We start from the raw sequence: 288358 nt of genomic DNA on the forward strand, positions 1-288358 counted from the left end.
TCTGTAACAGAAAACTAGAAATGTAACTTATAAACTTACTTTCCTTAATAAATAAGAACAACAATGATATAAACTTACCTTCCTTAGCAATAACAACAACAAAAGGCAACGAAAGTGAAACTGTGCACTTCAGATTGGGACTTGAACCCATGAGACCTGGACTCAAACCTGGCCAAAACCCAAGGTCTTCCAACTGAGATCACACATCTGGTTTCAGGACTTAATGAAGCTCAGGTTCTTGATGTCTCACCACAGAAAGAATTCAGTGAGAGACAAAGGGATAGGTAAGAAGTTTATTTAGAGATTTATTTAGAAACACACTCCACAGAGTCTGCACCATCTCAGAAGGTGAGAAATGCACCAGAGTATGGGGGTTGTCAGTTTTTGTAAGGGTGGGTAATTTCATAGGCTAATGAGTGGGCGGAGTATTCCAGAATTGGGCCACCTCCTGCTTTTTGACCCTCGTGGTCAGCCTTGGAACTGTCACGGCACCTGGAAGTTGACTTGTCCGCCATCTTGGACCCATTTGGTTCTAATCAGTTTATGTTATGTCCTCGGGCTATGTCATTCTTTCAAAGGTTGTGCCCTGCCCCCTTCCCTCCTGTTTCAGAAGAACAACAACAACAACAAAGAAAAAGAGAGATCCTGAAAATGGATAGAAGACAGGTAGAAGGGGAGGCAGCTATTGCAATGGTGTGAGAAGTGGAGAGACAGCAGTGAAAGTCCTGAAGAGAGATCTTAGTTCCCTGCCCAGGAATTGGACCTGGGTAGCCTGGATGAAAACCAGGAATCCTAACCGCTAGTCCACCAGGGGCTGGAGGCTGGAAGGAAAGTGGCCCTTTCCCTCCTTTGAAAGGAAGAATGTTTCAAAGAGGCAAAAACTGTAAAAACAGGTACAAAGCTTATTATTAAAAACACAGCACAACGAACGTATGGGAGAGCACACACAGAGAAACAGTTTATTCATTTAAGTCAAAAACTAGGCAGAAATATACACCCAGAGAGAAAGGGTACGGGCATCTTGAAGGAGGAGTGCAGTAACGAGGTGATTTAAATTAATACTTATATAGGACAGTCCTTTCGGGTCTTTCCTTACCTTTGGCCAATTATCTTATTTTTTCACACCTGACTGGTCCTAGGACCCTCCCCAAGATTCGTGTGCAACTTTTTACTACGATGGATCTCATTGCAGAGGTCTGTGGGTGCATGTTCACATTTTCGGTGTGGCACTCCCCTCCCTTTTTGACCCCCAAGGAGCCTTCCTGTGCATGTGCAGACAGAGGTTTTCCTTGACCTCAGCAGTGGTCATCTTATCTCTTTACTTCAGCAGAGCTCAGCTTCTGCCACTAGCTTTGACCTTGGAGTGTCTCAGTGGGAAGAAAGCTTCAATTTTACTCCAGCTGTACAGTTCAGGTGCCCATCTATCTCCTACCTCAAAAGGGACCCCCCACTTGGGCCCTGGCCTGGCCAAAGCCCCCTGCCTTAGCGGGGAGGGCTCCTTTTCCTTCAGATTGGCACAGGCAATAACAAAATGATTGCTGAGACTGCAACAGCACAAGCTTTAATCAATGGCCTGAGAATGGAGAAGCAGAAACTTAGTCTCAAAATCAACTTCTCAACCTGCTTGAGACACTATGTATATAGGAGGGTCCAGGTAAAAGGAGGGAACTGAGTAAAAAGAGGGAGGAGGACTTCTCTGGTAGTCCACTGGTTAAGACTCCGCCCTTCCACTGCAGCAGGGCATGGATTCCATCCCGCAAGCTGCCCGGTGAGGCCAAAAAAAAAAAAAAAAAGAGGCACTTATCTGAGAACAGGGGTTTGGTATGCTGGGAACTGGGACAACACCCATTTTACAACACCTGTTTTCAGTCCTTCTGTGGGCTCTTCCGGCTCTTGCCATGGCAATTGTCAGCTGTCAGGTGAATTATTTACCATGCAAATGTATTACAATGATCATATAAGGAGGTCTACTGGAGGTCAGGTTTTCTGCCACCTTGAACCTAGTTGGTTCTAACCGGTTTGGTGGGCTCTTGTTTTTCTCTTCTGGTGGTTTCCTGTAAGACTAGGATAATACTTCCCTGCAGCTTAGTTGCCTCAGTGAAGGGGGAAGATTAGAGCTCAAAGCTAACAGCCTTGGTAACATTTGTAGAGGGGAAGGGGCAGATCTGTAGAAAATGTAGCATGCAGAACTTGCAAGTTAAGTGACTTATTAGATGTGAGAAGGAAAGAGAGGGAAGAGAAACATTAAGCACTTAGCTATGCTAGGCATTGAAGTAGCCCCTTCATAAATATCAACACATTTAGTGCACCCACAAACCTGAGAGACAGGTTTGGTGAACTCTTATTTTACAGATCAGGAAAAGGACTTAGGTAGGGCCTGGTGCTTGTTATTTCTCCCCATGAGGCCGGCCAAGCCATTTGTAGCTGATGTGAGCAAATTTTGTAATAAAATCTAGGACACAAAAACTGTACTTGCTTTTGGCATAAGGCCAAAGTTATTAGACAGATTAAATAAGATCAAAGTCACATTATTAGAAGGGCACGTTTTTCTTGAGTACCAGAGGAGTTGGTTCCCAGAAGGAAATCAATTTTCATGGTGGTGAATTGTGTTAGATTTTAGGCACAATTGGCCCAAATCTAACACCTCATTTATGGGCTCCTACCCCGCTTCAATCAAATGGCCCAGATCTCCCCACAGGGTCAGCAGAAACAGAGTTGGGAGGAAATCTTTTAACACCTCGGGAATGCTGACAAAGGGAAAATTTGCAAGACTAAAGAATGGATTGGAGGGCTGGGTCTTCAATGTTCTGTGGAGGGAAGGTAGGTTTTGAGGAAGATGGGGGAGGGGCCGTGGAAAGGCTCGAAGGAGGCAATCTCCAAAGGAGAAGGAGGAGGAGGAGGAAGTCTTTTTGGAGAACTAGGGTAACCAGTTAGGATACCCTACAAAACCTGAAGCAATGAGGTTGTGTTCCTCTGGCAGCACATGGGTGCAGATTATCCAAACCAAGGGCAGAAATCTCAATATCCTCGTTACTCCATGTGATTTTGGGATTCTCCTCTGGGCCTCTGATGAAGAGGGAATGGCTCCGGCAGCAGTGGATTTGGGGTTAAGGATAATCCCACTTCTTGGGCAGTGTATGGGCAGTGGTCTATGCGTCTACTGTGGACGACAAGACATGGAAGGCACCAACTGGCAGACGAGACCCAGGCGGAAGCGACTGTAAGGCTGAATCCCCTTTCTCCGTTTCAGAGGGTGACTAGAGAACTAGGAGGACACAAAGGGGGTGTGTGTGCAGAGGGGCTGGCAGAGTTATTGTTTGCCGATGAGGTCCAGAGATTCGGACTGAACTCTGTAATTCCAAAGCCCTCCCACTTTTCATGGCGGGTGACCGACATTTCAGTAATGGGTGTGTGAGGGTGCTCTTAATGAGGCAGGAAAAGAAAAAAAATTCTGTTGTGGTGTTGTACTAGTCTGCTCTGAGACTCGATGCCAATGTTTCTTAAATCTTGGTGGCCAGAACCTGGGAGAAGCTGCTATTCTAAAGCAGCTTGCAGTTTCCTGATTCATGTTTCAGTGAAGACCACTCTTGTTTTGGAGAATTCCTTCCCAATACTTGAGTGGTCTTCTTGGTTTGGCAAAAACAAAGACCTACTTCTATAGTGGAATGGACAGTTGGCACATGACTGAACTGCCCTGCCTAATAATACCACTGGTAATCTCCTTTTAAGTTAACTTGGGAGTCCAGCCTGAAATGGGTTGGGGTAAATGTGGAGGGGAAATTATCTTGTTTGTGACATGTAGAAGTTGTTTAGAAGAGTGGAGAGATGACCTTGAGAGGCTGAGAATCCTTTTGGGAGGCAATGGGCTATAGATGCTATACTTGTAATAGCCACTTCTAAATCTTATCAGTTTTATATTAATAATTCTATTATTCCCAAACTATCTGTAACAGTCTGGTGTTAGCTATATTTTAGGGAATTGAGGGAGGAGCCCTTGTTCACATTTAGGATTTGCTTCTATCCTCTAGGAACTGCCTCCATCCCCCCAGGCCAGTGTGATGGTAGCTGATGGTTCTGGGGCTCTAGGGGGTGGCTTGCAGCAGAAATAATCTAGGAATAATGTTTATTGAGCAAATGATGAGGCTGTACTGGGGAGTGCCTGTGTTGAAATGCAAGCAAATCTGCAAGTCTGACCTTAACTGAATCACAGATCAAGAATCGGGCATTCAGGAATGGATTTGTGGGGCATGAAAATATTTGAGGATTCCCAGGAGTGTTCGGGGAGGGGTCTGGATTTTCTATTAGTAAGAAGGGTGGGTCTTTTTCTGTTGTGGATAACTAACCTGAAGTAGGACCTCTGGATAAGAGAGGAAGAGTAATTAGCAGCACTCCTTGTCAGCTCGGGGGGTACTAGAAGGTACTAGTAGGCCACAGGTAGCTTTTCATCCTGAAGTTTCTGTGAAATCATTCTTGCCTTCTGCCCTTCCCTTAACTTCCCTAGCCGACGGTTTTCCTTTCTCTGGCTCCTACTGCACTTTGTACCCACCTTTATCACAGCAGTCAGTTATCTTTTTTAAAATTTACGTATAGTTTACTTACAGCCAATTATCTTGTAATTTGTAATCATGTCTCGCCCAGCTGACTAACTTCAAGGGCGAGGGACTGCGGCGCTGGTACACGGACCGCGGTTCACATTCCAGCTGGGCCACTAGCTAGCTTTTTGACTTTAGGCAGTTACTTAATCGCTCTATGCCTCGATTTCCTTATTAAAAATGGGCACAGGCTCCTCATCGCCTGCGGTCGCTGGGAGAAACGAAGGCGACTGCGTGTAAAACACCAGCGTAAAGTATGTGAAAAGTAAAGGGCGCCTAGCAGGGTAAACATCTGTTAATGAACCTAGCCTTTACTTTGTGCACGCAAACATTTCCTGACCACCGACAGTGCTTCAGGCCCGGGAGCGCTCCCGGGCGGGTGGGGAAGCCTCGCGCGCCGCCCGTGGGCCTTGTCCCGCGGGCAGTCTCGGGACTGGCTCCGCCGGAGCAAGCCCCGCCCACAGCCCTGGCGATCTGGTCAGCGATTGGGCCGGGGCCCGCAGGCGTTCTGGTTGCTAGGCTCGGGAGGCGTGACCTAGGTTGCGCGTGCGCAGATTGAGGGCGAAGATGCTTTCCGGTCGGGCGTGAGGAGGTGACGTCAGGAGCGGTGGCGAGCGGGGGCTTCCTGAAGCGCGGGGGACGTTGTCTCTGTGGGCCCTACTCCGCGTCACAAGTCGGCGACTGAGCCTTGGCGGTGGTGGCCGAGGCGGCGAAGGCGGCAGCGGCGGCGACAGCTCTGGGGTCTGCGTCTCGGGGTGTGTCGGCCGCCGCTGCTGCTTGGGCCTGGTATGTACAAATGGCTGGTTAGGATTCTCGGCACCATTTTCCGTTTCTGTGACCGGCCGGTGCCCCCTGCCCGGGCCCCCCTGAAGAGGCGGCGCTCGAACAGGTGAGAGGAGAGGGGGCCGAGCGCCGGCCTGGTGTCCCCCTTCCCCATCCCGGGCTCGGCCGGCATAGCGCTGACCCAGCCAGGCAGGCCCCGCCCGGCAGAAACAGGTAGCTGGTGGGAGGCGGTAGAGCTGCGGGTCGCGGGTGTCCTGGTGACGTAGTCGCTCCTCCGTCCTGTGCAGATGCGACTCCTCATGGTGGAAGGAGCTAGTGATCGGTGATGGTTAGGATCTTTCTTGTCAGAGTCCACGCTGCTTGCTGTCAACAGATGGGGCTTTATCGTATTTTGTTGCTGTTAGGTTGAAAACTGAAAATTGAAGGAATACTGTCTTTGTGTAGCTGTTCACAGAGCACACTCCCAAGTGTCATCTGTGCGCAGTAAGTGCAGTTAAGGGAAGTAAGATTCATAGCTTGACCAAAGCCCTTTTGACTGCACTTACTGTTATCTTAGCACCAAGAGACAGCAGCTGTCTTGTTCTGAAACAGCTGTCAAACTGTGTGTGTGTGTGTGTGTGTGTGTGTGTGTGTGTGTGTGTGTGTTTTGCTGGGGAGGGAGGGAGAGTGATTCTGTGCTTTATAATTAGTGTATAAGAAAAAAAAATAGATACTTCATGCCTTTATAAAGATCCTTAGTTATACTCTAAAATTCAGTTAAAACTTTGGGGAAAGTAAAAGTTATTCTTAGCATTTACCTGTTGGTTTGTCCCATTTCATAGTGTCTACCGCCTTCCCTAAGAATTAATCTAGAGAATAAAGTACCATACCAATTCTATACATAACCCCTAACTCTTAATGATCAAGTGTTAATTTCATTTTTTTTTATTAAGCCTCAAGATCATTGGAGAGTAGTTTCTTGGAGCTTGAGAGAACAAGATGATTACTTAATATATGATTCTAAGAATGCAGGTCATTGATGAATTGGCTGTGAGCTAAAATTCCATCATATGTTCCAGAGAGGGCAAAGTTTCAACATCCTCTTTCTCCCTTTCTGTATGGTTGATGTAAGGATCATTTGAAAACAAGTTGTAAAGTACTTAAAATGATGCTTAGCGTGTATAAAGGTAGTGTTTGTATATTCTGCTCCAAGGGCTTTGTGCAGTATATGATAGGCACTTGGTATATATTTATTGAATAAGGGAATGTTAATTTCCTCTCCCAGGTCCTTTATTTTTTACTGCAAATCTGCTGGTCAGGGAAACAGTGGCTTATAGATCAAAATCCTGTTCTTTACCACACATGCTTTGTCTAAAACAACTCTTTTAAGTGTAAGCCATTTTTCAGTCCAAATGAAGCCAGGAAGCCTTGCTGGGATGTTTAAAATTATGAACTGAATGGTATTCTCCTGGGATTTATTCTGTTTTTTTTTTTTTTTGTAAATATGATCATTTATAATCACCTTTAGAAAGATGATTATACTATGAACTTTTTTAAAAACAGATTTACTTATTGCTGCATTGGGTCTTCGTTGCTGTGCATGGGCTTTCTCTACTTGTGGAGAGCGGGGGCTACTCTTCATTGCAGTGCGCGGGCTTATTGCAGTGGCTTCTCTTATTTCGGAGTGTGGGCTCTAGGCAAGCAGGCTTCAGTGGTTGTGGCACGTGGGCTCAATAGTCGTGGCTTACAGGCTCTAGAGCACAGGTGCAGTAGTTGTGGCACACGGGCTTAGTTGCTCTGAGGCATGTGGGATTCTCCTGGCCCAGGGATGGAACCTGTGTCCCCTGCATTGGCAGGTGGACTCCCAACTGCACCACCAGGGGAGTCCCTACTATGAACTTTTAATTAACATTCTTGAGGTATAGGCCCAAAAGTTTCCTGAATTTCCACATTCTTTGTTATCCATGATAAAAATGCAGTTAAATATAACACTTTTTTCTGGCTGAGAACTATCTTTTAAGGCTTCTTGTGTTGTCTGCTTCTATCTGAAGTAGAAAATGACTTTCTTTGGGGAGGGTGTCATCTTTCAAAATGAAATTATTTGTTCTTAAATCATTTCTAGAGAGAAAAGAAATAACATAGTCCTAAGCTTTTACCTATGTTCATTTACTAGTTAAGTGATTTCTGACCAGTTTCATGTTTGTGCTTTAGCCAGACTACAGATTATTATATAATAAGGAGTTTTGGATATAGTTGAAATTGTAGTGTTACATCCTCAAATGGTAAAGGCCTACTATAGCATAAACATTAGAGTGTGTTGTATGAATAGTAAGCTTACTTATAGAAATGCATATGTGTATATATGAATATATGCATATATATATCTTTCTCTCTTTTTTCTTTTTTCAGCACTCTGTTTTCTACAGTGGATACTGATGAAATACCAGCCAAAAGACCGAGATTAGGTATTAAATATTAATTTTAAAAGTTAGTTTTTTAAATAAGAAAAACTTATGTATGGACAAAATTCAAAAGATAAAAAGTGCATACAGTGAAAAGTAAGTCTCTTTCTTGTCCCTCTTCTACTCAGTTATCTTTAGAGGTAACCAGTGTTACAGAGACTTCATTATCTTTCCAGATAAATAAGCCTGTATATTGAAAGTGCATTTCAAAATTTCTAATCTTCCTGTAAAGAAAGGTACTTTTTAAACTTGGGGAGAAAACATTGTAAAAACTCCTTCAAACTGAGTCATCTAGTTCAGATAGCTGAGTGAACCAATGTAATCTGTTGCCTCAAATTGTTCACTTCCCTATATCTGACGGGCTAGACATCGCTTGGTAGAAGAAAATAAAACTTGATTACAGTAAAAGGAAAAGGCACAGTAGAATACTATGATTATATTTTCCTCTTTCTCAAAAATGCCTGTGAATCTGAATCTACCTCCAGATGAGATTAAGAGTGGACATGTCTGTGTTAAGGTTTCGTTTAAATTCAACGAGTGGTTGTTGAGCCTGTCTTACTGTTAAGCAATGTGTCAGGTTCCACAGGAAATACAAAAATGAGTATGACAGGGTCTCTGTTTTTAAGGACCTTAAAAATGTAGGGGGTGTGTGATTATATAGTAGGCGTTTTAAGACAAGTACATAAATAATACTAATGTCCATGAGGATATGGTATATGATATACGAAAGGTAGTAACAGAAACATTTGAGGTTACTTTATGTTAACAGTAGCAATATAAAGTTACCTTTCACAAATACATTTGTCTAGCAAAAAAAAAAAGTCAATTTTATAGAAAAATATAAATAAACAACTGTATGTGATTAAAAAGAACAACGACAACCAAAAAAAAAAAACCACAAAAAAACTTTGATGGTGGTATTAGAGAAGTTGCCCGAATAATTCTGGTGATCATCTCTTTGGACTTCTATGTTAAGGTTCTCTCCGTCCATGATTTCCACGAAATATATATTAAGATTTTCTGAGTAGAAACTAGAAGGGAACCTAAGCCAAGGGGGAAGAGTGGGTAGCAGAGATAATAGAGTTCATAAAGGTGTCTAGCAGTGCTGGCCAGTAGAACTCTCTGTGATGATGGCCATTGAGCACCTGAAGTGGGGCTATACAACTGAGGAACTGAATTTAATTTTAATTAAATTTAAACTTAGGTAACTACCTGTAGATGCTGGCTACTATATTGGAAAGTATGAGTCTGTTGGTTGTTTTGGAGAGAAAAAAGGGTGAAAAGGAGGAGGAGCTTAGAATCGCAGACTCACAGTCTTACAGATGGAAGGGATTTGAAGAGATCTACTTAGTCTAGTCTCAGCAAAATAAGATGGTCTTATCTTCATTTTATGGATGAGATGGGCCTTCCTGCCTGCCTTTTTTTCTTTTTTTAATCAGTGAGATCTTCTGACACAATTTTGGGACATACTCAGATTTTGATAAAATTTGTAGGAAAATAAATATCACAATACTCTTTGTGCCTGTTATTTATGTTATTAAGAGCACTTCCTGCCCTCTGGGGTCTGGATGACAATCTGGATAATAAGCACCAATTCCTAAAGTTCTTTTTCTCCCACTTGCAGCACAGTAGAATGTAAGTGATATCCCTCAACATTATTAGAGGGATAACTGGAATTCTCTCCAATTCCTAGAATGAGAAACAAGGCATTTGCAAATTTTGGTACTTCTAACTATAGTGACAAATTACTTCAAATTGGATTCTGCTTTACCCATCTAGCACATCTTTACCGTTGTTTAAGTTATTCCCCTATCTTTCTGTAAAGTATTTTATGTCTTATATGTTCCAGAGTGCTTGATTTTTAGAAGCCACCATTTCACTTTCAGACTGTTTTTCTCTAAAACAGAATATGGTTAAAATGATGGTCCCTTTCTCTGAAACTAGTGCTTTAGGATACCCTTAATTAGGAAATTTGAAAGAAATTGTAGAAAACAAACCAGCAGTGTAGGAAGTGAGAAAGGGGTAGTGTGATAAAAGGAGGAAGTGGGGAAAGCATTGAAATCTACCCCTCCCCCTTATTTGTTTACTTACTTATTTTGTAATCTTTATTTTTGGTGGCAGGGAGGGGTAAGTCTGAGATCTCCAGCACACTACTCCAGTAGAGGCATAGCCTTGTTTCATCATATATGTTTAGGAGCCACATATCTTATACTTCACTAACTTCCATCCTGGATGTAGCCAAGATAATAAATAGTTTTTTTTTAGGAGAACTGTGTTGTTAACCTGCCTGAGAAGTAAGGACAAACCAGTGAGTAAATGGTAATGCTTCCTAGGGACTTCCCTAGTGGCGCAGTGGTTAAGAATCCGCCTGTCAATGCAGGGGGCCTGGGTTCGATCCCTGGTCTGGGAGGATCCCACATGCCACAGAGCAGCTAAGCCCTGTGCTACAACTACTGAGCTTGCGCTCTAGAGCCCAAAAGCCACAACTATTGAGCCCGAGTACCACAGCTACTGAAGCCCGCATGCCTGGAGCCCATGCTTTGCAACAAGAGAAGCCACTGCAGTAAGAAGCCCACGTACCGCAACGAAGAGTAGACCCTGCTCTCTGCAACTAGAGAAAGCCCACGTGCAGCAATGAAGACCTAACACAGCCAATAAATAAATAATTTAAAAATAAGTAAATTTTTAAAAAATGGTAATGCTTCTTAGAATTCTGCCATACCTAGTAACTATATGCTCCAGGTTGTCTAAGTTATGCCCTTATCTCTCTGGAAAAGATTTATTTTATGGTATATATTCTGGGGGAACTCATTGCTTGAAAGCTTTCATTTCATTACTTTTTTGGTGAATCAGTATGTGACTTGCTAAAGTGATGGCTTCATGCTTTTTGTAGCCTCTTAGATATTTTACTTAAAAAACCCCAAAATCACAATGCTGGAATTGCAGTTACTCAGAGAGAAAAACCTTTTTCTCTCAGTGGTTGAAGATAGGACTGCTAACAAAAATTGAGACAGGCCTTTTCTAAGGTATAATCTTTTTTTTTCCCTGAAAGTTTAATTGCTCTATATGTATTCTATGTTACACTTTCTAGATTGCTTTATTCACCAAGTGAAAAACAGTCTCTACAATGCTGCCAGCTTATTTGGATTCCCATTCCAGCTAACCACAAAGTCCATGGTAACTTCTGCTTGTAATGGAACACGGAATGTGGTCCCTTCAGGAGAGGTCAGTGGGGATAAGGTTTCATTGGGGCAACTGGTCTTTGTACTTAATCATTAAAGTTAAATTTTAGAAATATTCTCTTTTTTCGGAGTTAATGTGCAGAAATGTCCATGTCTTAATTAGCCTTGATATAGAGACCAAAAAATTAAAGATTAAGTAATTACACATTTAAAAAATATTTTTAAAGAGCCTAATTAATACAGTTGACCCCCGAACAGTGCTTGGGTTATGGGCCCCAGCTCTCTACACAGTCAGAAATTCACATAGCTGGCCCTCTGGATCTGTGGTTCTGCTGTAACTGAGGTTCCCCATGCGTGGATTCCCAGCTGGTCATCATGTAATACTCTAGTATTTACTATTGAAGAAAAATCCGCATTTAATTGGATCCACGCATTTCAGACCATTGTTGTTCAAGTGCTGCTTTTCTTATTTAAGTATGTGTGAAGAATCTGGAATTGTTACATTTTACATCATTTTGTGAGTCTTCACAAATTAAACCTTTTGTATTATTGATGAAATTTCTTTGGTGAGCTAACTAAATCATCACTAATAGAGTGATTTTTTTTTTCATATTAAGACATTTAAATTCTAAGAGTTATTGCAGTGGTGATTCTTTTTAATTTTAAGGTATTTTCGAACTCTTCGTCTTCTGAACTGACCAGTTCTGGATCCTGGAACAACATGCTGAAACTGGGTGAGGTGGTCAAAAATATTTCTGCTTCCCCTACCTCCTCCTGCCTCTTTTCTCCAAGTTTTGGGAATGTGAAAGGAAAACAATGATGTGGCTTTGGATGAGAACACAGATATATTCTCCCTACCATTCTAAAAACCAAATAGCTTTCCTTTAGTGTTGTCTTTGAATTTATTGTTATGTTTCCTATTTGCTTTATCAGGATCCTTAATGGGACTTAGATCAGGGCTTATTCATTAAAAAGAAAAAAAAAATGTTACCTGAGAGCTTACCCTGTCAGGCTCTGTGCTAAGTTATCAGGAATAACAAAATGATAAAACCTTTAATAACAAAATAACAAAACAACAATGTAATAATATAACAAACTAATAAAACCCTGCCTTTAAGAGACATCATCTGGTGGGGGAGCAACCTTAGGTTCCCAGTTTTCATGGTTTTGTGGATTAGGAACCTCCATATCATCCTTAGACCCCATAATTGAATTGTAATTATTATATATGCTGTACAGAATGCTCTGGTGAGGAAAAATAGGAAGAAGCCAGAGCCCTGAAAATGATTGTGATCTCTGCCACACAGATAGGCTTGTAAAGTTTGAGAAGAAGTGGGGAAAAGAGATTTTAGAGAAGTTGTGGGTTCAGGAAATTGACATATAGAGAGGATGGTAGATTTATCTTGTGCCTGAAATACCAGCACTATATTTCTGTAGGTTTGTGTAGCCTAGTCAGAGAAGCACAGGTACTCCTAGGGCAGATTTCTTATAAAAAGAAATCCACAGTCTCTAATCTGAAATGCTTAGAGATGTGTTTGGGAATTCTGAATTTTTCATTGTTTATTCAACATTATTTAAAAAACCCCAACAGGATTGAACATTGATTCAGGTCAAGTTTTACACACAAATGAATGCAGGTCAGTTTAGGTTTTGCTGCTACTGACTTAAGAAAAAACTTTCAGCTTTCGACCTCTTTGCATTTTGGAATCCTCAGGGACTTCAAACCCCTGTAGTAGCTCTAGCAGAAAATGTGGCTGATGAAAATTTTGTTACCCTTTTTTGCCTTTTTTGAAGTACAGTAACCATCTCACAGGTATTAGAAGCTTCCAGTGAAATGTAACATAGCAGATTTTCATTTAAAAATACTTCTGTTTTCTTCTTGAAGAAACAACTTGAAAAACTTTACTCAATTTGATTAGATTACAAAGAGTTTATAATCATTGAGTTCTTCATGCCTCTTGTTGGCCCCTGCAAGCAAAGCTGGTATAGCTTTCCTGTGAATTGTTACTACCTACTTGAGAGCAAAGATGGAGTAAATAAGCACTATTGCTTTTCCTTTAACTTTTAGAAAATTTGTGCTAGACAGTAATAGAATTTGAAAAAATAAGATATTTAGTTCTATACTATAGACTGCTCACAGATTTTCTTTTTTAACACACACTGTTCACAGGTTTTTTTGTGTGTGTGTTTTGTTTTTGTTTTACAATTACAAATGGTTTTTAAAAATAGGTAATAAATCTCCTAATGGAATAAGTGACTATCCAAAGATCAGAGTGACAGTAACTCGAGATCAGCCACGCAAAGTCCTGCCTTCATTTGGGTAAGTGTTAAATTCTGCCTTACTGTAAATGGAAACTTAGTAATTTTTAGGTGCTCACTCTTGCTAGGCCTTCTCACTTTTGTTCTGTTGTGTTATCTTGTTAAGTGAGTACTCTGAGGTTAATAACTTGCCAAATATTGTGAGAGACTTGTACTTAAGTGTATGTTACTTTTTCTACCATATCATATGCATATATAATCTGATTTTGAAAACCTTTAACTTTTTAAATTATGTTCTTATTTTTATTTTTTGGCTTCACCACGTGGCTTGTGAGATCTTAGTTCCCTGACCAGGGATTGACAGTGAAAGCACAGAGTCCTAACCACTGGACCGCCGGGGAATGTCCTTGAAAACCTTTTAAAAAAGAATTGTCACTCAATTCTAAACGTTTTTTGAAGTATAATATACATACAGAACAGAGCAGAAATCATGTATACAATGAACTATTCTTATTATTTTTATTAGTAATTTTCTTCTCTGTGTTTTCACTTTCTAGAACTTCTGTTGCTTGGATATTGGACCTTAGGGATTGATCTAATTAAAAAAATTTTTTTTTAATTTCTGTATTTTTAATTTTTTAATTAATTAATTAATTAATTTATGGCTGTGTTGGGTCTTCTTTGCTGTGCATGGGCTTTCTCTGGTTGCAGCAAGCAGGGGCTACTCTTTGTTGTGGTGCTTGGGCTCTTGTTGTGGAGCATGGCCTCTAGGCATGTGGGCTTCAGTATTTGTGGTGCACAGGCGTAGTTGCTGTGCAGCATGTGGGATCTTCCTGGACCAGGGATCGAACCCATGTCCCCTGCATTGGCAGGCATATTCTTAACCACTGCGCCACCAGGGAAGTCCTGAGCAAATTTAAATTTCCTGTATATTCTCTTTTGTTTTTGTCCTTGCCCTTTTTAAAAAAAAAAAAAAAATTTACCACTAAATCTATACAGACACACACACACGTATATTTTTTGGCTTCATAGTTTAAATTGTAAGCATCCTCATCCTCCCTACTCCCCATGGCTTTTTCTTTCTCTAAGTATTGGATTCTTTTTATAAAGATGCAATATCTTTTCTTATCTCTCTAAAGCTGTTAATTATTATAAAATTTCTTGTCCTCCTTGCTTTGTCTGGTTCATTTGAATTCCTCCTCCCTGTTTGGTTTATTTTGATCTTATCTTTCTTATAAATTCTTATTCAAATACCTGGTTAACGCTTGGCTATCCACTCATGTTTGAAAATGAGACACTAACTATAAAAAGTAAGGCTCCCTGGAGGTGCATAAATGGCTGATTGTAGGATTAGGAGAGATAAAGTAAAAAATGATTGTGGAACATCTTCTGCCAGCAGTTAAAGGAGCCTGAAAACCTTAGAGGAAACTTGAAGGGGCTTTTTCACTGACCAATTGGGGACAATTTAAGCATCAAATGAATAAAGACAGGACTATAGGTATTAATAAATACCTGATGTGGGAGGAAAAGATCTTTATAGTAGAAAGCCAACTAGTAAGTGTAGAAGGAATGATGGAATTAGAAAATCATCATCTTGTAACTATCACAGTAATAACTGATACATACAGGAATTGTCAGTTGAGCTTAAACTAGTAAGTGAAAGTTTGATGAAGTATGGAATATTTACATAAGCTCAGAATTTTCCTCCACAAATTACTTACTAATTATAAAGGGAAAAATAGTAACTTTAGAGTGGAGAAACCTGCCTGACATCACTTAACCAAAGGATCAAAGTTTAAATCATCCACAGCGGGCAAACTGACATCCTGGCCTCCATATACATTGCACTGAGCAGGGCATCATCACCTAATGTAGTATTCCTAAAAAGATCAGTAATCTGATTATAATTATGAGAAAACTGATTAAGCTGAAATTAAAGGTTAATTCTACAAAACAGCAGGCCTGTACTCTTCATTTTGTTCTTCAGTCATACTCTTCCTCTTTAAACTGTGATTATTTACAAGTGTAGAATTAGATTAATTTCCAAATATTTGGGGCTTTCCAGATATCTTTCTGTTATTGATTTCTAGTTTAATTTCAGTATGATCAGAGAATATATTTAGTACGATTTCAGTTCTTTTAAATTTGTTAACATTTGTTTATGTCCTAGAATATGTTCAATCTGGGTGATATTCAATGTGCATTGAAAAGAATGTGTATTCTGCTGTTGTTGGGTAGGGTGTCAGTTATTAATAGTTTGCTGATAATGTTTTACAGATCTTACTAATTTTCTGTCTACTTTTTTATTGATGGATGAGTATAGAGTGTTGACGTTCTCTCCTGTAGTTGTGGACTGGACTGTTTCTCCCATCCAGTTATTTCAGTTTTGCTTCATGTACAGTATCTTGAAACTCTGTGGGTGAATACATTTGACCTAGATTTACCAGTTGTTATCATTTGCCAGTTTGCTTTATCATTCTCTGTTATATGTACATAATATTTTTTTATGAATCATTTGAGAGTAAATCTTGGACTCATGCCCCTTTAATCATAAGTATTTGAGTGTGTTTATTTCTAAGAATGAGGACATTCACTTACATAATCATAGATTACCAAAATCAGAAAATTTAACACTGATATAATACTATTATATAATCTTATTTAAATTTCTCTATTACAGAGATTATCTTTTGGGGCCCACAGTTCAGGGCAGGATCATGCATTACATTTAATTTTCATGTCTCTTTGATCTCCTTTAATCTGGAACAACTCCTGAGCCTCTTTTTGTCCGTAATAGCATGAATATTTTTAAAGACTACAAAGCATTGCTTTTGTAGAATGTCCCTGAATTTTGTCTGACATTTACTTATGATTTTTTAGATTATGCAAATTTTTTTGGTAAAAATACTGGAAATGTGATGTTATGTCCTTTTTTTTTAAAGAACTTTTATTGAGATACAGTTGACATACAATAAACTGCATATATTTAAAGTGTACAACTTGATATTTTTTTTTCTTATTAGTAATGTATATATGGCAATCCCAATCTCCCAATTCATTCCGCCCCAACCCTGCCCACTTTCCCTACTTGGTGTCCATATGTTTGTTCTCTATATGTCCTTTCTTAAACATCACATTAAGAGAAGTATGATGTCATGTTGTTCCATGATTGGTAATGGCAAGAGAGGCAGGCTCTGTCAACCAGCAGCAATGACTAGGTGAGGGCTTCATGGCTTCCTGTTCTTTGGCATTTATTAATTTAGTATTCGTTAACTTAGTATTCAGCAGATGTTTTGTTGAGTGCGTTTTGGCTTAGACCATGTACCAGGATACAGTGGTGAAAGGATGAAATCTTTGTCTTCATGGAGTTTAAAGTTTAGTGTGGGATGCAAGCGTTAAACAATCACACCGATAATTCCAGTGATGCCAAGTGATTAAAGGAAAAATACAGTACCAGAGGAGGTTGTGTAGTGTAAGAGGGGAGCTAAAGCCAGAGTTGGAGTTGGAGTTGGGCATGAGGAAGAAGGCAAAGGCTTTCATGTGGCAGCCCTGGTGACTGGAAAAAGACATTCCATAGCAGAATTCCGGGGCGCCCTCTGCCCTAGAGATCTAATTTTCGTGAATGGTAGTTGTCTGATTTGCCAGGAGCAAGGTTAATCTGAGACAGCTTAATTACAGGATGGTCTGGAGCTTAAATTCCAGCAATTTAAGCAGTTTGGGAATAACTTTTTCTCTTTTTTTTTCCTGTCAGTTTCACTTTGAGCTCAGAAGGCTATAATAGAAGACCAGGTGGCCGTCGCCATAGCAGAGGCAATTCAGAGAGCTCCTTAACATGGAAACCTCAGGAACAGGTTGTAACGGAGATGATTTCTGAAGAGGGTGGCAAGGGTCTGAGGCGTCCGCATTGTACTGTGGAGGAGGTAAGCCCTTTTAGCCTGATCTCTTTTAAAAGCAATTTTGGGAAGGGGAGGAATAAATAATATATGTTCTGTGGTACAAAATTCAGAAGGTGTAAAAGGGTGTACAGGGATTGTACATTTATTTCCCAGTCTCCCTTCTATATCTGGCCTCTGTTTGACTCTGATGCTTATATGTATCCTTCTAAAAAATATTCTATACATACGTAGTCAATTTTCAGATATAAGAAAGAAAAAGGAATGATATTAGGAAAAGATACGATTATAGATTCTTTCTTTTTGAGTGTCTGAATTACTGTAACTTGTTTCTTGTATAAGCTGTAATAACTGTGACTACGTAAGGGAAGTAAATGGTGTATATGTCTGCTTTTTCCTTCCGTTTTCAGGGCATCTATCATGATGTCTTCATCAACAATCTTCCCTACCCTCTTGAAGTCTTCACTTATTCCAGGAAAATTTAGAACTGTTCCTGCCTCTGGCATTTCCCCTGGACCATCACCTATTGCAATTTGCTAGATTGTTTTCTGAGCCACTTAGTTTAGTTCATCAAAGAAAGGTTTATTTGGGTCCCAGGTGCTGTGCCAGTTTTCAGCAATTCAAAATTGAATAAAATATGGTCCCTCTTCTCTAGGAGCTTATACATTAATTGTTGTAATCAGCAAACAAGTAGGCAAAAAAAGGAATGGACCACAGCCCTGGAGGGGATTTTAAGGAGAGGTATTAAAGTAGGCTTCAATACCTCCTAGATGAGAAATCAGGGATGGGACTGAGCAGATATATGTGGGGTATACACAGGCTGTATTCTAGAAATATTAGAAGGTAATATTAGCAAGGACATATTTATTGGTTAAGTGTGATATAAGGTTAGATGGAAGAGCCTGAGTCCCAGATTTTAATCTTAGGTAAATATGTGCCACTGACCAAGATACCCTATGTGTTTAGGGGAAAGTGGTGACTTCAGTTACAAACATTGTTTAAAGTGCCTGTGAAATACGCAAGACCTGTCCCGTAGACTGTTGGATTTAGGTGATGGGAGCTTTTGAGAAGAAGGAAGGGTTAGGGACACATTTCTGAATCTTCTGCATATTGGTGTTAGATAAACCAAGGGAGCTGAAGGGATTACTCAGGGAGAGAATGTAGTGTGAGAAGAGGTAATGGGCAGAACCATCGACATTTAAAGGCAAGCAGAAGAAATAATCTTCATTGGCGACTGAGACGATAAGAAGAAATCAGGAGAGTGTATTGTCCAGGAAGGAAAGGCGAGGTTAGCAGGGTGAGATGCGGAGAGAGAGGTCAAGTGACACAAGGGCTGAAAATGCGTCCATTGGATCTGGCCATAAAGGGTCATTGGTGACTTAGGTGAGACCAGTTCCATTTTGGAAGCTGAATGTTCTGAAAATGCAAGTGGGTTATTTCTGCTGAGTTTTTTGTGGTTAACCCAGTTCCACTGTCAGATGTTATCAAGGTCTAGCAGGTAATGTAAATGAGTGAAATGGGCTGGAGTGAATAGTTGACCAAAGGAAATAGTCTTACATAGCTCCAGATTGTTGATACAGTGTTTCAAAAGAGGTCAGATTTTTTTAGATTTTTATTTTCAATTTATAAAGTTGGTAATTAAAATTAAAGGAATTAAAAGAACACTAAAATTAAAACACTGCTGGCGATTGAAACATCTGTGAGCTGCATTTGATCTCAAAGTCTTTGGGGGTTTTTTTAGTTTTTCATAATTTAAAATTTTTTAAAATAAATTTATTTATTTATTTATTGGCTGTGTTGGGTCTTCGTTGCTGCACACGTGCTTTGTCTAGTTGCAGCAAGCAGGGGCTGCTCTTTGTTGTGGTGCATGGGCTCCTCATTGCCGTGGCTTCTCTTGTTGCAGAGCACGGGCTCTAGGCATGTGGGCTTCAGTAGTTGCAGCACATGGGCTCAATAGCTGTGGCTCATGGGCTCTAAAGCGCGGGCTCAATAGTTGTGGCGCACGGGCTTAGTTGCTCCGTGGCATGTGGGAATCTTCCCAGAACAGGGCTCGAACCTGTTTCCCCTGCATTTGCAGGCAGATTCTTAACCACTGCGCCACCTAGAGAGTCCTTTATTCTTATTAGTAATGTATAAATGGCAATCCCAATCTCTCAGTTCATCCCGCTGCCCCCCGCTGCTTTTCTCACTTGGTGTTCGTATGCTTGTTCTCTATATCTGTGTCTCTTATTTCTGCCTTGCAAACCATTTGATTTGTCCCATTTTTCTGTATTCCGCATATGTGTGTTAATGTACGATATTTGTTTTTCTCTTTCTGACTCACTTCACTCTGTATGACAGTCTCTAGGTCCATCCATATCTCTACAAATGTCCCAATTTCGTTCCTTTTTACAGCTGAGTAATATTCCATTGTATATATGTACCACATCTTCTTTATCCATTCATCTGTTGTTGGACATTTAGGTTGCTTCCATGTCCTGGCTATTGTAAACAGTGCTTCAATGAATATCGGAGTGCATGTGTCTTTTTGAATTATGGTTTTCTCTGGGTATATGTCCAGTAGTGAGATTGCTGGGTCATATGGTAACTCTATTTTTAGTTTTTCAAGGAACCTCCATACTGTTCTCCATAGTGGCTGTATCAGTTTACATTCCCACCAGCAGTGCAAGAGAGTTCCCTTTTCTCCACACCCTCTCCAGCACTTACTGTTTGTAGATTTTCTGATGATGCCCATTCTAACTGGTGTGAGGTGATACCTCATTGTAGTTTTGATTTGCATTTTTCTAATAATTAGTGATGTTGAGCAGCTTTTCATGTACCTCTTGGGCAGGCAGATTCTTAACTACTGTGCCACCTAGGAAGTCCCTCATAGTCTTTATGATTTAATTGTAAGTTTGATGTGCTAGTAGTTATCTCAGTGCTTTTTTTATTTAGGGTGTTCAAAAAGAGGAAAGAGAGAAATACCGAAGGTTATTGGAGCGACTTAAAGAAGGTGGTCATGGAAACTCTCTTCCTCCTGTGACTTCAGCTTATCATAGGTAAAGATGCGTTAACAAGATAAATGCTTTGCCAGACATCTTTTCCCGTGTTTTTGGCGAAGGGATTGGTGGGAAGGGCTTTGTTGGTAAAAGAGGTTAACATTGAGAGAATGAGCCCCGTAATTTGTCTGAACATTGTATCTAGTGATGGATTATATAAAACAGTGGTTTTATAAAAATAGCATTTTCTGTTAGCTTTAGAGTCCTTTGTTCAAGTGATCTCTTACATAAAACTCTGATACAAAAACATGGAATCACTGATTGAAGTTGGGTTTCCAGGGAGCAGAGAGTTTTTTCAACCTCCCCAACACACATTTCTCACGCTCTCCGTCTTCCTCTCTCTTTCCCCCTCTTCTCCCCTGCCCTTCCCTCCCTTTCTCCCCCCACCCTCCCGCTCCACCCTCCATGTACACATAGTCTCTGAGGCATCTTAGTGAATGCATCTTAGCACAGCTGGAAACCCTCCACTCTAGAGACAAGATTAAAGTTACCCCAGGTCATAAAAAGTTTTCCTTATAAGACTGCTTGTTAATTAAATGTACTGAGTCGACCAAGTAGATGAGAATGGCAGAAGGAATTGATGTCTGACCTTTCATTTCCCTGTTAAAAGGGGACAAAAAATATATGAGCTCAGGATTGAGATCTACTTAATAATTCTAACAAGTGGTGTGAGAATACACAGAGGGGAATCGTAGAAATTATGTAACAGTAAGTTGAAGGTGAAAAAGTCACAAGTCTGTCTAGCTTGTTGAATGCAGAAATAACAAGAGTTTTAACTTTGGGAATTTTTACTTTGGTTGTAAACTTTAAAAAGAAATTCTCTCAGTTTAGTCAGTCAGAATGTTCATATTTTTGTCCATTATGACTAGCCACTGTTGGAAGCAGCAGTATGCTTCATGAACTATTGGTTTTGTCATGTCAGCAAAATCTTCAAACTCTTCTGCTTCTTATGTTGTTTTGTTTTGTTGTTTTTTTTTTCTTTTTCTTCTTATGTTCTTTTAATGTGTTGTTTTGGGATCCATTTCAGTATATCGTTTAAAATTTTTTGTCTTTTAACTTGGGTGTTAGTGTGCTGAGATTTTTCAGTCAAGGTGGTACTGAGGATTGAGAGCATCTACTTTTGTAATGGAGAAACTGGATGTTAGGTAACTTGACTGGAATATTAGAATCAGGATTAGACTCCTTTTATCCTAATCCCAGATGATGCTATGTTGCATCCTTTCTCTTGCAGTTTGATATTTCTGGATTATCAGTAACTCCTGTTTGGAGAAGCTTGCCAGACAGAGATAATGAATACTTACGATAGATTTTCCTTTTGTATCTGATCTTCTTCACTTTTTGTGTTTCTAAGTTCTCAAAGAAGTCAGATGGACACATTAAAGACCAAAGTCTGGGGGGAAGAGCAAAGTCATGGAGTCAGAACAACTCAGTTTGTTCCAAAACAATGTGAGTTCCCAGATTTAGCTGTATCTTGATACTCTTAATATATTAACTTAGTTCAGGTGCATATAAAATTGAAAAATGACATACTAGTGAAAGATGGTGTACCAAACTTTAAAACATTATCAGACCCCAGGGCATTGATGGGGGCTTATCCAGTACCAGTAGTTAAGTTTAAAAAGCTATTTTGAGACAAAGCCAATTTGTAAAATACCTCTTGAGTATTATTCCTAGCTTCTATATTGTTGTGTGTATTTTGTGAGCCTAAAATTAATTTCTTTGTGTTCCTTATATTAATTTCCTTGTATTTCTCCACTTGCTGTTCACTAAATGACATTAAATGATAGCTTACCAGATGATCAGATATTAGTCAGTTTATACTAAAGATTATATTTAAAGGAGAAGGAGATTTATTCATTTTTAAGCAGCTTAATTTATATAGAGGCTCATGTCCTTGGAACCCATTTCAGTATTTCAGTGTAAATTAATATCTTGATACTTTTGAAACCGTAAGTTGAAATTCTAGCTATATGATTGATTAATAAAGGAAATACTTTTTTTTTTTTAACCATCCTCACAGATAAAGTTGTTGAAACAAGGGGACCTCTATGTTCAGTGAGAAGTGAAAAGAGGTACATGGTTCAGTTTATTCAAAGTTTTCTTTTGACATTTTATTACTTTATGAACTATATGTATGAGTAACCATATCTGAGGAATTGTGAACTCTCAGCTCTGGTAGTTGGTCAGCATATGTGGGTACATAGGTAGCTCTTGTGTCAGATGTCCACCCTAGCTTGGGAGTGTGCCCTTCTCCCCTAGGCATTAGAGGTTGGGAAGCACAGGTGCTGCCTACATAAGAGTGCGGGTTTGGTGGGCTTCTGTGGTGATCACCATCTCTAGTAGATGAACAGTGAAGGCAGTTCTATGTGCCATAAGATTTTGAATGCTGGTTCCTTTATAGCAGGGTTTGGTAAACTATGGCCCATGGGCCAAATCTGGTCCACTTCCCTGTTTTTGTAAGTAAAGTTTTATTGGACACAGTCATGCTCATTCATTTACATACTACTTATGGCTGCTTTTAACCTACAAATGAAAGTTGAGAAGATGTGACAAAAACCATAAGACCTGCAAAGCTAAGGTATTTACTGTCTGATCCTTTTTAGAAAACTTTTGCTAACCTTTGGTTTAGAGGACTATATAAAGTCAAGGCAATATTTGTTTACAATTATTAAATCTTATTTCTAAAACTAGTTTAGTATGTATCAGATTACAATCATCCAGTCTGTAATCTCTTAGTTTTTTTCCTCAGGTGTTCAAAGGGGAAAATTTCTGATACAGAGAAGACAATTGGAATCAGACTAGAAAATGAAGGTGTAAGTAGAAACCCTAGTTAAATTTTATGTCCTTTACTCTTTCACCTGACTTACGTTAAAATTTTGATGCCCATGAAAAATAAGAAAGATGCTATGTGTTACTTTGATTTTTTTTTTCTTTTTTTTTCTTTTTGGCTGCCTTGGGTCTTCGTTTCTGCGCGAGAGCTTTCTCTAGTTGCGGTGAGCGGGGGCTACTCTTTGTTGCAGTGCAAGGGCTTCTCATTGCAGTGGCTTCTTTTGTTGCTTAGTTGCTCTAGCCACTTTTGTAAGAGAGATCAACTTACCTCCACCGTAACCCTTATTTGTGTTGCCTGAGTTCTTTTGGAGAACTTTTTAAATCCATACGTCTTTAGGGAAAATATTTGTTCGGGACTTTCTTTTCAGATTCAAGATTTTATGTTTACTTGAAAATATTACCAATCTTCTGCATAATTAGATTTTACATTTTCTATATAAGTATCAGAGTAAGAAGTGTTGCAATGAACAGTACGAACATTTTTAATACTAGTGAAAAAGTGTTTTACTAAGTACTGCATATCCAAAAGAATTATATTCCTAAACTAAATGCAAACTTGAAGTTTTAGATTATTTCATATTTTAGGTAATTGAAACACCAAAGTTTGGGGAACTGCTTTGTTTGATCAAGATTCTCTTTTCCCATTTGATCTCTTCATAAGAACTAGTCTTAAGGTTAAGTCATAGTCTTAAGTCATGATCTTAAGTCCTAAGTCTTAGAATGTTCCCTTCTCTAATGTTCCCCATTTCCAGTGATTCAGGAAGAAGCCTTTTTGTGGAACAAAAACTGAAAGAAGAGGGGAGCTTAGCCTGAGAGGGGACCGGGGTGGGGTGGAGTGTATTTGTTACCTGGCTAAAGACTACATCCTGCCTTTATCCTTGCTGAATCTGAAGGCATTGCTGTCTGGGACCATGGGGAAGGGCCAGCAGCTACTGCTTTCCTAGGACCAGTATGCCTGGCAGTTAGCTAGAGTAAAGAGCAATGGCTAAATGTGTTGAGACTGTAGTTCTAGTCCAGTGCTATATTTCTAAATAAATTTCCTAATTTTAAATGTTTGCTTACCAGATGACTTAAGATCAGTATTAATGGTTACATAGGGTCATGATAAGGAAAGATTCTTATCAGAGTTTCTGGGATGCTGGCAAAATTCTATGTGTTGACCTGAATGGTGGTTACATAGGTGTTAATTTTACAAAAATTAGGTGGTACATTAATGTTTTGTGTGTTTTTCTATAATATATAATTACGTTTTTAAAAGAATGAAATAGGACAAGTTTACTGAGTATAAGGATAGCAGTGGTTTATTTTGAGTGATGGGATTGTGGGTCATATTTTTTGCTTTTTTAAAGCTTTTCAAAATGTCTTTTATTATTTTTTGTTTTCATTTATTTTTTTAATAACTCCTTATTGGAGTATAATGACTTTACAGTGTTGTGTTGGTTTTTGCTATACAACAGAGTGCATCTGCTGCTACATGTATACATATATCCCCATATCCTCTCCCGCTTGAGCCTTCCTGCCACCCTCCCTATCCCACTGTTCCAAGTCGTCACAAAGCACCGAGCTGATCTCCATGTACTATGTACTATGCAGCAGCTTCCCACTAGCTATCTATTTTACATTTGGTTATTATTTTTATTCATTTATTTATTTGTTTAGTTATTTATTGGCTATATTGGGTCTCCGTTGCTGCATGCGGGCTTTCTCTAGTTGCAGTGAGCGGGGGCTACTCTTGGTTGTGGTGCACGGGCTTCTCATTGCGGTGGCTTCTATTGCTGCAGAGCACAGGCTCTAGGTGTGCAGGCTTCAGTAGTTGTGGCACATGGGCTCAATAGTTATGGCTCACAGGCTCTATAGTTGTGGCGTAGGCTCAATAGTTGTGGCACAGGCTCAATAGCTGTGGCGCAGACTCAACAGCTGTGGCGCATGGGCTTAGTCTCTCCATGGCATGTGGGAGCTTCCTGGAGCAGGAATTGAACCTGTGTCCCCTGCATTGGCAGGCAGATTCTCAACCACTGCGCCACCTAGGAAGTCCCAAATATATTATTTTTAATTGAGATAAGAGAACTGAAAATACTTTTCTTGCTACCTGCAGGGAAAATAGTGAATGTTCTGTTTCATGGTTTATAATTGCGGTGTCCTGTTGCGAACCTTAGGTCTTGAACAGTTTTTGTTCCCTCTTGCAGGGACAGGCAGATATGCTTAATCTACTTTACTCATTTGGGGATTTACTAATTCTCTTTTCTTTCAAGATAATGGCGCTGCTTTATATTTCATGTGTTATGTATGTTTATATGTGCAAGTATCAAACATGTCAGTAGAATATGGGAACTTTTTTGATCAGAGGAGGGGACTCCAGCTGGAACCTGACCTATCTGAAGAAGTGTCAGCCCGACTCCGCCTGGGCAGTGGAAGCAATGGCTTACTCAGGAGGAAGATGTCAGTACTTGAGACAAAGGAAAGAAATTGCTCAAGCAAAGAGAGGGATAAAAGGACGGATGATCTCCTTGAACTTACAGAGGTATTGTTTCTTGTGTTGATAAGAATAAGAGGCATGTTTTTACATAACCTCAGTTATTTACGACTTGAGTGAATGTTTTGTTTTGAGGCATTTCACCAGGCTAGGGAATGTATGTATGAAGGAAATCAGGCCCAAGGGCTGGTCAGTCACTGGCTACGCTGATCATTAGTGATCTGTGAAAGTGGCCTAAGGGATTAGATTAATTACAGCAAATGTGAGTAGACAGAATTGCACATATCTTGGAATATAATGGGTTCTTTTTGTAGATTCTTTTTCTAACCTTAAAATATTTTGAGTTGCTACATAGTATGGGTTTGACATTAGGAAGGAGTTATTGCAGTTTGTGTGTGTGTGTGTGTGTGTGTGTGTTTAAACATTTTATTTTATTTATTTATTTTTGGCCATGCTGCACAGCTTGCGGGGTCCCAGTTCCCCAATCAGGGATCGACCCCAGGCCCCGGCAGTGAAAGCACTGAGTCCCAACCACTGGACTGCCAGGGAACTCCCCTTCATTGAAGTTTTTGTTAAGTGATTATGGTTCACTAAAATGTACTCTTCATTGATTATTGTATTTGAAACATTTCTATAAGTAAAACCTCATAGAAAATGAGGAAATGAAGGGAGTTAAAACTTCTCATTTTAAAGGTGAGCTCACATCTTGACAACTCCTCCATTGTTGTCTTAGTAGATGGTAGTCAGTCCTATTCAGTGAGTATCTATTGAACATTTACTGTATGCTGGGCAGGCAGGTGGAGAGAGACCCATAAAATTGCAAAATTGTGTATAGTGGGGGGGGGGGCAGAGTTGAAAATATTTGGATGAGAAGAATTTCTATTTGGTTTATAGAGTCAGGCTTGTAGTTTAAATATACATTTATCTGTGTAATTCTTTAGAATAATGATGCCATCTATTCAGTAAGGACTCAGTTGCTAGACTGCTGCCTAGTTTTCTAGTTTCTGTTTACTCTCTTCATGTCAAAAATGGAAAGAATGAACACTTTGATGCCTAATTTTATTACTTTGATCTTTTAAAATAAAAGTTCAGGAGATAAGGAAAGTACGGAAAAGCTTTTATAGTATTATAAAAGTTAGACACTCTTGGGTTCAGTTCTTGGCTCTGTCTTTTAATCATTATATGACTTTGAGCATGTAACCAAAATTCTCTGAGCTTTACCTCTTCTATAAAACGGTGATAATACTTTCCCCACAAGCAGGGATTAATGATGTGTTTCAAGCATCTGGTACATGTTTGGTTCATAGTACTCAATAAATGGTAGTGAGATAATTGAGACTATACTTTAAATATTGTGACCAAATTATTGTTTCCAGAAGCTGATAATTGAACTAGCATTTTTTATAATCATTAGTAAAACTGCTTTGTGCTTCTAAATTGAAATCTTTTCATACTTCAATTTAGTAGGTCTTTGATAGCATATTTTTCTTAAGGGTCAGGTATGATAGAGATGAAAAACTTTCTTCAGTCTCAGACTTTCAGTATCTGATAGTGGTTCTATATTAAAGTAGCAACCTCTGGACTTTGTAATTCAGGACATGGAAAAGGAAATCAGTAATGCTCTAGGCCATGGCCCACAGGATGAAATCCTAAGTAGCGCTTTCAAATTACGAATCACTCGAGGAGATATCCAGACCTTGAAGAACTATCACTGGCTCAATGATGAAGTAAGTTGTCTTTTTTCCCCCTTTACTATCTGCTATAGTTAACGATTTTCTGTCTGTAACCATAGTGGTTTCTACACAATTCCAAGGGGTTGGTAAAGCAGCTTTAGTTTATCTAAAACAAAAACATCTTAAACCTTAAAAAGATGATTAATTCTGGTTGTTTGCTGCCTGTAATTAGCAATGTTTCCCTCTTCTGCATCTGTCCTCTGTTTCAGTTACTGGTATTCAGTGACATTTTTATAAACCCTGGGTGCAAGTGATAAATGGAAGGAAGTGATACTTTATATTTGAGTTGAATTCTTATATAGGAGCCATTTTATTTTTTCAATAATAAAGGAACATATTGAACACTGTTTGTACACTATGTGTTTTTTTCTTTATTTCATTTGAGTGATGACTGTAAAACTTGCCTAATTGTCACCTTGTATCCTTGTGTATTTAGCTAAAGCTGGCTCTGTTCTTGCCAATTTTCTAGCTGGTCCTTTACCCAACTGCTCACCCCTTGCATTTTCTCCCTTTGCCTTCCTTCCTCCCCTCTGTGACTAGTGACATATACACACATTCTTGTAAAATTACAATGTTTGTTTCACATTATAAATGTAATATGTTTATTATAGAAAATTTAGGAAATACAGGAAAAGTGAGGGAACAACATTATCATGCAAAAGTGGCACAACTCAAAAATAAACAAAATACTAATGTTTTGGTGTCTTTCTTTGCAATTAATATCTCAGTTTTTTGAGGTATAATTTATATATAGTAAAATTCACTTCCAGTTAATGTTTCTGCATATTTCGTGTGTGATATAGTTACATACACCTTTTCATTGTTGCAGACTTTCTCCTTGAGTTCTTTCTCTTGGCTCTCTTTACTTATATGCGTCAAAAGTACAGTCTCATTCCTTTTTAATCCCTCCCATTTTGCACTGATAATTTTTTGTTTTCCATCTTCTGTCATGGACAGCCCTTTTATCCCCTTCCTTAGTACCTTCCCTTCCCTTGGTTTCTTATTTTCTAATTCATCCTAATTCAGTTAGGTAGAGAATCTAGTTTTGGTAATGTACTTGCCATATCCCAATGTTCACTCTCTTGGTATTACAGGTCATTAATTTTTACATGAATCTCCTGGTGGAAAGAAATAAAAAACAAGGTTATCCAGCACTTTACGCATTCAGTACTTTCTTTTATCCAAAACTAAAGTCTGGGGGTTACCAAGCAGTGAAAAGATGGACCAAAGGGGTCAATCTCTTTGAACAGGAACTTATTCTGGTGCCTATTCATCGGAAGGTACATTGGAGCCTGGTGGTAAGTTGAGAGTTTTAATTGTCGGAGTTTGGCTAATGACTCTTTTGTTAAATGCAGGCATGCCTCAGAGATACTGCAGGTTCAGTTACAGACCACCCCTGTAAAGCAAATATCGCAATAAAGCGAGTCACATCAATTTCTTTGTTTCCCAGTGCACATAAAAGTTATGTTACACTACACTGTAGTCTGATAAGTCTGCAATAGCATTATATCTAAGAAACAATGTACATACCTTAATTAAAAAATACTTTATTGCTAAATACTTTTTATGCTAACCATCATCTGAAGCTTCAGTGAGTTCTAATCTTCTCGAAATGGTAGCATCAACAATCACTGATTACAGATCACTGTAACAAGTATACAAATAATGAAAAAGTTTGAAATGTTCTGAAGAATTACCAAGATATGACACAGAGACATGAAGTGAGCAAACACTGTTTGAAAAATGACACTGATAGACTCGCTCAATGCAGGGTTGCCACAAACCTTCAATTTGTGAAAAGTGCAGTGTCAGCAAAGTGCTATAAAATGAAATGGGCCTGTAATGAAGGCAACCCTTTTCTGTCTAGTGAGAGTCCAGTAGTATATGTTAAAGGCATACTCTGCAGAGTCCCTTTTTAGTTCTTGAGTTGAACAGCTTGAAAGCTACTTAGAAAGTCTGTGTAGTGGAGGAGCTTTGATTTTTAATAGAAAAGAGTTTTAATACACGTGGGTTATTTTATTACTTTTGTTTACAAGATGATAACAGGTTTATTGTGGTAAAGTAAAGGCAAAGGCCAAAAATCTCTCATCACTGAGAGGACCATTAATGTTTTAAGTAATAAGTTTCTATGCCTTGCTCTAGGAATAGAAAAATATAATTTTATAGACATGGAGCTCATATCATCTGTGATGTTTTATGAAAAATGTCTTAGAAATCCATTCATGTTGGTACATATATTGATTTTTTTTTAAAGATGCTTGTCTTTTTAGAAATAAAATTCTCGTTTTTGTTATGGTTGTTTCTGGATGTTGCATTTTTTCATTATAGGTGATAGACCTGAGAAAAAAGTATCTTAAATATCTGGATTCTATGGGACAAAAGGGCCACAGGATCTGTGAGATTCTTCTGTAAGTAAAGGCTGAAAAACTTCACTGTTGCCTCAGTGTGCCCTTTGTTAAGTGGTCTTTCTTCTTTCTCATCCTAGGAAACTTTGGGATGGTAATCTAATCTGTAGTGAGGGCTGTCTTCCCAGTTCTCGACTTGACTTGAATCCATCTTTTTGTCTAAAAATAACCCCCAGATCTGATCTTAACTGAGAAATATTATTTAAAAGCATCATTGAAAACAAGTTTGTCATATGTCATAATGTAAAATATATTTTATTAGAATCCTGTGGTTTGAATTAGATTTCTCTGAAATTGATAAATTATCCTGAATGTTGTAAAGAACTGTTAGCTGGGAGAATTAGTTCTCTCAGTTCTTAAGCCCACTCACTCCTGTGTCTGTGCTTTCCGTGATGGTTGGGTTCATCTCATAGAACCTGGAGGTAATTTTTAAATTAAAACATATGGTTTGTAGGCAATTATTTCAACAGTAATTGCTAGAAACCTTGTCTTTGAAGCGTAGCCACCTATTAGCTATGCAAAGTGATGACAAGAATTTCACGGTAAGGAAGCATATCAGTGAAACGAGTCTATTTTGAACGCCTTATGCTCACTGGAAGCATATGCAGGTTCCAGTTTTTAATTTTAGTAAGGATGCTTGGATAATTTGTACAAGGAAATTTTTTTTTTTTTAATTCATTTTTGGCTGTGTTGACTTTGTTGCCTGGGGGCTTTCTCTGCTTGTAGCGAGTAGGGGCTACTTTTCGTTGTGGTGCACGGGCTTCTCATTGCTGTGGCTTCTCTTGCTGTGGAGCTCGGGCTCTAGACGTGTGGGCTTCAGTAGTTGAGGCTTGCAGGCTCTAGAGTGCAGGCTCAGTAGTTGTGGCACACAGGCTTAGTTGCTCTGCGGCATGTGGGATCTTCCCAGACCAGGGATCAAACCCTTTCTCCCTGCATTGGCAAGTGGATTCTTAACCACTGCACCACCAGGGAAGTCCCTAATAAGGATACTCTAGTAAGGAACTTGTTAAATGAATGATGTGAAGAAAAGTTGTTAATAATAATGCCATTCTTTCTTTTTTGACATTTTAGTGTGAAAGATCCTTTTTATTTATAGGTATTTATCTTGAATAAAAAACGTAGAGAAGAAATTGTTAAAAATCATAAGATACACCACATTGTTTATAAAGTAGTTATTTCCTTCTCGTTTTTTCTGCTTAAGATGTGTGTAAAATGTGTATTATACATATGTACGTGTGCACATACACACACATATGTTTTATCACATACTTATACATGTTCCCATTGGAATCATACAGCAAAATTTTGTATGTTGCTTATAACAGGATACCAAAAATCCATACTTTTATAACATCCATACTCCCCCCCCTTTTTGAATATATGAAGAGTTCAGCTTCTTTGGGTGTCTGAGGCCCCCTCCCTTCCTGATGCCCCTAGTCCAGCTTTTCTCAATTCTTTTTCATTATCACCTCTCCACTCCAAATTTTTTTTAAATTTAATTTCTCCATGACAAGAGAAAATAGTATTAAGGAATAGGGTTTGTTGGGTTGAGCTTTATAGGGCTACAAACCATTGAAATTTCCAAGATTTTTGCCTTCCAGGAACCAGTTTTCACCTCTTCGGAGGCGATATTGCTGCTCTTGTTGAGAGGTTTACCTTATATGCAGGTTAGGGTGAGCACTGAGATCCCTGGGTTAAATCTGATAACCCTCTGGAAATTTGGATAAAATTAAATCACTCTTAGTACTTAAGTATTTATCACCTAGGAATGAGGAAATTCTCTTACCACAATGCCATTATCACACTTAAGAAAATTGACAGCCACTGATGTGTAATATATGATTCATGTTCTCATATCTTCAGGTACCTTTTATAGCTTTTTTCCCTAATCCAGGAAGTCAGTCAGGGTTCATGCATGTACTTGATGTCTCTCTAGTCTCTTTTAGTTTAGAATAGTCTTCCTATTAAGTGAGAAAAAGTAAGTTATAAAATGAAGTACTTTTAAAAAATAGAATAAAATATGTGTTTTAAAATGGGATGGAGTAGAGAACTAGAAGAGCAAACAGCAAACCATTAATAGTAAATATTTCTGGAGTGGTTGTTACGGGGTCTTTTGCATTTTACATATTATGTTCTAATGTTTAAAATATAACCGTGTGTAATTTTTGTAATCAGAAAAAACACAAAATGTAAAAAACCAAAAACAGTCCTATTTTTAAAAATCTAACAGAGTTGGGTTTGAGAACGGCAGGCCTGGTGAACATCACAGTGTCTTTGCAGTCATAATGCTCAGTCTCCACAGGGATTCATCAATATGTTCCTTCTTTGCTGTTTTTTCAGTCAGTATTTACAGGATGAAAGTAAGACCAAAAGAAATATTGAGCTGAGTGTTTTAGAGTGGACCCACTACAGCATGAAGCCACATGTAAGTGATGGTCATCTATATTTCACATCCTTTGTTGCATTTCCTGTCCCTAGCATGTTGGCTTCCTTCCTCCCCTTACTCACTCATCCTTAGGCATGCATTCTCCTGAGGTGTACATCTTTAGAATGATCTACTTCTAAATCTTTAGAAATTCAAGCCAAGATGTTTGCTTTTAAGCCTTTACCTTATTTCTTAAAGTATAAATGTTAAATATCTGCTAGCATGTCTCAAAAACTTGAGGAAAAAACATAACACAGTGAATTCAGGTCAGCTGCTTTTCTCAGTTGGCATTAATGGAAATTTAAAGTTCCTGTTCAAAACTTATCTGAGAAATTTGTATGTTTAGATCTTAAGGGTCCCATGCTATGAGTCCTCAACAGTCAGGTGTGCTATTTGTGAATGTGCTTTGGATCTTGCCAGATTCGAATCTCATTCAGGGTTTAAAAATGCATACATCTTTCAGTCCTAATGGCGCCTTTAAAAAATTTTTTTTATTTATTTATTTGGCTGCATCAGGTCTTAGTTGCAGCATGCAGGATCTTTAGTTGCGGCATGTGAGCCCTTAGTTGTGACTTGTGTGATCTAGTTCCCTGACCAGGGTTTGAACCTGGGACCCCTGCATTGGGAGCATGGAGTCTTAGCCACTGGACCACCAGGGAAGTCCCCAATGGCTTCTTTTAAAAGTAAGCTACATGAGTTCAATTTTAGCCCTAATCTATATACAATGGCTCAACTATCTTTATCCAAAAGCATTTTCATTTCTAAGTTGAATAATTAGAAGAATAAGTGTTGAAATTTCCTGAGGAGAGCTCAGATAAAAGAAGAGTTTGTTAGGATGACTAGCTGTGTTCTGGAATGGGAAATGTAATAAAGAAGACAAATTCTCTTCGTTTGTATAGTGGAGTCTGTAGTTCTCTCCACCCTGTGAGAGGTGCTGGGCTCAGGAAGAAAGTTCAAGGTACCTACCATATGTATGGGTGATGTACATTTTCTATCTTTTCCTTTTTACAGTAATCATCTGTATTTTTTTGAATAAAAATTGAGCTATTGTCATCTCGTATGTTTTCCAGCAGTGGAATTAGACTCTTTTATACTCTTATTCTCCATGTAACCAACAGCTAAAGTGTGTAAGGGGCTGGCCAAGATTAGTGCAGCACGGGCTTGGGAAATGTATGAGCTGACTTCACCTGGGCTTGGAATGCACTGCCTTTGGTTTATGATGTACTTAAGTGCTGCTTGCAAGCAGTAAGCTCTGTTTTTTTTTCAGGATAGAACTGAGCAATCACGGCAAGATTTCCTAATTGATTACACCCTATCACGAGGCTTTTTTTTCCCCCTGCTTGCAGCTGTGGGGGTCCAAAGCGGTAGTCTTAATTTTATGGCTAGGGAAGACAAGTCAAACTCTGCAGTGTTGAAATAGGTTAGTTGTATTGTAAGCATATTTCTGATTGAGCCACACTTAGCCCTTTTCAAAATTTATAAATGCCTCTGAAACAGTTCCGACTAGAGTTCCTGTTCCTGGTAATAATCCCTCTTTCAGTTTGGTTTATATGAGAGCTGAGAGATGGAACTTTCACTTTACTTTTCTCTTTCCTTCTAAAAAACATTTTCTATGAGGGTTACATACTCCATGTTATGGGTCAGGTTTTCATACCACATAAAGACTGATTGTGTGTGTGTGTGTGTTTATGTAATACCAGATTTAGCATTACCTTTATAATACTGTTTATCCACAGTAATATTTAGAAAAAGTCAAAGGAGTCTGATGAAATTTCTTACCCGTTACTCTCTTCTTTTTTTGTAATTTTAGGAGATTCCTCAACAGTTGAATGGGAGTGACTGTGGAATGTTTACTTGTAAATATGCAGATTATATCTCTAGGGAGAAACCTATCACTTTTACTCAGGTAAGTGAAGACCCTTCCTCATTCATTTACTTGTTACTCTACACGATAAACTCAGAGCATATTACCAATGCCCGGCACACGTTAAGCTCTTAATGGTACCTGTGCTACTGTTACTGCTGTAAACCTTGGCTGTAGCCCTATTCTTGCTAGCATCAGGGTTCGTCACTGTATCTGCTCTCACGTTTATCCTAGTCTTTGGTGACCACTGGGACAATTTGCACATCTCTGAACTCCAGTGTTCCCTGGTTCTTGAGTAATACTGATATTTTTAGCCAAAGAAGGAGGCATGTCAGAATATGTGACAGCATGGGGAAATCAGGCCTTGTGAGAACTGAAGCTGCAGGGCTAAAATGTAACTATGAATGCTGATTTTCCCTTCTGTTCTGATTATTTTTGGTTCTCCATAGCTCTGCATTTGAGTGAAAATTCAAATATGTTGGAATCTTGAGTATTTACGTTTTTAATAGTAGATTCTCAGTCGTTTTACAACCAAGGACAACCTCCTTTAAAAAATAGCTTGCTTTAACAGATTTCATTTTGATAGCTACCAAATTGTACATATTGAGTAGTAGGACTAATAATAACCCCCTTTGAAGCTTTTGAACAACATGAACTAACTAGAGCTCCCATGCTGAATTAATACAATTGGTTAGCTTCAGCAGTTTTACTAAGAATAAATATGTAATTTTTTTACTACATTTTGAGCTATTTAAAATAATTTACGAATCCATGTGTTAAGACTTCTTAGGCCTCTTCACACTAGTTTATAATAAAATGGTATATGCAGCTATTTATAATGAAACGCCAGGAGTACCTCAAGGGTATAGACTTCTGATTTCATCAAAAAAGAGTTACAGGTGATTTTAGTTTTGTCTTGCAAGTTGTTGCTTTGAAAATTGGACCATGTAGTGATTATCAGTTAAAGCAGAATAGTATATTAAGGCAAGCATCTCATTCTTTGATGCTTCTAAGTAACAAGGAGTTATTTGTTCTCTGAACCTTATGACATGAGATTTGAGAGGGAGAAGTTGCTATTTGAACAGAATTGGCAATGGACAACATTTGGTATAGCAGAAAGAAATTTGCAGATTTGTTTTTTTCTTTAATTAGAGCTCATGTTTTTCTCATAAGAAAGCAGAATATGTTCATTTTAGAATGTTTTGAAATACAGATAAGTAAAAAAGTTACTTTTTGTGCCACTACTTAGCTATTTCCCTTTTTGGTACACATTTTTTTATGGAGTTGTTGTTGGACTCTATTGTGTAATTCTGCATCCTGCTTTGATTTTCCTTAATATGTAAAAATGCTTATGGTACATATAATAATACACATAAACGTCCTTTTTTTTATGGCTTTATAAGTCTGTACCATGATGTGGAAAAGTCAAGGCTTACATAAAGGACATGGACATCCTACTTTATTTACATGCTCCATGTAAAAACGTTGTTCACGATGGGCATTTTCACATGTGATGTATCGTTTACTTGTGGATTCTCTGCAGCACCAGATGCCTCTGTTCCGGAAGAAGATGGTGTGGGAAATCCTTCATCAGCAGTTGCTGTGAAAACGCCCTGCCCAGTCCCTCCAGCTGCTGGTGGTTCTTTCATGAATGGACGTTTCCATATACCTCATGCATTGTGGGTTAAAAAGTCCCTGCATCACCTCTGTTCTCTCACAGGTACTGAGCTGTCAGAAATGCATGAAGGCCCCTCTCTGCACCCTAGTTCTGACTTGGTGTGTGGAGGGCTGCTTACAACCCTGTTTATAAGGCTGTGCCTGCTCAGAGCCCTGGACTGTCAACCCACACAAGAACAAACACTAATTAATACTTTTTTTTTTAAGATTTTTTTTTTCCCTATGAATGTGGGAAATGCAGGATTTATTCTATGATTTGTTTTTTCTGTGTGTTTGTTCACATGTATTCATTCGCTCACTCGTTTGCAAACATAATGGGCAGTGGCTGTTTTCTGCTGCTCTTTTAAAGTTAACTTTGAATTACACATTTGAACTATTTATTTCTGAAAGGAATGTTAAGTTGCCACTCCCTGCTGAAGATCAGGAGGGAAATCAGTGGGGGGAGGAAGAAAGTGTTACCTTTTCTAGCCGGCAGCAGTAACTGCGGACTTGAAGCAGGAGGTCTTCTTTCTTTTGAGGCTTGAAAATGCCAGGAGAAGCGCTGTGGTGTAGGGCTCTGGTTGCCTTTCAGAGGAAGTCCCATGCTACAGCACTGGCATGGTGTCGTGGAAAAGTGGAACTGTGGCCGAGGAACTCTGGCTATCCAAGTGTCTTCAGAAGAGTGTTGTGGTCATCCTGAAAAGATTTCCCTTTCTGGAAATGAGGTGACTTGGCTACTCTTGAAACTGGATTTGAAGTAACTGTAAACCCTAAGTCTTCATTTTCATCCCAGATCTGGTTGAGTATAAACCTCAGATATGTAAGGGCTGGCCTGAGCTGTTTATTTCAAAAGATACTATTCAATTTAAAGCTATTTTTCCTCAAAGTTTTTTTTTTTTCTATGTATAAAGCCAAAAGTAAGTTTTGTACTCATTAGAATTTACATCTCCCCATTCCACCCGCACTGAAATCTGTGCAAGAAAATTTAGTACTTGGCTCTGAGGTTGCCAGTTATACAGTGATCTATTTTGCATATGAAAGTTTGTATTTAACTGTTTTGTTCATTAAAAACCTTCCAGTGGTTATGCATATTTAATTTCAGAAAGTTTAGAGTTGGTCAGAACATATTTTGCAAGATCTAGTGCCTAGTGTTGCTTTTCCGATGTAATAAAAGGTTGTCTGGCAGAACCTGAAAAGTATATGCTGATTTCTAATCCTTTCCCTACTTAAACCTCCTACACTTGTCCTTTTTCACAAAAGCAAGAGGTCAAACCAGAAAAATTAGGCATGTGTTAGCTGTGAGTCAACATGTCTGTCATCTGGAGGGCCCTGGCTGCTGGTTGCAGGGGCACGCTCTTGCAGGAAGTTTTCCCTGAGATGTGTGAAAGTCTTGGTGTAGGACGTGGGGCCTGTGGTGTGGATCGAAACTGCTGTGCCTACTTGATGGTCAGGCCAGAGGACGTGTGCTTAGGTGACGCTTAAAAGAGTGAGCCAGTTGGGCTGAGTCTCCCCCAAGTGAAGGCTGTACAGAGAACCCTGCCTGCAGCCTCCGTTCCTTTCCTGAGGCTGCTGGAGCTGTGCCAGTGAGTATTGGGATCAGGCAGCTGGCACAGCCAAAAAAGGTCAGAGATTTACTGGGTGAGCAGTACACTGAACACCTGGTTCCCACTTGGCACTAGTAGGGTTCACCTGAGAATTTAGAACCTTGGTTAAGATTTGTTCCATGTGGGGTAAATCTTTTTAGGAACGGCAGCCCAAGTGAATGATGCTGGGGGTTAATGCGTTTGTATTACAAATATTTGGAGGGGCTTTTTAATATCTAAACAGTTTATGAGAAAAGCAAATTATTAACATTAAAGCCAGTGCGAAGGAGAGATATATATATATATATTTATTTATTTATTGCAGTAGTTTGGTGGTCTGAAAAAAAGATGGAGTGAACCATTGTTCTTTTTTTAGTAGGCAGTCTCTCCTAAAGGTTGATAAAGAAGGGAAAAAAACGCCACAACTGTTGGTGAGCAAGTGTCTTTCTCACTTTTGACCTATGAACCAGGGGGAGGGTAGGAGGGAAACAGGGCATATGGAAGATGTTTTGGAGAGCCCCGTGTTCTACCTCAGTTACCTAAGGCTGTTAGAACTTCTGATCTTTTCCTCCTCTCAGCTCCTAAGCACAGCCTGGGGAATGCCATGTTGAATGGTAGATGTTTGCCTGCGCCGTGAGGTGTTGCTTGTTGCTGGGACGACGGTGTGGGTGTTGGGAGACTGTGTCTTTGAAGATAATATTGAAGTTCAGATATAAATAAGTAAATGTGGTGGGAAAATTTGTTTGTAATAACCTTAGTACTATAGTTAAGCTACACTGTTTAAATTGGCTTTTGTGAGGGAATTCCCTGGCGATCCAGTGGTTAGAACTCTTCACTTTCACTGCTGAGGGCGTGGGTTCTGTCCCTCGTTGGGGAAATAAGATCCCGCAAGCTACACTGCACAGCCAAAAAAATAAACAATTTTTTTTAATTGGCTTTTGTGAACTAATTGGGGACCTAATCTCTTTTTTAAAATTAATTAATTTTTATCGACTGCATTGGGTTGCTGCGCAGGGGCTTTCTCTAGTTGCGGGGAGCAGGAGCTACTCTTCATTGCAGTACGTGGGCTTATTGCAGTGGCTTCTCTTGTGGAACACAGGCTCTAGGTGCATGGGCTTCAGTAGTTGTGGCACGAGGGCTCAGTAGCTGTGGCACACGGGCTTCGTTGCTCTGCGGCCTGTGGGGTCTTCCCGGACCAGGGCTTGATCCCATGTCCCCTGCGTTGGCAGGTGGATTTTTAACCACTGCGCCACCAAGGAAGTCCGGGAACCCAATCTCTTTATGATAGCTTCTCCAGGAAAAGCTCTAGGCGCCCAGTATTCAAACAAATTTTTGGTAATTTGTAAGTTGGAGATCTAGGTGGCTGTATTGCTTTGATGATTTTTTTTTTTTTAATTTACCTAATATATACGAGAAAGGGTTTGGGTGTTTGAAATAGGAGTTGATTTTATCTATTTACCAATAAATTCATCTCTTTAATTCAGTGACTTTCAAATATTTTTTATTGCAACTCAGTAAGAAATGTGTCTTATATTGTGACCAATACACACATCCATATATATTATGTGATTATATATGGACACAAAAGTTTTACAAAAAATATTACTTATCCTTACTTCACTGATAGTTTTCTTTAGAAAGAAATTTATTTTTTTAATGTGAGTTGTGACCACTAAATTGATTTCTCAACCCACTTATGGATAGAAATCCAGTTTGAAAAACACTGCTGTAAATAAACTGACAGCAAGATGCAAATTGTGTTTAAAACTATAAAGCTTGAGACCACAAAAATATGATAAACATGGGATTGTTTTGAGATGAATCAACTTAAATCTAGGAAAACAGGCCAGAAGTTTTCAGACCCTCAGTGGATATGTGGTTAAACAATCCATGTTCTTCAGGTTTTTACATTGGAATTTCATAAAAGATGTTCAGTAGAAGTCCTATTACTTCTATGTAAGATGTTAAACAAAGAGTTCCATGGCCCAATGAATGTGGGTACCATGTCTCTTCCTCCTGGGGATGCATAGCAAACGTAACAAATTAATGTCTTAACCTAGTGTGTCTGAAAACTTGGACATTGAACCCTTCTCTGTGTGACACCTGTGGATCTGTTTTGTGGAATACAGTTTGGCAAGTGCCAGGAGAAACAACATAGAGTTCTTAGAAGCATATGCCTCAGGTATATATTGGGGAAGTATCCCCTCTCCCCGTTGCAGGCCCCCTCCCCGCCAAACACACACACTGCCTCCTTAAGGGCATGTGGTGATCATAGTCTGTGGTGCCACTTATATTTTTCTTTACTTGTATCAGTAATAGGTATTCCTAGTAGAAAAATAAAATAAAATAAAGAATAAGAGTTCTGCAAACTCACCAGCTGGGGTTAGTAACTCTTAACATTAACATTCTGGTATATATCCTGGCCTTTGGTAAATACTCCTTCATGTGTGTATTAATAAGTGTGTTTGTTGTGCATGCTTGTGCAAGTATATATATATCTATTTGTTATTAACACAAATATGGAATCATACTATATATGTGGCTATATAACCCCCTTCCCATTTAAGTTATGTTGAACATATTTTCATGTCAGTAAATACTGACATTTTAATTGCTGTGTAGTGTTCCAGCATATGGTTATAACAATTTATTTAATCAGTATTGTTAGACATACTGTCTTGCAGTGTTTTGGTTATTCTCTTAGGAGAGATTCTTAGAATTAAAATTTCTAAGTTAAAGTTACATATATTTTTTTAAAAATCAGAGATAAAAATCACCCGTTGGTATTTTGATTTTTCTTCTGGCACAGGCTGATGACTTGTATTTCCATTGATTTAAGTTTTATAATATTTTGCATGTGTAGGTCTTCTGGATAAGTTCATTCTGAAGAATTTAATGCCTCATTTTAGTGGACAAGTTTATCTTTTTTCAACTAGTTTACAAAAAACTTTCTATTATGGAAATTTTAAGATATAAACAATCATCACCACCTTTCAGCAATTACTAAAATGTGGTTAATCTTGATTCACCTATTTTTTCCATGGGGGGGGGAGGGTCTGGAGGATATTAAAGCAAAACCCTGGTATGTCTTTCTACCTAAATACTTAAGAATGTCTCCCTAACATATAATAACTTAAAAAAAAAAAAGTCTTTATCATTTTCACACATAACAAAATTAGTAAGAATTTGCTAATACCATCAAATAGTTCCTATTCAAGCTTTCCTGATTAAGACATTTTATTATATTCTTCTAATCAAGATATATAGTGTGCTGAACTTTGGCCCCGAAAAATATAAATCCATATCCTTATCCTTGGAACCTGTGAATGTGACCTTCTGTGGCAAAAGATGTGATTAAAGATGTTGAGAAGAGGAATTTATCCTGGACTGTCTGGGTGCGCCCTAAGTGCAATCACATGCTATGTAAGAAAGACACAGTTTTGAGATGGATAAGGCAGAGGCATTGAAATGGGCCTAGGCAGGGTTTATTTTTATACCCATTTTTAGGTATAAACAAAATCTGGAATAAGACACCAAGTGTTAATAATGATTGGCTGGACAGGCTCTGTTGCTTTCTAATTTATAAACTTGCGTTTGGAGTTTTAAAAACAAAACAAAACAAAACAACAACAACAAAAAAAGAAGAGGCAATGAGACTGCAGAAGCAGAGACGGAGTGATGCTACCACAAGCCAAGAAGCCTGGAGCCACCAGAGCTGGAAGAGCCTTCAGAGGGAACCTGGTCCTGATGACACCTTGATTTCAGACTTCTGGCTCCAAAACTGAGATTAAATTTCTGCTGTTTAAGTCCATCAAATCTGTGGTAGTTACAGCAGTCTCAGAACACTAATATGGAATCCAGTAAAATGTACACATTGCCATTGGTTATTATATCTCTTGAGTCTTTTATTCAACAAGTCTCCTTCCCTGTACTATTATTTATTAGAGAACCTGGGTGTTCCTGTGGAAAATCCCACTTCTAAATTTGGCTTATAGCTTCTTGGTGGTGTTTAACTATTTCCTCTATCACTTGTATTTCATGTAAACTGGTAAGCTTGATCTAGAGGCTTGATCAGATTCAGGTTGATCAGGTTAGGCAAGTATACTTCATTAGTGGTCCTATTGTATTGTATCACATGACACATAATGTCTGCTTGTTCTACTTACTGATGCTAAGACTGATGTGTAATTCAGGCTATAAGAGTTCCTATTCATCTTTCCTCTTGGTTTTAAATTTAATTGATGAACCATTATTAAGAGGTATAAAATGGTCATTTTCTAATTCAATCATTCCTCTATATTAATTACCTTGAATTCTTCTATAAAAAACTTCTTATCAACTAATTTGGTTACCCTGAAATGCACTTCATCTAGGAAAAAATATGATTTTTAAAAATTTATTTTATTGAAATGTAGTTGATTTACAATATTATATTAGTTTCAAGTGTATGACGTAGTGATTCAAAATTTTTATAGATTATACTCCATTTAAAATTATTATATAAAATATTGGTTATATTTCCTGTGCTGTACAATATATCATTGTAGCTTATGTATTTTATACATAGTAGTTTGTAAGTCTTAATCCCCTACCCCTATCTTGTCCCTCCCCTATTCTCTCCCCACTGGTTTGTTCTCTATATCTGAGTCGGTATTTCTTTTGTTATATTCACTTGTTTTATTTTTTAGATACCACATATAAGTAATAACATACAGTATTTGTCTTTCTCTGACTTATTTCACTAAGCATAATACCCTCCAGGTCCATCCATGTTGTTGCAAATGGCAAAATTTCATACTTTTTTTTTAATGGCTGAGTACTGTTCCTCTCTCTCTCTCTCTCTCTCTCTGTGTATCACATCTTCTTTATCCCTTTATCTGTTTTTTTTTTTTTTAATAAATTTTTTAATCTTTGGCTGCATTGGGTCTTTGTTGCTGCACGCGGGCTTTCTCTGGTTGTGGAGAGTGGGGGCTACTCTTCGTTGTGGTCCTCGTGCTTCTCATTGCTGTGGCTTCTCGCGTTGTGGAGCTCGCGCTCTAGGCAAACAGGCTTCTGTGGTTGTAGCACGTGGGCTCAATAGTTGTGGCTCACAGGCTCTAGAGCACAGGCTCAGTAGTTGTGGCACACGGGCTTAGTTGCTTCTCGGCATGTGGGATCTTCCCGGACCAGGGATTGAACCCGTGTCCCCTGCATTGGCAGGAGCATTTTTAACTGCTGCACCACCAGGGAAGCCCTCTCCCTTTATCAGTTGATGGACTTAGGTTGCTTCCATGTCTTGGCTATTGTAAACAGTGCTGCTATGAACATTGGGGTGTATGTATCTTTTTGAATTAGTATTCTAATTTTTTCCAGAGTGGAATTGCTGGGTTCATATGGCAGTTCTATTTTCAGTTCTTTTAGGAACCTCCATTCTGTTTTCCACAGTGGTTGCACCAATTTACATTCCTAGCAGCAGTGTACAAGGGTTTGCTTTTCTTCACATCCTCACCCACATTTGTTATCTGTGTTCTTTTTGATGTTAGCCATTCTGACAGGTGTGAGGTGATATCTCATTATGGTTCTTATTCACATTTCTCTGAGCTTTTCATGTGCTTGTTGGCCATCTGTATGCCTTCTTTGCAAAAGTGTCTATTCAGGTCTTCTGCCCATTTTTTAATTGGCTTGTTTTGATGTGAGTTGTAGAAGTTGTTTATATATTTTGGGTATTAGCTCCTTATCAGTCATATTATTAGCAAATATTTTCTCCCATTATGTAGGTTGTCTTTTTTTGTTTTGTTGATGGTTTCCTTTGCTGTGCAAGAGCTTTTAAGTTTAATTAGGTCCTATTTGTTTATTTTTGCTTTTGTTTCCTTTGCCTTAGGAGGCAGATCCAAAATAACACTGCTGTGATTTATGTCAAAGAGTGCTCTGCCTGTGTTTTCTTTTAGCCGTTTTATGGTTTCCAGTCTTACATGTAGGTCTTTAATCAATTTTAAGTTTGTTTTTATATGTAGTGTGAGAAAATGTTGTAATTTCGTTCTTTTACATTTAGCTGTCCAGTTTTTCCAGCACCACTTATTGAATAGAGTAATTGACCATAGGTGTGTGGGTTTATTTCTGGGCTCTCTTTTCTGTTCCACTAATCTGTATGTCTGTTTTTGTGCCAGTACCGTACCATGCTTTGATTACTGTAGCTTTGTGTATAGCTGAAGTCAGAGAAAGATACTTCCAGCTCTGTCCTTCTTTCTCAAGATTGCTTTACCTATTTGGGGGTCTTTTTTGTTTCCGTATAAATTTAAAATTATTTGTTCTAGTTCTGTGAACAATGCTGTGAGTGTTTTGATAGGGACTGCATCGATTCTGTAGATTGCCTTGGGTAGTGTAGTCATTTTGACAATATTGATTCTTCCAATTCAAAGACTATGGTATATCTTTCCATCTGTGTTGTCTTTGATTTCTTTCATCAGTGTCAAGTTTTCTGAGTGCAGGTCTTTTACCTCCTCAGTTAGAATTATCCCTAGGTATTTTATTCTTTTTGATGTGATTGTAAATGGGAATCGTTTTCTTAATTTCTGTTTCTGATAGTTCATTGTTAGTGCATACAAATGCATCAGATTTCTGTATATTAATTTTGTATCCTGCAACTTTACTGAATTCACTGATGAGCTCTAGTGGTTTTTTAGTGGCATCTTTAGGATTTTCTATGTATAGTGTTACATCATCGTTAAACAGTGACAGTTTTATTTCTTCCTTTCTAGTTTAGACTCCTTTATTTCTTTCTCTTGTCTTGATTGCTGTGGCTAAAACTTCCAGTATTATATTGAATAACAGTGATGAGAGTGGACATCCTTGTCTTAAAGGAAATGCTTTCAGCTTTTCACTGTTGAGGATGATGTTAATGGTAGGTTTGTCATATGTGGCCTTTGTTATGTCGAGGTATATTCCCTCTGTACCCACTTACTGGAGAGTTTTTATCATAAATCAGTGTTGAATTTTTGTCAAAAGCTTTTCCTGCATATGGTGAGATGATCATATGACTTTTATTCTTCAGTTTGTTAATGTGGTATATCACATTTTGATTGATTTGCAGATATTGAACTATTCCTGCATCTCTGGGATAAATCCCACTTGATCATGTTATATGATCCTTTTAATGAATTGTTGGATTTAGCTTTTTTTTGAGGGGGGGGCATTGGGTCTTTATTGCTGCACGCAGGCTCTCTCTAGTTGTGGTGAGCAGGGGCTACTCTTCATTGTGGTGTGTAGCCTTCTCAGTGCAGTGCCTCTTGTAGAGCATAGGCTCTAGGCATGCAGCTTCAGCAGTGGGCTCAGTAGTTGCGGTACACAGGCCCTAGAGCATGTGGGCTTCAGTAGTTGCTGCACATGGGCTCAGTAGCTGTGGCACATGGGCTTTAGGGTGCACAGGCTTCAGCAGTTGTGGTGTGTAGGCTGAACAGTTGTGGCCTGCAGGCTATAGAGTGCAGGCTTAGTAGTTGTGGTGCATGGACTTAGCTGCTCTGCAGCATGTGGGATCTTCCCAGACCAGGGATGGAACCTGTGTCCCCTGCATTGGCAGGTGGATTCTTAATCACTGCACCATCACGGAAGTCCCAGTTAGGTAATATTTTGTTGAGGATTATTGCATCTATGTTCATCAGTGATATTTGCCTGTAATTTTCTTTTTTGTGATATCTTTGTCTGGTTTTGGTATCATGGTAATACTAGGCTTGTAGAATGAATTTGGAAGTGTTCTTTCCTGTGCAATTTTTTGGAATAGTTTCAGAAGGAAAGGTGTTAATGCTCCTCTAAATGCTTGGTAGAATTCACCTGTGATGCTATCTGGTCCTGGACTTTTGTTTGTTGGGGTTTTTTAAATTACTGATTCAATTTTAGCACTGGTAATTGGTTTGTTCATATTTTCTATTTCTTCCTGGTTCAGTTTTGGGAGATTTACATTTCTAGGTTGTCTATCTTATTGACATACAATTGTTTGCAGTAATCTCTTATGGTCCTTTGTATTTCTGTGGTGTTAGTTGTAACTTCTTTTTCATTTCTGATTTTGTTGATTTTCGCTCTCTTTTCAAAGAACCAGCTCTTAGTTTCATTGATCTTTTTTATTGTTTTTGTATTGTTGTTGGTTTGTTTTGTTTTCAACTTTATTTATTTATGCTCTGATCTTTATGATTTTTTTCCTTCCGTTAACTTTGGGTTTTGTTTGTTCTTTTTCTGGTTCCATTAGGTATAAGGTTAGGTTGTTTGAGAGTTTTCTTGTTTCCTGAGGTAGGTTCATATCACTATAAACTTCTTTCTTAGAATTGCTCTTGCTCTGTCCTATCGATTTTGGAGCATTGTGTTTTCATTTTAATTTATCTCCAGGTATTTTTTGGTTCCTTAGATTTCTTCAGTGATCCATTGGTAGTTTAGTTGTATATTGCTTAGCCTCCATGTGTCTGTTTTTTTGCAGTTTTTCCCTTGTATTTAACTTCTAGTCTCATACTGTTCTGTTGGAAAAGATGCCTGATGTGATTACTGAGGCTTGTTTTGTGGCCTAGCATGTGATCTATCCTGGGGAATGTTCTTTGTTGCACTTGAAAAGAATGTGTACTCTGCTGCTTTTGGATAGAATGTTCTATACATATCTATTAAGTCCATTTGATCTAACATGTCATTTAAGGCCAGATTTTCTGTCTGGATGATCTGTCCGTTGATGTAAATGGGGTATTAAAATCACCTACTGTTCTTGTTACTATCAGTTTCTCACTTTATATCTGTTAATATTTGCTTTATGTTTTTAAGTGTTCCTATGTTGGGTGCATACATATTTACAATTGTATCTTCTTCTTAGATTGATCCCTTGATCATTACTTAGTGTCCTTTGTCTATTGTTACAGTCTTTGTTTTAAAGTCTATTTTGTCTGATTTCCATTTGCATGAAATACCTTTTTTTCATCCCTTTACTTTCAGTCTGTATGTGCCTCTAGATCTGAAGTGAGTCTCTCTTTTTTTAAAAAAATAAATTTATTTATTTATTGGCTACATTGGGTCTTCATTGCTGTGCATGGGCTTTCTCTAGTTGCAGTGAGCAGGGGCTACTCTTCATTGTGGTGCACAGACATCTCATTGCAGTGGCTTCTCTTGCTGCACAGTACAGGCTCTAGGCACGTGGGCTTCAGTAGTTGTGGCACCTGGGCACAATAGTTGTGGCTCGTGGGATTAGTTGCTCTGCAGCATGTGTGATCCTCCTGGACCAGGGTTTGAACCCACGTCCCCTGCATTGGCAGGCAGATTCTTAACCACTGCACCACCAGGGAAGCCCTTGAATGAGTCTCTTATGACAGCATATATATGGGTCTTGTTTCTGTATCCGTTCAGCCACGCTATGTCTTTTGATTGGAGCATTTAGTCCGTTTACATTTAAGGTAAGTATTGATAGGTATATACTTATTGCCACTTTGTTAATTATTTTGTGGTTTTTGTAGTTTATTTTTTGTTCCTTTCTTCTTTTGTTCTCTTCCCTTGTGATTTGATGACTGTCTTTAGTTTTTGTTTGTTTGTTTGTTTGCCACACCAGATGGCGTGTGGGATCTTAGTTTCACGACCAGCGGTCAAACCCACATCCTCTGCAGTGGAAGTGTGGAGTCTTAACCTCACCAGGGAATCCCTATCTTTAGTATTATGTTTGGATTCCTTTCTCTTTTGTGTATGTATACCTATTATAGATTTTTCATTTGTAGTTACCATGAGATTTATGTATAACCATCTATATATGTGTGATTATTTTAAGTTGCTGATCTCCTAACTTCAAATGAATTTTGACAACCCTGCATTTTTACTCCTCTCACCTCATGATTACTGTTTTTGACATCATATTTTACATCTTTTTGTTTTGTGTATCCCTTAGCTTCTTACTGTAGATATAGATGATTTTATTACTTTTGTATTTTAACCTTCCTACTAGCTTTTTACATGGTTGGTTTACTCCCTTTACTGTATATTTGTCTTTACCAATGAGTTTTTTATTTTCTATTTTCTTCCCCCCATATTTTCATGTTGCTAGTTGTGGTCTTTTCTTTTTCACTTAGAGAGTCCCTTTCATATATCTTGTAAAGTTGATCTGGTGGTGCTGAGCTCTTTTAGCTTTTGCTAAAACTTTTGCTCTCTCCATCAAATCTGAACGAAAGCCTTGCTGGGTAAAGGATTTTTGGTTGTAGAGTTTTCTCTTTCATTACTTTAAATATATCATGACACTCCCTTCTGGCCTGCAGAGTTTCTGCTGAAAAGTCAGTCTTATGGGAGTTTCCAGGTATGTAACTTGTTGCTTTTCACTTGCTGCTTTTAATGTTCTCTCTTTATCTGTAATTTTTGCCATTTTAATTACAGTGTGTCTTGGTGTGGTCCGCTTTGGATTTATCCTGTTTGGGATTCTCTGTACTTCCTAGACATGGATGTCTGTTTCCTAGGTTAGGGAAGTATTCAGCTATTATGTCATCAAATGTTTTCTGCCCCTTTCTCTCTTCTCCTTCTGAGACACCTATAATGCTTTGATGTTATCTCAGAGGTCTCATAATATGATTTCATTTCCTTTTATTCTTTTTTATATTTTCTGTTCAGCATCAGTGATTTCCACTACTCTGCCTTCCAGCTTACTGATCCATTTCTCTGTATCATTTAATCTACTGTTGATTCCTTCTAGTGTCTTTTCCACTTCAGTTATTGTATTCTTCATCTCTGCTTGGTTCTTTGTATTTTCCAACTCTTTGTTTAAAACTTTATTTATTTATTTATTTTTGACTGTGCTGCATAGCTTGTGGGATCTTAGTTCCCTGACCAGGGATTGAACCTGGGCCCCAACAGTGAAAGTGCTAAGTCCTAACCACTAGACCACCAGGGAATTCCTAAAAACTTCCAACTTCTTATTCTGTTCATCCATTCTTCCCCTGAGTTCTTTGGTCATCTTTATAATGATTGTAAAAATTGAGCTCTTTATGTGATAGATTGCCTGCCTCCATTTCTCGTAGTTCTTGGGGCTTTAATCTTGTTCCTTCTTTTGGAACATGTTCCTCAGTCACCTAACTTTTCTGAATTTGCTGTTTTATTTTCTGTATGCCTGGCAGGTTGGTTACGTTTCCTGACCTTGGAGAAGTGGCCTTTTGTAGGAGACATCCTATGCATCCCAGCAGTTTACTCTCCTCCGGTCGGCAGTAGTATATGCTCTAGATGTGCTCCCTTTGTGGGCTGTGTGGGTCCTTTTGTTTATCAAGGGCTGGTTATTGTGGGCTCTCTGGTAGGAGGGGCTGACCCCTGGTCTGGTTGGTTGCCAGGGTCTGCATTGTGTGGAGGCTGCCAACCACTTTTTGGCAGGGCCAGGTCAGGTGGTTGAGTACAGAATCCTGGAGGGCCCTGGGGCTAGTGGTGGTTCACTCTTGGGCATAACTGCATTCTGGGGTGGGCGGTTGCAGAGCCAGTGTTCCTGAATATAGTGTTGGCCTGCTGGTGGGTGGGGCCAGTTCCTGAAATGGCTTGGTGTAGTTTCCAGGTTTTCTGAGAGCTGGTGCTGGCTTACTGTGTGTGGGGCTGGATCCCGGGGTGGCTGGTTGAGTAGTCCATGGTCTCTCAGAGGTGGTGTTGGCCTGCTGATGTGTGAGGCCACAGCCCAGGGGGTCCCAGAGCTACTGCCAGCTCACTGGTGGGTGGGGCTGGATCCAAAGACCTCTGGCTGATGTGCCCAAGGTGTCCCAAAGGTGATGTTGGCCTGCTGATGGAAAGGGCCGGAGCTTGGGGCTCCTGGGGGTGGCGCTGGCCTGCTGGTGTGTTGCCAGAGTCCTGATAAGGCAGGCTGTGGGGCCGTGGTGGTTCTGTTCCGGCTGTCCACCCACTTATGAGTGGGGTCAGTGTCCAGGAGACCCAGGGGCTGGTGCCCACCCACCAGTGCATGAAGCCAGGTTCTAGGGTTAGTGTTGGCCCTAGTGCAGAGTCTCTGGCAGCAGGGTCTTAGAGGTTCTGAGTCTAGTGCCTGTGTACTGGGTGTCTGGGTCCAGGTCCTGGGTTCTTTGGTGGACAGGGCTGTGTCCAGGGATGGCTGTGGGCTAAGGGGTCTTAAGGCAGCCTGGTTGCTCATGGGTGGGGCTGTGCGCCCACCTGGCTAGTTACTTGGCCTGAGGTGACCCAGTACATGGGCCTACAGGCTGGTGGACAGGGGTGGGGCTGGGCCCCGAGGCTAATAAGCTAGAGGGAGGATTCCAAAATGGCACTTGACAGCACCAGTGTCCCCACGGTAGAAGGAGCTCTCAAAAATGGCTTTTGTCAGTGTCTTTGTCCCCAGGGTGAGCTCTACTTGCTCCCTGCCTCTCCAGGAGACTCTCGAAGCTTAGCAGGTGGGTTTGACCCAGGCTCCTTTCAAATTACTGCTTTTGCACTGAGTCCTGAAGCATGTGAGATTTTGTGTGCACCCTGTCAGAGCAGAGTTTACAGCCCACTGGATCTCCCAAAAGTAAGCCCCACTAGCCTTCAAAGCCAAACGTTGTGGGGGCTCATCTTCCCAGTGCACCCCTGTGTTGGGGAGCCTGATGTGGGACTCAGACCCCTTGCTCCTCGGGAAGAAGCTCTGAATGGTAATCATCCTCCCATTTGTGGGTCCCCCACCCAGGGGTATGGGTCTTGACTGTATTGCAGCTCCACTCCTCCTGCCCGTCTTGTTGTGGTTCCTTCCTTATATCTTTAGTTGTAGATCTTTCCGGCTAGTCTTCTGGTTTTTCTCATCCATAGTCACTCTGTAAATGTTTGTAATTTTGCTGTGCCCAAGAGAGGGGGTGAGCTCAGGGTCTTCCTACTCCTTCTTGGCCAAGCCCTATGATGTTTTCGTTCATTTTTAATTATTCTTTTTGATGTCCAGATTGCCCCATTTTAGGTTCTAATGTCTTTTTGACAGAACCCTACAAGTCTGATTTTGAAGATTTCATGAGAATCCATTGTTTCAGGTGCTGTGGTTTATCACCAGTCCCCTCACGATGGATGTTTAGGCTCTCAATCATTTTCTGTTACAAATAATGCTGCTATGCACGTGCCTTGTTCATGTCACTTCCTGTTTCTGCCAACACATCATCTTTGGGGATAACTTCCTAGAAGTGGAACTGCTGGGTCAAATATCTAGCATTTGTAATTTGCCAAATTTCCCTCCACAGGAGTAACATCATTTATATCACCTCACAGTCTTACTTGCAAAGCCTAAAATACTTTTACTGTTTACAGTAAAGGGTTGTCAACCCCTGCCCTACAGCGTTGCACTCCTGACTGTGCAGCCATCCTCCGGAGAGGAGGGAGAGGGGAACGGGCCAGGCCTAGGAGTGGCACAGACCACTTCTGCTCCCACGCCTTTGGCGAGAACTCAGCCTCACGTCCACAGGGTCCTGCTTGGTAGACTAGGAAACAGTCTGCGTAGGGGCCTCGGAAAATGAGACCATGGATTTTTGTTCCGCCAGTAGCACAGTTACCAATTTTTGTCCTATTTATGACACTTTCATTGCCACCCCCCACCCCACACACACACACACAGTGTCCCCATATACCTCTCACATTCTTGGTCTTTGTTAACGTAGTATGTATTTTGGAACTTTACTATTCTGATAATTCTCTCTGCGTCCTCTACAAGGGTAATTTTTGGTATTTAAATTCAGTTTTAAATATAGTTATAATTCAGCTCTAAATTTGTATTTACAACAGTTTAAGTATTTCTTGTTTAACTGGTTGCATCAGCTTACATTTAGGTTTTTTTTAAAACATGAGTTTTATCTGGCCTCATTTTTAGTTAGCTGGAAATATTTTCATATACTTATTTACAAGGACATACAAGTAATCTGATCTGAATCCTTGCAAATAAGAATTCTGAAGTTTTCACATATGATGAGAACTTGACTGGGTATAGAAATTCTTAAGTCATTGCCCTTTTTTCCCTCAAAACTTGTTTTCCCTCAAAACTGGCTTTTAGTAGTGGAACAGAGATACCTGAAACTACCTTGATTTTTGTTTTTTTATTTTGTAAGTAAATGTGGGGTGGGGTGGGGTCTGTATCCAATTAGAATTTTAGTTCTGTCCAAAAAATATGCCAAATCTATCTAGATCTGAATCTATTTTTTGCCTGCTTATATTAAGATGCTAGTTTGTTGCTATAACAAAGGCTGTATTCACAATGGGTTAAGAAAGATTGAATTTGCTCTCTCAGGTACCAATTTGAACCTAAGCAGCCCAGCACTGCTGTAGCAGTGTCACAGTGACAGGCGCTTCCCTTGACACTTGGCTTTCATTCTGTGTTTTGAGATGGCTGTTCCGGTTCCAGCGTGGCTCTCACCTCCACATCTGCATTCCGTCCAGTGGTGGGTGCATCCTGGGGATGGGCAAGTATGAATTTTCCCATCGGTTTAAAAAGCAGTTCCGTGAAACTGGACCGTGCTGAACACTGAAGCTTTCCCATTCCAGTTGTGTAAAACTTATAATTACTGTTGATTTCCCTTGCTTTTTGGTGATGTTGTTGGTTTTTTTTTTTAGTCTGTTTTTATGCCCTTGTTTTCTTTCTTGAGTTTAATGAGAAATTGTAAGAAGGAACATTGAAGGCTGCTAACCAGAGCCATTTTTGACTTGAAAGTCCCTTCTTATACATTAGTTAGAATCAAAGGTTTTGTTGTGTTCAAACTTTTATTTTACAGACGAGGAGACAGGCCTCCAAGAGTCTGTGATGTGTACAGGCAACCAGGGAGAAAACATCTGGGTCTGGGCTTACTTGTTCTCCTGAAGAGAACGTGCAAGTGGCAGAGATCTGGTACAGGCAAGGGGCACCCACCCCTGCTTTCAGGCCTGCCTAGGGCAAAGGCGAGCTGCACCCCAGTAAGCTCCCTCCACAGCCCCTTGCTCTGTCTGTTGAGCAGGGCCTCCCATGCTGACCACTAGTTACTGTGGCTTCTAAGGTGTAGGATGCAGGAGGTGGGGGCTCTATTCCTTCATAATATGATTTTTCAGAGCTGAGAGAAAGCAAGTCCTAGAGGTGAGGGAAGACTGGAGGAACTGAGTGAAGGGAGGACAAGACAGCTGTCTGCAGACATTAGAGGAGTTGTCCTAAGTAATGTGTGGCAGATTTGGTGTGTGATGGTTGTAGGGTGAGCAGACTTCAGATCAGTGCAAGGAAGATCTATGAGGCTGGACTGTGTGACGACAGAACTGTCTGCCCTAGAAGCAGCGTTTGCCCTCACCGGTGGGTAGCCAAGCATTGGAGAGAGTTTCTAGAGGACATTTTTCCATATTAGGAAAGTAGACCAGATGACCTCAGACGTCCTTTCTCAATACTGCTGTTCTGTGAATTTAGACTCAAGAATAGGTTTTGCCAGGTTCAGTGAGGGTGACTGGATGTAGTTGGGTAGCTATTGGACAATGAGATGGAGGAGTCACAGAAGTCAGGGAATCTTTTATCCTGGGAATTGTTGAAATTACAAACTGAAACAAGAATCTGATCGAGTCTGGTATTTCATTCAGCGTTTGCCCTGATCACTGGAGGCTATTGGAGGCACATAGGAATATTCTTCACTCGTAACTGTCAACCACGTCTGAGAGATTAGATCCTAAAATGGGAATAAACTAAGTACCTTGGATCCCTACTTTTGCAAGAGAAGACAGGAGGATTGAGATCAATATATTTTTGTTCCGTGAGGTTTCTTCTCATGCCAGCTGTTTCTGTGAGAGCAAGAGATATTACAAGCACTCATAGCTTCTAGAGAGACAGTGACTTTATGTGTTTGATGTGAGCTAGAATAGAAAATTAACCTGCATTTGGGGTAAGTCTCAAGTTTTAATTCACCAGCATCTTAAGGGGAACGCAGAGAGGAAATAAAAGGCGGCAACAGTTGACAGTAAACGTCAGGGGCTTCGCCAGCAGTGTTATTAGGTGTTAGCAGTAGCACGTCAAGGCAATCTCCATCAGGCTTCGAGACAGTGAAAGATTGGGATGCAGGTATAGTTTAGGCTGGTCTCTAAATTTCTACAGTTGTGGGGCTTCTCTCATCATCCTTCACATGGGGATGCCTCTGTTGCCCACGTCTTCCCCAGAGATGCAGGAATAAGACTAGGCCAAATGCTTTTCATACTCCTGAAGTCCTTATCCCACCTCTGTCTACTCAGTCACCGAGTCATTCACATCCTAGCTGATGCCAGGCTGTCAGTTTTCCCCTGCTTCCCTTAGAAGTCCAGTGTTTTCTTCCACCCTTGCTTCCTGTACTGTCAAGATGCCTTCTGTCTAGGGCTCATCATTTCCTTTCTTTGATGAAACCCCTCCAAACCTCTATGGATCCTTTTTCTCATGTTTTTAAGTTCTCCCTCTCTGCCGGAATCCTCTTCTAATTTGCAAACAACCTCTTTCATCCTTCCTTTCCGTAGCGTCGTGTGGGAGGAAACAAGACTGTCTTCAGGCAAAGTTGGAGGGAAACTACCCGGGATAGAAGGGATGTTCAGGGCTACTCACCATGCCTCCTGAAATACAGCTGGGCTTCTGGGCGGGGTGAAGGCAGTACCTCTTCCCTTAAATTGTCAGGCATATTATCCGCTTCCTTTCCCCCACATAAAAATAAGCTCTTTCCCTGGCCAGGCTTAAAGTTTAAGATAGGGGCTGGCCTTCCCTAGTTACTATGCAGTCAGCATCCAGCCCTCTAGTTCTGTGGTTCTCAAACCTCAGCGCACACAGGAATCACCCAGAGGGCTCAGTGAAGCAGACCGCTAGGCCCCACCCTCCACCCGCAGAATTTCTGACTCAAGGTGGACCCCGAGAAGCTGCGTTTCTAACAAGTTCCCACGTGCTACTGATGCTGCGGGTCTGAGGAACACAGTCTGAGCGCCACTGACCTAGCTTAGCTTCTCTCAGAGACCTGTCTGGAGAAGCCGGCCTCAGGGTAGCATCCCAGTCCTGACAGTACATGCCACTCATTTCCCTACAGTCCCCTCAGGGTGGAACTCAGCTGAACTGCGGGATGGGTAATACTTAGGAAAATAAGAGACCAAGACACCAGGATCTTGTTAGCTGGATATATTTCTTTTTTGTTTGTTTTTGTTTTTGTCACAGAACACTGTTTGCAGTAGAGGAAACTGGCATTGCAGTCTGGTGGTAAAATGGCTTGTTCACATAAACCAGTACATGTTCATCCTTTAGCGCAAAAAGCCCTAATGGCGCGTACCCTATTGAAATTCAGAACATCTCCAATATTTTCTCTCTCTGTTTTTCTTTGTCATTTTTTTTTTTTTAAATAAACATTTTCAAGGTTTGTCCAAAAGAAGGCCATATAGGTTCTTGGCTAGCGGAAGACAATTCAGAACAGTTGTTGCACACTTGGACTGTCACCTTCTCCAGGCTGGCAGCTGATATTTTTTTCCAACTCATTTTTATTAAAAAAATAAAAAAATGCTCCAACTATCAGTTTTACAAAATCTCTAAGGGAAACACAAGAGCAAGGTGCTGAGGTAAAAAACACCTGAGGTAGCTTTTTTTTGTGTGTTTTTCTCGTTAAAAAAATCTGTAAATTTAACGCCCTGGGCCAACAACCTCGTGTAAATTGCTATTTTCCTCCGTATTCTTTTTTTTTTTTTTTTTTTTTAAAGAAAGAAATCATTTTGCGGAATATTGATGGCTTATACACCAAAATGTAAAAAGACAAAATACATTCTTTCTTTGTGGAATTTTTCTTTGTTTGGTTGGTTGGTTTGATGGGTTCCTGTTTTCCTCTTCCAAAATGCTAGGACAAGTACCATTGACTCTTGTTCTTTTGAGTAACCAAGTGTAAGTTGAGGCTGGTTTGTGTGTTTCGCTTTTGTTCCTTTTGTGTGATGTGATACTCAGAGCACTGCTTTGCCTGGGGGGTGCGTAGATATGGGAATTGAGACAGAGGGATGAGGGAATTAAAAAGAATGGGGATGGAGAAGATGGGGAGGGAGGGGGTGGGGAGGAGACAAACAGAGAGAGACAGAGAATTATATAGCAGTATGCAAAAACCAGTTAAAACCTGTGAAGCAAAGAGAAATGGGTGTGTGAGCTAGACAGGGATGAAGAGACAGTTTCCTCTTCAGAGAGACGGTATCCCTTCTGTTGACATACACAGGTGATCCAGAACTGCTGTGAGTGTCCTTTCAACAACATTTCCCTCCGGCTGAATTTTGTATGGGTGGCCTTGAAGCTCCTTACTAAACCATTAGACCTCCCAAAGAATGACTTTATTCTTTAAAGTCTAGAAAAGCCTGCTTTCTCTTTAAAAAGAAAAAGAATTAATAATTGATTAAAAATTGGAGTTAGTTGAGTTATTTGATATATTATTTCTAAAATATATTAATGCCGCAGGCACCCTGTGTAACCCACAGGCCACATATCTTCACATCTTTCCCTTCTAATATGTACACACATGTACAGAGACAATTTTCCACAAAAAGGGCGTGAATTTTGCTTTGATTTGAAGACGTTCACCTATGTTAGTTCAACTAAAAGGGATAGCGTGGTGGGAGTTAGGAGGGATCCGAGTGGATGGTGACGTGGATGGCTGGGAAGCCTGCAGAGGCCCTCGGGGCGGCGGGAGGCTGGGCGGAGACACGGCTGCCCTCCTGCCCCGCCCCCCACCGGCCCCCTGGATTCTCAGGGCCTCTGCAGAGCCCCTGGCGCCTCCGCAGACTTCTCATTCCTCAGGATGGTCTTTGGTTTGCTCCCGATCTGGCTGGCTGTGTTTGGTCTCATTCTGTCAGGTGTTGGAAGGGCTACATTCATCCGTTGTTTGCTGGTGCCTGTGGGAGCCTCACTTGCTGCGCTGTGAGGCGACTCCCTGAGGATATTTCTGCTCCTGCTGCTTCACCTGCTGTACAATTTCCCTGATCTTGCGCTGTGCAGTCTGCAGCAAGGGAGAGGAGGGGGACAGGGGGAGAAAAGGAACCCAGTTCTGAGGACACGCAGTGGGGGGGTGGGGAAGCAGGGTTGGGACTTGGGGGAGAAGGAGGTGGTAAACTCAGAAAAGTGTCATCTACCCACTGAGGCCTTTTCTGCCTGGACGTGATATGGCAGAGTTCCCCAGCCCTCCCCTGAGGCTGCTGGGTGGAAGGTAAGAGGGGAGGCCCCCAGAAGCTGAACCAGGGCATCCGTGACTAGGGAACCTGCAGAGGTCAGGTGGCATCCTCCCTTCGAGCTACACACGTGCCCGTGTCCAGTGCTTGCCCCCACCTCGCCCTGAGTTACTGCGAAGACAGTGGTGTATGGCGGGGAAAGATGGACAACGGGATGGGGAGAAAGTGAGAAACTGGCCCAGACACTCTACCCTGAACAAGTGGAGAAAATACAGCAGCCCAAACCTGCCACCTCACCCACCCTGCTGCTCCCACTGCAGGGAGAACCCTGCAGACTGAACTCCTGCAGGAGCCCGGCCTTTGAGACCGACACCCGGGGCACTGGAGGAGCTGGGATGGGAGAGCCGCAGGGGTGGCGTGGTCGGGCTCTGACTGTAGGAGTCTGAAAGGGTGCTGGTGGGGCGCAGAGGGCAACAGCGGGGCAGGTCCCAGCGAAGGCATGGCACTGAGAGGACAGGCTGACACTCAGACAAACCTGCAGCGTCAGCTTAGACCTCCTCTGCTCCTTTGGGACAAGGACTGGACTGCTCTACTCCAAAACCCAAAAAGCATCAACAAGAACCAGGTCACGTAATGCTGAGTCTCTGGCCCTTCTGACTGGAAGAGGAGCAGCTGTGTGGAGTCCTGAGTCCTAATGGGGGGGTGTCATAGTGAAGCAGAGGAGAGGAAAGCGAAATCAGGGTCTCCTGAGATGAGTCTTTAACCCGTAATAGTGGAATTTTGGCCCCCAGGCTGGTCCTCAGGGACCAGAGTGGCCCTTGCCTGGTATGTGGCTCCCAGCAAGGAAGGCTGTGACTGAGGCCTGGGCAGGAGGACAAGGAATAGGAGAGCCCAAAATTCAGCATTTCAGAGGCCTAAACTGTGCTGACTTGATGTCAAAGCTCTATACCCTTCCTCAGACTCCTCTAGCAGGCCTAGGAGAGCAGCGGTTAGCCAAGGAACAGTCACCCCTGCCGTGTTCCATCCGTGCGTGGGGGTCAGGGTTGGGGGCATGTATACTGCCTGGGGCTACCGGACAGGTCACCAAGAGCTTAGAGACTTGAGAAGAGATTACAGCAGGAGAGATGGCCCCTCACAGCACAGGTACCTGGCTAGCAAAGAAATGCCCAATGATTCTGACAATCACTTCCTCGTTTTCATCGGGCGTTTGGTCACGAGGCACGATGACTTCTGCACTGGTTAGGTTCTGCAGTTCGTTCACCTGTGAAGGGAGACATCGAAAACATTCCTGTGACTTGCTCCGCGGCAGTGGTCTGGAACCAGAACCCATACTATCTCCCAGGCATGTCCGTATACTCCGGGTGGGGTTCTGCTCCCTGTCACTTTCCTGCTGCTCTGTGTGCGGGTTTACAGGGACAGGAGGCACGCGTCCTGTCTTCACTTGCCAGCACGCAGCCTCGATCAGGCGTTCTGGACACCAGGACCCTGGTGTTCCAGCGTCTGGCTCAGCACCGTGATCTGGGGCCCTCCGCTCTGGATGATGCTGGTTACACTTCTGTCCTTTGAAGAGCCCGTGGGGGTCTGAGGGAAGTCAGGCCAGGAGATGAGGCCAGCTCAGAGCACACTTACGGTTTTGCCGCCCTTGCCAATCACACGGCCAGCTGTAGAGGAGGGCACTCGGATGTGGGCTTCCAGCTTCACCTCCTCTTTGGGGTTAAAGAAGTTTTCTTCTTTGAGTTTCCCAAAGATCCGTCCCTGGGCCTGAGAGAGCAAGACAGGTCAACCTGCTTTAGCAGTACTGCTGTAGGAACCAGTGAGTCCGGGCAATGGCACGGCCCCAGCCCCAAGCTCACCAGGGCCTGCTCAGCTGGCTCAGACCCGGCGGCTGCATGCCCGCCCCACCCACGGAGTGCACCTTGCAGACGTGCACAGACACTCCTGTGTCTTCAGGTTTACACACGATCACACAGGAAGCTTTCTGTGAGTAGGGACAGGGTGGAACTACATCTTATTTCCGTATCCTACGCATCTGTAAATGTTTGGTTGAATGAATCTGTTCAGAGAATTCTTAATTTCCTCCCACCATGATATGTTCAGACCTCTGGTTATTAAAGGATGGAGGCAAGGGTGGTGGTGATGGGATTTGCACTTTGATGACTAACTCCAGACCTAGTGTAGCCAAGAGATTATTGTTCTTGTTGAAAGAACCTAAAAAATGTATTCATTTATTTATTTGCTGACCGCACTGTGTGGCATGTGGGATCTTAGTTCCCAACCAGGGATGGAACACGTGCCCCGGGCAGTGGAAGTGCGGCGTCTTAACCACTGGACCACCAGGGAAGTTCCTAAAAGAACTTTTTAAAAAACTGAGATATAACTTACATAACCTAAAATTCAGCATTTTAAAGTGTATACTCCAGTGGTTTTTAGTATATTCACTATGTTATGCAGCTATCACCATTATCCAGAACATTTCCACCCCATTTCCCCAAATAAAAACCTGTACCAACTAGGAGATAGTCCCAATTCCTCCCTTCCCCTAGTCCCTGGCAACCACTAAACTACTTTCTGTCTCTGGATTTGCCTTTTCTGGATGTTTCACATAAATGGAATATAAAATATGTGGCCTAGTGTATCTGCCTTCTTTCACTTGGTGTAATGTTTTCTAGGTTCATCCATGATACAGTATGCATCAGAATTTTACTCTTCTCATGGCTGAATGATACCCTAGTATGTGGATATATACCACTAGGATATACACCTGGTATGTGGATGTACACCACTAGGATATATACCTGGTATGTGGATGTACACCACTAGGATATACACCTGGCATGCGGATGTACACCACTAGGATATACACCTGGCATGCGGATGTACACCACTAGGATATACACCTGGCATGCGGATGTACACCACTAGGATATACACCTGGCATGCGGATGTACACCACTAGGATATACACCTGGTATGCGGATGTACACCACTAGGATATACACCTGGCATGCGGATGTACACCACTAGGATATACACCTGGTATGTGGATGTACACCACTAGGATATATACCTGGTATGCGGATGTACACCACTAGGATATATACCTGGTATGTGGATGTATACCACATTTTGTTTATCCATTCATGAGTTGAAGGATTATTGTTCTTGAGCGTTCACACGTGTTAACTTTTTTCTCAGATACATCTTAAATATATACTTTTATAAATAAATATGCTTCTGACTTTTAGAAAACTCAAGTTATAATTCTCCTAGGGGTGAAAAGGCAAAAACAAAACAATGCAGGGGAAGGGAGACGAGCTGGTGGAATAGAAGGACTTGAGCTCGCCACCTCTCATGAGAACACTAAAATCACAACTGCTAAACCACCATCAACAGAAAAGACGAACCTATCAAAAAAGATATTCCACATCCAAAGAGAAAGAAGAAGCCACAACACGACAGTAGGAGGGGTGCTTTCCACAAACTGCAAACTATATCGCAGAGGTTCTCCCACAGAAGTGAGAGTTCTGAGTCCTACACCAGGCTCTGCAGCCTGGGGGTCTGCATCTGGAGGAGGAGCCTCCAGAGCATCTGGCTTTGAAGGCCCGTGGAGCTTGAGTGCAGGAGCTCCACAGCACTGGAGGAAACGGAGACTCTACTCCTGGAGGGTGCACACAAGGTTTCATGTGACGTGGGACCCAGGGCAAAGCAGTGACTCCACAGGAGCCTGGGGCAGATCTACCTGTGGCTCTTGGAAGGTCTCCTGGGGAGGTGGGGGTTGGCCGCGGCCCACTGCAGGGGCAAGGACACGGGTGGTGGAGGCCCCAGGGAATACTTCTTGGCGTGAGCTCTCCCAGAGGTTGCCACTTTGGTACCAAGACCTGGCCCCACCCAACAGCCTGCAGCCTCCAGTGCTGGGACACCTCAGGCCAAACAACCAAAAAGGGGGGAACACAGCCCACCCATCAACAGACACGCTGCCTAAGGTCATCCTGAGCCCACAGCCACCTCCAGACATGCCCCTTGACAAGGCCCTGCCCACCAGGGGGACAAGACCCAGCTCCACCCTCCAGTGGGGAGAGGCACCAGTCCCTCCCACCAGGAAGCCTGCACAAGCCCCTGAACCAGCCTCACCCACTAGGGGGCAGACAACAGAAGCAAGAAGAACTACAATCTGGCAGCCTGTAGAACGGAGGCCACAAACACAGAAAGTCAGACAAAATGAGATGGCACAGAAATAGGTTCCAGACGAAGGAGCAAGTTAAAACCCTACAAGAACAACTAAGTGAAACAGAGATAGGCAATATGCCTGAAAAAGAATTCAGAATAACGACAGTAAAGATGATCCAAGATCTTGGAAAAAGAATGGAGGCACAGACCGAGAAGATACAAGAAATGTTTAATAAAGAGCTAGGAGATTTAAAGAACAAAGATAAACAATACAATAACTGAAATGAAAAATACAGTAGAAGGAAGGAATCAATAGAATAAATGAGGCAGAAGAACAAATAAGTGAGCTGGGAAACAGGCTGCTGGAAATCACTGCTACAGAACAGAGTAAAGAAAAAAGAATGAAAAGAAATGAGGACAGTCTAAGAGACCTCTGGGGCACCAACAGTTGCATTACAGGGGTTCCAGAAGGAGAAGAGAGACAGAAATGGCCTGAGAAAACATGTGAAGTGATAATAGCTGAAAACTTCTCTAACACAGGAAAGGAAACACTCACTTGAGTCCAGGAAGCACAGAGAATCCCACACAGATAAACCCAAGGAGGAGCACGCTGAGACACATATTAATCAAACTGACAAAAATCAAAGCCAAAGGAAAAATTTTAAAAGCAATACGAGAAAAGCAACAAATAACATACAAGGGCATCTCAATAAGGTTATCAGCTGATTTTTCAGCAGAAACTCTGCAGGTCAGAAGGGAGTGGCAGGATATATTTAAAGTGATGAAAGGGAAAAAAAAACTACAACCAAGAATACTCTACCCAGCAAGGGTCTTGTTCAGATTCAATGGAGAATTCAAAACTTTACAGACAAGAAAAAGCTAAGAGAATTCAGCACCACGAAACCAGCTTTACAACAAACGCTAAAGGAACTTCTCTAGGTGGAAAAGAAAAGCCTACAACCAGAAACAAGAAAATTACAAATGGGTAAGCTCACTGGTAAAGGCAAACATACAGTAAAGGCAAGAAACCATCCACACACAAATATGATATCAAAACCAGCAGTCGTGAGGAGAGTACAAATGTAGGATGTTGGAAATGCATTTGAAATTAAGAGCTACTTTAAACAGTCTTGTGTGTGTGTTTATGATATGTATATATATATACATATATATACATATCATACACACTGCAATATCAAAACCTCATGGTAATTAACTACAAACCAAAAATCTACAGTAGGTACATACACAAAAAAGAAAAAGCATTTGAAACACAACACTACAGGTAGTCATCAAATCACAAGAGAACAAAAAAGAGGAAAGAAAGAAAAGACCTACAAAAAAAGAAATCCAAAGCAATTAACAAAATGGCCATAAGAACATATATATTGATAATTACCGTAAATGTAAGTGGATTAAGTGCTCCAACCAAAAGATATTATTTGTATACACACACACTGGAATATTATTACTCAGCCATAAAAAAGAATGAAATAATGCCATTTGCAGCAACATGGATGGACCCAGAGATTATCATACTAAGTGAAGTAAGTCAGACAGAGAAAGACAAATATATGATATCACTTATATGTGGAATCTAAAGAAATGATACAAGTGAACTTATTTACAAAACAGAAACAAACAGACTTCAAAAACAAACTTATGGTTACCAAAGTGGGGGAGGGATAAATTAGGAGTTTGGAGCTTACTTTTTCTTTTTTTTTTGGCTGTACTGTGCGCCATGCAGGATCTTAGTCCTTGACTGGGGATTGAACTCATGTCCCCTGCAGTGGAAACTCAGAGTCTTAACCACTGGACCACCAGGGAAGTCCCTGGAGTTTGGGATTAAGATATAGATACTACTATATATAAAATAGTCATCAAGGACCTACTGCATAACACAGAACTGTACTTAATATTCTGTAATAACCCACATGGGAAAAAATATGAAAAAGAATGGATATATGTATAACTGAATCACTGCGCTATACACCTAAAACTGACATTATAAATGAGCTATACTCCAATATAAAATAAAAACAATGGTGCAACCCCCTTGAACACTTCCAACAAACCATGCTATTTCCCCTCACACCCCATGTTTATACCCATCTTCAAAACCACGACCAAGGGATCAGAGATGTCCCTGAGGGGGTGCCATCTGAACTGGCTACCGACAGGTCCACTATTCCACGGGAAAGAAGGGAAGAGGGCTCCAGGCAGAGGGCGCAGCCTGGAGGTGGGGGAGACTGGGTGGGTGGGAGGCTACAGGAAGAAAGGAAATGGAAGTTGGCTTCCAAAGAAGAACCGAACCTGCCTCTGGGGTGGCTGCGCCTGCTGACGGTCCTCAGCCTCCCCTAAGAGGCTGCCCTGTATCCAGGGGTACAGCGCTGAAGGGGTTCTTGGCACTGACCTTGAACTGGGCTTCAGGTGGGCCGGTGATGATGACCATCCTTTCGCTGGCGTCTGGGCCTTCTGCCGGGGCAATCTGCAGTTCACAAAGCGAGAGGAAGGGGCTGCTGCGCGGCTCTGTTTCCCGAGCTCCTCTGTCTAAGAGGATGGCACACCCGCTAGCAAGAGATGTTAGGACTCACACCTTTGTACCTGGTGCTTTATCTGACCCTGCTGCTTCCGCTCTGGTCTTCGGAGATTATGACCACAGTGCCCAGTATCAAATTTGGGTCTCTGGCTACCCAGGCATAGTTGGAAACAGGCTAGTAGTTACTGCCTCTCCCTGCCCTGAGCACCAGCAGTGACCAGCCTCCTATCACCAAGTTGCTCCACTAGCCCACCCGCGGCCCAGAGGCGAGGAAGACCTGGTCCACAGCGGAGTTAAGCTGGAGTCAGCGTGCAAGAAAGGGCTGCTAGTGACAGCTGAACTAGAGCAGGTGTGACTAGGACCAGCTCCTCTGTAGCATACGAATCAACTGTGATGGCACCAGAGCAAGACTGAGGACACCCTCGTTCCCGTGATGGCTCTGCAAACCTCTCCTCTCCCCACGGACGAAACGTGGCAGTTGAACCTGGCAAGCTCAAAACCTCCTAGCTCTCACCCTGTGAATTTGATGTCTTTCGTAACACAACTCAGGATGGACCAACCAAACATTTTTTTGTTAGATCCTCTTTACATATTTTTTTCCTGGCATACCCTGCCTTAATTCAAAAACCTTTATGGTAGCTTTAAAAATAAATACAATGTAGCAAAATTAAAGTTACTTTTATTTATTTATTAGGCCGCAGCAGGATCTTAGTTCCCTGACCAGGGAACCTGTGCCCCCTGCAACGGAAGGGTGGAGTCCTAAAGTAGCTGGACCATCAGGGAATTCCTGTAAAGTTACTTTAAAATGAGTTAAAAGTGCACCAAGCATTTAGGGATGAGGCAGGAGTGAGGTCAGTATACAGATGCACCTCATAAGGTCCTACACACCGTCCAGAGACACCATCCCCGGGACTGAGCTGTTCAGCGTGAATGTGATTCACCACCAACGGGGGCGTGTCTGAAGTTAACATCTCCGAACCACTGCGTCGCAGAGTCTTGGGCTCCCCCAAGAAGACCCCCAGCCCCACAGGGTTTAATTTGGTTTTCTCTCAGTCATGTCCTAAGCCAGGCTGCATCTGCAGGCCTCAGGGTCCTGTGTCCCTGTCGCAGCATTACCGTGAAGACAGACCCAAGGCCTGCCCTGACCTGTGCCCACTCAGAGGAGAGACTCTTCTACGAGACCTTCAAAGAAGATCTGACCCCGAGTACGCAGTGGCACGAGGATGAACGTGAGACAGGTCACCGGCCACTAAGCGTCTTGGGGGTCTTCCCTTTGCTGCGGGCAGACCACCTGCCAGGCTTCAACTGCAGGGCAGCAGCCTCAGCCAAAAAATGGATGTGTCCGGGGGACGGAGACCCTCCAGCAGGCTGCACAAAGACGGGCCCTTCAGATCCCTGGTGGGAACCCCCGTCTCTACTTCTACAGCCACAGGTGGTATTAAATCTGCTCCTTACTTCCAAGAGTAAATGAGAGTGACAGGCGCGTGGACACGGTGGTTCCCAGATCTTCTCCACCCAAATCAAGGAGGGCTGAAAGGCTAATTCACGATTCCGCTGACCGAATCAGTTCTCACAGCCGCCCTGCTCCAATTCTGAAAGAACGCCCCCCAGCTCTCCACTGCCCGCTATTCACAGCCCAGCCGAGGACTCAGAGCGGCACAGGTGCTCCTGCAGTTCTGGAGCGGCACTTGACAGGCAAACTCCCTGAGAAGACCTGGAGTGAGGACCCCACTTTACGACTGAAGCAAATGGGATGCAGAAAGATGAAGTGACCACCAAGACGGTGGGTGAGCAGGGCTGCAGCGAGGATCGGGAATTTCGTGTGGCATTCTGAAGCCAGCCAGGCAGGTGCCCTGCAGCAAAGGCAGGCGACGGGGGCTCAGCTCTCACTTGTAACTGAAGCCTCTCTTGCACGCACCACGCGATCCCAGCTCAGCCCACCCGCCTCCAGCACTCTGCTCCCACGTATTACTGTAAAGTTCTCCCCCTTCCCCGGCAGCATCAAATGTGCCTCTAGTTGTGGCCCCTGAAGACTGGCAGAGCAGGACTGGGGGCTGGGTGTCTGGAGTTAGTGAAATCAATGTCTTTAGAGACAGATACTGTCAGAGACCCGTCAAGATAAAGGAAATCTAGCAGAAACCACATTGATTTTGAAAAGTAGGTAATGTCTCTTGCAAATGCCTGGCTTCCCTGGTTTCCTCTCCTCTCCTGCTCCTCATTCTGTCCCCTGCTGTCTTTGCCCATCACAGAAATCACACCACCACTCAACTCTGCTGGGACACAGCGGGACTATGGGGATGCTGTGGGAGAAGCCCAAGGGGTTGATCCTTCTCTACGTTCCCAAAGGCTTGCTGGAAGACTCTGGTATAGCACTCAGGTTGCTCGGGTGGAAAAACATTGGACCAAAAATAGGATAGCCTGGTCCAACCCCGGCTCTCACATTCTTGAGCTTTGTGGCCATCGACATGTCAGTGAAACGCTGGGCCCTGATTCCTTACGGGCAATGGTAAGTGGAGAGTTTTTGCTGCAATTAGCCCTGGAAGTGCCCCGTAGCCTGAAGTCAGCAGAACTGCTATCTAAGAGCCAGTCCTGCCCCCTGTGTGCCTTGGCTGTGTCCCGTTCCCTCTTTTTCTCAGGGGAAAACGGGAGGACGTGATGAGATGATCCCTCAAGTCCCTTTTACTTGAAATTGTCTCATTCTGTCCCTTGCACTGTACCTCAGACCCCAGGACTGGACACCAGAAACCGTCCTCGGGGTGCAGCCAGCCCTGTGGTGGCCCACACCTTACCTGTCCCACACGGAGGACGGGCCCAGCACGGCCTGGCAGCACCTGGGCTGGGGTCTCACCTGCAACAAGCCCGCTGGGTGCAAAGGCCCCGGTGCTCCGCCACCATCTGCACCCCCCCCCCTCAGGCTCACCTCCAGTCTGTGTGATTTGCAGGTGAGATAAATGAGGCCTGAGAGGGGAGATGATTTACTGACATAAAATTCTTTCATGGTCTCACTCCAATCCTTGTTCTGCGCTACTCGGAATGTCTTGTTTTTGTTTCTTCTCCAGCACACTTGCTGTGGGAGAAATTCCAGCGCTTCTTGATGAGAAAGTGTAAGCATTCTTTCTCTCCAAGTCACGAGGCTTCTTGTTCGGAATTCCGGGTTGTCCCATGGCAGCAAATTATTTTACGTAACAACGGAAACTCTGTTTCCGAAAGCGTTTCACGAGGCTTGGGACGTGCTCGGCATTGAGTCAGCGCTGATAGCTGGGCTTGGAGTAGGACCAGGGCTGAATAATCCTTCCTTTTCAGCTTCTCTGACGACTCTTCCCGTTGTGCTCCAGGAGGCAGGATGTGGGTGTGGAACTGCAGCTACGTGCGCACGCGGCCACCACAGGAATCAAGGGGCCTCCCTTCCTGACCTCTCTCCTCAATCCCAGGTGCTGCATCTCAGGTTGTGTCACTGGCTTTTGTTTATCTGTGGCTTCATCACTGCCTTTCAAAGAGTTTTTCATTCAAACTATTTGTTTCAGAGTTCAAGGGTTTCTGAAGTGGAGACTGATTAAAGCATTGAAGCTGCGTATAAATTATCGCTTCACTTGGGACAGTCCTCACTCAGCCTTTATCGTGAGGCGAGGAGGACGATGGAGCCCAAAGAGGACCAGGTTGGCTTCTGTGTTACTAGTATTTTTTCCTAATTCATTTGTTAGTTGAACAAAAAAGGAGTGAGAGAGGTAAAGATGAGTGCACATGGGAACAGTCCTGAAGGCAGGCTTTCCAGGTCCTGTGGGGTTTTGCGGATGGTGTAAGGAACACAAGGGACAAGGGACACGGGGTGGGAGATGGGGGTGGAAGAGGGTGGCATACGGGCTGCTGTCAGGAGCGGTTTTACCTTAATGGAGGCCCCGGCGAACCTGGCCAGCTGTTTAATGTGCGCTCCTTTCTTCCCGATGATGGCCCCCACGGCCTGGGTTGGGATGAAAAGATTCACGATCTCCTGCTCTGGATACTGGAAGGACAAGACAAGACAGACGACATCACTGCTGCTGGGGCTGCCCGTCCCGTCACAGAGCAGTGGCTGGATGCTGCGTGGGGTTCTCCTGTGGCCTGGGGTGCTGCGGGTGGGAGGCTGGAGGCATGAACCTGAGCAGGGGCTGCAGTGACTACACAACCTCCAGAGTGCAGACTGCTCCTGAGCAGCTCTGAATTTGCTGGACACAGCAAGCTGTCTGCTCACGGGCCTTCTGTCAAGTGCCAGTGTGATGTGTATATTCATCCAAGGAACTGGTGACTATTAAGCACACCTGGCCTGAGACACTGTTCGGGGGGATGGATAGCTGCCCTCCCACCTTGTGGGCAGCAGCGACACTTTCACTGGAGGGGCTTCAGGTCCGAAACGAGACTGTCATTAACCCTGCCCTGGCCAGGCTGCATGGGGACGGCCCAGAGAGACACGAGCAAGGCTGTCCGGGGCGCCGTAGGAACCGGTGGCAATGGCACGGCCCACTCGCTGGATGGTTAGAACTCTGGAGAGTCTGTTCTTTAGCCCAACACCTCCTCCTAGTTTGACCTGCCGACTGCCCCTCTGCACCAGCTCCCAGCCACCTGTGGGATCTGTGAGCACCAGCAAGATGCTGAAGGGCCTCTAGGGCACTCGCGTGTCGGGTGGTCGGGCGTGCTGGTGCCTGCGCTGTGTCACTCCCAGGACAGCCTGGAACCACAGGACCTGGCACGCACACTGTACGCACGCACGGGTCAGCCCGCCAGGGGCTGTGTGGCACCAGCCACGGGCAAGGGACGAGCGGCCGAGGGGGCTGAACGGTGGGCACTTACAGAGTGATGATGCGGGAACGGGCCGAACTGGTGAGGGGGGTACAAGCTGGAGAAGTATCCAGAGTGGGTCTGCAGCAGGAGAGAAACGGTTAGTCGGCAGGGCCCGCAGGGCTGCTCAGCAACTCAGGGAGGCAGGATTCCCGCACGCCACGCAGGCTCCCTGCACCGCCACTGCCTGCGCTGTCCTGAAGGCACACCTGTCCCTCCGCAGCTCAGATCTCTGCTCCCTTCCCTCACGGAGCACTGGCTGGGCTGTCACACTCTAGGCTTCCCAGGAACCCGCCAGGAGAGGAAGCCTGTGCACACACACTTTGCAACCTGCCGTCAGGCAGAGAGGCAGGGCCAGTGGCTTCTATTTTCTGAGGAATTACAAACCGTGGATTAAAGGAACAGAGAGTGTCAGGACCAATCCAAGAGTTATGCCAAACAGGCAAACTGTTCCTGGGAAGTCAGATCAGTGAGCGCCCACAGAATCTCAGAAGGAATGGAGACATTGAGAATAGAGAAATTAAAAATGAAATTTAGAGAAGAGAGAAAAAGAATGAGTAAATACATATTTGTGGGGGGGGAAGCAGGGGACAGGAAGGCAAATGTGGTAGACGAAACGAGAGCTGTTGCTTTTTTTTTTTTAAGTTTTATTTATTTTTGGCTATGTTGGGTCTTCGTTGCTGCACGTGGGCTTTCTTTAGTTGTGGCGAGTGGGGGCTACTCTTTGTTGTGGTGCTCGGGCTTCTTACTGTGGTGGCTTCTCCTCATGGTGGAGCACGGGCTCTAGGCGAGCACGGGCTTTAGTAGGTGCAGCACATGGGCTCAGCAGTTGTGGCGCACGGGCTTAGTTGCTCCGCGGCGTGTGGGATCTTCCCGGATCAGGAATTGAACCCATGTCCTCTGCACTGGCAGGCGGATTCTTAACCACTGCGCCACCAGGGAAGTCTGAGAGCTATTACTTTTTAAAGTAGCTGCTTTTTTAATGAATACCTACTGTGTCCTAGGCATTGTGGTAGATACTTTATTCATAAACTTAAAAAATATTCTTTTACTTTATTTTTGGCCACACCACGCGGTGTGCAGGATCCTTAGTTTCTTGACCAGGGATTGAACCTGTGCCCCCGGTAGTGGAAGCTCAGGGTCCTAACCACTGGACCACCAGGGAATCCCCCATAAACTATCTTAATCCTCACAATAGTCCTGCGAGACAGGAATACATCTGCTTTTATGTATTTTATGGGCAAGACATTAAGCAGAGTCAGCAATGTCTAGTTCACTGTGCTTTGCACATAAGGCCAAGTAAATGCTGACATGCCTATTACAGGAAGGGAGGTGGACAGCTCTGGGCACCACGGAACCAGTCCCCAAGGGCCTGCCTAGCAGGGGTCAGACGAGATGAGGCTTGGAGTCGGGGGACCGAGCTTTCATTGGAGGGTCCTTGAACAAATCTGGTGTCCTCTGTCTCCTGCGCATCCAGCTGGGTTCTGCGTTTCAGAGCACAACTGCCTTAGGACTCATTAGGGACAAAATGAAACTACTCCCTTTTTTGAGTTTGGACAGTGGACTTCGGGGGAAAAGAGATGTGAACACGGTGGGGAACTTCCTCCAAGGGTGCTCTGGGTGCCCACAGCACCTGCAGGGGATAGAGCTCCGCCAAAGGAAGGGGCCATGATGTAATGGAAGCCTCTGCCCCCATGACTTAGAAAGAGGCTGCAGTGATACCTCATGGCCACAAGAGGGGGCTATGAGATCGGCGTTCTGGCAACTTCCACTTCTGAAAGGAAGCTAAGTGAAGATGTCTGTCTCACTTGGTCCTGTCTCACTTGGTCCTGCCTCGTTCTTAAAGAGCATCGGCTCTAGACCCTTCTCAGTGCAGGTTCCTGTCCTGGGCCATGGAGGGTCGGGGGAGAATTTCTGCAGCTTTTCTGCTCAAAGCTCTACCTTGGGGAAAGGATGCTTCTGCCTTCCTTTCACCTGGAGAGCTTTTCCTTCAGCCCTCAGCAGAAATAATTCTTTTGAATTCTGATTTGGCCTCAAAATAGGCAAACCATAAGTGTAGCTCCATTCTGGGCTTAAATACTCCCAACTTTATAAACACTATCAAATTTAGGTCTACCACTTGGGTTAGGGGAGGGAATGGACTGTAAAAGGATAAAAAGAAATAATTCCCCAGTCCTCCTTTTATTCATGGGTTACAGCTGGAAAACTGTTGTGGAGAAAGAACTCCACACAATTGAACCCAGCAATCAGGAACTTGTTTCTAGCTGATGCTCTGTCATTAGCCTTTGTGTATATAAGCTGGTTTTCGGAGTCAGAAGACCCAGAAGACTTGAGTCTGAATCACTAGCTCTATACAACCTGGAATAATTTATTCAACTTTTCTGAACCTCATCCACAAATGGATTAAAATAATATCTACTGCTTACAATACTGTTGTGGGAGTTCATTCACTTATTTACTCATTCATGCAAAAGACATTTGAGCAAAAGCACTGCTCTAGGTGCTGGGGACACAGCTGTTAAGACAGAAAAGGTCACAGCCACCACGGAACTTGGGTTCTACTGGGGAGGCAGACAAGTATGTGAAAGAAATGAACAGGAGAACATGAGGAAGGGTAGCTGCCGAGACAAGGAGTGGGACGGTGACTTCAGCTGGAGGGGTCTGGGAAGGCTCTTAGAGGAGGTGGCCTCTGAGTTGGGACCCAGGGAGGAGATGGAGCCCCATGCCAAGCACTAGGGAAGACACATTCTAAGCAGGATTCTGAGAGGTGCAGAACTAGGAAAGGGGTTGGCCTGTTTAGAAAACAGAGAAGAAGCCAGTATGGTGAACGCAACTGAGAGAACAGCAGGCCACAAACGGGAGGCAGGCGGTGTGAGATCATGCAGGGCCCCGTGGGCCTCGATTTGGATGCGGATGTGACCCTAAGGACAACGGATACCCCTGAAGGATATAGTACGTGGCGCTCAATGAGGGCACAGGAATGGAGAACCCATCATCGGGCACCACACGGCTGAAGGACTGAGTGTTAAATGAGTACTTATTTATCACTTATCAGAGCACACTTTCCATTCCCTCCACCCCCATGCTTCAATGGAGTTCACAACCTCAACTGGAAAAGGTGCTTAGTCATAATGATCAACAAGTAACCTGCTGATGACTTGAATACATTTTCTCATTAATGGGAAAGCAGGGTGTGGCCATGTGACAATCCGGGGCCTCAACCCTAAAATGGCAATTGGGCTTCCTGTCTCAGTGGGAGGGTTCCCAGCTATTTTATGAGGGAGAAGCCACTTTACTTTTGAGTGTTTCAAAAGGATGATGATTTGGGGTATGGGGGGGACGAGGTCATGGTGAAGGTGCCCCTGCCAGGTGTGCTCCCCGAAAAAGAGAGGCAGCAAGGGTGGGGGGGGGTGTTACTATTATCCACTGGTTCATTTCAGATTCGCAGTTTGCGGGAAAGCAGCGTCGGCTTTTCTCCCATGCCTGACGACGCTGGGGCAGCAGAGGGGTATGTACCAAACACACTCGTGACTATTTAGAATGGGATGAAGTTACGTTTTAAGTTGGGCCTGCTTTGCCTGGAAGAACTGCAGGGTCCTCGGTTCCAAGCTGTTGTGTGTGACCCCCTGATGCATCATTTAGGTGGTATTCAGAATCATAAATCAGGGAGCAGGAAGAGAGAGGGGTGCGGAAGGGCAGTCATGAGGGCAAGGGCCAGGCATACAAATTATGTTCAAATATACAGACAGCTTTAGTGTGAAGACAGAGTGACGTCACAAAGACGGCAGGTGCTCTCCCGGGGAACCAGGGATATGGACGTGGGGGAAGGGGGCAGACTTGGTCAGTGAGGTCAGAGTCATGGGCAGAGCTGTTCAAGATTCAGAAGATGCACCATCCGACCCCAGGGTGTCCAATGCCTCCTTCCAGCCCTGCCTTCCACCCCTGTGTGCTCGCAGAGGACCATCTCAGGAGCTCACGGGGACCAGAAATTGGTAAGCTTGCAAGAGGCAGAGCCAAGATTTGAGCACAGGACACAAACAGAATCAGCAGCATGAAAGAGGGGAGCAAAGCTGAGCAAGGCAAGCAAACGATCTCAGTGAACTAACTCAGGAAAGAGGGAGAGCGTCTTTAAAAAGTCTGCTTTGATTTCTCAGTGAGATTCAAGAGGGCAGTGCTTTAATACAGGAGGAGACTGCTATGAGGAAAGCCAATCAGAGCACTAGATCAATCTTAGAAATTAAAAGCATGACTAGTGGAGTAAAAACTCATTAGAAGCCATCTAAGTAGCAGCATGGACACTCCTGAAAAGCCAGTCAGCACACAAGAAGATTAACTCACGCAAGACAAAAAGGAGGGACTCGGACAGGACAAGCAGAGTAAGATGACTCCCTCTTTCCATAAAGTGGAAACTCCGGAAGGAGGAAATGGAGTGAAGGGAAGAGAAGCAATACTAAACTTAATTACAGATGCAGAAGCTTTTCCTGAACTGATGAAAAACTTGAATGTTCAGATTAAAGGGCTCAGAGTCAGATCTCTGATTTCCAAGGGTGAAGGTAAAACACTACAAAAGGCAAAAAACTTACGAAAGAAAAAAAAAGTTACCTACTAAAGAAAGAATCAGGCTGGTAGCAGCAATGCTTTCAAAATTCTAATGGAACCGTGACCCTAGAATTTCTAGACGCCCACTTGAACTTTCATTCACTTTGGGGGGGGGGCATTTTCAGATATAGAAAAGCTTAGAAATTATACTACTTACGTACTATTCCTGAAAAAACAAAAACAAAAACAAAAAAAACCCGTTGTTTGAGGAAGTACTCCAGAAAAACAAAGAAACAAAAACAAATAACTCAAAAAAAATAAAAGGATCTGGAACACAAGAAACTATGTGTGGTAAGTAAGGAAACCAGTAAAAGTTTAGTTAATTCCGAACAATGTGGATTATGAGATTGAGTATTGACGAAAAAAGAAAATTTAATAATTTGGACTAAAATTCCAGATTATTTCTAGAGTAATATAATACAAACACATTAAACAAAAATCTGTTAGAAATAAAGAATTTGAAAAATCTAATGTCACAGAGATAAAAATAATTACATAGAGGATACGAGCAACCAATTAAAAGCTTGATGTTATAGCCATAAACACAACTCTGAGTCCATCAGAGAAGGTACATCTTTCCAAGTGCCCATGATTTCCAAAATCACGCATGAGCAAGACCACAAAAATTAGAGATGTTCAAATAACATTCTCTAAGTGCAAAATACAGGAAACGATAACAAAAAAGAAACCCTTAACTACTTAAAAATTAAAAGAAAAATCCCTAGTAAATTTGATAAACAAAAAAGAACATAAATATACACTGTTAGGAATAAAAACAGAGAGATTCACAAGTTTGCAGCTTTAAAAGGCAACAGTTTGCTTTGTACAACTTTGTGTCACTAAGTATGAAAAGAGAGATGAATACTTTTATAGGAAAATATAAAAAGCAACAAAACCAAGTCAAACACTTATAAGAAATTGAAAAGGTTATAAATCATCAATCTTTCTCCAAACAAAAGGTGCTAGGCCCAGAATTTTTATGGATGAATTCTATCAAATCTTCAAGGAACAGAAAATTCCTACATATTCTTAATTTTCCCAAGTATATATAAGTTGACCATCTTTCCAGTTCAACCTTTGAGAAAAAAATAACCCTGCTGTTGAAACTGTCAAAGACAGTATAAAACTATAGTAATTGTGGTGTAGACTAAAAGATGAATGGAACAGAATAGGGCCCAGGAATACGACTCAGTGGGAATTAAGTGAGGAACAAAGCTGGCATTTCAAATTGAGTGATGAAATGGTGCACTACTCAATAAGTGACTTTTGGAAAATTGGCTATTTGGGAAAAAAATAACATTGGATCCCTATTCAAAGAAGTACAAGTTAAGATAAATTCCCTATGAATTATAAACAATGATCCCCCAAAACCAACAACTAAAAATTACCATAAGAAAACTTGGGAGAATATTTTAGTCTTAGATGGCAGAAGGCCTTTTCTAGCATAACATCAAAGGCCAGAAGTCCATAAAGCAAAACATCACTGATTTATGTTAATTCTTAAAATTTTTGTATAAATTCTGTTGAAGGGAAATGTGAAAATTTAAAATGCATTCCCCTTTGATGCAATAATTGTAGTCTTAGAATTTACTTCTAGATATACTCACACACTTATGTATAAGGGTATTCATTTTGACACTATTCGTAGCAGAGAAAGTCTAGAGATAGCCCAAATGTCAAAAAATAGTATGCTCAGTAGAAAAATTATAGTAAATTTCATATAATGGAAAACTATGCGGCCATCAAAGAGAATTAGTTCTAAATATGGAAAGATACCCATAATAAGTAAAAAATGAAAACAAACAAAAAACATAGTAATTGACTGTATGTGGCACGATTCCATTTATGTTTTGGAATAATGATTATATGATTATATATATGCTCGTAAAACACATTTTAAAACATAATAGTGCTACACTTCTGGGGAGTGGCTGTTGGGTGCAATCTGGTAAGAGAAGGAAGGCTGAAGGGAAACATTTACCATTTACTTCACACAGGAGTTCGCTTGTTCAAAAAATACTACGTTAAATTACTTCGGCACAATTTGCAGAGATGTGGATGGACCTAGAGACTGTCATAGAGTGAAGTCAGTCAGAAAGAGAAAAGCAAATATCACTTTTATGTGGAATCTAGGAAAATGGTACCGATGAACTTATCTGCAAAGCAGCAATAGAGTCACAGACATAGAGAACAAACTTTTGCCTACCAGGCGGAAGGGGAGGTGCGATGGACTGGGAGATAGGGACTGGCATGTATACACTGCTATGTATAAAACAGATACCTAATGAGAACCTGCTTTATTTTATACCACAGGGAACTCTACTCAATGCTCTGTGGTGACCTAAATGGGAAGGAAATCTAAAAAAGAGTGGGTAGGGACTTCCCTGGTGATGCAGTGGTTAAGAAGCCGCCTGCCAATGCAGGGGACACGGGTTCGATCCCTGGTCCAGGAAGATCGCACATGCCATGGAGCAACTAAGCCCGTGCACCACAACTACTGAGCCTGTGCTCGAGTGCCCGTGAGCCACGACTGAAGCCCGCATGCCTAGAGCCCGTGCTCCAGAAGAGAAGCCACCACAATGAGAAGCCTGCACACCGCATCAAAGAGTAGCCCCCGCTCTTCGCAACTAGAGAAAGCCTGTGTGCAGCAATGAAGACCCAACGTAGCCAATAAATAAATAAATAAATAAATTTATTTAAAAAAAAGAGTGGATATATGTATATGTATAACTGATTCACTTTGCCACACAGCAGAAACTAACCGAACATTGTAAAGCAACTATATTCCAATAAAAATTAATTTAAAAAAAGGAAAAAGAAAAAAAAGGAAAAAAAATTAAATTAAAAAGCCCCTCCCCGCCAAATTACTATGGCATAAGACACCACAAATAGAGAGAAATGATAAGCTGGTGGAAGACATTTACAACATGACAAATGGTTAACAGCCTTAACATGTAACTAGCTGTTACAAATTATGAAGAAAAAGATGGGGGAAACGACAATAGCAGCTAAGAGTTATACAGCAATTACTATGTGCAGGTTTTTAGTTACTTAATTACCCTCACAACAACCCCATGATACGTGTACGATTACAACCCCCATCTTACAGATAGAGACATGAAGACACAAAGAGGTTCAGTCACTTGACCAAGTTTGTTAAAAAAAAAACAAGTGAGGGACTTCCCTGATGGCAAAGTGGTTAAGAATCCACCTGCCAATGCAGGGGACACAGGTTTGAGCCTTGATCTAGCAAGATCCCACACTCTGCGGAGCAACTAAGCCCGTGCACCACAACTACTGAGCCTGCGAGCCACAACTAGTGAAGCCTGGGTTCCTGAAGCCCGTGCTCCACAACAAGAGAAGCCACCACGAGAAGCCAGTACACTGCAATGAAGAGCAGCCGCTGTGCGCAGCAACAAAGACCCAACGCAGCCAAAAAAAAAAAAAAAAAAAAAAGTGATATAATGCAAAGATTCAAACACAGGCAGCCTAACTCCAGAATTTATACTGCCTCTTAATAGACTGATGGGCAAGGGGTACAAAAAGACGATTCATTAGAGAGGGAAAAAAATGGCCAATAAGCCCCAAAGTGTTAAATCTCATAATAGCGTCTTATGAAGAATCATGTTGCAAGGAATAATTACATTGCTAGTGAGAGCACAGGAGAAAAACATACCTCTCTGTTACACACCAGCTAGAAGGAAAACTAGTACATTCTTTATGTATCAAAATTCATGTACCATGTATGAACATTTGTATTTTTTATAGTTATATATAAAATTCACACAGTCTTTGGCTCAGCAATTCTGTTTCCAGGAATTTATTCTGAGAAAATACCTGGACAGGACTTCCCTGGTGGTGCAGTGGTTAAGAATCCACCTGCCAGTGCAAGGGACATGGGTTTGATCCCTGGTCTGGGGAAGATCCCACATGCTGAAAAGCAACTAAGCCCGTGTGCCACAACTACTGAGCCCACATGCTGCAACTACTGAAGCCTGCTCCGTGTGCCTAGAGCCCGTGCTCCACAACAAGAGAAGCCATCACAATGAAGAGCAGCCCCTGCTTACTGCAACTAGAGAAAAGTTCGTGCACAGCAACAAAGACTCAATGCAGCCAAAAAAGAAAAAAAAAAAGAAAAGAACTAGATAAAAGAACCAGGATATATATACAAGGATTTCCATTGTATAGTGAAAACTTAGAATACACACACACACACCACCTATATATTTAATATATATGCATATATAAATTGTATATACACCTACACACATATACATAGAAACACTGGTTATTTCTAGATTAAGAAAAAACTTGCATTATTTGCTTCTTAAATACTATGCACACATTACTTTTATAACCAGAAAATGATAATGGTAATTTTCATGCATACACACATGCACTGAAAAGCCTGCAGAGCTGAGAGAGAAATTCCTGCATGTGAGCCACCTATAAAAGAGGTATACAGACTTCCTGACCCTTGGATGTTAAGAGCAAAAGCACTAGAGTTTTGTGATGTATAAAAGCAACCAAGAAATACCCTAGTTCCTTGAAATCTGAATGCGTATGTGACAGGAAAGCAATAATAGAAGTATCTGAAGTACCCCCACCACCCCATCCTACCCTGTCCTTCTCAGGAGGCCTGGGCCCACCAAGGAAGCCCTCAGGCCTACAGTACAGGCTCTAGATCCTGCACAGCTGGGTGGCGATGGCCACCTCCATACCCAACCTGCATCCTGCAGCTGTCAGAGAGAGAGGTCTGCAGGAGCTGTACGGTTGCAGATCTGGGGCAAATGCGTGCGTTGGATTAGAATCTAATCTTGATCTATGGACTCAAGATCAGAACTTACATGGCCTTTAGCTTAAAGAACAAAACTTCTTGAAAATCTACTTTATAAAGAACAGGAACTATTTTAGTAATAAAATCATTATTCTACTGTTTTAGTAAAAAATCTCAGATGTAAAGGAAGCTTTCCAACTTGCAAAACCTATTTTCAAGTTTAGAAAATATTCTGCTATCATATGAAAAGTTCTCTTCTTGTTTTAGTTCAGGGGTCTGCAAATTCTGCTGTAAAGAGCCAAGTAAGTATTTGGGCTTTCATCTCTCAGGGTCTCTACAGCATCTACTCAACCCTGCCACCACAGCAGGAAAGCAGACAGACAGTACGTAAATAAACATTCATAGAAGTATTTATTTACAAAAATAAGTGGTGGGCTGGATTTGGCCCTCAGGCTGTCGTCTGCTGACCTCTCTTTTAGATTATCCATTTTAGAAGTGGTCTATTGTAGTATACCTTTTTTCTCCCACCATTTCTGTTACTTAGGTTGAGAGGGTGGCCTGGCTTTTGAAGTTATCTTCTGTGGAGCAGTATGTACAATCTTTCTCCCAAGAAATGAGATGTGTCTAAATGCCAGTTCACTGTACTGGGCTCGGTCATTCTCAAACCTCAGCAAAGACACGGGGACATGCACCTCTTATAGCTGTTCTCCCTCCTTAGAGCAGCTACATGACTGTAACAGCTGTCATTTCCCTCCTGCCATATTCCCAGCTCCCTCTAACACACACACACAGAGCTCAATATTGGGCCCTATCCCTTAGTTTAAGGGAAAATGTATATAACTAAAGAAATGGTATGGAGACATTTAAAAATGACTCAGAAGAGCTGTATGTAAACAAGATGACAGAATGAGTATGTTTTTGTGACTAAGGACGTGGGTGCCAATTCATGTCTGTATTTTGCTGGCAAAATAGTACAGTGAGTTCATCCTGTCTCTCTACAGATAACCCAAAGAGTTACTAGGAATTCTGACATTGCAAAGCCTGCTACACCAGAGACCACCTTTCAAAAGAAGTGGTTAACCTAATGTTCTCCAACCTGATTCTTCCTATTTAAACAGTATAAACATTGGGAGAAAATCAGTTTGCTTAAAAAATAAATAGCATGTGTGGAGAATTAGGAATGAAAAAAAAAAAAAAAGCTGTCAAGTATCCTGAGCCCTAATCTGGTAATTTGCTGATCTTGAATGATGCTTGTGAATGGGAACAAGCAGAAAGCACGTAAAGTTCACATTTCCTCTGCTGTTATTAATTATGATTCAAACAATAAATACTTACTGAGAATCTACTAAATGCCAGGCATTGTGCTAAGTGTTTAGAAACAAACACTGTGTGTTATTTTCTTTTAAAAACTGCCTATTAATAAAAAAAGACTGCATTTGAGATGTAGACATAGGTGGGAATTTTACATGAGTCATCTGCGTACCTCAATATTTTAGTAAGTGAACAACACTCACGAAGGTTCTTATTTGAGCTAACAAATCCTTTTTTACAATGAATAAGCTTCTAGCTAATGAATTTGCTAGTGGTCTCTTTCTTTCCCAGATATGATATATACTGCGTTAAGAGCACATATTTAGAGGATGGTTTAGTAACATTAATCTGTCCATTAGGAAGAAGTCCTAAGAACTGTTGAATTAATCCTACAATCTTTATGAGCATGGCCTCCAAATGAAGGCTCTGGCTCTGATTCAACACAGCAGAGAAATGCTGCCGCCTGCAGGAGATGAGCAAACCCCTGAAAGCTGAGCTACTTACAGCGAAAGGGTGGTAGGGGGGAGCGGGGGGAGCTCCTCGGGGCCCTGCTGGTGGAGGCAGCATGGACAGTCCTGTTGAAAAGATGCCAAGTGCGCTGAGGTTCAACCCCGGGATCAGATTGGCTTGTTGCTGGGAATAAAAATGGAGAAAAAGTTTGAGAGGAGGAGCCCAGAGAGGCCCAGCTTGCCTGGGTCAACCTCCATCTCTTGTCTGGGTGGCACCAGTGTCTCCTAATCAGCTCCCCCCAGGCCCCATGGACCCCTTCCTCATCCTGCTGCTGGGGTGGGCTCTCCGAACCTCAACCTATCTGTGGCATTCCATCGAAGCTTCTCTGCTGCCTCGAGAGTGTGTACACATCTTAACACAGCAAGTGAGGCTCTTCCTGGAGACCCAGGCCACCTCACCAGCCTCTCTCCTGCTAACCTTTTACCTCCACTCTGCCCAGTCCTGCGCCTCTCTCTCCTCTGGACCCCCGCACACACTGCCTACTTTGTAAGAAATGTGCTTCTCTCCCTCCTCACCTGGCTACATCCTACTTGTCATGTGGGTGTCACCTGAGCTTGGGCATTCCCCTCTTAGAGAAAGCTTTCTCTCACCCCAAAGCCCTCCGCTCCAGTGCCCTTTCTGTGCTCTCCTAACACGCCCACCTTTCCTTACATCAGCATGAATCACATGGTATTTGAGTGGCCTGTGTAGCTGCCTCTCCCCGTTTTAGACCACAATTTCCTTATGGACAGAGACTGTCTTATTTAGTGTTATGAGCTCAGTGCCTGGTACATAGTAAGTACTCAATAAATATTTGCTGAATGAATATATTTAAAACAGATTAGATTAATAGCTTTTCCTAACTCTATCCAGAGAAAGATCAGACCCCTCACTAAGACACCACTTATGTGAACTCCATCATTCACACGCAGAATGGGGCGCAACTTCGGCTTTTTTACCATTTAGTCGCCAGCTTCGTGATCACCTCACTTGCTTATTTCACATTTAAACATGGGGGTGGCTCACACAGGCTGCCCTTCAGAGGCAGAAGGATGATACAGCCGCCACCCTGGCCTGTATCCAACCTGTCCTACCACTGCCTCCCCAAACAGTAAGCAAATCTCTAACATTTTCTCTTTTCTTATCTGTGGCTCCAGGGTCACCTAGTAACTTGCCTTCTTTCAGAATGTCTGGAATAGGAGGCCTAGGGTCCTTAAGCTTGATCCCATTCATGTGTAAGATCTCGTAGTTCTGTTGTTCACCATCAGTGGGTAACTGGCACAGACAGGAATGTATCTAAGTGATTCCTGTGCTCAGGGGAAGACGTCTGAAGCACCCAGACCCTTTGCAACGTTTCCGGAAAGAGCTTTTTATCATAAAATATCAAGATCCCAAAAGAAGAAAATGAGATCAGTGGATGATACTTTCACAGACAAATGCACACAAACGGGGGAGAAGGTCACACTGCAGTCTTCTCCTCATCCTGTCCTGTAATTATCATGTGATGTGGGCTGCTAAGGTGAGATTTGGGGTGAGGTGGGAGATAAGAGTACTGACCTGAGTAAGAAGGTCCTGTGGAAAGTGCTGCCATGAAGAAGCTGGGGCTGCATTTAACCTACCTAATCCTTTATCAACATTTATTCCTCTGTGAAATGTTATATATAAAGTCTGGGATTTTCCTCAGAGCCATCCAAGGGGGTGGGGATGTGGATACAAGTTCAGATGAATCAAAACAGGCCATAAGCTGATAACTGTTGAAGCTGAATTATGGGCATATAAGAGCTTATCACAGCATCCTTTCCTGTTTCGTATATGTTAAAAAATCATTATCATAAAAAATGAAAAAATTTACTCCTCTGAGTTTATGCTTTGACTGATGGATAAATATTTTTAAGACTTCTGAATGAATTTCAGAATGGTGTCTCCCCATTAAAACGTTGGAACTAGTAGTAGTAACAGGAAGAACAAACCCCAATCAGTCTGCTAGAGCATCAGAGCTGAGGTGGATGACAACATTGACTGGGCAATCTAAAAGAATAGATCAGTAAGTGAGAGATGAAAATCAAAAGTTATTTTTAAAGTATGTATTTTTAAAACTGGAAAGTAGGGGGAAAAATTCCACTTTGCCAACATACCGGCTATTTTGATTTTTATATGTGGCCTTCCAGTCATTTTGACCCATATCATTTTACATAATTATAACCCTAGTTACATATACTTTCATATATTCTTTTCTTAGTTAACAACATATCATAGGCAATTTCTCATTTTAAAATCTTCCAAGTTGTGATTTTAATGACCTCACACTATTTTGTCCAGTTTTTGTAATTTCCTAGGTTGCTTCCTGAGTATTCTAATGCCCTTGCCCCAAGAAGACAGGAATAACTCTGCATACCTGCTCTAAGGCGCTTCTCACATTCTGAATGACAACTGTTCTCAGAGAGGCTTGGGTCCTGCCTGAAGATACACGTGAAAACCAGTGGACAAGAAAGCAGTAGGCACTTACGTTCACGGCCAGCATATCATTTTCAAAGGCCTCACGCAGCTTCTTCATAATCTCTACTTCAGCATGGGCACAGGCCTCAACTGTGCCCTTCACAGTGATGGTTCTTTCAGGGTTGTATATGCTCAAATCCTGCAAGCTGGCCACCAGGAAAAAGAGAGAAATCTCCTTTTTTCAAAAGGAAAAATAAAATCCCAGAAGGATCACAAACAAGTCTTGGTGGAGGAAGTGGGAAGAAGACGGGATTCCCTCGCCACGGGCTGTGGCCCAGCGTGTCTGCCACCCTACCTCACACAGCAGAGCGTGTGGCTGGTGACTATGTATGTATTTGTTTTGATGGTGCTGAACCTAAGCCTATCACTCATGATTACATTCCCAGTTTAAGGAAAAGCAGATGAATGAGTTGGACATAATCAAACTGCTCAAATTCTCCATTACTGGGCACAATTAATCTGAACCAGTGGCTTACGATGAGATCGTTATCTTGGTCCCTGTCTCATGTTCAATTTTCTTCAAATTTCTGCCTTCTTTCCCAATCAGTCTTCCAACCAAGCCATTGTGGGCCAAGATCTTCAGAGGAATCTCTTCAGCTCTAAAAGAAACAAGCAACAATTTAACATTTAAGGTGAACACAATGGCTGCCTCCCAGGAGCTATTACTCCTTTTTTCTTAGAAAAAAAATAGAAGTCATTTTTGTTCAGGTACCAAGTGTCCATGCGCTTTATGAGTTACTGGGTCCTTCACTAACTCCGGTGTGTGAATTCGGATTTTTTTTTTTAACTTCGTGAATAAGTTTTAATGCTCTGTTACAGTAGAAGCTTTAGTGAAAAAATGATTCAAAATACTATTAATTAACATGAACAATGTATATACAGTTTCCTTCTTGAGTGCTTGAGTTGGGTATCATTTGTATTTTTCTTAAATCTACTTTGTTACAAATCATCACAGTTTTGCCCTGGGATGGCTAGGTAGCATTGGGAGCTGACTGGTTGTCTACCACATGAGATTCCCTTTGCAAGGGAAAGAAAGACATGTTATAGCAGATAGTGTCTTCAACAAATACATAACTTATAGGTTTACAGCAACTCTTTTTTTAAAAATAAACATTTATTTATTGGCTGTGTTGCGTCTTTTTTGCTGCATGCGGGCTTTCTCTAGTTGCGGTGAGCAGGGGCTACGCTTCATTGTGGTGCGCGGGCTCACTGCCATGGCTTCTCTTGTGGCAGGACACAGGCTCTAGGCCCTCGGGCTTCAGCAGTTGTGGCACATGGGCTCAATAGTTGTGGTTCACGGGCTCTAAAGCGCAGGCTCAGTAGTTGTGGCACACAGGCTTAGTTGCTCCGTGGCATGTGGGATCTTCCTGGAGCAGGGATTGAACCCGTGTCCCCTGCATTGGCAGGCGGATTCTTAACCACTGCACCACCTAGGAAGCCCTACAGCAACTCTTTAAAGTGGGGTCTGTAAGCACTGAACAGTCTGCTTCAGCGGAAGGACCATGGTCCTTGGAGTCAGACTATTTCTGGCCCTGGAAAACCTGGGAAAGTTATTTGACTTCTTTGAGCTTCCCTCTCTCCAACGCAGACAATACAAACCCACCTCTCAGAGTTGTTGGGACGATTTTTTTTTTTTTTAGTGTACATCTTTTAAAAAAATGTCTTTTCAATTGGCATATAATTGCTTTACAATGTTGTGTTAGTTTCTGCTGTACCATGAAGTGAATCAGCTGTATGTACACATATATCCCCTTCCCTCTTGGACCTCTCTCCCACCACCACCCCCCGTCCTACCCATATAGGTGATCACAGAGCCCTGAGCTGAGCTTCCTGTGCTTTTTAGCAGGTTCTGACTTGCTATCTATTTTACACATGGTAGTGTATATATGTCAATCCTAATCTCCCAATTTGTCCCCCCTGCGTCCACATGTCCGTTCTCTACATTTGTGTCTCTATTCCTAACCTGGAAGTAGGTTCATCTGTACCATTCAATTCTCCATGTGAATTCTGATTAACACAAGCCAAATCATGGTAATTATACTCCCTTGTTGTGACTGGTTGGAAGTGGGTCCATGAGAGAGATCTGGCCAATTAGGTACAAGTCTGCTGGGTGGCTTTAGGAAGGTTTTCCTTGCTCTTAAAAAAAGGCACAAGGGATTATGACAGGCTCTCCTGCCCCCAAAGAGACACCAAGTTGACAACAAAAGATAAGCTAGACTATCTCTCTGAGAACTCTAGAGATCAGGTGAAAAGCTATAGCACCCAGGCTTTTATAAAACCAAAAAGGGATTCAAGTAAAAGGGGTAGGAAATTTTGTGGCATTTGGCATGCCCTTCACGCTCCTTCCCCTACACAGTATAGCAAGGGGAAACTGGAAGGAAATCCTCCATATCAGGGCCTCTCCCTTCGGACAGAAACAGAAGACTGGACCATGAGTCCACCACTCTGGCTTGCCTGGAGGCTGCCAGAGGGATTGGTTTCTGTCTTGCATGACTTAGAGCTGACAAGCCTGGTGCCAGTATCTGGAAGCTGCTGAAAACAGAGATGAACAGTATGTTAGAGCTGCAGTTTCACAGTCAGAAGTCAGAGGGTGAAAGAGATCAGAAATGGTTTGAGAGGTCCTAGAACCTCCAGCCAGGCTGATTAGTGAAGGTTTTCTCCTGAACAAAGCCAGTATGCAAAGACTGTGAGAGGTGGTTGTTTTTCAAATGCCCAAATCCCAGCACAAAATTATAAGGCATACAAATAAATGGAAACATGGCCTAATCAAAGGGTCAAAATAAAACTCCAGAAACCGACCCTAAAGAAATGCAGCTCTATGAGCTATCTGAAAAGACTTTTAAATAATGATCATAAAGATACTCAGTGACCTGAAGGAGAACACATACAATTAACTGAATTCAGGAAGATGATGCATGAACAAAGTGAGAATATCAGCAAAGAAAGAAACTATTAAAAAACAACCTAACAGGGGTGGGGTACGAAGGGGAAGCTGGGATGAAGTGAGAGAGTAGCACTGCTATATATACACTACCAAATGTAAAATAGATAGCGAGTGGGAAGCTGCTGCATAACACAGGGAGATCAACTTGATGATTGGTGATGACACAGAGGGGTGAGATAGGGAGGGTGGGAAGAGTCACGGGAGGGAGGGGATATGGGGATATATGTATAAATACAGCTGATTCACTTTGCTGTATAGTAGAAACTGGCACAACAGTGTAAAGCAATTATACTCCAATAAAGAGCTTAAAAAAACCCCAACGTAACAGAAATAATAGAGCTGAAAAATACAATATAAGAACTGAAGTATTCATTAAAGGGGTTCAAAAGCAGACATGATCAGGCAGAAGACAGACTTGGCAGACTTGAAGATCACTCATGTGAAATCATCAAATGAGAGGACAAAAAAGGAAAAAAGATTTCTTAAAAAGTGGAGAAAGGCTAAGGGACTTATGGATCCATATACACTTCATTGGAATCCCAGAAGGAGAAGAAAAAGATGGGGCAGAAAGCTTATTCAAAGAAAATAGGCAGAAAACTTTCTAAATCTGAGAAAAGAAATGGACATACAGATTCAAGAAACTCCAAGAACATTCAACTGGGATAAACCAAAAGAGCATCACATTGAGATACATTATAACCCAAGTGTCTACAGTCAAAGAGAAAGTCTTGAAAGCAGCAAGAGAAGAGTGAATAGTAACATATGAGGAAGTCTCCATAAGATTATAGGTGGATTTCTCGGCAGAAGTTTTGCAGGCCAGAAGGGAATGGGATGACATAGTCAAAGCACTGAAAGAAAAAAACTATCAGCCAAGAAGACTGTATCTAGCCAACTATCCTTGAAAATGATGAGGAAATTATAAGACTTTTCCAGATAAACAAAAACTGAAGGAGTTCATTACTATCAAACCAGCTCTACAAGAAATGCTAAAGGCAGTCCTTTAAGCTGAAATGAAAAGATGGTTCAACACGTGAAAATTAATACACCACATTAACCAAATAAAGGACAAAACTCACATGATCATCTCAATTGATACAGAAAAAGCATTTGACAAAATTTAACAACTTTTCATGATTAAAAACACCCAACAATTTAGGAACAGAAGGAAACTACCTCAATATAATAATGGCCATTTGTGAAAAGCCCACAGTGAACATCATGTTTAATGGTGAAAGACTGAAAGCTTTTCCTCTAAGATCAGGAAGAAGACAAAGATGCCTGCACTATTTCTATTTAACATACTATTAGAAGTCCTAGCCAGAGCAATCAGCTAAGGAAAAGAAATAAAAGACACCTAAATTGGAAAGGAAGAGATAAAATTATCTCTGCTCACAGATGATATGATCTTATATGTAGAAAACCTTACAGATTCCACAAAAAACTTTTGGAACTAATAAACTAATTCAGTAACACTGTAGGATATAAAATCAACACACAAAGAACAGTTGTGTTTCTATACACTAACAATGAACAATATGAAAAGGAAATTAAGAAAATAATTCCATTTATAATAGCATCATAAAGAATAAAATATTGAGAAATAAACCTAACCAAAGAAGTAAAAGACTTATACACTGAAAACTATAAAACACTGCTGAAAAAAAGTAGAGAAGATAGAAATCAATGGAAAGACATCCTGGATTCATGGATTGGAAAATCTAAGGTTGTTTAGATGTCCATACTACCCAAAGCAATCCACAGATTTGATGTAATCTCTATCAAAATCCCAATGGCAACTTTTGCAGAAACAGAAAAATTCATTCTAAAATTCATATGGAATCTCAAGGGACCCTGAATAGTCAAAACAATTTTGAAAAAGAACTGACATTTCCTGATTTCAAAACATATTGCAAAGCTATGGTAATCAAACCAATACGGTACTGGTGTCAAGACAGAAAAATAAACCAATGGGAAAGAATAGAGATCCCAGAAATAAATCCTTGCATATATGGTGAAATGATCATCAACAAAGGTGCCAAGGCTATACCACGGGAAGAGGACAGTGTCTTCAAAAACGGTCTTTGGAAAACTGGATACTTACTTGCAAAAGAATACTGCTAGACACTTATTTCATATACAAAAATTAACTCAAAATAGATTAAAGACCTAAATGTAAAACCTAAAAGTACAATTTTCCTAGAAGAAAACAAAGGGGCAAGGCTTCACAATACTGGACTTGGCTATGGTTTCTTGGATATGACACCACAACACAGTCAACAAAAGCAAAATTAACAAATGGGACTACACCAAACCTAAAAACTTTTGTGCATCAAAGCACATACTCAACAGAACAACCTATGAAATGGGAGTAAATACCTGCAAATCATATATCAGTTAAGGGATTAATATCCAGGATATACAAAGAACTCCTACAACTCAACAATAAATAAAATCAAATAACCCATTAAAAAAATGTGCAAAGGATCTAAATAGACATTTCTCCAAAGATGATACACAAATACCATCAAACATGTGAAAAGATGCTCCACATCTTTAATCATCTGAGAAATTCAAATAAAAACCACAATGAGATATTGTGAATACAAATAGTACCTTAAATTCATTAGTTTGCTACTATCAAAATAACAGAAAATAACAAGTGTTGATTAGGATGTGGAGGATATTTGTACTCTTGTGAAAGGTTGGTGGGATTGTAAAGTGGTGCAACTGTTATGGAAAACAGTATGGAGGTTCCTCAAAAAATTGGAAATAAAACAACTGTATGATGCAGCAACCTCACTTCTCAGTATCTATCCAAAAGAATTGAAAGTGGGGTCTCAAAAAGATATTTGCACACCCATATTCAAAACAGCACTATTCACATAGCCAAGAGGTAAAAGCAACCCGAATCTCCATCAATGGATAAATAAATAAACAAAATGTGGTGTACACACACAATAGAATATTATTCAGCCCTAAAAAAGGAAATCCTACAACATGGATACATTTTGAGGTCATTATGTTAACTGAAATAAGCCAGTCACAAAAAGACAAATACTGTATGATTCCACTTATCTGAGTTCTCTAAAGTTCTCTAAATTCATAGAACCAGAAAGTAAAATGGTAGTTACCAGAGGCTGGAGGAAGAGGGAAATGAGGAGTTGTTTAACTGGCAGTTTCAGTTTCATAAGACAAAAAGTTCTGGAGATCTGTTTCACAATAATGTGAATACACTTAACACTACTGAACTTTACCCTTAAAAATGGTTAAGATGGTAAATTTTATGTTAGGTGTTTTTTTTTTTTTTTAATCACAATAAAAAAAATGTTTTTTTTTTTAAAAAAGGAACAATGAAAGGATGCCTTCTCTTTCAACTTTTGAATAGTTTTCTGTGGGGAACCAAGGTCTGAAATCACTAGTCATCTTGTCATCATGAGGGGAGTATCAGACATCCTGAAGAAGGTAAAGCAGAAAGAAAAGTCACAGGTCTTTGAGTCTATGATTCAACTGACCTTTTAGTCACTCTCACATAAGAACTTCTAATTATGTGACATCATAACTGTTTCTTATTGCTTAAGCCACTTGTTATATTTTCTGTTACTTGAGACCAAAAGCATCTAACAGATGCATTAATACTGCCTCAAAATACATGGATTCTTGAAGAAGCTCCACTAGAATGTGACTTACAGAGGGCAGGGTTTTTTTTTGTCCGTTTTGTTCATGGGCACGTAGAACAGTGCCTGACATAGTAGGTACTCAGTAAATATTTGGTAAATGAATAAAAAGGAAGTTTAGGATCCTCTTCTCCTCCATCCTCCACCTCCTACTTATCTTCCTCAGGGCTCAGCTTAAATGTCACTTACACAGGGAGGCCTTCTCTGAAATCCCTAAATCTGCTTATCCCCCTAAAACCTTGATTAGGGCCTCCAGTTACCTGCAGTTGTTTTCCACTGTAGAACTTCTCATAGTTGTGCTTAATTACTTACTGGTGTAATTATTTGCTTAGCAGATGTCTCTCCCACTGGACCAAAAAGGAACTGGATCTTGTTTAGGGCTGTAGCCTCAGACCCCAGCACAGTGCTCAGCACGGTGCCGCACTCAAAAAAAAAAAAAAAAGTGTTTCAAAGACATTCAAACTCTATCTTGGCTATACACGAATACTTTAAAATTCCAATTTATACATCAGTCTTTTTCACCCTTTAGAATTGTAAGATGCTTACACCTAGGTCAAAGGACCAAGGAGGGTAACATTTATAAAGTTTTCAATAACTTAGATGAAGGAGGGGCTTCTTCAAATTAAGCCACAGCATTTGGGGGGTTTCAAAAGCCCCAAATAGTAATTAATTAGTTAAGTGAAAGGTTAGAGTCCCTTATGAAATCTAAGAATAGATTTGCAATGTTTTTCTTTTAAGAACTACTTTCATCTTCTTGGTTTTGGAACACTATTATTTGACATTGTTTGCTAAATTAGTTTTATATTCAATTCATCCCTCACTGCTTCTGTATAAAACTGCCACACATACCTATAAGTGGATCTTGCCAAACTTACACAAAGCCTTTTTTATTATGTCTACTCCATCACCATTAATTTGTTTATAATACGAATTAATAAATTTATATTACTAAATTCACAAGTTACTAAGAATTGTATTTGTCATTCAAATTGGTACAACATTCAAGAACCCTAAGAAGTATTTTGTAAAAGAAATGGACAGGGGGAGACAGAAAAAAGAAGAATAACGTAGCCACTCACTATGTAAGGAAACATAATCAAACTTTAAGAGTGCAGGTGGCTTAGGAGCATGGTAACAAAACCCTTTTCCAGCACAGTAAATGATGGTTTTGATGAAATGTACACTCTATATATACCCAGTCCAATATCATAGCCATTAGCCATACATGTGATTATTTAAGTCTGAACGGATCAAAATAAAATATTCAGGGACTTCCCTGGTGGTCCAGTGGCAAAGAATCCACCTTCCATTGCAGGGGATGCAGGTTTGATCCCTGGTCAGGGAACTAAGATCCAACATGCCGCGGGGCAACTACGCCCGCACGCCACAACTACAGAGCTCGTGCACCTCAACTAGAGAGCCTGTGTACCGCAAACTACAAAGCCCACGCACCCTGGAGCCTGCGCGCCACAACCAGGGAAGAGAAAACCCACGCGCCACAACTAAGACCCAACACAGCCAGTAAATAAATACAATACAATACAATATTCAGTTCTTCACTGCACTAGTCACATTTCAAGGACTCAACAGCAACACGTGGCTGGTGGCTATCGTGTTGGACAGTGTGGATACAGAACATTTCCATCACTGCATGGCACTGGACAGCACGGGTCTGTATGTTCCTACCCGTAACTATTACCAGTGAGTGATGGAAGAATTAGGATCACCAAGAGAAATATACAAGTAGAGAAACAGCCATATTATACATATAAAAGTACCATTTTCCACTGTATTCTCTTCGGGAATAAATTTCTGAAAAATAATCTTCCCACTGCTCCCTTTACTAAGAAACAGATTTACAGCTTTTTAAAACTTCCCTGGGCTAAATGAATATAAAAATGAATCTTTTTTTTTTTTCCTGCTGAGTGGTCTGTGCATTGTGTACAAACTTACAGTTTGGTCTCATCAGCCTCTTTCTGCATGATTTCAAGAATCATGCGGCATGCTTCAGAGGTTCCCTCTGGGGTGGCATGGATGGTGACAGGCTTCTCTGCGGCCCCAGAGTTCTCCTTTCTATGGATGTCTACCCTGCAGGAAAAGAACCGGGAGCCATAGCACAACGTCATCTGGGACTGGATCCTAGTACCAAGAATGCTTCGCACCGGCCAACATACAGCAAGGACACAGACAGACAAGGAAGTGTCACCAGCATGTTTGCAACCAATGCCATCCTCCAAGAAGGCAGCAAGCAGTGCAGGGGGTCTTGTACCAAACCTAAATTCTTTGCAGCTCCACTGAGAAGGGAATATTTCTTACAGGAGTGCTATTGGACAAAGGCACCAAGCCAACGTGGTAATGAAGCCAGTTTGGGTAAATGAAGTATTCTGTGTAGTCTTTCAAACGATCTTAGAAGTGAAGTGAGCAGGATAATACTGTACATTGGCACAGTGCCGGTCTCTGAACCGATTGCAGCTTTTAAAAGCCATATGTTAATCCAACTTTAAACACCAAATTCAAGCAAGCTTTCTATATCTGAGTGGGGATAGAAAGCAGAGGCATGCCCCTCTCTGCCTAAGTTTTTGGTTTCCTTGCCACTGGCAGCCTGCCTTCTTCCAGGCTCTTAAAACTAATGGCTCAAAAGCTTGATGACTTTATCAGACTTCTTTGGGTAGTTGTGGCTCTACTTGTTTTTGTTAACTTTCAAAATCACAAAATTGATTGTATCCCTTTTTACTTTGGCTGTTAGAAAGCCCAAATCCAAGTCTTTGGCCTATTTCTAAAAAAAAAATGGGCATACACTTTGAGAACTAACCTCACTTCTATTTAAACTTGCTGCATTTTTTAAAATGATTTTTTAAAAGTTACTTTATTTTATTTTTTTGACCAGGGATTGAATCCACGCCCCCTGCAATGGAAGCGCAGAGTCTTAACCACTGGACCGCCAGGGAAGTCCCTAAACTCGCTGCATTTTTAAAGCCACTTTAAATAATTTTTGGAACAAGAAGATATACAAATAAAAATCACTTTCTCAGAGAAGAGAAGAAAACTTAGAGGGAAAAGGGGGGCTGATTTTAAAATAAAGGAAACATCACATAGTACTCCCCCTCTCCACTATCTCATCATTTCACCCCTATGATTTTAAACTCTGGGACTCATAGAAGCATCCATTATTTGGAAGTAACTTAGAAACGTTGAAGAAAACAGTGTTTTCTCTTTCAGGTTGCAAGACACTCAATGATCTGAATAAAATGCATTAGGCATGTAAATAACTAATATTTATCAGTAATTTGGTGCTTTGTAATTTAAGTGCTTTCATAGTAATTATTTCATTCAATCTGCCTGACCATCCTAATTCGCACAATACTCCTGGCTTACAGAAGAAGCAACTGATGCTCAGAGAGCTTAACTTTTTTCCTAAGATCACATAGCTATTAAGTGGTAAAACTTGAACAAGGGTCTTTGTTTCCAACTCCTGTGCTTTGTTCATTACATCATGCTGTGGTCTCATGAACGTACAAAAATCAACAACCTCACAAATCACTTTATCCACTACAACTCCCTCTACCAATTCAGTCTCCTTAGACAGACAGAAAACTAAACGTAAGGCTAAGGCACTTTATTTCTTGTCCAATGGAACAGTGACTCACCTGTTTCCTTTATGTAGCTATTTGTGAGACTCCCTAGGTGGTCTCAAAGAATGACTACCACCCGGGGCTCTGACTCAGGAGAGGCGGCAAGCGCTAAGATAAGTGGGTTCTAAGACCCCATAAAACTCAGCCCCATAGCTCTGTCGTTTTAAAAATACATAGACGTATTCACAGGCATCAGATAGGTTATGAGAACAATTCTTGACTAGGAGGTCATTAGTACCTTTTTTTTATGAACTTATTAGTGTTTCAGGGTATGGCCTTTAGGTCACTGGCATGAAAGCTCCTGAAAGCCCCTGGGCTTTGCGTTAGTCTGTTAGCAGTTCTGTTTAAAGACGCCATCGCCCCATACACACAGCCCCCCACTGCTGATGCAAGCAAGAGCACCCCGGGAACGGCCGGGACCCGCCAGCACTCAGGGGACCCCTCAGAAGGAAGCAAAGGAAGCCCCGGAGGCACGTACCGGGACTGGGTCTGCTTAGTGATGTTCTTTATGGTCAAGCCCTCCTTTCCGATGACGGCACCGACAAACTGGGTGGGGACCAGGATCCGCAGCGGGAAATCAATCTGTCTGGCCTGAGAAGAGCCCCCGGGGGCATGGCCTTGCTCCCGGGAAGAGTGGTCCCCGCGCTGGGCTCGCTGAGGGGGCGAAGGGGAGCTCACCTCTTCATCCGGGATGTAGGAAATCTTGAAGGAGTAGTTCTCAAACTGATGCCCGCTGAGCTTCTCGATGGCTCTGAAAGGCAGCAGGGGCAAGTGAGCTTTGTTAGAGAGCAGTGTTGGAGAAGACCCCCCCAGGGTCAGGGGACCGGTTCATTCACTCTCCTTTACTAGTGTCCTGTGGGAGTGCACTGAGGATGCAGCGGTGAGCAAGACACACGCCATCTCTGCTCCCTCTGAGCTGGGAGTCAACAATTAAACCAGTAATTACAATGTACAGGCCTGGTCAGACTTGATATACAATGTGCCATTCTGCCTTTTTTTTTTTTTTTTTTTTAACCATTCAAGGCTGCATCCCTGTTATCAAAAAACTCTTTGTAAATATCGGCTTAAAGTTGTCTCTTTTTGAAAAAGTTTTAATCATAATACATGGTTATTATTGGAAATTCAGAAGCAGATAAGCACGAATAAGAAAAACATCCTAGTTCATCCTATATCTTTCTTAAATAGAAATATATTATTATTTATACAAATGGATTAATACCATACATAATACTTTATAACCTTTAAAAATAGTTAATACTGAAAATATTTTTCCAAGTGATTTAATATCCTGTAATTTAATTTTTACTGGCTGTTTAACATTCTATTGATTTGCAATCATTTTTGCATCTGATTCGCTAATGTTTTATATACATATATGTATGCTTCTAATCTTTTACCATCGCATACACTGTTTTTTCATGGGCATCTTTGCAACTATAACTTTGCACACAGGACAAATTCCTAATGGAGCTGCTGGGTCAGAGAGTAGGCAGAATTTTAACATCTTAAGTATCGATACACTCAGTGTCCTTCTGGAAAGGTTTCAACATTTACTATCCCACAGCAGTTAAGAGAGCATTTGTTTCCTTGAATCCTCAGAAGTACAAAGTATTATTATTTTAAAAGATTTATCAATTTGATAAATTCCACTACTGCATCTTAAAAACTACACATGAAATGAACAATTTTTTCACATGTTTTTGGCAGCATGTGAAAAAATTAACTCTCTCCTACAAGGTTTCTGTTTAGGGTCTGTAAATTTATTACAAAGCAGCACTTTTTGAATTCAATAAAAACAACAAAGTGACATCATGTACAGAGATCCTACCTAAGTAGCAACTGAACAAGAGCTATAAAGGTGAGTTGCTGGTATAGGTGTCCTGCTTACATATGTGTGCAAAAGTGAACAGCAAATGACTATTGCCTTTTTCAATGCAAAATTAACATTTTGAAAACTAGTGGTATGAGAATGAGTTAACTATATATGCATGGGTGTGGAGACCGTGAAAAAGAAATAAAACTATAATCTTGGGATGTATACCCAATATGGATGTTACGCCACATGCATAAAAGCATGAGCTCACGTGACCATTATTCTAGTTACGATGACTGACAGGCACTTCATGGACCTTCTACCAAAAGGAACTTGTTTTCGTTGTTTTTTAAAAAAATTCAGTCCCATGTGTATTAATGGCCAAGCTCACAATTAGCCATCACTGAAGCAATGTAGCCATGAGTGGGATTAGGAGGTGAATGTGAGTAGAAAAAAGAATCCGAGCCAGGCATTCTTTGATGAACCACTCCTAGATGACAATGCTCCCTTGGGCTGATGTCATTGAGGTGGATCCCCCTTTTAATGTTCATAGAGGGAAAATGAAGTTTCAGCATCCATTCAATGAGTATGGCTAGAAACAGGCTTGGGCTTCGTCCTCACGGTGCATGGAGGAAGCTCCAGGTGAAAGTGGCTCCCGGTGGTTGTCAAAGCAGACTCTAGGGCAACTGTGCCACAGATGTGGTGCCCTCTACTCCTGACTATATCAAGATATAGCTCCCACCTCGGTTTTGATGCCAAAGCTCAACACTTTTCAAGATAAAAAGCTCTGTACAATCAACAAACAGACACCCTGGTATAAATGCCATGGGGCTCCACTGCTGTGTCAAAGATCTGCATCTTTTCAGAGAAGGTTTATAAACACAGGACTCAATGGAATTGAGACAAGCTCCACCCACCTCCCATCCAAATTTAAAGGGAAATAAGCCCAAATCCACTTACGTTTTTGCTTCTTCTCTTGTTGCATATGTGACGTTGACAACGGCAGTTTCTGTGTCTGTGTTGACTAGGAAAGAAGCAAAAACTACACTGTCATAGAAAAAAAAAGCTGTCACACTCTGGCTAAATGTAAATAGACTTATTTAGAGAAAAATGCACAAAAGACCTCACTGCCCTACCTCTCAGAGTTATTTGAATCTCTATCTTTATTCAGGTGCATTCACAGTAATTTGTAGTCAATTGCATATACAACTCAAAGTTACATTTTCACTTATTTTATCAACACTTTTTGCATGTGTATATGTATATGCACATTTTCTTTGGATTTTTCATTTTTAATGCCTACATAAAATTGCAGCAAGTAAACATGCCATGATTTCTGCCTAATCATTCCTTAGCTGTTGACAAATGGGTTGTTCTCAGTATTTGCTATTCTGAATATTGTTGATAAAAATCACCATTGTTGCAAATATCACTTGATTTGTGTTCTTCTGAATTACTTTTTTTTAGGGTAATTTAGAAGAAAGATAATTGGGTCAAAGAACGTAATGCTTTTTAATGATTATTTTCAGATTACTCTCCTAGAAGTTTGTATCAATTTATTGTACCACTAACAGTTTTAACTGCTATAATTTGCATTTATTTTTAAATAATTGAACATATGTATAAAATAATTAGAAAGTATTTTAATTTTAATTCTTCATTCATGGATAAGGTTGAACTATCACAATTTCTGTTCCCCTCTGACCAAACTCCTTGACTGTGTGTGTGAGTTAAATCTAGCAACTGTGTACAATGAATAAAGAAAACTGACAACTCCAACCCATGTGGCTGAAGAGGAGAACACATAAACTCTAAGAGTGGCTATTAAGGGATCACTCTTGTGAGTTGGCTTATCTTGATTCACAATTGCTTGCCTCTTCTTCCAAAGTCAAACATTAGAAATGAATTCAAAAGGCAAGACAAAACCTTCTCAATCTAAGTCAGTAAACTTAAACCAAAAATACTGGTTTCCCCCAAACCAGTAAACATAACTAAATCAAACCCTCCCCCACTAAAGCATTTAAGCTATTGGGAGACTTGGAATTAACAACATTAAGCTGAGGATAATTCAAGAAAACCACAATAGATAGAGCTACTTTTCAAAGTAATCATAAAACCCTATAGTGCAGGGATTCTTTATCTATCTATCTATCTATCTATCTATCTATCTATCTATCTATCTATCTATCTATCTACCTACCTACCTACCTACCCACCCACCCACCCATTGACTGACTGATCGCTAGCTGCGCCAGATCTTAGTTGTAGCACGTGGGCTCTTCACTGTTGCATGCAGCATCTTTGTTGTGGAATGTAGGCTCTTTTAATTGCGGCATGTGGGCTCTTGTTGCATCATGTGGAATCTAGTTTCCTGACCACAGATCGAACCCGGGGCTCCCTGCATTGGGAGCGTGGAGTCTTATCCACTGGACCACCAGGGAAGTCCCAGGATTCGTAATCTTGAATCCATGTTAGAGCTCCAAGAATTCTATGCTCACCCTTCCCACTTCCCTGAAAATATTCAAGTTCATAAGTATGTGGATTTTTCTGGCTTATAATTTCCATACGATTCTCAAAAAGGTTAAAGATCACTGTTTTTTTTTTTAAATTAATTAATTAATTTTATTGGCTGTGTTGGGTCTTTTTTGCTCTGCGCAGGCTTTCTTTTTAGTTGCAGGGAGTGGGGGCTGCTCTTTGTTGTGGTGCACGGGCTCCTCATTGCCGTGGCTTCTCTTGTTGCGGAGCACAGGCTCTAGGCGCGTGGGCTTCAGCAGTTGCAGCACATGGGCTCCATAGTTGTGGCTCAGGGGCTCTAAAGCGCAGGCTCAATAGTTGTGGCGCACAGGCTTAGTTGCTCCTCGGCACGTGGGATCTTCCTGGAGCAGGGATCGAACCCGTGTCCCCTGCACTGGCAGGTGGATTCTCAACCACTGCGCCACCTAGGAAGCCCCTAAAGATCACTGTTATTCAATAACTACAAAATAGCTGCAGCCTTTATGGTGAGGGGATGCATAATCCTCAGGAAGGAACTGCCACTGAGATTTACATGCTGCCAGCGCTGAGCCCAGGCCTTGCCTTGGCCTTGCTCTCTAATACACAGAGTGGTCCTCACATTGCAAAACAGGGGATGTACAGCCCACAGCCATCCTCTCTCAGTGTTGACACACTGAATGCTACGAGGTCTCACATCTGTACTTTGTAGTGCTCCAGATGAGGCTGGAGACTCCCAAAAGAGGGAGAAAGGGCTAGGTTTGAACCTCCTGAATAAAGCTATCCACGAGAAGTCTCAGATTCTCAGGTTTGGTTCTCATTCCTTAGTCATACTCATTGTTCTTCAAAGATGTCTGTCTTCAGGAAATCAGACCTATGATTCTGGGAAGAACGGAGCTCCATTCAAATACTTTATTTCATTGGACATGAAAGCTCTATAAAGCTTCTTAAAATTCTACTGAAGATGTTTCCCTGCTGAATCAGGAATCACCTATGAAACAGAACAAAACAACAGCCCAGCACTTCTATCCTGTAGTTGTGAGGCAGCTAGAAACTGGGTGCTCTCAGGGCACAGGTGCCCTTGGAGCTGTGAACTGCTGCCTAGGACCTGGAGTACTTCTTCCTTGCGTGGCACCGTCCTCAGTTTATAACATGGTCTTAGTAACTTTTACAGGTTCATGTCTGGAAGGTCATCTTGCCTACTATATCCAATCCTTATTAGAATGTCTTCTTTTCCATTCGAGGGAAATATCAAGAACTGAGAAAACAGAATCCTTGTAAATCACGTCTTCTTTCTGAGCTCTTTCCCTTCACCTTTGGGCATAGGCAGTCAGCAGTATGAAATCGACTAACAGTATTTTTACTTTAATTTTTTTATTTTTATTTTTTTTTGGGGGGTACACCAGGTTCAATCATCTGTTTTTATACACATATCCCCGTATTCCCTCCCTTCCTTGACTCCCTCCACCTCGAGTCCCCCCCACCCTCCCCGCACTAACAGTATTTTTAACATTCAGGAGTGGAGAGCATCTGCATAATTACTGCTTTAAAACTATTATGTTAATTATACTAGCAGAACAGACTGCATATGAGAAAATGGATTCTCTGTGATTTTTCCTAAGTGAACTTTAACAATTATGTATGACTCCACTGTCTGTAAATATTTATTCAGGTTCTCTCTGGGTGCCCCTCTTCCCATTATATACCTGTGGAAACTGAGCCAGAAAGGTTAAATGACTTTTACAAGGGCTCTCAGTCAGTAAGTGACCTAATTCATGTTCTGCTCTTTAGGTCAACGCAAAAATAATCTTTATCACATCTTACTGTCTGTCCCATCAGGAGCTTGGAATCTACTTTTCAGGAACTCTTTAAACAGCTATATAAGATATTAACTCAGGTACCCCTTTTTTTTTTCTTTAAAAATCACAGCACTTCATATTTTAGAAGATAAAAATAAGGGCGGCAGGGAAAAGAATATGTATTTTCTGGGGATTTACAACATTGTTCCTAAGACAGAGGCTCTCAAATAACTATACACAAAAATCACTTGGGGGTGCTTGTTTAAAATACAGATTCATGACTTCTTCCCCCAGAAAGTCTTACTTTGTAGGTCTGACTATGGTGAGCCCTAGGAATCTGCATTTTCCTAGGCACTCCAGGTGATTCTAGTGTAGGAGTCCTACACCTTGAGAAACACTCAGTCCAAGACATAAGGGATATGTTGTTCTTAATGAGGAAGAGGAAAGTTGTAATTGTGTAAATCCAGTTAATTCCAAGTGAATTAAGTTTCCCCCACCCTGACATCTGTCCAGTGCTTAAGTACATTACAGAGTATAAGAAAAATAGCCTAAAAACCATTCTTTGAAAAAACTGATATAGATAGATGGATACAGACATCTCTCACATACAGATATACAAACATACACTCCAGGAAGCTTGCTTCAAAGGAATTTGGACCTATTATTTGCCCATGGTAATAGGTAATATCGCTCTCAAAATTCAGCAGGCTAATTTCGTCACTTATTACCTTGTTCCACATTCTCCACTGTCCCATACTGAGCCAAAAGTCCATCCAACACCTGAAAAAAGAAGCTTCACTGTCAGAATCTTCCATTAAAAACAGCTAGAACTGAACAAATGTACAGGACTTTCATTTGCTTACTGGCTCCCAAGTAATTTGTTCACTGAGGACACACAGCAGAGTTTCAGAGTGTTAGTAATTGCTAACAATCACATTCATCACGGTGGTTGAAACCTACTTGCTGCTTTTAAAATGAGAAGCAGAATAACATACAGAGATCGCTTCTCCTTCCTGGAAGACTTAACCATTTTTCCTTCAGTTTTCATTTAGGGATCCCCTTATTTTACAAAGCAATTAAATATAAATATGTTCAAAATTTTCCAAAACAAAAAGTTTTTTTCTTTTAAAGTAATAAAAATGTGAGACAAAAAATCCTGTTTCCCAGTTTGGAGGTTCCTTAGAAAACTAAAAATGGAACTACCATATGACCCAGTAATCCCACTACTGGGCGTATACCCAGAGAAAACCATAATCCGAAAAGAAACATGTACCACAATGTTCAGTGCAGCACTATTTACAATTGCCAGGACATGGAAGCAACCTAAATGCCCATCAACAGATGAATGGATAAAGAAGAGGTGGTACATATATATAATGGAATATTACTCAGCCATAAAAAGGAATGAAATTGAGCTATCTGTAATAAGGTGGATAGACCTAGAGACTGTCATACAGAGCGAAGTAAGCCAGAAAGAGAAAAACAAATACTGTATGCTAACTCATATATATGGAATCTAAAAAAATGGTACTGATGAACCCATTGACAGGGCAAGAATAAAGATGCAGATGTAGAGAACAGACTTGAGGACACGGGGTTGGGGGATGGGGGGCGAAGGGGAAGCTGGGATGAAGAGAGAGAGTAGCACTGACATATATACACTACCAAATGTAAAATAGATAGCTAGTGCGAAGTTGCTGTATAACAAAGGGAGATCAACTCCATGATGGGTGATGACTTAGAGGGCCAGGACAGGGAGGGTGGGAGGGAGTCACGGGAGGGAAGGGATATGGGGATATGTGTATAAATACAGCTGATTCACTTTGGTGTACCTCAAAAGCTGGTACAAGAGTGTAAAGCAATTATATTCCAATAAAGATCTTAAAAAAAAATCCTATTTCCTTTAAGGCTATTTTGATTTTGTTTGTGTTGGGGAACATGCAGCAGTACGTTTTTCAATAATGCAATAAGGCCACCCCTCATAGTCTATCTTATTTTGTTTCAAGGTAACAAACTTGTAAGAAGTGTTACAACTGAGAAAATATGTCTTAACTTATTCACAGCAACTAATTCAAAATAAACAAAAAAATTTGCTCAAACTAACGAAGAACCTTCTTTTCTTATTGGTTTTCCATTTATTTTCTGTTTCCCCAAATCATAATTTAGAAAGGTAAAAATCTTTTATAAAATCATGGGATAAAAACCACAAGCAAGGTATATATATTTTGCTTCACAGTCTGTCTGTTGGTGCTTGGTTCCCAAGAAGACAGAACATAAGGGATGGAAGTGTACACCCTACATGATGAGAGGGACAAATCCGACCCCGAACTCAGGGCAGATCATGCACTTTAGGGCACCGAAGAAGGGAAAGTCTGGGGACCTCTAATTCCCAAATGTGAAACAGAACTATGAAAAAGGGAGAAAACTGCTTATTAACCCACTAAAAAGTAAAACGAGGAAAGAGAGCAAGCTAGTAAACACAGAAATGACATTGGCCTACCTCCCACTGCAGGTGAGGAGGGATGTTTCGAATCTGAATTTTCCTGCTCCTGTAAAAAATAAAAGCACAGACACAACAAACAGGCTTAAGAGCACAGTTTGAGTTCACTTTCTCACCGTGTTCACCAAGACATCAGCAAGGGATTTTGATTGTGAATCAAGAACATTTTGTTTTACGCCAATCATCAATTTCAAACCCTTTATGTCTGTTAGTATTTGCTTCATATATTTAGGCGCTTCTATATTGGAAGTGTATATGTTAATGAGTGTAGCATCCTCTTCTTGTATTGATCCCTTTATCATTATATAATGCCCTACAGTATAGCACAGAGAATTACACCCAACATCTTGTAATAAGCTATAATGGAATATAATCTACAGAACAAACAAACAAACAAAAAACCAAACCCACAAAAAACTGAATCACTATGCTGTACACCTCAAACGAACATAATATTGTAAATTTACTTCAGTTAGAAAATTAAAAGAGGAAAAAAAAGGGCAGCTTGTTTTAAAACTTTCAATTACTTGGAGGAAAAAAATAAAGAACAAATCCAAGAAGACTGAACAAGCTAAAAAAACAGTTTAGATGCAAATCTGCATTTTCAATTTCCTAACAAAACAGTTAGGATTTAAATTGCCATACATGTTCTAATTATAGAATTATTCCCTTCCTCCTCAAAATATATAGTCTTGCAAGTGACCCTACCCCAAAAGGTACTCAGACTCAAACATGAGAGGTGGAGTCACATATACAGCAGGCTTAAACAGGATCTTGTCTTACCTAACAATGTAGAACTTCCTTTTAAAAAATTATTTTTATTTCTAGTAGGTAATACAGTCTTAATTCAAAACTTGGGACACTTTAAAGAGGTATTCCATAAAAAGTCTTACTCGTTGCTTGTGTAACCTTCAGTTTCTTCATGCAAATACTAGTAAATACAAATATACATTCCTATTTTCACCTTTTCTTACAGAAACATTTGCATATCCTACACACACTGAATCTTGTTTTTTTTTTTCACTTAACAGTAATATCCTGAAGATCTTTCTACATTGGTAGAGAGCATCCTCATTCTGTTTTACGCTACTTGGATGTACCAAAGTGCACCTAACCCATCCCCTATTGATGGATATTTGGGCCTCCTCCTGACTTTTTATCCAGAAGATTTTTCTCTTTTTCCAAGACATCTGATAACTTTGAGTGATTTAGAGCATTTTCTTTAAAAAAAAAAAAAAAAACTTAAAAAAAATTAATTTATTTATTGGCTATGTTGGGTCTTTGTTGCTGTGCACGGGCTTTCTCTAGTTGTGGTGAGCGGGCTTCTAACTTCGGTGGCTTCTCTTGCTGAGGAGCACCGGCTCTAGGAGTGTGGGCTTCAGTAGTTGTGGTGCACGGGCTTAGTTGCTCCGTGCCATGTGGGATCTTCCCGGACCAGGGCTCGAACCCATGTCCCCTGCATTGGCAGGTGTATTCTTAACCACTGCACCACCAGGGAAGCCCTAAGATCATTTCTTGTTTTTACTTACGTGTTAAAATTAGATAGAAAAATCAGAAATACGAAGATAAGAATTTTTCTATTTTTGGAGAACATGTTAGATCCCAGAAAGAAAATACAAATCAACATTTAAATATTAAAGAGGTCACTTCAATGTAAGAGCTTGGCACTGAAATCCCATAAATATCCCCTTTGCGGGTTGCTAGAGAAGAGCTGTGGCGGCCAGAATGTATCCCCATTACTTTTCCTTTCCTTCTTGTGCCAGAGATATCAAATAGTTGCTATATGCAGCCACACATTTCTCCATGGCAATAGCCACAGAAAGAAATGTTACAATTCATGCAGAGACAAAAAAGGAGAGAGACACAGAGAAAAGTACACAGAGGAAACAACAAACAAACAATAAAGGAATTGAGAGGCTCCTGTTCTCTCAGATCATTTTTATTAAATTAAGGGGGACCAATCCCTCTGTTCTAGATCCCATATACTACTTCTGTCTTGTCATTTTTAAAAAATGAGAATGCATTCATAATTTACCAGAGCTGCCTAAATGTCTATACAAGCCATTCTGTAGAACCTCTAATCTTGTCTCGGGATAGGAAGGAGAAAAAGGAACCAAGAACCAATTTCTACTTCTGTGCTACGAAGGCTCATTCCTGACACTGTCTTTGGCAAGAATTCATAATAAAACTGCTGACACCATCCCATACAGTGGCTACACAGAATGCTCCACAAAGGATGTCACAAGCTTAACTATTTATAGAAAAGGCATCACAATGTGCAAGAAAATCAAATATTTCTAAAGAAAAATATTTTTGTTATCTCCAAGTATAAATAAACATTGACTCCAACTGCTAACCAAGAATTTATTGATAGAAATCCTATGGGAAAAAATTTGTGCACAGACACTAAGATTTGAATAAAGACAGATACTGTTGCATTGTTATGACAAAGAATGCAAATGATCTAAATATCTACCAGCAGGGAGATGAATAAGTAAATCATAGTATAGCCATACTATGGAACATTACACAGTTGTCAAAAAGAATCAAGTAGACATATGTCCATGGTCATAGGACTCTCTTCAAGGCATAATGTTGTAAGATGAGCATTAATTACAAATTAGGTTGATCCTGTTTTGTGAGAGCACAAAACAAAGCTACATATAATTAAGTGTATATATATGTAAATACACAGAAAAAGGTAACTACAAACCTTTGGTTGGGACATTTACTTTTTACTTTAGCTGCTAATGTCTTGCTTGCTTTTTTAAAAAAGGACAATGTGTTCATGTCTTACTTGCTTTAAAAAATTAACAATGAAAACTCGTACTAGGGCTGCTTTCATGAAGAGAAAAGATTCATCTTTTTAAAGTATCCTGGAACCTGCTTTAAAAAAACAAAACAAAACTTTATTTTCTCCATAATTATCAATAGGTTAGATATCCCTCTTGAAATCTTATTTAACAGAGTATTTATTTATTTGGCAAACCCCTTTCTTCACAGTGTGTAAATCAAATTCAGGCTTCCCTGGTGGTCAAGAATCTGCCTGCCAATGCAGGGGACACGGGTTTGAGCCCTGGTCCAGGAAGATCCCACATGCCACGGCGCAACTAAGCCCGTGTGCCACAACTACTGAGTCCATGTGCCACAACTACTGAAGCCCGAGCACCTAGAGCCCATGCTCTGCAATAAGAGAAGCCACCACAGTGAGAAGCCCATGCTCCATAACAAAGAGTAGCCCCCGCTCACTGCAACTAGAGAAAGCCTGCGCAGCAGCAACGAAGACCCAATGCAGCCAATAAATAAATTAAAAAAATAAATAAAAATCAAACTCTGAACAGTCCAGATGATCCCAAATGCTAACTGAACAGATCTAAAATAATGATGCTCCCCTGTAATATCTCGTGCAAGGACTGCACATCAGGCAATCAGTTAAGGAAATGGATTCTAGAAGAAACCATATCTAAAAAGCTAGTGTGTCATATCTCTAAACTTAGACCAGGATGGAAAGGAAGAAAAAGAACTGAGAACTGAAAAGGGGAAATGGAGATCTCTGCACTAGAATCCATTCAGTTGGAGCTCAGTCAGGTCATCTGGGAGAACATCCTGAGGGACTGTCTGTCAGGATCAGGACTGACCAGGATCTCTGGGATCTGCTAACTCCCATGGCATCATTTGGACACTGTGCCTTCTTGTCAGGGAACCCAGGATGCCCGACCCCTTTTCTCCTGAGAGGGATGTCTGTGTGCACTTCAAAATCCAGCTCACACCTGCAGGCAACTCTACGACATCCCCAAAAAAGAGTGGTTTCTATGTACTCTTAGGTTTGGTTTTGTTTTGTTTTTAAAGGTTGTATTTTTTATTTTATTTTATTTTTTTAATTTATTTTATTGGCTGTGTTGGGTCTTTTTTGCTGTGTGTGGGCTTTCTTTTTAGTTGCGGTGAGTGGGGGCTACTCTTCGTTGTGGTGCGTGGGCTCCTCATTGCCGTGGCTTCTCTTGTTGTGGAGCACGGGCTCTAGGCGCATGGGCTCCCGTAGTTGCAGCACATGGGCTCCCGTAGTTGCAGCACATGGGCTCAACAGTTGTGGCTTGCGGATTCTAAAGCACAGGCTCAATAGTTGTGGTGCACTTAGCTACTGTGTGTGGCTTAGCTACTCTGCGGCACGTGGGATCTTCCTGGACCAGGGATCGAACCCGTGTCCCCTGCATCGGCAGGAAAATTCTCAACCACTGCACCACCTAGGAAGCCCTGTACTCGTAAGTTTTTATAACAGCTCCCTCTTTGCTATAATTACTTATCTGCTGGCGCTGGTCCCCTCGCTGGATTGAAAATTTCCTCAAGGACAGGCTTCTTGTTTACTAGTCTCCTGTCCAGCAAGGGGCCAAGAGCATAGCAGAAAAAGAGAACATGGAACTCGGGGGGCTGGGAAAAGCACTGCTATCGCTGGCTGTAGTCTGTTTATGACGCGGACCTTTTGGACCCTACCCGCGAGGGCACAGGCTGTCCTCTTCTCCTTTGCCAGGTAGTAAAGGGGAGAGGGAAGACTTCTTTCCCCTCTTTCCTTCAGAGAAGAAACCCAGCGTTCAGCTCAGTCTTGAACAACAAATGTGGGTCTTTCTCCCTTTGAAATCCATAAAAGTGTGCCTTGCTTGCAAACAAGCCAAATTTACACAATAACTTAGGAAAGTGATTGGTTTTAAGAAAATAGTTCTTTGTTCCTTTAAAAAAAGAAAAAAAGAAAAATCTCACAGTTCCTTTATTTTAGAAATCAAGCTTCTCTAAATATACATAATTGACATTTCTCGTCCTCACTGCCCAGAACCATTACATCCAGCTCCTAGCTGGCCAGCCGACGAGCTTCCATTTCCCTCCTCTCCCATGCATCCCACACTTAGCGACTTTCTGAAACACAAATACGACTGGTTGCTTCTGCCTTCTGTGAATGACTTCCTGTCACCACGTCTAAATTCCCATTCATGAGCCTGTTACTGCCCCATTCCTCATATCTTTATCTTTAAACTCTCTTGCCCCAGCAACTGTGCTAAACTTTGGGCTCTTACCCTTCCACCTAAAATAATTTGTCACACTTTAGTTTATATGCGTGCCAGGTCCGAGCCTTCAAAACACTCAATCCACTTTAAAAACAAGAGTAAGTAACATGACTTTGGTTTTTTTTTTTTTTAATTTTAACTGAAAACAGACTAAGACCTGCAGTCAAGCTATTAATATAGACACACAGACTCTTTCCCCAAGGCTTTGGGATTCAAGAGCTCAGAATTTCCCACTTTCATATTCAAGTAAGTTAAGTGTGTTCGGTGGAAAAGGGCAAGAAGCTTAGCCTCTACACATCCAGGAAAAGAATAATATAGCCCTACAGCTATTTTGCTTGGGTGAGGAACTGGCCACTTTGATGGATTCTATATTCTGGTTAATTAGTGACAACAGTATATACATGTAGACTATCAAATCTTAACTACAAACAACAACAAAAAAACTTAACTGTAGCTCACCTAAGGCTCTTCAACATATAAGTGCCTCAGGGTACTTTTTACGAATATGTTATTATCTTTGTACTGTAGATGCCCAGAGGAAATAGAAAGCTCTGAGTGAATTTCAGATAAAACTAGATATCCGGACTTCCTAGGTGGTGTAGTGGTTAAGAATCTGCCTGCCAATGCAGGGGACATGGGTTCAAGCCCAGCTCTGGGAAGATTTCACATGCCATGGAGCAACTAAGCCCATGTGCCACAACTACTGAGCCTGTGCTCTAGAGCCCGTGAGCCACAACTATTGAGCCCATGTGCTGCAACTACTGAAGCCCATGCACCTAGAGCCTGTGCTCCACAACAAGAGAAGCCACTACAACGAGGAGCCAGCAATGAAGAGTAGCCCCCACTTGCAGCAACTAGAGAAAGCCCATGTGCAGCAACGAAGACCCAACACAGATAATAAATAAAATAAATAAATAAATTTATATATAAAAAAAAACAACAACTAGATGTCCATTGTTATGAATTTCAAGGACCTGGCAGAAATTATTTCGTATGATAGAATTTGTTGCTTAAAATAGCTGGGCAATCAGCTGGGGAAGTAAAATCATATTTAATTGTCAAGGTATCTCTGTGATTTTGAAGAACCACCCCATACCTGTGTGTGTGTGTGTGTGTGTATGTGTGTGTGAGAGAGAGAGAGAGAGAAACGCCTGCTTGCGTGTGAGGTGGATATTGCCATAGTTTTTAGGCATACAGGTCAATTAACCACAAGTCTGATCAGTCACCTTGGGAACTCTAGTCCTTGACCACACTGGGGGCTTGAGTAGAGAAGACAATTAACATACAATGTGGACCCCCAGCTCAAAGGATCTCAGATCCCATTTGAAAAATTAGGTAAGCCAAGGATCAGAAGATCTCCAGAAAAACTGGGCAAGGGAAGCAACAAAGGAAGCAAAAGGATCCTATAAAACAGTCCTCTGGGATTCAATGAGAGATTCTACCCAACTAGGTCCCATCTGTTTCCACAGCAATTTTGAGCTCCATCAGATGACACATGGCTCTCATCTTGGAAGGAAATCAAAGCACCATGGAATGTGCATTATCTAGAGGCAGGTGGGCTAACTGACTCCAAGGACAGTGGCAAAGCCAAGGCTGAAACCACCAGAGCTGCCGGCCACACCCCCTCCTCTAGTGCTATGATCAGATTCCCCTGCAGCCCATGCCCTCATTAGTAAGTGTTTGAGGCACTTTATCTCCTTCCCATTCCTCATTAGTCCTTAAAGTTCCCCTTAAAACTTCTGGACATTCTGTACAAGGGACATCCTGTGCTAAATTGAACTAGGACCTAAGGCTAGCAATGAATCACGGAAGCAAATGAATCACTGGTGATAGTCACGGCCAATCTACTCAGCACTCAACTATCTTTTACAGTAATCCCTCCCCCCCACCCCCCCCAGCGGCATAGGGCATGATTTTAAAAAGTCAATAAACCTAACTGTTACAAATTTGTAACAAAAAGTAACAAAATTATTAAGAACAATTGCCTCTGCCTCTATGGAATCTAAAATAAACGTATGATTATAGTTATTAGAAAACCAAGTGCTTTCAACACAAAAACTGTTAAAAAGTGAAAAAGAGGTTTTAGGGTTTTTTTTAAGGAGAAAAAAACATGTGATCAGAGTAAAGTCCTTGTGAATACTAGCAGTGCTATGGGCCAAATCATAAAAGGATTAAATCAGATATTATTCTGGTGTCCTGCTACAAATGGTTTTGAGCCAGAAGAAGTGCACTCATGAACCCAGTAAATTCCCTTGCTCTATAAACTCATGTCCACAAAACCATAAACCCCCAAGTGGCCTGAACACACTCATGTTTCATGAGAATTTAGAGACAGGACCTCTTGAAAGTCCACTGCTGGAACGGCACAGAAAAGAAATCAGTGAATATGATAAGTGATAGTCTGAGAGTTTGTAACTTACTCATTTACCTCCGAGCCCCTCTCAAAGAGGCCTTGACTTTTTAAGAGGGTGCCAACACAATTCCAGACTTCCCTCTTGAGGAAAACATTAGGGATTCTTAATTGTTCTTGAAAGAGGTAGAAGCAGAAAAGAGAAGAGTCAATGAGATAATCAGATGATGATGAGATGTTTGTGAGAAGACAGGTCAGGCTGCTACTCCCGGGCAAGATGGTGAAAGAGTTTCCCTAACGGGTCAGGTACAATGAGTACAATTTGCATTAAATGGCCATTGAATTTCATTCCAACTGCAGGATTCTACAAACGTTTTAGAAAGGTTAAAATCATCTCCTGTTATAGGCAATCAGTATGCTTGACTGTAGATTGAAACCACCATACACTGTTCTAGTGAAGTAGATAATCAAATTCCTGAGATTCAATATTTTAGCTCTTTAAAAAAGGAAGTCAATATCTAAGACTTCTCTTTTTTGATTCAGATTCAGTTTTTCAGTGAAGGGGAATCCTTTTACTAAAGTAGCAGTAAACAGAAATATTTGAACTGAAGGGAGACTAAAAATCTAAATACTTATTCAGGGAAAATACTTATTTTTCTTTGTCAAGACATCTTTAGTATTTTCAAAAAAAGAAAACAAAACAAACACCTGACATAGGAAAACTGTGACCAGTCTTATTAAGGTTTGTACACAATTTCCTACAAATAATACCATCTTTCCCATCTACCATACCACCTTGTTAACTCATTTTGTGACAACAGAGAGAAAGAAATACAGTTTTAGCTCCAGCTTTACTAGGATTTCTCCATGGGCTTCCTTGAATGCTATCTCAAGTTAATTATTTGATGAGTTTGTTAAAGTTTCAGAGAGACACCCAACACATTTGTCACAGTGTTTTTAGCAAGAAGCTTTCCCCAAACCACATTTTTTACTTACATTAATGGTGCTAAGCATCCCATTTAAACTTTACCACTCCCCTACATACGAAGTAGGGACTGTTATCCTCACTTTCAGATAAGTAAACTGAGGTATTGATGAATCCCCTGTCCAGTCTCACAGCAGGGGAGCAGTGTTTTTGACTGTGGTCTATTAAGTTTAAATCTTTGCTTTTAAAATGTCACTCTGGGACTTCCCTGGTGGTGCAGTGGTTAAGAATCCACCTGCCAATGCGGGGGCAATTCCTGATCTGGGAAGATCCCACATGTCGTGGAGCAACTAAGTCTGTGTGCTGCAACTACTGAGCCTGCATGGCACAACTACTAAGCCCACGCGCCTAGAGGCTGTGCTCTGCAACCAGAGATGCCACCTCAATGAGAAGTCCGTGCACCGCAACGAAGTAGCCCCTGCTCACCGCAACTAGAGAAAGCCTGTGCGCAGCAACGAAGACCCAGTGCAGCCAAAAACAAACAAACAAATGAAATGTCACTCTGGAATTGTCAAGTCACCTATAACAAAATTTACATTTCATGTACATATTTCAGTTCAATGAATTTTGGACAAACTGTGCCACCTCAAGCAAATCCTAGGAAAATGAGTCTTAGGAATAGATTGGTAGGTTTTCCCTCTCACTGTCAACCTCATTGTAGACTCTGACCCAAAACCTCTCTCCCAGGAAGGGTTATTTTGGAAACTTCACTATAGTGGTTCACTCTTTGCTCCTCAGAAGAATTTACTTCATATAAATGCCCTTCAGAGAGGGCAATGACGGTATTAACTAGCGAACGCCTTCACCGGATCAGCTGACTCCTGGCTTGACAGCTCTCCCGGCCCAGGACGGCGAGCTTGCGCGCCTAACAGGCCTTCGCGCGTTACTGCGGGCCCCTGGCAGCACTGTGCTGAGCCTCACGGGGCAAGACGGAGTTGAGAAGCCTGCCTGAGAAATACGGATTACTGAACGGACAAGGGTGGGGGTGAATCCCAAACAGGTGACAAAGTTCTCGGAAGGAAAGGACATTCAGGTGCGCCCACGTACGAACATGCACTTGGATCGAGGAGAGCGAGGCCTTGAGAGGTCAGGCTGAGTCTTTGTGAGTGAAAGATCTCAAAGCCAGCTTCCAGCTTTTCAAGATCTGAACCATGTAAGAACGGAAAGCATTTTACTGTGTTGTGATGAAGACTGCAGTTAACAAAACCAAACTGTGTTTCTAATGAGGTGATTAGTTACCCTCATAGGCCCTCAATTCATTATCTGGAACTAAGACTAACCAGGGTAAAAACAAATATTTACATGTCATATTTTGAGCCCAGATAAAAAACATATATAAGCTTGGTACAACGTGAGTTACAATCTGAGTATATAAACGTTCTCCTTGTGTGGCGCAGGGTAAATACAAAACCATCTTTATCAAGGCAAAGGCAGCCACATGCCTAGTCACCAACAACTGCGCCATCCTTTCAGCATCTCTCCAACTCATTTTCAAAAAATTGTTTTCTTGAGTTCTCCAAACAGCACTCAAATCTGTCCTTTTCCTTCCTTTTTACTTGTGCCTTTTTCATTTTTTCCCTCCTCAGCTCAAGTAGCATCTGGAACAGAGCAGGTACTCAGCAGTCAGCAAATTCACCAGGAGCATGTATTGCTGACAGCTGGCTTCTTTTCCCTGGCCCACTCCACCCCATAGTCTGCGTTCCACCTATAAAAAGAACATGTGATTGGTGAAGACACTGACTGGTCGTCAACCAAGCCAATTTCTTTCACTTCAGCCTATGCTTATCAGCTCAAGGCAACAGGCTGTTGACTAGAAAATGCTGGGGAAGACATTTCCCAACACAGTAGCCACTGCAAACCCTTCCTGTGATTGGATGTAATGACTCATATGAAGGTGGTGTTTGTTCCCTGAAGACAACAAGTACAATGGCATGCCTTGACACACTGAAGAAACAGTTGCACAATTAACAAAAACTCAAGCCAGAAGCTGTGAGTCCTCAATGTCTGGAAATGAGTGATAAACCAACAGCCATTTTAATTCTGAAAAGGAGTTACTCCCAGCAGTTAAAAAAGACTTTGATCTTATTCATTATAGTTAGGATGATTAAAAAAAATTAAGTTCATCTCTAATGTAGCTCTAAATCCCAAGTAGGCAGAGAAAGGGAGGGGAGGGTCCTCCCTGGTAAAGGAACTCCTTCCCCAAGCTGTGTAAATCAAATAGCATTCACCATCTCACACAAAAGAACATCTCACCCACACTGAGGGTCAGGTGCTGTGAGCAACTCAAACCATCTAGACCTAAATGTTCTGACTGGAGGTTAAATACTGGACATTTTATCTGATTTGGGAATAAGATGATTTCTAGGATTAAACGAGAAGCTTTTCCAAATTCATGTAACAGATGTTCACTAAGCACCTATTACTAGCCAAGTACTTGTTTTAGGTTCTGGGGTATAGCAGTGAACAAAACAAAGATGTCCCCATACTGCTTGTATTCTAGGGAGTAAACGAACAAACAAACAAAAAATGACAACACTGACCTCAGCAATCCTAGAACTCTCTACTTTCAATAAAACATGTACTTTACATGCCTAATAAAATATGTATGTTTCAATAAAGACTGTACTTTAAGAGTTGGTCCCTGGATCCAATTAAATCCTCAAGGAAAAAGTCTATTCTTGACTTTTCCTAGTCATATTTTTAGGTTTTAGCTAGACATGAACCCAATATCCTTTAACACCTGTTTCTGCATGGTATCCTTACACTGTAATTGCTGCTACTAAAGAGCATCACACGAGTCCTTGTTTCCAACCACCGTGGGGAAGTTAAAGCAGAGGCAGGCGTTTCTGTGTATAACAGCCGTGGGACACCTGCACTGCCACAAAGGGGAAGCTTTCCTTCCCACCTGGGTCTGCCCCTTCGCACTTAACCCCTACGACTTCATCTGCTACACAAAGGGGAGCTCTGGAGAAAATAAGAAGATCAGAGGAAAAGTTATTTCTCAAAATTGGGAGGAGTCAGAAAAAACTCACACAACATCAATAAAAAAATAAAATCACAGCATACAAAAACACATCAGTGAATGTCTTCGATATTTCATAAAGTGCTGATGTAAAATGAAAGGAAAATCATTAGTTCCTAGAGCTAATGTTACATGATTTGAATACAATGAAACTTTTTAAAACCTTGAATTGTCAACTTTTTTTTTTTTTTTGGCCGCTCCACACAGCTTGTGGGATCTTAGTTCCTGGACCAGGGATTGAACCCAGGCCCCTGGCAGTGAAACCGAAGAGTCCTAACCACTGGTCCGCAAGGGAATTCCCCTTTTAAAATTTATTTTCTTTCTGAATAGCCAACTTCAAAAACAGATGAACTGGGGAAAGATAGCATATAAATTATTCTTATTTTTAAAAGGATTCATCATGCTAATGAGGATTCATCTTAAGATCTCTTTATATCAATTCTGAAATGAGACAAATTAGTAGGGAGATAACTGCAAATATACACATTTGATTTACAACCAATTTTGACAGACTAGACTTCTGCCTAGAGAAATTCCAGTAGTGCTGATAGAAATGCAAGATTCCTGAGCTGTATTCTTCCAGAATTATGCACATCCTATCCCTACCCTTGCATATCCACAGCTCTAATCTGGTGACATGGACACAGCAGTCACCCAGGAAACCTGAGGAACGAATGAATGTACATGACAGGGCTAACATCTCTGGCACTGAAACGTGGAATTCCTTCCAGCTGCTGATTCACACTCTCTTCTAAGTTCCCGACTTACAAAGACAGTAAACAGAGCATCTGTCTCAGTTGGTTCCTGACTTTTCATCACCTCCTCTCAAACCAGCACCATTAGCTGAGCGGGCCCCGGCAGGACCCATCAATGGGAAGTTGCCTATAGGAGTCAACACCTGATGTGAATAAAGGTGAACAACCTACCTGGCTCAGCAGGTGGCCATGGGAGGTCCTGCTACCACAGCTTCAAATTCCTTTTCCTCTCTTTTCTCGCTTCCCTGGAAGCAGCAGTGCATGGTTGCCCCCACTTCCAGAACCCTGTTCCTTTCTTTGCTGGGACCCGGGTCCTGAGCAGCATGGATGAGGGAGGGAAGTGAGTTTAGCCGGTGGCCTCCCCTTAGCTGTTCAGAGTCCCAGTCTCGTTAGCACTGTGATAAGCTCCTACCCTCTCCTCTCCTGTGTCCCTCACCAGACCCCAGAGGTGTTATGAGAAAGTGCTCCACAAATTGTAGTGCATCCCACCCAGGTAGGCATTAGGGTTATTTTGACAGAAGCACCTTCAAACTCCTTTTCCCAGCTTTGGTCTTGATGTGCCCAGGAGAGCTGATGCCTGCTTTTCCTACGAAATGTGAATGGATCTGACTTCACTTGATGAGTCACAATCAGATATCAATTAGAAGGCACTGCATGGAGCCAGCATTGAACTGGGAGAGAAGCTACTGAAGTGGTAAAGAATCACCTGTGGGTTCAGGCTTAAGAGGACCCACTTCAGGATAATTTCAGAAGCTAAGACGTACAATTGGCAAACTGATGGGTTATTCTTCTCCTTCATTTAAGAGCACCTTGATTATTGTGCTCAAGTGAGAGTACTTTTGTTCCTTGGTGGGAAATACAAAACTTGTAATAGTCAAGCATAGATACGTGTGGAAATGCAAACACTTTTATTTACTAAGGCCCATAAGGCCTTGATTTCTTAGAGGAGAATCATTATCCTGATTGACTTAAGAAAAAATACAAACTTAAATATAGTCCCTGGATTTTCTAACCTAATAATTCTCCCCATCCCTAATAAAACACTTTATTGTATTATTTCAGCACCACCAGAAGCAGAGTGGGAGATGTGCTGAGCCGGAAGCTGGAGACCACGGTTTGAATCCTGGCTCCGCCTCAGGCAAGCTGTCAGACAGACACTGGGCCAGTCATTTAACCTCTCTCGTTAATGCCTCAGATATGATGAGGCAGTTGAGACAAGAGGACAGGCAGTCAGACAAGCTTCTTTCCAAACCCAAGATTCACTCCATTTTGGCAGCAAAACAAAACTGTCACAAAGAGAAGGTAAGGATCAGAAAGAATAGGTGTCTCCATGGACCTTAGGCTACAGAGACCGAGTTTAAAAAAAAAAAAATCATCCCAACAAAGCCTGCATTTTGTTTGGGTCACAATTTTTAACAACCCAATAGATAAGCTAGCCAACAGAGTCCATAGCGTTTTTTTTTTTTTGTTTTTTTTGTTTTTTTTTTTTATTTTATTTTTTTGGGGGTACACCAGGTTCAATCAACTGTTTTTATACACATATCCCCATATTCCCTCCCTTCCTTGACGCCCCCCCCTCGAGTCCCCCCCACCCTCCCTTCCCCAGTCCTCTAAGGCATCTTCCATCCTCGAGTTGGACTCCCTTTGTTATACAACAACTTCCCACTGACTATTTTACAGTTGGTAGTATATATATGTCTGTGCGTTTTATAACTGAATGGCTTACCATCCAGAAACGGCGGCTTTGTGACTACCTGTATCACAACCCATCCCTACAGCCACAATTTATCCCACTGCTTCCCTTTTCTACCTTACGGCAGAAAGCGTTATGTTTACATTTTCACTAGTGCCAGGGTTACTCTTGTACAACCCCTGGTGTCCAGATTTTGAAGGTATAATGTTATTTCCTGAAATTTACTATGAATGGAGTGCATGGCACCGCTAAATAGCAGCTTGTCCATTTCCTATAGGTGTATGCAGGTCTTGGCATGGGACTGTGAATGAGACTATAATTGCCTCCAAGGAATTCTACTGATATCATAAACCACCGGATCAAAGCTTATGTCTCCACTACATAGAACCAGGGCTCTGGCCCATTATTCAGATGCTGGTTAATTAGTATTGCACTGATACCCTACTTGTTATTGCAGCTTTGATCTATGCAATTCTGTAAAGCCTACATTCATATTTTTAAAGTAACACTCTTTAACAACAGGTGAGAGAAACTTAAGACCCGGTACATTTATTGGAAAAGCGGCAGTGCTAGCCTGATTTAATGCACACACCACTAGATAATTGTCCAAGGCCCTTTCCAACTCCAATGGTCTAGGCAACAGGTGAGTAAGAGAGACTTCAAAGGCAAAGGGGACAGGAGGGACAGGGCTGTGGTGGGACATCAGGATGAAAAGAGTTTATATTACATGAGCTCTTCCTAGTGAATTTTATTAGTGATACTGCAGATCTCAGCAAATCTGGACACATATCTATCACTCAGCTGGTTTCTTAAAACAAATTAATTTTTTAGAAATAAATACTACATATTCTTTGCACAAAGTTCAAAAGGTACCGAAGTAGAAAAAAACACAGTATCAAAATTTGCTCTCTATATCTATCCTGCAGGCCTCCAGTCCTGATAACAGTTTTTAAAAATCATTTCAGAGTATTTTATCCAAAAGCATATATGTATCTATATAGTTGACCCTTGAACAGCGTGGGGTTAAGGGTACTTACCCCACCCCCACTGTGCAACTGAAAATCTGCCTATAACTTTTGACTCCCCCCGAACTTAACTACTATAGTCTACTGCTGAGCAGAAGCCTTACTAATAACATAAACACGTATTTCGTATGTTATATGTATATCTACATATATTTTATGCATTCATGACATACCTTTTTCTTAATCTTTTTGGTATTTCTTGGCTACATGGTTCACCTGTGAGGTTTTCTTTTCCACAGTCCCAAATTTCCAAAAAAATCTTCCAATATACTTATTGAAAAAAAATCCATGTACAGGTGGACCCATGAAGTTTAAACCTGTGTTGTTCAAGGGTCAACTGTGTATTCTTTCTTTCTTTCCCCCTCAAAAACAAACGTTAGTGCTCTGTATATGTTTTTTTCCCTTGGAGATTGTGTCATATCCATACACAGAGCTGTATTCTTTTTTTCTTAATATAAACTTATTTATTTCTTTATTGGTTGTGTTGGGTCTTTGTTGCTGCATGTGGGCTTTCTCTAGTTGTAGCTTCTCATTGCACTGGCTTCTCTTGTTGTGAAGCACAGGTTCTAGGCGCACGGGCTTCAGTAGTTGTTTGTTGCACGTGGGCTCAATAGTTGTGGCTTGTGGGCTCTGGAGTGCCGGCTCAGTAGCTGTGGTGCACAGGCCCAGTTGCTCCACGGCACATGGGATCTTCGAGATCCGGGCTTGAACCCATGTCCTCTGCGTTGGCAGGCAGATTCTTAACCACTTCACCACCAGGGAAGTCCCCAGAGCTGTATTATTCTTTTTGACAACTGTACAACATTCAACTTTATGAATATACCACAATTTATTTAACTGATCTCCTGTTGATGGACATACAATGTTTCTAACCTTTTGCTATTTCCAAAAAACCCAAAAATGTTGTAGCGAATAACTTGTCTACCTATCTAATATCACACATGTGAGTATATCCTGATAGATAAGCTCCTAGAGGTGGAATCACTGAGTCAGGGGACTGTGCATTTACAATGTCAACATACAAATGCAACGTTGTTTCTCCACACATGGAAACACAGCTACCCGATTTTTCATTTCTGTCCATTCATAGGTGCAAAAATACTATCTTTTTTTGCATTTTAATTATGAATGAAGTTGATTGTTTTTCATATACTAAAGAACCTACCCACCTCACCCACTCTGGGAAATGCCACAGAATTCTTCCCTGCTCTTCTTTGGTATTCGAGCAAGTGACTCCTGATTTGATTAACTTCACTCACTTCACTTATTCAACAAACCCTCACTGAGCATTTACTATGTTAGACACCAGAGAGACAGGTGAAAAGTCTGTTCCCCACCATGAGGAGCTCACAGCCTGGCAGGAAGTTAGCCACTGCACCCCTGCGTGCACTGCTGCTACGAGACAGGCCTGCATCACGTTGGAGGATGCCGAGTGGCTAGACAGACAGGGGGAGAAGCTGGCAGGGCCCCCGGGGAAGGTGATGCCTCAACTGAGTCCTGAGCAGTAGGTGGCAGAGTGAGCCAGGAGAGCAAGGGTGAGGCACAGTGCAGAGGAATCCAGAGGGCCTTTCAAATCAAGGGAATGAGGTGCACAAAGGCAGGGCACCAAGGGCACTTGGTTTGAGAGGCTCAGAGAACGTTTCCAGGCACCATGAAGGTGATAAACCTTTCACCAAGACTCAGAAACTGGGAGACAACATAAACACAGCCAGCAGCATTAACTTTCTTTTCAGAAGCTGTTTTCTTCTTAACTGACTCCCTTCCTCAGAGAAGTCAGCCTGTGACTCTGAGAACTTGGGTGCAAGCATAATTCTATCCTTTCCCGTGCATCCCACCACAGGGGCAGTCTACCGATAATCCCTCACTTCCCTTTGACATGGGGCTGCCAGGTACACTTAACCAACAAATTAAAGTGCCTCTAGCCGAAAATGAAAGCGTCTTGCCAAGTACCACTATGATACCCTTCTGTTCCCAGCAGGTATATACCACACCTCTTGAGAGCGTAACAAACAGACCTATTAAAAATATTAAGAGTGTTTTAGGTTAGTGGAAGGTATGATAAAATAACGCAATTGATTTTTTTAAATGAACGCACTAGAACTTTTATTTTTTTAATCCACATAAATAATGCCCCCATCAAAGTTATGCCCTTAGAAGACTTTACTTATTCTAATAATGATTCCTCTGCCCAACATATTTTTTGAATTCTTTTCTATTTTCCACAGCATCTATCCAATCAACTGATTGATTTAAGTGATTTGCCTTTGGTCTGTAGTGTAATCTTACAAATATACTGTGTTGAGTAAGAATCTCCCTCTTTGTCTTCCTTTTCCTCTCTATGTAATAGAAAACAAGACTCAGAGGCGTCTCCTCTGCCTTTTCTAACAGCAAAGAGCACAGATCTCTGCGGAGTGGGCTCCTTTGGTTTGAACGCCAGGACAGCTGGATTGGCCACCATACACACGTCATCAACACAATCCTCGTAAGGGTTCACCGCCCACATTTCCTTTTGGGGTGGGTGGTGGAGACGGGCAGTGCAGGGAGAATATCGCCCTTGGCTGCTCCAGCTCCCTGGTCTGGTTAAGGAGAGTATTTACTCAGGGGCATGGTGGTGCATGGGGAAGCCAACCCCATCTGTACTGGCTGATCATCAGAATGAGGACAAGGGGATAGTCTTCATTTCTAGGTCATGTCTGCTTAACATCAGGTGCCAGGATCAAAATTTCATCTTCACTGAGGGGCTGCTGCCCAGGTGGGCAAGGTCAGTGCTTCTGCGGCCCTTAACTAGTGTCTTCTTCACTGCATTTATCACACCCCGCGGTTCCATCTCTGCTGCCCAGCCAGATTCTGCCCCACCACTGTGATTTGTTCATCCCACCATCCAGCACTTTTCAAGGGATGATTATACACAAGTGAACACACAGCAGGCGTGGTTGCCCTTTAAGCCCGTGTAATCAGGCCTCTCATTTCAACTCACTTTGGTCAGGCCAGGTCATCTGAATGTAAAAGGGCTGCTCTGTCTCTGACCGGGATCCTTGCAGCCCTTTGATGGCCATGGAGCTCTAAGAGGGAGCTCATTCCTTGAGTGCTTGAGACCCCAGTCTATTGGGAGGTTGTAGGCAGAGAGTTAGACTAGGCATCAGGACTACTGGGCACGGGGCCACCACCCAGATATGTGACTATGGCAGGTTATTTCATTTCTCTGGGGCCAAATGGCCTCTTTCTACAATCCTCCTTAGTGTCAAGAGTTCTCTAGCCATGGGGCTTCCTAGGTGGCACAGTGGTTAAGAATCTGCCTGCTAATGCAAGGGACACAGGGTTCGATCCCTGCTCCAGGAAGATCCCACATGCTGCGGAGCAACTAAGCCCGTGCACCACAACTACTGAGCCTGCGCTTTAGAGCCCCTGAGCCACAACTATTGAGCCTGTGTGCTGCAACTACTGAAGCCCACGCGCCTAGATCCTGTGCTCTGCAATAAGAGAAGCCATGGCAATGAGGAGCCCGTGCACCACAAAGAAAAGTAGTCCCCACTCACTGCAACTAAAAGAAAGCCCGCGCACAGCAAAAAAAGACCCAACACAGCCAACAAAATAAATCAATAAATAAATTTATAAAAAAAAAAAAACCAGAGTTCTCCAGCCATGCCTGCTCTCTTCTCTCAAGGACAGTAAAGATGCCTCTTCCTCCCACAGAAATGTGTATAAGAACTAAGTTGTCCAGGCAAAAACAAACAAACAAACAAAAACCTTTGAGGGAAGAATTTCTGTGCTGTGAGTAGTTTACTATGAGAATAGGATTCAGAGAAGTCTTAGAAATCTTCACTCAATGACACAGATAGACAGACAGACTTTAATCTGTAAGCCAAGAAAAATGGTTTGTAAAGCCTAGAAGAAAAGAACCCCATGGCTAAGAATTTGTAAAAACATCTATAACAAACAAGAGTTCTAAGGGAAAGGCTATGAATCAGTAGGAGCACAAGAGGTGGAGAGTGAGCTCTGAAACGAAGAGAACTAACCAGCTAAAGGGCAGGTGGTGCAGGACGCCAATGCAGGAGGCGACACGCAGGAATCCAGGCAGCGCCTGCAGTCGACAGAGGACAAGCAGACGCATTTTCATCCCGGGCCTGAGCTGACGGGGACAGCCTAGCCTACCACACTAGTATTTTCTGGATGGGAAGGAGGCACCGCCGAGATTCCTTAGTTTATAAAGCCAAAAGCTCCACTCTTGGGAGGGACAGGAAAGAAGGAAATGAGAATGCACAGGAATGACATTTTCCATTCCCTTCATGGACAGTTTTGCACAAGCTGCAAATGCAAAAGGGGGATGTAGACAGAAGCCCACCACCACGGTCTCTGCCCTCCAGGGAACTCAGTCCAAAAGGCGAGGAGGACAGGTCAACAAAACCCACCAGCCAAGGTACTGCCAATGATAAAACTGGGGCAGACTGCACCATTACAAAGCGTTTTTACACACGTCATCTCATTTAATTCTCACACTGGTCAGTGGGCCAGAAGAGAATTTAAGTAATTTGCCCAAGGTCTCTCAGCTGGAATGCAACAGGACCAATTACAGAAATCTCATAGATACTATTGTAAGAACTGTAAGAGAGATTCTGGATTCACAGGGGTTCCAAGGACAGTGGTGCCCACGAGAGATGGCCAGTGTGTTGGGTGTTTACCAACACCAGCTCCAGTGCCTAAAGGAGCCCCACACTGGTGCCCAGCGGGGCCCACAAAGCCAATACTTGACTCCTACTTGCTCTAGGCATGGAGCTGGGATAAGTGCTGTTTTCTACTTTTCAGTGGAGGAATCCAAGGGGAAGCAGGAATGTGAATACAGGTCTGCCGGATGCCCAAGTCACTAATCCTTTCATTTTGGCAGTTTTTAGGTGTCACGTGAGACACAGAGTTCTGTGTAAAGTCTGCAGGAGGTGAGCAAATACAGCAATAAAAACAATGCACCACATTTCATTTATTTTCTAATATTTCTTTTCATATCAAGGAAAAACTCTCAGTCTGAGGCTAGAAATCTTCAACACCTCTCCAATACTAATCCTCCTCCCTCTAAAAAAATGTTAGGCTCAGAATCTTTCAACAAGCAACAGTAGCTAGAATTTAATAACAACACATTGTTTTCAGCATATTTCATTTTTATGGTTACTTTCTACTATTGTAAATGGTACTGGTTTCCCAATTATATAAATAAAGTTTCTTTAAAAAATAAGCTTAGGTTAAGTTTTTTAAAGGGGGACCCCTTTAAAAGACAACATTAAGTAGTTAACAACGCAGGTGGTAGAGATAAGGGCAGAAAACATGAAAGCAGTACACAGATGGCTGAAATTTGGGAAATGTTGCTCTATGTCATACTGGCCCTCGGAACACAAGTACTTCTGCCCCGTTTTGAATCAGTGCCCCTTTGTGGGTCTAGTAAACAGGACAAGTATGATCTCTGGAACCCTTAACTCTGAGGCTGCAGGATTCCCAGCGGGGCATGTCCCAGACATGACCTCTTGCACGAGCTAAGCTAATGAACATCACGTATTCAGGCTGGCAGACAGTTTTATGAACAGGTGTCAAGAGTGGATATTAACAGGTGTTTGACTAGGGCAGGGGTCAGCAAACTATGGCTGGTGGGCTATATCCAGCCCAAAGCCTGTTTTTGTAAGTAAAGTTTTATTGAAACTCCTGTTTGGTTATATATTGTCTACAGCTACTTTTCCACTAGAATGGCAGAGTTGAGAAGTTGTGACAGAGACCATTTGGGCCACAAAACAATATATTTACTATCCTGCTCTTTACCACCCCCCACCGCACCCCCTACACACACACACAGGCTGCCCTTTGGACTAGGGAAGCCAGACACTGAAATTGAGACGATCAGAACCAAGAGAGGGTATAAGAATATTTCAAGGGCCAGAGAAATGACTCTGCCAGAAATTGTCAGAAACTCCCTCCTGGAACTGGCAGACGCGTAGGAAGAAATCTGAGCGGAAAACTGAAGCAGGAAGAAGGGAAGAGCAAAGCCATGATCAAAACTAGAGATGAGGACTTCCTAGGTGGTGCAGTGGTAAAGAATCCACCTGCCAACGCAGGGGACACGGTTTTGAGCCCTGCCCTGGGAAGATTCCACATGCCACGGAGCAACTAAGCCCGTGCACCACAGCTATTGAGCCTGTGCTCTAGAGCCCGTGAGCCACAACTACTGAGCCCATGTGCCACAACTATTGATGCCCATGCGCCTAGGGCCCATGCTCCACAACAAGAGAAGCCACTACAAGAGGAGCCTGTGCACCACAATGAAGAGTAGCCCCCGCTTGCAGCAACTAGAGAAAGCCCATGTGCAGCAACGAAGACCCAATGCAGCCAATAAATAAATAAATAAATTTATATTAAAAAAAAAAAAAAAACTAGAGATGAACAAGGGGCAGGGTAACACCAGAGATAATGGTCTTGCATCTTCTGAAGTCAAGAACTCCCCCTATGGGGTGCTATTCTGGGCTTCCCAGTCCTTTGAAAGTTGCTGGCCCTTGCAGCTTAAGGGAGCCACGTTCTTGGGAAACCAGGGACCCAGTCATGCCTTGCAGGTGGTATCAACACAGACCATGAGACGATTGTGATGGTCAGAGATGAGCTTGGGGGCCGGTGGGTGGGGAGGAAATAACAGACTGTTTGGACAAGGGAAAACGGTACATCTACTGGGGAGACAGATGAATACTAAGTTGTGACAACTGCAGAGGTCTTATTTAATAGGGCGAGGAGTTTGTGCTAATATAGGAGGCTAAGGGAGATCACTGCAGGCATTTGAGCAGGGCAGCCATTCATAATTCCACTTATTAATGAGGCAGAGATAGTGGGGTATGACAAAGCTCTACAAAACTATAAGATACTACCTATCTTTGACTCACGATAGTATAAAAGACAAAGTAGATTGGGTTTACTAGAATAAAGGTATTAAAAAAAAATGGATATCACTAGTGGTGTGAAAATTTGCTGCAGCCAAAGCTCAACAACAACCTCTGTCAGCTCTTCTTACGTGTGCTTCACCTCATTTGCATGGACGTTTCTACAGGTTAAGCAGAAAGAAGGCAGCGATGACCCTGAAGTGACCAAGAGTGCTGACTGGGGAGTGAAGGCTGGAGTACAAAGAAGTCAGCTTTGACAGAGACAAACTCAAATGAGAGAAGTAAGTTGTACTGGATCCCAGGGCCCCTGATACACACTGAAACACAGGGGCGAGGGGGAGGCAATGTGTAGCTTTTGTTAATTTCCATAATGTAAATACTCTCACCACAGCTAACTTAAAGCTACTAATATGATGTCACCAACAAAAATTGCAAAGAGATGCACACAGTTGGCTCCTCCAGTAAACCGCTGGGAGTCCAGCATGTTGCTCCCAGCAGCTCTTACCTGGATGATGTGAGAGGGCGCTGACAGGTCACTCGGATGTCATGCTGCTGAAGCTACTCCTCCCACCCACTTATGGAGGGACTGAGACCTTACAGATGACATTCTCAAAAAGTTGTGGAAGAACCTCAGTTTCAGACTTCAGAACAACTTCATTCTGCAGATAAGGAAACTGAGGCTCAGAGCTTTAGAACTGTTCACCTTGGGCTACATGGTAGGGCTGGGATTATGCTTTGTATGACCAGAAACAAATTCTGAAATGAAACAGGGTGCAACTGTAGAGTGAAGAGGTAGTCCACAAACGGTCAAGCCACATCAAAGTGAAGCTGACACAGGGCTGGCAAATTATTCCAAGGGTAGTCTGGGCAAAGACGAGAAGAAAGGTCACCAGGAAAGACTCAAAGCTCTGTGTGTGTGTGTGTGTGTGTGTGTGTACATGACCATGCACACATGTGCACATGTGAATGGGCAGATGTCACAAAGCACTACCAATTGCCACCTCCTGGGTACTGTCAATAGGATGAGACAACCCCGGGCATCTTGTTTGAAATCACAGAATAATTAATGTGTGAATTTTAGCAGTTAATGTCACATATGAAAGGAAAAGTTCATACTCTTTTCTCCTTCCAAGCGAAGTTTTTTCCTCTCCCTGAATTTTAAACACACACGCACACACACATATACATTATATACGTATTTTATACACACACACATATACTTTATATATATATGTAATTATATATATAATATATATATATATCATATATATATTATGGCCACACCGTGTGGCTTGTGGACTCTTAGTTCCCCGACCAGGGATTGGAACCTGCACCCTTAGCAGGGAACCTGCGGAGTTTTAACCACGGGACCGCCAGGGAATTCCCCTGAATTTTATTTTTATAGTTAAATCTTTTAATTTTGCTACATGCTCACCCCAGCAAATTTTATTATAAATCAATTCCTTCTCTAAAAACTGCACTTTTGTGCTGGTTTCCTCCAGACTACGAAAACACTGTTTATCCACTGGAACCTGAAGCAAGTATCTCGTGCACCTGTCTTCCTCCTTTCTGTCCCCCACCCCCTCGCCTTCATCTGAAAAAACATGAACACTCACCTAGCAAGTTCCCTCTGTCATCAGGACCAAGAAACCCTGGGGGAAATTTGTCCATGTTAGCTTTTTCCTGACTCCTCCTGTTTACAGAGGATGCTCCTTTGGCAAGTCAGGGCAGCCTTGTGGTCGGTCTGGGAGGTGCTTTTCTTCTGGGTGGCAGATAATGCCTTCTACTTACCAACCGTTCACTCTGCCTCCTTGGCAGCCGTTGGAAACTTTCAGGTGGCAGTGTTTGTTTACCCCCATTTTGTAGGGGGTGAAACTGAGGCACAAGAAGACACTGTTAGGACACACTACAGGAGCAAGATACAAGATAAGAGCTTCACGGATTATTTTTAAAAACTAAAGCGACGGCAACAAGAACTGAATCACACCTTAAGACAGCAAGGCCTTTCTTCACCACTTTCTTCACACCTCCTTCACCAGCCAGCTGTGGAGCGAACCTCTACTGAGGGGCAACAATGGCCGATTTAAGTTTTCAATTTTGTGCCACTCTGTGCTCTCTGGAGGAGGTATGGCGAGCGTGGATACAGGAGATACAGTGGGGGGTGGAGACAGGGAAGTGAGAGGCCTGTATGATCCAGGCTGAGACAATCAAACTAAGAACAATCAACCTGGCCGAGGTGGCAGAGACTCCAGGAGATGCCCCTCAGCCGTGCTCACCCCTCACTGAAAAACTACAGGAATGGCCTCTTTACATCGGGCCTGTGGGTAGAGAACTCAGGCCTCATGCTGCATAGTTATGTAAATACACACAGATACATGAACACATATACATACGTATACGTACATACATATACACAAAACATATACACACTATTATACATAATTATGTAATTATAATCGAGTTATAAGAACCTACTATGTTAGGGTGTGTTCAAGACCAGACCTCATTATAAGGGAAAACTGTTAGCCATAAAAATTGTTTTGTCTTGTCTCCAAAGGGATATGTCATTCTGTCTTGCTTCTGCTAATTAAGAGTTGAAAATTGTTGAAATGTTTCTTGTTGGCTAAACTGGAGGGAAGACAATAAAATCCAGTGGAGACTGAGAATTAGGATCTCTTGAGGTTTATGTGGGAAGGAGAGAGGCTTCGTGGACTGTGGCCATGTTTAGATTCCATCAACTCTAGTCAGCCACAGCCTACCACCAGGGCACAGTCAAAACTGTGCAAATAACCAAATTTCTATCCTTTGGGAAGGATAACACTGGGTCATATTTTCAATAGATAGAACTCACTGCTCAGCTCCATGGCAGTCTACAGTCAAAAGCTTATCAGTTAAAATTATCTTCACAGGATATTAAGACTGGGAAGGTCCTTAAGAAAACCCCTTCATTTCATAAATAAAGGACACTGCATTCCAGAGAAGTGATTTGTCCAAAGTTTTTTCGATGAGAAGCCACATCTTCTGACTCTCAAGATCCCTGAATCTTCTTCCCCACCCCCATGTCTCTGTTGGCAGCATCCACCCCAGTCAATCCATTAACAGACATAAAAAGCACTGGTGCTCTAGGCACCACGCCAGCCTCCTCAGGAGGATCTGAGGGTCTTTGATATGCCCCGCTCTTAACAGGCACCAAGGGCTCCAAGATGAATGACGCACAGTTTCTTCCCTGCTAGAGCTCCTAGACAAGGGAGGGTCATGTGGAACTAAACAGCAGACAAGTACAAAATGGGACAAAAACCATTCTCAAAGAATATACAAGAAACTGTGGGGGCTCAGAGGACGGGCCATAACCAGCCTTGAGGAAGGTGGGGAGGAACCTGAGCTGAGTCTTGAAAAGAGAGTCAGCACCATCGGCTAGAGAAGGGGGACAGAAGACCTTAATCCTGCAGAGAAAACACCCACGAGTGAGGGTGGGAGGAAGCCCAGGGAAGCAGGTTCAGGCCAGGCAACCCCATGGGAACCAGCTGAGCTGAATTCAGAAAGAAGCCAAACTCCGTGGAGACAAATGTCTGCTACTCTGAGTTGGGCTGCAATGAGCCTGAGGTCAAAGCAAATGTGCTGGAGCTCAGGAGTCCTAACTGGGCACTAGGACCCGATAGGAACCAACAGATCAGGAGAGAACAGAAGAGGAAGGGAGCCTCCCAGAGAACCCAGCCCAGGCCTGCGGAGGCAGACACAGAGACAGTCACGAGATCACCCCCTAGGCCCTTCTGTCCATTGGGCCACGTGTGGTCCGAGCGCCAAGCCGGCCTGAGCCATCGGCCAACAGGAGTCTTGCTTCCTTGAGTTGTGAGCCCTCCAGGACTGCAACTGGAGGTCAGAGTCTAAACTAAACCTGATTCCTGGTAAATTTTTATAACTTCTATCTTTTCCCTCTCTCCCGGCAGCAGGGTGCCCTGACAGAAGCGGAGACAGGATAGCCTGGAGGTTACGACTGGCATCAAAGGTTCTGCATTCAAACCCCACTTAGCTACTTACTAACTGGGTGACCCTTGACAAAGCTGTGTTAAGCTTCCTCATTCAGTTCCCTCACCTAAACTCTTAGAATTATTAAGATTATATGAGAATGCATAGGAAGTCTTTCAACAATGCCTGCCACATAGGACGTGTTCTGCGAATGGTAGATACTCTCATATTCTATTTAAAAGGTAAGCTGGCAACTATACATAAAACGGGTAAGCAACAAGGATTTACCACATAGTACAGGGAATTACATTCAATATCTTGTAATAATCTATAATGGAATATAATCAAAAAAATTAACTGAATCACTTTGCTGTACACTTGAAACTAACAAAATATTGTACATCCACTATACTTCAATTTTTTTTTTTAAAAGGGTAAGCTGGGCCATATTTTAAAGGAACTCCCACATCAGGCTAGACTTTGTGATGGATTTTATTTTCCAAAGATGACACCAACAAAATCACCCACATGCTCTTCTTATGATGTGACTTTGACACTCCTCCCACAAGAGATGGGGTTCTACGTTCCCTTCCCTTGAATCCAGACAGGCTCGTGGCCAAGTGATAGTGTGTGGCTTCTGAAGCTAGATCACATCCTGCCTCTCTTAGGAATACTTGCTCTTGGAACCCAGCCACCATACTGTGAGGATGCACAAGCAACCACATGGAGAGACCACTGTTCCAGCTGACAGCTCCAGGTGAGGTCCCAGCCGACAGCCAGTATCAAGTCACTGAAGATGTAAGCAAGGAAGCCCTCTGATGTCTAGTCACTCCAGCCTTTGAATCTTCCCAGCAGAGGCCCCAGACATCACACAGCAGAGACAAAGCCAACCCATTGTGCCCTTTCCAAACTTCTGACCCAGGGAATCTATGAACCTAAAATAATGGTGGTTGTTTTATGCCACTCAGTTTGGGTTTGTTACACAGCAACGATGGTTGTTTTAAGGCAACAGCAGGCCATGGAAAAACCTGAGAGAGTGGTGAAAAGGCAAGACGAAGGTTTCTAGAAAATTAACCTGACTGTAGTGGGTTGAGACTGGTGGCTCGCAGCCCTTGCAGGAAAACTGATACAATATAGCAGGCTCTACATGATGCAAACCTGAAAACTGGGGCAGGGGGAGTGTTTACAGGGAAAAGATTAAATGTGGGGGTTCAAGAAAACAGAGTTCAAATGACTCCAAGGACGGGACTTCCCTGGTGGCACAGTGGTTAAGAATCTGCCTGCCAACGCAGGGGACATGGGTTCCATTCCTGATCCGGGAAGATCCCACATGTCTCGGAGCAACTAAGCCCTTGTGCCACAACCACTGAGCCTGTGTGCTGCAACTACTTAAGCCCTCGTGCCTAGAGCCCATGCTCCGCCACAAGAAAAGCCACTACAATGAGACGCCCACGCACCACAACAAAGAGTAGCCCCCACTCGCTGCAACTACAGAAAGCCTGAGCACAGCAACAAAGACCCAATGCAGCCGGAAAAAAAAAAAAAAAAAAAAGGACTCTAAGATTTGAACTAATGGTGGCACCCTAACATAAGTAGGTTCATCCAGAAAGGGGATGAACCTAAGGATAATCTAAGAGGAAGTATCAAGTGTGAAGTTAGAAATTTAGGACCAGGAGTTGAACACTGGTTTTGGTTAAAACCTTGAAAATGGATGAGATTACCTCTGAGATCATGCTGAGGAAAGGTCTTCACCTCAGCCTATATTTAGGGGAATAAGAGATGAGAGGGACCAGGTCTAGTCAGTCGCAGAGGCCGGGTCCCGGGAGTAGAACATCACAACCAAGTTTTGGAGAAGTGTGATCATTATTAATGCCCAATGCAGAGAGGTCAAAGGGACAAAATACTGAGGCAAAAAAAAGCCGGAACCAAAAAGGAGATCAGGAAGGGACCTAGGGTCAGAGGAGGGCATCTCTGCCCCAACCAGAAGTGGAATCAGATGCACACAGGCACGAAGGGTGAAGCAACACAAACTTGCTTAGCACACCAGAGAGATGATTTCCTGCGAGACTGGAAGGGAAGTGGATGGGAACTGTTAAAATGAGACGATGAAATGCACATTTCTAAGGGTATAAAGTGGGTACAGGAGCACCTCCACTTTACCAACCTCTCAAAGAAAAAGCACAGATTAGATTACCATAGCACTCTTTGAGCTCCCTGGCATTGCAGTAGCTCTGACACCTACCTTTGAGCCTTTCAGAGGAACCGTTCTTAGCATCTGTTGAACTCCACAACACTCCTGCGAGGTAGATATTATCGTTGGATGAGGAAACAAAGGCCACACAGCAAGTCAAAAGCCGAGGCAAGATTAGAACAGGACCTGCCTTCCAGGCGGGGAAGGCCAGTTGGCTGGATTCCTTTTGTGTCGGTAACAGGTTCTTTGATCTACAACACGGAAGAGGCTTGTTTCTGGGGAGGTTGTGAAAATAGATTCATTAATAACCATAAGGTTCTCTGAAACTCACAAAGCGGGATATGGAAAAAAAAAAAAGGCACGGCCACCCAGATTCTAGAAACAATAAACGCAATTGCAGGGAGAATGGGGATTCTAAGGACACTGAGGGCAATCAGGGCACTGAGGAGGGGTCAGCCTGGGTCGTAACCAGGAGGGAACAGGCGTCTGGGGAAGGACCTCGGAGCAGGGGCCGCGTTCCAGCTGTTCTCACACGTCTTCCTTCTGCCTCTTCACTTTGGGCAGACATAGCATAAACGTGGCTGGGTTGGGCTGAGACTCCTGGCCTCAAAGACAGAGGAACTGGGTGACTCCCAGACTGAGCTGTTGAACAAACGGGCAGGACCATGGAGCAGAGGGGTTCTGGGTCAGAGCACCTCAGGGTTCCACAGAAACAGCCAAGAGGAGGGGTTAGAGTTTTGTGAAATGTTACTTGAAACCTCTGGAGGAGAAGTAGCATCACAGCGCTTCCAGGACCACATCTAAACTTTTCCTAAAAACTTGAGTTCCTTAATAAAAGTAAAAAAGCAGTGATGACACGGTTTGAATAGTAGTTAAGCCCTTATTATAAATGTACAGTGATGGAGTTTAAGATAACTGAAGCCGGCATGGGGAAGGTAACATATTTATTGAGTGCCCACCATCAGGTATCTCATTTGATATTCACACCCCCACAAGAGGTACTGGCAGCCCCATTTTACAGAGACGAAACAGAGGCTTAGAAAGGTTCAATCCTTTGCCCAAGGCCATAAAGCTCGGTTATGACAGAGCCAGGATTTGAGCCCTGACACGCCTCCTTACAGAGCTCATGATCCTTTCTGTGCATGGCACTGTCTACTTCACAATAGTTACAAGTTCAACATTCGTCAGGTCTGAACTAATGAGATTTATCGTACGCCCCAGAGATGGCTGCACCTCAGAACTGGAGAATGCGTAGGGTGGGGCACTTACACAAGGTACGCCTGAACTACACTTGCAGTGCACATGAGAGGAGACCAGGACCAATTCCAGGGTACCAGAGCTTGTGTCATTCCTCTCTTCCCCAAAGAGCCCTCACTCAGCACTCTCCGGCTACATTCCAGCTGTCCAAGGGACCCCTCACTACCTCTGGACCTCCCCCACCACTGTCACTTCATCAAGCACTAACTATCCTTCTCCATTCCTTCGGAGCCTTGACTCAGTTGGCAAGAGGTGCCAATCTCTGCTAAGTTGTTAGCTAATACATTACCCCTTTTAGCATACAGGTTTTCACTCAGTTAATACGTACTTCACCACCACAAGGGTATAAAGGAGGAATTACAATGGTGGCCCTCTCAGGTATCCTGGAATACAGACAGAGGAGACAGCTTCTGAGCAAACACCTTGCCTTTATTTCCCCAGATACTCAAGCAATCAACTAGGTACTACATTTCACCAATAGCCGCCAATGGGTTAACTGTCAGGCAGATTAACTCATTTAATCAGGCAGGTACTATTATCACATCCATTTTATAGAGGGGAAACAGTCACAGAGAGGCTCAATATCCTCCCAAAGCCACACAGCTAACCAGCAGCAGAAGCAGGACTCAGACGCAGGCAATCTAGACCCTGCGTCACGCTCCTCACCACCAACCCACAGAGTTCTCAAAGTGTGACCTGCAGACCTTAGGGTCCCCAGCACTCTTCCAGGGGTTCCACGAGGCTAAAACTATTTTCCTAATAATACCAAGATGTCATTTGCCTTTTCACTGTGTTAATCTTTGCACACAGATGGTACAAACGCAACGGTGGGTGAAACTGCTGGAACCTTAACACGAATCAAGGCAATGGCACCAAACTGTGCTAATAATCATTATATTCTCACTGTTGCATATTCTCAGTAAAGGGGTCCTTGATAAGCAGTAAAAACCATTAATTTTTAATAATCTTGACCCTGGAGTACTAACCTTTTAAAATATCCTGTATGACAAAATGGCAAGTACACATAAAGCACTTCTGTATACTGAAGTAAGATGTTGTCTCAAGGCAAGGCATTTGTGTCGTTTGTGTTCTGAGCTGAAACAGCGGCCTTCTTCACAGAATAGCATTTTTATTTGAAAGAACCACTGATAGCTATGGCTATTCAGAACTGGGTATTTGACATATTCCTGAAAATGAATGAGGTGAGCCTGTCACTGCAAGGAAAACAGCTGACGGTATTTGTTGCTAATGATGAAATACGACCTCTCAAGCCAAAATAAGAATTTGGGGAAACTTGTGTTTATCATTACGAATTTTCAGCTTCCCAATATTTACAGACTTTAGAGGTAAGACTGGACATGGTAGTAATGACTGTGATTTTTTGATGCTGTAAAATGCAACTTAACATTTGGAAGATCTGAATAATCCAGTGAACCAATATTTTCCAAATAACTAACTTACGATGTTACAAAACTCTGCATTAGTAAGAGATTCTCATGTTACAGAATATTAAATTTCATTCACATGGCTTCAGGTACCATACAGCAACTAACCTTTAAGAAACCAGACTTCCTAGGTGGCGCAGTGGTTAAGAATCTGCCTGCTAATGCAGGGGACAGGGGTTCGATCCCTGCCCTAGGAAGATCCCACATGCCGCGGAGCAACTAAGCCCGTGCACCGCAACTACTGAGCCTGCGCTCTAGAGCCCGTGAGCCACAACTATTGAGCCCATGTGCCGCAACTACTGAAGCCCACACACCTAGAGCCCGTGCTCCGCAACAAGAGAAGCCACAATGAGGAGGCTTTGCACCACAATGAAGAGTAGCCCCCGCTCTCTGCAACTAGAGAAAGCCCGTGTGCAGCAACGAAGACCCAACACAGCCAATAAATAAATTAATTACTTAAAAAGAAATGACTGCTTGTCAAGTTTTGGTGTAGTATCAAAAAAGAATATCCATAATTTTCTGAAAAGTCTACTGAAATATTCTTCTTTTTTCCAACTGTATATCTGGTTGAGCCCAGATTTTCTTCATATACTTCAACCAAAATAACATTACAGCATACTGAACGCAGAAGCAGATATGTAAATCTAAATGCCTACTCTTAAGCAAAGCATTAAAGAGATGTGCAAAAACATAAAGGTAAAACACCACCACTACTCTCACTGAATTTTTTGGCTTTATAAAATACAGTTGACCCTTGAACAACATGGATTTGAACTGCGTGGGTCCACTTACATGTGAATTTTTTTCAGTGGTTAATACTACAGTACTACAAGATCTGCAGTTGGTTGGATCTGTAAATGCTGAACTGCAGTTATGGAAGAACTGAAAGGCACATATAGAGGGCTGACTATAAGTTATATGCAGATTTTCAACCGTGCAGAGACTCAGTGCCTCTAAAACTTGCGTTATCTGAGGGTCAACTGTTTAGTTATTTTATTTATTTATTTATTTATTTTTGTATATATATATTTATTTATTTATTATTTTTTGGGGGGTACACCAAGTTCAATCATCTGTTTTTATACACATATCCCCGAATTCCCTCCCTCCCTCGACTCCCCCCCCCTCGAGTCCCCCCCACCCTCCCCGTTCCAGTCCTCTAAGGCATCTTCCATCCTCGAGTTAAACTCCCTTTGCTATACAACAACTTCCCACTGGCTATCTATTTTACTGTTGGTAGTATACATATGTCTGTGCTACTCTCTCACTTCGTCTCAGCTTCCCCTTCACCCCCCGCCCCCCCAAACCTCGAGTTCTCCAGTCCACTCTCTGCCTCTGCGTCCTTGTTCTTGTCTTGTCACTGAGTTCATCAGTACCATTTTTAGATTCCGTATATGTGAGTTAGCATACAATATTTGTCTTTCTCTTTCTGACTTACTTCACTCTGTATGACAGACTCTAGGTCTATCCACCTCATTACATATAGCTCCATCTCACCCCTGTTTAGTTATCTTAAATAAAATGTTATTTATGTTGATGTGATTATTTTATTATTGTTATTTTAAAGTGAACTAATAAATACTGTACTTTCAAACTTTCTTAGTTTTAACTTCAGATATGGTAAATATCCGAAGCTCTTCAGCGTCCTCAGAAATTTTTCAGAGCATAAAAGGGGTCCAGAGACCAAAAGTTTGAAAATCACTGTTGTACATACAGCATGAGCTCTAGAAGAAGAGAAGCCAAAAGAATAGACTGTGCAGCTGCATCAGTTTCCAGTTGAGAGGACATCACAACCAGCCACCATGAATTTCACGGACTTCTCAGCAAATAATTTCAAGGATCCAATTTCTCATCAAGCTTTGTGGCTTAACGAGCATTAAAGACCCTTCTCAATTCCTTGCAGTTCCCAGAGTATACTTGTTCTCTCTCCTGTCCTGGGAAACTCCTACTCTCCTTGAAAGAGTCATACTGCAGTAGGTACTCACCTCTGCTCTCTGCCTCCAAGCACCCTATATACCCTCTTCTAAAGCACCAGGCTTGTGGTTCAGATATTTGCTTATGTGGCTCTCTGTTGGGAGTCTGAGGCTTTGAGAGCTAGACTTCTGACTTAATTCCAGCACTTTGCTCAGTACTTAGCACACAAGGGGAAACTCAAAAAAGATCTGTTCAATTAATGAAACCAACGAACTCCCCACTACGCACCAAGCAATCCTCCAAAGGCAACCTGACATCCCCAAGGGACGGCCGCCGCTGCCCAGCCAAAAGGAGTAGTGCAAAGTTTTTGAGTGCTCCTCAGAATGTTATTCAACTGACACTCTGACTCACCGTCAAATCTCCTATTAGTTACATCAGTGTGAACTGTAAAACTGAGACGAAATCCAAGGCAAGCTCCCCCTGCATCCTCCCCACACCGAAGGGCCCTTTCTTGGCAGACACAGGCCTCCCTCTGTGATACCAGTGACACAAGCTCTCTAAAACCAACAAAATGCTTTTAAGCAGCCAGGTTTGAAGAAGAGATTTTTAGTAAAATGAAAAACATATAAAGCCAATTAGAAAATCACTGCTGTAGCGTGAACTGCTACATGATCAGGGACTTCATAACTCAATTAGAGAAAAAGATTTTCCCCCAAATTTAATGTAAGCAATGTGTGGGAATAAAGGATGTTGAGTCAGATAATCCCCTGTGAGCATTACACACAATACAATGTGTATAAGTTATGAAAAATTTTCACATAGCTCAGGATGTTACAGCTTCTTTCTGGAATGCTGCTACTGTCCTGTTAACTCCTCTCACCTCCCCCTGTCAACACACAATGTTCTCTTATCCTGTTGTTCATTCTGCCTCTTCCCTTCCTTTTGCCTTTCCTTTCGTTCTACCTAGTTCTGCTGCTTCCTCCCTCTATTTACCTGGGAACTGAGGATATAATACAGCTGACAGACAAGAGGCATTTTACAGCCTTCTCAGGCTCTGCCAAATTAGGTGATCTCCTTAGTTCCTTATCCCTACAGGATCAGAACACCTTGGATATCAACTAATCTCACCCCCTCGTTTTACTTGAGAGGAAACTGAGAAGAATAATGTTAAAGGACTGAAATGCCATACTTCCTCAATTTATTTCTATATGTTTCAGGAAAACTGATGCCAAGGAAAAGGGGGTACCCGTGGGTAAAAGGAGGAAAGAAACTGAGGTGTGGTTAAGAAGACGGTCAGCATCCACTCAACACCACTTATTGAGCGTTTACTCTGTGCTGGGTGCCGGAGGCCTATGTTAGCACAGCCATCAGAGAGAGCTCTGTGTAGTTTAAGAATTTAACAGATATTAAATCAGAGGGAAAAAAGTAAATGCAAACAGCACAAAGGAAAACAAAATAAATACATTAATCTAGGAAAACAGAAAACCTAGCAAGGCTCTCTATGAATAGAACAAAAAAAGAAATGAAGGAAAAAACACATATATTCAGATTGGAGAAAAAAATGTTATCATCTTTCACTGCAAGGAAAACTGAGTAAAAACTCAGCAACTTAAGGATGTGTTGAGAAAGACTGCATACATTCACTACTGGGAAAGAATTTCTGGTGACAGTTTAAAAAACCGCACAATAACAATATTCAAGTACTTTTCAGAGAACTCCCTTAACCCCCTCACTTCACCACAAGAGGGTGCACAGTTCCTTATTCATACAGTAACCAAGGAAAACCCTCAAGTTCCTTTAGGCAGCTGCCCACCTCTGCTCGGGTACCTCTCTCCCCCACCCCTGAGCCTCTGGGGTAACGAGCATCTGCACAGACTCATGTAGGTTAAACCCCTTTCACCCACATTATCTCTCATAGTTCTAAAACTATCTCTATCAGGGTGGGTAAGGTGAAATTTACCCACCCCATTTTAAAGATGAGGAAATACACTCAGAGGCAAAGTGACTTGCCCAAGGGCAGAGGGATAATAATGCCAGAGCCCAAACTCAAATTAATGTCCTCTGATTCCCAAATCCTATATACATTTCCCTCCTCTCCCTATAAGAGCACAGTCAAAACCCATACCTCAGTCATTCAGTGTCTCCATCAGTCCATTCTACTTTTTCTGAGCAAAGAATCATACGCTGGGCAGACCAGGAGGCTGTGCTCACCTTTGCAGTATTAAAGCTCTTTTTTTCTTTAAGAAGTTTTATTGAGATACAACTGACACAAAACAAACTGCATATATTTAAAGTGTACAATTTGACTTTATTAGTAATGTATATATGGCAATCCCAATCTCTCAATTCATTCCCCCCCCCAGCCCCCCCCTCTACTTGGTGTCCATATGTTTGTTCTCTACATCTGTGTCTCTATTTCTGCCTTGCAAACCAGTTCATTTGTACCATTTTTCTATACTCCACATATATGTGTTAATATACGATATTTGTTTTTCTCTTTCTGACTCACTTCACTCTGTATGACAGTCTCTCGGTCCATCCACATCTCTACAAATGTTCCAATTTAAAGCTCTTTTTAAAAAGTGTATGTCAGGGACTTCCCTGGTTGTCCAGTGGTTAAGACTTCGCCTTCCAATGCAGGGGGTGCAGGTTTGATCCCTGGTCAGGGAGCTAAGATCCCACATGCCTCCTGGCCAAGAAACCAAAACATAAAACAGAAGCAATATTGTAACAAATTCAATAAAGACTTTAAAACTGGTTGACATCAAAAAATCTTTAAAAAAAAAAGAAAAAGAAAGAAAAGTATATGCTCACAGCTGGCAATTACTCTCACGGGTTTCCAGCGAGGTGAGAAGCGTGCTGACTCCTGTCTACAGTATTCCAGGCAGCATTAACGCGGACTAGAATACTTTTCAGTGCTGCTTACCGCAGGGAAATTAACTCTAATCTCAGATGTCTTCGGCCAGATCTTAAGAGATTCAGGCTAAATAATTCCAAAGGCTCTCTCTCATAAGAAACAGTACAGCACAGTGGTCAAGGATTTGGGCTTGGCAGCCAGAATGTGCGAGTTCAAGTCCAAGTCCTGCCACTTACCGTGTGACCTTGACCAATGATTCAAACCTGGTGTGTGTCCATCTCCTCTCCATTCTGCAGAACAGCACCCACTTCACAGTGTAATAGAGAAGATGCAGTCACCACACAGAAGAACACATAAAACAGTAAGCTCTCAAGCTACAAAAGGCAGTCCTTGTTTCAAAAGGACAGATAAAATTAATTACAGTAGTTATTAAAAAACATTAATTTTGTGTTTCATGTCACAATGCATTTTATGACATGTACAACTTGAAAATACATTTAAATCCCTTAATAATCTATATGCACAGCAAATTATACCTAAAAGAATTTAGAGCATAAATGTAAGTTGCTAAGGAGTATATAGTTCTCCTACTCCTGCTTTTATGACATCGTGTATCATATCTATGGTTAATTCAATGCCAAGTCCATGGTCAGGAAAGAAAAGGCAAATTACAGAATTCCTTTGAGAAAAGATGAAAATCTTTACATGGCAGAGGGGAAAGATTCCTGCCCTAGAAACCTTTAGACCCGGGTTGTAGTCACAGCTATGCCACAAACCAGCATTGTCCTAATCCCACATCCATAGCTCCTAAATACCTCTAAAAATCCTCCGTTTCCTCTTCATTCCTACTACCAAAATTCCTACCCTTACCATATGGGCTTCTAACTGGCCACAGGAGGGAGGCTCAACAAGTTAGTTAAATGAGTGAATAAAAGGGGCTGGGGGACTTCCTAGGTGGCGCAGTGGTTAAGAATCTGCCTGCCAATGTAGGGGACACAGGTTCGATCCCTGCTCCAGGAAGATTCCACATGCCACGGAGCAACTAAGCCTGTGTGCCAAAAAAAAAAAGGGGGGGGGCTGGGAAGAGTGACACTAAAGGAAAAGGCTGGGGCGGGGGAGGGGGCGGTGCCGGGATTAGTTCGCAGACTACATACCTCCAACTTTGTTAACGCAAGTCCTAGCTCAGCTGATGCAGTAGGACACTAGGCTATTCCAGCAAGGGTGGTGTATGAGAATCTTTCCTCCTTCTCAGAAGGTTTTCTCAGTGGTAGTGTCACAGGACTCTCAGGGATCTCAGACCACCTTTCCCAATTCTGTTCAGTTTGTCAGAACAAATTCACCAGAGCATGAAGGCTGGCTGCATTAAGGCTGGCTGCTCCTGCAGCTGGCTGAAGTCACTTTGGCACCTCTAGGCCTAAGAAGGCACTGGGCCCAGCCTCATTAGAGATCATGTGGGCTTGGAGGTGGGGTGGCCCAATCTTTCCAGCTCCTTTCAAGGCCCCCCACAGACCTCTGATTCCCCTCCCATTCTAAACATCACAATCCTCCTTTTAAGACTGACCTCTAAATTCCTGTTTAATTTGGACACCTCTCTTGCCTGACTCCTGTGGGCAGAGATTATTCCATGGCTACATCCCAATGAAAGGTGAATACCTTTCACGGCTTTGACCTGAGATTTTATTTGACATCCCATGGGCTCCGGCGCCCCTTCTGGGGACACAACTTCACACATATAATAGATGCAAGATCATTCCCCAGCTATGTCATGGCAACCTCTCACTGCATTGGAAGGACAAAGGACTACACTGCCTCCTAGGCTCCTTCAGGAATGTTCTCACTTGCTTACCCAAAATTAATGTGGCTATTAACTTTACAGTAAGGAGGCACCTCTGTGTCTTGCTCACAACCTGAAATTTCCAGCAGGGGGCACCATGGAGGAATCAATCGCCTTCTGATGGAGGAGTTAATCAGCTAGACCCTTAGGGCTTTACCTAAAGCTGCAGGGACAGTCTCTGCAGGGTTAAGACTGCGTGATGCTGGGGACGTGCCTGAGTTTGGCTTCTATGAGACTGTAACAAGACTCTTTCTTTTGACCCCGATATGCAAAACTGTGCAATCAGAACTGGGTGACAAATCCATGCGAGGAAGGGCCATGATCTCAGCCATCAAAATTAGAACTGGAAAAGCCCTCCCCAAATGTAGGCAGGATAGCTCAGTCATAAATGCTTCCTATATAGGGCTCTGAATACTTCTCTTGCGATTCTAATTCACAGGCTAACAAGTCTCTCCATGAAAACAGCTTTTTGTGATGTTTAGCATTATTTTTATTTCTTTTTATATACTGCTTTGATCGGTTCTAAATACATTTTCTCTTTCCATGATGTTTACATCCTTCACATTCTTAGGGACTGTTATCATATCCCCTTTAATCATCCTTTGGCCAAGCTATACATATTTAGCTCCTTTCATCTCTCCTATGTCCTTCCTTCCAGCAGTGTTGGCTCCTCTTTAAATTCCTTCTAATCTGTCAACATCTTTCTGGAACTGATGTACACTCTCCCTTAATAAACATTCTAGGTACTCCTTGTTTCCTAAGAGTTCTCCAAAACCTCCTATAATACAAAGAATATTGGAGCAGGAGTAAGTAGTGGTAGTTCTAATCCTGGCTCTCCTCCCAGCCTCAGTTGTCCCTTCTATAAAATAAAAGAGAGTGAGACCTCTTCTGATTAGATCAAGAGAACACAAAATATTAAAATCGCTTTGCAGATTTTAAAGACGTGTACACGAACGATATGTGCATGTATCACTTACATAATTTAAAAAGCACAAAGAAAAGTAAGCTTGGAGACAAGTATATCAAATAACAGTTGTTAAATTTGGTGGTGACAAAGCGTAAGGTCACATTATTCAATTTATTTTGTGCTTTTTGTTTCAATTTAAGAAACTCATTTATTCACTCTTTAAAGTACTTACTGAACACCTACTATATGCAAGACAACGGCCTGGATGATATGGGAGAACGTAAAACAAGGACTTTAAGAAATTATCATTACCATCCTAAGTTCTTAGGAACTCAGTACTTGGTTTGGATCACATAAAATCAGAAAGCGGTTGCTGCTGTACCTTTTTTCTTTTTTTAAGTATATTTGACATATAACTGCTGTAACTTTGTTTTTTGTTTTTTAAGAACTTTTATTGAGGTATAATTGACATACAATAAACTGCATATATTTAAAGCATACAATTTGATATTTTTTTCTTATTAGTAATGTATATATGGCAATCCCAATCTCTCAATTCATCCCACCCCTCCCAACCCCCCTGCTTTCCCCAGCTGGTGTCCATATGTTTGTTCTCTACATCTGTGTCTCTATTTCTGCCTTGCAAACCGGTTGATCTGTACCATTTTTCTAGACTCTGCATATATGCGTTAATATACGATATTTGTTTTTCTCTGACTTTCTGACTGCTGTAACTTTGATTATGCTTAATGTTATAACATTGGAATTATTTCTTTAGAATACGTTATAAGAAACAGAATGACTAGGTCAAAGTGTGTGCCCCTATGTAAGCCTCAAATTACCAAACAGTGTGCCAGAAAAGATGTGCCAATTTATACTCTCATCAGCAATGTATGAGTGTCTTTTACCACACCACTGCCAACACTGGGTGTTACCGTTTTCCCCCACCTAATGGACTGCTTCTATAAATCATAAACAAAAACATGAGAAAATCTAAAATTCATTTCTACCAACACAAAATATCTCCACTTGCACCTAGTTTGGTGTTGCCTTATGGTAGTTAAGTGTTCAGCAGAATCTCTGAGAGCTAATTACTTTCCAGGCAAGATAATGGGGGTTAGACAAAGGCGAAACAGACGTGGACCCTGCCCTTAAAGAACTCATCATCCAGTGAAAAAGATAAACACCAACAATTACAGACTCTGTGAGAAGTGCACGTTCCTTGCAAAGCATGTGTAAAGTACAAAAGCAACACAGAAGAGGAAGCCAGGAGCAGCAGAGAGGAATAAGGGAGGCTTCAAGGAAGTGGTGACATCTCAGTTGGGTTTTGAAGGATGAGGTCTGGACTAGAGAAGGAAAAATGAAGGAGAGTAATCCAGGCAGATGAACCGGTTGTTGGCTTTGAAGCCAGTATCATCTTCTCCCAGAAAATGTTTTATTATATAAAGTTTTAGCAATCCAGATTTAAGCCTCATGGGTAGTTTTATTATTTTTTTCATTTGCAGTTGTATTTCTGTCCATGGAAAAAGCAATCAGCAATCTTCCTGCTACTTCATCCAACAAAAGAAGGTGCAAGATTATTCCTGCTTCCTTCACAGAAGACTATTTTACAAAAACGGACAGGAAGCCATTTTGCTGAATACAAACTTTAAAAATTAGATTGTTGACTATAAGACGTTAATGAAAGAAACTGAAGACACAAATAAATGGAAAGATATTTCATGCCTATGGACTGGAACACTTAATATTGTTAAAATGTCCATACTACCCAAAGCAATATACAGATTCAATGCAATCTCTATCAAAATTCCAATGACATTTTTCACAGAAATAGAACAAACAACCCTGAAATTTGTATGGAACTGCAAAAGACCCTGAACAGCCAAAGTTATCTTGAGAAAGAACAAAGCTGGAGGCATCACAGTCCTGACTTCAAACTATACTACAAAGCTACAGTAATCAAAACAGTATGGTATTAGCATAAAAACAGACACATAGATCATGGGAACAGAATAGAGAGACCAGAAATAAACCCACACATATATGGTCAATTACTTTACAACAAAGGAGCCAAGATTATACAATAGGGAAAGGATGGTTTCTTCAATAAATCGTGTTGCAGAAACTGGACAATCAAATGCAAAAGAATGCAACTGGACATATCTCACACCAAACACAAAAATTAATTCAAAACAGATTAAAGACTTGAATGTAAGACCTGAAACCATAAAACTCCTAGAATAAAACATAGGCAGTATGCTCCCTGACATCGGTCTTATTGATGATTTTTAGATCTCACACCAAAAGTAAAAAGAACAAAAGCAAAAATTTACAAGTGGGGTTACACTGAACTAAAAAGCTTCTGCCCAGCAAAGGAATCCATCAACAAAATGAAAAGGCATCCAAATGAATTGGAGAAAATATGTGCAAATCATATATGTGAAGAGGGGTTAATATGCAAAATATATAAAGAACTCATACAACTCAATAACAACAATAACAAAAAACCCAAACAATTCTATTAAAAAACGGGCAGAGGATCCGAACAGATATTTTTCCAAAGAAGACATATAGATGACCAACAGGTAGCTAAAAAGATATTCAAACATCGTTATCATTAGGGAAATACAAACCCAAACCACAATGAGATATCACCTCATAGCTGTTCAAATGGCTACTATCAAAAAAGACAAGAAATAAATGTTGGAAAAAAAAACTCTTGTGCCCTGTTGGTGGGAATGTAAACTCGTGCAGCCACTATGGAATGCTGTATGGAGGTTCCTCAAAAACTTAAAAATATAAGTACATATGATCTAGCAATTCCATTTCTGGGTATTTATCCAAAGAAAATAAAAACACTAATTTGAAAAGTTACCCGCACCCCAATGTTCACTGCGCACAGTCAAGACATGGAAACAACCTAAGTGCCCATCAACAGATGAATAAAAAAAGATAATATGGTATATATGTGTGCGTGTGTGTTTACACATGTACACTCAATGGAATATTAGCCATAAAAAAGAACGAAATATTGCCATTTGCAACACTATGGATGGACCTTGAGGGCATAATGCCAACTAAAACAGACAATACCATGTGACTTCACTTATATGTGGCAAACATAAGTGAAAAACCAAGATCACAGATACAGAAAACAGACTGGAGGTTGCCAAAAGTGAGGAGTGAGCAAAATGGGTGAAGGGGATCCAATGGTGTGAATTTCCACTTGTAAAATAAGCAATCATGAGGATGTGATGTATAGCATGGTGGCTGTAAGTCACAACATTGTATTACATATTTGAAAGCTGTCAAGAAAGTAAATCTGAAAAGTTTTCATCACAAGACAAAAAATCTTGTTAACTATGCTTATTGTGGCAATCATTTCACAATATATACAAATATCGAATCATTATGCTGTGTAGCTGACACTAATACAATGTTATACGTCAGTTACACTGCAATTTGAAAAATTAAATTTAAGCTTTAAGACAGTATTTATCCTTAAAGGTCGTTAAATAGTTTCTCAAGTAAGGTGGGAGAGTATACAAATGAGATGAATAACTTTCCTTTCCATTCCTACAAAAATAAATCACTTGGATCTATACAATATCCAGCTTAAAATTAGTATAAAAAAGTATAAGAATTTATTAATGGCATCAGATCATTTTCAAATAATAAAAACACACCTAAAAGCTGCTCTCTTACGTGTTTTCACGTGTCAGTAGTAGCAGATATAAATACCCATGTCTGGGATTTAACTGTTCTGAAAAACAGACTCTTGCAGAATATGGATTTTAGCAGCACACTTAAAGGGGCTGGGGGGGCAAATGAAACTGTACTAGTTAAAAGCCTCTAACTTATCCCAGAATTTTGAAAGCCCAAAACAACTCTCTAGGTCACTAATCCTCTGGTGTTTAAATTATAGAGGATATAAATAAAATCGGCAGAAAATCACATACAAAGGGACCTCCGGTCCCTTACAAATTACTATAAAATGGCTTATGAATTACTTTATTTTTTTTTAAATTTAAGCCTTTCAAATTGTGCCTGTGGCTCAAATATCTTCCTAAATGCTCTATGTTATCAAAGGCAAACAGATCTTCCCCTGAATCTAAAATGACAGCCTGGCTTTCTCCACCACCTGCTGGAATGCACCTGAGCTTGGCTAGGGGCAGAGGCTTATCTCTGATGCTGTGCCGGTGCTGAGCACAGCTTCTCCAGCCAGGGAGCTGCAGGGGAAGGAAGGCTCTGACCCCTGAGCCCAGGTAAGCAACCACACAGAGCTTCAATTTCTGTCCAGCCTCATGACGCAGCCCAAATCCCAGCTGGGGCTCCAGGCCATCTGCCACTGAGCCCAGGATTCACAGGTCAAGCCCGTGTTCAGATATGAAAAATTACCAGTTGTCCAATCTTTATTAAAAATAAAGATATCACCTAAATTTGTCTGTTTGGCTTTTTCCTACTTTTTTTTTCCCCACTTGTCAAAAGCAAATGGGATCCTCACTCCAAAAAAACCATACATGCCCACACAAATTCTACTGACTTGAAAAACAGATCTCTTGGTTTGTTTGTAAATTAAGAAGGATGTCACATAAGGTGAAAAATAAAATATGTACCTATTTATAAGTTCATAGTTTAACCAACAAGCACCTACTATGTGCTGAGCTAAGGATTCAGAAATGACACAATTCCCATCTCAAAACAGTCTGGTACAGACCAGCACCATTTTCTTTTTTGTATTTAATTTCTATCTGCTGGGTTTCCAACAGAGCTAGATTAGGCTATTTATTATATTAATCTGATAATATATTTGTTATCAGATTTATTCATCTTCTAATTACAAGCATAGTCATTTGAAGTTTTTTTCAGTTTTATACTAATACGCATAACAGCTAAAATTGAACGCCTAGTCTGTGTCAAACATCAAACTAACCCATTTTCTGTATATTATCAAGCACACTCCTTTGAACTAGCTATTCTTATCGTTACCTCTTCACAGATGAGGACACCAAGTCCAGAGCCATAGGTCACTTGCCTAGTCTTATGCCTATCAAAGGTAGAGCCAGGATACAAACTCGGGTCTGCCCAATCAGAGCTTAGGCTCTTAACTACCAAGTTTTGTACCCTCTACTTACTCAAGGGTCTGTCAAGATTAGTTACAAATGGGAAGACTTTTTGGATATTTTCTGAGGAATTGCTCTATCATAGGCAAACAGGCAAAATACTCCAATAGCCTCTTGGAGATAAGTTCAGAAAACTATCGGTTTGCAAACATCTTACCAGCCCACGGATGAGTTTATAAAACCAATAGTAACATATGCCAACAGAAGTACAATTGTGAAGGTACTGATTATAAATTTTAGTAAACTTCTTAAATCCCAAGATTCTGGACTTTTTTTTTTTAATTGAAGTATAGTTACAATGTTGTGCCAATCTCTGCTCTACAGCAAGGTGACTCAGTTCCAAGATCCTGGACTTTTAGACTCAACTTCATTTCTTTTCTATTCAGGATGCATGGGCTAATGTGTCTGACTGATAAACACATAATGAAAGAATGAATTGGTACCAATAGCAAGTGGCACTTTGTACCATGAATAACTGTTATTTGTCATTGTCAAAAAACCTGGAATTCACCCTGGACAGAATCCTGGGCCCCGTGAGATTGCAGATAAGGAGGACTCATAACCCAGAATAGAAAACCATGGGAAGGTTTTCAAGATCCAATCATAAGGATTACAAAAATAACAATAGTTAGGTCTGGCTTTATCGGCCTGTGACCTGTACAGTCACACAGGTCCTGTGCTCAGAAGGGCCCCCAACACTTGGTTCAATGCTCTCCTGTCACCATGCAGAAATTCTTAATATTTTGTCTTTCAATTTGTAAGTAAAGTCCAAAGGAATGACAGAGCCTGTGTGAGCAGAAAAGACATACGTAATGTGCGTGTTACCATTCCTCGTACCCCTCGTTGCGTAGAGCATTTGTGATGTCCTTTAAGCAGAGATTTCTGGTGAACCCACCACATGAAGGGAGGAGTTCAGCAAGACTCAGAGCAAGTACAAGGCAAGCATGTAATGTCTTCACATCACAGTCAGTGGAGGTGAAGCCCCAAGAGGTCACTTTTTCCATTGGAACCAGAATTTGCTTGGAACACAGAAAGAAGGCAAAGGCATCCTAAGAAACATGAATGACCAGTGAACCCTACAGTATCCTTTCTTACACACATTACTTTCTCATGTAAACCAAGCACTCGCACTGAAAGAGTGACGTATTGAATATGATGTAAAAGGAAAGGAAAATATAGGGCAATCCATAGTCCCTTTTCCATTAATCCTTACTATTAGTAAGCCAAAGGTAGAGTATTGGTAGAATGTGCACATATTAAGTGAAATAAAACAGGTGAATTAGTTTGGTGCAGTATTTCCACTGTTCTAGTAAGAACAATGTATGAGCTACAAAATACAAATTGCATAATTTTGGTGATTTCACATATAAGTTAAATTCTCTTATACTTACATTTTAAACTGGCACTGAACAATATAAAAGTGTACAGTAAAATTCATAATAATGAAAATCTTTACTTTTCCTTTACTTAGAATGACATGAAGTAGCAAATAAAACACACCATGACAAGTCAAGATAGAGAAGATGGAAGAAAAGAAAAAGCTTTATATTTTAGTACTTTTAATGATACTTTTTCTGTTTTTTTGATCAAAAGACCCCACATTTTCATTCTGCACCTGACCCCACAAATTATACAGCAGGTTTGACAACAATAACAGGTGGAAGAATTAAATTATGATTAATTCACTGCCTGCTTCCAATCAAACTTCAAATCAAGCAGTGAAAGATTAGATAGTTCAATAATAAAGCAAAAAAAAAGTATTACTGCTTGGAATTCCGAGTTTAGTGAAATCAACCCATCAACATATACACATAACCTCCTTCCACCATGTGCAGCAACCCAGGTATTCAGCCTGAAATGGAGGAAAGAGGTTTTTATATTAAGTCAGTCACCAATTCTTCTCCCAGTGCCCAAGACTGTGCCTAAGTGCTTTCTTGCCTGGGAAGAACATGCAGATAGGACAAGTGGTATAAACAATACATTTTCAGTGCAAATCTCTGTATGACACAAGCAGCCTCAGACTTCAGCAATGACTTATTGCTCATGTGCACCTGTCATATTTGGCACCTTAGAGGAGAGAGATAACTCCTCATGCTCGATGGACATTTTAAGATTTAATAAGCACAAGCATTTTCATATACAGCCTTATTTTATTCCTACCATAAGCTATGTGAGGGACTTGGGAAAAGCAGATTTTAATAATATTTTTATTGTCAGTATTCCAATAGTAAAGCAATGTTGCTTTTAATGTTCCTGACCTGGGCAGTGGTGACATGGGTATTCACTTTAAACTCATTCTTTAAACTTCATACATGTGTTTTATATACTTTTGGGTATAGAGTCTGCAACAAAAAGCAAAAGGTAATAAATGTTCAGTATAGGAAATTACAAAAGAAGGCTAAAAAGCTCCCATAATCCCAAAGGAAACGATTAACAACTTGATGCTTTCCCTCCTCTGTTTTTGTAAAACTGGAATCCTGTTTTCCGTGATGTCTCTTTTTCTTCAACATACCATATTTTCATACAGCATTAAAAAGTCAACATAGTATTTCTTAGTAAAGATAAACCACAGTATATTTAACCAATTCCCTATTGTTGGATATTCAGGTTGTATCTAACTTATTTCCAAAATTATCAGAGGGGGAACTTCCCTGGTGGTGCAGTGGTTAAGAATCCGCCTGCCAACACAGGGGACACAGGTTCGATTCCTGGTCCAGGAAGATCCCACATGCTACGGAGCAACTAAGCCCGTGAGCCACAACTACTGAGCCCACATGCTGCAACTACTGAAGCCTGCTTGCCTTGAGCCCGTGCTCCGCAACAGGAGAAGCCACTGCAATGAGAAGCCTGCATACCGCAACGAAGAGTAGCCCTCTCTCTCCGCAACTAGAGGAAGCCCGTGCACAGCAATAAAGACCCAATGCAGCCAAAAATTAATTAATTAAAAAAATTTCCAGAGGCACCCTCTGTTGCAGGGAAAAGGAACGGCTTGTGGAGGTTGACAAGCTTTCTGCTGCTAGGGACAGAGCCAGGAGATGCGCCCTGGATCAGAGGCTTGTTCCTCTCCATATGCTGCTCTACACTTCCTCTGATCACAAGGGTTTAACTTGACAAATTAAAGCGGATGACAGGGAAAGACAATCCATCCTTGACCCTTTCCCATGAACTCTCTCCCCCTAAAATGGGGCACAGTCCACCAAGTTCAGGGTTAAGATCAGGAGGGATGTGTTTCTGCGGTGTCTGGTCTGAGATGAAGGGCCCTGTTCCTGTCCCTCTGAGGTGTACTGCCCAGGCCCAAACAGTTCCTTGGGAGGCCAGGCAGGGAGAATAAACTTTTCAAAGGTACAAGGTTGCAGGGTTCGAGGTTAGTCGGGAGGTTCTATAAATATTTACGGAACAAAACTCTGCCTGTTAACTGGTGACACAGAGCAAGGTGTGGTTTTCCTTCCCGCCCCCGGAGGCGGCTGGGAAAGTTGGTCTGACAAACTAGTGGGAAGTTCCGCCCGGCCAAGATGGAATCAAGAAACACAAAAATGCTGAACATGATTCAGGAAATAAAGTGAGTGCACCCATCTTCTGTCTGCCCTCTCCCCCGAGCCCCCACAACTCCCACCCCTAGTCACTGAAGCCGGAAACCACAGAGGAGAAGACACTCATAAACAAAACACTGGCCACAAAAATGAGAGCCTGGAGGAGCGGACCAAATAGCTCTGGTCACAGTACACAGTTCAGCTGTTTCTCAACAGGTTGAAACATCACTGGCACCCTTTAAGACTGCAAATGCCACTGGGTGGCAATAAAAATCATAATCTGTGGGAGGCTGTACACAGAAAAAAAGTCCCAGCCTACCTCTAGGTTTGGTGGGTGGTCTGAAAGCTTTCTTTCTGGCACGGCCACGTCCATTCCTCTACAATCCTTGCTAACTGAAGTAGCCAAGAACCTAGGTTTACGAAGATGACCTTCTTTCAGGTAGAACCACACCTATACCACTCTAGACTTAAGACAATCTATCCTATCATCTAGGGACTCCAGAGACAGTGATTCCAAAACCTACTTGAAAACACAAAAATGTTTAGCTACAGTGTACTAGGAAATCCACCTCCCATTCCCAGTCAATTCCAATCTAATCCCTAATTGTAAAAAAAAAAAAAAAAAAAAAGCCCATTTTTCATATAACTTAAAACATCGTCTACGTGGCAAGACAAATTTTGCTTGGAGATATCCTAGGGGCCTTCAAAGAGACAGGAAGCCACTTTCCAGAGATGCTGAAGCCGAAGTGCATCTGACGGCTCACAGCAACTGTGGACGTGAAACCTGCTGGCTCCAAACATCAGTGATCTCAAAGGCAGGTGCTCCCAGTGGCAGGTGCCGTTCTGTCCTGGAGCTGCTGCTCAAAAGAGCAGCTCCACGTCCTCCAAGGAGCAGCAGAGATTGATGATTCTTTATTGTCCTGAGCAGCACTGGGGAGTCCAGCTAGAGTAACATAATCCAGAAGGTTAGCCTTTCTAGCACTGGAACTCTAGCTCAAACTGAATGTCTCTCCCTTCTGGGTCAAAAAAAGCCAGCTCTTACGAATATGGGTATGAGACATAATCTGATTTGTAAGCTCTGTGGGCCTCTGTGAGGAAGACTGTATATGGCAGTGGAGTAGACGTGAGGATAAAGCCAGCAAGAAGCATATAACATATTATTCAAGCAAGATACCTACTTACTGATACCTTTTATTTATATTTTCATGTAAATGACATATTCTCAAGCTAGGGACTCCTGTAGAAATTACCCGAAATATTTTATAGGAGAGGAGAAAATACTCTGTTTGGAAGCAGGGCCAGAAAAGGATCTCTTTGATGCTTTAAGCTGAAAAGTTAGGTCTGTAAAGATCTTGGTATCCAAATGTGGCCATGCTAGATTTGAGTGTGGGCTTTTTTTCATCCCTGGCCTGCCTTCTTTTCAAAATGTGACTGGACAAAAAGCAAAATCAAAAATAAAAGCACAAACCAGGTGAAACACAGAAATAAGTCAAAGACCTAGAAAACGCCAACATTAATAATTCCAAATCACAAGGAGTTAGGGATAAATATCCAGCTATGTATCAATGAAATTACTTTGTTTTAACTAAGAGTCTCATGCTTCCAGTTTATAGGTACGCTTTTTCTGCTTTGAAGACATTTAGATTTTACGATGCTAACATTTATGTTTTGGTACTGTCATCATCCTTGGCCTGGGACATCTTTGGTATTTATGGTCTAGGTACTCTGTTTTTTCAGATTAAAACAAACAAAACAACAACAACAAAAGCTATGGACGACTAGTTTCTTTAATAGGTTGGAAGTGTCCCAAATGTAATCATAAAATTTCCTTCCTGTCACTGTTTTAGGGAGTCCTGCTCAGCCTCTTAGCAGCAGCAAAAAAGGCAGAGGAAGGAATAGTGGGTTGGCATAATGGACACACTGTCAGATATGTGATGGACTACCTGCCTGTCTCAGTGTGTCAGTGAACTAGAACTATTGTCCTTTAACACCAGAAGCAGCAACTGGCAAATAAAAAAACATACCACAAAGCCTACTGCTGTTACTATTGTGGGAAGTCAAACAGCAACCTTGTCAAATATCAGCCCCTCCTTTCCCCTGACAATAACAGGTTCTATAGAAGCTCTCTTCCAGGTTACAGAATTTGTTTTATTTCTAAAAATTCCCAACAAGCAGTAGGAACTGGTAAGGCATAATATGTAACAATCATTAGAGGCTGAATTCCACAACTTTTGATTTAGAATATATAACCATCACCCCACCCCAAGCACCCCACACAGCCTGCACTGTGACAACCCTGGCTGTCCCCATACTTCAAAACTCTGCCCAATAAGTCCCATCTGGCGAAATCTGTCCCCCAAGTTCTTGACACAAAGAACTCCAATGTCATGGATAACCTCAAAAATTCTATATGGTCCTCTTACCTCTCTTTAGCCATGAAAATTATTTTAAAATATCTATAGTAATTAAAGAACTTCTCCCTTTTCCTGCTTGACTGTACTCAGCATGGTATTTAACTTAAACACATACATGCCAAGGCTGTGTTGTAAAGGATAATCACCTATTAGTTTATTTATTAGACTCTTGGCCTTAAAAATAAATGTCAGAAGGGAAAAAAAACAAGAAATTGGGGTCAACGCTTGAAGATTCAACACAAAAATTAAGAAACAAAATCAATTACTGATCAGACATTAATGGCAATAACGTATGCTTCAGTCCACAGTTCAAACAAGCAATTAGGGTTGATATAAGAAGTGTAAGCAATTAATGAATGTGCTAATTGCTTTTCTGAATGGAGACTGGCCTCTATTCCTCACATAGACCCTGTGACAGTCTATCCTAGAAACTCTGTGGGTAACTCCTAGGCCACATCCTCCCTGGTGCATACTGAAAAGCTGTGAAAACGAGTAATACTCTGAATGCAGATTTCTCTCTTAGGACCATCACTTCTTCCTCTGGGTAACTGTGAGGAAAAACTTCAAGATGTTTCACTAACCAGTGTGAAAAAAAATCAGACTTACAACTGGACTTGGAATTAGCCAGGATATGATCTCTCATTGAAAGGCAAAGGCACTGTTACAATTAGCAAAGTTGCAGTGTGTTAAGAAGGTCCCTGACATCAAGCCAAGAACATGAATTAGCTTGGCTCAGAGAGAAAAGAGCCTGTTCCTGAGATACATCAGGCAAGCACACATCTTTAACAAAAATTAAAAGTACACCAAAACCACAATGGCATCTTGGCTTTTATCCCTTTTGCTGATTTAACAGGTGACTCTAAACTCTTCAAAAGTGGGGACGACACCTTAGCTCAGTTCCTGCATCAGAATCCCCAGGAGGACTTGTTAACACAGGACCCACCTCCAGAGTTTCTGATAGAATAGTTCTGGGGTGAGCTTGAGAATCTGCATTTCCAACAACGTTCCCAGCTGATGGTAAAGGGGCTATACTTTGAGAAGCACATCTTAGCTTATATATTACATGGGGTGTACAAAGGTGAGAGGATGCTTACCTTTCTGTGGGGAACAACCCCTCAAGAGCACTGGAGAGCTGCACTGTGAAAGGATCCTTCAGGAAATGCCCACATAGGCGCACACTTTGCCTTTGACACTGGGGATTTATTATCTGTTGATCTTTAATCTATGTACTATAAACCTCTTTGGACTTTGAGACCTTCCAAAGCAAAGCAGGGCAACTCCTGGAGCCTGGGAACCATCTCACCTGGGATGACATGCATCCCATCCCCTAGAAGTACAGATTCCAGAATAAGATGCACCTGGGTTCAGATCTTGGCTCTTTCACTTACTAAAGTGTGAGGCCTTGGGCAAGTTACTTAATCTCTGAGCCACTGTTTCCTCATCTATAAAATGGGAATCATAACAACAATATCTACAACTCATAGTTTGGTTGGAAGAATTCAATTAAATAATAATGTTTCTAAAGCTCTTAGCCCAAAGTCTAAGACAGAGAAAACTCAGTGTCAATGTTATCATGCCCAGTTTTTACTGAGGATGTCTAGAATTCTCCACCCAGATGTAATCCAGGAATTCTTCCTCCACAGACAACTTCCACCTACCCAGACTTTTCAACAAGATGCCAAGATGGGAGAGAGAGCTTTCTCCCAAGAAAACATCATTCACAGTCCTCTTGGATCCCTTGGTTCTCCTGCCAAACTTGTATCTCTGTTCCAATCCAGAAGCTCCGTAAATGTCAGCGTAAGACGTCTACCGGGAGTACTTTCACCTGAAGTCCTCCAAGCGCCCCAAATCCTTTCATCACTCTTCAAAAGACAGTCTTTTTGAATAAAGGGCAGAAAGGTGTGGGCGATCATTAATTTAGCCAAGCAGAGATAAGCACACCACCACAGCACCTGAACGCACGCACGTCCTTTAAAATTTACCCAATTCAGTGCACATTCTCTTTTTAAAAACTTAATTGTTTAAACATTTTTAGTATAAAAGTAATAAATATAGAAAAGAAATTAGAAAATCAAGACCACTAGTGATTCTATCACAAGATAACTACTGTTAATACTCTGATGCATGTTATTACAGTTGTATATGTATTTATGAAAATGGTATCCACTATTTGTACACACACACACACACATATATATATTTCTTTCTCTTTCAGATTCTTTTCCATTATAGGTTATTACAATATATTGAGTATAGTTCCCTGTGCTGTACAGTAGGACCCTGTTGCGTATCTGTTTTATATATAGTAGTTTGTATCTCTCAATCCCAAACTCCTAATTTATCCCTCTTCCCCTCCATCCTCTCCCCTCTGGTAACCAAATTCGTTTTCTAAGTCTGTGAATCTGTGTCTGTTTTGTACAAGTTTTTAAATATTCTTCTATAACATTAATGTTAATGGCTGCAAAGGGTTTCATGACATGGTTGGGCAATAACTTATTTAACCCCTTGAAGCCTTTTCTCTCAGATGCTGTGTATTTACAACTGCTGCTCCCCATCACTGGGCCATATGCAAGGACAGAACTGTTGGACTGATGAAGCTAAAGGAAGTATTACCTAATAAACCTGCAGACTGACTTAATCAAAGAAAAATATTTACATTAATTAAAAATACTTCTATTAGTTTTCTACACATTCTAATACTAGAGAGCAGGTGGCTCACAAATTCCTACCCTTTTGTACTCCAGTGTAACTGAAACATTTTTCTTTTAATGAGAAATTTAATTTTGTCAATGAAATTAAATCAGAATATACTTTATATATACTCCCCAGGGTCTGAGCAGTTGAACTTTTTTTTTTTTTTAAATAAAAAAGAGGGAAAATCAAGACATATAAGCTATTTACTATATGCTTCAATTCTGTATTCACTACAGGGAGAATGCAGGTGGCTGAGAGTGGTGCAAGGAGATAACCCTAAGTCTTACACTGTACATTCTAAGTAGCTAATGCTATTAAAGAATCAAAGCTCCTGGGTGAGGGAAGTCCAACTTTGCTTACACTGCCTCAAAAGGTTCCTGTAAAACTGATGATTGTTGAGTGCAGGGCTCACATAGCAGTCCCCTCAGGAGGCACCTACAGCCGTGGCCTCCATGGACATCCAGTACTGATGTCACTCCCGAAGACTGTCAAGTACCTGCAGAGGTGCACTCGGCTGCCCCACTACCCAGCCCCTCCAAGGCTGTGCCTCCTGCCTCTCATTTCTCACTGATTCCTTCAAAGAATACATCTTCCTTCACATTTGGGGAAGACCAATGTTACTAGGAAAGATGCAGAAAAGATTTTATATATGTACACACACATATATTATCTAGAAAGAATCAACTCACATATCCCTTATAAAAATTAAATTATTTATCAGTTCCCATAACAAGTCATGCCTGGGGGGACCTGTGGGTCCACCCCACGGTCATACGCAGATAAGGAAATTGCCTGATCAGAGGAGACAGCAGGGCACAGGCATCCTCTCCCATTGCTAAGCAGACATTTCCTCTTGATGTACCAGTGCCTCAGATTTAAAACTTTATCTCCTCAAACCCACCTCCCTCTTCTGACTTCCACATTACATTTAATAAAACAGCACTGCCCTTCTCCTAAGATCGCCGATTCAGGATCACTGGACCATCTCTGAGGACTCCTCTTCCTTACTTTCACTAGACTTGCACATCCAGTCACTAACTCATCAAGTTCTATTTCCTCTCTCTTCATAGTGTCTTCCATCTGCCTCCTTCTTTCAGCGTCCTCAGCCAATACCCTAGTTCAGGATTTATTACCCAAACACCTAAACAAATCTGTAGCCTCCTAACTGGCCTCCCCACCCATGACCACTTGTTTTGATCCTACGTCTCTCTGCCTAACAGACACTCAGCTACAGAACAGAATCTGAATGTCTTTGTCCAGCACTCAAGATTACTCTGTGATTCCAGCCACATCTCTGGCCTAGCAAAACTGGTCTGTTCTATTCCAGGGACACATTTATACATGCACTCTTACATTTCCAAACTATACTTGACACCTTTTTCCTGCATTTGGAACATCCTTCCCACTTTTCAACTCTTCTCCTTTTCCTTGAATTTTATTCATACTTGAGTGTCCAGCTCAAATTCAGCTTCTAAGAAGCCATCAAAAGTTACTAACCTCTCTCCTCTGCATTCTCATTCATTCAAAAAACATTTATCAAGTTCTAATGGTGTGCCAGGCATTAAGCTGGTTGCTGAGTATGAGGAAATGAAAAAAAAAAAAAAAAACCCCATCCACAGACACGATTCCTATTTTTATATTTCTCTCCCTCCATGAGTCATATTTGCACCAATTAGATGTAAATCTTTGAGATGCTGTATTTCACACATCTTTATTTTTTTTAATCCTTCAGCACTCCTAGCATAGTGTCAGGCATGTCACAAGTCTCAGTAACTCTTCGCTGATTGGTTTTTGATTAGTACTTATAGATCCAATCTATCTACACACACACACACCCCCTGACATGCTTGTGAGAGCAGCCATTTATGCATCCAAGCCAAGAGGCTCACATCTGGAGAGGCTAACCTTTGTTAACACTATGCTCCAAAACCAACAGGGCTAACTGGTCACTTGACCAAGAACAATAATTTTCTTTCCCATAGAGAACGTGAGCAGTTCGCCTTAGGCACTGAGTGCACTTTGTAAAACCCTGATGCAAAAGCAAAAAGCATACTTCTGAATGGAACAGGAGATGGTACAGGTGGTCTCTGTCTTTGTATGTCTAGACAACAAAACACAGGTTTGGTCAAAGATTCCCATTCATGTAATGCCTTTGATAGTCCTTACAGACTCATAACCATTTCATCTCATATAAATTTAGGATATATGCAAGAGATCTGTCGAGCATCCCAATAATGCATCAATTCAGCCAATATTTACCAAATACCAAGAAGAGGCAAAACACTTTACAGGGAGAAGGATGGGCTTTGGAACTAAGAAAACCTGGTTTAGGGACTCCCCGGGTAGTGCAGTGGTTAAAAATCTGCCTGCCAATGCAGGGGACATGGATTTGATCCCTGGTCCAGGAATATCCCACATGCTGTGGAGCAACTAAGCCTGTGCACCACAACTACTGAGCCTGCACTCTAGAGCCCGAGAGCCACAACTACTGAAGCCCATGCACCTAGAGCCCGTGCTCTGCAACAAGAAGAAGCCACTGCAATGAGAAGTCTGAGCACTGCAACGAACAGTAGCCCCTGCTCTCCACAGCTAGAGAAAGCCTGCGCACAGAAACAAAGACCCGATGCAGCCAAAAACAAACAAATAAACAAAACCGAAAAACAACACATTGGGAAAATTATTTTAAAGAACAAAACAAACAAAACAAACACACACATAAAAACCCAATCTGGTTATGATTCCTAGATTTACCACTAACTAGTTGTGTGGAAAGACATCTAACCTTGTTGAGCTTTGGTGTCCTTCTCCGTAAAACAAGCATAGGGCCACCTACCTCACAGGGTTGCTCTGAAGATTAAATGAGATAATGCATGCAAAGTACTTGGCAAAGATAGGTTCATAGGTGGAAAGTTGTTGCTAGGGTCAAAGGAGAAGAACAGAGCAGTAGGAGTATTCAAAGTGCTGGGCTTTGTGCTTAATGAGCACTGCTGCATATTCAAAATGACAAGCTCAAGAGAGACCCTGACTTAGAGACAGAAACAAGATGAATACACATAAAGCTGTCTTATGCCTTGAAAATCTGTGTCTGTCTTTACAGTCCTAAGTAACGTGGAGATTCAGGTGTTTCGTGGATATTACAAGGAACACTATGCTGAAATACTCATGAAGTAAAACACACCTCCAACCACTATCATGTCATAGTCACTTGGTGCTTTCGACAGTTCAAACTGTGTTGGGGGATACAGGTCAATGGTAGAACATTTGACTGCACTTTAAAGTTCTTTCACCTATTTTACCTTGAGCTAAATGGCTTGTAAACTCCTAGAAAGTCATTGTTGTTCCAAAAACCAAAGTTGGTTCTTTAGGGAAGACAATGCCAGGAATCCAAAACTAGCTGATAATTCAGCTCCCGGGCAGGCCACTGCAAAGAGGACCACACCTACCATACAGCAGACACACAAATGTGTGCTGAATATGAGTTTCAGTTACAATGAACCTGCACCTCCAGGGTAATGTAACACCTGAGATATCAATGTAATAAATGCTTCTATAAAAAAGAGCTCCAATTTTGAGACTCAGAGAAGGAAATACAAATGCCCAGTTTCAATCTCCCTTGAGAACAAAGAGTACCTGAAAAAAGTACCGAAAGAGAAGCTGGTATTCATTCACAAACATATGCCACTGTTAACATCACCCGCTTACACACCCATTTTCAGTCTTAGGGGTGTGTATGTGTGTGTACGTGGTTTCGTTCTGTGGGTTTCAAGTTCATACAGGAAGTCAAGAATAAATGGTATTTTTTAGCATTTTGCTAAAAAATTTAGTTCTCCACCTAAGAAGATATTACATTTAAGTACTTTAGCACTCAAATCCCAAATTAGGAGACAAAGAAATGTAAAAGGCAAAACTACCCTTACAAGAGAAGAGGTAAGAGTTCTCCTCTGCCTTTCTGAAGAGTGGCAGCTATCCCTCCCACAACCCCATGTCACAGTATCTGAGAAGCACAGGGAAGGCCGAAAAAGCTGTGGATGACCTTACTAGAATTTCATGCTTACTTATACGTGTGACTTCGAGCCAGTACCCAGGCTTCCAATCTCTCAGAAGTCACTCATAAATCAGCAAATGAGACAAGTGCTGCAAATAGCATAATTTCTCATGAGCAAGAACCCTGGCTATGTTGCTGGATTTTTTTTTTTTTTTTTTTTGTAGTTAACAGAGAATGGTAAAAACTGTGTGAACACTTTATCATGAAAATTTTCAAACTTACACAAAAGTAAAGAGATAGTGTAATGAACCCAGCTTTAACATACGGCCAATCTTGTTTTATCTATACCCTATCCACTGAATTATTTTCAAGCTAAATCCAGAAATCATGGCATTTTATTTAGAAATACTTCAGTATGTATCTCTAAAAGATAAAGACGTAAAAAAAAAATCACAATGCCATTACCATACATTAACAATGAAATGTAATTCTTTTTTTATACTACCAAATATGTTCAAATACGTCCCAATTATCTCATAACCTCATCATCTTTTTACAGCTGGCCAAAAATTGAATGTTCACAATGGAAAGAAACTTAGAAACTGTATAGTCTAATTTCTACCCAATATGACCCAATCTCCTTTAGTAGTACCTCAGCTATGACACTGCCCCTGAGATGTGCACATCTTGTGGTAGACAGGAATCTTAGACTCCTGAACTGATTTTTTTGGTATGTTTGGTATGTTTGGTATGTTTAACATCTTTCATAATTACAATTTAAAAAATTTACAGATAACTTTGTTGAGATATAATTCACACACCATAAAATTCACCCATTTAAACTATACGGTTCAATCGACGGTTTTTAATATATTCACAGGGTTATGCAAGCATTACAACTATCTAACTTCAGAACATTTCCACCACTCCAAAAAGAAACCTCATACCCATTAGCAGTCACTCCCCATCTCCCCTTCCCCGGTCCCTGGAAACCACCAGTCTGCTTTCCGTGTCTGTGGATTTTGCCTTTTCTGGACATTCTTACTCTACACTACGTTGTTTTAAAATTGCTTGGGGGTCCACCTGCCCCCCAACCAAGGGAGGAAGTGTCCTGGAAGGTACTAGGGGGGTACCTGACACTCAGGGAACAAGATTCCTTAACAGGAATCCTTCCCTCTTTCCCCTAATTTGGGAGAAGAGGATCAGCTGCTTCTTTTTGCTTTAGCTGTGAAAAAGCCCAGAGCTGAATCAGTGGCCCAACTTTTATGACCGTATAGCATATTATCATATACATTTCTCCGATCAAACTTTCCCTCTGACCTGAATTCTCCTTTTGTTTTGTTCGTTTGTTTTTGTTTATATTTTAACATTTTTTGTACTTTATCTCAAATACTTCTTTGGAACAAGGAAAGATTTAAATGTGTAACATTTCTTTTCAGACATTCTGGTAATAGTCTATCATATCTTAAAGCCTAGGAAAATCTTTCCCATTTGGCTATGATTACTTTCTTTGATAAGGGATAGTTAGGCTGGTATTTTCAACAATACTGTCCTAAGACTCCTAATAAAGGATACAAATGCATAAAAGGTGACATAAGTGAGGAAAGTTTACTCCCGTACAAACAAAAAAGAGGTGTATGTGTGGGGGCAGAATCTGTAAAGAAAAACTTGGTGATTCAATGGTTTAGAGAACTAAACGTAAGAGCATTAATGGTCAGGAGAAAGAAAGAGAAAGAAGAGAAGGGACATGGCAGGTATCACACTCTGGGATCCCGGGATCACAGCATTTACTAAGAGGTGCGTGTGTGTGAACTTGAGAGACCAAGAACTGCTGCTTTACTGCTAGAAATGTGAGGTGCTCATCCCCATTCCAAGTGCTGGCTATTCAGTACATTTTACTTGGTGGTATTGATTGTTTTGCTCAGAATATTTTTCCATACCGAGTGACATCAAAACCCAGGCTTTCCAAGGAAAAGTTGCTGAGAAGGACCTCACAGGTAGAAGACACTGATCCTTCTCTTGACAGAGTTCAGCAAAACTCTTCCTGCACCCAGGAATGCAATGATTAATCAACTAATTTTGACCCAAGTTTTGTTTACATGTTCCAGCCATAAACATTAATTGAAATATTTCCCTGGCAACACTGCTGTAGGACAACACGCAAGCATGTTTCAGAACATGAAAGTACAACTTGACAAAGTAACATTCCCCGCATTAAGTCCAAGAGGGCAGACAGTGGAAAGTGTGCTATTCTAGGGCGCACAGCTACTTGACAGCTAGAGCAAGGGACTGGGATTTCCTTTTCCAGGTGATACACTGCAGTAGGTATCTGACCTTGCTTTGTGGCTTTAGAATAGCTAGCATGAAGACAAATTTGCTCGCTGGTGTCTCTTTTGTTTTCCTGTGTTTTGGGGGAGGGGGCGGGATTTAGGTTTAACATGTGAAAAAGGGACACGGAGTGTGGGAAACACCATGTCTGAGAGTGAGCATGTTTTTGACAGTATCTGAATAGGGGTCAAATCCCTGGAAGAAGATTTGCTATAATAACAGAGGTGAATGTGATAACAGAGCAAGTACGGGCTGTATTCTATTTCAGTTACTGCTTTAGGAGAAAGCAGCCTTTGGGAGCAGGGGGAAAAAAGAGTCTGGGCAATTTGAGATGCACAAAGGCTATTTTTTAAATAAAAGCGAACAGATAAATTGTATCCAAATGTTTCAAAGTACACATAACATAGACTGATCTGCACCAGCTCTTCTCACCAACAGAACTCTCCCATCCTCATGATGACAACCTCCTGGTTTCTTCAACGTCACAGCAAGACCTTTAATATTTTTTTTAAAGGAAGATTTCTTTGCCTAGATTGTGGTTCTCAATCCTGGATACACCTTAAAATCACCTAGATGGCTTTTTCAAACAGCTAAGCCCTTGCCCCCACCACGCAAGATTCTAATTTAAATGGTCTGGGATTGAGCCCAGGCATTTGTATTTTTTAAAAGTTCCCCAGTGAGGGACTTCCCTGGTGGCACAGTGGTTAAGAATCCACCTGCCAGTGCAAGGGACATGGGTTCGATCCCTGGGCCAGGAAGATCCCACATGCCATGGAGTAGTTAAGCCCGTGCACCACAACTACTGAGCCTACACTCTAGAGCCTGCGTGCCACAACTGCTGAGCCTGCACTCTAGAGCCCATGTGCCACAACTGCTGAGCCCTCGTGCTGCAACTACTGAAGCCCTCACACCTAGAGTCCGTGCTCCACAACAAGGGAAGGCACCACAATGAGAAGCCTGCACACCACAAGGAAGAGTAGCCCCCACTCACCACAACTGGAGAAAGGCCACACGCAGCAACGAAGATTCAACACAGCCAAAAAAATATATATTAAAAAAAAAAAGTTCCCCAGTGATTCTAATGTGGGCCAGGGTTGAGAGTCAATGGTCTATACAGATGCCTCAAATAAGCTTTCCCTTCATTCAAAGCTGGATCTCCTCCATGCAATGTATCCAAATGGTCCCACCTTAGTAGGACCCTAGTCACTTAATCATTCCAAATACACCTTCAATCTTTTTTTTAAAATAAATTTGTTTATTTATTGGCTGAACAGGCTCTAGGCTCTTGGGCTTCAGCAGCCGCAGCATACAGGCTCAATAGTTGTGGCTCACAGGCTTAGTTGCTCCGCGGCATGTGGGATCTTCCTGGAGCAGGGCTCGAACCCGTGTTCCCTGCATTGGCAGGCGGATTCTACACCACTGAGCGACCTAGGAAGTCCTACATCTTCAGTCTTAAGGCTTTCATATCTTTCCTGCAACCTAGTATTTATGGATATATTCAGCATTATATTCTTAATGTAACCATCATGTTTGTGTTTGTCACTATGTCACATGCTGAAGCTACGTGCTTATATTTATCTGCCTCATTTGATTTATTAGGTGATTTTGGACTGTTGTCAGTCACTATGCTCAAAGCCTGTGGAAGCTGCAAAGATCAAAAGTCACTCTTGTAGCTATACCTGCAGTCAAGGAACTTAAAATCAAGAATGGAGGTAAGACAGGTGTGAATAACAACACAGAATATAAAGTTTAAAACAGACAGCCAAGATGTGCTAGGCCACGCTCAACTGCAGAACTCAAAAATATTTCTGAAAGATGCATATCAAAATGTTAACAGAAGTTATCTCCAGGAAGTGGCATTAAGGATTTTGTTGCTTGGGTTTTTCCAAGTCTTTTACAAGAGCTTGTGATGAAAAATACTCTCTAAAGAAGGTGAAATCAGTTTAAAGAATGGAAAATGGATAGGTAGAGGGGGGGCAAAAGCAAGACAAAGTCCCAGATGCACTTGGTAACGTGAGTGGCTCTGTTTGCTCTAACTTGAGAGTGCAGGGCAGAAAGAGGAGGCGGTAAGGTGGGAGAGATTGGAACAATATCGCAAAAGCCCTGAATGTCAAGGTGAGGGGATTTATAATCAGCAACTGGGAGCCACAAAAGGCTTTTTTATATGGTACGTATCATTATAAAAATAACATTTTCTCAAAAAACAAAAACAAAAACAAAACCCAGTATTATACCTTTATTGTAAAAATAACTGGCAAAGACCAAAAGCCCCAAAGTAAATAAAAATCACCAAAGAAGAAGCTCATCACCAGGAGAAAACCATTGTTAATATTTGGGCACATTTTCCTTTCAATCTTTCCACCATGTATATAGCTCTGGAAGAGTTTTGAGCAGGTATGTGACACCAGCAGGACTATGCTTTAGGGAGGCTGGGTTACAAGGTAGCCTAAGTACAAAGTGCACTTTCTGGGAATGGAAGTGACCAGCTGAGGCTTCCTTGCATACATTCACAGCTTCTCCTGCTTATGTTTCTGTATCCACACAAGTCAGAAGAGAGTCTGGCTATTCAGGACAGGCCCACAAACTTGTCCTATGGGGCAAGTGGCACCTGAGAGGGAAGCCCAAGGCGAAAGTCGAGGGTGAGCATCCCTAACAGGACGCAGCAAAGCCGAAAAGACCTCAGCGGGGGTGGAGAGAATGTTCTGAAAAGCACCAGCAAGTTTCCAGGAAGGGAGGTCTTAGGAAGAACAGAGAAATCTTTCCTAGAGACCATCCTCATCGTGCACGATTCCCAGCAGGGAAATGCCTAAAAATAGGCAATTACCACATCGAGTATGTGATAATCATATTACGATAAAACAGCTCATGCTTTGACAGCTACTGCCTATTAGTCAGAATTCATGTCAACTCTGAGATCACAGCTTCAAGAAGAGGTTGACCTGTGTCAAAACTCACTGACAGGCTTTACGTGCCAAGTCCGTTCTCACAGCTCTCAGCCTTGCCCCGCACTCAGAGACAATGGGGCTCTGTGCAGGAGCAGAGGCCAAACACGGGAAGGAAATGTGCATGCCTCTTCCACCCCCACGAGGTGTTTATTATTTTGCTTCCAAAGAGGCCGAGTCCAATGTTTCATTCCTCCCACTTCTTCTCTTCGCTAATTTTAACTCAATTTCAAATTAATATTTTTCAAGCGATAACTTATTTAATTCCCAGTCCCTCCCACCCCTGTTTATGACTTAGGAATGAACGTAAGCACAAAACATCTTGTGATGGCCTCAAAATAGAAAGCAGGTTTAAAGTTTTATTTTTCTGTCCCAAAGCTGCCAAAACTCTGGGTGTTTTAACTTCTGCTCTACACACTGTTTTCTCCCTTCCTCCCTCCCATCCAGCTATATTTAGTAAAGCCCAAATAAAAGGGATACAGGCAAAGCAAAATTAAATATAGTTTCTTTGAATCAGTAAACCCGAGTTAGTCTACATGGCAGCAGCTAAGAAAGAGAAGCTCACGTGAACACACATACACTCATGGCGTGCACTCTCCTCCAAAGGTGACCACTCGCCTGACTCACCAAGTGGCAGGTGCACCCAGGAAGGTAAGCACACCACCTCCCCGCCTCACTCTCCAACCACCCCCTTCCCTTCCTACCCCTTCATCTCCCCACCCCACAACCTTCACTGCCATCCCATCTCACTGCTCTCCATTTCTAGATATCAACGTGACTACACCACCCTCTACTCTCTGCCCACACCTGGAGGAAAAAGAGAGACGCTGAGAAGGGTAAATGTAAATGAAAGGAAGCATGGAGAAGTACTTGGATGACCAACGCTTCTAAACCAAGCTGGTTCAGAAGCACGCTGCTGTAACTGCTGTACAGCATACATTTTCACCTCAGCTGATTTACTTAAAAATGATCTTAGGCTTTTGTTGACTGAAGGAAATTCTATGGGAGTTGAGTACAAGGGAAGCACTCTATTTCTGGTTTTCCAACACAAATAATGAGTCTACAACGACAATAAGATTTTTTGGTGGGGGGGGAGGGGGGGTGGTAACTTCCTGTCCACAAGGCAGCAAACCTATAAACGTAAATACAGAGCACTCCATAGGAGGGAACGGGAAGGGTTTGAGGAGCATGGACTGTGGCATAGAAGGGGAATGGCACCAAAAGCAAACTTTAGCTTTCCCACAAAAGAAGTACTCAACTGCCCCCCTGCCTTTCCCCAAACCAAAGGCATAGGACAAGAGGGGAGAAATGTAGAGGTTTTAAGAACCTAATGTCTGGGTAACTAACTCATCCTTCACAATGTTCTCACCTACCAAGTCCAACCTGAAAAGCAATAAAGATAGTACGCTCTCTATTTAGACAATATCATCAAAGAAAGTCCATATTTATTTGCTACTACATTAAGGAAAAATCCGCCACAACTGTACATTTTAAAATATTTTAAGGGAATTCCCTGGGGGGGGCCAGTGCTTAGGACTCTGTGCTTCCACTGCAGGGGACATGGGTTTGATCCCTGATCGGGAAACCAAGATCCTGCATGCAGCATGGTGTGCCCCTCCCCCCAAATATACAAACACACACACACACACACACATATATACCCACACAAACATGTGTGTATATACACAAACACACACACACGTTTATTTATGTTAAGTATGATGTCCTAGAATAGGAGTTATCAAATTATGGCCCATAGGCCAAATCCAGCCTGCCACCTGTTTTTGTATAGCCTGTAAGCTAAGAATGTTTTCCATTTTTCAAATGGTTGAAAAAAAAATCAAAAGAATACTATTCTATGACATGTGAAAATTATATGAAATTCAAATTTCAGTCCATAAATAATGTTTCATTGGAAAAGGGCCATGTTCGTTCACTTACATATTGTCTGTGGCTGCTTTTGCAGAGTTAGGCAGATATGAAAGAGACTATATGGCCTACAAGCCAAAAATATTTACTATCTTGCCCTTTCCACAAAAAGTTTGCCAATCACTGGTCTAGAGACGTATCTGGGGTGTGAAAATACCTTTCACTTATTTCATACTTCATAGTTTTTCCTGGTACATTCACACTCATTACTCTTATTTTATCTTTACTCCAAGACTTTGAGTTGGATAGGCAGGAGTTATTATCTCCTTTCTAGAGATGGGAACACAGAAGTTTGAAAGTGAATTTACCCAAGGTCATGTTGCTGCTAACTGGTTAGGCCAGGGCTAGACTCCAATTTTCTGACACACGTCCAGAGGTGTTCACATTATACAACTCTGTCCTCTTGGACATCAGCCAACTGTGGCTAACCAAAGATTTTAAACATTCTCTCCATATTTGAGAGTTCACCATAGTGTAAAATCCTTCCTTCCTAAAATAGTATCCCAAACACTACACTTCTTAGTACCACTTCCTGCTAGGGCAGAGACACATGAACGTGGACTCAGCGATTTCCCATCTTGGCAGGGACAGCTCTGGCAGAAGCATCCCAATGGTGGCAGAGGCAGCAGTTCCCTTGGCAGATCAGTTCAGTGGAATTCCTGGAAGCTCAACCTGGAGTCTGTTTCTTCAGCTGCCCAACAATTCTGTGCTCTATTTACACACCTCAGTACATTCCTTTATGCTTAATCGAGCTCCTGTGGATTCTATTTTCCAGGACTAAGATCATGAACCAATACAACTTAGGTGAGAAGAAATCCTTACAATGCTATAGTGAATTCTAAAAACTTCTGGAACAGCTTCCATCTTCACCATCATCACTGTCTTCCAAAATACAATCCTATTTCCATAGGATATTGCCAAATGTAACTCTTAAAAAAGGATTCTGTAACTAAATAAATAAAATTGGAAAATACCAAGTTAAACAGATTTCTTCATTGTAGGAATTATCAGAGTCTTAATATACATGTATGCTTCATAAATCTCCAAGAAAGGGACAAGTAAGCAACATATGAAAAATTTACTGGACCACTGAACTATTTTTAAATATAATACCTCACCCAGAGAGTAATACATTTTGGGAAATACTGGTCAATTGATATCCTCTACTTAGAAAAAAATTTTTACAGTTCTAAAATATAAAAAAAATAAGATTGTTGAAAAGAGAAATCCAATTCTGGAGTGTGTTACAGTGAAAAAATACTTTCAGATACTGCTGCAGGGTGGCATCTATCAGTACAACCTTTTTTTTTTTTATTTTTTTAAAAAATTTATTATCAGTACAACCTTTTTTGAGAGCAATTTTACAGTAACTAGCAACAATCCCAATACTTATACTCTTTGACTCAGTGATTCCACTTCTAGGAATTTATCCTAAAAAAACAATCTGAAATGTAGGCAAATATCAGATTCTCAGTTTTTATGTATGCCTCTGATACTTTATGAAAAAGAAAAACAATTTGCTCTGATTTGAGAAAAACACAAAGAGGGGCTGCTTCATCTTTCTACTCAGGTGACAGAAAAAAGGACTCCCTCCTTATAATTGAGGGAAAAGAGACAAAAGTGCTTTTATATTCTTAGTGGCATTATGACACTATATAAACATTTATCTAGCTCTTAACCTTCTGCAGGAAAAGGAAGAAGTTGAAAGTTTAAAACTTTCCCAAGAATATCTCTATTGTTAATTAAAACATCCTAGGCCAGATGCACCGCATGTCCATAAATGAATCAGGGAGAAGAAACCTGGGTGACACAGATATTCAGTTAAGAGGTGCTATGATGCTGAGCTAACCTTAAGGTTGATGACAAACCATAACCTCTGGGATAGATTTTTTTACTCCAGGATTCAGGTTAACTTGGTAAAGATCAAGAAAATGATGATGAAAAACTGTACGTTAAATATTTATTTTTAAAGTTAATTTAAATACTTTAAAAAAGATTACTTAGCATTACTTAAATACAGTTATTAATTGTATTTTGTATAATTGTATATATTTAGCATATATAAAGAAACAGAGTACTAGAAATTTTAAGTGGAGGATTGAAGGCAGCGCAAATTCAGCAATTTGTAGGTTCAGATCATGTGACTAAAGCGGCAATGCCCCCTAGTGGTGGACATCACACTTTCACTTTGAGGCTTTTGAAAGATCAATAAGCATCTCTAAAAGATCGAAAATAAAGTTATGAGGAGACAGCAAACATTTCTAAGAACGGGTAACTCCTAATTGATGAATGCCATGACCAAACAAGGGGATATTCAGTTTTAAGGACATTTCTTGATTTGCTCTCAAGTCCATTTTACAGATGGAGAAACCACAGCCTCAAAAGATTAGGAATGATTTTGGTCTCAGTCACAAAACCACATGAACTAAGAGGGCTATATATCTGCCATGCTTACTGCCTATTAGGCAAAACCCACAAACTAAGGATGAATGAACCATCTTTTCGTATTTTATCTCTAACAAAGTGCCAACACCTATAGTGGCAGCCACGACATTTTTCTGTCAAAACTCAGCCCCTGTGGACTAAAGGCCTACACAAACTGCTTAAGGTCCCGCTACCCCCAGAAGGAAAATGCCCCCTTTCTCCATGTCCTTCAGTAAGTACAACAGGGAGACTGTCTCCTGGTTAGGAGACATTTAATGCCAAGAGAATCTGTGTCTCATAAGAGGGGACACAGTAGTGGGTATATAACTGATATAAGAAAATGAAGCCTGTATCTTTGTTCTGTAGGAGTACAACCACAGAGTTAGGAGTCAGGACTGGTTAAGTAGGGCCAGCCAACAGGGACATATCTGGTGATTTACAGGAAACTCTCTAGTTCTCTCAGGGAAAGTGGGATGTGGTAAGAGAGGCAAAACCAGGGAACAGAACATCATGCTGGTGTGAGCAGTAGCAGTGGTTTATACTTGCAGAGTATTTTATATATTGCAAAATATTTTCACAAATATTTCATTTGCTCCTTTAGGTATGACCCTGTAGAAAAAGTCCCATTTATTCCAAGGTTGCAGATTAAGAAGAGACGAGTCTGAGAAGTTGAGTAGCTTGTTTGTATAACCTGGGAAGTTAGCAGACTCAAGACTCACCCTGAGGTCTACTGTTTCCCACAGCACCTGTCATATTCAAGTGGGAGGTGGCTTAACCAGCAGTGAATATAAATTATGAGAAGAGGGGAGCTCCTACAGGCAGTCACCAAGCAGGAGAAAAAGACTGGTAACAGATGACATTGTGGAAACATTTTCAAAGTCCAAGAAACAGCCACAGAAATTAAAAAGCAAAGAAGCCTGAGACCATTTAGAATAGGGACAAACAGGCCTCCATAACTTGAAAAGAGACTAAGGTAATCACTATATTACAATTAAAATACATTCCTTATACTCTGTGTAAGCAGCAGGAAACTGAAAATCCATTTTAGAGACTGCTACCCAAAACTGCTAAGACATTTCCTTAAGGAGGTAAACTTTCCACTTTTCAAAAACCTTCTGGATAACCAAGGTTCTGGCTAAAGTCTCTTATCAATAATCTCAATCAGTCAGTCAATCTTCTTCTCTTCTTCCCATGTTCTTATTTTTCCTTCTGCTTACTTACAGTTTGAAGTAGTCTTGTATATGGAGTTTTTAAGATGGTGTATTTCAAATCTTATGAGCTTATCTGCACTGTAAAACTCATTCTTGGTAACGAAAGAAAACAATGGAACTGAAAAGGTAGAGAGCCTGTAACAGACACACGATAGCCTATAATAGTTTTTCGGCTCTCAGCAACTCACCCTGCACTCACACCCTCAGGAACTGCTTCTTCATCCCCAGGGTGGGCTCTTGGAGGCCATGATTATATCCTGGAACCCTGTCTCTCTGACCATATCTGACTGATTAGAACTAGACTTCCATTCCAAACAGAGCCAATCAGGAACATCCCCAAGAGCAATTCCTTTCGCTTAAGCGAGCTTGATTCTGTTTCTATTACTAGGAACCAAACAGTTCTAAATCACACATTTCATGTATTTATTTTCCGCTTCCCTACGTTGAACTGTTTGCTCTACGAGGGCAGAGGTTTGTGTGTTTTGTGTTTGTTATATCCTAAGTGCCTAAAATAATGCTTAGCCCATAGTAGATACTTAAAATGTTTGCTGAATATGCATATTGTGAGCCTTTCTTAGTTTCCTCCATTCTAAGTTTTATTCAGTGTACACACTCGATTTGCTTAAGAGAGAAGACTCAGTCCTGCAGAGTTCAGTCTTTACCACACTTCTACACAGTATCTGAAAGATTTTCAAATTCATCCTTTCCCCAACATCTATTCCCCCTGCCTCTGTTGCTCAGTCTCATCTTCCCTTCATACACTAGCACTTTAGTACTACATCTGTTGTATAGAGAGCGCTGCATCACTACATCATAAGGGATAATCCCTTCATGTCTCTTTCTTCCCTTCTCTTTTATCCTTCCAAATGTCTGCTCTCAATAATGTCACTGGTCAGGCTGTCTATCAATGAATGGTCAGAAGACCTCATTCCTGCTTCACCAGCTCCAGGATTTAAATGATGTCAGCAAGGAAATAAAGAGGTACTCGGGGAGGCCTGATGACTCCATTACAGACCATCACGTTCCCAAGAGAAGCAAAACATGTGATTGCTACCCAGGAGGCCAAACAATGTCATACACCTCCCAATCCCGTTACAGAAATTAAAAAATCAAAGACCAGCGCAGCATACAAACTGCAAAAGACAGCTGGCCAAATCTTTATTACCTCCTAGATACTGTTCCAGCTTCTATAACTAAGCCACTTAACTGCTCTGTGTGGTGATTAGTAAAACAGATCAGTCCTATTTCTCTATATTCTTGAGGGAGAACAATTAACTGCTGTAACACCTAGACTACAGAGCTTGAGCTTCTGGTTAAGATAAAATGATCAATTATTCTTATAAAAATTCAAACCCAGATTACACATTTAAATGGAGACATGATAAAGAAATACATTTTTTTTTTAAGTAGACCATTTCTCCAAATACACAGCATTAAATGTTTATGTCTAAAATCAGTTAGTTTAGGGCTTCCTAGGTGGCGCAGCGGTTGGTAATCCGCCTGCCAATGCAGGGGACATGGGTTCGATCCCTGCTCCAGTAGAATCCCACATGCCACAGAGCGACTAAGCCCATGTGCCACAACTACTGAAGCCCACGTGCCTAGAGCCTGTGCTCTGCAACAAGAGAAGCCACAGCAATGAGAAGCCCGTGCACCACAACAAAGAGCAGCCACCGCTCGCTGCAACTAGAGAAAGTCTGTGTGCAGCAATGAAGACCCAACGCAGTCAATAAATAAATAAATTTATTAAAAAAATAAATAAAATCACTTAGTTTAAACAAACAAACAAAAAACAAAATACATTTAAATTCCCAACATAAAAACCATGTTAGGAAAAACCAAGGAGAAGCTTAGTTATAAGGTGGAAAGAAATATCATCACAAGTAGATAAATGAGCAACTGGCCTTATTATCCCTATGGTTTCTTACAATTCTTTTTTATCACCTCATCTTCTCATGCAAACTTCCTTCTTGTTTTAATTCCTCAATGTAATTCCTTAGGCTTAAATACTTAAACTTTTTTTTTTCATATTATGAACTCATTAGCTTAATCTTACTTACTTGCGGTCTGAGTACACGAAAAACAATAAAAGCCCTTGTGCCACACTTTCAACGTGTTGAGCATACTCGCGTAAGAGATCTGACAGAGGCAGATACTTTCTCAGCTCTCATTTACCAGCTCAGAACTATTCTCCCTCCAGCCCTCCCTTCCAGGAAGCCCTGACTTTGCTGATTAAGGGGAGAAACAAATCTCTTTCGATGGGCTGGGGTGAGAGCTGCCTGCCACTCTCTACCTCTCCTTAACACAGTGCTAAACACAGTTTTCTAGAAGAGCTCCAGTCTGTGTGTTTTCTAGAAGAGTGAAGAACTGTGGCAGCACCTTTATTCTAGGTCTCACCGCTGGGAGAGTGTGGAGGGTCCAGAGCAGAGGGAGGGAAGCAGGGAGTTAGTGATATGAAGCCTACGTGCTGTCACTGACACTCACCAGGTTTCCAACGTCCTCTCGTTTTCCTCCACTTGTGCAAAATCACAGACTCAGAAAGTAAAAGTGGCTTCAAGAAATAACTACTGGGCAAAGCTCTGCCTCCCCACAGATAAACAAGTCCCACGGACAGTGTATGTGACAATGAAGAGAGGGTCTGGGTTTAAACCTTGGCTCCACCATGTATCGGCAAACTCTTGTACGTCACGTAAGCTCTGTGCCTCAGTTTCTTCATTTGTAAAATAAGGATAATAACAGTACTGACTGCATAGGATTATGCAGATGTTATGTGTTTACGCAGATAAACACGTAACGCATTTAGAACAGTACCTGGGATGTAAGAGCTCACGTAAATGACGGTAACAACAGCTGTTGATGTGATTACTATCACTAGTGTTGTTTTCTAAAAGAATTCCAAGAATTGCACTGCCTTCATGCAGGAAACATTTTAATGAGAACTTACCACATGGGCCATGTATATGGTGCTAAACACTGGAGATACAGACTCAAAAGGCACAGTCCAGACCTTCAAACAGCATCCAATCAAATATGACACTATATCACAGAGTGGTTTTAACAGAGGTCTGTACAGGATCTGTACAGAAGGAAGAAGCCTGGAGAGGCCCAAGAAAGGGAAAAGGAGCCAAGTCTCAAAAAGCAGGCTGGAGGGCACCAAAGGAAGAGGAGAGGGAAGGTCATCCTGGGCAATGGCAAACCGTAAGACTAACAAGCTCAGCAAAGGCAAGTGTACCAAAGGCTTAAGTAACTTGAACCTTAGCCTGAAGATAAATGTGGATCCCTGACTTTAGGACAAAGGATCGGCTGGAGTGTGGGAAATAAAAGGGAAAGGAGATGGAGTGCTGATTACTACAATAATAAAATCCCCTAAAGTGAGCAAGGATAGATTAAAAACCTCAAAGCATCTCACAGAAAAGAGGGAGCAGAGAGAATAAAGTCACCAAATATTTAGCACTTAAAGTGACTGGTTTTAGTTACTAATTAGATGTAGAGTATCCGAGGATGGAAAGAGTAAAAAACGAGCCAGCACAAGGTTACTGACTGGAGTAATGGGATGGTAGTGCAACTGGGATCCAGGCAAAAGGGTTTTGGGGAGATTATGCTGAGCTTAGTTTTTTGTTTTTGTTTTTTTAATTAATTTATTTATTTTTATTGGCTGCATTGGGTCTTCATTGCTGCATACGGGCCTTCTCCAGTTGCAGCGAGCGGGGGCTACTCTTCACTGTGGTATGTGGGCTTCTCACTGCAGTGGCTTCTCACTGAGGAGCATGGGCTCTAGGCACGTGGGCTTCAGTGGCTGTGGTTTGAGGGCTCTACAGCGCAGGCTCAGTAGTTGTGGCACATGGGCTTAGTTGCTCCGTGGCACGTGGGATCTTCCCGAACCAGGGATCGACTTCGTGTCCTTTGCAATGGCAGGCAGATTCTTAACCACCGTGCCACCAGGGAAGTCCCCTGAGCTTAGTTTTGAAGATGTTGAGTTGAGGTACTTGTGGGACACTCAGGTGGTACCATGTGGTAAGAGGGAAGTCAGAAGCATAGGCGTGTATCTATAAAACTGGGTGAGGCTGGAGGTAGAGATGAGCCATTACTGCTCAGGGTGCAGCCGAAGCCACAGAGAAAGAGAGGTGGAGGTGACCAAGATGGGTGGGTTGGGGAGATGAGAGGACCAGGGGGAAAGAAAGAGCAGATACAGACTCAAAAGATGCAATCCAGACCTTCAAACAGCATCCAATCAAGTGTCACAAGATATCACCAACATTTTCTCAGAACCGCTGCACTATTTTCATCCCCATCAGTCACGTCAATAACAACTTTTTCAAACATTCCAATGTTCTTTTTTTACATACCATCTGCTTCACAAATATTTGAGGCAGCTTATGGTAAAGACATACAATAAAACAGTAAAATAAAAATGAACCAAATACGGCATTAGAAGAAATACGAAGAAAGCATGTATTGGATTAGAAGATCATACAGAGGTGGGCTGCGGGAGAAAATGAGATTAGAATACAATTATGCTGGCCAAAGTGGACTACAGAGTTGTTACAGTAAAGCTGCAAGTTTGGCTCTGAGCTTCCTAGTGGCCAAAGTAAGAAAAGAGTTACCTCCATAAGAAAAAACTATACCCTTCCTCAGGGTTACCTGATTTGCCCAAGATTGCCCAGTTGAAAGGCAAATGGCTCCTACTCTCCCAAGCTGTTTCAACATGCAAATACTTTTCTGCCGAGTTAGATTCCCATTATTAGGGTGGAATGATAGAAAGGGAACCAGACTAGGAATCAGGATACCTAGTTATTACAGTACTAGCTCTTCTGCTAATCACAAACCCAAGGCAGATCATTTAAATTCATTTTCTCAACTATAAAATAGGTGCTTTCACTGAGCCAGGGTCAACCAACACATAGCTTTTGTGCTATCATTCTCCAAGCCAGCAAACCCTGACAGACATCGCTAGTTAATCACAGATCTTTTTTCTGCTGAAGCCTGAAAAGACCTCAAAATCCTGCTCAACGGTGTTCCAAGTAACCACCAATGAATCAACACGGGCATTCTGACCCTAGAGCTGCTCTAAAGTGCCTCTGGCACTATCACACCATCAGATACATATCATGCAACCGAGCGTGATCTCTATCATATTTTGTGGCAGTTCTCTCTGAATGGGAAAGGCTGAGGGGGGGTTTGACTGCAGCTGCTAAGGTAGGCAGATATGGAACAAAACTCTTTTCGGAGTTATTTTTAAACTTCTAAAAATACTTTGATATATTAAAATTAAAACTCATACAAGTCAAAATACACCACTGATTAAAATAAATACTTCCAAATGATCCACCACCAGAGGAAATCTAGGAAAGGCGTAGCAGCATGTACCAGACTGAAAATCTTTAGAAGCAACTCAAATTTCAAAGAATCTTCCTTTTGTTCTATTTTAGAATCTGTATTATGAGCATTTCTACAAAAATGCTCTATACAAAATCAGAAAGAATAGTACAACAAACCTGTATGCACCACCACTCAGTTTCTACAACCATCAACATTTTGCCACAGGATTTAACTTTAAAAGTCAAGCCATCTGGGACTAGAATTCACATTCTTATGGCAAAATACAGCTTCCTCCAGAAACACACTCATATCCATGCCGTAAAGCACGGACACACACACCCATTACAAACAATAACTTCCAGGCAGGACTTCCCTGGTGGCACAGTGGTTAAGAATCTGCCTACCAATGCAGGGGACATGGGTTTGATCCCTGGTCCATGAAGACTGCACATGCCGCGGAGCAATTAAGCCATGCGCCACAACTACTGAGCCTGCCAGCCACAACTACTGAAGCCCACGTGCCTAGAGCCTGTGCTCCACAACAAGAGAAGCCACTGCACTGAGAAGCTCACGCACCGAAGAGTAGCCCCTCCTTCACAACTAGAGAAAACCCCACATGCAACAATGAAGACCCAACACAGCCAAAAATTAAAAACAAAACAAAAACAAAACTTCCAGGCAATATGCGGAAACAAACTAGAGTGAGATCTGTTCCCTAGATCCCTGCTACTCTAAGTGTGGTCCCTAATCAGCAGCAGCAGTATTATCTCGGAGTTTGTTAGAAATGCAAAATCTCAGGCCCCATTTCACATTTACTGAGTCACAATTTGCATTTTAACAAAATCCCCAGGTAGTCTGTACATTATGGTTTAAGAAGCACTAGTCTATTCTACACCACCACTAAGGGTCCTCTGCAAAGCTTTTCTTAACTAAGTGACTTCAGAGGAGCTGGGCAAGAAACTGAAGTGTGAAAAATAGTATCCATTTCACTTGGGAGGGCAATTTGCCATTAACTACTCAAATTTAAAGGTATGTAATTTATGACGTAGCAATTCCACTTCTTAATACCTATGCTAGAGAAATATTCACCCATATGCTTAAACAGGATTATTACAAAGATGTCTATCACAGCATTTTGGGGGGAACTGGAAACAACCTAACTGCCCATCAATGGGTGAATGGTGAAACAAATCAGTACAGAACAGTCAGCAGAGGTTAAAGTAAATGAACCAGATCATGGAAAATTCTCCTGGACATGTTGTTGAGTGAAAAAAGCAAGTTGAAGAATGTTCCACCTAGTATAACAACATTTGTTTAAAACAAAAGAAATACAAATGCTTCATTATGTGTTTTCTCTGGATACATATATGCATGTGTAAAGGAAGAGAAAAGGTCTGGAAGGACACATACCAAAAGGAAATGGTGGTTATACCTGCAAAGAGATGAAAGGGACTGGGATTAGGGGTGGTGAGTTAAAGGAGGATTATAATGTTTTATTTATTTTCTTATTTACTAAAAGGAGAATGCATTCATATATCACTTGTGGGACAAATATTTTATATGCGGCTACGTGATTTCTTACACCAAATGTGTTTATGTAGAGAAAATATGGTCAGGGTCAGCGCACAGAAAGATGGATAGAACGTCTAAAGACCTTTGACAAACTGCAGGTTTTCAGAAATGAGTTTTGTCTGCATGGATCATTTTCTCTGTTTTCCTCAATACATACATACAGCTGGTACTGGGCATATTTTGCACTATTTAAAAATGTCTTCCAAAGTGGTATATGTTCATTTTTCTGTGTATTTTTATATTTCCTTCATTTGTCCATGATCTATTCGAGAACAAGTTATATATGTGATTGTTTCTATTGCTGCATATTCCAGGTTCCTAGTTCAACAGACGATGCACACTAGCGAAATGAATAACTCACGAACCTATGAAGAATAACAGCTTTAAAAATTCCCTAAGAAGTAGGCAGAGCGCGTATTGTCCTGATTTTATAGCTGAAGAAACAGGCTCAGAAAGGTTAGGTGATGTGCCCAAAGACCCTCTAGCTAGTAGGTGGCAAAGCCAGACCATGGCTCCCACTTGGAATCCCGCTTATGATTCCAAGTCGTCTGCCCTTTCGATTACACCACATTTATCATGCCACCATACTTAAATATGATACTTATTTACACTTCTAGGCAGTTTTTTAGATAGCTTCAGATTGGAAACTCTCATGAGAAATATTAGAATTCAAATAGTATGTACACTTTGGGGATCTCATATCTAATTATTTATTTAGAGTTTCTTTTCCAGTATCTTGCCTTGACATGCCCAAGGAGATGAGACTGAAAAGAAGTACTTTAAGTGAAAAAAAAAAAAAAAAAAAAAAAAGAAGTACTACCACCCTATCCTCATCATAAAGCAGAAAAAGGATGGATTCTAGTACTCTGAGTTTAAAAAACCGTCTGTTCTAATTTACATGGGAAAAAAGAGTATAAAAGTAGACCGATACTATGCACCCATCCCCCAGCTTTAACAACTATCTAAGTCCATTAGAAAAATCCTAGGGACAGTGTAAATGGTGTTAAGGAGTAGGGGGGAAGGGAGAATCTAGTTGTCTATCCTTCAGAAAGGAAAGTGACCAGATACCCGGAAGCTTCTCATGGGAAATAGCCTCAATCTGACTAATAGGCTTTGGGAAGTTAACTTCAACCTTAAAAAAAAAAAAAAAAAATTTTTTTTTTTAACAAGGTAAAAAGCTCACACTGGACCTTAGATATCAAGATGATACAACTGACTTCTTGATCCTCTTAAGCTCTGTGGCTAGAGAGGAGCTACTCTGGACACACATGCCTGCCTCTATTTATAGCAGCGAGCACCAAGTCTTATGGGAAAAGCTCCTAAAGCATTTAAAAATCAGACTATTTTAAGTATCTCACAACTTTCTAAGAATTTTTTTTGTCTAAATATTGTTCCCAAAAGTTGGGTCATAAACTGTATATGTGTGCTTATTTTTGGGAAATGTGCAAAATGAGGTTAGTGGGTTTGAAGCATTAAAGGCTCTATGGAGAGCTCTAACCAGAGCTGCATTCGTGGGATAAGGTCCTGGGGGCTCACAGTATGACTAAGAAATGAATTAGCTGCCTAAAAAAACCACATCCCTTTTTTTTTAAGAATAAGGCAGAATTTATTGTTAAAAAATATGAATCAAGTACAACTCATTTCAAATATTAGGCATATTTCCCATAACCATTTAAAACGTATATGTACTGACTCTGGGAACTTGCTAAATTTAAATCCTGACTCAGTAGAAATAAGACAAGTCCTTCCTTCCTTCTTTTGGGGAGGGAAGAGTGGAAGAGATTGCCCCAGTAGAGAGGTCTTTTAAAAACACCCTCTATGCGCCAGGAACTTGACATGCCAGGAACTTTTTCATTATGTAGAGAATTACTAGTGCTCTCCCCTTTCTTCTGGATGAGTAAACACCAGTCCAAGACATTTAAAACCTGCTTGGGATCACAACTAATTTCCAACATTGGTCTGTTTGACCACCCCTTCTCTCTATTACACTGACACTCAACTAGGCCCAGTGGCACCATATGTTTGCTTTAGATAGTCTTGAAATAGGTTTTACTGACCATCTCCTCTCTGCTTGGAATTAATCTTTTGATCACGTCTTTCTCTAATGTGCCATGTTTTTAGAGGTCACATTCATTTATATAGAAAGTTACCACCCACCAATTTTGAGGAAAAAAAAAAAAAACCCTTGAAAAGGGCTTTCTACTCCACCATGGCACTTACAAGGTGGTCATCAAAAAATGGTTATTCCTAGTAATTTTATTCCATCACCAGAAGCTCAGAATGTAAATTAATGGGCACAGATACACTGGTCTTGCCTGAAAATAGCTACATGACTAACTGTGTCCACACAGTGACTAGAATAAGTCAAAGTACAAGACTCGTGGCTGCAGGAATTCTGTAGAGCAGAGCCTCCATGCAGGCTGACCAGGACCCTGGGCTGAGGGCTGGGAGGTGGAGGTCACTGGCTTTCTAGCTTGGTCACCAAATAGCAACCACCTGAGATTTTTACCAAAAGTCTTGTTGCTGTGATTATTGTTTTAAATCCTCTCTTAAGGAACACATATGAAAAAGTTATACAGTAAGGGATTAACCACCTGTCAGCTGTGGGCCTTGTGTTATCAAGTTGCAGGCCTGACTCAGTAGTTGTAATTAATTACATTAATTTTTAGTTCAAGTTTAACTCCACTAAAATGTCATATTGAAACTAGGCCATTTATGAAGGTTTATAGATAAAAGGATAATGATCAAGTTCAAGGTTATCATACATTTGATTCAGATGTGACACACCTAAGAAATCTATAAACTAAGCGCTGACCCTCTTGCTCCATCAACAGCAATAAAAGTATGCCTTTCACATATATAGGTTCCGAGCATTTGGATTCTTACTGAAAACAGACGGACACCTCTGCTCTGAGAAGGCCATGAAAGGAATAATTCCACCCCAGTCTTCAGCAGGGAGAACACAGTGGGCCTCTCCAGGACTGCGGGGAGCCCTGCAGAGGTGAAGGGCTTACAATGGTAGGAAGCCCCAGGGCCAATGAGGTTGCCATGGTCAGCAAATGGAGTTCTCATCCTTGAGGGCAGAACAAAGAGTTCTCAGAGCAACCAAGCCCACAGTTGATTACAAACTCAGGGACATAAACCAGGGCTGTCACTTTGTCACTCTAACCACAGGCCACTGCCTCTGCACCTGGTTCTTGGTTTACATCACTTCATGTGAAAATATCTCAGTTTCCAAGATCTGATTGGCCAACGTGGCTAACACCTGTCTGTGCCCAACCACTAGCTCAACCATGCTTCTCTATTTATGATGTAAGTCTTCCCAGCGAATCACAATGGTGGGCTCAGGGTACAGAATGAATGAAGTTCCTTCTTGTGGAATGTCAATTCCACGTAACATTTTAAAATATTTTTGATATGTTTATACTAAAGCAAATGCGTATACAGTGGGGTCACATTGCCAGAAACAGAAACGTTTAAAAAATACAAGAGAAGATAAGTTTTATGTTCATAGAGGTGACTTTGGTGGCTACCTTCTGATTCCCCTGGAAAATGTTGGTAGAGATATTTGACCGACACTGGCCTGCTGGATCTCTACGCTGCTGCCTCAGAGCCTGGGCTGGAATGGAAGGTCCTTCTCCCTAGACGCCACGTTCAGCTCCCAGCCCAGCAGGAGGCATGAATCCTCGGCACTGCCTCTTTCCTTATCCTCCACCACCCCATGCTCTAAGTCAACCACGGGGCTGGGCGCAGCCACTTCAGCACTGGCTAGGCTATGAAGACTGCCCCTGCGCACTGCATGCTATCTCAATAGCCCCTTGTTATTTATCTTCATCAAACCCTACAACGGTGGTAGAAAGACCAACTGGTACTGGGGACCAAAGTGAAACAGGGGAACCGTATCTACAGGAATCAGTCTGTGAATGAGAATAAGCTGGGGCAAAGAAAACTGCTAATAGAAGGAACTCTGGGGTACAATGAAGCATGTGCAGAAATACAGCACCAGTACAGCCAGTACCAGAAACACATTCACTACCACCCCATCACAAGCTAGGCACTGGGGCTACAGGGATACATAAGACACGGTCCTTTTCTGTGAGGTGAGATCAGGGTGGCCTAAGTCTTTGACACTTCAGTGGCTGCTATCAAAATTTATATATCCTAAACCCAACTTTACTTTTCAGGTAAAATAATGATACACCTGTGCTTTCTTTCCAAGTTACAGCTGACTTGACTGTGAGGAGCCTTGCATGAGATTTAGGGTTAGAGGTCTTTACACTCCAACACCTACACTCATTTTATTGTGTCAATAACAAATGTAAGAAAAAATAAGAATAGTAAGAATTCTAGTCTAATAAGCAAGAAGCACCTGTCTGCTACAACAGAGATCAATTATTTGACAAACTTTACAGGGTAAAAAGATTTTTCTTTCTAAATTTCCGATGCTGCGGAGTTTGCTGTGAAAGCAATTTCGGGACTGAATGGGTCACTGAACTAGATCAGAGGTTTCATTTATTCAACTATGCTGTAACAAATTTAACGGACTGAAGAAAATGTTCTAGATCCTCTGCTAAATGCTGGAATATTCAGAGACTAATAAGACACACGTCCTGCCTTCCAGAATTTAGTCTTGGGCAGTGTTTCTCAAACCTTTTTTCATTATTGTTCCCCTAATGAGCCTAATTCTGTAGACATCTGCTCTAATAGCTCCTCCCTGCCTCCCCTCCCCCAAGAAACATTAATGCCAGAGATAACACTATATATCTGTTTATATACTGTGGCCCTTTGAAAGGCTGCAAATTATATAGTATCTAAGATTTCTCACCCACGACCCCCAAGAACCAATTTCACCCCTTTAGGGACAACATGGCCCAATTCAGAATTCATGATCTAGGGTAGATGTTCATATATCCCCATAAGATATGTGGAAGGGCATGTACACACACACACACACACACACACACTTTTAAAAATCAAACTCTTAAAGGACCCCATGATTTAAAAAAATGCATACAGGATCTAAAATAGGGGTCAGAAAACTTGTTCTGTAAAGGACCAGATAGTAAATATGTATTTTAGGTTTTGTGGGCTACATACTGTCTCTGTGGCATAGTCTTCTCTATTTTGTTTTTGTTTGTTTTGTTTTTACAACCCTTTAGAAATATAAAAACCTTTCTTAGTTCAAGGACCCTACCAAAACAGGCTACTGGCCAAATTTGGCCTGTGGGCTGAAGTTTGCTGACTCCTGATCTAGAGGAATAACAGCTAACATTTTTTGAGATCCTACATTTATAAAAAAAGTAACTGTTTGTAGTATGGTGGTTGCCAGGGGCCAGAAGGAGAGGGAAATGGGGAGTTATTGTTTAATGGGTATAGGGTTTCAAGTTTTGCAAGATGTAGAGTTCTGGAGGCGGATGGTGGTGATGGTTGCACAATAACATGAATGTATTTAATACCACTGAACTGTACACTTAAAAATGGTTACAAGAGTAAATTTTATATTGTGTATATTTTACCACAATAAAAGTGTGTGATTTAAAAAAAAGTTAACTGTTTAACTTTCATTTAATACTCACTCCAAAACCATATAAAGTAGATATCTTCATTTTATGGCTAAAGAATGTGAGGCTAAAAGAGCTCTGACAACTTGCCCAAGTCACAAAGCTAACGAGTGGAGTGCTGAGGTTTGAATCCTAGGCTGTCTGCTTAAAAGACTGAGCTCTTGGTCATTCACACCACCAAGTACTCCTTTTATTTATTTTCTCCAACGAATGCCATATTTCAAAAGATTTTATCTGCTAAACACACATCGTTTTCTAATAATTTGTTTTGCTTCTTAAACAATTATCCCAAAATACATATCTGGCAACCAGAGCTTCTCATCCATTCATTATCTTTCTTAAAAGATAAGCTCTAAACTGAAATGATTTTACCCAAAACTCAAAGAAGTCTGGCATCCGAGTTAGCCCATCAAGATTTTCCCTTAGATTGTAAATATAAGGTCCATGAAGGGACTTTCCTTCTCTGTTTCACCCCACCATCCTCAGTTCCTAGAAGAGGGCCCAATATTGAGAAATGCAAAGAAATGCTTACCCTTCTTTACCTCTAGGTCCTTTGTGTTTAAGAGACCCTATAATATATGCACAACAACTGAAGGCAGATGGAATTGAGGATCTCTTTCACTGCTCAAGTTTTATGATTCTATGCCTCAATATACATATTCCAGTGGTATTTAGTCAACCATAATTCTCAAGAACACACTATAGCACAGGGTGCTGGGCTGTGTTCCTGTGAAAACACAGAGTAAAATGAAAGAGGAGCCTCAAGTTCAGTTGGGTATAAAGCCCAGAACTGGACAAAAACAACAGAAGAAAGACTTTAAAAGATTTTCAGTGAGTTAGGGAAAGAATCTTAACCAGTTGTTGGAACTGGGTCCCATATGGGCTCAAAAAGCAGAAAATTGCTGTGGTTGCCTGTTTATAACAATTCTCTCAAGGCAATGTCTGTGTGACCTCCCTGGACAAGTGACACAAGCCTACCCCGTCCCCTTGGCTGTATGAACTGTCCTGGGCAAATGACTTAGACCAGGCCAATCAGAATCCTTCCCTGGGGGAAAGAGATCCTGTTTCCTCCCAGATCCTAGGCTGTAAAGGTATCTGTAGATTGGCCCTGACCATGGTACCACCTTCCATGTAGAGAAAGCCCACCTGCAGTAAGAGAAAAAGGAAGCCAACACTAAAAGACAGACAGACACACACACACAAAATTAAAGACAGAGACAAAAGGTGGAGAGAAAGCGTAGAGGAGCCGAACAGATACTCATCTGTGTTCAAGTCTGTGGTTCTAAACGTCCTTAAAACCCACTTCATCCAGCTTATCTTGCAACGTGGTTAAGTAGGCAAAACAGTAGCCCCCTTTTGCTTAAGCTAGATAAAGTGAGTTTCTGTTACCTGCAGGAATCTTAATGCATGGGCTAAACCTGAAAGGATAAAGTACGTCATCCCAGAGAAAGTAGGCTAAAGGTAACCAGCTCTGCAGCTCACCCTGGACTGTTCCTCATCCTTCCTCCTCCTCGAGTTTTCATCTTAGAAACTAGGTTAAACCTCTTTGCTACCAGGTGTGCTCAAATCTCTTAAACAGGCAGATCTGACATAACGTACTGTTAAGCATTTTTGTTTTTAGACAGAAATGAGTAACCCAAAAATCCTCAAATATACAGCATCCAGAAATGAGTGTGAAGAAAGGCTTCAGGCTATACATAATAAAGAGCTTTAAGGGAACTGTTAAGAATGTAATCTCTTCAAATAGCTCATGTAAATTATATAATCTATGGAAAGAAATCTTGCACCACAAAGAGAATATCAAGAAAATTTTTCATTTTCTTCCAACCCAGCCACCAGTCCAATCATCCTTTATTTTGCTGATTTTGTTGTATTTCATTTTCTTACCTTTCCTTCTCATGATTTTCATTGTTTTTTTTTCCCATATGAATTTAGATGAAACCATTCCCCAGTAAATACTCTCAATTTTATCTAAGATTGGGGAGCTATGAATAGAAACAATATGCAACTAAACCAGTCACCAGGCACAAGGAAAAGTGATGTATAGCCTGAAGAGAAAACTCAGAAATTAATAATTTATTAGCAGAATATCTGGGAAAAGTTTTTTTCAATATCTCAGATTATTATTTTAAGGCTTTATTTTAAAAGAAGGTAAATAAGAATTACTCTCTAATCAAAGACTGTGTAGAAGCAAACTGACCACATCATGTCTTTCATTAGTTTATTTTTAAGGACAATTCTGAATAATTGTAAAAGTCACTTTCTCATCACTGATAGTCAAGGTAAGAAAAGAGATTTTGCCACCAGACAGGCTATTTCGAAGTCAGTTTATGCATTTCTAAAATAGCAGCAGTTTATAGAAAACAGTCCCATCCCAGACCCAGAGAATGCCCTCCCGACCATGGTCAAATTATAAGCTCCAAGAGAGCAGGCCATGGAATTGCAGTGGTCCATTGCTATGCTTTAAGTGCCAGGTAGCACCTGGCACATAGCAGGTGATCAACAAATGTTTGGTGAGTAAGTAAATAAAGGGATCCGTAAATAAATCCAAATTCCAGTGCTAATAAAGAGCTCAACATAAGAAAGTTCTTGAGAAACCAACAAGGATGAAAATAGAGAATGTAAAAGTTTCTCTCTTAAATTCAACCTAATCCATCAAGTACTGGGGCGGGGGTGGGGGCTGTCCTTGCTACCAGGCACTGACTAGCAGCTGCTGACACACAGATAAAGACAACTGAACCAGTGCACATCAGAGTGAGCTAACATCACCTCGAAGCCCAACTTTCAGAGGACCTATCAGCCTACCAGGAGGTTCACCTTTAGTAGGGCTGTCAAGGTGGGAAGAAGGGAGAGAATACCATGGGAAACGGATGTGATCTTTAAGTGCACTTAAGTATCCTAACTAGCTATTACAATGTAAGCCACTAAAAGCGTACATGCTATTCCCATAACATTATTTCTAAAGAAAAATATGTCTCAACAGGGATGCTATCGTTCCAGGAGCAAGCCTCCACATTCCTAATTCCTCTTTTCTCCTCCCACTAGAGCATTGCTCAGGCAGAGGTGCAGGGAAAGAGAAGGAATAAAGGGCAGCTTTGACAATGGGGGTTCTCCTAAGATGGGAAACTATGAGAAGGAAAGACAGGGGAGGGGTGATATTCCCATATGCATATATTGATACATGATATGGATCACTTGTGTGTCTAAAGATGGGAGTGGCTGAACCTTAAATTTTGAACCTCACCACACCCAGGTGTACCTTCTCATACTGAATTCCACCTGCTAAAGTTATTACTACTATTGCCATCTGTTTGAATGAATGATCACAGAGACAAATCACTCATCAAATTATAACAAATCCTGTTAAAAAGCAGATCATCACTTTATTGCTTTCAGATACCATCAAACTATGACCCCCCCCCCCAAACACACCAGATGTACAGAACACCTAGCTAATTGTGGAGTTGAATATCTGTCTTTCTCCCCAATACCGAAAGTAAAAAAAGAGACTGCATTGCATTCATTTAGCAGAGATGTTATCAAAGTTATAAACAATGATTCTCAAAAAACGGCAAGCTCTTTCATCTATCCATCTATTCACTCATGGAACACCAATTATGTCTCATTTACCATATCAGCCTTCGGAAAAAACACCGGGCTGGGGCAGAGGGGAGGGACACACAAAGGGGACACACCCTCAACTAGTAATATCAAGTGATATTCTTTCTATTTCTTATCTTGACTTGTTAAAGTCTAACTGAATGACTAATGAGTGGAATGGGAAGGGAAAGCTAAACTCCAAGTCACATCCCATAATAAATTAGAGTAGAAGTTAAAAACATACTGAGTAAAAAAAAAAAAATAGATTAAGAGCCACTGTTACTTAAAAACACACAGGTGCAAACAAAATGAGAAGAGTGTCTGGTCACACCATAAGCATTCCTTGAAAACCATACGTTGACCTATGAAGAACTAGTCTAGTATTAGACTCTGACGATAGTTTCTGAACCACCTAAGACCCTCTCATAAGCAGCCCAGCACTCTTCCTCCTCTACCTAAGCCAGAACTCTCTACTGTTCTAACACATAAAGCCACTGAGGAATTGTTCTACTCTTTGGTATGGTTATCACAAACATGGCTCAACAGTCACAAAATTGTTCAGATCTCAGCATTACAGCAAGGAATATCACAAAAGCGCCAGCTAGTGAGTCTACTACTGCCTCCTTGAATTGGAGATAATCTTTCAGCTCTAAATTATTGAATAGCACAGTTATATGCCCTCTTCTATTAAGAAGTGCGGTATAGCAGAAAGACTGCAGGCTTTGCAGTCAGACAGATGTAAGTTCAGATCCTCAGGTTTCTTGCTGGTGGCCTTGGGAGAGTGGCAATCTTCCTGAAGCCCAGTCTCCTCTGTGAGGAATGAAGCTGCCATCACTTGCCCTGCAGGGCTGTGGGGAGATGGACAATAGCCCACATAAGCAAGCAGCCCAGTTGACAGCCCCTGTTTTCACACCGGGCAGTCTATGCCTCCTCTTACCCAACCCATCCACAAGCTGCGCACACAGGGCACTCAGAGTGTGTTAAAGGTGAGTCTTAGCCTGCCAATCAGCCCATGTGTGCTTAGTAAAAGCAAAGCTCCAGTCTATGTGAAACCTACGGGGAAGGATTAACTTGGTACCAACCCAATATATGTTCCAAAGTCAAAAAGAAACAACCCAGCCTCTGTCAACTACCATTCTACTTTCCATCTTTATGAATCTGACTGCTCTAGGTACCTCATATAAGTGGAATCATACTGTATTTGTCCTTTCGTGACAGGCTTATTTCACTCACATAATATCTTCTGTTGTAGCATGTTTCAGAATTTCCTTCCTTTTTAAGGCTAAATAATATTCCACTGGATGGATATATCGCATTTTGTTCATCCATTCATACGTTGGTGGACACTTAGGTAAGATAGAACCTTTCCCATGGATTACTGAAAATAAAGACACACTGGGAGGAACGGTCCCCATCTCTGAGGCAGTGATAAAGAAACTGATTTCTGATGCCACAAGGGCTCACTCAAAAGCACTGAGAGAAAAAGCCCCAAACTCTAGGCTGATGTCAAAGCAGGTACAGGACCCCAAAATATAGCTCTGGAATCTAAAGTTCTGTGGAGTTCTGGTCTTGCCTAGACAGCAGCGAGGCAAGGTGCCTCACTTAAACCAATTAAAATGCTTCGTGTATTTTCAAACATGCCTCAGACAAGGGTTGGCCAGAACAAGTTATAGAGAACTGGGCTGCCCTCATATCACAGGTGTGCCAGGCTCCTTATCTTCACAGGCAGCTGTTCCTAAACAAGTATTTCTTTGCTAGGGACGTGAACACTCACAGAATTCCAGAGCAGGCAGAAAGGCCGGAGATGGACCAGCCTACAGCCTCACTTTACTGATGAGAAAACTAATGGCCAGATGGGTAGGTCACAGAGCTGGTTAAGGACAGACAGAGAATCAGACAGAGCCCAGGCCAGCATACCTTCCACCATACTCATCTCATTCAGGTATCCGTGAACAGCCAGAGTTCCCTTCCTATCAGTGTTTTTTTCTTTTTCGTTTTTTCGAAAAGTTTTTCAAAGGCTTGACTTTATTTGGAAGTCAACTCCTTTTTTATCCAACACATTTTTTATTGTAATAAAATATACATAACATAAAATTTACCATTTTAACCATTTTTAAGTATGCAATTCAGTAATATCAAGCACAATCACACTGTTGCACATCCATCACCACGATGCATCTCCAGAACTTTTCATCTTCCCAAACTGAAACATCTATTAAACAATAATTCCTCATCTTTTGGTAACTACCATTGCACTTTCTGTCTCTATGAATCTGCTTACTCTAGGTGCCTCGTATAAGTGGAATCATACAGTATTTGTCCTTTTGTGACTGGCTTGACTCTGCATAATATCTTCAAGGTTCTTCCATATTACAGCATGTGTCAGAATTTCCATCCTTTTTAAGGCTGAATAATATTCCATTGTATAGATATACACTGCGTTTATAGATGCACATTTTGCTTATCTATTCATCTGTCAATGGACACTTGAGTTGCTTCCAGCTTTTAACATTGTGAATAATGCTGCTATGAGCGCAAGTGTGCAAATATCGATTCAAGTCCCTGATTTCAATTATTTGAGGTCTATAACCCAGAAAGGAAATGCTGGATCAAAGGGTACATCAGTGCTATTTTGAAATATGTCTCAAAGGAGACCAAGAAGAGATGAAATCATCTTAGTTGGTGAATTTCTTTAAGAAAATGAAAAATTACTGAATGTTTTGTTCCTGAATTTAGCTTTACTTAAAAACACATTTTATGAGAAAACTTTTAGAGGTTACGTGAAGTAGAGGAAAAAGCACAGCAATGATAGTGAGGAGAATGAATGTCCAAGGTAACATTTTTGGCCTCTCAGCATGAACTTCCACAGGGAGGAGAGAGCGGTCTAGATACCCCCGTGCTCTGTGGGTTCTGTGAGGCCATGGAAAGCTTGCTTAGAGGATTACTATGTTCCTTAATTGTTTTTTATTTTCCTTCAGTTCACTTTGAATTCCTAAGCATATTAAAGAACTGTTTCTAGTTAAAGAACTTAGTGTATTCTTGAGACGAGAGTTCCAGGGGCAGTAAGAAGAAGAATCCTGAGCTGGAAAAAAAATCGAGACTAATTTAATTTAACAGGTAATAATTTTCTCTAGTAGTACATTTATTTGATAATTGCCTCAGAATTTCTAGAATATAGTACCTGTATAACCTGCGTCACTGTGGCTTAATTTGAGTCACTGTGAACCTGTGGTTATTTTACAGTGGTTGATTTTAAGCTATCAATGCACACCAAGTTCAGCATCAACAGGGCATACCTGCCAAGAAAAGTTTGCTACAATAGTTTGGTCCAAACAACACTTCAGTTACTGGGCAACCTATTGTTACCAAGATGCCTAACTGACAGTGCATTCTGAGTCAAAATGCAGACCTGGCTACAGGTAGGACACCAAAGACACCCTTCAAACCCTATCCATTCTTGGGCCCTTTCCTAACCACCCAGACTGCAAACATTACTTTCTTTCCCTAGGAAGGATCTGCAGGGTGAGAAACATACTCCCCTTATCAGAACTATCTGCTTGGGTACTCACCACAAAGCAGGCTTTCTACTCCAGGAGCAAGAAGACAAAATACAGAGAGAATTCCTCATGTCTGTTTCACCAATCAATATTTCAACTACTCAAAATAACTTTCATGGAAAGCTTCCTGTGTTAGGTACCATTATCTACATTAACCTATTCAGTCCGTCCAATCCTGTGAGTTAGGTGTGTTCACGCTCACACTGCAGGAAAGGAGATGGATGCTCAGAGAAGTATCTTCTCGAGCGCCGCAGGGGCAGTAAGGAGCCAGCCAGGTTGGACAGGGTCTTCTGGCACCAAGTTCAGTATTTTTTTTCCACCAACCGTTTGCCCAGACTCTCACAAGCCTGTGCCAACCAGCCAACCCAAAGAGAACATCTGAAGTGCCTCTCTTAAATAACAGGCCCTAATGATTTAACAATTAATTTGTGGCTTTTTAGTCAAATGTGAAGTGTACTGATCACATCACTTATTCTCTTCCCTGTATGTCTGCTAATAGGCAGAACTTTGAGGAAATTAAGGTCAAGAACAGAAATCCTGGATCAGTCCTTTCATGAAAAAGTGTTTTTCAGGGATAGAAAACCCCACGTTCTCACCATCTCCACCAGCAGCACACACTGCTGACTCCAGGGAAGCCTACTGGGGGAAGAAGCACCCATTCAAGATGTCCCTGGACATTTTTAGAGGCAGGTTATCCAAATCTTTCCTCTCCACATTCTAAGTGTGCATACAAATAGTGTGAATATTTATTACATAATAGATTCAGGAAAATTTTTCTTATGACCAGATGCATTTTTCTATAGCATCAATACCTCTGGGAATGATGCTAGGTTGTGTACCACATTTATGCTGATTTCATTGGACTTGGCACATCATTTTATTATTTTAAATAAACAAAGAGGCTTATAATTATTGTATCATTGACTTGATGACACGTGATTGGTCCCATCTATGATTTATTTATGCCAGGGCTTTGACCAGGAAGATAACACCCAAATATGACATTGTTGCTACAGAAAAACACCACTGGCTTTAAAACACCACTGGCTTTTTTTTTTTTTTTTAATTTTTATTTATTTATTTTTGGCTGCATTGGGTCTTTTTTTAAACTTTTAATTTATTTTTTACAATAAACTGCATATATTTAGAGTGTACAATTTGGTATCCCAATCTCCCAATTCATTCCCCCCCCCCCAACCCTCCCCGCTTTCCCCACTTGGTGTCCATATGTTTTAAAACACCTGCTTTTATGAGAGTTTTTAATAAAAACTTTTCATGCCATGCCATGAAAACTGGGGACTGTCTGCTCAATAAAACCCCGATTAAGCAAAATATAACTTTTCCTTTGTCCAACTTCTAGGAGAAAGAAGCATTACTTTGGTTTTATTTTTTAAGTAAGCTGCAGAGGCTAATATGAAGTAAATTCCAAATTTCTGTTCTACCCCCTATATCAGTGATTCTCAACCCTGGCTGCACATCAGTATCACATGGAGGCACTTAAAAAATAACTATGCTAGTCCTCACACCAGACCAGTCGAGTCAGAACTTCTGGGGTGGGCTCAGGTACTATATTTTTTAAAACATTATGTGTACCCAGGGTTCAGAAGAGCTGCCCTATACAGTGGCTCTCCAACTTAAAAGTGCATCAAAATCACCTAAAGGCCTTATTAAAACAACATTGTTGGGCCCCACCTGGGAATTTCTGACTCAGTATGTCTGGGGTGAGATGGAAAATCTGCATTTCTAATAAGTCCCCGTGTGATGGTCCAAGGGCCACACTGAAAATCACTGCCCTATACTTTCTCCAGTTGAAAACATTAATAGTTATTCTAAACTAATTTTATTATAAAGATATCAGGCCACTCCTTAATAAGAAGTGGCCTAAAATTTTAGAAAGACTTTCAACAGTGCAAGCCAAAGAAAACGATTTTCTGCTTAACCATCAAATAAAACAGGTAACTGGGACCTCCCTGGTGGTCTAGTGGTTAAGACTCTGTGCTGCCAATGCAAGGGGCGCCGGTTCAATTCCTGGCCTGAAAACAAAGACCCTACATGCTGTGTGGCACAGTCAAAAAAAACCCCAACCCTCCCTGCCCCGCCCCCCCCCCCAAAAAAAACAGGTAATGGAGTTTATCAGAATGCACTGTTCCCTGAGAATTTCAGTTACTGAAGTTAAACCAGGATAAAATCAGACCCAATTCCATTCATCCATGAGTAAGCACCTCCTATGTGACTGGGCACACACCATGAGTAAGTCATTCCTTCCTTCCTAGAGCAGTGAACATACCATCAAACAGGACTGCTGTGCTCACAGCCACGCAGTCACACAGCAGCAGCGGAGGTGACAGTGAGACCCTGAGAGGGAGCGTTACAGAAAGACTTAGGGGAGCTTTACCCAGGAGGGGGCCTTTTAGCTGGACCTTCAAGGGGACCACCCAGCTGCCAGTTTTCTACTGCCTATGACACATTTTACATGGCCTGGGCAGTCAACTCCCTGACCCACAAGGGAGCATCTGGACTTTGTCCCCAGGCATGATAGGCGTGATCAGGAACTATGGGTTAATTTTACCTCCAAGCTGAAGGCGGGTTCTGTGGCTTATCTACCTTTGTACTTTTTAAAATTAGCCCAGCACCTAACACACAGGCACTGCTGAACACCTGGGAGTAAGTGATGAAAAAATGTCATCTGGAAAGTAAACCTAATGCCCCCCAAGGGGTGCATACAAATAGAAAGGGGAGGTCAGGTTCAGACCATCAGTCTTTTCTAATTAGCACCCTTGTTCCAGGCTTAACACACCATAGGCATTTAAAGAAGTGTTCCTGACTAACCAAAAATATGGTAACACATTAAGCTGATATTGGCATGGTTTGGTTCTGTAGATTTGGAAAGAATAAGGGATGACTCCTCAGAGCCTAGCTTATTCACGCAGGGACTGAGGGCTGGCTTCTTCTGCACCCTATGCTCTATGCCCTGCACTCTAGCTAAACACATAGTTTATTTAGTTCAAGCCAAGCTCTTCCAAGATGAAAAAACTTGTTGAATTCCTAGTGAGCCTCAAAAACATTTTTTAAATTATTCGGACATTATTTGATGTTCAGCAGTTGATTCAGCTGAGGTAATTGAGAGCTGACAGGCAGTTATTTTCAAAACCCAAACGCAACATCACCAACCAGGCACAGAATCCCTTCCATACACCCATCAGCTATACAAGCGCTATCAATGAAGTTTAGGTCTCTAAAGACCCCTGACGGAGAAAATCTCCAGAAGTAAAAGCTTTTCTCAAGATCAAAACACCCACAAACACCTTTTTGTTGTTAGAAGAACTGAAATAAATGTAGAAGTTAAATGCTGAAAGCGCCCTTTGGAGAGTCAATGTAGTAGGAGTTGGCAAGACCCAGGGTCCGTATCTCCCACTATAACACAGCTCCCAGGCAGCCTTTTCCACGTAACTGCTGGATGTCGGAGCTTATCATTCTATTACTGACAAATGCAGTTTGCTAGGCTCCATCTGAGAAGTTATCCAGAATCCTTTTTTTTTTTTTTTAACTAAAATGTATTTACATTTTACCTTTAAGGGGTAGTGCAGAATCAAATGGCAAATGAGCAAACGTTAAAATAGCCCCCAGTTAAGTACTATTAGTTATTAAATTCTTGTTGGTGAATATTTCCAAAATAAATGTGCTGAAAAGAGAAAGGTACTTTCATTTTATTTAGCTATAATTATTCTGATCAAAACTGCCTTCATTTTCTGCCAGTTAAGTAATACTAGATTGCCATGATTTAAATTGAACTCTTTCTTTTGAATGGATGGATTTTTAACCACTTTGTTACGTGAAAGTTATAAAGGCATCATCCTAAATTCTTCCAGAATAGGATGGTAACCGTATATTAACTATCTGCATCTCAAGGCCATTGAAAACCTAAAATGAATCAAGATTACAGCTCACTGAATAGTGAAATATCATTAATTTTAATTGTAATGGGACAGAACTAGAATTTACTCTTTCTTTAAAAAAGAAGGAAGGAGTGCTTACTCAGCAAAGGAATCAATATAAACAAAATTCTAAGTGGTAAATTTAAACTATTCAAGACAATAAGCTGTTTAAATACACTGCATGAGTATTTATATATAACTGATATCATGAACATACATCATTTTCTTTATTCAATAAGAAGGTCTAGCAGGACTGTTCTTCAGCAACATTTTGTTAGTTTACTCAGGTTACAATTTTTAATTGAAAGTAATATAATTTTTTAAAAATTCACCTATTCAGACATTCCATGAATTATCATTCATCTTTCCCTTACCTCAAACTAGTCTGAATCAATGAGGCCTCAATGTATTTAATTCGAACCATAACCTCAGGTCAAGAATTGAACAGCATCAACCAAATTCAGAAAAACTAATACTGCCTGTGTTTTCAGACAGAAGGAGCTGATGCATTTGGTGATGAAAAATGCCCAACCACATTCATTCTGCATCGCGTGGCTCCAGGCTGTTAGACACAACCATGCATGTCTGAGGTTCAAACATCTATTGCACGGGTCCACAGGCACTCCTGAAAGTCCAGGAAACAGGTACGTTTCCAAAGACCACACAGCCATACTTGAGAGCCTCTCCACACACCCAGGGCCACTCAGAGGAGTGGCATCCTAACTGGACTCTGCAGGTAGCTCCTAGGGTGAGACGTTCTGTAGGCAGGGACACCTGTGTGGCTCTGCGGGCCAGCCTGGGAAATGGGCTCTGTCAGATCACCCAACAAGAGACGTTCTCTTCTTCCCCAAATGCTGATTTTCTTGACTTGAAAAACAAATCAACTGGAGGGGCAAATTAAAGAGGAAAAGCCGAGATTATCTGAGACCCGAGTAAGTCACCCGACGGGGCTCCGCCTACTGATGGCTTCTGTTTTACCCTGTTCCCTTTCACCCAGGCTGGGATTATAACAAGAAGAAAAGTCACTGAGGAAGAATGAAAAGACATACATTTCTTTGGGTGTGTATTCACAGGCAGTCAAAATATTAAGAAAACCATCCATAAGAAAGAGTGTAGAATTACATGTCACAGTTGGTCCTCTGAGCTCATAGAATTCCTTGTCCATGCTCACCTCTAACTTCCTAACACTTGAAAGTGATAAAAATCGGAAATAAATCTTAAGTTCAGTCTCTCCACTGAGGGTAGTTGGGATGTTCTCTCTAAACTCTCTAAAGAAGAAAAAAAAATCAATACTATAATCATTTGTTTTATGAAGAAAAATGCATCGAGATTCTTAACTATGAAGAGGTGGACAATTCACTCAGAGCGTCACAAAGGGAGCAAGACATCTGTTTAGAATAGTTCTAAAGTACCAACTCCCCAGCTGTCTAGCCATCCACCTGAGAGGTTGGGGTTTAGAGGTGAATTCATTTTCCTGGTGTCTAATCCTCTTGGTCTGGCTGTGTCTTGAGCTCAAAATATCCTTCTCAAATATAACCCACGCCTACGGACACAGGTAGAAACCCAGATGGGATTACCAATCCAAACTCAAGGATCTCTTAAAGAAGATGAATGACTGATGCTTTCCCAAAGTTTATAACATTCTGCCCTGGAAATTTCGTATTATCTAAGTGAATGGTTATTAGAACTTTGCACTATTTTGACACAGAAGTAACGGTTCTATTGTAATTATTCCATTGGATTAAATCCAGACATTTGGACACGCAAAAATATGATTTTATTCAATAAATTCTGTAGTATTCGAAAGAAAAAAAAGGGAGCAAGGAAGGCAAAGGAGAATGACAAACTTTGATGGACGAGAATATATAACGTGTGTAGAAAATTTAATATTATCTTTACCACTGATGGTTTTTTTAAATACAGAAAGCACCTACTTTTCCTAAAGAGCAGACACATCTAAAGGACTCTAACAATCTATAAACCTCAGTCTACGCAAGTTCAAAAGGAAACAACCAACATAACTTTTTTTATTCCAAATTCATTTTATTAAAAGTGTTGGAAAAAAAAGTTTGGGATGTTTTGAGATTTGACACTGTTATTTAAATATAATTTTCTTTTTTTAAAGTAGAATTAAAAAGTTTTTTATTCAAGTATAGTTGACTTACAATATTGTGCTGGTTTCAGGTATATAGCAAAGTGATTCAGTTATATATATATTTTTCAGATTATTTTCCATCGTAGGTTATTACAAGATATTGAATATTTTCCCCTGTATATGGTAAATCCTCAAAATAAATGTTCACTTCACATTAACTATCATGTTATCAGGAGTTTTAACAGAAAAGATTGTGTTATGGGAAATATTGCAAGTAAAGTAAGCATTGAGATTCAATAAAAATTTAAAGACATGGCTATTAAAATAGTATATTTGACTGAAGTCCAAGTAATTTGGGACATTTTATATAGCAAGTTGATAGGTTTGCATGAGTTTGACAGAATCCTCACACAGAATGAATCATTCACCACTGACATGGATGTATCCAGCTTTAACAACAATGCAAAAACACTAGCAAATTTCTTCAAGAAATTAATGTATAACAAAGGTAGGTACCAAAGATCTGAGGAAATGATGTTTTGTATTTTTAGTGGGGAAGAGAACTGGCTTGTCTGATATCAAAGTGACCACTGCATTTTGCCTGAGAAAGATTTACTCAGATTTGGTATAGTAAATAGCATATTTCTTAGAAAACCAAAGATTTTAAAGAAGGGTAAATATATTTTCCTCTTGTAGACCATGGCTAACCACAGTATGGCACAGTTTTGGAGAAATCAGACCTCACCCAGTTACAAAAATAGCAAAAAGGACTCTTGCTGCTGGCAGAAAAGTGACATCTTTATTGATACAACAAGAACAGTGTTTTAAACCTCTCAATTAGGCATTAAAAAAATCAGCTCTTTTAGATAAGGTTGACAGGGGAAAACTAAATTGTTTTATGAAATGGAAGTAACTGAAATCATTCTTCAGGGGAAAGAACAGAAAGAGGCGCAAAAGAAAAAGAAAAAAACAGAACTCAGGTTAAATAATGAATATGTGACCCTAAGTTACTCTGAACAATCTGGGCCTCAGTTCTCTAATCCATGAAATGAGGATAACAGTATCTGCCTTCCTCACCCTACAAAATGTTGTGAAAATTAAATAAGGATTATAAAAGGATTCAGTACACTGTAACTGTTATTACTGTTGTTTCATAAGGAATTCCAGTTTCACTTCAAAAGGGGCTAATTACAAATACTAGTACAGGGGATTATTCTTTTCAGTATAAATGCCACATCAACCAAGTCTCTCTTTGACTTGTTGACTTTTCCCAATTGACTTAATTCAACCGTAGATGGTCCCCAATGATCCCTACCTCTTGGAATTCACCTTCTGAGTAATCCCTTCCCTTTGAGTGTGGACAGAACTAGAGTCTCGTATCTAACCAACAAAGTAAGGGAGAAGGGACAATGTGCAACTCAGTGACTAAGCCATAAAAGGCTGTGTGGTGTCACTCTTTCTCGGATTACTCACTCAGGGAAGCCTGCTGTAATGTTCTGCACAGACCCACGGAGAAGTCCACGTTATGGGAACGGAGACCTCTGGTCCACAGGCAGAGAGAGACTAAGGCCTGCCAACAACCCCAGAAGTGAGCCTTGCAGCAGATCTTCCAGCCCAGTGGAGTCTTTGGATGACTACAGCCTCAGGTGGCAACTTGACTGCAATTTCATACAAGACACTGAGCTAGAACAACCCAGCTAAACTGCTGTGTGTCTCCCACCCTCACAAAATGTGAGATAATAAATGGTGGTTGCTTTAAACTGCTGAATTTGGGGGTAATTTGTATGCAGCAATAGGTTACTAATATAGAGCACCTGACAGCATCGTGCTTTGCAATTAACATTTAATTTAAGATCAGTCTCTTCCTTGGTTATGAATTATCTTATCCATTGGTAAATCCTGTCATTTTTGTACTTGTTTTCTTCCATAATAATTTCCGAGGCTGTCTGCTTAAACTGATCATATTTGATTTACTATATAAAAACAAACCTCAAGTTTCACTCCTGTATCCACCTATTATCTTGCAACAGAAGGACAGCAGCTTTTGTTTTTTTCCAATAGGTTTTTCTTCTGAGATTCTCTGCAGACTTTTAATGCAATTTGGATTATACAGAGAGAAATATCTACAGGGAAAAGTGTATTTTCATGTAATCATATTGAATTTAATAGCACTAAGATTAACTTGTCATTATTTATTTATTTTTTTAGAAGACTGATTTGCAAAACCTATTCTGGTTCCACCAAATCTAAATCTTTGCCTTCTAATACTCATTTTGCAGCCCCATGCAACTGCTCTTTTGCAGCTCACCTCATGTTTTAAAGAGACTTCACACCTAAAAGGTTTGTGAACAGGACTTCCCTGGTGGTGCAGTGGTTAAGACTCTGCACTCCGAGTGCAGGGGGCCCGGGTTCAATCCCTGGTCAAGGAACTAGATCCCACATACATGACACAACTAAGAGTTCACATGCCACAATTAAGGAGCCCACGAGCCACAACTAAGACCCTGCACTAAGACCCAGGGCAACCAAATAAATAAAAAAAAAAAAATTAAAATAAAATAAATAAAATAAAAGGTCCAAGGTTTCCTTCTACTTAAGCCAAAGATAAAGTCAAAAGTTTGAAAAACCCACTCACAAAAAAGCAAAATCTCTGAACTACTATTCCCCTCACCCTGTTTGAAAATAAAGAGGAAAAAAAAGGGAAAAAGAGAGAAAGAAATAAAAGTAAATTATTAATGATATCTTTTGATTTTAATTTTAATTAATTAATTCAAAAATATTTAATGAGCAGCTATTTCCAGTATTCAAGGTGTTAAAGATGCAACAGCGGAAATAAAAAATAAGACCCAGATCTCATGGAACTTCACATTTTTAAAATTCAAAAGACCAGCCCCCAAAATAGTTATTTTTGTGGAACTGATGACCATTTAGATCCATCACAAACTAGGGGAGCCACATAAAATCCTGAATTCCCAGATCCTGTATGCTACTCTATTAGGCCTTACCATAAATGACTTGCTAACTTTTTTTTTTTTTTTGAGTGAGGCATTTTCTTCCAGTACAAACTTAAGGTGAATAAATGGAGAATCAATATTTATAAGTTTTCTTCTATGTCAGGCATGTTAATACACTGTTATACAAACTACACAGTAACATTAATTAGTTAGTATTAGAATCAATCTTATTTGACAGGTGAAACAACACGGTTGGGGTCTAAAGTCAGTTGATTTTGATTCCAAAGTCCACGTTCTTTCTACCCCTGATGAGTTCTATTCATAGCTCCAGTTTATCGTGGTATATATTTTATTCTAAAATTCTAAGATCAAGAGCTTCTACAAAATTGCCTTTGAGAAAAAAAAATATTCTATTAAAACTATACTTTAATTCTAATAATTACTTCTAACTTAAATTTCAGTCTTCTATCAAGCAGCTGCTTTCAGAATAGTTCCACCTGGATATCTCATGACATCAAACTCCACATACCCAAAATGTGATTTCCCTCTTAAAAGCTACTCCCTCCCCAACATCCTCTTTTCACCACGGCATCACTTTCCCTGTCACCTCACACGTCAATCTACGGACCTATCCCTAAGTTATCCACCTGACCACAGAGGACGTGCTAACTTCACGTTCTCCAAGACCAGCGCTTTACCTCACCGTTACAATGGTCACTAATGCACTATTTCTTCATGCGTGTAAGTTACAGAACAAAAAGCCAGATTTAAAAATGCTAATCCCAACTGTCAGAGTGGTTTTTTGTTTTTGTTTTTCTTTTTTCTTTAAAAAAAAAAAGGTCCCTTTAGGCAATTGGCAGTTTTCATTTAGTTTGGCCTTAATGAGTATTTACCATACCCAGGGCCCAGAAGCAGAATCCATATGGCCTTCAATTCCCTCAACTTAAATACAAGAAAGTGCAACCGTAACCAAAACATTTTTCAAACACATTCAAAAGCACATTTTTTTCACCACGAAATTTTCCTACCAAGTACACTCTATGCTTTTAAAACTACTTGCCTTATATCAGATGTTGATTTATAGGCAGAACTCAATTTCTTATTTTTAAAAATATTTGCTGGACATATGAGAATCATATTTTCTTTTTTTCTATTTTTTTTTTAAATTTCGCAAAGAAATTTCTTTTTCTTTCGATCTTTAATGGAGTATGATAGCTTTTTACACTGTTGTTCCAGTTTCCACTGTACAACAAAGTGAATCAGCTGTATTTATATATATATCCCCACAGAGAATCATATTTTCTTAGTAAATGGTTTAAAACATTATCTATAGTTGGCCTAGTGTTTAACTGGAGAAGAACTTGGACTGATGTGAAAACATGTTCCTCCAATTATACGAAAATAGAGGCTTATTTTTTTTCTCATGAACATGTATTCTGAAATATTATATAAACCTGTAAGAGTGTACCACATTCAGCATATGTACATTCTATATTTACCAAAGGATTTTAGATGGCTAAATATAACAGAAACAAAATAAGATCCCTACATAAAGATAAAACTACAGGGTACTCTATAATGGAGAAAATAATTATTCCAGAAAACTAGACTAGGGATGGTTGCTCTGAGACCTAATTTTAGTTTTGAGCTTCCCAACAGCGATCATCATCAGGTAAGAGACATACTAGTTTATCCAGTTTATCAAGAGAAGGACTTTTCTCTCTTACTCACAGAGAGCCTTAAGCATAAGAAATACTAAACATGACAGAGTACCTTCAACAATACTTTACAGAAGGTACAGATTTTCACGTGTAAACTGCAAACTGGAAACGCACAAGTCAGATTAACCTGCTCTCGTCTTTGACTCTCACAGTGATCTCCAAAAATTTTTCAATGGTTGAAAATTTTAAATATTTAAAATAACTCTGAGTTCTGACTGGAGCTAATAGCTACCCCTTCTATACTCCATAGAACCCCCCTTACCACCACTTATGTCATCTGTAGGTATCTGATTGTGGACCCCTCTAAATATATGGTGGTCTATTAGAACAGCCTTACTATAACACTTGAGCACATAATATGAAATCATCAATCTTTGAAGACCAGTCAGTCTACAGGAAGTTAGAGTGATGAAGCATAGCGGCATGGAGGAGAGCTCAGAGGGCAGTGTCCCAGTCTCTCTCTCCCAGGACACTAAGGACTCCCCCAAGAGTCTTTGGCCGTAAGGTAAGAAATCATCGAAAAATAATACATATTTTTTGAACTAATATCCTGTTTTTGAACAAGAATCATACATGCAGGACTGATATGGAAAACGTGTGTGTTACAGTATAATGGCTCATGTCCCTTTTGATTTGTTGGGCATCCATTCTAACCAGGTGAAAATATTTTGAAGATCACCTCTGTGTTCATGGAATCCCAACATGCACAACAGATAGAAGTAGGGCTGCTCTGCTTGAAGAAAGGGTAGAAAGGCTATCCTGCTTGGACCTCCTAAAGCAAAAACTTGTCCTTGATGAGTGAGTGGGCCCCATGTCATCAGACCCATCACTCTTCAAAGCTGGTTGACTCTAAGGGCTCTGCCAAGAGCTAAAGTACAATCACTGTCCAAGGAACTCCCTGGAAGTTCCTGAAGGGCAAACAATCTGTGTTGTTGATTGTAGAAAAATCCATAGATCTGGTGGTCTGGCATGCAGTTGGCAAAGCAAACATTTGTTACTAAAGCAAAAGTGACAAGAGATGGAAGGCCATTCCACTGGATTCAGAAGTAAGGGAGGCAGGGTCTAAACTCTCCTTAGCATAGAGCCTTGGATCTGCTAGAACACCTGATCAAGGAAGGAATGGACTCAAGGCCCAGAACTTCATGCTATAGGACAGATACTTCCAAACTGTTTTTTCAAAGCAACAAACCCCTCCTCTAATTCAAATTCCAGACCAAACTCCAATATATCAAACAATGAATGCAGCTGTCTTCCGACTGAAAGACTGGTAAGAAGCCAGGATCTCCCAGGTACATATGTCCACTCCCTCTTTCCATAAATTTGGCATCTCCTCAGGAACCTAAGGCTCTGTGGAACACACTGTTAAAAGCACTGCTGTGGGGAATAAAAGATGTGACTCTGGCCTGGAAATTTTTAAGGCAGGTATTAACACCTTGACCATGATTGTTATAGGTGAACTAAAGCCACAAATCATTTTCAATATCAAAATTATTGTTCTGAAATCACTACTGAAATAGACACATACAGCAAACCATTAATACAAAAATCAATGAATCGAAGAGCTAACTCTTCCCTGGCAAACCTCTTAAGATGTATAATTACATTAGAACCAGCCACCTGTTCTCAGTCTTTTATAACCCTTAAAACAAAATTCCTTTTTAACTTATCTACTTCATAAAGGTAAATCTCTGTCTTTATTTCAAATAATGGAGCCACCAGCACCTTTGTCATTTCAAATCTTTTGTGAAGAAAAAATAAAATCTAAAATTTTAAAAAATATTAAGCAACAAAAATATTAAAGAATATTAAACAACTAGCAGTTTGTTCTTTATTCCTTAAAAAGGAGATTAAATCCCTCATTTAAAAAAATCTGAGTTTAAAACCTAGTTTCTAAAGATACTTGACTTCATCATCTTTAGTGGAGACAGAACCCCGGGAGTTTTAAAGAGCTTAGTTTACAAATTCAGTGTCCATGACTTGAAGACATCACTATCAGTTTGAAGAGAAGGGGAAGAAAAGAGTGCCCATGGATCCAGGAGAAGGGCCAGGTTATGCACCCACAAATTTTTTTTCTGTTCTTCAGTGGTTGTTGTTGTTGCTGTTTTGTTTAATAGATTTTCTCCTTTACAAAGAATAAAACACAAATCCATTTGGGGGGTGGGGAGTAGCCTAAACTTTCAGCACTGGGCAATTCCATCCCAAGTTTTCAACTACTCACAAAAGGCGATGAGAGCTGACCCCCATGACCACTGAGACCATGGAGGAGCGTGTCTACAGCACGTTCCGAGGAAGCGAAGCCACAGAGCCCATACATTCCAGCACACTGAGCAAGCACACACACGTCTCCCCACTTCCCCAGACTCCGCCAGCGAGGGGGCATCAGGCTGGAGGCGGGCACTGCACACCAGGCACCTTCCAGTCCTGCCCAGCCATCCCCCTGGAAATGCAAAGGGACAGGAGGGTTAAGAGAGAGGACGTGGCCAGTGCAGGGCCTCAAAGAAAGAAATATAAGACTTTTTGCAGAGCAGGCCAACCACATACTCTGAGGGTTTTTAAACATCAAAGAACAACATGTGTGAGACTCCTAGTCCTGCTACCCACAACGGAATCACTTACTGTCTCCTACCCACCATCAGTGAGAACCAGTCTTTCCCACGTGCTCTGGAATTAGAGCGAGAACATACAAGCTGCACGACACAGTTCAGTCAGTCACCTATGCTTCTGTGGCTGCCTGTATCCTTTCTCCCTTCCTCCATCTCTCTCTTCCTTCCATTTCTCCTTCCTTCCTTTCTTCCCTTCTTCCTTTCTTTCTGTTCTTTTCCTTTTCTTTCTTTCCTTTTCTTCTTTCTTTCTCAATAATTGAAGAGGTTAAACTCCATTTTTTCAGTGTTAAACTGCTTCATCATCTACCTCCGACACCCTCAGGTAAAGATGCACAAACGCTTTTACTCCAAAACCTTATCCATACGATGATGAGACAAAACACCCATTTTTCAAATACGGATTGTTAAAATCACTAAAGCTCAGGAGGGACTAAAGTACAAGGTCTCCATATAACAAAAACTATACAGCCTGTTCTCACATGAGCTTTTTCGAAATATCCTCTATTTCATGAGTTGGTTTGAGGATAACCTGTCCACAGAACCACCATTCAATGAAGTATTTTTTTGCTTTACTTCCAAAGAGAAAGAGTAAAAAAGAAGATATAAATGTGGTAATAAAAATCTTTTCTGATAATATTCTTGACTGAGAAAAGCCATTATTTTTTCACCTCATTATAAAATGTTTTTCATAACATTATGTTCTTATCAAAAAGCACCACCTCTATATCCAGGAAGCAAAACTCTTGTATATCTCATTGCATTGGTAGTATAATTGTATCTCAAGTCCTATTTACTAAAAAAAAAAAAAAAAAAGTCACGAATGCATAATACCCTTAAGTTGTGTATCAAAAAGAATATACAAATCTTTCTACTCCTGTGCTTTCAGACTTTTTCATGTCAAAAAAAGTTTAAAATTTTCTGATGTTAATAAGATGAACCACTCTATAGAAGATAATTTCTAAGAATCCTGTATTCCCATCTCCAAATCATAGACACTTTTTTAGTACGCAGATAAAAATGAAAGCATGCCACACTTTGTGCAGCATTCTAGGTCCTACACAAAAAAGTCTGAGGTTTTTTTTTTAAGGATTTAAAAAAAAGTATCTGGGCCAAAGACATAAATATAGACCCTTCTCCTACCCCACCCCACCCCACCCCACACATGCTTTTTACACTTAACTTTCAACCACAATGACTTTTTAAAAATCTTTCAATCTTTATATAATTACTAATGACTTTTTAAAAATCTTTCAATCTTTATATAATTACTAATGCCTCTACCATAGGACTACTTCAAGAAAGTTTTTTCAGGGACTTCCCTGGTGGTCCAGTGGTTAAGATTCCATGCTCCCAACGGAGGGGGCTGGGGTTCGATCCCTGGTCATGGAACTAGATCCCTCATGCCACAACTAAAGATCCCTCATGCCTCAACTAAGAACCAGTGCATCCAAATAAATAAGTATATTTTTTTAAAGTTTCTTCAAATTATGACTAACACTTTTAGTTGTTTTTCAATTACACTAAATTAAAAATATACTAAATTTCAGTCCTTCATCTTCCTCAGTGTAATCTGTTGTATATATGTGAATTTTATCTCTAGTTCTGAATTAGGAAAAATATACATATACAAAGTTACTCTGTAACCTATGTACACATTATCACAACTTCCTACTTTACTGCCAGGGTGCTGTTACTGTATACAAATTAGACGGTAAGCAAGGGTAAGTCAGCCACTGCTTCTCTGAAGCAGGTTTGATCAGGCAGAAGGAGGAACTGTGCCGGAGTCCGAAGCTTTACAGCCCTATCTGTAAACGGGATGAAGTTCAGATCTCTCTCGGCTGTATACAGAAGATACGGAGAAGGCCTAGTCCATGCCTAGCACATTAACCACTCAGTAAGTATTAGTTACCTTTCTCTTTCCCCATCTCGGAGTCAGAATTCCACAGAACACGCAACACCCCACGCTAGACTCTACTAAGTTAAAGAAGTGAAACGCCTGGGGAGTTGGAAATAATCTTCTTTCACTTACTTTTTTCTTGATAATTCCTTCCTTCTTTCCACCATCGCCATAAATATGATAGTACACAGAAGTTAAAGGAAACAAGAGGATAAATGCAGGAAAAGTTTACAATTAAGAGGAAATGGACTGTTCTTCACATGCTTAGTTATTTAGTATATGTTTTTGAGTGACTATATCATTAATGAGGAACTCAAAGAACTTTACAGATGCTATCCTATTAGCGTTCATTTCACCCCCACAGGAGAGGCCAAAGACCATATTCTGTACAGGAAGTGAAGCAGAGAGAGACACCAAATCTCAGGAAAGACTTGGCAGCTACCAGCAAAACACTTAAACCAAAACAGTCCTGCCCTCTAGCAATGGGTTGCCTGAAACCTGGGAAGAACCCACTCAAGTGATTCCTTGAGCTTGACCTTCCTTCACCATGTGGCACACAGTTTTGACCAGGGCTACCTGTATAATCAGTGTGGCTCGCTGTTGAAACATCTTTCTCGGCAATGTCCTACTTCACAACACAAGAGATGCAACCACTGAAAAAAGCAATGTAAAAACAACATCAAAATCCAACCTGCTTGGCTAGGCATATTCCACTTCTGTCTATGGGCAAGCATGGTGATGCTACCGGTAATTTAAAAATGACCTGTTTCTAATTTTTTCCCAAAAACTATAACAAAGTACAGATCATCTGGATTGATATAAGAATAAGATCACTGCAAAGGGTGATTCACAAACAAATATATTTTGATGGATTTATCTATCTTTGATTCACAAAACAAAGATATTTACATCTCTTGAATGGCAACCTTTGAACCTTATAACACTTTCAGATAACTTCTTTAATTAAACAAAGTAAATGCAGGTGAAGCATGCTGGACTGAGAATCATAAGTTTTAACCCTAGCTTTACTATTTAATAGCCATGTGACCTTAGGTAAATTATTAAATTTCTCTGAAACTGAGTTTTCTCATCTAAAAAAAGGGGTAATATTAACTGTCCTTTCTTCTTCACATAATTATTACTTAGAATAAATGAAATAATGTGTTGAAGAGGCTGGAACATCATAATACTATATTAATATAAGATGCAGGCACATAAATACACATTTACCTAGTATTATTTACATGTCAACACATGGAATCATGAAATTACCTTCCAGATCACATTTAAAACAAAAATTAAAAGTCCAAGCTTCCCCCATAAGGCAAATCCTCACATGATGGTACATGTTAATTATATAACAATAAAAAAAACTGAAAATATCATTCTTGCTGCAATGGTCCCATATAGATTTTCCTGGTCATTAGGTACAACATCTACTTATGATATAGATAGAAGAAAGTCTGTAACATGCATCAGAACTCAATTTTCATTTATTGGACTTATTGAAACGCCTATTTTATGAAATATTCTTGATAATAAATAGAATGGGGAAATTCTAACTAAATCTTCACATTTTAAGAAATAAAGTATAGAACAGATAAACAGGAAATCCAATAATAAACACATAAAATGTATCTCTAAAATGTAAGCTTATTATTTACATTTAAGCTTGAGAACCAGAGGCTTGGGAAGAAACATATCTATTAAATGATGGACATCATTTTGGACTTGACTGCCTGCTATTAATGCAAAAGTATCCATTTTCTCTGGTCAACTCATTCAACACCTCAACATGCCATCAAACAATAAACCAAATTAAAGAAACAGTAATTATATTCTCCCTCCTCTTTAGAAGCCAAAGCAACAATATCTGAATTTTTCTGTAAAAGAAAATAATTTTTCTTCACTATTTTATGGAAAGATCAGACTAAAGTACATGATCAAAACAGGAAAAGAAAAACCTTAAAAATAATGCTATGAGCACTCTGCAATTTTGCTGCCCAAAATAGAACCCATACGGTCCATGCCACCAAATGAAAATTACAAGTTTGTAAGCATGAAGTCAAATTATAAAGTAAAAGATTTTAAAAATATTTTAATGGTGATAAATAAAAGGAAAGGCTGTTAACTTTACTGATAGGTGTTTGTTGTTTATTTGCTATTATGTTTTCTTCAATGATGGTGTTTTGAATGACTACCCAAACTTATTTGAATTTGAGTGTAAAAAGGATAAACCTTGACTAATAAATTATTTGGGCATGTTTTGTTAAACAGAACTGTCCCATTCTTCAAATTAAGAAGTTAATCATAACTTTTGAGAAATTATGCTTTTGCCTAAAATTTTTAGAAAACTGGTTTAAAAAGCTGGTTTAGCCAAACCCCACCACTTTCTTCTTCAACACCAAAAAAGAACACTGAAGACATTTTGGTGGTATTTAAATACAATTTTTTAAAATATATTTTTGAAATTTATAATTCAACTTTTTTAACAGCCTCCAAAGAAACCAGTTCAACACTATGCTTCTTCTAATGAAATTGATTCTCTCAGAGTACTTTTGTTATACAAAATGATACACTGCCTTACACAGTAGAGAATTTCTAAATGAAAATACATATTCAAATCTTGAATTTTCTATAAAAATCAAAGCCTACACAGAATCACTTGCTAATTCTCTTAGTGAGACAGGACATTGAAGCAAAAGTGAAGAAGAGTAAATTTCTCATAGAATAGTCCTTCCAGCAGCATGCTCACTGAAGAAGCCACTACAGGTGCCTGTGCCCTGGCTTCCACAAGGTAAACCACCTGCAAGAATTATGCATCACTCCAGGCACTTATCATTGCACCTGACTCCCTTCATTTACCACAAGGTTCAAACACCTAGCAATTTTCCTTTGCCTTGTCAGGACTGAAATCCAGAACATTTGTTGCTCAATTAAAGATTTCCTCCTCTTCCCTCCCGATACCATCTGTCTAAAACTACTGTCTCCCATAAAACAACCCCCCCCCTTTTGCACACACACCACTGAATCACAGAAATGATACACTTAAGCTCAAATAATGTCCTCTAACAACTCTGACCAATTGCTCATCTACTTCTGAAGATTTCATTAGCAGACTTGGAAGAGTGATTCAGCAGTAGACAGCAAAAATTTAGATATTAAAGGTATCAAATATGTATAAAGAGTTCTTATAGAAATCTAATTTTCATAGCTTTTTTGACTTTTAATAAATGTGCCCTAATTACTATCCTTTTATGCACATTTCAATGTTATTTACATTCCCTCCATTAAAAAACTGGAACCACCTCCATAAAATAAAAACATTTACTCAAGTAATAGTGAAATGTTGATTTTCATATGTATTACTTCTAAATCTTCTAATGTCCTGTAAAATTTTTCTTCTTAAAGAAAATGTATTGTACTTTAGATCATTATGTATAAAAGGTGTTGTACAAATATTATTAATCTTCTCTATAAATGATAATCTCAGGTTAACATAATAAAAAACAAAACTCTGAGACCATCCCTTACTGGTCATCTTATACCCAGCTATAATTACAAAGAAACATTACTATTCAAAAAAACACAACTTGGCGAATGTATTGCATACCACCAAATCATTTTTTAGAATTGATGTTGGTGTGTTTAGCCATTTAGTACTTTTAAAAATCACTACAATATAATTTAAAATTGATACAAATTTGGCAAATTGGGAAATCAAGCAGTGTATAACATCTATTTTGATTTGTAGATTTCAATGGCTTTTAATATTTAACCAAATAATATAAAAACATCAAATGACAAGTCTTTTAAAAACAAAAACTAGAATTTTAAACCTGAATTATCAAGTAATTTTTTTCTTTATTGCTTCTATTTTAATTCCAATACTTATCTCTTAAAGGTCACAAAAATGTGTAATCTTCCATGGCACTACCTAGAACCGTATGAAAAAATTACTAGTCCTTCTCTAAAAAGGGAAACTAAATGTCCAACTCAAAGACAAATCAAAAGTAACCTTAGAGTGTTTTATATCTATATATATGTATATATAACATCCACACAAGGAATCTATACAATTAAATCCAGGCATTGATTTCTAATTCAACAAATTCTTGAAATAGGGTACCATACAATTTTAACCTAATGAAGGCTTTTCTGTTGGTACAAAATTAAAAATTGATCCATCAAAAGCCTTTGTTGCAGGGAGGGCTTGAGGTTGGGTGGTTTTTTTTTTTTTTCTTTTTGGTATTTAATTCAACTATACACAATGTAGTACATACAAGCAAAATACAATTGAGATACTGTTTTCTTTAACATTCCTATAGGAGACCAAATTCATTTGCATTGGAGAGAACACAATTACTGATTTTTAACTCATGAAAGACAAATTCATAGCTTTTTCCTACACTACCTCATAGTATTCTCACCATCTCAGTGAAAGCATGTCTAGCACCACTTAGTTACTTCCTAGAAGTGGGCAGAAATTCCATTTTTTAAAGTTTTGTTTCTCACAGAATCATTCAATTTTAGTTACAAAGCACATTCAGATTAGCGTATGTCTTAGCTCAAAACAACGTATGCAGTGTGTGTGCGCGCGCGCACGTGTGTTGTGTGTGTGCGCACGTGTGTGTGCGCGTGCGCACATGTGTGCAGATACATACAGTATATAAATTTTTTTTAAACTAAACTCTCATCAACATCAAAAATGAAATTTCTATCAAGGAAGTTTCCACAACTTCTACAGCCCTTTGTCAGTTTTTCTTCTTTAAGATATCTCTGATTCATATATACTACCAAGAAATGAGAATAGAGAAAAAAGAATCAAAGATTCTTATTCAACAGAGCCTGAAGCCAACTTAGAAAGTAAGAAAAATAGATGGTTTGTACATGGTTTACATTACAATAATTTGCATTTAATAAGAATGTAGCACATGTGGCAAAAGAAAAGAGTTTTCTACTTCTGAGTGACCCTGAGAAAATAATAGTATCTAATCTGTCTACAAAAACAGCACATATAAAATGATGCTAGAATGATATTTAACAAAAGATCCAGTTGGTAAGCAAATGGCATGCCAATATTTTCATAACTTAAGATAAAAAACATCTCCTCCCAAGTATCATTAGATTAAAAAAATCTATTTGGAATGTAGATATTAAAACTGATTCCTGAAAACAGAAAGAAATCAGAACAATATAAAGAAAATGAGAACTCAATTGTGGAAAGGTTTTATAAGTAAGCAAGCAATGAGGATGAATTGTTTTCTTCACATTTTCACTTCTACTAACACAAAAACCACATATAGAACTGACTTAACGCTGACAAATGTACTTTTAACTTGTTAATTTTCATGGAAGTGCAACAAAAGAACACCAAAATAGTCACCATATAACATAAAAGCTTTGGTTTCAAATGTCACAGTACCCTGTTTTTGAGAGTCCCCTCCGTGGTGGAGCCCTGTACATGAGAACACACAGCTGCCTCCTCCCAGGAGTCTGAGCTCAGTCCACAACACCAGTCATTAGCTATCTCTCCCTTAGCCTGCAGTACCAGTAACTAATTTCTGCATTTTAAACTAATAAAGGAAAGGGAAAAAAAATTAAGGCCATCCGATCAGAAATGAGGCAACCCTCTCCAGCAGCAGCTTCTGCATGCATGTGGCATGTCAGACATCTTCAGTGTAGTGAATCATACACAGCGCATTTCAGTCTACCTCCTAGGTATTTCATATCACCCACAAGGTTCAAAGAAATCATGTACCAATAGGGCTGTAAAAGTCCTAAGTTGCTCTTTGTTTAATCAATACTAAAAATTTGGGAAAAGCTTTTAATTCTGAACTCTTACATAAACATAACAAAATCACTTAAATGACCCTCCAGCTAACAGCAAATAACCTCTGCATTTTGAAAGAAAAAAGTTAAAAAGTAGTATATTTGTGAGAAGTTTCAAGAGATGTTAGTAACTTTAGATAAACTAGTATTTCACTTACACTGCAACATGAAATAATGTACTTTGCAACATGAAATGAGATACCAACTAACCAAAGTTAAAATTCTACTGATTTTTACTAATTATAATCCCAAAAAAGAACTTAAAACAGTTACACAGCCAAAAGAATTAGATATTTATAGAAATATAACCCATCAAATATTTTGGGTGGTTCTTTCAAATCTTGTTCAATATATTCATCCAATACTCAAGTATTATAAGATGAATAATTTTAACTTATAAACAGTTAATATATCAGAAAGCTTCAACTTGGATTTCCCAAGCAAAAAAAATTTTTTTAAGTATACAAATTTAAAACACTTAACTGAAAAACCAATCAGTTGCACATTACATCTCTTCTTAGAGAGAAGAACTAGCTTAATATTGCACATGAAACTGCAAATCATAACTTTAATCTTTTTTTTAAGGTATTAAGTGGTTTTTTGATATGCCACTGGAATCACTGGCAAACAAAAGATATTCTGTTGCTTAGTTAAAACATATCTGGAAATGTGCACACATTTTTAGAAACCCCTTTAACAAAACATCTATGTATTTAAAAATTAGGACAGTTTGTTTTAAAATTTATTCAATCCTGACAAAAATCAAGTAAATGGTTACACTATTGAGAATCACAAACTGTAAAGGTGGTAACTCAAAGACTTCCCTTAGAGTCTCCAATTCAGCTGCTTAATGACTAATGGTGAAGAAATGTATGTGAATAGGATATAAACTAAGTTACGACACATAGGAGAAAAAAAATCTAGAATGAGTAATAAAGGGCCCAAATTTAAAGTCCACAATAAACTTTAAACAAAGATGTTCTCCCTCATTCTCTCCTCACAGACATGTAAGCAAATCACTGTGGAGAAATCCAACCTCCACAAAACTTTTTCCTCCTTCATTAACAACAGTGCACTTAAATATAATTACAGATTGCACAGTGATATTTGTTTAGCCTCAAACATATCTTAAAAGCAACAACAACAACAACACGCTCAGAAGCAATATTCAGTAGTCTCAGTGACTAAAAAAAGTCTGGCTTTTAACTGTCATCTAACCCAAACAACCTACTTGTTTAAAGCGCTATGCAAAATATCGACCCCTCACTGAATGATTTCACTATTCAACATTAAGCCATCTAAAAAAGAAAACTAATTAATCGCGAAGTTTAGTTAAGCAATTTAGCTGACACAGTAAATATTTACTCTTCACATCTCACAGGAAGTCTTGACAAGCATTTGCTGCCATTGTGCTGGGGGGTAGGGGTGGGAGTGGCGGGTGGGAGGCAAGTTTTCATAAACAAGTTAAACGGTCCCAGCGAATGCAAGACAGCTAGTGTCCGCCACCTCCACCCCCAATAAGGCACCAGCTATTTTCCAAGTACAGTAAACACCTTATATAATGAAAGTAAAAAATGTAACTTTCTAAACTATTTCATCTCCACTAAAAAAACAAACAAAAGCCTTTTAAAAAACTATACAAGCACATTTTTAAAAAACGGAATGTATTTTTTTTATTTAGACGTAAGAGCAATCACAAAAAAACGAAGCAAAATATATTTACCTGAGCTTTTTGGAGACTGAGTAATCAACTTCCATGATTTTCCCATGCAATTCCACTTTACCTTTAAAACAGAAATTAAAGCACTCAGAACCCTCCTGCGACCAAACCGGCGGGGGGCTAGGAGGGGCACGCACCGAACTCCACGCTCCGGCTCCGCCTTCGGGCGCCCTCAAGGGGTCTCCTACCCCGCTCGAGCTGGGCAAACTTGGTTCCCAGCGGGAAAAAAGGTGGGCGCCCCGTGTCGCCTCGCTCCCCGGGACGAGGTGGGAAGGGTGCGAGCCCGGATCCCGACCCCAGGTATAGCTGTGGGTGGCATTACCGGAAAAACAAATTTAATAAAGAGCGGCGCCAATTTGAAAGGATGAGCTCATTTGAAACTCAAGCTGCAGGGCTGGCGCGGCCCCGCTCCTCGCCGGGCCCCCACCTCTCCGTGGCTCTCACCCGGGCCCCGAAGGCTCCGCTGCGCTCCCCTCCCCACCCTCTCCCCGCGCGGGCCCCGGAGAGACGCGCCGAAGCCCCCCGGGGGCCGCTTCCGCGAGAGCCGGGTCCCCGCCGCCTTCTGGTCACCTTGGCCTCGCCGACGCCCCGCCCCCACCCCGCGCACCGCTGGGGAAGGGGCTCCGGCCGGGCCGAGGCTCGGGGGGCGCAGGCTCGGGGCCTGGGGGCGAGCGCGGCTCCGAGCGGTGCGTGTGCGGGAGGGCGAGTTGGTGAGTGCGCGCGCGCGCCAGTGTGTGTGTGTCGCTCTCCGTCTCCCGTCTGGGCTCCGGCGCTCTCGCGGGCCCCCCGGTCGCCTCTTTCTCGGTTCTCAGCCCGGGCCCCCACCGAGTTGAGACAGGGCACCTCGTAGAAAGGTGCTCCTGGCCGAGCGGGAGGCGGGGGGACAGGCGGCGGAAAGCCCCCAGCCCGGAGTTCTTCTCAATAAAATCGGACAAAAAATTCAGAGAAAAATAGGAGCGCTTGAGAGACGAGCGAGAAGGGACTGAGGCTCGGGAGAGGACCGAGAAAGATGTGCCGTCGTGCAGGGGCTGGGGTTGGGGGAGCCCCCAGACCTCGGAGGGGGTCGTCAGGGTGACGCCGAGGGGGTGCCAAAAGTGGGGGACCGCGGGGTGAGCTGGGGAGGGGGCTCGAAAGGAGAGTGCGGTTCAGGGGACGCCAGAGGGCGAGAGGTCCTGGGCACGAGGCAAGGGAAGGGGTACAGTCCGCTCAAGGGAGAAGGAGATGCAGGGATTGGGGCGGGGGGTCCCTGACAAAAGGGGTGACGGGAAGGTCAGGCAACAAGGAGAGACGGGGGCTCTCCAGGGATGGGGGTGGGGGAACTCTGGGAAGCAGCTCGGGCAGCCGGGGGAACGAGGGGTGCCCCGGGAGAGCGAGTGAGCCTTGGGAACCCTCGGAGAGGCACGGGGGTCGTCCCAGAGCGGCGGCTGGGAGGGCGAGGGGCGAGTCCGGAGCGGGGGGGGGAGGGGAGCGGGCCGTCCCAAGAGCGGGCCGGCGGTGAGAGTTGAAGGTCTGGTGCGTGGAAGTGAACGTGCGGGCGCTACAGCCCCCGCCGGGCGCCGCCCGCAGGGCTCGGCCTCCCTCCGGGCGCCGTCCCGGCCTGAGCAGGGCGAGGCGGGGGGAGGGGGCCCGCGCCGACTGCTCACCCGAGAGGGTCTCGATGGCGCGGATGGCCCAGTTCTGGTCGGGGTAGTCCACGAAGGCGTAGCCGGACTTGAGCAGGACCTGTCCCGCCAGGGGCAGCTTCCTGTCCCCGAAGAGCTGCCGGAGGTCGTCGGCGGTGACGGCGGGGCTCAGGTTCCCGATGTAAAGCTTGTTCATCATCCGTCTCTTCCCCGAGAGCCCGCGGCTCCCCCGGCCCGGTACCCGGCGCTCCTCGCCTCCTCCGCTGCCCTCGTCTCCCCTCCTCCTCCTCCTCCTCCTCCTCCGCCCCCCCTCCCCGCCCTCCGCCCGCCCGCCACCCACCCCCACCCTCACCCTGGCTCCCCCCACCGCGGCCGGCCCGGCCCGCCCGGGGGCAGAGGCGGAGGCGGGGACTCGGCGCGGCTGCCTCCTCGGGGCAGAGTCCCGGGCCGGGCGGCGGCGCGCGGACAAAGCGCTCTCTCTGCCTCCCTCTCTCTCCCTCTCGAGGCGGTGGCGGGAGGAGGAGCAGCGGCGGGCGGCGGCAGCGCACCCCGCGTGTGTCTGTGTGAGAGTTTGTACGGGCGTGTGCGCAGCCGAGAGTGAGAGCGAGCGCCCCCTCCCCGCCCCGCGCCGCTGCGCCCCTCGCCTCGCGCCCCCCGCGCTCCGAGCGCTCCGCGCGGCCACCGGGACTTCTGCCCCGCGCCGGGCGGGCGGAAGCGGGTCGCGGCCGGGGCTGGGGCTCCCGGGAGCCCGAACCCCGGGCAGGCGCGGCGCAGAGGCCGGGCGAGCAGCGGGGCGGGGAAGGCGCGCCCCGGGCGCGGGTGGGAGTGCGCGAGGGGGAGCGGCGCGGGGCCGCAGGCGTAGGAGGGCGAGGGGCAGTGGGAGAGCGTGGAGAGGGGTGTGCGCAAGGTGGACCGGATGTGAGGGCGCGGCCGCCGGGCCGGCGGGAAGGTGTGTCTCGGAGGTGAGCAGCGAGGGCAGGCTGCGAGACCACAACTTTCGCGGCGAGTTGGCCGAGTCCGGCTCCCTGCGCGTCCCCGGGCGGAGCGCTCGCTCGGGGACCCGCTCCCCGCCCGGCCGTCCCGGGCGACCGGGCGGCGCGTGTGGTCGAGGGAGCGCGGACGAGAGTCGGGACGCTTGGGGCCCGAGACCGGCCGGGCCCTCGCGGACCTTGCACCCCGGGGAAGTTGCTCCGGCCCTGGGCCTCAGTTTCCCGGTCCGCGAGTGGAGAAGGCAGGCCAGAGCGGAGCCACGTCCCCTCCGCCCGCACCCCGTGCGCCCGGAACCCCGCGGCCGGCGGCAGCCTGACGTTGGCAGCTGCTCTCTATTCTGGGAAGTGCCTAGGGCTTCCCGAGCGGCGGCTGCGAGGCCAGGTGGCGGGTGGGGAGGCGAGCGGGGAGGGGGCAGGGGCTGCGGCAGGGAGGACCGACGCTTGCTGCTAGGCTTCGAGGCCGGGTTCGGTCCCCCAGCCTGGGTGGTGGGAGGCGAGGGTGCCTGGAAGCGGAGGCGCTCAGGCGGTGTAGGAGTTCCCCGAGCATTGGGAAGGGCCCGGAGAGGAAAGAGGTCCTTCCAAGCGGAGGAAACAACGTGACCGACGGAAGAGGCAGGGTTGGGATGAGAGCAGCCCGAACCGAGGGGCTAGGGAAAGAGCCAGACAGGCTGGAGGCCGGTTGCGAGTTCCGGGGCTCGGCTGGAAGTCTGGTGGTTAGAGCCTGGTCCCAGCCAGGAAATGAAATTCTACAGGAAAGAAAAAAAAAAAAATGGCAGGATTCAGAGGCGAAGGGGCAGAAGAAGATTCTAAGATCTGCACTTGTGGGGGCCTTAGGAGAGGTTATGGTTTGACCGGAAAAATGTGACTTTTTTGTTTATTTATTTGTTTATTTTGAGGGCGTTGAGAGTCTCTTGGTGGAGAAGCCACAAACATAGGGATGGTCTCCTGGCTGGGTGGTGAAGTACTGTCTTTCTCAAGCTCTCCTGTTGACCAAGTGGGTGGAGGGAGCTAGGTTTCTTCAAAAAAAAAAAAAAAAAAAAAAAAATACACGTTCCCTGGCCCCGTCCTTTGAAGATTGACTGTGAGCCTGGATTTTGTATTTTCCGTAGTGATTCCGTAGTGAATCACTCCCAGGTGATTCTTGTCTAGAAAACACTGGCCGGTGCAAGGCCTTTCGGATTAGGCTTCAGACCTCAGCTGTGTGGCCTGTAGTGTTCGGCATCTCTGAGCCTAAGTTTCTTCATCCACAAAGAGAGGATAAAGCAACCAACTCTTGGCTGTTGTAAAGGCTACACAGAGGATAACTGAGTAGTGTGTTGAGACACAGTGGACACACACCTAATGCTTGTTTCTTTTCTTTTCCCCAGGAACTCCTGAGCTTTAAAATATTTCCTTGTGGGGAAGGAGATCTCCTTAAATAGTTGTCCAGGGGAGAAAATGTAGCATTCTTACCTAGATATTTGCAGTTATTTGAATCTGACTTTGGTCTCAAATATTCACATATTTCCTCTTTGTAGAGAAGAAATTGGATTTTACTGCTCCTGGAGGTGGGAATGGACTTTGCCTTTGTTCCCCAAACTAATAGATAAGTTAGGTATGGATGCTTCCGTACTAAAATGCAGTGGAGAATCACAGGTGAAAACTGTGTGTGCGCAAACCTCAGCAGACGAGGAATTAATGATCATCAGATTATTTTCACAAATGTGCCTAATTGGTATGATCACCTTCATACTATCTGCTTTATTTTACTTCCATTATTTCAAAACTGCACATTCTAAAAGAGAAGCAAGAGTGGCAGGGATAATTGGTCTCCGAAAGATTAGTAAAACTTTTGTTGTATAATATTTTCATACATGTCAATTCCTTGGTTCTACTGCCAACCTGCAAACGTTTTAGCATGGATTCTCTAGTGGATAACTAGCACCTAAATATTCTTGGGAGAGGTGGCTTCTGGTGAATTCTTCCACCCTGCTTCACCGGGTCACTTTCAAATTCTTTTTCTGAAAAATAACTGGTCCTTCCTGTAATTTGTGTCTTATGTCCTGCTGGTGGTTTGTAAACATGGTGCTGGAGAAGAGCTTGAATGGTAACTGGTAGGGGATGTGTTTCCACCACACCTCTGATTTGTAGCACCCACAGTTCGTTATCCTAGAAGGTAGAGTTGCTCCTTCACGTGATAGAGAACAGAACAGCCTCTGAATGCAAAAGAGAAATCCAGAAGTCATTGCCACTGCCTGACAAAACTTTATATTCTACCTGTTTTCTTCTGAGTTTCCCTACTTCCTCCCTTCCCAGAGAGATGAAATGGAGATTAATCTGGGCTAAATGTAAGCTTAATAAGCAAAGATTTTATGAATGTTTCACTGAGGTCAGAAATTTGGAAAAATTCTTATATTAGACATATTACTTTTAAAAGCATACGTTGACCTTTTCCTCAAGAATTTCAAAACAGTACAGATCCTCATGGTTTTCCAATGGTTCTTTTGGGCAGGATGGTGGTAAGGTGCCTGGGACAAGATTTCTTAATGTCACTTTGCAGGCAGGAAAACTGAGGCCCAAGAAAGTAGACTTTTTTCATGGTCACACAGAGAGCTTAAAATACGATTGGCAAACACGTGTTAGCCTAACAAAGAGCTCATGAAGTATTAAGGCTTCACCTTGACTTTCATGACCAATATTTTGTCCATGAACAGAACACCTTCTGATAGCATCACTGTGCTGGCCTTAACCTTTGGAGTCTAAAAAAAAAACAACACAGTGGAATGTTTTTGTTCAACTAACGATGGTGGTCATTGTGGCCAATGGTTCTAGGTAATGCAAGGAGTTGAGGGAGAAAATGAAGGCTGGGGGATTTGGAGGCAATTCAGCATTTGAGAATACAGTATTTGGTGGTGTTAGCACCTACCTGCTTGTTGGGAATAATTTGGTGGTGGAATAACATTGTTTAGATACTTTTTCCTGAGTTGACAGAAGAGAAATTGTTTGACCTTAGTTAATTCACCTTTCTGAACTTCAGATTCCTCGTTTGTAAAATAGCCCAACCTACTTCCTCACCATAAATTCCAGCTCCCCTGTACTTCTCATATTTTCCAAATACTGGGCCATCTCAGAGCTCTGCTTCTTTACACACACTGTTCCCTTTCCCTGGAAGGCATTTCTTCCCCTGATAAACTGTTTTCTCTTCTGACTTGACCCCAGGATACACACAGCACTTCCTTTATACAGATAAAAAAATATCTTGTCTAGCAGTGATACTCCTGAGGTGTACATTTTAAACAGATGGGTTTTATATGTGAATTACATGTCAATTTTTTAAAATTATATGAGAAAAAAGTCTTTATGAGATCTTGGCTTTTTCATCCTTTCACCACCAAACCTGGCATATAATAGAAGCCCAGGTAATATTTGTTGCATAAACAGTTATTATCTGAGGTTTGTTCTAAGGATTAAGTGAAAATGTATGAGATGGTGTCTACCTTGAGTGGCATTTGGCATACAGCAGGAAAAAATGTTCACTTTTCACTTGTTGAATTTGTTCATTTATTCATGGCATTACACAATGTTAGGCACTTTCAGAAATGGATAAACATCATCTTTCTAAAGGAGTTTATGATCATGAGGGAGGCAGATGTGTAAACAGATTATAGGTTGGAATTAGTGGTGCCGCAAAAAATTTTGTGAGCATAGAGGAGGAGAGGCCGTCTCATTCAGCCTAAGATCAGAGAAGGGATCACTGTGGAAGAACTGAAGTTGGAAATCCACTTTGAAAGATAAGTAGGGATTTTCTAGGATAGGAGAAGGAATGGGAGAGGAAATGCATCCTAGGTAGAAGGAATAGCATATGCAAAGGCACAGAGACACAAAAAAGCATCTGCCCCACACCTAAAAATCAAATGCAAATATTTTAGAATAAGTGAGAAAAAGAGAACAGAGAAAATAATGTCAGAAAAACAACAAAAGCAAGAACCTTCCAGAATTAAAGACATGGATCTCCAGATTGAAGAGGTTTACTGAAGCCTCAGCAGAAAAGACCCAGAGCAAAAACACATTGTAAAACTTAGAATCCAATCAAATTATAAAAGCATTTGGGAGAAAAGAGGTCACATAAAAAAGATTTGGAAAGAGAATGGAAATGTATTTCTAAAACAAAGGACTCTAGGAGGCAGTAGAGCAATGCCTTCAAAACCAAATGGAAATGATTTCCAGTCTAGAATTCTAAACCTAGTTAGACCATCAATGAAAAAAGACATGCAAGGATTCAGACATACCTCCGTTTGGGGGGAAGCTACTGGAGGATAAGTGCCAGTAACACCATCAAAGAGGAAGATATGGGATTTGGGAAATACAGAATCCAACCCAAGAGACCGAATAGAAGGTCCAGGATGCCAGCAATGCAGCCTTTCAGAGAGTAGTCAGCACCAGCTGGAACAAGAAAATAAATGGCTTGGAAAGTGAGGACTTCAAGGAACAAAAGAATGGAGCTCATGTATGAGTGCATAATAATTATTTCTGATAGGATGTCAGGCACGTTGGAGCATTTGGAAAAAATTAATCAGAGGTATATGGAAAACTAGGCAAATGGAAAAACAAGGAAATCATTAACTCTAGGAAAAACACATGGTCATACTAGAAAAGAGCAATGGTCACAGGCTCAACAGTGAAAATATTTGTATAGTCATAATTTAAACACGGATGTATTATGCAAACCGCAAAAGAGAACTTACAAGTCAATCAGAAAAAGACAACCATTAAGAAAATGGGAAAGAATATGAATGGGCTAATTCATAGAAGAAGCGCAAATGGACAGTAAGTTCAACTCATGAGTAATTGGGGAAATTAAAACTATTCCCAAATATCAAATTGACAAAAGTTGTAAAATTATGATGAGGCATGCTATTGATGAAGGTTAGGAGCATCAGAAACAACCATCTACTGCTGGCAAGAGTGCACACTGATACAATTACTCTGAAGAACAATTTGTCAATATCTAGTAAAACCGTAGATAAAGGCCCTGGCACTCATTCTCCTAGATGGCCTTTTCTTATGTCATCTCTCTCCACACTCTCCAATTGCTCTTCATCCACTCTAGATTTCAGCAGGTAACCTTGCTTTCTGTTTCACTGAGAAAATAGAAGCAATCAGAAGAGCACTTCAACAAATCCTGACTATGTCTGCCCACATACCTGCGCCTGTGCCCCTAGATTCTGCCTTCTCCCCTGTTATGATGCATGACTATGCAGGATCCAGAAGAAGGGAAAACTGATGACTCCAGAGAAAATGGATAAACCTGCACATCCTTTGACCTAGCAGTTTCTCCTCTGAAGAGCTACATGTGCACAAGGAAACATACAAGGTTCATAGTAGCACTGGGATAGTGAAAAATTGAAACCCAAATGTCCACCAGTAAGGCAATGGATTAAAAAAATAAATCAGGGTATAGTCATAAATTGAATATCATACATCAGGTCAAAGGGTATGCATGTTTTTTGTTTTCTCTGGAAACATTGGTTTTTCCCTCTTTTCTGGATGAAATAAATGAAATAGGCTGCATGTTTCAGTTAAAAATCATAGCATGGGACTTACCTGGTAGCACAGTGGTTAGGAATCTGCCTGCCAATGCAGGGGACACGGGTTTGAGCCCTCGTCCAGGAAGATCCCACATACCTCTGAGCAACTATGCCTGTGCACCACAACTACTGAGCCTGCGCTCTAGAGCCCATGAGCCACAACCACTGAACGCCTAAAGCCCATATTCCACAACAAGAGAAGTGACTGCAATGAGAAGCCTGAACACCACAGCGAACAGTAACCCCCACTCGTCACAACTGGAGAAAGCCTGTGCATAGCAATGAAGACCCAGTGCAGCCAAAAATAAATAAATAAATTTATATGTATAAAAAAAAGTTCAAAAAAACATAACATGCTGAATGAAAAGTTATACTGCAGAAGGAAGTATTGAATATGATACCATTTCTAAAGTTTGAAAACATGCAAAACCAATTCTATTACTGATATGGGTATATTCGTATAGTGTAAAAGTACAAAAATATGCATGGGAATGACAGTCTTCAAATTTGACATAATGATTATCTCTGGGGAAGCTCCAAATTTGAATAATAATTACCTCTCGGAGGACAGAAAAAGGACTAGGAGATGGAGGGGCACACATGGAATTTTCATTGCAACTGGTCTTTGTTTTTAAAGCTAGGTGAATCTATGTTTGTAATCTTGTTTTACCTCTTCAATGACAAAAATTTTTGTTACTCTATCTGGCGCAGAATGATTCTCAAACTAAGTCAAGCATGGTAATCACCAGAAGTATTTAAAATTCAGATTCCCAAGACACACCACTCGAATTCCTGAAGGAAAGTGTCAAAGCTGGGGCCCAGGAATCTGCATTTTAAAAACTAAAAGTTTTTTGGTTTCTGCATATAGATACTTATATGTATTTATATATACATATATAGATTTATAAACATATATAACATATATATATATATAATGGACTGATAGGAAGTTTGCAAGAATAATACAAGGTAGTCCTTTATAGCATTTATGTGGATTCCTCAAATGTTAATGTTTTACTATATATCTTTTCTCTTTTTCTGTTTTTCTGAACCATTTGAGAGTAAACTGTAAATGGGATGTCATTTTGTGTCTAACTTCAGTTTATGTCTGCTTTAAAAAAAAAAGTCTTTAACCCCAGGGTAATGATCAAACCAGGAAATAAACAGTACTATTATCTAAAAACCTTATTCAGATTTCACCAATTGTGTCAATAATGTGTTATAGCAAAAGAAAATCGCAAGTCATTTGTTGCATTTGGCTGTTTTGTCTCTTTACTCTCCTTTAATCTGGGCAGTTCCTCCATCGTTCCTTGCTTTCCAGTGACATTGACATTGTTGATAGAAACAGGCTACTTATTTTGTATTGTGACCCTCAATTTAAGTTTCTTTTAAAAAAAGATTTATTTATTATTATTTTTTATTTTGGCTGTGTTGGGTTTTCATTGCTGTATGCAGGCTTTCTCTAGTTGCAGCTAGCTGGGACTACTCTTTTGTTGTGGTGTGTGGGCTTCTCATTGCAGTGGCTTCTCTTGTTGTGGAGCACGGGCTCTAGACACACAGGCTCCAGTAGTTGCAGTGTGCAGCTCAGTAGTCATGGCATGTAGTCTCTTGAGTGCAGCGTCAGTAGTTGTGGTGCATGGGCTTAGCTGCTCCGTGGCACGTGGGATCTTCCCAGACCAGGGCTCAAACCCGTGTCCTCTGCACTGGCAGGCGGATTCTTATCCACTGCGCCACCAGGGAAGTCCCAATTTGAGTTTTCTGATGTTTCCTCGTGATTAGGTTCAAGTTACAGGTTTTCTTACAGGAATATGGCAGGAGTGATAATGTATTATGTCAGGAGGCACAAGATGCTGATTTGTCCCATTACTAACTTCGGTGATTTTAACTTTGCTCATTTGCTGAAGGTGGCCTGTATGTGCCCAGGTTTCTCTCTTACAAAGTTACTAAGTATCTCTTGGGACAATACTTTGAAACTATATAAATATTCTGTTACTTAAAATTTTATATCATTGATTTTTAAAAAAAATTTTTTTTTAGAGTTTGAGACATTCTCTTTTTTTAAAAAAAATTATTATTTACTTATTGGCTGTGTTGGGTCTTCATTGCTGCACATGAGCTTTCTCTAATTGCAGTGAGCGGGGGCTACGTTTCGTTGTGGTGCCCGGGCTCCTCATTGCCCTGGCTTCTCTTGTTGCAGAGCATGGGCTCTAGGCCCATGAGCTTCAGTATTTGCAGCACATGGGCTCAATAGTTGTGGCTCATGGACTCTAAAGCACAGGCTCAATAGTTGTGGCGCACAGGCTTAGTTGCTCCGTGGTATGTGGGATCTTCCTGGAGCAGGGATCAAACCTGTGTCCCCTGCATTGGCAGGTGGATTCTTAACCACTGCGCCACCTAGGAAGCCCTATATCATTGATTCTTGACTAGATTAATGATTATTATAATGGTTGCCAAATGATTCTAATTTCATCATTCCTTTTGTATTTATTAGTTGGCTTTCTACTGTAAGGAAGAACTGTCCTCTCCCGCCATATATATTATATCAATGTAGACTAATGGATTCCTGTTTTATTCAAAGTGTTATAAACTGTTACTGTCATTAAGTATTTTGATGCTCAGATTGTCCCAGATTTAACCAGTGAGAGTCTCTTCAAGCCGGCTCATGGAAACTTCTGACATTGTTCCGTGTTTGGACTTTCTCTGCTCAGTCCTGTAATCAGCCACTTACCAAGGAGCCCTGGTACTCCTTTAGCAAAGAACAGTATTTAGAAACCAAGATCTGTGTGCCAGATACACTCATTGTTACCTGAATATTATTGATTCTAGACCCTGACCACCAAAAGAGCTAGGAAATACATTACGTATGTAAATACACGCACAAGCTGATCTATACCTGTCTATAGATCTATATTTACCTGTCTATATTGACCTATCTATTACTATGAGTATTAAAAATCACAAGTTCACACTGATATCTCTGATTCCAGTGAAATACTGCAGGGTTCATTTTCTCCTCCTTCCCACTTTTCATATTTGTGTCTCTCCTTTAACTGTGAGAAACCTGGCTCCCATTATCCACAATATATTTGCTTATTTGATCAATCCTATAATATACAGAATTGCTAACCCACACTTGTGAGAAAAAAGAAGGCTATTAGCTAAGCTTCTAACTATTATCTGGTATTAGTTTACAGTTCTGTTCTGTTTAGCCTGAGAGTATACAGTGCAAATACAGTGTTCAAAAGTCACTTGAGTTTTATTTCCCCCTTCAGTGTTGGTTATCTTATTCATTTGAAATTTGGTTAGTTTGTTTTTGTACATTTTAGTTTTTCCCTCCATTTTTGTTGGTTTTATTTTTCTGGTTTTGTTGTTGAGTACATAAAACATTAACGTGGTTCAAAAACACAAAAAGTATAGTCAAATGATTTCCATCCCTCCCCCTCCCTTATATTCTATCCAGCCCATCCCCACACATCCCCTAAGAGTAACCAGTCTTTTTAGTCTCTACTTTATCTTTCCTTTGTTTCTTTTTTGCACAAATGAACATATACACATGTGTTTTCTTATCCCCCCTTTTTTTTGCTGCACTGTGCGTCATGCGAGATCTTAGTTCCCCAATCAAGGATCGAACCGTGCCTCCTGCATTGGGAGCTTGGAATCTTAACCACTGGACCGCAGGGAAGTCTCTCCCCCTTTTTCCTTACAAAGCAACAACAACAAAAAAATTGCAAACTGCAGATACTCTTTTGCACTTTGATATCTTCACTTAACAATATATCCTGGAAATCATATCAGTTCATAGAGATCTTTCTTATTCTTTTTTTTTTCTTTTAACAGCTCCATAGTACTCGTATGTCTCATACATATGCATGTCAGTGGCCTCCAATATTTTTTAATTTTATGAACAATGATGCTGTGAATAATGTGTGTATTTTTGTATTGTTGGAGGTTTATTTTCTGGGTAAATTCTTAGGAATGGGATTGCTAGGTTAAAAGATTATTTGTGGGGGCTTCCTTGGTGGCACAGTGGTTCAGAATCCGCCTGCCAATGCAGGGGACACGGGTTCGATCCCTGCTCCAGGAAGATCCCACATACCACGGAGCAACTAAGCCCGTGAGCCACAACTATTGAGCCTGTGCTTTAGAGCCCGTGAGTCACAACTATTGAGCCCATGTGCTGCAACTACTGAAGCCCACGTGCCTAGAGCCTGTGCTCCACAACAAGAGAAGCCACGGCAATGAGGAGCCCACGCACCGCAACTAAAGAAAGCCCACGCACAGCAAGAAAGACCCAACACAGCCAATTAAATAAATAAATAAATTTATTTTAAAAAAAGATTATTTGTGCATACACGTTTTATTTTTTTAAAGCTCTATTATGCACATGTATTTTTTAATATATTTTGTGAAATTCTCCTCTATAAAGATTATACCAATTTGCATTCCCACTAGCAGTGTATAAAAGTGCAATGTATACAGCCTACCACAAGGTGTGTGATTATGTTCTTAATTTTTTCCAGTCTGATTGGAGAGAAATGGTGTATCAGTGTAGTTTTAATTTGTATTTCTCTTATTATGAATGAGAAGGAATTTCTTTTCATATGTTTAAGGATCATCTTTTTTTTTTTAAATAAACGTATTTATTTATTTATTTACTTTTGGCTGCATTGGGTCTTCGCTGCTGCCCAAGTGCTTTTTGGTAGTTGTGGTGAGTGGGGGCTACTCTTCATTGCAGTGCATGGGCTTCTCATTGCTGGGGCTTCTCTTGTTGCGGAGCACAGGCTCTAGGCACATGGGCTTCAGTAGTTGTGGCACATGGGCTTGGTTGCTCTGTGGCACGTGGGTTCTTCCCCCACCAGTGCTTGAACTGGTGTCCCCTGCACTGGCAGGCAGATTCTTAACCACTGCACCACGAGGAATGTCCCCAAAAATCATCTTTATTTCCTTTTTTGGTACATTTTCTGCTGATTTCTTTTGTCCATTCTTCTATTGGGTTTTGATCTATTTTTTGCCTTAATTTTTGTGAGTTACTTAAGTATTAAGGATATAAGCTCTTTCTCTATGACACATGTTATAAATATTTTCTCCCAGGTTTTAGTTGGCTTTTGACTTTGTTTACGGTATGTCTTTTCCCATGCGAAGTTTTATGCAATCAAGTTTATCAATATTTTCTTTCATTCCATTTGATTTTGAGTTATAGTTAGAAAGCTTTTCTCTACACCCAGGTTAAAAAGGAATTCACTCATTTTTAGAAACAGGACTTGTGTGGTTGTTTTTGTTTGTTTGTTTTTATTTAGATCCCTGATCCATTTGGAATTTATTCTTGTTTATGGTATGAGGTATGGGTCTAATTTTACCTTTTTTCCCCCAAATAGGTAACTAGTTGTTCCAGTAGTATCTACTTAAAAAATCCTTCAGCCCAGGTATTTTGAGATGCCACCTTTCTCACACACTAAAGTTTCATATATATTTGATTCTATTTTTGGACATTCTTTTCTACTAGCCTATCTTTTCATGTATCCATACCCCACTGTTTAATTATAAAGGCTTTATAGTATGTTTCACATCTAGTATGCCTAGATCCCCTTGTAGCTTTTTTCCTTTTCTTTCTGTCTGTCTGTCTTTCTTCAGGTTTTTTTTTTTAAATTTTACTGTTTTTCTGCCTATTCTTGTTTGCTTTTCCAAATGAAGTTTGGTACCAGCTTGCCAAGCTCCATAAAAAATTGTTGGTATTCTATTCAGATCACATTACATTATAAATTAACTTACGTATAACAGGCATCTTTATGATGTTGAATCATCCTATGTAAGAACAAAGGCTGTTTTTCCTCTCACCAATCTCATTTAATAAAAAACACTGAGTTCTAACTATGTTGGAGAGAGGAGTTGTGGAAGAGCCACAACGGGAAGTCAATAGATAATGGCTAAAATTGGTAAGGCAAGGAATGGTACAGGCAAATTAGTTAGACATACATAGATGAATGCCAAGGGAAAGAGCTATAAGAGTGAAAGGATTTTTTTTTTTAAAAGGAGGCTTTTAGTACATATATTAGTCAGCGACCTGGTAGGAAACAGATGGCATATTCAATGAGAGTGATTGAGAATCTTAGTAAAAGTACTATTTAGAGGTGTAAGTGGGATTAAAGTACATAAACAAGGCCTGGTGCAGCATGCTGCCACTAGCAGCAACAGGGAGCCGTTACCACTGCTTGGCCTAAAGAGGGATGGGAGGGAGGGACCATGTGATGGAACCAAAAGAACTATAGGAGAGGACTGTCCGATAGAAAACTGGGACTTGGGTTGGACACAGTCACTGCTCACTGCAGCGCAACATGTTATGAGTATGACAGGGTGGGAATAATTATCATCTTACTCTTCTCCCACTCCTCCCAGTGCCCTCTAATGGCTGAACCACAGCAGAAGGCAGAGGGCAAAGCAGTCCCTTAGTGCAGTGGTCCCCAACCTTTTTGGCACCAGAGACCAGTTTTGTGGAAGACAATTTTTCCATGGATAGGAGGGGGGAGGGGGAGGATGGCTTGGGGATGATTCAAGTGCATTACATTTATTGTGCACTTTATTATTATTACATTGCAATATATAATGAAATAATTATACAACTTACCATAATGCAGAATCAATGGGAGCCCTGAGCTTCTTTTCCTGCAACTAGATGGTCCCATCTGGGAGTGATGGGAAGCCTAGGTGTGTTGCTTATGTCAAGTCTACTCTGTAATCTCGTTTTGGTTGCTGTCACTGCAGAAAACCCTGCTTCACAAAGATGGGATGTTGGAAATGGAAGCAGGCTTTTCAGTGCTTTTGTGGCAATCGCAATCTCAGGATATTCTGCCTTGACTTTGATCCAGAACATATGGAGATTTGAAGTTGTTTCAAATATACTTTTTAGGCCACCATCATTTGCAATCTTGAGAAATTTATCTTCTAGCATGGACAAAGTCGATTCACCTGGCTTATTCACAAATGGGTCACGCATCCGTTCCTTCCCTGTTTGGGGGTCTTTTGTGGCTGGGAAGTAATGCTCAAACTCTCTTGAAAGCTGAGATAGGTGATCATGCACCCGCTGGGAGAAAGAAGGCCCTGGCTCAGTCTCTTTCAAAATCTCTGCTAATGTTTGAAACATGTCAAAAATCCCAGTGTTCACTTGTCATTCCCATAATTCCAGTTTGGCTTTGAATGCAGCCACTTTATCTGCCGACTGGAACACAGTTGTTGTTCTCCCCTGAAGTGACAGATTAAGTTCGTTAAGCAGGTTGAATGTGTCACACAAGTAAGCAAGTTTTGCGACCCATTCTGTGTCACTGCAATGTGCTGCCAGTGGTGACTGTTTTTCTAAAAGAAATCTCTGGAGCGACTCTTGTAACTCAAAAACTCTGGCCAGTGATCTACCTTTAGAAAGTCATCTCACTTCTGTGTGTAAGAGAAGATGTGTGTGCCCTGTGTCCATCCCGTCACAGAGCTGCTCAAACAGACATGAGTTAAGGGCATGTACTTTAATGTGGTTGATGATTTAATTACATCCTGCAAAACATTGTTAAGTTCAAGTGACATTTTTTGGCTAGCCAGCCTTCCTCTATGGATGACACAGTGCGTAGACTCACCTTCAGAAGTGACCTCTTGGACCCAAGTAGTGAAACCAGAAAGCCATCCAGTCATGGCAGCCGCTCCATCCCTGCATATACCCACCCAAAATGACCAGTTCAGTTTTCCTGATATGTACTCATTCAAAGACTTGAATAGTTCTGCCGCTGTGGTTGGTTGGCAACGAAAGTGCACATAACATATCCTCATGCACATCCTCCTACAACATATATCACACAAAAGCAAGCATTGTTGCCTTGCTGTCAACATCGGTAGACTCTTCAACCTGGATTGCGTACCACGGTGACTCTTTAATCCTCTCTAAAAATTGTGCCTCAATATCCTCTGCTGTTTCATCAATTCGTCTAGTTATGGTGCTAGCCGAAGGAGGAACACGTGCCACCTTTTGAACTGCAGCCTCTCCTAAAAGTTCACAACAAATGTCCTTCAGGCAGGATCAACTTTTCACCAATAGTAAAAGGCTTCTTGGCTTTAGCAATGCAGTTAGCTGCTAAGAATGATGCTCTCAGCACAGACACATTTGATGAGGTGGTGGCCTTCAATAATTGTTCTTTGTGGTCATGTTTTTTTTCTTTTGAAAAACTCCAAAACCTTGTTTTAATGAAGGGTGCTTGGTCTCCATGTGGCAAAGCAGTTTTGAATGTTTCATGGCTTAGTTGGATACCTGGTTGCTACATATTGCACAGAGTGGGCTTGGAGAATGTGAATCACCTGTTGCAGTGAACCCGGAATTTCAGTAAGACTCTTGGTAATTTCTTTTAAATGCAGCTTTCTTTTTGTTGGCAGTCTTAGAATCTTCTACTATCTCATCATTGGGTCTGTCCCTCTTTTCAAAGAAGCTCTCCAGCGATGTTTGTTTTTTACTCGTTTTGGCTAGGGTTAGCTTGTCAGCTTACCAAAACCATGACTGAGACAACTACACAGTGCGGGAAAGAGGCACGGATGGACTTGGTAAAGAAAATAATGGGTGGGCCACGCACAGACTAAAATGTGTCGATTTTGACTTAAAACCTGCCACCATATGCAGCTATACAGTTGAAATACAATCAACTCACTTGCCACTATAAAGCCTGCCACCAGATGCAGCTTAATTGTCACTTGCCACTCACTGATAGGGTTTGATATGAGGCTGCAAGCAGTTGATTTATTATGGCCTCTGTGCAGTCAGACCTCTCTGCGAATGAAAATCGGTATTTGCAGCCGCTCCCCAGCGCTGGCATCACCACCTCAGCTCCACCTCAGATCATCAGGCATTAGAGTCTCATCAGGAGCACGCGACCTAGATCCCTCGCATGTGCCGTTCACAGAAGGGTTCTTGCTCCTGTGAGAATCTAATGCCGCTGCGGATGGGACAGGAGGCAGAGCTCAGGCGGTGATGCGAGTGATGGGGAGCGGCTGTAAATACAGATGACGCTTTGCCTGCTGGCCCGCCTCTCACCTCCTGCTGTGCATCCTGGTTCCAAAGAGGCCACGGACTGGTACCGGTCCATGGCCTGGGGCTTGGGGACCCCTGCATTAGTGCCATTTGTAACGGCAGCCTCCAGGACACAATGGGCAAGGGAAGGGTGAAGAGTGGTTTTGGAGGGGCACATGGAAGGTATCCAAGCAGTACTGCAATACATTTTAGCATGTAAAGGTACCGCATATAATAAAACAATAAAATAACTTTAGTCAATGAATCTATGGTCTAAGGGAATATGATTCAAATAATTATAATAAAAGTGATAAATGCCTGAAGACGGATCAAGAATATTTCCAGTAAGAGAATCCTGGAAGATTCTCTAGAGGGGGACATAAACATTCAGTTCAAAACAGTCATGTCAGCAGAAGCACCATGCGCCTCTTGCTTTAACACTGAATGTCCACCATTGGTACACTGGTCTTTCAAACTCATCCTGTAAGTAAACACTCCCTTCCTGCCCATAGGCAATGGAAGTCTTTAGTTCATATTTTCTAATTTATACCACATTTGACTTCCTTGAGGTTATACTTTTTCTATGCTCTTTGCCTCCTTGAATTGCACTCTGCTCCCCTGAGACAGGAAAGCATTGTGGGAAGTGCTGTACTGAAGTCAGTATATCTAGAATTGAATTTCCTAACTTTTACTTACTAGCTGTGTGACTTTAATAAAGTTACTTAGCCTCTCCGAGCCTCATTTCCACTTTGCAAAAGGAGAATAACACCTACTTCATGGAATTGCTGTGAGAGTTAAAAATGCTGTTTGTCAAGTACCTGGCATGAGACCTGTCACTCAGTACATAGCAGGTGAGGATGTTACTGCCCTACTGCGGACCGCTGGCTGCCGCTCCTCCCACTAGTTTCTTGACTTTGAGCCCTTTAGAGTCACTCCAGTGGGAGCTGCTCTCCTGGCAACTACTTGGAACAAAAGTTTCTGGACAAAGTTGGAAAGGACCTTAGCAGTAATCTGGTCCATCTTGTCAGCAAATGCAGGAGATTCTGCCACAGCCTTCCTGATGGATAACCACCCTGACTCTGCCCACACTAATAGAGAGCTCAACACTGTTGAGTTCTGAAGCTGCCTGTTATCAAAAGATTGGTTGATTAGAAGAAAGCTTTTCCTTGAATTGAGCTGAAATCACTTTCCTCACTAACCAGAGACTCCAAACCATCTAGAGCTAAAAGAAATCTTCAAGATCTTCAAGCACACCAGCTTATTTTATGAATGAAGAATCTGAGGCTCAGGGAGGCAAGGCAAGGTACTGTTCTTTGTGGTAATGCTTTGTGGAGATATACAAAACAGTCTCCTCCCCTGCCCTTCAGTGTTATCAACCAGGAGGCCTCCCAGTTCTTTCAGAGTACCCCCACCAATCATTCAACATGTCCCCTTCACCACTCTGATCACCCACCTTTGCATATGCAAGTTTGTGATGCCCAGAAGTAAATCTGATTCTTAGCGTGATCTGGACCTAGCAGCGTGAAATGAGACTATCTGAGATCCTGGGCAAGGGATGGCCATTAGACCTAGAAAGTCCAAGAACTTGAGTTAGACAAAACCAGCAGGTCATTTACAGAAATGGAGTTGGTCATTGGTTGCTCAATTCTATTAGGCCCCCTTCGCTGAACACTTAAAATTTGCCTCTGTTCTGACACATCTGTGCCAGCTCCAAAGAAGGTGCTTAAGAGTATTAATATACATTTATTTATTTTTTATTTCATCAAAGGGATAATGACATTATTTATCATTGTGATAGAGGAAAAATATTTTGAATAACATTCTTCTAGGCATCTCTCCATGCACACACATATACATAAGTCATAAATGTATAGTAAACATATATACAAGCCAATTTTATACAACATACATGCCTGTTATTTTGTAGCATCCTTTTTCTTTTGTGTGTATGTGTAACATGCTTTTTCTTAACAATGTTTTGTAGTCATCTTTCTATATCAAAGAACATAGGTCCATACTCTTTTTTTTTTTTTTGGCATGTAGTTGATTTACAATGTTGTGTTAGTTTCAGGTGTACAGCAAAGTGATTCAGTTATGCATATACATATATTAATTTTTTTCAGATTCTTATCCCATATTGGTTATTACAGATATTGAGTAGAGTTCCCTGTGCTACACAGTAGGTCCTTGTTGGTTATCTATTTGATATATAGTAGTGTGTGTATGTTAATCCTGAACTCCTAATTTATCTCTCCCCCTTCTCCACGTTTCCCCTTTGGTAACCATAAGTTTGTTTTTGCAATCTGTGAGTCTGTTTCTGTTCTGTAAATAAGTTCATTTATATCATTTTAAAAGTAGATCCCATTTACGGGTGACAACAGACGATGTTTGTCTTTGACTTCACTTAGTATGATAATCACCAGGACCACCCATGTTGCTGCAAATGGCATTATTTTGTTCTTTTTTATGGCTGAGTAGTATTCTATTGTATGTATGTACCACATCTTCTTTACCCATTCCTCTGTCAGTGGACATTTAGGTTGCTTCCATGTCCTGGCTATTGTAAACAGTGCTTCAGTGAACATTGGGGTGCATGCATCTTTTCAAATTATGGTTTTCTCTGGATATATGCCCAGGAGTGGGATTGCTGGATCATATAGTAGTTCTATTTTTAGTTTTTTAAGGAACCTCCCTACTCTTCTCCATAGTGGTTGTACCAATATAGATTTAATTTTAACCTTTTCTCTGCCAAATACACAAAAAACAAGGGGGGTTGTGGAGATATGGGGAAGTGTTGAAGAAAGAAATAGACCTGTTATCTCCAAACCAGAGGTGTTAATTAGCAATTTTGCGCAAATAAAGTATTAGACTTATCACATGACTTTAAAATAAACCTAAGCAGAATTTCTAGAAGTCCAGCATTGTTGGTATTTTCTGGTAATGTTGATAGAGAAGGCACAATAAAGAACTGCCTAGTACAAGGTAAAATAAAATTGGTGAGTCCTCTTGTTCAAAGCCAGATAAATTAATTATCTCTAGTTCTTACAACATTTTTGAGAAGAGGAAGGAGGAGGCATGGCTCAAAATATTACTGTATTGTTCAACTGAATAATCCTCAGAGAAGTTATATGTTTTTATGAAATTCTTATAGTCACCACCATATTGAACAAGATGCCATCAGTCATTTGTTTTAAGATCATTACCATACCTGATAATTGGGGGGGGGGGTTGTTTGTTTAAACTATTATTTATTTTTATTTTTAAATTTTTAGCTGTGTCGGGTCTTAGTTGTGGCATGTGGGATCTTTGTTGCAGCACACGGGCTCCTCTGTAGTTGAGGCTTACGGGCTCAATAGTTGTGGCGTGCGGGCTTAGTTGCCCCACAGCGTGTGGAAATCTTAGTTCCCTGACCAGGGATCAAACCTGTGTCCCTTGCATTGGAAGTCAGATTCTTTACCACTGGACTACCAGGGAAGTCCCTGATGATTGGTTTTTGAGATTTTCTTTTCTAAACCTTTTTTCTTTTTTTAAATATTTATTTATTATTTATTTATTTTATCTTTGGCTGCATTGGGTCTTCGTTGCTATGCATGGGCCTTCTTTAGTGCAGAGAGCTGGAGCCACTCTTCCTTGCAGTGCCTGGGCTTCTCATTGCGGTGGCTTCTCTTGTTGTGGAGTACAGGCTCTAGGTGCCCAGGCTTCAGTAGTTCTGGCACATGGGCCCAGTTGCTCTGTGCGTGTGGGATCTTCCTGAACCAGGGCTTGAACCCATGTCCCCTGCATTGGCAGGTGGGTTCTTAACCACTGAGCCACCAGAGAAGTCCCCATTCAGCCTTTTTTTTTTTTAACTATTGGGATCGTTCCGGCCCAGGGATTGAACCCGTGTCCCCTGCATTGGAAGGCGGATTCTTAACCATTGTGCCACCAGGGAAGCTCTCTTTTCTAAATCTTAAAAAACCAGTGACCACTGATATTAGAATGGGTAGATTCAATTCTGGTTTTAATGGGAAATATCTATTTTTATATCCCAGGCACCGCTAATTTTTTCATTTACCTATGTAATCTTTCTCCTGTCTTAGACAAATTAGATATATACCCTCCTGGATGATCTTTTTTTTTTAAAAAAAATCACCCTCCTTTGCATGAAAGACACTTTTAGCAAGACCAGAAGTGGTCTTCAGAAACAGCTGATCTGATTAGCTACTGTCAAAAAGATCAGCTACATAAGTACCATGCCAAATGAAAACTGTTGTTTTTGTCAGAAGTTTCCTGTTATTCAGATGGACAGTTTTAATAACACACGTGCAGCTGCTTATAGAAATTTTTTGTTTGTTGCCATTTTAAAAAGAACAACTAACAGCTATTCGCAGCCTTTACCAGGTCAATGAAATAAATAGCTAACTCCTGCCACACTCTCTGAGGGAATTTATCCTGGACTCATACTGGACTCAGATAACTGAATGGAACAGGCAGGACACCAGGGAGCATCTTTTTACTGTGCTCCACTCTGAGGAGGGAGAGTTTGTGCAGCTTCATAAAGTACCAGTTTGGTTTTGGTTCAGTAAAGTAACTGTACTTTGTGGCTTAGTTTGAATTACTTTTAATTTTAATTTTATTTTATTTTAATATTTATTTATTTTGGCTGCGCCGGGTCTTAGTTGCAGCATGTGGGATCTTCGCTGCGGCATGCAAACTCCTAGTTGCAGCGTGCACATGGGATCTGTTTCCCTGACCAGGGATTGAACCTGGGCCCCCTGCCTTGGCAGCACAGAGTCTAAGCCACTGGACCACCAGGGAAGTCCCTGAATTATTTTTTAAAAGACTAGTTTATAAAATCTTATTGCTGTCTTAAATGTTATTTATCTTAAAGGCAAAACTTTTCTCTATGATAAGACATCATCAAATTAATAATGGAAGTCAGTGGGAAATATGGTTCAATTTTAAAACTAGCATTATGCCCAATTCTATTTAAGCTTTTCATCTTGTCTGACTGTCCTTTCTGAGAGAAGGGAAGGAGGTAAGGTTGAGGGTATAGTTACCATATCTACAGGTTAATGATACTATTCACTTTAACAGTTCTCTGACTTTCTGAATCCAGCAGTAGAGAATATTGAATTGTCCAACTCAGTTACTCCTAAAAACTGTTGCCAAAAAGAAAAGGCACAAAGAATGGTGACAAAGATGCTGCTTTTGGTGAGAAACCAAAGCAGGCTTTCTGAAGTAAGTTACTAACTCATATCAGAAACGAAAGAATGGCCACCATCACAGGGTAAACTTAAACTTGACGTAGAAAAGGCACAGCTTTATAAATACCAAACCTGGAGTCTAGTCCTCATCCCTTCTTCACTTTAATGAATTTGGGGCAATTCACATAATCTCTGACTCTCAGTTACCTGCCAAGCAGAATGCTGTATCACCTTGTAAGTGTGTCTTTCAGCGGTAAGATCTATTAGCAGAATTCTTCTTGGGAAAGTAGCTGTCTTTGTTTCAGGAAATACCATTATAAGCCCCTAGGGCATAGGGCTGGCTAGGGCTCAGGCAACCGAAAAGAACCAAAAGGCTGCACTTGCAGAAGCAGGAAATTAATTTTTCTTGGGGGCTGGGTTGGGGAGAAGGTGCTCCTTATAGGGTGGTGGAGTGAAAAGAGGAGGGGCATGGCAAGGAGATGCTGGAGTAAGTCCCCTGCATAGGGTAAAAGCCAATGAGAAACCTCAGTAGGGAATGATCAAAAGGACATTTATTACTCAGGAAGCCTAAAATGTAATTTTAAGTGCTTTGTGGCGTAATGGGCAATGTGACCCTTCCCTGAAGGTCTTGAAAACACTGATGGTCTGCATGAGTGGGGGTTTGTTGAAAGAGGGGTAAGGAACCATATGGACACGTTGCGGAACAGAGATTGTCTTAGAAAAGCCAGAGCTGGGAGGCAGAAAGGCCCTCCGAACTGCATATTCTCATAAACCAGCAGAAGGCTTGGTAGAGCTAAGGACCATGGCTGGGCACAATGGAGTTCAAGCCAGTCTGATCTAGAGATGACAGGGCTAGCAGAGCCCAGCTGACATTTGGGTTACCCTGATGATGGAAGGGGGGTGGTGTTTCTAGGCTGCCCTCTGAGCACCACTGCTAGCTTCATCTTCGGTGTTTTCATCCTCTACATCAGTGTCCGTTTAAGGGGTGATTTCAAAGTCTCGTAAGATCACCTCTGTGTGTCTCCAGTATTTTGATTAGAAAACAGGCATTTCCCCCTAATATTTCTCCCTTCAATACGTTTCTTAAACCCCTCTGTATTGTTCTTGTGTTATTTTCTAGCTTGAACTCATTTTGTTTCTTTTCCTCTCTTTCTTAGAAGTGAATTGGCAGAAATTCTGGTTTATTTCCTGTTCCTCTCTTCATTTGTCATTCAGATTTTTCCTTACCTGGAAATCTCTGAAGATTATTTGCAAGACTGCCTTAGCGTTGCAGTTTGTTTTCCATAACCTAATCTATAGGACATGAGTTTTTAGCATATTTAATGAAAATTAGATGATCTTCATATCCAAAAATTTTACTACTTTCTCCAGCTTCACTTTTTAAAAGAAATTTATATTTAAGTGTTCCACATTTGTTCTATTCTGTGACAGTTTCACATTCTCACTCTAAGTGAAAACAATCACTTTGGAGTTTCATCTAAAAGCACTAAGTCCTTCTAAAGATTATGCTAGTGCGAGAATAAATTAGTATAACCTTTCTGTCAAGCAATTTGGCAATGTAGTACTTGTCAAGAGCTTTCAAAATGTTTATACCCTTTGCTTCAGGGATCACATTTCTAGGAATCTTTCCACTGGAAATAATCATAAATGTGGTCAAAGATTTATTCATGTTTATTGCGACATTATTTATTTGAGATAGTGACAGACTGAAAACAACCTGAATGCCCAGCAAAAGGAAAATAAATTGTCATCCATACGATAAAAATTATGCAGCACTTTAAAAATTATGCTTTTTCCTGAACCAGCAGTGGGTTTAAAACATTTGGATAATCATTCTGAGTGTCCATGACTTCCAAGATGGAAAGCCAGAATGGCTTGGGTCCCTCTATGAATTTAACCCCGTCATTGCCTATGAAAATAAGCCCATCCTGAATGGGGAAGGGTCTTACCCCAGAGGCCCAGCTCCAGGTGTTGTCTTTGCAAGCCTGGGGGCCTTCAGAATCCATAATTTTTACCAAGGTTTCCATGTGGTTCTCAAAGGAGCACAGTCTGAGACCCCAGTCTGAGACACCCCCTCCTCTATCACTACCAGGGCCTGAACTGTGGCAAGAATTGAGGAGGGGAGTAGAAAAAATCTGTTCTTTTAAAAAATTGTTATGATTTAGTGAAATGCTGTTTTGAAGTAGAATTTTTTTAAACGTATTATTGCAGATTTGTGGGGAAAATTCATATATGCTTAGAAAAAATTAACACACCAAAATATTTACAGGGTTTAAATCTGGGTGACGGAATGTGAGTGATTTATGGGGAACCATGATTCAGAGAGATGAGGTAATTTTCTCAGGTTCTCACAGCCAGCAAAGTGCTGGAGTAAAGATCCAAACTCAAGTCTATTTGCCTATAAAGTCTGCTCTAATAGCTGCTGTTACTTAAATTGGAAAACCATATGTAAAAAAACCACAAATATGGTACCGTAAATGTGGTAGATTGAATTACTGGTCCTAATTATTCACTGTCCTGTAAGAGTATTTTACATTCACACCCTTGCGGTGGCCTTATGATGGATAGAATGTATTCCGCGCACCTTGATTTTGGGCTGAGACGTATGATTTGCTTTGGCCAGTGGGTTCAGGGTGAAAATATGAAAGGGAAGATTTAAAATGGGCTAGTACAATTGGGCCTTTTCTCTTTGTACTCCTGCCTTTTGCCATGTGAATAATATATTTTGGGTAAGCTCTGGTTTAAGGAGAATGAGAAATAGTAGACGAACATAGACCCAACCTTCTGCTTAAAGCTTAAATTTCAGGCAATCCGAAGATACATAGTGAAAAATAAATTATTACGGTTTTAGGTTATTGGATTGTGGATTGTTATATTTTATGTAGAATTATTATGGCTGATTGATATGAATTGTAAAGATATTTGTATAAAGTAACAAAATTGAATCTCTTGATATGTCAGTATAAGTCGAAATTTGGTTATGCAAACGTACAGTCTACAGGTTCTCACCATCTGGTTAAAGGGTATAACAAGGCCTTTTATTGAATGCATACTGCCTTAGCACTTGGTATGAGAGCTAGTCTCTAATGAGGAGAGAGAAGTTCACATTTCAGAAATGCATGGCATTCTGAGAAAAAAGGGAACACAAACCCCAAGTTTCTCAAGTCTAGGGCTGGGAAAAATAATTGATGTGGGCCAGGCCAGAGTAGGGATGAACAAGGAGAAAAAGAGAAGAAATAGGCTGGTATCCAGAATTCAGAAGGAAGTTCTTTTCTTCTTTTTTTTGGAAGTTCTTTTCTTTTGGGACATGGAAACATATTCTGCTCATCTTGAGGCCATAGCAAGGGTGTGGATATAAAGGGTAGAAAGTTCTAGGCTCAACAACATTTGAGGATGGAGATGGAAGGCTCTGAGACCAAGTCACTGTGGGCACCTTGTGTGAGCTTTAGAGAGCTATGACTCAGTCTGTGAGCTGTACCTGTGGAGTCCAACCACTGATCCCACATTTATACCCTCCCCACCATTTTTTTTAACAAAAATGAGATCATACTTCTTTTAATCAGCTGTATTTTGCAGTATACCATGCACTATTTTCCAAATCACGGAATGTTCTTCTATTTAGTGATTAAAACTAATATTCTTTCATTTTTAATACGTATAGAATATTCTTTTCTATCGCCCAGCATCCTAGGGTATCTGCTTACTTAGGATGAGAATTCAGACAGATAGAAATATCTTCTCCCATGTTCTATCCTCTACAATTTAAAAAAATGTTAACACTATGTCTTTTTAAAATTAATTAATTAATTTTTATTTTTGGCTTCGTTGGGTCTTTGTTGCTGCACACGGGCTTTCTCTAGTTGTGGCGAGTGGGGGCTACTCTTCATTGAGGTGCGTGGGCTTCTCAGTGTGGTGGCGTCTCTTGTTGTGGAGCATGGGCTCTAGTCGCACGGGCTTCAGTAGTTGTGGCACATGGGTTTAGTTGCTCCATGGCCTGTGGGATCTTCCCGGACCAGGGCTTGAACCCGTGTCCCCTGCATTGGCAGGTGGATTCTTAAACACTGTACCACCAGGGAAGTCCCCATTATGTCTTTTTTAAAATATGAATCTTTATTTAAAGCAAATGTATGCTAAATGAAACTTTCAGAAAGTAAATTAATTGTAGGAGAGAAAAATCAAAGAAAATAAAATATATAAACTTATTTCAACCAAAGCAATGAAAAAAGAAGTAAACAAGTTTAAAGGAGACTCTCTAAATATTCATTAATATTTAATAAGAGATATTTATGAACAAGAAAAATATGAAACGTGAAAATTTTACATTTTTTTCATAAGTCGCAATCCTGAAAATTATCCTAGGCATATGATTCAAATAAGAATAGTCCATAAGTGTTTGGCTGAATAACTCCTAACAGACTCAATCTTCCCACAGATTACCATAAACTAGACGAAATACAAAAGTACAGATTTTGGAGAGGAGTCAACACTCGGGGAGAAAAGGAACATCAGGGTAAGTTATCCATTTTCGGGTTTTTTGGCTGCGTTGGGTCTTTGTAGCTGCAAGTGGGCTTTCTCTACTTGCAGAGAGCGGGGGCTACTCTTTGTTGCAGTACACGGGCTTCTCAGCACGGTGGCTTCTCTTGCTGTGGAGCACGGGCTCTAAGCACATGAGCTTCAGTAGTTGCAGCATGTGGGCTCAGTAGTTGTGGCTCAAGGGCTGTAGAGCGCAGGCTCAGTAGTTGTGGCACATAGGCCGAGTTGCCCTGTGTCATGTGGGATCTTCCCAGACCAGGCATCGAATCTGTGTCCCCTGCATTGGCAGGCAGATCTTAACCACTGCGCCACCAGGGAAGTCCAAGTCACCCATTTTCAAAGCTTTTTCCCTTAAGAGAAGCCTCAGTCAGCACTGCATGGGGTAACTAAAACAGAGAGAACATCTGCTGTCTTTCTGGTATAAAGCACCACAGGAAAAAGTTGAGGGAAACTCCAGGTGCTGTAGAGGGGAGAGTGGAGTCTCAGGAAGGAGAGAGTCACAGAGGGAGTGCTCTTAATTCTGTGTATAAACTCTGGGCAAATCTCTGGTCAGCTCCTGAGCCACATACATATGCATTAGAAAGACTTGAGCTAAGAAGGAAAGAAATGAATTGACATCTGAGCAACCATTCAACAGATAGAGTTTACAGTTCAAGTTCTATCAAATTAGTTGCTGATTAAAACACACACAAGCTCTCTCTCCAAATGTAACAAAATCCAGAATCTCTACCACATAGCATTTACAAGGTCCAGGGTACAGTTTGAAGATCCATTCTCAGGAGAAAAGACAATCAACAGAGACCAATGGTGTGAAGACTGAGATGTTGAAGTTAGCATACAAGGATTTAAAAGCTATTATAATTATGTTCAAAAAAGTAAAGAAATATATGCTCACAATGAGTAAAAAGATAAGGACTATAAGAAAGAACTAAATGGAAATTCTAGAACTGAAACATACAATATCTGAAGTGGAAAATTCACAGGGTGGATTTGACAGTAAGTTTTGGATAACAGAGGAAAGACCCAGTGAGCTTGAAATTATCCAATCTGAAGAACAAAGAGAAAAAAATACTGAAAAATAAATAATTAAGAGCTCCAAGGACTTGTGGGACAATATAAAAAGTCTAATATGTGTGTTATCAGAGGGAAGAGAGAATGAGTAAACAAAAAATTTTTTTCCATATCCAGTGAAAATAATGTTTTGTATTGAATGAAAGATTCTTTAAATTTGATAGTGCTTTACCATTTTCAAAAGTTTCACACACATGATTTTATGTACTCCCATAATAACCCTTTTTTCTCTGCCCTCCCTATGTTGCCCCTCCCCCTTCCCCTGCTTTACTGTTAACCACTAGTTTGTTGTCTATGTATGTCTGTTTCTTTTTTGTTTTATCCACTACTTTGTTGTATTTTTTGGATTCCACATATAAGTGATGTCTTACAATGTTTGTCTTTCTCTGACTTATTTCACTTAGCATAACGCCCTCCAAGTTCATCCATGTTGCTGCAAATGGCAAAATTTCATTCTTAGTAAATGGCTGAGTAGTATTCCATTGTATATATGTATGTATTCTATTTTTTTCTTTTTTTCATTTTTTTTTCTGGCTGTGTTGGGTCTTCATTGCTACATGCGGGCTCCTGTAGTTGTGGCGAGCAGGGGCTGCTCTTCTGTTGCAGTGCGCAGGCTTCTCAGTGTGGTGGCTTCTCTTGTGGAGCATGGACTCTAGGCGCGTGGGCTTCAGTAGTTGCAGCACGCAGGCTCAGTAGTTGGGGCTCACAGGCTTAGTTGCTCCTCGGCATGCGGGATCTTCCCAGACCAGGGATAGAACCCATGTACCCTGCATTGGCAGGCAGATTCTTAACGACTGTACCACCAGAGAAGTCCCTCTTTTTTTCTTTTGGCTGTGCTGAGTGGCATGCAGAACTTCCCCAACAGGGGTTGAACCTGTGCCCCCTGCATTGGAAGCACGGAGTCTTAACCACTGGACCACCAGGGAAGTCCTATGTCATGTCTTCTTTATCCGTTCATCTTTGGATGGGCCCAGGTTGCTTCCATATCTTGGCAATTGCAAATAATGCTGCTATTAACATTGGGGTGCATGTATCTTTTTGAATTAGTGTTTTTGTTTTTTTTTTCAGATATATACCCAGGAGTGGAACTGCTGGGTCATATGGTAGTTCTATTTTTAGTCTTTTGAGAAACCACCATTACTGTTTTCGACAGTGGCTGCACCAATTCACATTCCCACCAACAGTATACAAGGGTTCCCTTTTCTCTACATCCTTGCCAACATTTGCTATTTGGGTTCTTTCTGATGATAGCCATTCTAACAGGTGTGAAGTGGTATCTCTTTGTGGTCTTGATTTGCATTTTTCTGGTGATTACTAATGTTGAGCATCTTTTCATGTGCCTGTTGACCATCTTTATTTCCTCTTTGGAAAAATGTCCATTCAATTCTTCTGCCTGTTGGTTAATTGGATTGCTTGGTTTTTTGATGTTGAATTGTATGAGCTGTTTATATGTGTTGGATTTTAACCCCTTATTGGTCATATCATTTGCAAATATTTTATCCCATTCAGTAGATTATCTTTTTGTTTTGTTGATGGTTTCCTTTGCTGTGCAAAAGCTTTTACATTTAATAAGGTCCCATTTGTTTCTTTTTGCTTTTATTTCTCTTGCTTTAGGAGGTGGATCCAAAAAAAATTGCTTTGATTTATGTCAAAGTGTTCTGCCTGTGTTTTTCTCTAGGAAACATAATATCCTAGAGGTACTATGTATAGTATCCAGTCTTATATTTTATAGTATCCAGTCTTACACTTAGGTCTTTAATCCATTTTGACTTTATTTTTGTATATGGTGTTAGAGAATATTCTAATTTTATTCTTTTACATGTAGCTATCCAATTTTCTCAGTACCACTTATTGAAGACACTGTTTTTTCTCCATTGTATATTCTTTCCTCTTTTGTTATAGACTAATGATCATAAATGTATGGGTTTAATTCTGGGTTCTCTATCCTGTTCCATTGATCTATGTGTCTGTTTTTGTGCCAGTACCATACTCTTTTGATTACTGTAGCTTTGTAGTGTAGTTTGAAATCAGGAGCATGACTCCTCGAGCTCTGTTCTTCTTTATCAGGATTGTTTTGGTGGGAATTCCCTGGATGTTCAATGATTAGGACATGACACTTTCACTGCTGTGGGTCTGGGTGGGTCTGGGTTCAGCCCCTTGTCAGGGAACTAAGATCCCTCAAGCCACGAGAGTCTTTTGGGTTTCCAGACAAATTAAAAATTTTTTTTGTTTTAGTTATTTGAAAAATGCCGTTGGTAATTTGATAGGGATTGCATTTAATTTGTAGATTGTCTTGGGTAGTATGGTCATTTTAACAATATTGATTCTTCCAATCCAAGAACCTAGTATATCTTTCCATCTGATTGTGTCATGTTCAGTTTCTTTCACCAGTGTCTTATAGTTTTTGGAGTACAGGTCTTTTGCCTCCTTAGGTAGCTCTACTCCTAGGTATTTTATTCTTTTTGATGTCTTGGTAAATGGAATTGTTTCCTTAATTTCTCTTTCTGATACTTCATTGTTAGTGTATAGAAATGCAACAGATTTTTTGTATACTAATTTTGTATCCTGCAACGTTACCAAATTCATTGATGAGCTCTAGTAGTTTTCTGGTGGCATTGTTAGGATTTTTTATGTATAGTGTCGTGTCATCTGCAAGCAGTGACAGTTTTACTTCTTCCCTTCTAATTTGGATTCATTTTCTTTCTTTTTCCTCTCTGATTGCTGTGGCTAGGACTTCCAAAACTATGTTGAATAGAAGTGGCAATAGTGGGCATCCTTGTCTTGTTTCTGATCTTTGAGGAAATGCTTTCAGATTCTCACCATTGAGTCTGATGTTAGCTGTGGGTTTGTCATATATGGCCTTTTTTATGTTGAGGTGTGTTCCCTCTATGCCTGCTTTCTGGAGAGTTTTTATCATAAGTGGATGTTGAATTTTATCAAAAGCTCTTTCTGCATCTATTGAGATGATCATATGGTTTTAATTCTTTAATATGTTTATGTGGTGTGTAATACCACATCGATTGATTTGCAGATATTGAAAAATCCTTGCATCCCTGGGATAAATCCCACTTGATCATGGTGTATGATCCTTTTAGTGTATTAATATATTTCTATATTAGGTGAAAGATATACATTTACAGATTAAAGAAAGTCAGCAAAATGAAGCAGGGTAGATGTAAAGAAAACTATGCTTAGAAACATTGTAGTCAAACTGCTGAAAAAAGATAATGGGGAAATTATAAAAACATTACATACAGAGGAACAATGATTCAAGTGACTGCTGACTTTTAGTAGAAACCATGGAGACAGTGAAACAACATTGTTTTCTTTGTACCTTTTGACCACCTTCATGGATTTTATCCACCTTCCGCCCCCCAACTCTGGCAACCACCAATCTGCTTTCTGTACCTATGAATTTGATTTTGTTTTGTTTTTAGATTCCATATACAAGTGAGATCATACAGTATTTGTCTTTCTGTGTCTGACATATTTCATTTAGCATAATGCCCTCAAGGTCTATCCATGTTGTTGCCAGTGGCAAGATTACACTCTTTTTGTGTCTGAATAATATTCCTCTTTGTGTGTGTGAATGAGTGAGTGTATGTGTATGCATGCACACCACTTTTTCTGTATCCATTCATCCATTGGTGGATATTTAGGTTGTTTCCATGTCTTGGCTATTATAAATAATGCTGCAAGGAAGATGGGGTGCAGGTATCTTTTCAAGATAGGGATTTCATTTCCTTTGGATAAATACCCAGAAGTAGAATTGCTGGATCATATGGCAGTTCTATTTTTAACATTTTGTGGATCCTGCATACTGTTTTACATAGTGGCTGCACCAATTTACATTCTTATCAATAGCGCACAAGTGTTCCCTTTTCATCATATCCTCGCCAACACTTGTTATTTCCTGTCTTTTGATAATAGTCATTCTAAGAGGTATGAGGTGATATCTTATTGTGATTTTGATTTGCATTTCCCTGATCATTAGTGATGTTGAGCACCTTTTCATGTACCTGTTGGCCATTTGTATCTCTTCTTTGGAAAAATGTCTATTCATCTCCTCTGTCCATTTTAAAATCAGATTGTCTTTTTGCTATTGAGTTGTATGAGTTCTTTATGTATTTCTGATAGTAACCCTTTATTAAATATATGACTTCCAAAAATTTTGTCCCATTCTGTAGGTTGCCTTTTCATTTTGTTGATGGTTTCCTTCACTGTACAGAAGCTTTTTAAATCCATTTTGAGTTGATTTTTGGGTATGGTGTAAGATAGGAGTTCAGTTTTATTCTTTGGCATGTGACTGTCTAGTTTTCCCAACACCATTTGTTGAAGAGACTACCCTTCCTCCAATGTGTATTTTTGCTTCTTTTGTTGTAAATTAATTTACCATGTATTTCTGGGCTCTGTATTATGTTCCATTGATCAATGGGATCTGTTTTTATGACAACATCATACAATTTTGATTACTATAGCTTTGTAATGTAATTTGAAATCTGGAATGTGATGCCTCCAGCTTTGATCTTCTTTCTCAACATTGCTTTGGGTGTTCAGGGTCTTTTGTGCTTTCATACAAATATTAGGATTTTTTTCTTCTATTTATGTGAAAAAATTACATTGGATTTTTGATAGGGCTTGCATTGAATTAGATTGCTTTGGGTAGTGTGAACATTTTAACAATATTAATTCCTCTAATTCATAAGAATGGAATATCTTTCCATTTATTTATGTCTTCTTCAATTTCTTTCATCAGCATTTTATAGTTTTCACCTCTCTAATTAAAATTATTCCTAGGTATTTTATTCTTCTTGAGGTAATTGTAAATGGGATTGTTTTCTTAATTTCCCTGATAGTTCATTATTATTGTATAGAATTGCAACTGATTTTTGTATATTGGTTTTGTATCCTGCAACTTTGCTGAATCTGTTTATTCTAACAATTTTTGGTGGAGTCTTTAGGGTTTTCTATATATAGTATTATGTCAGCTGAAAACAGAGACAGTTATACTTCTCCCTTTCTGATTTGGATGTATTTTATTTCTCTTTATTGACTAATTGTTTTGGCTAGGAATTTGAGTACTGGATTGAATAAAAGTAGTGAGAGTGGGCGTCCTTGTCTTATTCCTGATCTTAGAGGAAAAGCTTTCAGTCTTTTACCATTGAATATGATGTCTACTGTGGGCCTGTCATGTATGGCCTTTATTGTGTTGAGATATGTTTCCTCTCTACCCACTTTGTTGTGAGTTTTTTTCACAAATAGATGTTGAATTTTGTCAAATGTTTTTTCTGCATCTGTTGAATAATCATGATTTTTATTCTTCATTTTGTTAATATATTGTATTACATTGATAGATTTGCAATTATTGGGCCATCCTTGCATCCCAGGCTTAAATCCCACTTGCCGTGGTATATGATTCTTTTAACGTATTATTTTAAGTTTTTTTTTTTTTTATTGGCTGTGTTGGGTCTTTTTTTTTTGCTGTGCACAGGCTTTTTTTTTTAGTTGTGGTGAGTGGGGGCCACTCCTGGTTACGCTGTGCGGATTCCCCACTGCCGTGGTCTCTCCTGCTGCAGAGCACAGGCTCCAGGTGCGTGGGCTTCAGCAGTTGCAGCACATGGGCTCAATAGCTGTGGCCCACGGGCTCCAAAGCACAGGCTCAGCAGTTGTGGCACACGGGCCCATTTGCTCTACGGCATGTGGGATCCTCCCAGAGCAGGGACTGAACCCGCATCCCCTGCATTGGCAGGTGGACTCTCAACCACTGCGCCACCTAGGAAGCCCTTAACGTGTTATTGAATTCATTTTGCTAATATTTTGTTGAGGATTTTTGCATCTATATTCACCAGGGATATTGGCCTGTTATTTTCTTTTCCTATGGTGTTCTTGTCCACTTTTGGTATCAAGATAATGCTGGCCTTGTAAAATGAATTTGGAAGTATTCCCTCCTCTTCTATTTTTTGAAATACTTTGAGAAGGATTGGTATTAGTTATTCTTTGCTTTTTATTGAAGTATAGTTAATTTATAATGTGTTAGTTTCAAGTGTACAGCAAAATGATTCGCATATATATATATATATATATATATATATATATTCTTTTTTGGATTCTTTTCCATTATAGGTTATTACAAGATATTGAGTATAGTTCCCTGTGGTATGTAGTAGGTCCTTGTTGTTTACCTATTTTATATATAGTACTGTGTATATGTTAATCCCAAACTCCTAGTTTATCTCCCCCCACCCCTACTATCCCCTTTGATAACCATAAGTTTGTTTTCTATATCTGTAAGTCTATTTCCGTTTTGTAAATAAGTTCATTTGTATCATTTTTTAAGATTCCACATATAACTGATAACATATGATATTTGTCTTTGTCTGACTTACTTCACTTAATATGATAATCTCTAGGTCCATCCATGTTGCTGCAAATGGCATTATTTCATTCTTTTTTTAGGCTGAGTAATAGTCCATTGTATGTTTGTTTGTATATATACACACACACATACCACATCTTCTTTATCCATTCATCTGTTGATAGACATTTAGGTTGCTTCCGTGTCTTGGCTATTGTAAATAGTGGTGCTATGAACATTGGGGTGCATGTATCTTTTCCAATTATAATTTTCTCTAGATATACGCCTAGGAGTGGGATTGCTGGATCATATGGTAGTTCTATTTTTAGTTTTTTAAGGAACCTCCATACTGTTCTCCATAACGGTTGTACCAATTTACATTTCCATCAGCAGTGTAGAAGTGTTCCTTTTTCTCCACACCCTTTCCAGCATTTATTATTTCTAGACACTTTAATGATGGCCATTCTGGTTGGTGTGAGGTGATATCTCATTCTAGTTTTGATTTTCATTTCTCTAATAATTAGAAATATTGAGCATCTTTTCATGTGCTTGTTGGCTATCTTTATGTCATCTTTGATAGTTACTCTTTAAATGTTTGGTAGAATTCATCAGTGAAGCCATCTGGTCCTGGATTTTCTTTCTTCGGAAGTTTTTGATTACTAAACAATCTCTTTACTAGTAATTGGTCTGTTCAGATTTTTTGTTTCTTCATGATTCAGTCTTGGTAATTGTGTGTTTCTAGGAAGTTATCCATTTCCTATAGGTTATCCAATTTGTTGGTGTGTAATTGTTCATAATAAAAACACTTTTTAAATGCCAAAATTTTTTTCAACCCAGAATTATATACAGTAAAAATATCCTTTAATAAAACTAAAAGGATGGCTTTTCCAGATTTAAAAATACTAAGATAATTTGTTACTAGCATGGCTATACTACTAGAAAAGCTAAAAAAAACTTCTTCAGGCTGAAGGGAAATGATACTAAGATGAAAACTCATCTCTTAGGAAGGTATGAAGAACATTAGAAATGCTAAATATCCAGATAAATAACAAAAGACTATTTTTGCTTTTAATTTCTTTAAAATAAATGACTGTTTAAAATAAACATAATTTCTAGTGGGATTTATGATGTATATAGGATTTATACATATGACAAGTATTACATAACATATGGGGAGGTTGGGTAGGCACATAGATGTATGTGGTTTCAAGGTTCTACCTTTTACATAAAGTGATAAAAAAAACTTTAAATTAGTCTGTGAAAACTTAAGGATGCCTTCAGTAGTCCCCAGAACAGACACTAATAAATAGTGTAGAAAATATAGTGAAAAAGTCAATAAGCTAAAAGTATTCAAATATCTAAAAGAAAAGGAGGAACAGAGTAACATCAAATTGAAGGAATTAACAAAAAGTAGACCCTTTCTTGGTTTCCCTTTGCCCCAGCACAAAATCCATGAGACCTCCATGGCCTGGACCTGCCAACTTTGCTAGACTTTTTTCCAGCCCACTATCATTCTCCATATTTGGTTTTCTCCTCTTCACTCCTGGCTCCCTCTCCTGCCATCCCCCTGTCTTGTCATCTGCCCGGGACCCCTTTCCCACAGTCCTTCACCAGGCTAACTCCTTCTCATTCTTGAGGACTCAGCAAGGTGATACTTCCTTCAGAAAGCTTTTCTGGGTCAGATTCTCCCTCCTGTGTGGTAGTCCGTTGCACCCCAAACATCCTTCATTAATTCACTCACCTAACATTTCTGAAATTTTGGGTCCAGGACCTCCATTTCTCTAGACTGAGCTCCACAAGGGCAGGGATGTGTTCTGTTTCACTCACCATTCTATCCATGGCCTGGCTCGGTGCTCACACAGAGTAAATGCTCAGTAAACATTTGACAAGTGGCTAAAAGAGGGACTAAATGAATGAGTAGAGAAGGAAGATACTGATTTTTCTGCCAGGGAGAGAGTCCCTAAGCTGGGGAGATGCTGTCACAAAAAAAATACAGCAAGGGGTGCTGAGGTAACAAGCCTGTCAGAAGCACTGAAGCAGTGCATGCTGGCATGAAAGAAGACCAAGGTGTGTTATTGAATGGAAAAAGCACAGAACAGTGTGCCGAGTATACTGTCATTTGTGTCACATAAGCACAGTGTACTTCTTGCAAGGATGTACAAGAAGTTTGTAACAGTGAATTTCATTGTGGAGTAAGGAAAATCTTTTCAGTTTGTACAGTGTTCCTGTATTGCTCATAAAATCAAAAACAAAAAATAGATTATGGCATAAAACTTTAAGTGTAGTACTAACCACATTTGGAAAAAATAAAAAAAGAATCTACATGCCTCTATTGGAATTCTCCAGAGAAATAGAACCAAGAGAGAAAGGCGGAGTGGGGAGGAAAGGAGAGGGAGGGACAGAGAGAGAGGATGTGTGTGTGTAAAGAGATTTATTATAAGGAACTGGCGCATGAAGTTATGGAAGCTGACACGTCCCCAAATCTGCAGAGCAAGCTGGCAAGCTGGAGACCCAAGAAGAGCTGAAGTTTCAGTCTGAGTCTGAAGGCAGGAAAAAGGCAACATCCTAGTTCAAAGGCAGTCAGGCAGACGGAATTCTCTCTTCCTTAGGGTAGGGTCAGCCTTTTTGTTCTACTCAGGCCTTCAACAGATTGGATGAGGCCCACCCACATTAGAGTGGGCAGTCTGTTTTAGTCCATCAACCAACTGAAATGGTAATCTCATCCAAGCACTTTAACACTCAAAATAATGTTTGAGCAAATATCTGGGCACTCTGGGGCCCCGTAAACTCAGCCATCACAATGTCCTACAAGAGAGTAGTGGAATATGATGCAACAATTAAAGTGTCAATTTTGAAGGCTGGGGAAAGTGAATATGGTAGGAAGCTAAGTAGAAAAATAAAACACAGAATACTAGGTTGTACCTATATTTGAGACCATAATAAATGTGCACACGTGTTAAAAATGGGAGCAAATAAGAAGAAATAGAGTTTCTGTACTCTGCTGGTGAGATTATGGGAAATAATTTCCCTTAAATATTTCCTTTAAGTTTTTAATAATATAATTGTTAAAAATTCAAGAAACCAGAAATCCTAGGTGTAGCAGTTTATAGGAGAATGGAGCATTAATAAGAAACGGTGCCTGACACACTGTCTGCACTCAATAACTAATGAATAAATGAATAATAGCTACTATTGTCTTCACTTTGGTTCCCCAGAAGCAGATCATGAGACGAGGATTTGCGTGCCAAGTAGTCTACTTGGGAGGTGATCACTGGAAGGGGCATAGAGAAGTGAGACTGAGAAAGGAAAGAAGCCAATACAGGCTGCTGTAATAAGAAGGTACCACTGGGAACCTCTAGGAGAATATGTAAAATAGGCTTCAGTTTGTCTTAGGGAACAAGAAAGAAATTTTAATATATCAGCTCCCATTGATCACTGGTTGAAAAGGCTGCTTCTGGGGGCATGAAATTCTTGGCATTTCCAGCCTGCCCCAAGCAAGAGTTGGCAAGAGAAAGCCCTCAGGTAGCGAGTCACAGGTGCTTGCAGTGAGAAGCTGTTGGTTGCATGGGTACAACGAGTGCTGAGGGCACACGGGTAGGGCACGATAACATCTGCAAAGTTGACTATTATTGAGTAGCTACTATGAGTCAGGCACTTAGAGAACATTTTCTCTAATCCCCACAGCAATTTTACACGGGAGTTATTGTTAGTTCCATGTTTCAGGTGAAGAAACTAAAGCTCAGAGAGGTTGTGGCTTAAAGTCATACAGGGCAAGGTGTGGAATCAAGTACTTGAACTATAAGCCTAAGATTTTGTTCATGTCCTCTTGCTACCTCCCAGTAAACTCAACACTGGAAACGTGCTAGATAAACTCACCAAAAAAGTAAAAGAGTGACACTTCAAAGGTAACAATTCACTAAGATCAGCTTCAAAACAACACAACTATCTGGCTCCAGTTGTGCAATCAGTAAGTATTGAAATGTGTAAGAGGAAGAGAAAGTCAGCATGGGAAAGAGGGCATCTATGATGGTAGGCACATCATTACCAGCTAAGACTTAGGCCAGTATCAATAAGCCTGCTTACTACTTTCTGAGAGATTAAAGAAGAAATCATGACTGCAGAAGGAAATTTATAGATGCTATTGGAAAAGCTAATCTGCCTTTGTCACTCCCTCCCTCAGAATCCTTCAGTGATTCCCAGTTGCCTTCAGTATTATTCTTTATTTTTTTTGGCCACACCCTACAGCTTGTGGAATCTTAGTTACCCCACCCACACCCTTGGCAGTAAGAGTGCAGAGTCCTAACCACTGATCCACCATGAAATTCCCCAGTAGTGTTCTTTTTTTGTAGAGCATACAAGTACTTTAAGGTTTGACACTGCCAAATTCTCCATGCTCACTTCTACCACTCACTCCCAGCCATATAAAACCACTTGTAGTCCTCAAACTAGCCCAGGTCTATCACACCCCTGACCATTTATGAGAGCTCTTCCTACAACCCAGAATTCTCTTTTCTCTTTTCCACCTGGCTTAGTCACTAGCTCTTATAGTAAAGTTTCTCAATCTTTTAAAAAACCATACCCCTAAGTGATAATATATATATAAACATCCTATAAATATCCCATGACAACCTTCCCTGAGACTCTGATGATTCCCCTTTGAGAGTTGCTGATACGTAGAATATATAATCTATCTTCTGAATATCTCTGCCATCTTGGGTGGTTTTATATTTACATCTTGTCGAATTATGAAAACAATCGTTTTTTTCACTTTTCCAAATATAAAAATCTTATAATATTGAATGTATTTTTTCAGACTTTGCTATTCAGTTCCAAAATTCCCCTCAGCAGCTTCTGTACTCTTCCCCCTACCTACCCCAAAATGGGAATTACTGTTCGATGGGAATTTTTTCAAGATGTCAGCCTCGGCTAAGTGGCATCTCTCTGTTCACAAAGTCTCTTATATATATACCTTTATGTTAACCTTTTCACACTATTTTGAAAGTATTGATTTAATTGTTAGTTTTCCACTGAGTCCTGTGTTTGAAGGCAATGAATATGTATTGAGGTTCTACCAAGTTACAGGCACTGTGTTAGTTATGTGAGTAGTAGTAGCATCCTTAGGAGGAAAAAGAGGACAAGGGGCTATATAATTTATCAAGTAAGGTTCCAACTAGTAAGTGATAAGGCTACAATTGTAGGTGTGATTTGCCTGACAGCAGAGCCTATGCTCCTTCACTAAAGTGCATTTCCTGTCTGAGAAGCTGTGTCTGAGCTCTGTATCCATGTGCTCAGAACAGTGCCTGAAACCAGTAGGCCTATAATGTTTAGGGGGGTGAACAAATGAGCCAAAGACATCAAGAAAAGTAATAAAAATCCGAATGGGAATGTTACTGGGCAAATAAGTGATCAGGAAGACCAACCCAGAAACCTATATCTCAGAGCATTTACACCAAAAAATAAACAAAAAAGAAAACAACACAAAAAACAATGCAAGAAAAACTAAAAGACCTAGAACATAGATTAGAAAGGTTTAAGTAAAAACAATAGGGAGTCTATAGGAAATAGGGAAGGCTAACAATGTGGAATCATCATGAGGGAACAAGTGGCTGCATAGAAGAATATTGCGGCATTTTTTGTGTGATTTTTTGTTTATTCTCTCCCCTCTTAGTCAGCATAGTAAATCACATCAGCATAGAAATCGTCCCTCTCTTGTTTCTTATATCTTCAGTGCTTAAAACAGTGCTTAATGTAAGGTTGGTACTCGTCAGTAGTTTGTGAAATGAATAAAAGAAAGCTGAGCATGGATAATGAAAAGACATAAAATCCCATTGAAAAATCATCAGAGACAGCCACCTGTGGTGGTTCTGAAACATTGCCCCAAGAGGTGGCCTTCATGCTCTTGAATCTGGGGAGAGTTTGTGAGTTCTTCCATCACAGAGTCTGACAGAAGTGACACTGTGTAGCTTCTAAGGCTAAGCCATGAAACTGAAGGAGGTTATTCTAGAGTGCTCACACTCTGGGTGCGCCCTCTCAGAGCCCAGTTATCACACTGTGAGGAACCCATGCTGTATGGACAGGCCACATGTAACCACTCCAGCTGACAGATCCCAAAGAGCCCAGCCTCGAGTCCTCCCAGCCAGGCACAGACATACGAGTGCAGATGACCCATCATCCAGCCATGAGTCTCCTGTCACTGAGGCCCCAGACATCAAGCCATCTCTGCGGAGCCCTCTCTGAACTACTGACCCACAGGATCCATAAACATGTTAAAATGATTGCAGATTCATGCAGCAATTGAGTAATCAGAACAATATCCATCCACACCTTTTCAAGATATCTCTTTGTCAGGTGTTTAAATTTAAAAACAAACAAAGGTAGGATTTTATGAGTTGCAAGCAGAAAAGGAGAAATAACTTTTAGAGACCCAGTGATAAGATTGACTTGGAGACCTGTCCCTGAGATGTTGAATAAGAGGAAATCTAACAGAACTGGGTTATTGCCTAGTCATGTTGACTTTTCTCTTTGAAGGAAGAAGAAAACCATGTCATGATCTACAAAATCACTCACCCTCAGAATTTCCATCCTATCCCTGAACTGTAAAGATCAGTAAGTGCAGCAGCAATCAAAAATCACATACATGGAGAATAAAGACAAAGATATAGAGACTCAAGAGTTAACCGAATTTAAACATTAAGAAGTGGGGTGAGGGGACTTTAATATTGCAAATATAACCCAGCCCAGGGCAGTGTTCTTCAAATTGCAGGCCACAATCCATTAGTAGGTTATGAAATCAAGTTAGTGGCTCTCAACCAGCTTTTTATTTTTAAATGAAATAGAATATACTAGAATATAATGGAATAGAAAACGCCAGAGTTTATCATAAGGGCGCTTAGCAAAAACTGTGCATAATGCACAGTTCTTCTACCCAGTTGCAATCAGTGGACCTAGAGAGAGGGGTGTGATGAACATATGAACTGGTTAGGATTGGGTCATTTACTCTTTTATTCCATGGCATACAGCGGTCGATTTGACTATCATCGTAATGTGAGGATTAATGTATAGTTGCAGGTATGGTTGAAGCAATGCTTAGTACAGTTTTATTTGCTGTTGGCAAAATTGTTGATACTGTCTAGTGAATATTAGATAAAAACTTCGCGTGTCTTTCAGAAAAAGGCATTATTATCAATGCAACATATTTTAAGTTTGTGACAATTGTTACATTTTAACTGAACTTGTACAAAATGCTTTAAAATTGATTAATAGTGAAAAATGATGAATTGAAAAATACAGAGACAAATTCAAGTTTAAACGTTGGACATAATGGTTAATGAGTCAGGATTATGTGCCGCTCTCTTAAGAACTGCACTAGTTTTTCTGTAGATTACCTACATCATTGAAGTTGGGGGCTTGGAGCGGGTGAGAGGCCCACATGGGTTCCCAGGAGACATAGACATGGGTTCCAGCTTGTTTTTGCTCTTCCGAATCATCAGCCTCCCTGATGTCAGGTCCAGCACCAGAAGAAAGGGCAACTGCCTTTCACAGAGCGCTTAACCAGCCCTTCCAATTATGTCAGGTTGAAGTCCTATAATAAATCCCTTATGTCACACAAAGTGGTTTTGATTTCCTGATTGAACCCTAACAGATATCCCACCCCTGCTTTTTTTCTTGTTTTTTTTTCCTAGCAATTCAGTTATTCTGCAGAATTTTCCAGAGTCTGGATTTTGCATTTTGTTGATTGTGCCCCTGGAGTGTTGTTTACCATGTTTCTCTGTCCCCTTTATTTCCCGTAAATTGGTAGTTAGATCTGGAGGCTTGATCAGATTAAGGTTCAGGTTTTTTAAGGGGAGGGGCAAGACATAAACGGCAGTTGTATGTTTCTATCAGGAGGTATGTAATGTCTGGTTTTCTCTCTTCCTGTGATGTTAGCAGTCATTGGTGATCAATACCAAGACCCATTACATCGTTGTTTGCAAAATGGCAATATTATATCATTCTTCTTTATTTATTACGTGGAGTACGTCTATAAAGAAACTTATTGACTACGCTGAGGTACATTTTGAATAGGAAAAGCAGGGATAAATGCTTTCTCTTTTTCCCTTTTAAATTACAAAATTAAAAATAATGAATTGGCTCCCTAGTATCTTCGAAAGGTGACCAACAAGTTTTGTTTTGTTTTGTTTTTATAAGGATTATTATGAACTCATGAACATAGTTGAGATATTTCAAATAATTTCATTTGCTTTTCTCATGAAAAATTTGGGCAATTGGGAAACTGTCCCATTTTGGGACAGTGGTGCCTTTGATGGCTTTCTGATTTCCTGACATGTTTCAAGCTCAATTTGCATATTTCCTGCCCCAGATATGGAATCAATAATTTCTCCAAAGAGCTCTGGTTTCTTTAAGTGTGAAATGGATTTTGGTTACCACCGTCTGGGTGGGGCGCTCACTGATGCTTGATTGGGCCTTATTTTCAGTTTTTAGGTGGGACTTTCCAATGGATATAGGTAGGAGATACAGATATAGAAATAGATATAGATATTGATACACAGTTTTGTTTTGTTTTGTTTTCTTTTGTTTGACTGCGCTGCAATGCTTGCGAGATCCCAGTTCCCCGACGAGTGACTGAACCTGGGCCCTTGGCAGTGAAAGCACTGGAGCACCAGGGAATTCCCAAGGAGACACTTTTTTTAATGATAAAATACACTGTGAGTTTATAGTAAGACTTCTAATTCAATTTCAGGGCTATATGATTTTCATATAACCTTGTCTACCTTCATCTATTTCTCCTTTTGTCTCACACTGAAAAACCAACATAATCACTCCTTTGCTTTATCCCACAACACACATACAACCATCTTAGAATAACGGTACTGACACTAACACAAACATTATGGTTACTGAAAACAGTTTAAGATTTTTTTTTTTCTCCTAAGGGTATATACCACTAAGATTATACACTCAAATTACAGTGTGTTAAACTCATTTGAAATAATTTATATTTGTGTGGTTGTGCCAACAATTCAGTATACAGTTAGGTTTATTTATTTCATTTTGCTTTTGTTTTTAGGGTTTATTTTTTTAAACTCATACCTTCTAATTACATAAAATGTTTACATGATCTCATGATCAAATGTATCAAACAAGATATATTCAGAAAGGTTTAGCTTCTATCCCTGTTTCCTCTATCCTTTCCTTCTCTCTAGAACACCATGCACACTTTTTGGATTGCTTTTTTGTTTGTTAATATGTCCTGGGTGTTACTCCAAGCAGTATGTAAAAGTAGTCCTCATTTCTTTTACATTTGCCTGGTGTCCCATTGTGTGTCTGTACTCTAGTTAATCCCACCAGTTCCCTCTTAATGAATATGTGGGTTATTTCTAGTTTTTTGTTACTATAAGCAATTAAGTAACTGACCTTTAACAGTATTTTGTTTACATATCTGAACTGCCCATCCCCCAGTTTGTTGGTTGTTGTCAGAGAAAGTACTAAGCACGTCATATGAACCTAGAAATGAGATTTACATTTTTCACGTCCCACTCTTTCCCAATTTTTGTTTTTGTATTATTTATTTGGCACTTCTCTATATTACATTTGAATATTAATAATAGTAAACATAAACTTTGTTATATTGATACTTTTTCTTTATATCCAAAGCAAGAATATGTGCAGTTTTTGTTTCTTGTACACATTTGTATTAGATCACAGTGTAAAAATGTATTTCTTACTGTGACTCGCAGTCAAAAAGGCACATAATCAAAAGAGGATGGAATATTCATAAGTATTGATAATTGAGGGTTTTAAAAAAATTCCTCAGCCCCAGCTTTTCTGAAGCTACAGATGCTAGCCTTCCCACTGCAAGAGGTCTTGTCCTCTGCTCTGGCTGCAGGCTGCATATGCTGATGTCAGCCTTCCCAGTCTCCGGCACTTCTCCCTACCTTGGGCTCTGATAGCCTGGCTGTTGCAGCCCCTTGACATCACTACTCTTGGCACCCATGTCATCTTGTCATCTGTGTAGCTGATGAAGTGGAGGAAGGCCCTGTCCCACAAGGTTTAAAACATTTTGAAGGGATGGTAAGACGCCACAGTCTCACCCCTTTGTTTCTGATGGTTGCAACTCTTTATTTAAACCATCCACCTCTCCTACCCTTGAAAATATTCTCTGTCAAAGACGTTCTCCACTAGCTGTCGCCGAATCTTTTTCTTGTCCTTCATAGCCAAATGTTATTATGTCCACCTCTTCACACCCCGTGCATCTGACAGCCCACGGCAATTGCTTCTGCTTCTACCATTCCACCTGAATGAACACTTGCTGTGGTCACCAAAGACCTCATGGCTGCAAATTCTGTGGTGCTTTCCAGATGTCATCCAACTTGAACACTCTCCACAACATTGGGCATTGTTTATTGTTAATTTTTCCATTTTTATTTATTTTTACCTAAATTATTTAAAACATTTTTTATTCCAGTTTTATTGAGATGTAATGGACATACAGCACTGGGTAAGTTTAAGGGATACAGCATAATGATTTGACTTAATTACATCAAGAAATAATTATCACAATAAGTTTAGTGAACATCCATTATCTCATATAGAAACAAAAATTTTTAAAATTAAATTAAATTTATTTATTTATTATTTTTTGGGGGTACACCAAGTTCAATCATCTGTTTTTATACACATATCCCTGTATTCCCTCCCTCCCTCGACTCCCCCCCACCCTCCCTGTCCCAGTCCTCTAAGGCATCTTCTATCCTCGAGTTGAACTCCCTTTGTTATACAACAACTTCCCACTGGCTATCTATTTTATAGTTGGTAGTATATATATGTCTGTGCTACTCTCTTGCTTCGTCTCAGCTTCCCCTTCACCCCCTGCCCCCCACAAGCCTCGAGTTCTCCAGTCCATTCTCTGCATCTGCGTCCTTGTTCTTGTCTTGTCACTGAGTTCATCAGTACCATTTTTAGATTCCGTATATGTGAGTTAGCATACAATATTTGTCTTTCTCTTTCTGACTTACTTCACTCTGTATGACAGACTGTAGGTCTGTCCACCTCATTACATATAGCTCCATCTCATCCCTTTTTATAGCTGAGTAATATTCCATTGTATATATATGCCACATCTTCTGTATCCATTCATTTGTTGATGGGCATTTCGGTTGCTTCCATGTCCTGGCTATTGTAAATAGTGCTGCAATAAACATTATGGTACATGTTAGAAACAAAAATTTAAAAGTACACATTGAGGGCTTCCTAGATGGCACAGTGGTTGAGAATCTGCCTGCCAATGCAGGGGACGTGGGTTCGATCCCTGCTCCAGGAAGATCCCACATGCCACGGAGCAACTAAGCCTGTGCGCCACAACTACTGAGCCTGCCCTCTAGAGCCTGTGAGCCACAACTATTGAGCGCATGTGCTGCAACTACTGAAGCCCACGCGCCTAGAGCCTGTGCTCCGCAACGAGAAGCCACGGCAATGAGGAGCCAGCGCACCACAACAAAGAGTAGCCCCCACTCACTGCAACTAAAAAGAAAGCCTGCACACAGCAAAAAAGACCCAACACAGCGAATAAAATTAATAAGTAAATAAATTTATAAAAAAAAAAAAGTACACATTGAGGTGTCACTCTAGTACTTTTTATTCACACTTAACATGCTCCAGGTCCTACCTGCTGGTACAAGGAGGATGAGAGACATATGGAGCAGACCTGGACTCAACCTGAAGTAGGAAACAAACCCAACTGAGTCCAGACTAGATTAGCCAACTCCCAGCTGATCCACAGAAAAAAGAAAAAAAAAATTGTTTTTTCCTTGTAATGAGAACTCTCAGGATTTACTCTCAACAATTTTCATACATAATATACAGTGGTGTTAACTGTATTTATCATGCTGTACATTACATCCCTAGTACTTACTTAACTTATAACCGGAAGTTTGTACCTTTTGACCACCTTCATCCAATTCCTCCCCCCCGCCCCCCCCCCACCTCTGGTAATCACAAATCTGATCTCTTTTTCTGAGTTTGTTTGTTTTTGAAGTATAATGGACCTACAACACTATGTTAGTTTCTGTTACACAACATGGTGATTTGGTATTTCTGTACGTTTCAAAGTGATCACCTTGATAGGTCCAGTTATGATATGTCACCATACAAAGCTATTACATAGTTACTGATTATATTCCCCACATTGTACATAGCTCTATGCATATGAATGATTAAGATGCTGATCTCTTACGTTCAAACAAATTTTACAAACCCTGCATTTGTACTCCCTGCCCACATTTACTGTTTTTGACATATTTTATATCTTTTTGTTTTATGTATTCCTTAACTACTTATTGCAGATATAAATGATTGTATAATTTTTTTTAAGATACGTGCTTTTATTCGTACCATTCCTCCAATCTACTTGTTGGATTATTATTCACCTTTTTTTTTAGTTGAAGTATAGTTGATTTACAATGTTTTGTTAGTTTGAGGTGTACAGCAAAGTGATTCAGATATATATAGATATAGATACACACACACACACACACACACACACACACACACATTCTTTTTCAGATTCTTTTCCCATATAGGTTATTATAAAATATTGAGTATAATTCCCTGTTCTATACAGTAGGTCCTTGTTTATTTTATATATACTACAGCGTATATATTACTCCCAAATTCCTAATTTATCCCTCCCCCCGATTTTACTACTTTTGTCTTTTAACCTTCCTACGAGCTTTATACCTAGCTCATTTACTACCTTTACTGTATATTTGCCTGAACCAATGAGATTTTTCCTTTTGCAATTTTCATATTTCTAGTTGTGACCTTTTCTTTTTTGCTTAGAGAAGTCCCTTTACTATTTCTTGTAAAGTTGGTTTGGTGGTGCTGAACTCTTTTGCTTGTCTCTAAAACTTTGGATCTCTCCATTAAATCTGAGTGGCAGGTCTTTCTGGGTCGTATGTTCTTGGTTGTAGGCTTTTCCTTTTCATCCCTGGCCTGCAGAGTTTCTGCTGAAAAGTCAGCTAATAGCCTTATGGGCATTCCCTTGTATATAACTTGTTGCTTTTTGTTGCTGTTTTAAACATTCTCTCTTTCATTTTTGCTATTCTAATGACAGTGTGTCTTGGTGGGGTCCTCTTTGGATTGATCTTGTTTGGGACTCTCTATGTTTCTTGGACCTGAATGTCTGTTTCCTTTCCCAGGTTAGGGAAGTTTTCAGCTGTTAGGTCTTCAAATATGTTCTCTGCCCCTTTCTTTCTCTCTCCTCCTTCTGGGTCCCTTAGAGTGCAAATGTTAGTACACTTGATGTTGTCCCAAAAATCTCTTAAACTGTCCTCATTTCTTTTTTTTTAAATTTATTTATTTTTATTTTTGGCTGCGTTGTGTCTTCGTTGCTGTACGTGGGCTTTCTCTAGTTGTGGCGAGCAGGGGCTACTCTTCCTTGCAGTGCGAGGGTTTCTCTTTACTGTGGCTTCTCTTGTTGCCGAGCATAGGCTCCAGGTGTGCGGGCTTCAGTAGTTGCAGCACATAGGCTCAGTAGTTGTGGCTCATGGGCTCCAGAGCACAGGTTCAGTAGTTGTGGCGCACAGGCTTAGCTGCTCTGCAGCATGTGGGATCTTCCCAGACCAGGGCTCGAACCCATGTCTCCTGCATTGGCAGGCAGATTCTTAACCACTGGGCCACCAGGGAAGCCCCTGTCCTCCTTTCTTTTTATCATTTTTTTCTTTTTCCCCTCAAAGTAAGCCCTACTGGCCTTCAAAGCCAAGCATTCTGGGGGCTCATCTTCTCAGCGCAGGACCCCTGTGTTAGGGAGCCTGATGTGGGGCTCAGACCCCTTGCTCCTTGGGGAGAATCTCTGCAATTGTAATCATTCTCCCACTTGTGGGTCACCCACCCAGGGGTATGGGTCTTTATATCACAACTCCATCCCTCCTACCCATCTCCTTGTGGTTCCTTCTTTATATCTTTAACTGTAGATCTTTTCTGCTAGTCTTCTGGTTTTCCTCATCAATAGCTGCTCTGTAAATAGCTGTAATTTTCCTGTGCCCATGGGAGGAGGGTCTTCCCACTCCACAATCTTGACCACCTCCTGGCATTGTTAGCCACCCCTCTTCTTTGAACCTCTCTCTTGCCTTGGCTTCCATAATAACATTCTCCTTTTATCTGGCAATTCTTTCTCAGTCTTCTTTTCATGCCACTTAAATACAAATGTGCTCCCCATTTAATATACCTTATTAGAGCTCCCATTCAAATTACCATAGGAATATATGCTCATTGAAACAAGTCAATAAACATGGAAGTGTACAAAGAAAAATCCAACTATATCCTTTTCTGTATTTAGAGCTAATTTAGGATTCTAAAACTACTAAAATTTTTAATATTTTTAAATTTAAAGATTGATCTAGATGGAAATAAGCCCTGATTCTATGACTCAAATGAAAGTATGTCTATATTGCAAAGAAGGCTGAAGGCAGTAAGACCAATTAGGAGGGTGTTCTTTTGTATCCAGGTGAGAGAGGATGGTGGTTTGTACAGGGGATTGGCAGTGGAGATGGTGAAACAGACCCATTTGCTGGATATGTGGAAGATGGAATCATAGAGCTAAATGACTGGTAAGACAAGGGAGGTGAGGGAGAGGAGAAATCAAGGATGCCCTCGAGGTTTCTAGGTAAAACATGTTGGAAGATGAGGTTGACACAAACTGAAATAGAATGTGGGAGGAGGAGCCAGTTTGGGGAAGAAATTGGTATTTCAGTTTGAGCACACTGAATTTTAAATGCCAGGGAGACATCCTGAAATATAAGTCCTGTGGCCACCTGGGTACATGGACCTGGAGTTCAGGATTCAGAGAAGGGAATTATCTGTGTACTGTGACAATGGGAGCTATGGTCACATAGGCTTGTGTCAGCGGAGAGTGTACAGTAAGAATGGAAAGTGGCCTGGGATAGAACCCCAAGGGGCCTCGCATTTCCAAGTGAGCAGAAGGAGAATCCTGATGGAGCATCCACCATTGCTCTCTCTTGTCACCATCTGTTACCTTGAATCCCAACTATCTGGTTCTGGCTGCTTATAATGGGCTAGAATGACTGTGCTAAGTGCTGAAGATATTAAGACAAACTAATTATCATTAAAATATTTTTCCCCTGCAGACCAGCAGAGGAAGATGAGATGTCAGTAAATAAGTAGAGTTCCGAAACTTGGCCTGTGGGGTATACTGATCATGCCTTTTTATTTGTTGTATTTCTGGTGCTTTGACATCTAGGGCCTTGTTGACTCTGGAGAGACTAACTGCTCTTCCAGGGCTAGCCAGTTCCTAGAGATAGCAAAGGGCTTGGGGCAGTAGTCCAGTTCCCATGACTGTCTGCCAGCCTGTGCCCCTCACAAGCAACCAGGTGTTAGAATTGGCGTCACCAGGAATCTAGTGTCAGTGGAGTTGGTTTCTGGGTATAGAGAGGAGGTGGTGTCTTCAAGGGCTAGGTATAGCAGGAACTAGAACAAGTAAGGAGTAGACGTGCCCAGCAGACTCAATAGGAATCTGAAAGTTAACGTGATTTTGTATCATGGGGTGAAGGGCTAGCAAACAGGGTCATAATCCTGCAGGCAGTCTAGAGTATCTGACCTATGTATAGTGTAGTCCCTGAGGTTCTTCAAGAACTTGAGACCACACGGTTAGGTTTCTTTCCATTCTAGCTCCCAGGAAGAAGCAAAAATAAAGAGTGTAGTGGGCCATGGCCCACCCCCCCCCCCCCCCACACACACACATAGAGGCTGCAGGGGTCACCCAAGACTGCCACTTGGCAGGTGGAACCATTAAACAGGTAGGAGCCAAAGTACTTCCTGGGCAGTAGTGGGTTGGGTTAGGGGGACACCCAGTGTCCCTTAACCCCATCCACCAAGAAATCAAAAATGTGATTTCTTACATTTCTCCAGAAACCGGATCTTATTTTTCTACAAATAGCCAAATCTTCAGAGGAAAACAAAACAAAATGCAAAAGCTGGCCATCTAGAGGAACCTCCAGTCAATTATCTGGCAGGGATAGATGGACCATTTCGCCTGATTCTTCTCCCACTTAGGTCTTCATTCTTGGCAAGGGGATCCAAGGTGAGTTGTGGTTTTCCTGAATACCCAAAAAATACTCAGAGAGAAATAAAGGAAAAGAGCAAATAAAATGGACCCCATAGTGAAAACTATTTATGTAAAAGAACTGCTTATATATTTTTTGAAATATGGAAGGATAAGCCACAACATGTTTTGAAAGGTTATCTGTAGAAGGAGGGAGGAATAGAGTGGAGAGGAGAGGAATAAAAGGTAATGTTTGTGGATTTGACTTAGCAACTATGTAAATATTTTACATAATTATAAAACAAAATTAAGGTTTAAAAAGCAATCTCTTAAAAATTGAAAGAAAAATAAAATTGAAAGAAAAATAAAACAAATGAACCTGACTGTAAGTCAAATGGTGGGAAGACACACAGAGGGGACCTGTTTCACGTGAGTTTAAAGCATAGAAATGTGATCGCGTATCCCAGTGGGATGTACCCTTAGGACAAAAAGAACTGCTCAAAGAGTTGTAAGCTGTTTGTGGCAATCCTGTCGTTGGTAGTAGTGTTGGTATTGTTATTCTGAGACTGTTGGATGTGTATTACGGGGTGAAGGTGTGCTAGTGGTTTTATGTTAGCACACCTAACAAAATTAAATTTTAGGAAAGGATTTATTATCAAGAAATAAAGCACAAATCACAAAGAGCAAGGTTTTATATTTCTTAACATTTAAGATTTAAAAATTCTGCTTAAAGATCATAACAAAAAAGGCCAAAAATAGTCTCAAAAAAGATAAACACGTATAAATAGACAAAGATTAAAGAACTACAACAAGGGGACTTCCCTGGTGGTCCAGTGGTTAAGACTGTGCGCTTGCACTGCCGGGGGCATGGGTTCAATCCCTGATCGGGGAATTAAGATCCTGCATGTGCGCAGCGCAACCAAAATAACAACAACAACAACAACACACACACACACACACACCCCAAATCAATAAGAAAAATGCAAACTATCCTTTGAAAAAGGTCAAAGAATAACAGAGAAGTTACAGAGGAGGAAATTTAAAGTGCCATCAAACATAGAAAAACATGTTCACCTCCCTGGTAATCAGCAACAAGCAAGTTAAGATCACAGTGAGATACCATGTTATATCTTTCGTGTAGACAAAATTTAATGTGATAAAACCATAAGTTGGCAAATGAGAATTCTCAGCTACTGCTAGTGGAAGTGTAAATTGAGCAGTTGAAGAGAAATTTGGAAATCTCTACCAAAGCTGAAAATGAGTACATACCCCACAGTCTAGCAATTCCCCTTATAGGTTTAGAGCCCATATAAACCTTGGATATTTGCATAAGGAAACATGTATAAGAGTGTTTTTGCAACACTGTTTACAATAGAAAAAAAAAAGGGAACATGCTAAATGTCCAACAATAGGAGGATAGATAAATAAATTGTGCTTCATTCATATAGTGGAACATTAAAGTTTAAATAGGAATCAACCTGAGAAGACATGTTGCAGGAAGAACACAAAATGTAGGGAAAGATATAAAGTATCACATGGTTTATATAAAGTGTATAAATTATATACATTGTTTATGAATGCATATACACATAATAGGATATAGATATGTGTGGAAATAATGGATGCCAATTTCAGGATACAGTTACCTCTGTAAAAAAAGAAGTGAACACAAGGGGCTTCAAATGCATCTGTAATATTTTAGTTTGTTTAAAGACCTAAAATTAAAACTTAAAAATCTGAAAGATTAAGAGCTAATCAGGCACATGAATATCTATTATATTTTTCTCTATAATTTTCTCTGTGCTTGAAATTTTGCTGAAAAGAAAAAATAATTAGGGAGATGGGAAAGTGGAAACAGTAAGGATGTTGGCTCTGAAGTCAGAGAGAGAGGATAGTAGCTAGAAAAGGAAGAAGGGCCAAACTCCTAACGGAGCCACAAGATTTGAAATGCTGGCAGGTTAAAGGCCAAGCCATGCCTTTTCATTTTTTATTATCTCCCTCCAGCTTGACAAATAATACTTGGCAAATAAGTAAGCATTCTATGACTTTTGCTGAATGGATGAATGGAATTAACAGCCAGAACTGCTTCCAAAGAAACAACTGGCATCAATAAGATATATAGTTGAACATTCCTTTTTAACAAGGTGGCTCAGAATTTCCTGAATAGATTACTCTGGGGACAATTGCTTCCCTCTCTAAAAAGCCATATCCTCTCACTAAATGGGGATTTCTGCCATGCTAGCTAGCACTGATTACAATTCAGCATCCTTTCTTGATTAAAACCCTAACATAATTAGACATCTGTGGTGTTTTTTGTTTAAAAAAAAACAACTTTGTTGAAGTATAATTTACAACCATAGAATTCAACCATTATAAGGATATAATTCAATGACTTTTAATAAATTTATAGAGTTGTACAGGTATCACCACACTCCAGTTTTAGAATATTTCTGTTATACCAAAAAATAACTGCATGCCCATTTTCAGTTAATCTCTCCTACTACCCCTAGCCTCGGGCTACCACTGGTTTTCCATCTGTTTTTATAAATTTGCCTCTTCTGGACATTTCATTTAAATGGACTTGTATCATATATAGTGTTTGTATCTGGTTTAGCATACTGATTTTGAGGTTCATCCATGTTGAAGCATGTATTAGAATTACATTCCTTCTTTGCCAAATAGTATTTGATTGTGTGGGTATATATTATTTTGCTTATCCAGTCATCAGGTGATAAACATTTAGGTGGTTTCCAGCTTTTGGCTAGTATGAAGTATGCTGCTGTGATCATTTGCATACATGTTTTTTTTTGCGTGGATGTATATTTTCATTTCTCTCTCTCTTTTTTTTTAAACACTGGCTCTGTTTTATTTAATATAATTTAGTTTATTTTTTATGTCTTTCTTTTCTCTGGGGAGGAGGGGTGGGCACTGTGCTGTGTAGCTTGCGGGATCTTAGTTCCCTAACCAGAGATTGAACTGAGGGCCACAGCAATTAAAGTGCCAAGTCCTAACCACTGGACTGCCAGGAAATCCCCTATTTTCATCTCTCTTGGGTAGATTCATAGGAGTGGAATGGCTGAGTTGTATGGCAAATTTATCTTTTTAAGAAGCTGTTCAACTGTTTCCCAAAGTAGCTGTAACCATTTTACATTCCTTACAGCAATGTATGGGGGTTCCAGTATTTCTGCTTCCTCACTAACACTTATTTTGTGTCTTCATAATTATAGCCATTCTAGTGGGTGCGAAGTGGTATCTCATTGTGGTTTTAATTTGCATTTTCCTAATAACTTATGGTATTGAACGTATTTTCATATGCCTATTAGCAATTTGGTTGCCTTTTTTGAAATGTTTGTTCAAGTCTTTTGTCCATTTTTCAAATTGAGTGTCTTTTTATATTGAAATGTAAGAGCTCTTTATATATTCTGAATATAAGTCATTTATCAGATATATGACTCTTAAATATTTTCTCCCATTCCATAGCTTGTTTTTTTTAATTTTCTTGATGATATCTTTTAATACTACAGAAGTCAGTCTAAATTATTGGAGGTATTTAAATTTTAAATTGAGGCAAAATTTTACAGTATTAGGTAAAAATTTATTACATGTCTCTGGTCTATTTTCATATACTAGAAATACAGTATAATTTCTTCTTCTCACATTAGTAATACAATTTTTATCAACTTGACTTGGAATCAAAGAGATTTATTCAAATAAAACAACAAAACTCTAACGGGATAAATGAAGGTAGGCATGAATATAGAAAGAGATAAATCTTGCTTGAGAAGGGTCAATATGGTAAAGATGGCACATTTTCAAAGAATATATAGATTCAATTCAACAAGCATTTTTACTACCTCTTATGTATTAATCATTAAATTTGACGCTGATACAAAATATAAATAAGACAGCATCTTCTGCCTTAAGAAATTTATAAGTATTGAGACATTGGAGTCACTGTGGGAAAGAATTAGCTTGGATTTCTACCTCATGTCATGTGCTGTTATAAGCCCCGGGGTGAATCTTCAGTTTATTCACTCTATTTTGGTTATATATTACTGCATAACAAATCACCCAAAACTTAGTAATGTAAAACAACAACAATAATTTATTTTGTTTTCAGCTTTTCACCATTGAGTATGACATCTGCTTTGTATTTTTCATATATGGCTTTTATTACACTGAGGTAATTTCCTTCTAGTCATAGTTCATGGAGTGTTTTTATCATTGAGTGTTCATTGTGTTGAATTTTCTCAAATGCTTTTTCTGCATCAATTAAGATGATCATATGGGTTTTTCCCTTCATTCTGTTAATGTGGTATATTACAATTCGTCCATTTCACATGTTGAACCATCCCTGCATTCCAAGAATAAATCCACTTGGTTGTGAAGTATAGTCCTTTTAATATGTGGCTGGATTCAGTTTGGTAGTATTTTGTTGAGGATTTTTGCATCAATAGTCATAAGATCTGTAGTTATTTTCTTGTAAGGTCTCTGGTCTGTAATTTTTTTCTTGTAGGGTCTTTCTCAGGCTTTGGTATCAGGGTACTTCTGGCCTGAAAAATAAGTTTGGAAGGTTTTCCCCTGTCCGATTTTTTGGAAAAGTTTGAGAAGGATTGGTGTTATAAGATGATCCATTTTGCCTTTTAAAGAAGTAGAGACTATCATGTGGGATTGCTTTGAATGTATATAACGGAAAGAAAGAAAAGAAATCCTTTAAGCTATCAAGTGTGCCCTGTCTTTTCTAGTCTTTCCTGTTTCATTGCAAATGGGCCAAACCCAAGTTAGGACAACACCTTCCCAGGACCTCATGGCTGAGAGGATTCTCTTCTTCATGCTTCTCCAGAAATCAGCTCCAGTGTCATTCCTTCATCTTGTTTTGAACAGAAAGTTAACTCCTACACCATTCATTTACCTTGCCTCAGACTGGCCTCTGAGAAGCTTTCGTGACTTCCAAAGTTCAAATCTAACTCAAAAGATGAAAAATAACACCTGAAGCTAACACAACATTGTAAATCAGCTGTACTCCAATAAAAATTTTTTTTAAAGGTGAAAAATAGCCTCTTTGAGAATAATTTAAGAGAAAATTCAGAATGAGACTTCCATAAATGATCAAAACTGTGGCTTATTTCTAAATGTCCCTGGGTTATGTGAGATGTCCCTATAGAGTTATAATAAATTCCCCATATACTTGGTTAAGCTAACTGGAGTTGAGTTTTGGTTAGCTGCAACAAGAGTCTTAACCAATCACAATCAATTTTAAAATATTTCCATCACCCCAGAAAGAAATCCCACACCTTTTATCCATAACTCCTAATTCTTCCATTCTCCTCCATCCCTAAGCAACCACAAATCTACTTTTTGTCTTTGTAAATTTGGCTATTTTGTACATTTGGAGCAATATAATATACGGTGTTTTTTGTCCAACTCCTTTTACTTAGATAATGTTTTCAACGCTCATCCATGTGTTATAACATATGTCAGTACTTCATTCCATTTTATTGATGAAAAATATTCCATCATATGGATATATCACATTTTATTTATCCATTCCTTAGTTGATGGATAGGATTGTTGTGGTTTTGGGGAGCTATCAAGAATAATGCTGTTATGAATTTTCATGTATAAGATTTTATGAAGATGTATATTTTGAACTCTTTTGGATATACACCTAAGAGTAGAATTGCTGAGTGTTGAATTGTTCTTGTTAGTCCTGCCTGCCTGCGTTACTCCATTTTACTGGCTTTTGTAAGAGATCTTGTCCTGCCCAACTTCTGATTTTGGCCCATAGCCTGTAGCCTCTTTTAGAGTTTCCTTTTTCCCATAAAGGACACAGTTACTCTAGTTCCCCATCTCCATCTTACTACCTCCACAGCCTCCAACAACTCAGCCCCTACTTGCATGCTCAGCCCTGTGCCACTTCCCATACTCCATACTTTGAAGTAGGGCAGTCTTCAGTTTAAATCTTGACCCAACCACTATATAACTGTGTGGTAATCCTACCACTTCTTGAAGGCTTACTATCTGCTGGGCATGAGGCCATGTTCTTTACATACATGATCTCATTTAATCCCAACACTTAGGTGTTTTAACTGTTATTATCATGTCTATTTTTCAGATAAGTAAACTGAGACTCAGAGAGTTTAAACAACATGCCCAAGGTCAAATAGCCATGGCCTCCATTTAAACCTGTCTTTTTTTTTTTTTCTTTCCTGGCTACGTTGGGTCTTTGTTGCTACGTGCAGGCTTTTTCTAGTTGCAGCGAGCAGAAGCTACTCTTCCTTGCAGTGTGCAGGCTTTTCATTGAGGTGGCTTCTCTTGTTGTGGAGCACAGGCTCTAGGCCTGCGGGCTTCAGTAGTTGTGGCATGTGGGCTCAGTAGTTTCAGCACGTGGGCTCTAGGGTGCATGGGCTTCAGTAGAGGTGGTGTGCAGGTTCAGTAGTTGTGGCTCTCGGGCTTAGTTGCTCCACAGCATGTGGGATCTTCCCGGACCAGGGATCAAACCCATGTCCCCTGCGTTGGCAGGCAGATTCTTAACCACTGTACCACCAGGGAAGTCCCCAAACCTGTCCTCCTTTTTTGAGCTGGGATATTGTCTTGTTCTCTTCCCATCAAAACTTGTTGGTCCTATAGCTATCAAGTATAGACGAAAAATGTTTAACAGCACTAGTAATAAAAAAAATGCAATTTAAAATACAAAAGAGCTATCATTTGTCTCCTAACCAACTAGCAAAGATTTTTAAAGTGCTTGGTGAGGATTAAGGAAAGCAGACACTGGTGAACATGTATGTTGATACAGTCTTTTTTGGAGGTCAGTTGAGTTTTATGTATTAAAAGCCTTAACGATGTACCTACCTTTTAGTTCTGGAATTCCGAGTCAAAAAAATCATTCTAAGGAAATAATTATTCTAAATAATTATGCACAAAGAATTAGCAATATCAATACTCAGTGTATTTTCAGAAGGTAAACAAAAACCCTATAAACCAGCATTTCCACTTCTAGCCCTCTACTCAAGAGAAATGAGAACGTGTTCACACAAAAACCTATATGGAATGTTTATAGAAATATTATTCATAATGGCCCCAAACTGGAAACAATCCAAATATTAATCAACTGGCTAGCAAGGAATGGATAAGCAAAATGCGGGAATGGATAAGCGAAATTCCACACAGTGAAATACTATTCAACAAGAAAAAGAAATAATGCTACAACGTAGATGAATCTCCAAAACATTACGTCAAAGAGGCCAGTTGCCAAGGACTTTGTGCTGTATGATTGCATTTATACAAAAGGTCCAGTGAAGGCAAATTTATACAGGCAGACAGCTGATCAGTGGTTATCTGTAGCTTGGTGTACGGATGGGGATTGACTGCAAATGAGCTTGAAGGAATTTCTTTTGGGTGATGAAAATGTTCTAAAACTGGGTTGTGGTGATGGTTGTATAATTCCATATAAAGTTACCAAATATTATTGAACTGTACACTTACAATAGGTGAGTTATATAGTATGTGAATTATTCCTCAATAAAGCTGTTTAAAAAAATACTCAGTGTATCTTTGAGTTTACAAAATATGTAGATCCCATGTTTATTTTTTAAAGGGAAAAATATGCACAGTATATGTAAATGTATGCAAAAATACACAGTAAAGTGACTAGAAGAAAATATACCAAAATATTGACTATGGGTGACTCTGAGTGGTGGGATTAATAATGACTATTTTCTCCCATTGCTTCTCTAAATTTAATTTTTTTTTCTTTAACAAATATATACAATTTTGGGAAAAAATACAATGCTGTGGAGATAAATTTATCTTCTTTGTAGCTGAAACAAGAATTCCTTTGTAGCAAGAGGTCTAACTCTGTTGGAAGATCAGAGAAACAGTCACTGACTGATCTTTCTGAAATACTACCTCAAGTGGACAAGTTGGAGCTTGTCAGCCATTGAAATGTGACCATGGAGGGGAGCATTCTGTGAATAGCTGTTGTTGCTACTACATCTGTGGGGCTGAAGCCAAGTCTCCAGTGATAGGTCTGGGGCCCTTGTTGGTCAGCAGGGCAGCACTTGGGAAGATGAGTTGTTCACGGAACAAAGAAGAGTGAGGACAAACAGGCACCTTCCAGGACCCCTGCATACGTCCTTCACTGTCTCTAATCCCTGTGTCTCATCACTGATAAGTTGCTGCTGATTCACCTCCATCTTCCAAATATTGTGCCGTTTCCTCTTTGGGTCAGCTCTAACTGGGACGCATACAGGGAAGAGGATTCTAAGAATCATAGTTCCTAGTTTAACTAACTTGACAGTATCACAATCTAGCATAGATTCATAGTCTGAATATATAAAGAACTCCAAAAAATCAGTAAGAAAACTGCAGTACAACACAGTTTAAAAAATGAATGAAACACTGAAATAGGCACTCTCAGGAGATATCCAAATGGCCAATCAGCATTAGGGGAAATACAAACTAAAACCACAATACACCCATCATAATACCAAATGTTGGTGAAAATATAGAGCAGCTGGAACTCTTATACATTACTAGTAGGAGTTTACATTGATTCAACTACTTTGGAAAACTGTTTTGCAAGATCTACTAAAGCTAAATATGTGTATATCTTTTTGTGTGTGTGTGTGGCTGTGTTGGGTTTTTGTTGCTGTGTGAGGGCCTTCTCTAGTTGCGGTGAGCAGGGGCTGCTCTTCATTGTGCTTTGGGGGCTTCTTAGTGCAGTGGCTTCTCTTTTTGCGGAGCATGGGCTCTAGGCACTCAGGCTTCAGTAGCTGCAGCGCATGGGCTCAGTAGTTGCGGCTCACAGGCTCCAGAGTGCAGGCTCAGTAGTTGTGGCGCACGGACTTAGTTGCTCCATGGCATGTGGGATCTTCCCCACCCAGGGATCAAACCCATGTCCCCTGCCTTAGCAGGTGGATTCTTAACTGTGCCACCAGGAAAGTCCTACATGTATATCTTATAGTTCAGTAATTCTGCTCCTAGCTCCATACCCAAGTGAAATAAGGACAAATGTTCACCAAAAGATATATTCATATTCATGAATCTTCATAGCATTCTTATTCATGGTATCTTCAAACTGGTAACAGCCCACGTATTCAATGAAAGATGAATGGGCAAGTAAATTGTGGTATAAACACAAAATGGAATACTACACAGTAACAAAAAAGAATGAACTACTGTACATGCAGCTGAATCTCACCAATAAGTTTAGCAGAAGACACCAGGTCCAGAGCACAAAACAGGAAAACTATAAGATGAGACTCAGAGTAGCGGCAACATCTATGTTGACTAGAAAGAACAGAGGAGTCTTCTGGAGAACTGTAAATGTTCTACATTGATCTGGGTGGGAGTCACATGAGTGTACAGATAGGCACAAATTTATTGACGTGTACACGCTGAAGATAAGTGTACTTACCCCAATTTCAAAAAATTTAAAGAAATCTTTATCTGTAAAACATTCCTGGTAGCAAATACTATTAGAATTGCCATCCTAGACTAAGTTGGGCTGTGGTGATGTGACGAAGACAGAACTGAGGGAGTCCATCATGATTTTGTATTGGGAAGGTGTGTGGGATTGGAGAAGGTAGAGTGAGTGAACTTTCAGGTGCTGGCAAGTGCTGCAATCCTTGTTTTTTTAGAGGGTGTTGTGTTGACTGTGTCTCCAGTGGATGTCCCTATGTCCACAATCAGAGCCTGGATGCCCTGAAGAGTCTACTTGAGTAATGCCATTGTAGAACCCAGCATAAAGGTGAGCTTACCTGAGAAGACCATAGCCAACTGTTCCCTTGGAACAGGCTACCTGCTTTTGGCACCTTAGGAGCAGGCTCTAGGCAGCTCTGGACTTTAGCAGGTGCACCTCCATCTACACGTCTGCTGGTTACACTTTCCTGGTTGTCCTAGAAGGCCACAGCTGAAGAAGGATGGCTATAAAATTCCTGAGCAGGAAAATTCTTGAAGTAGTGTATCTTTGGCTGCCCAACACTCTAACATACATAGATCTTCTCTGAGGATGGCAGTACTAATGATATTTGCTGACTGACATATGGAGGGTGTGGAAGCAAACTTCTTAAAAAAAAGAGGGCCCACTTAGGCTGTCAAGCTGAAACCTCCAAATTTATCCCATCTGCTCTGGGCAACAATATCCATTCTCTGAGCCAGACAGTACAGGGAGAGTGGATATTGTCTTTCCACAATAGACAGCTGTGAAGCTGTCTTGATAGTCAGCAAGTCTTCTTGGGGCAAGTTGACTTCAGCTAAACCTGAGAAGAAACACATGAGTGAAGTGCCCAGGCTGGGTCCTTTTATTCAGGATAAACATCAGTGTTGAAAGTATCAGTTTCTCTCAAGGACGCTTGTTTGGGCTTCCGTGGGCAAAGATCCAGGTGGAAGTGAATTGATTTTTTGTTTGTTTTAGTTCCTAAAACACTGTAACGAATCATAGATATCTTTCCTCTTGATTATTTTTTTATTTTAGCTTTTTTATTTTTTGGCTGTACCACATAGCATGTGGGATCTTAGTTCCCAGACCAGGGATTGAACCCATGCCCCCTGCAGTGGAAGCGCACAGTCCTAACCACTGGACTGCCAGGGAAGTCCCAATATCTTTCCTCTTGGAAGTTGGTTCTAGGTGGTAAGGATTGTAAAATTTTGGCAAAACCACAATCAGTTGCAGAAACCTCAGGCATCCTCTATTTGCCTTGACATCCTGCATTTTTCACTTAACATTATAAACACTTTCAACATTCTTCAAAAAGTTCCTTTTGAATGGCTGCATAATTTTTCATCATGAATGTCCCTAGAATTTGTTTAACTCATTCCTCTGTTATTGGGTTTTTCCATTCTTTCCAACTTTTTGCTATTATTTTTTAAATTTATTTTTTATCAAAGTATAGTTGAATTATAATGTGTTAATTACTGCAATACAGCAAAGTGACTCCATTATACATATATATAAATTCTTTTTCATATTCTTTACCATTATGGTTTATCACAGGATATTGAATATAGTTCCCTGTGCTATACAGTAGGACCTTGTTATTACTTTTTGCGATTGTAAATCTATAATAAAAACCTTCTGATTTGGTAAAGGCAGATCAGTTTGTTTTGGGGATAGATTCCTAAGATGGAAATGATCACATAAAGGGTGTGAGTATTTTAAATGTCTTAATGTTGATTACTTATCAAAAAATGAGGTGCAATTTACCCTCTGGGACAGATCTTAAATTGTGTCCTGGGCACTGGTATCCTTATGTGTGCTCCTGTTGGGGCAAAAGCCTTGGGCTGGAGTCCAGAGGGCATGACTGGGCCATTGACCTCTTCATTGTTCTTACTAGCTCCTGCCCATAGGTCTGGCTCTGTTCTGTGCACCTCTAACGACTGTCTTGAGTTTGGTTCCAACTCAGTGAACCTTCCATAACTATGGTGCTGCTAGCCCCTACTCTAAGCATCAGTCCTCATTGCCAAGACTCTTGCTTCTACACCCCAACATCACATAGGACCCTTGTATCTGATGGACCTACAATTCCAGTTAGCCCGCCCTCCTGGATACAGTGGTTTGTACAGATGACTAATCATGCGCAAGCCAACTTCTCCCTCAGGTAAGCCCCTCCCTGCTAAGCCCTGCTTATTTTCAGCTGATTTTTAAGAGCAGAAGATTATGGTACCAGATAGAGCTCAGTTCAGATATCTATTTTTAAGAGTTTTGTATATGTGTCCTTGAATCTCAGTTTCCTCACTGTAAACAGGGATAATAATATGTAGTGATTTTCATTAGTTTGTATTTTTTTTTTGCTAAATATGTACTAATTTGTACATGTGTACCAAATATGTACAGGTACAACCATAGGAAAATAGTGTTTTCAGTGTTTTAAAAACCATAACTTTGGGGCTTCCCTGGTGGCGCAGTGGTTAAGAATTTGCCTGCCAATGCAGAGGGCACGGGTTTGAGCCCTGATCCGGGAAGATCCCACTTGCTGCAGAGCAACTCAGCCAGTACACCACAACTATTGAGCCTGCGCTCCAGAGCCCATGAGCCACAACTAATGAGCCCACTTGCCACAACTACTGATGCCCATGTACCTGGAGCCTGTGCTCCACAACAAAAGAAGCCACCTCACTGAGAAGCCTACGTGTCACAACGAAGAGTATCCACCACTCGCCGCAACTAGAGAAAGCCTGTGTGCAGCAACGACAACCCAACACAGCCAAAATAAATAAAAAATTTAAAAAAATCATAACTTTGCCTTAAATGAGGCCAAAAAAGGCCAACTAAAATGGTTAGATCATCTTTACTTTTGCCTGTAACAATATCAACTTAATTAGAATCATCCTGCTTTAATAAAAAACTCTGATTAGCAGTTAAATATCTCTGATTTAAAAATTGAAAAAGAAATTACTTAATATATCTTGTTAGGTATTTGATAGGTTAAAAAACAATTTTATGGCATGAGCTCCATGGTGGAAAATAGTAAAAAATTAAAGCTGCCCTTGCTTTGTGTAAATAGTCTTCCTCCAAGGCAAGGGATAAACTCTACCTTACCCTTGAGATATTCTTAGGCAACATCCTTTTTAGTCATGTCTTGCATTATTTCCTCGAGTGTTTTTTGCATTCACATTTTGTGTCCCTAAGAAGATCATAAGCCATTTATATTTATCCCTCAAAGCCTATGGCCAGACCCAAAGTGGGTGCCTGGTCATTGAGCAGTTATAGTAGACAGCATAGTGCACAAACAGGCCCTTAATGCTCAGTGTGCACGATATTGATGAGTTTATGTTTGTAGAAAAGTAGTAGAACATTTCGGGAGAATTGATAGTCCAAGTGTATTTATTAGCCTTCCAATCCATGGACGTAGTATGTTTCTCTGCTTATTTAGGTTTTCTTTGCTTTTTTCATTAGCATTTTGTAATAATTGTTATTAATTTTTATTTAATCTCATTAGAGTCAGAAAACATCTTTTGTAAGATTTCAGTTCTTTATGGTAGTTGATGGTGTTTGTAAGTTCTATATTCTTGCCAGTTTTCTGTCTTCTTGTTCTATGGGTTACTGAGAGAGGAGTGCTGAAGGCTTTGACTATAATTGTGGATTTGCCCACATCTCCTTTCAATTCTGTCAGTTTTAGCCTCTTTTATTTTGAAGCCCTGTTGTTAGGTGCATACACCTTTAGAATTTTTTTGTCTTCTTAGTGAATTGACTCTTTTATCATTATATAAAATCCCTCCTTATTCTTGGTTAAGTTTCCCTGCTTTGAAGTGTGTTTTGTTTGATATTAATAAAGTTACTCCAGCTTTCTTTTGACTATGTTTGCATCATACAGCTTTTTCCATCCTTTTACTTTTTACTTACCCATATCATTTTACTTAAAGTAAGTTTCTTGCAGACAGCATATAGTTGAGTTTTGTTATTTTATTCAGTCTGACAATTCTATCTTTTAATGAATGTGCTTAGACCATTTACATGTAGTATAATTATTGATATAGTTGATCTTACAGCTACCATTTTACTACGAAGTTTCTTTTTATGCCCACTTTTGTTCTGTTTTCTCTATCCTACCTTTTTTTTGGATTTTTTTTATTCCACTGTAATTAAATCCATTGGATGTTTGACTGCATCTCTTTGCACAGCTTTTTTTTAGTAATTCTAGGGATTACCATATACATACTTAATTTTTCACTTATTCTTAGCATTAATATTTATTACTTCAAGCAGAATGGAGAAAACTTACCATCATATAAATCTCTACCCTTCCTGCTTTATGATGTAGTTGTCATATATATTTATAATACCTTGAAAACTCTACTCAACAGTATTATAATTTTTGCTTCCAACTATCATACATACTTTAACAAAGTTAAGGGGAGAAAATAGTCTACCATATTTATCCAGACTTAGCCATTTCTATCATTCTTCCTCCATTCCTAAAATTTCAAATTTCCATCTAGTATCGTCTTCCTTACACCTGAAGAACTTCCTCTAGCATTTCTTTTAGAGAAAGTCCGATGGCAACAGATTTTTTTTTCTCTCACTAGTGAATATCACCTTTATTCCTGAAAGGTATTTTCATTGCATATAGAATTTTAGGTTGATAGTTATTTTCTTTCAGCACAGTAAAGTCTTTATTTCAGTGACTTCTGACCTCCGTGGTTTCTGATAAGAAATCTGAAGTTATTCCAATCATTATTCTCCTATATGTAATGCATTATTTTTCTCTAGTAGCTTTTAAGATTTTTAAATTGTATTTGGTTTTCAGTAATTTGTTTATAATGTGTCTGGGCATAGGTTTTTTTCCATTTACCCTTTGGGGTTGATAGAGTTTCTTGAATCTGTATATTTATGCTTTTCACCAAATTTGGGAAGTTTTCAGCCATTTTTTAAAGAGCTTTTATTGAGATACCATTGATATACAATAAACTGCGTATATTTAAAGTGTACAATTTGATTTTTTTTCTCAGTAATGTATATATGGCAATCCCAATCTCCCAATTCGTCCCATTCCACCCCACCCCCACCCCCTGCTTTCCCCACTTGGTGTCCATATGTTTGTTCACTACATGTGTGTCTCTATTTCTGCCTTGAAACCAGTTGATTTGTACCATTTTTCTATATTCTGCATATATGTGTTAATATACTATATTTGTTTTGCTCTTTCTCACTTCACTCTGTATGACAGTCTCTAGGTCCATCTATGTCTTTACAAATGTCCCAATTTCACTCCTTTTTAAGGCTGAGTAATACTCCATTGTATATATGTACCACATCTTCTTTATCCATTCATCTGTTGATGGACATTTAGGTTGCTTCCATGACCTAGCTATTGTAATTGGTGTTGCAATGAACATTGGGGTACATGTTCCTTTTTGAATTATGGTGTTCTCTGGGTATATGCCCAGTAGTGGGATTGCTGGGTCATATGGTAGTTCTGTTTTTAGTTTTTCAAGGAACCTCCATGCTGTTCTCCATAGTGGCTGTATCAATTTACATTCCCACCAACAGTGCAAGAGCATTTCCTTTTCTCCACACCCTCTCCAGCATTTACTGTTAGTAGATTATCTGATGCTGCCCATTCTAACCAGTGTGAGGTAATACCTCATTGTATTTTTGATTTGCATTTCTCTAATAACTAGTGTTGAGCAGCTTTTCATGTGACTCTTGGCCATCTGTATGTCTTCTTTGGAGAAAAGCCTATTTAGGTCTCCTGCCCATTTTTTTGATTGGGTTATTTGTTTTTTTGGTATTGAGCTGCATGAATATATATATATATATTTTGGAGATTAATCCTTTGTTGATTCATTTGCAAATATTTTCTCCCATTCTGAGGGTTGTCTTTTCATCTTGTTTATAGTTTCCTTTGCTGTGCAGAAGCTTTGAAGTTTCATTAGGTCCCACTTATTTATTTTTGTTTTTATTTCCATTACTCTAGGGGGTGGATCAAAAAAGATCTTACTGTTATTTACATTGAAGAGTGTTCTTCCTATGTTTTCCTCTAGGAGTTTTATAGTGTCTGGCCTTACATTTAGGTCTTTAATCCATTTTTAGTTTATCTTTGTGTATGGTGTTAGAGGAGTGTTCTAATTTCGTTCTTTTACATGTAGCTGTCCAGTTTTCCCAGCACCACTTATTGAGGAGGCTGTCTTTTCTCCATTGTATATCTTTGCCTCCTTTGTCAAAGGTTAGTTGACCATAGTTTATCTCTGGGCTTTCTATCCTGTTCCATTGATCCAAATTTCTGTTTTTGTGCCAGTACCATATTGTCTTAATTACTGTAGCTTTGTAGTATAGTCTGAAGTCAGGGAGTCTGATTTCTCCAGCTCCATTTTTTTCCCTCAAGATTGCTTTGGCTGTTCAGGGTCTTTTGTGTCTCCATATGAATTTTAGGATTTTTTGTTCTAGTTCTGTAAAAAATGCCATTGGTAATTTGATAGGGATTGCATTGAATCTGTAGATTGCTTTGGGTAGGATAGTCATTTTCACAATGTTGATTCTTTTCAGCCATTTTTCCCCTCAGATTTACTTTTGTGATACAAATATCCTTCTGAGATTCCACTGGGGCAAATGTTAGATGTTTCTGTATTTTCCCATAGATTCCCTGTGGCTCTATTCATTTCCACACACACACCCAATGTTTTGTTTCTCTGTGGTTCAGATTGCATAGTTTCTACTGATTAGTTTTCAAGTTCATTGACTCTTTCCTCTGTTGTCTACATTTTGTGATGGAATCTATCTAATGAATATTTAAATTTTGGTTATTGTATTTTTCAATTCAAAAATTTCCGTTGGGTTCATTATTACTTCTATTTCTCTACTTAAGACTTTCCTTTTTTTTTCAATAATGTTCATCCTACTTCTTGGAGCATGGTTATAAGAGTTGCTTAAAACCATTTGTCTGATACCTATAATATCTGAGTCCTCTCAGAGTTGGCTTCCATTGGTTGTGTTTGCCCAGATGAATTATTGAGATTTTTCTGATTTTCCTATGTTGAATAATCTTGGATTGTATCCTAGACATTTTGAATATTATGTTATGAGACTCTGTGACTTGTTTAAATCCTATGGAGAAATTTTATTTTATTTTTATTTATTTATTTATTTGGCTGCACTGCACAGCATGTGGGATCTTATTTCCCTGACCAGGGATCAAACCAGTGGAAGCACGGAATCTTAACCACTGGACCACCAGGGATGTCCCTGGAGAATTTTATTTTTTCTTTATATTTTTATTATTTTATTTTATTATTTTAGCAGACAACCTGGTTATTTGAGGCCACAAGTTTGAACCTACCTTCTGTGATGCTAAATGTAAGTTTATATTTCAAAGTTTTTGCAATACTGTTTGGGTCAATCCCTCAAATGCACCACCCAGGGACCACTCTTTTTCCAAAGCAGTGGTCTGCCTCATGGTTCACTTCTGAAAGCATTGCTATTCTATTTTTTTAATTTAAGTATAGTTGATTTACAATGTTGTGTTAGTTTATGATGTACAGCAAAGTGATTCAGTTATTCTTTTTCATATTCTTTTTCATTATTGTTTATTACATGATACTGAATATAGTTTTCTGTGCTATGCAGTAGGACCTTGCTGTTTATCTGTTTTATACATAGTAGTTTGTATCTGCTAATCCCAAACTCTTAATTTATCCCTCCCCTACTACATTTCCCCTTTGGTAAACATGTTTGTTTTCTATGTCTGTGAATCTGTTTCTGTTCTGTAAATAAGTTCATTGGTATCATATTTTAGATTCCACATATAAGTGATATCATATGGTATTTGTCTTTGTCTGACTACTTATTACGTTTTTTGTTTTTTTTTTAGATTTTTCATTAGTGGTTTTATTTTTTTATTATTATTTTTTAATTATTTTTTGGGGGTACACCAAGTTCAATCATCTGTTTTTATACACATATCCCCATATTCCCTCCCTCCCCTGACTCCCCTCCCACCCTCCCCCGAGTCCCCCCCACCCTCCCCATCCCAGTCCTCCAATGCGTCTTCCATCCTCGTGCTGAACTCCCTTCGTTATACAACAACTTCCCACTGGCTATTTATTTTACAGTTGGTAGTATATATATGTCTGTGCTACTCTCTTGCTTCGTCTCAGCTTCCCCTTCACCCCCCGCCCCCTCCCAAACCTCGAGTTCTCCAGTCCATTCTCTGCACGTGCGTCCTTGTTCTTGTCACTGAGTTCATCAGTACCATTTTTAGATTCCGTATATGTGAGTTAGCATACAATATTTGTCTTTCTCTTTCTGACTTACTTCACTCTGTATGACAGACTGTAGGTCTGTCCACCTCATTACATATAGCTCCATCTCATCCCTTTTTATAGCTGAGTAATATTCCATTGTATATATATGCCACATCTTTATCCATTCATTTGTTGATGGGCATTTCGGTTGCTTCCATGTCCTGGCTATTGTAAATAGTGCTGCAATAAACATTATGGTACATGTTTCTTTTGGGATTATTATACTTATTATGTTAATCTCTAGGGTCATCCATTTTGCTACAAATGGCATTATTTCATTCTTTTTTATGGCTGAATAGTATTCCATTATATATATATACCACATCTTCTTTATGCATTCATCTGTTGATGAACATTTAGGTTGCTTCCATGTCTTGGCAATTGTTTATAGTACTGCTGTAAACACTGGGATGCACCTATCTTTTCAAGTTAGAGTTTTCTCCAGATATTTGCCCAGGAGTGGGATTGCTGGATCATATGACAACTCTATTTTTAGTTTTTTAAGGAACCTCCATACCGTTTTCTGTAGTGGCTACTCCAGTTTACATTCCCACCAACAGTGTAGGAGGGTTGCCTTTTCTCCACACCCTCTCCAGCATTTGTTATTTGTAGACATTCTGACTGGTGTGAGGTGACGCCTCATTGTAGTTTTGATTTGCATTTCTCTAATGATTAGTATTGCTATTCTCTTTAAATTCAGATCCACTGATCCACAGCTTGGGTATAAACCAAAGAGTGTATACAGAACTTTTGCTGAGCTCCCTCCTCTTCACAATCTCTTTATATTCTCTAGCTCTCAGAGACCTCTCTTTCTGAAACCCTGGCTATAAAATTGATACTTTGTTCTTGTTGTTATGCCATGCACTTCCCATGAGTAGGTTTGCCTCCCAGGCTCAGGAATGGGAGGTCATATAGAGAAAAAAGCAACAGGAATTCCTGCACTGTCTCTTCAGACCATAGTTCCTCCAACCAGAGAGAGGTATTCCCTTATTTCAGATTTTAGGTATCCACCTGACTCCAACTGCCTTTACTACCACCACCAGAAGATTGCAACTCAGAACTGGGGCTTGCCTGAGGGCTTGGGCAGGAGTGAAAGAAAAGAAAAACAAGAGTATTTCCTCCACTCTCTCTGACCTGTAGAGGCCCTGAAAGAGAGAGATTATCTTGGAACTCTTTGTTTACACCTGGTCCACAGATCTGGGATTTGGGTTGCCTTCGAATTCAGGCTGGTAGATACAGGGAGAGAAAAGCCAGGAAACTTGTTGCTAGATTCATAATACTTTGAGTCCTGGTTTCCTTCCTCAATTTGTTTGCTATCATTCACTTTTCAGATCCCTCAGACAGTTACTCCATGCATTCTCTGGGAGGTTTTAGTTGCATTCAGTGGGAGAGCTGGGAGAGTGGGGTTATTTTATCTTAACAAGAATCCAAACTTTTATGGTTTATTCTGAAAACTTTATAACTTTATCTTTTGCATTTTTCTATGATTCATCTTGAATTATTTTTCATATTGAATAAGACAAAAGTTAAGTTTCACTTTTTCCCATGTAGGTAACCAATAGTGCCAGCACTATTAGTTGAAAAGACTTTGTTTCCCCATTAAATTCCTTCAATGCCTTAGTAAAAATTCACTTGACCATATAAGAGTGGGTCTATTTCTGGACTATGTCCTTTCCTACTGACCTTTTTTTTTTTTTAATGCTAATACCACATAATCAATGACTACTGTAGTCTTATACCTTGAAACCAGAAAGTATCAGTCCTCCAACTTTGTTCTTCTTTATTGAGATTACATTGGCTATTCTAGCTCATTTATATTTCCATATAAATTTTAGAATCCAGTGTTTAATTTCTATCAAAAAAAAAAACCCTTTTATAAAGGATTGACATCTTAGCAACCTTTATTCTTCCAATCCACAAACATGGCATATCTTTGCATTTATTTAAGGCCCTCTCTGACTTCTCTCAGCAGTGTTTTGTAGATATTAGTGTGAAAGTCTTGCACATATTTTGTTAAAGTTATTCATAAATATTTTTATGGCTTGGATGCTATTGTAAATGGTATTTTTAAAATTTAATTTCCTGATTTTTCATTGCTATTATATAGAAATACAATTGATTTTCATACCCTGACCTTGTTTCCTAAAACTTGCTAAATTCATATATTAAATATGATAGTTTTTTGTAGATTCCTTAAAATTTTTTAATATAATCATGTGATCTGTAAATAAAAAGTTTTACTTCTTTCTTTGCAATATGTGTTTTCATTTCTTTTTTTTCCTTCATTGCATTGGCTAGAACCTACAATAAAATGTTTAATAGAAATGATGTGAATGGAGAACCTTGATCTTAATATTAGAGGAGTATGGTTATAGATGTCTTTTATCTGATTGCAGAATTTTTTTTCTTTATTCGTTATTTAGTGAGAATTTTTATCGTGGATGGGTATTGAATTTTGTCACATGGCTTTTCTGCATCTACTGAGATGACCATTAAGTTTTTCTTCTTTTTTCCCCTGTTATCATGGTGAATAACATCAACTGATTTTTTTTTTTTTTTTTTGTGGCCATTTTGGGTCTTCGTTGCTGTGCTCAGACTTTCTCTAGTTGTGGCGAGCTGGGGCTACTCTTTGTTGCAATGCACTGGCTTCTCAGTGCAGTGGCTTCTCTTGTTGTGCAGCACAGGCTCTAGGAGCGTGGGATTCAGTAGTTGTGGCTCATGGGCTCAGTTGCTCCGCAGCATGCGGGATCTTCCAGGACCAGGATGAACTCGGGTCTCCCGCACTGGCAGGCAGATTCTTAACCACTGTGCCACCAGGGGATTACCACATCAACTGATTTTTTTTTAATAAATTTATTTATTTGTTGGCTGTGTTGGATCTTCGTTTCTGTGCACAGTCTTTCTCTAGTTGTGGCAAGTGGGGGCTACTCTTCGTTGCGGAGCACAGGCTCTAGGCTCAGTAGTTGTGGCTCCTAGGCTTAGTAGCTCTGCAGCCACATCAACTGATTTTTGGACGTTAATCCAAACTTTCATGGCTCTGAAAACTTCATTTAGTTGTGGTTCAGCATACTTCTTATATATCGATGAATTAAATCTGTTACTATTTTGGTATAGATCTTTGGCACTTATGTACAGGAGGAATATTTACTCTGCAGTTTTCTTGTAATGTCTTTTTCTGGTTTTGATATCAGGGTAATGTTGTTATCATAATGTCACTTGAAAAGTGTTCCCTTCTCTATTTTACACACACACACAAAAACTGTATAAAATTGGTACGTCTTTCCAAGATGTTTGACAGAATTTACTAATGATGCTAACACTAACAAGATCTGGAGAAATTTTTTTTTTAATGGAACGATTTTAAATTAAAAATTCCTTTTAAAAAGTAGTGTCTTTTAGGGCTTCCTAGGTGGCGCAGTGGTTAAGAATCCGCCTGCCAATGCAGAGGTCATGGGTTCGATCCCAGCTCCAGGAAGATCCCACATGCCGCGGAGCAACTAAGCCTGTGTGCCAAAAAAAAAAAAAAAAAAAAAAAAAAAGTAGTGTCTTTTAAAAAGTTGTTAATCCAGGTAGTTAAATTTCTTGGGATAAAAGTGTTGAAAGTATTATTTAATTAAGCTTTTTATTATCTGTGGGCTCTGTAGTGATGTTTCCTCATTCATTTCTGATGTTAATAATATGTATTCTCTCTTTTTTTCCTCTTGGTCAGTATAGCTAGGGTTTAGCAATTTTATTCATCTATACAAATACCAAACTTTTAGTTTACTTTATTTATCATGTAATTTTTGTTTCATTTGCTTTAGCTCTTTATTTTTTCCTTCCTTCTACTTATTTTGGGTTTAGTTTGATCATTTTTTCTAACTTCTTACCATAGAAGCTTAAGTTATTGATTTTTTAAAATATTTATTTATTTATTTATTTATTTACTTTTTTGGCTGAGTCTTAGTTGTGGCACACAGGATCTTTGTCGCGTGTGGGATCTTTGTTGTGGCAGGTGGGATTTTTAGTTGCAGCACGTGAACTCTTTGTTGCAGCATATGGGATCTAGTTCCCTGACTAGGGACTGAACCCATGCCCCTTACATTGGGAGCATGTAGTCTTAGCCCCTGGACAACCAGGGAAGTCACCTTAAGTTATTGATTTTAAGTCTTCTTTTTTAGTAAAAATCATTTAGTTTTTAAATTTCCTCCTAATCACTGCTTTAGCTGAATCCCACAAATTTTGATATGATGTAATATCATTATCATTAAATTTGAGATTTTCTAATTTTCCTTTGATCTGTGGTTAATTAAGCATGTTGTTTAATTTCCAAATACTTAGAGTTCTTCTTTTTGTTTAATTCTATTTTACTTATATTGTAGTCAGAGAACATAGTCTATATCATTTCTACTTGTTGAATTTATTGTGCCTTATTCTATGGCTCATTTGTGATGAATGTTTCACATGCACATGGAAAGAATGTATACGCAGTTGTTCAATGTGGTGTTCTATAAATGTCAAAAGATTGAGTTGGGGCCTTCCCTGGTGGCACAATGGTTAAGAATCCGCCTGCCAATGCAGGGAACACGGATTTGATCCCTGCTCTGGGAAGATCCCACATGCCGCAGAGCAACTAAGCTCATGTACTACAACTACTAAGCCTGCGCTGTAGAGCCCACAAGCCACAACTACTGGGCCCATGCACCACAGCTACTGAATCCTGTGTGCCTAGAGCCCTGGCTCTGCAACAAGAGAAGCCCCGGCAATGAGGAGCCTGCACACCGCAATGAAGAGTAGCCCCCACTCTCTGCAACTACAGAAAGCCCAAGAGCAGTAATGGGAGGCCCAAAGCAGCCAATAAGTAATAAATAAATAAATAAATAAATAAATAAATAAATAAATAAATTTTAAAAAGATTGAGTTGGTTGATCGTATTGTTCATATCTTCTTACTTTTACTGATTTTTTTTGTCTATTTGTTCTACTAGTTCTTGAGAGCAGTGTTGAAATCTCCAAATATAATTATGAGTTTTAATTTTTTCTTTTGGTTCTACCAGGTTTTTGTGTCTGTATGTTGAAGCTGTTAATAATTACACACACATGATTATATGTCTTGATGAAATGATCCTTATTGTTATAAAATTTACCTTTTTATCTCTGGTAATTTCCCTGTCCTGAAATCTGTTGTTTGATACTAACATAGCCATTCTGGCTTTCATAAGAATATGTGTTTGCATAAGACTATTAGTATTAGCATAAATTTTCATGAAATTGTTCTCTGCATGGTATATAGTTTTCTATCCTTATACTTTTAATCTCTCTGGGTCATTTATTTAATGGAAATCTCTTAGACAGCATATACTTGGTTCTTGCTTTTTAAAAAAAATCTAGTTTGACAACCTCTGTCATTCAATTAGAATATGTAATCAATGTACATTTAATGTAAGTTTAGATATGGCTAGTTTTAAGTCCACCATCTTGCTATTTTTTGTCTATTTCTTTTTTATTGTCCTCCTTTTTTGTTGTTATTTCTTTGTTTTAGTCCTCCTCCTTCCCTGCCTTCTTTTGGATTGTTTGAGTGTTTTCCAGTATTCAACTTTCTCTCTAATATTTGCTTATTAGCTGTACATATTCTTTGTCTTATATTGTTAATGGTTCCTCTAGAATTTACAGTGTTCATCTTTGACTCATCATACTCTACCTTCAAATATGCCCACAAATATACAAATTCACATATAATTTAAGAAATTATAATAGTATATTTTCATTTGCATCTATCGTTTCTACTGTTGTTTACATATATTTTACATCTACATGCATCATAAACCCTGCAATACATTGTTATTTTGTTTCTTCAAACAGCTACTTTTAAAGAAATTAAGAAATGAGGAAAAATCTTTTACTTTTACTTCCATATTTACCATTTCTAGTACTCTTCAGTTTTTATTCCTTCATTTACTCATTTATGCTTCCACCTGGCATCATTTTCTTTCAGCCTGGACTCTAAAATTTCTTAAAGAGCATGTCTACTGGCAATGAATTCTCTGAGCTTTGTTTGCCTTTATTTCGCTTTTATTTTGTAAGAATATTTTTAAAAAATTTTTTTAATTTACTTTATTTTTTAAGAATAATTTTGCTTAATGTAGATTCTTATTTGACAGAGTATGTTTTTCTTACAGTACCTTAAATGATTTTTCTGGTTTACATTATTTCTGATGAGAAGCGAGAAGTTATGCTTATCATTATTCCCCTGTGTAATACACATATTTTCTCTCTGAGAAATTATATTTTTTCATTGGTTTTTCAGAAGTTTGATTATGATGTTCTTCAGTGTGCTTTCCTGTTTTATACTTCTGGGGGTTCTTTGAGCTTCTTGGATCTGTGAGTTTATATTTTTGAAAAATTGAAAACATTTTGATCATTATTCAAGTGCCATATTCCAACCATTATTCAAATATTTTTCTGCCTCAATTTCTTACCTCTCCTTCTAGTGTTTGAATTTCACATGTAGTAGATGGCCTGATATTCTCCAATAGATCAGTGAGATTTTGTTAACAATTTTCTAGGCTTTTCCCCTCTGTGTGCTTCAGTTTAGATACTTTCTATTGTCTATTGCTGTATCTTCAAGTTCACTGCTCTTTCTTCTCTGTGTCCCTGTCTGTTGTTAAACATATCCAGGAAAATGTTCAATTCATAAATTTTATTTTTGGATTCCAGGATTTTTATTTGGTTCTTTTTTGTACTTTCCATTTTTCTATTGAGATTTTCTAATTGTTCCTTTGTTTTGTTAATCTGTTTCTTAAAATAGTTGACATGTTATAATAGTTTAATAAATACAACAGTTTATAAAACTGTTTTTTTTAAGCTCTTTATTGGAATATAATTGCTTTACACTTTTGTACCAGCTTTTGAGATACACCAAAGTGAATCAGCTGTATTTATACATATATCCCCATATTTGCTCCCTCCCGTGACTCCCTCCCACCCTCCCTGTCCTGGCCCTCTAAGGCATCACCCATCATTGAGTTGATCTCCCTTTGTTATACAGCAACTTCCCACTAGCTATCTATTTTACAGCTGGTAGTGTACCTATGTCTATGCTACTCTCTCACTTCGTCCCAGCTTCCCTTTTGCCCCCCATCCCCCCCAACGTGTGTCCTCCAGTCCATTCTATGCATCTGCATCCTTATTCTTGCCCTGTCACTGGGAAAGTGCCATTTTTTTTTTTTTTTTTAGATTCCATATATATGAGTTAGCATACAGTATTTGTTTTTCTCTTTCTGGCTTACTTCACTTTGTATGACAGACTCTATAATACTGTTTTAAAGTCCTTGATGATAATAACATCATTTCCATCATTTGGGTGTGTATTTCTATTGACTAATTTTTCTTTGGGTTACAGAACATACTTTCCTGCTTCTTCACATATCTAGTAATTTTTTATTATATGCTGGACGTTATGAATACACTAAGTACCTAGATAGTTTTTTAAACTTCTGTATTAGAGTCTGGGATTTTCTTTTGTCATGGAGTTAATTTGCTTGGTAATTAGTTTAACCCTTTTGAGACTTGTTTTTAAGCTTTGTTAGGGTGGTTCTAGAGAAATCTTTATTCTAGGGCTAGATTAGTGCTTCTCCTTAGATGGAATCTTTCTGAAGCCTCTATTGAGGCAACATTTTTTGTAAAGTGTTTTAATTCTGACTGGTTTAAACTTTAATATCTCCTACCCCTGTATGAGTTCAGTAATTATTTATCTTACAGGTATCTGATAGCTCTTCTTTCCCTGGTAATTGCTGTTTGCCTGTCCTCTTGGAGTCTTGTCCTGTGTGTGCACAGTTTAGTATTTGGCCAAAGACTCAAGAGGGTCCTATTTATATTCCTGTAGCAGCTTTTGGCATCACTCCTTTACCTTTGGTACTTCCCCCCCCCCCCACATTCCAGATAACTAAGTATTCCTGAACTCTGATGTCTGTCTTGTTAAGTCAGGGAGACTGCTGTGTTCTATTTAGACTACCCTTCCTTACATCACAGTCCAGAAATTAACGCCAGATAGAAAGGGAGGCCATATGAGGCTCACCTTATTTTTTTTCCTTCTCTTAAGGAATATCACAGTCCTATATTGCCCATTATGCAATATCTGAAAACAGTTATTTCATGTGTCTTGTTCAGTTTTTAGTTGTTTACAGTGGGGAACTGGTTGAATATCAGTTTCTGTCATAAATCCTTGAAATATAATAAATATAATAAATAAAACATTAATCCTTGCCTCTCTGCTGATTTTATATTTTAATTTTGAGAGGTAATGGAAATGTTTTGTCATGATTTGTGAACCAAAAATTGGTAAATTTTATTGTATGTAAATTGTACCTCAGTAAAACTCATAAAAAGACAAAATAGAGACTTTTTAAAATTAATTTTATTTGTTTATTGGCTGTGTTGGGTCTTCATTACTGCACACGGGCTTTCTTTAGTTGTGGCGAGCAGGGGCTACTCTTCACTTTGGTGCATGGGTCCCTCATTGCGGTGGCTTCTCTTGTTGCAGAGCAATAGTTGTGGCACACGGGCTCAGCAGTTGTGGCTCACGGCCTTCACTGCTCCGCAGCATGTGGGATCTTCCCGGAGCAGAGCTCAAACCCAGGTCCCCTGCATTGGCAGGCAGATTCTTAAGCACTGTGCCACATAGGACGTCCCAAAGTAGAGACTTTTGAGCCAAAGTTATATTATTAAATATTTCAGGCACACAAAAATAAGTATAGAGAATAATATAGGAAATGCTCTTACGGTTATCACTCAGATTATAAAATAAGACAATACAAATATAACCAGAAGCTCCCTGTGTATCCTTTTCTCCCCTGCAGAGTTAACCACTACCTTGTACATTGTGTTTATTATCCTAATGCTTGTTTTTATCATTTTGCTTCATATACATATAATATATATATATATATAAATATACACATATATATCATTTTACTTTGTATCTTAACAAATATGTTCTTGTTTTCACTGCTTTTAAACTTGACTAAATTTCATCCATCTAGGTGTCTTTAAATGATGTGATAATAAATAGGCAAACCCACAAACATAATTATATTTATACAACATCTAACCTCAGGCCTGTACAGAAATGCACAAAGTTTACCAGACTCTACATTTTGAACTAACTACCCTTCTCTCAGGAGAGAAAGCCAGGAAAATCACTGTCATTTATTCCTCTGCCCAGGGGAAAAAAAATTAGTGAACACTCACTCTTGGCAAGTGGTATGAAAGGCAATTTGCAGGGCTGGCCTTGTTCCAACAGCTGTAGTAAAGACTCATGTGTCGAGGGGTGACGAGGGTTTGGCTGCTCCCACTGCCCTGAGTCAGCGGGCCTACTGGTGCCTAGTGTCAGCAGTTTCCGGTTAGAGAGTGGCTGCTGGACACCCTCCTGCTTTCTGCCGGATGGAAGTGAGTGTCTCAAAAAAATTGATTCTAGTGCTCAGATCCAGGCTGGAACATTAACTCTGTGAATATTATTAATTCCTTAATAAGGGTCAGCAATATCTGTAATTCCTTCCCTATGCGACTTCCTTTTATGAGGTTCAGCCCACATGCTCTACGCATCCTCCAAGGCACAGGCTTAAATGGCATCTCTTTCCTCATACCAGGCATGATTTTCCCAATTCAAAATCATGGCTGCTTCTTTCGGCATTTATCCATGCCTTTTATTGTTTTCTACATGTGTTATGTTTATTTCAGTACCTGTCTTGTTTCTTCTGTGAAAGTCAGAGATGTGAATATGCCAATTTCTCTTTATATCCATCCATTCTCCTCTGCCTCTTATTGTCACTCTCAGTGCCTAGTGAAATATTTAACTGTTTATTGAATGCATGACTTTAATAGGTATAAATTTTTTGTTTCATTTTATCACACCATTAAAACAACAGAAATACACTGCTCATGGAACAACTCTGTATACAACATAACATTTGTATTTCCTAGTTTAATCTATAATTCTACACTTTTGGTGCAAGTAACTCCCCAAGAACAAGCCAATCCCTGAAATCACTAGCAAGACCACAGCTCATAAACACTGCCGGATTCTCCAGAACAAGTTTTATTTTCTCATAACCTTTGCTTATTCTAAGTAGAGTTTCATTTTCTTTTTCATTGTTCTTTTGAGCTATGACAAGCCCCTCCTCTGTCCATGTCTTTATTTCCCAACAGGTCAGTTTTGATCACTAGTAGAGTGGTTAAATTTCCTGAAATGCCACACAGCTGAGCCAGAAGTTCTAAACAGAAACAACAGGGACATCAAACAGAAGAGCCTGTTTCCAAAGTTCCCAGATCACATAAAATTCAGAAGCATTAACTAACCTCTTTGAAGGTGAAGGAAAAATTTAATCAGAAAAAGTGATGAAAAACATGTCTACATTAGCACACAACCACACACACTTTTTTGCACATTTTTCTTTTTACTTCCAGCCAAGCATAATAAATTTCTGTATCAATCAGTGAAATCAGTTCCTTCAGTTGGAATGTGTGGAATTCCCATTAATAAGTAAATAAGGGGGGAACAGAATTAATTTGTTTATAATTCATTTTATAAAAGATTTTTATGTCAAAATCATTTAAAAATCACACGAAACAAAAAAACATAAATAAAAACACAGGAGTCTCTCCATTTCTTCCTCTCTCAGCTTTTTCCTCAGAGATAACCACGAACACCCCTTCTGCCTTTTATTCAAGTATTTCTTCTAGTATCTACCTCTATTCTAAATATTATGCTGATGTTTTTATTTCTTATTTTCTCAGTTTGAGACATTATCCATTTCTTGGTATGGAAGTTGAGATCTTAGCACCCTTTACTTATATACACCCCTTTTTCCATCCTCTCAGA

At 40.5% G+C, this 288358-nt stretch overlaps 2 protein-coding genes and 2 non-coding genes across 11 annotated transcripts; 1 reads left to right on the forward strand and 3 right to left on the reverse strand.

Moving 5' to 3' along the window:
* Positions 1-3065: 3065 nt before the first annotated feature.
* SENP2 (SUMO specific peptidase 2) lies at positions 3066-38997 on the forward strand. Of its 5 annotated transcripts, none has more exons than XM_057739340.1 (17): positions 3066-3220; positions 7764-7819; positions 10908-11041; positions 11666-11732; positions 13228-13318; positions 17009-17177; positions 20085-20188; positions 21540-21634; positions 22209-22260; positions 22938-23001; positions 25362-25538; positions 27086-27217; positions 28318-28521; positions 29552-29631; positions 31969-32053; positions 33864-33959; positions 35461-38997. In XM_057739340.1, exons 1-17 carry the CDS (start codon positions 3081-3083, stop codon positions 35521-35523), a joined length of 1809 nt encoding a protein of 602 aa, XP_057595323.1. In that variant the 5' UTR covers positions 3066-3080; the 3' UTR covers positions 35524-38997. The 5 variants fall into 5 exon arrangements, with proteins under 5 accessions (XP_057595323.1, XP_057595325.1, XP_057595324.1 ...); XM_057739341.1 differs by lacking the exon at positions 3066-3220 and adding an exon at positions 5161-5481; XM_057739343.1 differs by lacking the exon at positions 3066-3220 and adding an exon at positions 5161-5378.
* An 8957-nt stretch (positions 38998-47954) lies between these two features.
* On the reverse strand, positions 47955-48026 carry TRNAE-UUC (transfer RNA glutamic acid (anticodon UUC)). Its single transcript has one exon. It is a non-coding gene; the product is annotated as a tRNA-Glu (tRNA).
* A 4929-nt stretch (positions 48027-52955) lies between these two features.
* Positions 52956-211234, reverse strand: IGF2BP2 (insulin like growth factor 2 mRNA binding protein 2). Of its 4 annotated transcripts, none has more exons than XM_057740066.1 (16): positions 210992-211234; positions 209352-209412; positions 100246-100294; positions 98474-98525; positions 94417-94480; positions 92122-92394; positions 89965-90099; positions 81870-81992; positions 81404-81539; positions 78913-79041; positions 67734-67802; positions 66793-66909; positions 62784-62858; positions 57833-57964; positions 57351-57464; positions 52956-56034 (listed from the first exon to the last, which is right to left on the reverse strand). In XM_057740066.1, exons 1-16 carry the CDS (start codon positions 211167-211169, stop codon positions 55942-55944), a joined length of 1800 nt encoding a protein of 599 aa, XP_057596049.1. In that variant the 5' UTR covers positions 211170-211234; the 3' UTR covers positions 52956-55941. The 4 variants fall into 4 exon arrangements, with proteins under 4 accessions (XP_057596049.1, XP_057596048.1, XP_057596051.1 ...); XM_057740065.1 differs by having other exon boundaries at positions 94417-94498; positions 210992-211215; XM_057740068.1 differs by lacking the exon at positions 78913-79041 and having other exon boundaries at positions 210992-211215.
* Positions 211235-231281: 20047 nt separating this feature from the next.
* On the reverse strand, positions 231282-231354 carry TRNAG-GCC (transfer RNA glycine (anticodon GCC)). The gene has a single exon. It is a non-coding gene; the product is annotated as a tRNA-Gly (tRNA).
* Positions 231355-288358: the final 57004 nt, after the last annotated feature.

The sequence above is a fragment of the Hippopotamus amphibius genome, chromosome 6 (genome assembly GCF_030028045.1).
Source record: "Hippopotamus amphibius kiboko isolate mHipAmp2 chromosome 6, mHipAmp2.hap2, whole genome shotgun sequence".
Taxonomy (NCBI): domain Eukaryota; kingdom Metazoa; phylum Chordata; class Mammalia; order Artiodactyla; family Hippopotamidae; genus Hippopotamus; species Hippopotamus amphibius.

Excerpts from the sequence above, each read along its gene's own strand:
- SENP2 (XM_057739340.1), top strand. The coding sequence starts at position 3,081 with ATGGCTCCGGCAGCAGTGGATTTGGGGTTAAGGATAATCCCACTTCTT. Across the intron at positions 7,820-10,907 it reads AGCCAAAAGACCGAGATTAG|ATTGCTTTATTCACCAAGTG; the intron begins GTATTAAATATT and ends TACACTTTCTAG. Across the intron at positions 32,054-33,863 it reads ACTACAGCATGAAGCCACAT|GAGATTCCTCAACAGTTGAA; the intron begins GTAAGTGATGGT and ends TTGTAATTTTAG.
- IGF2BP2 (XM_057740065.1), bottom strand. The coding sequence starts at position 211,169 with ATGATGAACAAGCTTTACATCGGGAACCTGAGCCCCGCCGTCACCGCC. Across the intron at positions 81,993-89,964 it reads GAGGCTGATGAGACCAAACT|AGCTGAAGAGATTCCTCTGA; the intron begins GTAAGTTTGTAC and ends TGTTTCTTTTAG. Across the intron at positions 81,540-81,869 it reads ACCAAGATAACGATCTCATC|CTTGCAGGATTTGAGCATAT; the intron begins GTAAGCCACTGG and ends CCTGGTGGCCAG.